General features: G+C 40.0%; 1 protein-coding gene across 1 annotated transcript; it reads right to left on the minus strand.

Annotated features, from left to right (window-relative positions):
- Nucleotides 1-31,775: 31,775 nt before the first annotated feature.
- Nucleotides 31,776-233,305, minus strand: SPEF2 (sperm flagellar 2). The gene is made up of 36 exons (XM_055554823.1): nt 233,100-233,305; nt 221,946-222,048; nt 211,547-211,799; nt 208,905-209,045; nt 207,267-207,331; nt 202,726-202,912; nt 191,805-191,993; nt 187,283-187,470; nt 182,063-182,231; nt 166,263-166,482; nt 162,952-163,106; nt 160,879-160,960; nt 158,671-158,732; nt 156,190-156,293; nt 152,914-153,170; nt 147,445-147,553; nt 145,886-146,043; nt 137,609-137,782; nt 132,471-132,545; nt 122,175-122,323; nt 115,935-116,062; nt 115,713-115,851; nt 112,088-112,225; nt 105,577-105,728; nt 102,421-102,601; nt 91,874-92,039; nt 83,543-83,671; nt 80,499-80,637; nt 76,633-76,862; nt 63,663-63,769; nt 62,376-62,558; nt 54,913-55,005; nt 47,471-47,650; nt 39,415-39,654; nt 39,098-39,220; nt 31,776-32,022 (listed from the first exon to the last, which is right to left on the minus strand). The coding sequence occupies exons 1-36, from the start codon at nt 233,155-233,157 to the stop codon at nt 31,933-31,935; spliced, it is 5,316 nt and encodes a 1,771-aa protein (XP_055410798.1). The 5' UTR covers nt 233,158-233,305; the 3' UTR covers nt 31,776-31,932.
- Nucleotides 233,306-288,358: the final 55,053 nt, after the last annotated feature.

The following is a 288,358-nucleotide window of genomic DNA, read 5'->3' on the forward strand; positions in this document are numbered from 1 at the left end:
AGCTTGATTGGAGCTGACATTTTCTCCTTCTCGTCTCTCATCATTTCTTCTCGTCGCGTCCTTTCTCTTCCTTCTTATGTTGTCTTCCTCTAGCTTCTTGAGTTCCCTATGATGTGGTGAATCATAGCAAAGGTGTTTTATTTTTTTCTCAAATACAAGCAGAATAGTGACTTTGTAAGACTCCCAGGATCAGTTGATCCTGTCTCTCCTTTCTTTCTTTTTTTGTGATCGTTCAGACCATTTGTAAAACTGACAAAGCACATGGATAAGATTTTCTTATATTTTCACACTGTAGTAAGTTATATGCCCTTTGTGTATAACTGGTTAGAGTCGTAAAGAGCTCAGAGAACTGACCTTCTAGCAAGATTTGAAATTTGTGTTCCAGTTGGAGTGGTGTGCACTCTTGGATTGTTCATTGTTTTTCACTTGGTACAAGTTCCTTTAGGAAATCCCATGTTTTCTCTGTTTCCATGATTAATAAGGATAAAGATGCTCCTGGGAAAATTCAGGCTGAGATCTTAACTTCTTGTTAATCTTCACTATCTCAACTCTTCTTTTATGAACAGAAATTTTATTTCTATCCTTGACAGAAGTTATAGAGTTAGTGGACAGACATCAATGTATTGCCTCTTTCAATACCCTTGGGAAACAACTGTTTCAAGACCAAAAGTATTTCTCTGAGTCAGTTTTTAAATGAAGCCTATAAAATAGCCCCTTAAACACTTAGTAATTTGTCCCAAATGAGAAAAATGTAAAATTCATTCATCTTGAGATTGAATATTAAAGGACAATAAAGTGAAATAACTGCAACAATAGTAATAATAGATAGTACATTGCTATAGAGATATACTGGCTAAAATCTGTTGTTGAAAAAATACTCAAAAAGTCCCCAAAGACATTCTCTGAGATCTGTATTAACCTCCCCCTCTCACTGTCACTTACCTTCTTTGATTAATGATTAGATTTTATCCGTAAGGTGGAAAGCAACCATGGGGCCTGCCTTCTGCCAGAAAAGAGACATCCAGGCCAGCTCAGAAGAGTGACTGGGGAGCCCCGAGCACTATGGGAAAAGAGAAAGGAAAACACCCAAGTGTATCAAGTAGGCGAAGATGGCTGTGGGGAAGTCTCACTTTGCTCCCCTCCTGAGCAAATCCTCTTTAGCATTTATCAGCATGTGCTGAGTCAGGCCCCAGGCTTCTAAGGGGGAGTCCCAGCACTGTGAAGTTTCATTTCCAGGAGTACAATATTTTCCTTGTTGTGGCTCTTCTTTCATTTCCCTTTCCTCCTTACCCCATGTCTTCAGCCTCATGCCTTGCTGTCGCTTGTGTTCTTTCTGGGCAGAGATGACATGCCAGAGCTGTTGTATCTTTACAAGGTTTTAGTCTTTGTCTTTGGAAGCAACAAAAAGGAAATATTGGAGTGCCAGTTGGTCACCCTTTGTTAAAGATGTTTCTGTCAGAAATAGTGTCTGATAGCAGGAGGTGCCCAAATTTCAATAAAAGTGTGAACAAGAGTGTTGAGCCTTCAGGAAAGTGGGACGCTGTCTGGCTATGGCTATAGGCTCTAGAGCTTCCATGGGCAGCTGCCAAGTTGTAGGTCTATCTACAGCCTCTGGTCTCTCCCAGGCCCTTCTGGAGACGGTCCTTGCATGCTCCTACTCATAACTGTCAGGCACAACACCTCTGCTGTGTTTTGGAGAAAAATCAGGATTGACACATCCTAGGCTGTGACTCGTGACCTTGCACAGATTTCTTTGCCTTGGGGTTAGCTCCTACCACCCCACAAAACACTTTTGGATGGACTGCTGTGCTGATGGCCATACCTGCCTCTAAACTCAGGCAACTGGGAGAATTAGCAAGAGCCCTCAATTCTACATCCCATGCTTCACCTATTCTTTTAGATCCCAGCACCTCCAATAACTGCTAGCAGAATAGGCAAAGTCCACATGAAAAGTGACCCTGACTGATACTATTCATGGAATTGCCACAGAGAGGCAGCACAGTTCCCACATGATGTGACCCTTGGCCAAGTTTTTTAAGGGGTGTTCCTGGTGGCTTAGTGGTAAAGAATCTGCCTACAATACAAGAGGTATAGGAGACCTGGGTTTGATCCTTGGGTTGGGAAGATTCCCTAGAGGAAGACATGGCAACCCACTCCAGTACTCTTGTCTGGAGAACCCCATGGATAAAGGAGCCTGGTGGGCTATAGTACATGGAGTCGCAAAGAATCAGACACAACTGAGTGGCTAACACACTTTTATCTTTAGCTTCAAGAGAAAAGGGAAAATGTAGCCTGCAAAGGGGTAACTATGTCCTCAAGTAAAACTGGAGATTATGTTAGTAAAATGAAGAGGATGAGAATGACTGTTGGGGAAAACAAGTAGCCTGTGCAAGAGCTGTACACTTAGTAGTTTTGCAAAATTGTGCTCGAGGAAGAACACATGTAGTAGTATCTTTCTCCACCTGTGGGATATGGGGTAGGCATCCCATCTTGGGATGAAAGGATTCTAAATGACCTATCAGATGAGTGGGCTTAGATCTGGGCAGGGCAGAGCTTGCACTTGGTCCTTAAGGAAATAAAACTTTTAAGGCTTATATAAGGCCATTTCCTCTAATTTCCAATTTCTGATATCAAGAGACTTCAAAGAGAATCAGAAGTCTAAAGCCAGGGTTCCACATCTGCGTACTCCACGAATCTCCTAAAACTGGAAGTGGTCAAAGGTCTTTTCTTTTGTTAGAATCTCAGTGTGAGTGATTCAGAACTTTAAATTCCCCCACATTGGCCCAGAAGGGAATTCCATACTGAAGCAGTTGAGCTGTCATCATGGGGACCCTGGACTGTGAGAGACTGAGCAGCCATGTCTGAGACTCTTGATTTGGGTTTCTGTGTACTGAGATCCTGCAGGATCTTGGCTGGATCTTTCCCTTCCATTTTGGCAGGTGAGGGGAGTGCAAGGGACAAGAGTGCAACTCACGCATTGAATGTGTGTGCTGGTCCTACCTTCCCTGCTCAGGAGAAGATGGCAGAAGACAGCCCTTTCTTATTCCAGCCCCATGACTGGAGGGAGGTTGGCCCTGCTCCTGGGGAAGCTTCCCATGATTTTCTCCATTGTAAATGCTGCCTATGTCTTTTCCAAAGCAACTGTCTTCCTCTCTACAAGTAGCATAAACTATTCTCCAACTCTGCTCAAGTCCTGTGCTGTCTTAGCTAAACTCTCTTCCCTGCCGGAAGCAGAAGGGAGGGGATTCCTTTCTGTTAAATGTAGAATAATAAAGGATCACGGGCAGGCAGGGAACTAGTTTATATCAATGCACGTCTTGTACTTGCTTTTTCACTCAAAGAGGGCAGATTCCTAGGCCAAGTGGTAGAATCTAGAGGAGATCAGATGGCAAGTGATGGAAACCAGGGCTGCAAAGTGTTCATCTTTATCTAGGGCCTCCTTACCAGGAGCTCCAGACCTCCATCTCTCCACTCTGGTGTCTCTGCAGACCACATAACTCAGAGCTCTGCCATCTGTTGTTCCCATGGGTCCAATGAAGAGTTTACTTCAACACAGCAGGTGGTCTGACTTTTCTCCCAAAAAAGTTTCAGGTAATTGCAAAGTCCCAAGAAGAAGAAAAGTACAACTTTGAATATTGAAAAGAGACTAGAAATAGGGAAAAGAGAATCCCCCTCTGGAAAAGAAAACCCTCTTACAGTATTGGTTGGAATATAAATGGATACAGCCACTATGGAGAATAGTATGGAGGTTCCATAAAAAACTAAAAATAGAGCAAACATATGATCCAGCAATTCTATTTCTGGGCATATAGCAGAGAAAACCATAATTCAAAAAATACATGCACCCCAATGTTCATTGTAGCACTATTTACAATAGATAGGACATGGAAGCAACCTAAACGTCCATCAACAGAGGAATGGATAGAGAAGATGTGGTACATATCTACAATGGAATATTACTCAGCCACAAAAAGGAATGAAATTGTGTCATTTGCAGAGATGTGGATGGACCTAGAGACTCTCATACAGAGTGAGGTAAGTCAGAAAGAGAAAACAAGTATCATAAGTTAACACATTTATGTGGGATCTAGAAAAATGGTGTAGATGAACTTACTTTCAGAGCAAAAATAGAGACAGACATAGAGAACAAATGTATGGATACCAAGGAGGGAATAAAGATGGGATGAATTGGGAGACTGGGATTGACATATATACATTACTATGTATAAAATAGATAACTAATGAGAACCTACTGTACAGTAGGAAACTCTACTCAATGTTCTGTGGTGACCTAAATGGGAAAGAAATCAAAAAAAGAGGGAATATATGTATACATATAGATGATTCTCTTTGCTGTAAGCAGAAACAAACACAGCATTGTAATGTAACTATTCTACAATACAAGAAAAAAAGAAAGTCTCTCTCTTATATCCTCACCATGAACCTATACTTGAAGAACGGACAAAAATAATGTCAGAGTGCCCTGAGACAGAATGGCAACCTTCCTCCTGCACAAAAGACTGTTTTATAGTATTGTTCTCTGTGTAGGATATAAAGGAGTTCTACTGCTTAAAATTTAAAAATCTTTGAATTCTAGTAAATAGTGCATGTGCTTGGAATCCTACTTGGGTTCTGATTCTGTCCCTGGCAGTCCTGTCCACCTGCACTTGCCTAATCTGCAAAATGGGACAATAGTATCTGATTCTGAGGGTTGCTCTGTTGTTGAAGTACATGGTTCCCTGCCTGTTACACAAGTATCCCATGCATGTAAGTTTTTTCCACCATTTGCTTTAGTCAAGAAGGTAACAAACGTGGCAAATGATACTGTAAAATGTTAAACCATGTGTCTTTCCCCCATTGACTTAAAAAAAAGCTTTTTAGTTTATATTTGAGTATAACTGATTAACAATGTTGTGATCGTTTCGGGTGGACAGCAAAGGGACTCAGGCATACATATACACATATACATTCTCCCCCAATCCAGGCTGCCACATGACCTTGAGCAGAGTTCCCTGTGCCATACAGTAGGACCTTTTTGGTTATCCATTTTAAATATATCAAAGTGTACATGTTGGTCCCCAACTCCCTAACTGTCTCATCCCCCCATTCTTCCCCTGACAACCATAAGTTTGTTCTCTAAGTCTGTGAGTCTGTTTCTGTTTTGCAGATAATTTCGTTTGCATCATTTCTTTTTAGATTCTGTATATAAGGGATGTCATACAATATTTCTTCCTCTCTGTCTGACTTTACTCAGTATGACAATCTCTAGGTCCACCCATGTTGCAGCAAATGGCATCATTTCATTCTTTTTAATGTTTGATTAATATTCCATGGTATCTATGTACCACAAGTTCTTTATCCATTCATCTGTTGATGGACATTTAGGTTGCTTTCATGTCTTGGTTATTGTAAATAGTGCTGCAATGAACATTTTCCCCATTAACTTTTAGCCCTTCCTCCCACAGCTCTCCAAGTGAAAATTGTGATACTAGAAAACAGAGACTTTAAATTCCTGGTTTTCCATTTCATAAGCCACATTCCAAAGACAGGAAAGATTTGGAACAACTGTCAGGCAAGACACTTCTCCTCTCCCACTCTCATCCTAAGCCAATCCACTTCTCTCTCTGTCTCTCAACTAAATAAAGGGAATCTAACTGGAAAGGGGGAGGAAAAAAGACTGAAATATAAAGAGTTGTATGCTGATGAACACTTAGGAGAAAAAGCCTAGAATCCCAACACCTCCCTGCACTGGGCTATAAGTACAAGGAGAAGGAGAAGCAGGCTTGGGGGATGTAAGAGCAAAGGGAAACTATGCTGCAATTCTCACTTGCATGCTGGAATTTGGACCACCTCATAGGTTTCCCTAAACCATCAGGGGGTTGGGGAAGAGAGTAGAGATGGGTGCCAAGGGTGCCAATGCAGAAAGGCTTGAGCTTGTCTCAGATTCTCTGTGTGTCCCAAAGTCCCAGGAAGAGCCTGAGATTTCTTTCAGCATTTCTGATATAAAACTGAGATGCTCTGGGGTGAAGGACTACTGTCCACAGATTTCATGAGCATGGAAATGTTGGGGACCAGGTAGGATCTCAGACACCTCTGCAGATGCCACTGGGAGAGATAACCTGCATGATATCTGGGTAAAATAACACATTCTAGAAGATGCCAGAGAGAGGAAAGATGCTTTTGGAGGACCATGGGCTCAAGGGCTACTCCTCTGATGACATGACAATCCAAAACTATCAATGTCAAACCCCAGACAAAACTAAAAGTCAGTCATAGAAGAAGAGCAGGGAAAAGAGAAAATCCAAAATGAAAATCCAAAATGAATCTAGCTGAACAGTAGAATTTCAAAACTGGAAGTGGGACACTGTGTGTTTAGGAGACTATTTACATGGGTCCTTTCTTATTAGAGAGAAGTAAAATAAAGGAAGTCTATTTTAAGTTTAAATGCTTGTCTAAAGAATTGGCTTCAGCAAATCAAGGGGAGATTTTATAGGTGGAGCTCTTTTAACTGCTGTAAGAAGACGATTTTGGATGTTACTTAAAACTGTTTTGGTTCAGTGAGACCTTCTGGCGAGCAAGAGATTCCTGATGAGCTCCACTGAGCATTGTATGCTGTGCTGATTCTACTGCAGCTGGTCATTGTTTCTATCCATGTGAAGCCACAAAGAATGCCTTGATATTCACGAGATGTTTATTTTTGTAACTCAATTTTATTTTTTTTTCTTACTTTTCTTTGTAGTTTTCAGTTTAAAAGTTTTATACTCTTTTGTTGTTGTTGTTGTTGTTGTTCTTATTTTTATTCCAGAGTATTTTAATGTCTTTGATGGTCTTGTACATCAAAGGCACATCTTCTTAATTTCCTTTTCATATTGTTAATTGCTTAATTGTAAAAATACAATTGCTTTCAGAATATTGATTGCATATCCTGCAATCTGTTTGAACTCATTAGCTATTATAGTTAATTTTTTTCTTGTGGATTTCTAAAGATTTGATACCCAAAAAATCATATCATTGATATATAGATGATTTTACTTTTCTCTTTCTAGTCTGAAATGCTTTTATTTCTTTTATTTTACTAATTGCCTAAGTTAAAATTTCCAGTTCAATGCTGAATAGAACTGAAGAGAGTGGACATCCTTGTTTTGTTCCCAACTATAGATAGAAAGCATTCAGTCTTATATGATTAAACATGACCTTAATTATGGCTTTTTCATAAATAACCTTTATTAGGTTGAGTAATTTTCTTCTGATTGATACTTTGTTGAGTATTTTAATCATGAAAGCAAGTTGTTCTTTGTCAAATGCTTTTTTTTTTTTTAAATTATTGAGGTGATTATGTGTATTTTGTCTTTTATTTTACTAATATAATATATTATTTTTATTAAACCAAACTTGCATTCCTTGATCATGGCCTAAATATGGGGCTGGATTCAAGTTTGCTAGTATTTTGCTAAGGAATTTTGCATACATATTCATACAAAATGTTGTCTGTAATTTTCTTGCAATGTATTTGTTTGGTTTTGGTGTAGGGTAATACTGACATCATAGAATAAATTGAAAAATCTTCCATCCTCTTCTGTTTGAGGGGAGTAGTTTGTGAAGAGTTAACATTAAATCTTTAAATGTTTGGTGGAATTTATCAGTGAAGGCTTAAATTTACTATTTAAGACTGGGCTTTTCATTGTGGGAAGTTTTAAAATTACTAATTCAATCTCTTGTTTAGGGTTGTTCAGATTTTCTATTTCTTCTTGAGTCAGTTTTGGTATTTTGCATCTTTCTAGAAATTTGTCCACGATCTACATTATCTAATTTATTGGCATACAGCTGTTTATAGCATTCCCCTTATAATTCTTTTTGTTGTTCTAAGATCAATAGTGATGTCTCCGATTTCATTCCTGATTTTAGTACTCTGAATTTTTCCTGGTCTATTTAAAAGTCTGTGTAAATTTTGTTGATCTTGTCAAATGTTTTTCTAATTTACCATATATATATATATTTTAAGAGAATAGTTGAGAGGAGAAAAGAGGAGAGGATATTCTGTAAAGCTCCATTCTCATATTGACTAGATAAAGTATTACTAACAAGAGAGTCATAGTTTAATATTCTACTCTGATTAGCTAGAATCACAGCACAAATACAGGAAGAGATGAGTCATAGTTAAGATGATGTGATTTGAAGAATTATATATTGTTCATGGGACTCCAGTGAGATTGATTGAAAATCTCTCTTTTCACATTATGTGATAAAGCTCACAGATGTTCATAGAAAATGGGGGTCTCTCTTTCAAACTGCATTTTTTTCATGGTGGCCACAAGCATGCTGGAAAGCATACTGGACTGATAAGCCCCTGACGTGTTCTCTTTGGGCCTGAGAAATTGGACAGGATTAGTGTGTGGTTGAGAGAATGGTGGCTTGCTCTCTAGGGGCTTGGTCACAGGCATGGTGATCCCATGTGGCTGAGAACCAGGTATTAGTATTGGTGGACAGCTGACTTGCTCTGTTTTCCTTTAAAAAATAAATGGCTGCTGTGTGTATAAGAGAAAACATGGGTATGGATGTGGAGAACTTAAGTAGCTAGAGAAGAGAAGAGGATGAGTGATGAAGAACAGACAGAGACACACTGAGCTGATGTGACAACCACCATATGGCAGAGACCTTTGGATTAATTGAGAGTCTTAGGCTATGCTATGGCATTTTGTAGCATATAATAGCTCTGCTCCAAATTCCTAATAAATCTGCAGTAAAATTTATTTTTTCTATTCTTTTTCAAAATATTTTGCCATTTAGATTATTACAGAATATTGAGCAGAGTTCCCTGTGCTATACAGTAGATCCTTGTTGGTTATCTATTTTAAATATAGCAATGTGTACGTGTCAATTTTAAACTCCCAGTCTATCCCTCCCCCCACCTTCCCCCACTGATAACCAGAAGTTCATTCTCGAAGTCTGTGAGTCTTTTTCTCTTTTGTAGATAAATTCATTTGTATCACTTTTTTTTTTTAAAGATTCTGCATATAAATGAAAGCATATGACATCTGTCATATGATCTGTCTTTCTCTGTCTGACTTACTTCACTTTTACTGTGGTGTGTGAGAGTGTGTGTATGTAATACTGCTAGGTTTAGACTGGCTGGCAGGAACAAAGTTATAAGAGTATCTGATGGCTTTCACAGAGCTCTAGGCCTCTGTGGAGATCCTCAGCAGACCTGGGAAGAGTGTAGCACCAGCACCACCTGCTTCCTCTATAATTAGTACAGGTCCCCTGTTAGTTTCTTTGATACAAAAAAAACTGTACCAAAAGACTGTAAAAACTGGAACTCCTTTTACAACGTGAAGAGAAAATTTCACTCTTAAGAGCTTTTGACTGAAAACAAGGAAGTAGATGATCTCTAAAGTCATTGCTGTAGAGTTACAGAAAAAATGTGAACACATTAAAGAAAGAAATCAGAAGATACATCTGAGCTTTTGAATTTTCTAGCACTTTTGTTATTAGCAATAGTAAGGGAGAAACAGAGGGGGGCAGTGAACACTCAAGAGAGACAATCTAAAGTCTTAAAGAGGTGAAATTTATTTCTGTGACTTATTTATCCTGTGCCTCCATTCTTTGGACTCCCTTCTTGTCTAGTTGAAGCTTTGGCACTGCCTAGATCTTTCCATCTGCCTTCCTTTGCATCTTGTTATTCAACATGAAACTCAGGAGGCACAGCAGTATCAATAATCTGATAAACTGATCCAAGAAGGTAAGACTAAGCTGTCTGCTCTTCTTTTGACTGGAGTGTTTAATACGTTCTGTCCTAGGCTGTGTGCAAAGAGAGGGAACCGACTGTAATAACAACCTTGTATAACAGATGTTTCCCATAACTGACTCTTCAGATTAACCAATGGTCTTTGCAAACACATACTGTAAATACATAACATTCCTCTATAAACACATACTTGGGGCACACTGTCCACTCCAGAAACCCTGCTTTGATCAGCAGCGCTGTTTATTTACTGAAGATAAATCGTATTTGTCTGCCACTTTGTTTGTGTCAGATGTACTTGTTGTAATTACACAGATTAGTTAGAATGCTACATAAACTGATGAACTATTAATGTAATATACAAACAGTTATTTCTAGGAAGACACATTTGGATTATTTGAAAAAGAACTTTATTCATCCATTGTATTGAAGTATTTGGGTCAAATTAGGTGTGAGACAACTAATAATGATTGCAAGGAAAATTCATAAACATTTAACCACATTCTTCACTCAGTTTCACAAGTAACATTAGTGTATTAGTCCATTTAAAAGAAATATAAACTCAAAATTATTGGATGAAGCCTTGGGTGTGTATGTGGAAAACAACAATGAACTCCAATAGTGAAACTGCGCAACTCAGATTGGGTCTTGAACCCATTGTCTCTTAATTGAAGTCACACACTGGTCTCAGGACTTAAGGAAGCTCAAGTTCTTTGTGTCTCATCACAGAAAGAATTCAGTGAGCGATAAAGTCATAGGTAAGAAGTAGATTTATTTAGAAAGATACACATTCCACAGACAGAATGTGGTCTATCTCAAAAAGCAAGACAGCCTTGGAAGAAACACACTCTGTAGACAGAGTGTGGGCCAGCTCAGAAGGTGAGAGGCCCCCAAATATGGGTGGTTACTTTTATGGGCTGGATAATTTCATAGGCTAATGAGTGGGAGAATTATCCCAACTATTTTGGAGAAGAGGTAGGGATTTCCAGGAATTGGGCCACCACCCACTTTTTGGTCTTTCATAGTTAGCCTTGGAATTGTCATGGTGATGGGGGTGTGTGTGTCATTTAGCACAGTGTAATATTACAATGAGTGTGTAATGAGTCTCAGTGGTCCACTGGAAGTAGAATCTCCTGCAATCTTGGACCTGGTTGGTTCTAACCAGTTTATGTTGTATCTTCAATAGGTGGGTCAAACTTTTAAAAGCTGTGCTCTGTCCTCTTCCCTTCTGTTTCAGTAAGAGGACACATACAAAAGAAAAAAAAAAGCCCTTAGTCTTATATCAAGATATTGGTAAATGGATACATATTAATTTAAATTAAAAAAGTTTAGATTATGGATTTTAAGTAATTCTACTCTCTATTATTTTTGAAACTGAACAGGACACTAGGGTACCTCTTGGGTACAAATACTTTCCTTGTCTCATTTCTTGTTTGTAGGAAATAGTCTCTTTTAGCCTCTGAGAATTTTGCTGAGTTCCAAAGGGCAGATTCAAACAGCTTCTAATTAGGATAGTGAAGGGGTGCAAAAACAAAGGAGGAACAGTCAAGGAAAAAAAAAAGCAGAGTCCTGATTCCTTCTCAAGGAATATGCATAACACTATATCCTTGAATGTACCCAAAGTATATTTATAGGAACAGTATATCTTTTAATATATCCAAAGTATATCTATAGGAACTAATGCCTGTACCTGGGTGGAGGATAGTAATTACATGCTGAGACCCTAGACTGGCTGGAACCAGAAAATTGATGATTGAGATTTCTGAAGCACCTCCCTGTTGTTTCACCACCAACCAATCAGAAGAAAGTCATGTCCCATGCAGCTCTCACCTCAAATTTTTCCTATACAAATTCTTCCCCTAAAACCATCAGAGTTCAGGTTTTTTGAGCACAAGCCACCCATGCTCCTTGCTTGACTTTGCAATAAACCTTTCTCTGCTCTAACCTCTGACATTTCAGTTTGTTTCGCCTCTCTGTGCGTCAGGTACACAAATTTGCCTTTGATAACAGATGCAACATTTGAGCATTGTCTCCTAGTGAACCTGACCCCACAATGTTGGAGGAGACGGGTAGCCAGGGAAGAAGGAACAAAGTTGCTCCGTGTCAGGGAGGGTATGAATTAAGCAGTCTTCATGATGGTCTGCATTTATTTCAACACTTCATGGTAGACAAATATTTCCTACATTTATCTTTCCTTCTTATATGAGTTTTTATTTGCCTTTCACTTGGCAAAATAAAGATATTTTTGAATTGTCAAACTGTTGGTTTTTATGAACGTAAATAGAGTTTTTTCCCCTATAGTGTTCCCATCAATTTTGGTTCACTGTTGCGCAGAACATTTTCTCCGTTTTGGTCATTGAGGTGATAATTCATCACTGTGTTTCACATTCACAATGAACAGAGAAATGGGATCCAGAAGTTTATTTCACTATACTCATAGTTATTTGGAAATTTTAAATTTCTTCACCTGGAAAGTTTAATAAAAAATTTAATTAGTGAAAAAGAATGTAGGAAGTATGTACTTAATGCTAACCACCAACTCCATTCAACTTGAATAGTTTCATTTCTTCAAAGTTTAGTCATAAGGCATCACTTTCAGTCTTTCTCTGATTAACACTGAAAAAAGAAACTGGTACCGCTACTCCTTTCCCTCAACTTTCTAGGTAGATGTTTTGCAATTACAAGAAGTGTTTGTTTATGAAGTATTTAAGGGGCTGACTGTGATGCAAAGTAAGAATCCTTTATGAATGCTAGCAGACAGGAATCACTAAGACAATAATTGAGGGTGGAGAATCATGAGGGACTTTTATCAAAAGAAAAGTCTGAAAGTTCTGAAAAGTGAGTGGAAAGAACTCCAGGCAGGAGAGAGAAATATAGCTGATAGTAGGAAAACTACCAGTGAAAAAGCAATTTCCTGATTGGTGACATTGCAATGAGGGAAGGGCAACTCTTAGCAGGCTTGCAAATAGCAATGAGAGCCAAATTAGCATGTGCCTATGCACCAGGCTGTGATCCTATATCATCTTCCTTGTCATCAGCATGATCATTGCTAGTATGTGCTAAGCACCTTATTTGATCTCATTTAATCTTTACAGCCTTATTTAGCAGGGGACTGGGACTTTGAGATGTTAAATAACCTTCCGGGACCACACTGCTATTTTTAGGAGAATGCAAATCTGTATGATTTCAAACCCATTCTACTAATATGTCCCAAAGTACACAATTTAGAGATGTGGTATACCTTGGAATGAGCCAAACTCTAAAAGTTGGTTTAGACCTAGAAAGATTGTGAAAACCAACCCAGTAAGAGAAAGCTGAATTCTATCTCAGAGAAATAGACTCCATAAGCTTCTTTGACTCCAATGCCAGACAGTCCTTTTGTACTGGGCAGAAACACTCTTTGATTGTCCCTCTGTTGCATTCCCATTGCCCCCTAAGTGCTCATGGTAATGGGGAGTAACGACCTGTTTATTGGTCAGTGTCCTTTAGTAAGTGGGACGTTTCTGGAAAAAAAAAAAAAAAACTTGATGCCATGTCCATTTCCATAGCACCATCATAGTATCTGGTACACGACTTGTACTCAATAAACATTAACAAGAAAATGCATTGGTGAATATCTGTAGTTTTTGTTGTGGAGCAGGAGTCCCAGAATTGTATCCATGTGGAACTTCATTAGAAATCTTCTAGTTTAATTCCTTATGAAAAGTTCCCTGAGTAATGAAAGCTCTTGAACGTTAAGCTCATTCCTTCATGCAGTAGCTTAGGCTCATTTTCTTTTGTTGAAGTCAGTAAACATCAAGAATTGCTACTCATCGGTTTTCAGAGCAGCCTTCACATATATGAAGAAAGGACGCACAAATCTTAAATCCTTTGTATTTTTATTGCTGTGTCATCTGCATTAGGGGCTTCCCTAGTGGCTTAGTGGTTAAAAAACCTACTGTCCAATGCAGGAGCCCCAGGAGACGCAGATTTGATCCCTGGGTCGGGAAGATCTCCTGGAGGAAGAAATGGCAATCCATCCCAGTATTCTTGTCCGGAGAACCCCATGGACAGAGGAGCCTGGCGGGCTATAGTCCACGGGGTCGCAAACAGTTGGAAATGAGTGAGTGACTGAGCATGCACACACACACATCTCCATTAGCTCTCTGAATGGTCTTTTAATGTCTCTACAAATCCTTCTGCCTGGATTAAGATCACAGAATGGGATTTGGAATGTCAGCAAATGCCCATTAGCCCTGAGTCTCTTGAAAGTCCTTCCATATTTGCTATAATCTGAAAAAATACTCCTATATCTTCCATGAGGGCAAATGCATATGTTGATATTATTTCAATGAAATAAATAGAAAAGAACAATTTTTCATTTTTTTTTCAGGGAAAAACTGTTTTTTTATATGAAGACTTTAATATTAAAATAAATGGATTGACTTTGAGTTTAAAAAGAAATTTGTTAACCAACCCAATTCAGTATACCCTCTCATTATTTCAATCAATAAAAGCAAGTCATAATCTTAAACATGTTTTTGCTCTTCTTTCTTTCTCTTTGGTCCCTTTCCTGCCTTTTTTTTTTTTTTTTTTTTTTTTTTTTGCAGATAACACACAATTAACTTCTCTGATTGGCTACAACTATTCCTGCCTTGTTATCTTGCTATGAGTTACTAAGTAAGTTGCTACATTAAAAAAGCAAAATCTCAACCATTGCTGGCAGCATCTTGATTTACCAACACGGTTGCTGAACAACAACAAAAGGTGTTCAGGTAGGAAGTTTTAGAGACTTTAGGTTTTCCTGTTTACGTAGTTTAGACAACAGTTCTATCCTGACACATCGGCTTTTATTTTTGTGATGTACCAGCAGTTGATTTGAAGTAGTGGCATGCTATGAGCCTGAGTTCAAAGATATGGATTTGATCTTGTTTACCAAGCAATGAAAACAATAAAAATCCTGAGCCAATTTTGAGTTGAAATGAAAATGATTCTCCACACTTCACTTCTGCTTGGTTTTTGAAGCCCAGTTAATCCTAAACCATTTATCTTGTAGACTCGCTACCTTTTCAGCTGTTAACCAGCATCTCTCTTAAGTCAGCAGCTTGGGCCAGAACCACGTTAATACCAAGTTTTGCTTACGGATACAAATTGTTCTTGAACAAACTGCGGGAACAAAGAGTTTGTTTAATCTGACACTCTGCTTGTGGTTTATAGGTGTTAGAAACATTTTCCCCAATAAGGGAACACCCAAAATACATGTAAAAAACACTCTGGCAATTATATAATAAAAATGAATGGATAGATGATTTATCTGGGTAATTCTAGAATTTACAAACACTAGACCCTCCAAAAGCTAAATCTAGTACCATTTTGAGTTGTATTTCCATGTGGCCTAAGTAGAGATTATTTTATGTGCTGCAGTGTTCCGGATCAAAATAGTGATATTCAGGCAATATCTGACATGATACTAAAAAAATAAAAAAAACCAAAAATACTGCCATGTAATTTGATCAAGTCCTGCAAGCAGCTTTTTAATACTTGGATTAAATAAATTTGTTTTGCTATGAGTCATCCTTCCAGCAAGATGAATTAAACTGGCCAGTTAAAAGGAGGTAAGAGCTGTCTATAGGAGCAATTTGGTTCCTAAGGATAATTCTTAATGAATCATTAAGAATACACAAGGAGGAAAAAGAAAACACAGAAAAGATGTTGACATCTGAATAGCTGAGTAGAAGAGGCTTTGATAGTAGCATTTTCTGTCAGTTTGCTTCTGTCTGATTGAAGAGGCAATTCCATAATGATTTTAATCCACGTGCCCTGTAAGTGTTCCAGAGAAGCCTTACATAATTGTAAAGAGGTCAGCCAGTGACGATAAGTGAAACGCACAGGTACGACCCACTGCCATCAAAGTAGCTCAGGCCAGTATCCTGCTGATAAGCAGGAGCTCAGCTCTCACAACAAAAATCTATGTAATGTTTGAAAACAAGGAGGAATAAAATTAGAGTTATATAGCTCTTCTTCCACAGTGATGCAGCATGAGTTGTAATCCAGTCAATGAATTTGGGTTGAATGACCTGGCCAGTAAGGCTTCAAGCCAAGATGGAAAGAGAGAGACAACCATAGTAACAGAAAAATTACCTTTAAAGGAAAATATCTTTAGTGTGGCACCAAATACTTCAGAATGTTGGTCAATTATGTAAGCTAGAAGGATGTTTAATGAGGTGCTATCAATAAATAAAATATTTCCTAGGTTAATATTTTTAAAAGAAAAAACCAAAAATCCTGAGATGGTATAATTAAGAGAACCACTAATTTTACAAATATTTACAATTGCTTTAGAACCAAAAACATTCATATGTGAATTTGGAATTAATTATTGCAATTCACCAAATCTAGATGACATTATTTGGAAGGTTCATGCCAATTTCATAGATGTTAACTTGTGGGAAAAAAGTTAATCTTTTAAAAACTGTCCTTTGATTAGGAAGCACTTTTGTCCCCCCAGTTACTGTAAATGTTTGTCTTTAATATTTGTGAACTATAGAATGGTACTGCTTGGAGAATATCATATTTCTTATTCTTGTCCTTAATTCAGAGAAGATGCCATATTAATTCATACAAATTACTATGTACCATGCCATGAAGTTGTAAGATAAGGGGCACTCAAGTTGTAAAAGCACATGACTCATATGTGTCAAATATTATGTCTTATTAAGAGTTGTCCCTCTCAATCTGTGGATCACCCTATTGTCCCCTGAAATACTGTTGGGCTGCATTTCCAGGAACTAGCAACAGGTCTAGAACTCCGAATTCCCAATTGACTTTAATGTTCTAAAGGTGATGGGGAAGAGTCAGAGTGGGACTTTGTCTCCCTGGTAACTTCTTAATCTATCAAGGCTAATGCTCTGTGAGAAGGAGTGGTCCCAGATACTTACCGCATGGGGGTAGTTAGTATGTGGCTGGAAGGGAAAGTTATAATGAGTCAGAGGCTATGGTTCTTCCAGTTGCCTTGCCGCTGGCCCCCATCATCTCATTCAGACAAGTGTGGGGACTCTTTGTCCACATGATGTTTCCCATGGATGGACGGAAGGCCCCAAAGGTATGTGCCAAGGAAGACTAAATGTTTACCGATGGTAGGTATCTGAAGCCCTCAGAATATCAACTTTCGAAGACTTGCCTTAACAATCTATAAGTAAATAGTATGCTACCCATCGGCACTACTGTGAGAACAGTTAATGCAGGTGACAAGGAAGACAATCTTTGTCCTAATCTTTTACTTCATGAAGGAAACTTCTCAGAAAAATAAGAAAGCAGATAGAAGATGTTTTAGATGTCTGGATGTCTAGATGTCTTAGTACTTTTCAATTTGCTATAAAAATAAACATTTAGGGTGCTAATAACTGAATGTATCAGATTACATATTTGTTTAGGTGTAGTGGTTTTTCATTAAAAAAATGTTTTGCTTATTTTATTTTGGCTGGATTGAACCTTTGCTGCAGCATAGTCTCAGTAGTTGCTGCACATGGGCTTAGTTGCCCCAGGGCATGAGGGATCTTAGTTCGCTGACCAGGGATGGAACCCGGGTCCCTTGCATTAGAAGGTAGATTCTTAACCACTAGACCACCAGAGAAGTCCAGGTTTAATGTTTTTGCCATTGAAATTAAATTAAAATGTGTTCTGCATTTTGGAAGGATGAAGGGACTAGAACTCTATATGTTGCTTCATTTCTGAAACGGTTAAAGCATTGCCCTGGATTCTAAAACCAGGACTGTGGCTTGGAAACAATCTTTGATATTATCTGAAAATCTTCAAAACAAAATGCAAGTGTGGCCGTATTTTTTTTTTTTTTCTAGCTGATCTGCCATATGCTTGTTTTAGGTGTCTGTCTGATTGCACTCAGATGTGGGTAAGTGGTGGGGAGGAAAAAATAATGTTTCTTAACTCTGAGGATAAAAAGACCTGAAATTAGATGCACTTCACATACTTTGGTAATCTGCCCCACATTCTGCGCCATGATGTGGGATATATATTGCTAATTCGGTGATTATTTCTTTCGGGGAAAACAAACTTTGAAAACAGCAAGTTACAGATAAGTGACAACTGCTGAGCTCTATGAAGAGAACCTGATGATACTGCTCGGTGAAGACTTCAAGGGGATTTGATCGGTTATGGAGCCTACCCTTCAGAGCGATTGATTTTGGGAATCCCAAATCACATCATCTCTGGTCATTATTGACATATCAATCATCACTATGATGTTTTCTTTTTTTCTGCTGGAAGCAACCAAACTGGAAAGTACCATGTAAACATCAGCGAGCTAAGAAAAGCTTCTTGAACATTTGTATGAAAGTCATTTTGAAGTAATTAAGACAAGAAGACCAAGTTCTAAGTATATCAGAGACTCCTATTTTATAATTTATTCCTTCTTGGCTAGAGCCTCAGAATGGCATTGTTGGGTTGAAGACTTCTAATACTCCTAATTTTAATAAATGCTGTCAGATCTATTTACAAAAAGTAATTCATGTTTCTTACCAGGATATATTAGAGTCAGTATGTTTTAAATACTTGCTATTCAATGTGTGATCCAAGGACCAGCAGCCTTGGCATTACCTTAAAAGTTGTTAGAAGTGCAGAATCTTAGCCCTACTCAAGTCTGACTCAGTCAGAATCTGCATTGTATTAAGATCCCTGGGTGATTCATATATACTTGACCATTTGAAAATTTCCGTTTTTAATCACTTGCAATCTGTGTTAAATTGACAGGGGTTGTATTGATGAAATATCTTCTCTGGAAGGAGAATTAAGAAATTGGTAATGGTAATTGACTCTTGGGTGGGGCATTGTGGGACTGGCATAGAGAACTGAGATGGAAACTTGTTCATCACCATACAGTCTCATAAGCTTTGAACTTTTCCATGTGCATGTATTATCTAAATGAAGAATATTTAAGAACACCCTCTTACAAATTTAACGGCTACTTTCCACCCACAAATCTCCAGGGAGATGGTTGCCCAGTGGTTCCACGTTTATTCCTCACACACTCCTGCTGACTTTGTCATGTTAGTGGCCTCCAGTTTAACGCATGATGGAAAAGAAAAACTTTCCAAGCCACACAACTTGCTTTTTGAGGATATGAAAATGTAATGATGTCAGTGGGGGTTTATCTGACAAGGGAAACCTCGACAGGGCAGACAGTGAGTCAGTGTCATGGGGGTACCTTTGAACTTTTTCTGTAACATCCCCATAGTCTGAACTGTGATCATCACCCCAGTGTTCATGTTGCAATAGTATACAATTCCCCCACAAGAGAAAATTGCACTTAAAGTGTTGTGACTGATTTAACTTCTTGAAATACAAGAATTCTTGGGTTTCTTGTAAATCAGAGAGCTGGCAAGCTAGTTTGGAACATCTCAGTTTCAGAGTTCACACTGAATCTGCTGGCACCTGGATGCCTGCAGGTTTCAAGGAGAATGGGAGGCAGCTTCATCTTGGGAGGTTAGAAATGGACCATCCTCACTGCCCTCTTGGTGCCTGGAATCTTCTTGTGGCAAGAATCCCCTTTTCCCTCAATGATCCATTGTATATAGTGCAATGTGTTTTTGGGAAATGTTTCATACAGGCTACAGTGAAAATATATGGAAGTGCTAAACAGACTCTGAAGGTTAAAATAAATCAATCTTTTAAATCTAGTTTCTCCAGATTTTCTCACCTTGTGGGTCTAACTGGCTTTATAATAAGAATGGTAATTTAAAGTTCTCTGGCCCTTGAATACACCTACTCTTAGGACCACCAGCCTCCTGAACAATGTTGCCCAGGTATTTTGGAGAACTTTTGGGAGGGTGGTGGTGGTTTTTACATATGCTCACAAGTAAACCAGGTGAGCCGCCAAAAATTTTCCATTTCTTAATTTTCACTGACTTTGGTCCCTTCCTCTGAGCATCACTACTCTTTTCAGGAATTTCTTTCTTTCATTTTTTTTTTTGCAGACAGTAAGTCCAGAAGGCTTCCCTCATGGCTCGGTTGCTAAAGAATCTACCTGCAATGCAGGAGACCCCAATTTGATTGCTGGGTCAGGAAGATCCACTGGAGAAGGGATAGGCTACCCACTCTAGTATTCTGGCCTGGAGAATTCAATGGACTAGAGTCCATGGGGTCACAAAGAGTTGGACACAACTGAGCGACTTTCACTTTCACAGTAAGTCCCCTACATATGCACAAATTCTGTTCTGAGAGTGCATTCGTAAGTTCAATTTGTTTGTACGTTTGACAAAGTTAGCCTGGGTACCCAACTAACACAATTGGCTATATAATTATGTACTTTAATAAGTTTATAATACTTTTCACACAAATAATATAAATGGAAAACAAACAGAAAAAATAAAACATTTTTTAATCTTGGAGTACAGTACCTTTAAAAGTACAGTCATATAGTACAACAGCTGGCATACAAGGGCTGGCACACATGTTTGAATCTTTGAAAGTTTGCATCTTTGAAAGTTTGCAACTTGAAGGTTCGTAGGTAGGGGACTTACTGTATCTCCTTTCTCCTAGTGGGCATCTGTCTCCAGACGTATTTGGGACACTGGAGTCCTGGCAAGTGTGGGGAGTGGGAGGGGTTGAGGCTGCAGTGTTTTCTTCTGGATGGGAGCAAAGAACTTAGTCTTCTTTTGGTGTTATTCTCCCTTAGAGGCCCTGTGTCCCAGGGTTCTTGTGAAATAGCCCTTTTAGCTTGTCCTTACAGTTCCCTCTGTCTTGAGTTCGTGGCCATTTCATTGTTATTGAATCTAGTTTCTCTAGCTCTTTCTATGTTCCAGGTACATTTTTGCCTTAGGAATTTATCTTCTGCCAATGGGTTTCTGCCTCCCAGAAACCCAAGTTTATATTGGGGTTCCTGCTTTATCCTCAGTGGAAACTCTATGTTTCCTCGTGAGAAACAATGGTTTATTACCAGGACCTTTCTGAGATTTGGCATCTAAATAAGAGGTTTCCATGGCCAAACAGATGCCACCTACTTAATTCTCTAGGAGCTTCTGGGATAAGGGGCCATCCAGCTGTTCAGTTCTGGGTTCCATGGGAAGGCCAGTTCTTCCTACTCTTCAGCCACTTCTCTTGCCCTCTCTAGCATGGAAGTGGAGATGTTCCATCCTGTGTGGGAGAGAACTGCCTCACTGCCTCACAGAGAAGCTCAGGGAGAAGAGACTGTGCTCCGTCCTCCTGGCCCATGGTGCTTCAGAGCTGCTGCTGCGTGTTCAGCTCAGCGGTGGGGATGTTTGGTGTTGGTGGGTGGATGCGTGGGTGCTGGGGTGGAGGTGAGGAACCAGAGGATGGGAGGAGAATGGGGGGAGTACCTTTGCCCACAGTGCCCCTAAAATTCATAATGAGCTTTTCAAAGGATAAGTTTTATTTTTATACAGTATTATTTAATTTCCTCAAACAGTGAAGGTGGTGGCAATAAAAGGGGACAGGCTGACATGGTAGGCATGGAGAATACATCTCCTGACCCTGCTCTTCTGTCTTTGGGAATTTCTGTGAAAAGAAGGGGGTGCCTTACAAAGTGAGTCTGCAGCCAGTTTCGGGAGAGACCCACAAGCTGTGGTTTCCGGAACGACAGTGTGATCACAATTGATACCTGCGTTGTAGTAATCACCACTTCAGTGGCCTTGCCTGTTCCTAGACATAGGGGGAGGGGTGGCGACAGGAAGCGGTGTTGGTTCTTCCATCTAGATTTAGTCTTGCAGGTGAAGTTGAGAGTTAGGTAAGAGGTGCATGGCTAAACCACCCCCTAATCAAAGGAACTTGTGGGCAAATGCTGGGGAAGATGGCTGGAGGCTTTGTGTGCTTCTTCTCAGACCTGCCCTAGTTCACCACCTCCAGGTCTCTTCAAGGCTCAGCCTCATTTATCTCATGCATGTTTCTCCTCCACCATTCCATGTCTAGCATGGATAGGAGATGCAGGCAATAAGAAGATGGGCTGCAGAGAGGGTTGTACCTCTGATCTCAGTCTAGCCCTGCACGCCTAGCTCAAGACTTGCAGAAGGACCAGCTGGAGAACCTTGGTTGCTTACTGTCTTCCTCCTTCAGATTATTTTATCTTTTCATCCACATGGTTGGAGTGTCCACACAAGCTGGGTGGGACCATGTCAAGGCGGCTGTGTATGGTTGGGCAGTTTCTGCACTGTGAAAATGCAACCAGCTGAGAGAGAATGGGGCTTGGGCTCTATTAGCCCTGAACTAGGCCTGCCATGAAGCTGTGTCAGGCTGCAGGAAGGGATGTCTCCTGCATGGTGCCTGGTGGAGAGTCAGATAAAGGTGCTGTCACGAGTTAGTGGTGGCCCTGGGTGCAGGGTTTAATGGAAACTGTGAAGCATTGAGTTTGGCAGCAACCTCCATTCTTGCTGCCACAACCAATCCTCTGATGCGCTTGAAGAGACTGCCCCTAGGAATCCTGATGGTGGAAAGCTGAGGCCACGGACCACACACATGGCCCACGAGGGTAATCATTCAGCTTATACAAAATTGGCCCACACAATGTTTTAAACTATTTGAATTAACAGTCAATATTTACAATGCAAGAGATTTTGCATGCGGATTGGAATTCCTGCCTTCCCATGGCACAGCCAGGGGACATGTGGTTGCAGGCAGTTAGGGTGTGACAGTCCTCACCGTGCCCCATGGGCTCTCCAGCACTGAGGATGAGACTTCACTGATGCTTATCATAGTACTTGTGCTCTGTTTTCTTGTAGTAGAATTAAGAGACAAGTGAAATCTACCCTGGGCTGTCTTCGAAAAGTGGGAACATTAAAGGTAGACTAAGAAGCCACTTTCAAAAAATTCTGTTGACGTACTTTTTAGATACCTGCCAAGTCCCTCGGGCATTTGTGATTGCACCCTGCACTGTCATGTGAAATCATCTCATAAACACATAGTAGAAAAAATTGGAGAAGTTCCCCGAAAGCCCATGCTCCTTCATTGGGCTGTTACGTTAAGCGCCTAGGCCGACAGAAGCAGCTTGGCTTATCGTGACTCCTCTTCAGTGGAGTTTAGGTTGGGAGGTGTGTTTGGGGGATTTACCTGTGACTCTGATGGCAGTTGGATGGCATCACCGACCGGATACACATGAGTTTGAGCAAGCTCTGGGAGTTGCTGATGGACAGGGAAGCTTGGCATGCTGCAGTCCATGGAGTTGCAGAGTCAGACACAACTGAGTGACTGAACTGAGCTGACCTGTCCCTCTGCCCTCAGTGTTTGTCAGGATGGAGGGTTTTCACCCTCTTGCTGAGCTGCGGGGCTAGCTGATGAGTGGAACACACAAGTCCAGGTCAAGTGTCAGATAGAAAGATACTGTGGTCAGATATATGGAATCTAAATGGTGGGGCGGGGAAGGACAGAGAAAATTCAAACACAGGCAAGACAAGCCAGGTGGCCACAAAAAAGTCAGGTATCTAGGTCAATGGTGTCAGATTTCATAAGCCAAGTCCCCTGATGGCCAAGTTCTGTTTGTAGGGAGGCGATGCTCAAAGGGCAGAGGGCTGAAGAGACCAGTCCTTAGCTGAGGGGACCACTGGGAATTTGACACCCGTGTTCATACCTTGTGTTGCCTCTACCTGACCCACACATGGCAGAAAAGTAGTGTGGTCCAAGGGTCAAGGGCAAAGACCCTGAAAACTGATTCCTTCCCTGCCAGGTAGGAATCCTAGCCTCTTAGCTATGTGAGTTCTGTGAGCTCCTTATCCTCTTTGGATATAAATAAAGGATAAAAATATCCTTTATTTTTCCTGTTTTATAATGAGGATAGGTACATATCTATTTTATAAGGTTACCTATAGAAGAGAATTGAGTTAATTCTTAGAAAGTGCTTAGAAGAGTGGCTGGCACATGTCAAATACCCAAAAAGTACTTATTACTACCAGCTTGCTGTCTTTCCCACCTACCTTAGGAAAATGCAATATTCAGAAACATGGTTATCAGCTTGGAGGAAGTCACACTCTGAAGGAAATGAGAGCAGTGTATATTTAGAGTCACTCCATTCAGAAAGGAGTTGTGAAGTTCTCCTGGAGAGTGAGAAGCTAGGAGATGGCTTCCTATTCGGGGCACTCTTCCTGCAGACACTTGTGCAAGGAGCCTGGTGGCAAAGCCTCTCCTTGATTTACAGGAGCTTTACCATGAAAGGGGCTCAAACGGTGGTGACATGGGTGGGAGAAGACTCAGCTCTCACCCGCGGGAAGGCATGGCTTGGTTTGCCCTACGCAGAGCACAAGGATGCTGTGGTTTCAGCCTGGTTTGTGGGGGCACAGCCAGGTGAAGCTGCTTCAGACGGAGCTCAGTGTTGCTGTCTCCCTGCGGTTAGCATGAAGTGAGCAAAGACACAACTGCCTGTGCTTGGTGCTCAAGAGCTCGGGGCGCTGCTTTGAGCCCTGTGCGGCCCTTCTGGGGCTTTGAACTGTGGCCACAAGATGCTAGTGGCATCTTTTTCCAGATTTGTTTTGACGCTCACTCAAAAACAAGATTTCACTCTGTCCTTCTGACAAGAATCTGACAGGGAGTGTGCTTGTAGATTTGTTTAGCCCTGGCGCAACAGACTCTCTGGTGATGCCTTGAGCAATGGAGGATGCTCTACGTCTGTGAGGAGAAAACTCTGGAGGCAGAAGGAGCTGTTCCAACAGGCAATGTAAATTTGTTAGTAAGTCCAGTTTGCCAGCAAAGTAGAAGAGGAGACGGAATAAGGTGCAAAAGGTGTTGGAAGCAGATTTAGGAAGTCTTTTGTTTAGAGAAAAAAAGGAGTAGGAATGGGGGAGGGGCCTGAAGGAGCCCAGATGGCGGGGGTTGCTGGGCTGATGTGCTTGGAGTTAGACTAGGCTCCCAGTGCTAAAAGGAGCTGACTATAATAGAAGTCCTGGCTCTCGTTAGTTTCCAGAGTCATTAGGCCTCTAGCAGATGTGCCCTGATGTCAGGCAGCCTCCCTTCTCCAGCGCTGCAGGGGGCCACTTGAAGAGGAAAGTGAGCCTCCTTTCATACACACAAACACACACACACAAATAATACTGACAAGATGAAATTGGTTCTCTCCACAGATCTAGAATATGGAGCATATAAGATTATAGGAGGGCTTCCTAGGTGGTGCAATGGTCCAGAATCCACCTGCCAATGCAGAAGGTCCAAGACATGTGAATTCGATCCCTGGGTCCGGAAGATACACTGGAGGAGGGAAATGGCAACCTAGTCAAGTATTTTTGCCTGGAGAATCCAATGGAGAGAGGAGCCTGGTGGGCTACTGTCCATGGGGTCGCCAAGAGTCAGACATGACTGAGCACGCATCCAAGCAAGATTATGGGAATATCTTTACTGTAAAAAGTTACTCTCCACTTGCTAGAATTTCTGTTAAAGGAGACATTCCTTGTCATTCATTAATCCATTTCATATTTATTGAGTATCTAATATTTATTATCTCATATTAATAAGTATGAGAAATCATGTTGAGGGAAGCTGTGTAAAATTGAGTAGAAAAAGATGATAAGCATAGAGAGATAGAATCAGACTCTAAATAACATCCTAAGAAATGTGGAATTTATTTGATAGTAAGGAGTCAGAGCAGAGAAGGCGATGGCACCCCACTCCAGTACTCTTGCCTGAAAAATCCCATGTATGGAGGAGCCTGGTGGGCTGCAGTCCATGGGGTCTCTAAGAGTGGGACACGACTGAACGACTTCACTTTCACTTTTCACTTTCATGCATTGGAGAAGGAAATGGTAACCCACTCCAGTGTTCTTGCCTGGAGAATCCCAGGGATGGGGGAGCCTGCTGGGCTGCCGTCTATGGGGTCGCACAGAGTTGGACACGACTGAAGCAACTTAGCAAGCAAGCAAGGAGTCAGGGGGAAGGTTTTTCAGCAAAAATGAGACATGCTTAAGTAAAGATTCAGAAAGATTATTTTGGGAATAATGTAGAGGCCGGGTTTGGATTGAATGATGGAGGCTTTGGGAGAAGATATGAAAACAGGGGGTCAAATGAGTGCTATTTCTAGAGTCTAGAAGAATGATTTTGAGGGATTTTGAAATAGGGTGGTGAGTGGGCATTGAAAGGAAAGGAGAGATGTGAGAGGTGTTTGTAAGAAATGATAGGTAGCGGGAGGAGAATGAGAAGGGAAGGATGGAGCCCCAGTTCTGAGAATGGGAGTCATCCTTCTGGGAGATGGCAGCTGGGGTAGTAGAGCTGAGGACCTGATTCAGTAGAAAGAGAATTGCAGTCAGGGTAGGTCAAAGGGGTCAAATTCTAAGTTCCTGTCACAGCCGTCAACTTCCCTGCTTCTTGGTACCCTTCCTCTGTCAACACTTCTCGTAATACGGAGCTTGCAGTTTCTCATGGTCAGCTGAAATCTGCCACTAGTATAGGTCCATCCTTGGGGACCACAGAAAAGCTACCTCATCTGGACAGCTTTTCAAATAGTTTGGAGATGGCTCCTTTGTCCCTTACATTGGAAGCTTTTCTACTTAAGGCTAAAGCTATAGGGCTTTGAATTTCCTCCCTTCTGAGCATATGTATCAGTTCCTCTGCACAAATAAATGGTGCATATATTCAAGTGTGTGGCTACAAACTGCACACAGAATTGCAGGTGAGGTCTAACCAGCTCTGATCAGAGGAAAATCAGCATCTGCCTTCCTACCACTGATGCTCTGTGGACACCAGATTATTCAGGGGACTCATCACACAGCAAATTAGATTCAATTTACTTTGACTAAAAACCTTCTGCTTTTTATTTTTAAACACTGATAAGTCATACTTCCTCTATCTTGGGCTTGTGCAATTGGATATTTGCACTCCAGTTGAGCAAACTAGGTAAGACAATGGCTTTGGGGGTTCTTACTGGGTTCCTAATCTATGTCTATAATTTACAAGCTTGTGACTTTGGGAAAGTTATATGATCTCTCTAGCTGTTATTTCCATTATGTATAAATATCCATCTTAAGAGTACTTACTTCACAGTTATAAGACTAAATGAGATAATGCCTGTAAAGCACTCATCACTGTGCCTGACTCACAGAAAATTTTCAATAATAATATTAGCCATTATTATCTATTGTTACCATTACTGATCTTCTAACTTTGTTATTGGCTCCTCTTTTTCTTATTAAACATGTATGTGTGTGGGTATGCTCAGTCACATCCTGCTCTTTGCAACTCTTTGGACTATAGCCTGCCGGGCTACTCTGTCCGTGGGATTTTTCAGGCAAGGATACTGGAGTGGGTTGCCATGGCCTTCTCCAGGGGAGCTTCCTGACCTAGGGATCAAACTCACATCTCCTGTATTTTAGGCAGATTCTTCACCCACTGAGCCATCAAGGAAGCTTATTAAGCATTATTGAACTCAAATTTCTTCAAACACTGTGTCAACCACAAGTATAATTCATATGAATTCTCTCTCTGTTTGGATTTCTTTGTTGATGGTTTGTATCACAGGAGTGAGTAAGACAGACATGGTCAGTTTCTCCTATATCTAACTAGTCCTAGTCCACTGAGGGAGAGGGAAAATGAATAATTCATGTTATGAATCTTCTGTGTTCACTAAACTCACTCCACCATCACACATTCACTTGTCATTCAGTCCTTATTTGTTTGCCTTGTTCCCAAGGATATCATGAAGATGTCATGGATAACCCTGTAAAATGCCACATTCTTATCCAGAGGAGAGCGACTAGGATAAGACTCAGATTCATCTCATAGGAGCGAGAGTTGGAGGACAGAGTATTATTTAGTGCCAAAAAAGAGTAGATAGTATAAATGTAGATACTGAAGAGGGTGACAGTTTGGTGGGTGAGTTGAATGAGGATGGAGAGAAGGTGGGCCTGGGTGGCATGAGCATCCAAGGAGGCCAGTCTTATGTTGGCAGGAAATGATCCTGGAAGTAGCTATTTCAGGCCATGCCAATACCTCCTTGACCTATAATTTGTAAGAAATGGTAGTCCCCTTTCATGTTTTTCCCATTAATTAATCTAAAATACCAATTTTTGTAAAGAGAAGGGAATGGATCTTTGAAATAAGTGGACATGGACAGCTAGGCAAGAAAGAGGAAGCTATCCAATCAGGGGAAGAAAGAGAAAAGAAGCTATGGTTAAGTAGTGGACTTCCCCAGCTTCTCTGCCATCATTCATGTTAGATGTGTGGAAACCAATGGAAGTGGTGAAGGAGGCATTTTATGCTTGTACCATAGGTTAATAGTCATTCTGTTTCCTTTACCATCTTTTGCCCAGCTGATCCCTTCACTGAGATATCACTAGTGCAATATTTATTTTAGAAGAGAACAGCATCAGCCTCCCTTCCTTTTCATAGGAAATGCTATAACATTATTTTTTTAGACAGTTTTAAAATGGGTGATCCCTGGATTTTGTCATCTAACTTACAGCAAAAGTGCAGTGATGTACATCAGAACCATTGTCTGGTAGAAAGGTTGGCTCAGCTGTTCATCATGTGACAGATGGCTTCTTAAAGGCTGGCTTTTCAAGACTGGTGTTTGGGTTGAATGTCCAGAGTCCTGAAATGGACAGCCTCTTTTGGGAGATTTAAAATCAAATGAACTCTTTAGTTTTGAATTAGATGAGGACTTGCAGGGAAGCACAGGTTCTATCATGGGAGAGGGCAGATGAAACACCAGGGCAGATGAAAAACCATGAGTTTCCAAGGAGGGAGAGTGAAGAGCCTTCCTGCCTCAGGGTCCCGAGACCAGGACACATTATGTCACCTTTTAAGTGGACAATATCCTTGTACTATATGGTAGGATTACATTGGAAACCATCATCTAACACCTTGACAACAGAATACAAGAGCATATGTTAGAGATGAATTTAATAGGGTTATGTGAAAATACCTGTACTTTAGTTTTTGTTTTTTTTTAAATGTGGGCTCTGTTAAGATGGGTGAAAAGGTGATTAAAGCACATGAAACAAGGACTTAGAAGTTTTAGTTACTTGTAAATTTAAGTCATCAGTTTCTTTTGGCCATCACAGACTCCGGGCGTGTGTGTGTGTGTGTATGAATGTGAGTGTGTGTGTGTGTGCACGCACATCCATACACAGTGGGTTTGACACTCTGGGGTGCATTAAGAGGGATGCCATGGTGGTGTATCCAGAAGAGAGCAACCCAGATCAGAGACTTCAGAGACACCTCAGGAAAGCAATAGCTGGGGGACATGGTGATGTGGAAGGCAAAAGCGATACCAGATGGTTTGAAGATGGTTGGGCATTCACTAGAATTATGAGACCTGAAAGGCCCTCGGGGAGATGAACTCCTGGAACATTCTGGCAGAATCCCATGCAGCCTCTGGTTTGAGTGTGGAGTTCCGCCCTTGCCTGCTCTGGAACCTGCACAATGCAAGAGCTCTGTTTACATTCATCTCTAGGTCATCTTCCTCCCCCAGGTCCGCTCAATCCTGATGATGATCGGAGTCTCACATGGCGGCAAATGCAAACCTGGGAGACCTTTGTGGGGGTTGCTCTCCCACTGTTTAGATGAGATAATGGGCCTCAGGAGGGGAATTCTGCCATTTCCTCCTTCACACTGTGCAAGAACATTATTACAGCAAGAAATTATAAGGAAATAAACAAGGAATTGCTACAGAGCCATTGTATCTGCTTTTCATTTCTTTCCATTGCCATATAATATTGCCTTGTCTAGTTCAATCTTTAATAAAAAGTGGATTAGTTGACTGCCTGCATCCTTATCACAATATGTTATTTGTTTGAATCCTATTTGCGGATACTCTTCCATTTCCTTCTCTAGAATAACTAGAACTACATTTGAACCAACTAAATTGAAATTGTGAAATCTTTAGCTGGGTTTCCTCTCCACCTCCCAAGCTTCTGTATCACCACCCCTACCCCCATAATCCTGAAGGCAAGGGTTCTGGGAATGGAACTGACAAGAAGCAGATTTAGACAATGTGTCACTCTCCAGAAATAGAATACCATTCTCACTGGTAATTGAAATTGTCTTTGAATCACTCACTTTTAGTGACCAATCAAGATGTGATCTGCCTACACATTTTGCACAAGTGTATTCTAATGCAACTTAAAGTTGGCTATGCTTTTAGTCAGGTTCGGGAGCATAGCAATAAAGAAAATTCACAACATCCCTGATTTCATGGAACTTAAACCTAGTGGAGTGATAGACAAACAAGAGTAAACATACAATTTATCAGTTGTTGATAAGCGCAATGGAAAAAAAAAATTAAAGTGGGTTTGAGATGTATGGGGATGGTAGGTTATTTCTATTATGTGCTGAGGGAAGGCCTTACTGACAAAGTGTCATTTGAACAAAGGCCTGAAGGAAACTGGGGACAAGCCATGAAGATATTTGGGAGAAAATCACTCCAGGCAGAGAGAAAAGCAAGTGCAAAGGCCCAGAGGTAGGCATGTGTCCTCTGTGTTCCAAAATAAACAACGTATACTTGTTGCTTATGAAGAGTGAGCTGCGGGGAGAATAGTGGGAAATGAGATCAGAGAGGCAGCAAGGGGTAAGATCCAGGTGAGGACCTGGATGAACTTCTGCACGACATGGGACTCTAATAGAAGGTTAGAGCAATGGGGTGACTTGAAGGTTCCCTCTCCTTGGCTTGGATATGTTGAGTCTGTGATGATGATAAGCCATCCAGGTGGTAATCAAGTCCACAGCAAGAAGGAAGTTTGGATTTCGGGGAAAGAAGATGGGAATAGAAATTTCAACTTTGGCCTCATAAAGTCTTGGAAAAGGATGAGTCTTCCAGGAATTGACTGTGGATAGAGAAGGCTGAGTGCTGGGGCCTTCAACTCTTAGGGGCTGAATAGAAGAGGTGTGTGTGAGGTCCAGCAAAGATTCTCAGAAGAAGTAGCCAGTGAGGGGACCCAGAAGGGTTTCAAAGAGGCACAGCCACTGAAAAGAGCATTATTGTTCACTTTGCGGAAATATGGATGGACCTGGAGAAGGCAATGGCACCCCACTCCAGTACTCTTGCCTGGAAAATCCCATGGATGGAAGAGCCTGGTAGGCTCCAGTCCATGGGGTCGCTATGAGTCGGACACGACTGAGCGACTTCCCTTTCACTTTTCACTTTCTTGCATTGGAGAAGGAAATGGCGGCCCACTCCAGTGTTCTTGCCTGGAGAATCCCAGGGATGGGGGAGCCTGGTGGGCTGCTGTCTATGGGGTCGCACAGAGTTGGACATGACTGAAGCGACTTAGCAGCAGCAGCAGAGGTTGTCACACTGAGTGAAGTAAGTCAGACAGAGAAGGAGAAATACTGTATGATGTCCGTTATATGTGGAATCTAAAAGAAATGATACAAATGAACTTATTTACAGAACAGAAACAGGCTCGCAGACTTAGAGAACGGACTTATGGTTGCCAGAGGGGAAGGGATAGTTAGGGAGTTTGGGATGGACATGTACACACTGCTATGCTTAATGGATAACCAACATGGTCCTTCTGTATGGCACAGGGAACACTGCTCGATGTGGCAGCCTGGATAGGAGGGCACTTTGGGGGAGAATAGATACATGTGTGTGTGTGGCTGAGTCCCTTTGCTGTTCACCTGAAACTGTCACAACATTGTTAATGGCTATATATTAATAAAATAAAAAGCTAAAAAATACAACAAAACAAAATCACTTTCTTGAGATAAGTATCACTGAATTAGATTCACTCATTTACATAAGTAAAGAGCTATCATTGTACATCAATCTCTACAAGACACATGTTCTATTAATTAAGGACTATGAATAGATAACAGGATCGTGACTATATCAGCAGCTGAGACAACAGCCTTCTCCTTGACTGGTGAGACACACCTTGGGATTTTACGGAGCAAGAGCTATTAATATAAACTGTATGAAGCCATGCTGCCCTGATTTGAGCTTTGGGAGAATTTTTAATGTATCTGCCTAATGCAGATACTTCTCACAGGGACACATCATAACGTAAGTGCTTGTTTACTTTTGAAAATATTGTTTTGGTGTCTTCTGTTTTCAGAATCACTTCAAAATGCATTCCTTCTTACTTTGGATTTTGGCTCAGAAATCTAAGGTTTATTACAGAATAGTCTTTGAATTAAGGAAGGAGGACACCCTTTACAGTGCCCCTCATAGGCTGGTAGGGGCTATTTCTTCACTTACAATGACAATGTATACAACAAACACCATGTTTATACATGGGTTGTTTGGAAGATTCATTGCCACTCCTGTGCCTTCATTTCTTTTCCTCTGTAAGTCTTGAAGGAGACCTCTCTTCATCACTTCCTTGTACATGCTCACTCCTTTGGAGAATTATCTTAACATCCTAAGAGAAGAGATGCAAAGAGAAGTTATAACTCTTAATAAATGAATTAGAAGTAATGATTATTAATAATATGGGCTTCAATATGTGGCAGGATTAAACAGTGAGTTTTTACCTTTGAGAAAATTGTTCTCTAGTGTGAATCCTGCCTTGCAACTTATTAATTTTGCCAATGGAAAGATATCAAAGATCTTAGAGACTTCATTTCCCCATCTAGTAAGATCTAATAATAGAGATGTCTTATTAGATTAATTAGATAACATTTGTAAAGGCAATTACACAGTTCTTGTTTAGTTGCTAAGTCATGTGTGACTCCTTTGTGACCCCCTGGACTGTAGCCCACCAGGCTCTTCTGTCAATGAAATTCTCCAGGCAAAAATACTGGAGTGGGTTGCCATTTCCTTCTCCAGCAATTACACAGAGTTTGGCACAAAACGGGCAAGGCAAAACATTATTTCCCTATTAATCAATAAAAAACAACATTCATCTTCTATTAAAGGAAAATTCTAATGCTAAATTAATCATGTTTACAGATTTGTAGAATTTTAGAATAGCAGATTATTTTGAGGCAGGGAATTATCCCCTTTCTGTTTTTTTTTTTTTTAATATTAGGGATAGAATGATCTGTTTTTTTGTCCACTTAAAATATCCAACTATGCTACATTTTAAATCACAGATGTTTATAAAATAAATTTAAGATATTATCATAATGTATTAATAGAAGGGGTTCAGTTCAGTTCAGTTGCTTAGTTGTGTCCGACTCTTTGCGACCCCATGAATCGCAGCACGCCAGGCCTCCCTGTCCATCACCAACTCCCGGAGTTCACTCAAACTCATGTCCATCGAGTTGGTGATGCCACCCAGCCATCTCATCTCTGTCGTCCCCTTCTCCTCCTGCCCCCAATCCCTCCCAGCACCAGGATCTTTTCCAATGAGTCAACTCTTCGCATGAGGTGGCCAAAGTACTGGAGTTTGAGCTTTAGCATCAGTCCTTCCAAAGAACACCCAGGACTGATTGGACTGGTTGGATGTCCTTGCAGTCCAAGGGACTCTCAAGAGTCTTCTCCAACACCACAGTTCAAAAGCATCAATTCTTCAGCGCTCAGCTTTCTTCACAGTCCAATTCTCACATCCATACATGACCACTGGAAAAGCCATAGCCTTGACTAGACAGACCGTTGTTGGCAAAGTAATGTCTCTGTTTTTCAATATGCTATCTAGGTTGGTCATAACTTTCCTTCCAAGAAGTAAGTGTCTTTTAATTTCATGGCTGCAATCATCACCTGCTGTGATTTTGGAGCCCCAAAAAATAAAGTCTGACACTGTTTCCCCTGTTTCCCCATCTATTTCCCATGAAGTGATGGGACCAGATGCCATGATCTTAGTTTTCTGAATAGAAGGGGTACTAGCTAGCATAAGGCGAAAATGTAAAATTACATTTATTCAGTTTCCAGGTTTTTTTTTTTTTAGGGAACTATTTAAGAATATAAGTTTCTTTACTTCAGAGCTGAGTTCCAAAAGTTTCTATTTGATTGTAGTCATTTTACTCATGAAAACATGAATTAGTTCAGCATCTGAACAGAGCCCTGCTGAGTGACACCCACATGGCTGTATCAGTCACTGCCAGGAAACATAGTGAATCATTTTCTTGAAGGAGCTTGTTCTTTGAAAATATAGATCTCCCACAGCTGAAGGGCAATCTTCGGCAAGTTAAGTGAAAAAGAACAGCTGCTTGCCATTGACCTTTCTGGTCCTACCCTCCACAGTACTTACTGACAGGTCTTCTTTGCAGAGACTATTATTTGTAACAGCTATTGCTGACTAGTGACTATTTACTTGGGGATTAAGGAATGAGTTGACCTGTGATTATTTGACACTCCATAGCATGGGGGAAAATTATAAGCTCTAGATATTTCAATCAGTCTTGGCTAGATTTATGGCTGAAATCAAGGGCCATAATTTTAAGTAACAGTGGAGAAAAGGCTGAGAGAGTCTAGAAATGTTTGGCATGGGTGCCTTGAAAATGCAAAGCACTGAAGCAGCCATTGTATTTTGTTATAAACATAATAGAGGCGGTTGGAGTGTATCTTAAAGTCAGATACCTTGAAGACTGTGTCCCTTCCGGGTACATTTATATTTATAGGTACTTTGCCCTCATGTACTCAGGTCCTGACTCATTTGTTTCTAAGAAATTCTCCTGTGACATTCTGACTTTAACACCGAAAGATTTATTTTTATCTCCTAGTGAATGGAACCCTTGATATTAAGGCTATCTGCTGGATGTACAGGTTTTGTTAAAAGAGACTCACATTTTATGCAGCATATGTGTGCATCACTAGAAACTACATTTGGTGAGTTGGTGCAGAAAATCCAATGTTCACTTACACGCGTAAATCTACTTATTGGAGGAAATTGACTTTCTTCACTAACCACCCAGTGACCGTGTCCTCAATGATCTTGTTATATTTAAGCAAAGCATTTTCTTAAGAATTTAGGAACCTTCCTTGAAAATAACCTCTCTATATAAAAATCTGTGAAAGAAGAAGTTAAATAAATGAGCTTGAGTTGAATAACTATAAAATCCAAAACAAAACATGGATCTTCTGAGTTGGATTTGACCACATGTGGATTCCTGGGACTTTGGTTTGGACCCCCTGTCATCACGACACTCTCCAGTGAAAGTCTCCTTTCTTTCCAGAGAGCAGACACCGAACTTGGCAGATGAAATGCCGGCTTTTCGTTCATCTGTGTAAATTTTGCACGGTTCAGAAATATTTCTTATGCACTGCAACCACCAAGAGGCCAGCAGTAATAATAATAGTAATAAACATTGCTATGTAGTGTTAGTCACTCAGTTCTGTCTGATTCTTTGCCATCCCATGGGCTATAGTCTGCCAGGCTTCTCTGTCCATGGAATTCTCTAGGCAAGAATACTGGAGTGATCCAGGGGATCTTCCTGACCCAGGAATCAAACCAGGTCTCCTGCATTGCAGGATTCTTTGCCATCTGAGCCACCAGGGAAGCCCCTACTATGTAGTGAGGGCTTTCTGTCTGCCAAGCACGGAGCTAAGCACTTTGTATGGCTTAAGTCATTTAATCTGTACAAGGACCTTGAGAGGCATGTTTGAGAATTAACCCTATTTTACAGATGAGGAAACCAAGGCACCATGGGGTCACTTGCCCAAGGTCACACAGTAGCTATGAACCCAATCAACATGGCTCCTGAGTCTGCTCTCCTAACCACAAAGCCAGGCCACCTCTCCACAGGAGCAAAAAATAACACGTATCAAAATAATTACCCAAACTGGCCTTTTTCATATGTATTTTAAAATGTTTGCTAGTTCTAAACACGAATCTTGTAAACACAGGGCTGTTGGGTGACAACCTTTACTTCCCACTGTTTATAACAGCAAACAACATTTTAACCCGAAAAACCACACTCTAGTTTTTGCTCTACTTATCTTGAAAGATCTTCAAACAACATCACTGTGGTTAAAGTTCATTTTAAAAATGTGATCTATTTACTTGCACATGGATATCTGGAGCAAAAAAATTGATGACAGGATGAGAGTGTTAGTAACTGAGTCTTCAGAGATTTTTTTTTTCTTTTCCTTTCTTCCTTTTCTTTATTTGCTTAGTAAAAATGAGAATAGAGCATCTTACTGGAAAGGGAACCTCTTTCCTTTTCAAGCATCACATTTAGGTTTTTCAGGTCAAAGGCTCAATTCTCGTCAGAACGGTGTCCCGACTAGATTCTAGCAGGTGGTTCAATGTCCTCTCTTCAGATTCCAGGGTGGAGTGATGACAGGGAGGAGAGATGAAGGACCAGGACGGGGGAGGGTTGAACAAGCTGACTCGGCAGAAACACCCTGTCAATGAAGGAATGAACCATCGGACAGCTAGACAGACTGACAAGCTCTCTTTCTACTATTAGGGGGTCAGGTGACATTCATACTCTGAAGCTGGAGGTCAGAACAAGCTCCAGCTGTGGGGTGAGGGTGGGGGGAGGGGGGCAGGTGCTCTCAACCCAAGGGGTCTGTGCACCAAGCAGGATTTGGGGAACGTGAAGAGATCTTTTTGGTCATCAGTGCATCAAGGTGCTCCCAGAATATAGTGGGCAGCAATTCAGAATGTCAGATGTTCTGCCATGCCAGAGTCGGTCCTGTGCTATTCAAAATGCCAGGAGTATTTCAGCTGGGGTGCATGCTGATAAAACTCCTTGCTAAATAAGAGAAATGCACAAAGTAATAAGAACCCTGCTGACTCCAGCTTTCCCTGAGGATCAAAATCCATCTTCAGGGGATTGATCTTCGAAGGCCGTCAGTCATCTATTGATGGAGTTTTTTTCTTCAGGAATGTGCCAGATAGAATCGTCTCTGCAAAAGTCAGTAATAGTTAGACATTCTGGCCAGAGTAAAAATGTTCCCCAAATCATCCTGACTTTGCAGGGAGTTCTTCTCCCATAATAGGAGGAAGTGATGGTGGAATCATTTTAGGGTCCTAGTTGTTGTTGGTAAGATAAGGTAAACCCTACTGCACATTATTCTAAGGAGCTGAAAATTATTTTGCTGGTTTAAAATAGGGGGGTTTTCCCCTGAAATGTGGAACAGAATGTGTAGGATGAAATGCAGTCTAAAGAGATGGGCTTCTGGAACCCACCTCACACAGAATGGTGGTTGCTCAGAGGACAGAAAAGGCAGGGAGATCCCACAATTGGCAGACTGCCCCCCATCCTGCCTGTGACAACCATGCACCCACTCACCCACCTCTCTCCACCTCTTTGTCTAGTTCTGATGTGTGCTGTTCCCACTAAATCCAGGGTGACACTGATTTATACCATTCTCATTCTAAGTGGGGAAGAAAGCTGGTCTTTATGAGTGAAAGTAGGAGTGTAAGATGCTGAAAAGGGACCTGTGACATACGGGTTTCATTGTGAAGAGTAGATGTTTGTGGGATGTATGAGACAATTACTTGGAATATTGCCAACCACATATCCAAGTATTTTGGGCCTGTTTAAATAAAGAGACCCAAATAATTTTACAAAGAGGATGGTTAAATGTAGAGATATAATGATGTGATATGGTTAAGAGGGCTTCCCTGGTGGCTCAGTGGTAAAGAAACCATCTGCCAATGCAGGAGACACGCAGGTTCTATCCCTGGGTTGGGAAGATCCTTTGGGGAATCCACTCCAGTATTCTTGTCTGGGAAATCCCATGGACAGAGGAGCCTGGTGGGCTACAGTCCATGGAGTCACAAAAGAGTAGGGCATGACTGAGCAACTAAGCAACAACAACAACAATGGTTAGAGATAAGGAAACACTTCAGTTCAGTTCAGTTGCTCAGTCATGTCCAACACTTTGCGACTCCATGGACTCCAGTACACCAGGCTTCCCTGTCCATCACCAACTCCCGGAGCTTGCTCAAACTCATGTCCATCAAGTCGGTGATGACATCCAACAATCTCATCCCCTGTCATCCCCTTCTCCTCCTGCCTTCAATCCTTCCCAGCATCAGGATCTTTTCTGATGAGTCAGCTCTTCACATCAGGTGGCCAAAGTATTAGAGAATTCAGCTTTAGCATCAGTCCTTCCAATGAATATTCAGGACTGAATTCCTTTAGGACTGACTGGTTTGATCTCCTTGCAGTCCAAGGGACTCTCAAGAGTCTTCTCCAATACCACAGTTCAAAAGCATCAATTCTTCAGTGCTCAGCTTTAGATCACTTGCATCTTATCAAAGTGAAAGTGCTTTTATCAAAAACTCAGCTAACTCTCTGTAGTCCAATAAACCATGAGCAGAAGCCAAATAGGGAGACTGCATGCTATTAAGGGTGTGAGGCTTGTGAGAAGGTTGTAGCAACCTGCCACATTCTGAAAGGTGGTCACCCCCAGCCTTCTGTAGCCCTTGCTGTTGGGGACCTTGCCAGGTAGATGCACATTCAGCATGTGTGGTTGATGTGCGAGGTGATGGTGTGAGCTCTGAGCCCCAGCTCTTCCTCTCTTCCTTCCTTTATTCTGCTGACTTGGTCCAGCCTCTCTGGGTTTGGTCCTCAATGTTCCTACCCTGAACAGTTTCTCTGATGGAACCCTCATCCCTTCTTTCAGAAACATGGTCACTGGATGAGTTACAGCAACAATGTGTACTGTGATGAGAGTTTGGTGAATAAATCAGCGCTTGGCTGGGGATCAGGGTCTCCTTTGTTCTCTTGGGCAGGGGGATTCTATTCCCCATGCTCTTTAATCATAGGCCAGGGTCATTCGATGGCTGGAATAATGAAGAACATGAATATAGCCACCCATCCAGCTTTTACTGCCATTTACCTCCAGCCTTCTGTGGTAGACTCAAGGCCTCAGAGTCCTGGTGGGGCAGGTCTATGGTATTATCCCTAGTATTGGCGGGGCTATTGGTGGTACTAATCATATTATGCATATACTGATAGTGCTAACTATCATGGTACCCGTGCACTGATAGTCACTTCTACTCTGCCTGAACTCACTGCCTTGCGGTATTGAGGGCTAGCCTTTTTGGCCTGATGCTGTTACCAGCTTAGCTTCCCGAGACCCTGGTCTAGCCTAGTCCAGCTTCTTCCCTCCTTCTCTTCCTGCACGCTTGTTTTATCCCACCAAGCCCTGAACCTGAATTCAACCACGTTAAGACAATCAAGAAAAACAGTACTGATGAACCTATTTACAGGGAAGAAATGGAGACGCAGACATAGAGAATGGACTTGCGGACACAGTGGGGGAAGGAGAGGGTAGGATAAATTGAGAAAGTGGCATTGACATATGCATGTGTAGATATGCGTATCATGCGTAGAATAGATAGCCAGTGGGAAGCTATTATATAACAGACAGCCCAGCCTGGTGCTGTCTGATGACTTAGAGGGGTGGGATGCGAGGGGGGAGGGAGGCTTACAAGGGAAGGGATATACATATATATATATATGCATATATATTTATATATTATATATATATAACAATGCAACATTTATAAAGCAATTAACCTCCAATAAAAATAAAATAAAATTATAATGACAATTTAAAAAAAGACTGTATTAGGATCTTTGGGTAATACTCACAGGGATCTTATAATCTGGATAACTTGAAATCAGGTCTTGAATAAAAGGATGCTTCAGAAGAACAGCAACTTCAATTGGCTCTAAGTTCTTGGAACCTAGGTCCTGAAACACTTTTATGAAGTTCTTAAAAAGAAAAAAAAATAAGTTAATTAAATCTATGATCCTGATGATGCTAAAAATGATTTTATTTACTAAAGGAATCATCATAATTTCTACATGTTGAGACATTTCAGGGGAAATTCTATGACCATACACTCAAAATTGATGGAAATTTTCTTGGGTATAGGTTGTCTCTTTAATGAAAGAATCCAACCAACCTCTAAATAAATGTTCTCTATCTTTTGGTGGCTGGCAAATCTGTTAGCGTCCAGTACTTCATTTCCTCCTCGGAACACTTGGAGTAATGTTTGCATGGAAATCATTTCCGTATTCGCATTTTCAGGGATTTCTTCTTCCTTTTCCTCCCCATCCTCTTGTAATTCCCTTTCCTCACTCATAAAGTTGTCCTCGAGTTCAGGATATTCCTCAATGGGACTCATATCAGTGAAGGAAGAGGTCTGTGCAATTAAATAAAGAGAAGATGAAGTCTCTCCAGTAATAGAGATATTTAGAAAACACCAATTTCGTCCCGAACTTTTCATGCCTTGAGATGGTAATGCCTACTGGCATGCTGAAGTCCGTGGGGTTGCAGAGAGCTGAACACGACTTAGCAACTGAGCAACAACCGCAGACTAGCTAAACAAAGTCTAAAGATAGAATTTGCTAGACAATAAGACAAGTCTTTCTTCCTTCTCCAACTCAGAAACAACAGCAAGCAGCAGCAAAAGTGGTTACCAACTGGGAAGGGTGGGGGAGGGATAAATTAGGAGTTTGTAATTAACATATACACATGAATATATCTATAAAATGGATAATCAATGTCCTACTGTATACTCAATACTTTGTAATAACCTATGAGGGAAATGAATCTGAAAAATATATATGTATGTATAACTGAATCACTTTGCTGTATGCCTGAAATTAACACAGCATTGTAGATAAATTATACTTCAATAAAAAATAATAAAGTAAAAAGAATAAAAAGAAAAGAAGTAGAATATACCGGCTGCACTGGAAATCATGTCAAAGTTCTAGACCAATTCTGCTGGTACTTGACAGAGCCCTTAGTGTGGGGTGAGTTTTATTTACTTTCATACATGCTTTTGCTTATCACTCTTTCAGATATACAGTGTGCACTTGTACTAAGTCCCCTCAGTCATGTTCCATTCTTGGCGACCCTATGGACTGCAGCCCACCAGGCTCCCCTGTCCATGGGCTTCTCCAGGCAAGAGTACTGGGGTGAGCTGCCATTTCCTTCTCTAGGCGATCTCCATCCAGGGATAGAACCTGCATCTCTCCTGCACGCAGGTTCTTTACCACTAGTGCCACCTGGGAAGCCCCAGACACATTGTATTACTCAATAAAAGAACACTGAAATGAACTGTGTGACTTCTGTCAAACTTTTACACATGAATCTAGATTTTGGACGGGATTTGCTTTGGAAACTGTCTGCAGTCTAGAGGTTGTGGTGGGTTAATTTCTCAAGTTTGATAGATTCTGAGAAACTTTGGGGCCTTTGTTTGGATACTGGATGTTAAATTCAATGAGGCATTCAGAAAGTAAAATAGAAAACAGATTGAATACAGACAGATTGGGATTCATATTGCTGCTCTTTGAAACTTGGCCAAGAGCCATGAATTTAGATGCTGGCATTCTGAGCATGGGAAAGAGTAAATTGTTTCTGATATCAGAGAAGGCAATGGCACCCCACTCCAGTACTCTTGCTTGGAAAATCCCATGGACGGAGGAGCCTGTTAGGCTGCAGTCCATGGGGTCGCTAAGAGTTGGACACGACTGAGCGACTTCCCTTTCACTTTTCCCTTTCATGCATTGGAGAAGGAAATGGCAGCCCACTCCAGTGTTCTTGCCCGGAGAATCCCAGGGATGGGGGAGCCTGGTGGGCTGCCATCTACAGGGTCGCACAGAGTCGGACACGACTGAAGTGACTTAGCATAGCATAGCATAGTTTCTTATGTATCAAAAGCCTGAAAAATATTGCCTACCTTTTGACCCAGTAATTACTGATCTAGGAACTGATTCTAAAGAAATATTCATGTGCACCAAGACTTTTGTATACGGATGTTCATTCTGTGTTACTTAACAGCAAAAATAGAAAACCTATGGTTCCAACAACAGGGAATGATGATAGTATCGGTCTGTGACGGAATGCTGTGCTGCTGTGAGCATTTGAGCTTAGAATGATAGTGAAAATGACAGTGAGAAAACACTCATGGGATAAGTGCAAAAGGGAACAAAATACAAATAATAAATACACCAGGGTCCTCATTTCCTTATATATCTAATACTTATTAATGAAAAAGAAGAGAAACCGATAAAGAACTGACAGCAGTTACTACCTCTGATTGGTCAAACAGGTGACTACTTTTTACTTTATTTTGTACTTTTCAAGTTCTCTACAGTAGATTTGTATTTATAATATTTATTGTAATAAATGTGTGTGTGTGTTTCTGATGATGAGGTAATAGATATTCAATGATTTGCCATGAAAAAATGAGTGTTTTCAGAATGTTGACTGGCCCGATGTCATAGAACACCTGAGGGCTGGTTCTCCTTTATTCTGAGGAAGGAAAAATGCTAATTTAGGCTTAAAATTAGAAGAGGGTGCCATTGCCTGTACATACTCAATTCAGTAGAAGCATTAAGTGCATAGATCATACAAGTTCTTTCCAAACAGCCACTGAAGTCCCATGTGTAAAAAGACTATACCAGGGCACAGAATTAAGCCACTGGTCATCGTAAGCCCCTCTGAAGGATGTGTAGGGGCGGAGGGTGGTGCAATGGAGATAGGTTGCATTTGGCCTAGTTCTGTGTGGTCACCTTGCTTTAGTTGAGTTTCTGTATCCTTTGCTAAATTGGAAATTTAATCTAATCTTGAAGTTCTTGGAACTGAGCATATCTTTCTATCTACTCTTCCTTGTTTATCTGTCTACCTATCCAATTAGCTTCTTCTCCATTTTAAGCAACTGCAATATTGATTTACTTGGCAGAAATATGAAACTGACTTTTTTGTCTCTACCTAGGAAGCTTGGGTGGAGAAGGCAATGGCACCCCACTCCAGCACTCTTGCCTGGAAAATCCCATGGACAGAGGAGCCTGGTGGGCTGCAGTCCATGGGGTCGCTAGGAGTCGGACACAACTGAGCGACTTCACTTTCACTTTTCACTTTCATGCATTGGAGTAGGAAATGGCAACCCACTCCAGTATTCTTGCCTGGAGAATCCCAGGGACGGGGGAGCCTGCTGGGCTGCCGTCTATGGGGTCACACAGAGTTGGACACAACTGAAGCGACTTAGCAGCGGCAGCAGCAGCAGGAAGCTTGGGAATCATCACACTGGCTTCCCATCAATAATCCCCTGGAGAGACAGAACATTGAGTGTGGTGAAAAGAACAGTGTTGAGACATAGAATGTCTTGCTGATAGTATGAAGAATGAGTGAATTTCTATTCAGACAGAAACTGTAGGTGAGCACATGATGAACTGGGATGGATGAGCAGGCGATACTAAAATTAAAGAGCAAGAACCTGGTCTCTCTTCATCATTTCTGGAACTAGAGAGGGCCCAAAGTCTCAAAGCCTTGATATTGTCATCATGGGATGAATGGATTTTTTAAAATTTTAGCCAAAAAATAACAAATTAAACATTTGAATGAAGAATGTCATTCAAATGGCATTATGTCATTAGGTTTTATTAGGTCAGAGGATATTTTATAAGCATTTGTTAGTTTTGCTCTTTAAGGGGTTGGACAGAATAGATTTAGTGGTTCAGTGGGAAGGGAGGGAGTGAAGGGAGGCCAAGATCAGAACCCAAGGAGCCAGCTCAGTCTCCTGGCGGGACTTGCAGGGTGTGCACAGGAGGGGGCGCTCTCCAACAGACCGCGATTGTGGATATGGATGTGTGAACAAAACCAGACATGCCGGTTTGGAGAAAAGCCAGGGCTTCTGAATGAGCAATTATTAGAGGCATCAAAACTCTGTGTGAGTCACATTATTGTCTAAGCAGCAGGGAGACTGTGGGGCTGGCAAGCACTTTGTCACACTCTCAGAGGCAGCCCTTAAGGACTCCCAGTAACATGTCCTCGGAATGGTGCCTGAGTGTGCATTTCTACCATTCAATCTGTTTATTTCCCCACATCTCAGAGGCAGAACAGAAGGTCAGTCCTCCGGACTAATGTCAACAAAGCATCAAAGAACAGAATGGGAGGAACATTTAAGTTATTTGAACCCCAAGGCCTCAACCCACCTGTCAAGATGCTTTAACAAGACTCTCAAAACGTGGGCAGTTCAAGCTCATAATTTACTAAATTACAATATCATAACCCCGAATCCCACGGGCCAGGATGAACAAATATCAACTTCTTTGATGTTTCACATTGACTAGTGTCTGCTCATTGAGTGCTTGGCTCTCGAGCTTCTTTTAAACTACCCAAAGAAGCTGTGGATTTAAACAGGAGGTCTGTGCCACATTGAACAAACCAGCGTGTAAGGAAGAATACAGTGAGGAAGAATGAAACATCGGGGAGATTTCCAGTTGTTTATTTGGAAAGCAAAAATTGAGATCTGATTAAATGTCTTGGGAGTAAACACAGACCTGTTAACCTGTTAGAGGCATTGTTTCTGAGCAGGCTCATTTTAACTTCCTGGGATCAGGTTGCCCAGGAAACCAGAACACAGTTGGAAAGGGCACAGAGAGGCAGCAGGATAATTGGAGGCAGGATGGTGAGAGCTAGGAGGAGGCAAGAATGGGGGAGGCGGTGGGTCCTGTATGTCAGAAGCTCCTATGCCTCACTCCCAGCCAGGAGCAGGCTTGTGTATGTGGCGTGTGACAGACCTGCCCCCACCCTGGTTTCTTCGCTGCTGTGCAGTGGTTGTGGGAGAATTCTTGCACAGTGTCCTTGGACTTTAAAAGAGTTCTTAAGAGAAGTAACCCAGGGAGCTGCTTCCTGGGAGAGCACTAGCTCCGGGGTCAAGGTCAGAAGGGATGCAGACTCTTACGGTGCTGGTGCTAGCTGGCCTGGGTGCTACCCATTCAGACAGCTGTCTGTTGCTATGGCAACTGTTCTAGCACAGGCTGCCTTTTCCTGACTTTTCTGGTAACTCAGTGCAGCCTCCGGGAGAAGGAAATGGCAACCCACTCCAGTATTCTTGCCTGGAGAATCCCAGAGACAGAGGAGCCTGGTGGGCTGCCGTCTATGGGGTCACACCGAGTCGGACACGACTGACGCGACTTAGCAGCAGCAGTGCAGCCTCCGAATCTGCTATTACTTCTGCCTCTTGAATGTCTGCTCTCCTCCTCTCTGCCTCAGAGACGGGAGTCCACCCCTTCCTTCTCTCTTCCTCTCTTTCTTCCCTTTTACCAACACTCATGGAGAACCTGTTATGTGCATTGCTGAGCACTTGCTACTTTAGAGGACGCAGAGGGGTAACAAGTTGTCTCCAGTGCACAGTAGAAATAACAGCAGTAGGAGTCAATAGATAAACCACCCCCTGCTTGCATTACTAGCCCTTCTTCCCTCCTGTGCTCCCTACAGTCTGTTCTATATGGGCATCCATTTTAAATGAAATGACGCTGCTCCAGTGCCTTCTCATCTCATCTCTTGGCACAGCCAAAGCCAAGGTCTCTCCAGGGGCCTCGGAGTCCTCTCCTCATCACTGTCCTTTCCTGCTGCTCTCCTCCAGCTCAGTGCTTTGCAAGTGCTGACTTGCAGTTCTTTGGGATGCACCAGGCACGGCCCCACATGAGGTCTTTTGCATCCACTGCAGTCTTCATTTAAATACTCTTCCTCCAGAGGTCTATCTGCAAGGCTCTCTTGCTCACGTCTCTGGGCCTTTGGCCTATATGTCTTTGCACAGAGACACCTTCTGTGAAGACCCTATTTAACACTGCAACTCCTTCCCAGACTCCTGCATTTTTCCCTATCTTCTTTTTCGTCTGTGGCATTCATCACCATTTGATTTAGCCTTCACTTTACTTGCTTTATCCCCAGGTCAGGGGTAGTTCCAAAGTCACCAAGGTGCTGGATAAGTAATTGAGTAAATGCCTGGGTGCGTGGCATGGTTCTGTCTTGCCAGAGGGGATCTGAATATAAATGGGGCCCAGGTGAGGGAGTGCTCAGTGTGTCGGGGGAGCTTCATGAATGAGCTGGTGTAGGAAATAGGCCTTGGATACTGGAGAGGCCTTGAGCCTTTCGAGATGAGCTGGCAGGTGCTCCAGGTGGAGGGAACAGCAAGAGCAAAGACACAGAGGGGGCAAAAAAGAAGGCACAGACCCCTCTTTGGATCAGTAAGGCCCCATGCTAATCTGTCTTTTATTCTGTGTTCCCTCCATGTTTGGGCCATCATTCCCTCGTCCTCCCATTCTTTCTTGTATGGTGAAAATGAAAGTGTCAGTCACTCAGTTGTGTCCTCTGTCCATGAGATCTTCCAGGCAAGAAGAGTGGGTAGCCATTTCCTTCTCTAGGGGACTTTCCTGACCTAGGAATTGAACCCGGTCTCCTGCATTGCAGGGAAATTCTTTACAGTCTGAGCCACCAGGGAAGCCCTGTATGGGTACGGGCAACTGGATTTGTAACCCTTGCAGATCACAGGACTACACAAAGGGTATAATTTACAAAGCTAATAGTGAGTTAATTGTTCCACTCAATGAAATGTGTTTACTGAGCTCTATAGCAGTAATTCAGGTTCAGGAATGCAGGTTTGGGGATGCAGAACAAGAGAGATGGCCCTTCCCTGACCACTGGGGGCCCAGAGCCCAGAATGGAAGCTGACCATGTAAAGCAGTTATCTGTGAGGGTTACTGTGAGGCAGGAAGCACAGGGAGCTATGGGAACGCAGGCAGGCAGGAGATCTAGGAAGATCTCCTAGACGACAGACATTTCATAGAGAGCTCAAGGTAGGTCATCATCCATGCCAGAGATGGGTGAGGGAGGCCCAATTCATACCGAAATGCAGAAACACCCCTGCGTGTGTGCGTGCTAAGTCATTTCAGTCGTGTCCAACTCTTTGTGACCCCATGGACTGTAGCCTGCCAGGCTCCTCTGTCCATGGGATTTCGCAGACAAAAATACTGGAGTGGCTTGCCATTTCCCTCTCCACGGGATCAACCCAGGGATCACACCAGCAGCATCTCTGTCTCTTCTGTCTCCTACATTGGCAGGCAGGGTCTGTATCACTAGCATCACCTGGGAAGCCCTGGGAAAGTGGCAAAAGCAGTTCCAAGTAAGGGCAGACGCATCTGGCTTGTCATTCATTTGGGAAAATGTAAGCGGCCCTCCTATGGTCTAGGAAGACAGCATTCTCGAGTGGGAATAACAATAACTCGTTGCTGAGCTTTGTGTTGTTGAGTCAGTGTTAATGCTGCATTGACAGAGCACTGGGGTGAAGAGCCCTGAGCTGTCAGCTTCCTAGACAATAGTCCAGCCTCGCCCTGGTCCTGATAGAAGGGGCAGGAGTTCCTCCTGGCCATCTGCCCAGGGCTGACATTTGGAGATGAGAGGGTCTATCTATGTCTTTTGGGATGTGAAAGCTATCATAGGAGCTTCCCATTTTTACTCAGAGAACCCAGCATATTTTTTGTATGAAAGGAAAAGAACTGTGGCTGGGATATCTGAGGAGTCTGGATGCATAGTCTCCCTCTGCCCTCGTGTCCACAAAGAAGAACAGAGGAAAGCGTTCCACCATGAGGGCCACAGCTCCCCTCACAAGGTCTGATGCAGACTAAAAAGTCAGACCCTGTTCTGAGACTTTTCTATCCGCCCTGCCCCCCAACAAAGCCAGGGAATGTTAACCCTTTATAAATCTACGGTGGGATGTGAGGTTTTATTGGACATTAAGGTTTTCTGTCCTTGGAGGCAGGTGACACAAAGATTGCCCATGCATCTTAGGTGGCCAAGTTTGGGCCTGAAACCCTATCAAGTGTTACAAATCTGTGGTATATGTTCGAAGGTTGAACTTGTTTTACATAGAATTTCCACACAGTGTGACAGCCTGGATGAATACCCAGTTCATTCTCATTTATCAGGATTAGCACTTCATGCAAAATAAAGACTGTCCCCGACAGAGCAATTTTGATTCCACCGAGAAACTTTGAGCAAATTTTGGATTTTACTACCAAAGCATTTTTTTTGGAGTGTTCTTAATCCAACTGAGTACGGCCAAGTCTATCCAAGACCTAGTAAAGCATGTGTGAGGAAAAGTTCAGAATCTTCTGGGATCCCCTCCAGACCCCAATGCTAGTCCATTTCTGGAACACAATTACCTTTTCTGCAACAGGATGAGGCATTTCAATTGGCTGGAAGACGTGAGTCCCAATGGCTACGCTGAGGGCCCTGTAGACCCCTTCTGTACTGTCTGGATGGCAAGCAAAATAAAGCAGCATCTGCATGTAGTCAAGCTGGGGTGGATCCTTCTCGCAGTCAGCAAACAACCTAAAGAAAAACTGTCACACAAAAAAGAATTTCAGCCAGAGAGAAAACGCAAACCATCGGGTAGAAAGTGGATGCACAGGCAATGAAGAATCTCTCCAGGGGTTTTGGAATAAGGTCATTTTCTAAGGACTGAATTACTAAAACTAACATGTAATGAGTGGTATTAACTGAAAAGTAAGCTAAATATTAAAAAAAAAAAAGTAGGGCTCTAAAAATTCTGATGTTCTAATGAGGTAGGTGAGCCTAGAGTCTATTAGAATGAAGTAAGTCAGAAAGAGGAAGACAAATATCTGTGTGTATGTGTTTGTGTGTGTATATATATATACACACAGGAGACACAAGAGATGAAGCTTTGATCCCTGGGTCAGGAAGATCCCCTGGAGTAGGAAATGGCAACCCACTCCACTGTTCTTGCCTGGAGAATCCCATGGATAGAGGAGCCCTGTGAGCTACAGCCCATGGGCTTGAAGAGACAGATAAGACGCGTGTGCTAATTAAAGTGGTGCATATTAGGTAGAAAAAGAGAGCAAGGACCTGTCTGTCCATCCTCAACTCCATCCTGACACACTGGCCCTGACTCCCAATCATGAAGCTTCTGGTACATCCCTCTCTGTGGGAAGTGGGGAGAGGGGAGGGCACGATGCCCAGAGCCACTGGGACTCCAGCCATTAGCCTCCTTGTTTCAGCCACTTGACTCTGAACTCCCTGATCTGTTGATGTAATGTGACTCCTCCTAGTGAGGACTCGCACAGAGGAAGAGCATGCTCCTCACTGAATACCAGCTTTTTCAGCAAGTCTCTCCCACAGCCTGAATGACTGCGCTTCCAGTCAGTTCTGGACGCATTGTCTCATGCATTTGACAGCATGAAGAGTTGGTGCTTGGGGATCTAATATCATCCTCTGGGGCCCGGCAAAGCCCAGGCCAAACCCTGGGACCCACAGGCCACACCTGAATACCTGGGGACTTCTGTTCCGGGAGGCGACTGGCTCTTCTCAAACATGTGTGTTTAGTAACCTTTTAAAAATGTAGACTCTAATTAAGTAGATGGTTCTGGATGTTTGCGAGAGACCCCCGTTCGATTCCTGGGTCGGGAAGATACCCTGGAGAAAGGGTAGGCTACCCACTCCAGTATTCTTGGGCTTCCCTTGTGGCACAGCTGGGAAAGAATCTGCCTGCAATGTGGGAGACCTGGGTTTGATTCCTGGGTTGGGAAGATCCCCTGGAGAAGGGAAAGGCTACCCACTCGAGTATTCTGGCCTGGGTCGCAAAGAGCTGGACACAACTGAATGACTTTCACATTTTTTCTTTCTTTTCTGGATGCTTAGTAGATGGCCTATGTTTCTTCATGTTTAGTAAGCTCCTGGGTGATTCTAAAACTGCTGGTTCTGACCTACACTTTGAGAAGCAAGTGTCTAGATCTAGAGATAGCATGTCATTCTTTAAAAAAATTTTTTTTAATTGGGGTATAATTGCTTTACAACTTTGTGTTGTTTCTTCTGTACAACAATGTGAGTCAGTTGTATGCCCTCTCTCTTGAGCCTCCCTCTGACCCCTCCATCCCACTCCTCTAGGTCATCACAGAGCACCAAGCTGAGCTCCCTATACTACACAGCAGCTACCCACTAGCTATCTGTTTTACACATCATGTCATTCTTTATTACTAGCAATCCTTACAACTATTAGCAAATTCAATTAGACATTCATGACAAATTGGAAAAATAAATTCCTGATATTTGACAAATCTAATGCAAATTTAAATAAAAATAACTTTAATAGGAAAACACTAAAGTCTAAAGCATAGCACAAACTAAACTTCATAGCATAAAGTTATGCTATGAAGCAGAAAAGAATTTTTGAGGTCAATGGGCTCTGCAAGCTCAATCATTCAGTCCTACCTTAATCAAAAGTTTACTGAATATTTGCTGTAATCAGGCACAGAGCCAGGCTCAGATGGTCAGGCAGCCTTAGATTTTTCAAGAGTCATGATCCAGCTTTTGGGTTCCTTCAGGACCTTGTATTTATTTCCTCTGCCCACTTGTCATTGGAATTCCTCAGGGATTTCCAGCAGGACATGGGGTAGAAGGGTGTTGGCACCAATAGATAACCATGACATTGTCCTTTCATGCTTATCTTCCATTTCTTTCATATGAATCCTTGACCTTTAGTATTATTTCCACTGAAATGCTCTTGAAAATGCTATGTAGGTGCAACACATTATTTCTATTAACAAAGAGGCTGAATATGATATATTGAAGGAAGATGTGAAAAAATAAAGTGAACTGATATGTGAACTCCTTCTCTAATTACACAGGCTTGATTTTAAATGAGTGGATGAGACATGTAAAAAAGGTAAGGCCTGCTATATTCTTAAGATCATTTAAAATGTTGTTATGGGAAGAATTCTAAGAAGGCTTTGAAATTTCCCGCCCCCTGGAGTACATATACATATGTACATATGAATACATATACATTGAATACATCAGATCAGATCAGATCAGTGGCTCAGTCGTGTCCGACTCTTTGCGACCCCATGAATCACAGCACGCCAGGCCTCCCTGTCCATCACCAACTCCCGGAGTTCACTGAGACTCACGTCCATCGAGTCAGTGATGCCATCCAGCCATCTCATCCTCTGTCATCCCCTTCTCCTCTTGCCCCCAATCCCTCCCAGCATCAGAGTCTTTTCCAATGAGTCAACTCTTTGCATGAGATGGCCAAAGTACTGGAGTTTCAGCTTTAGCATATGTACATACATATGTACATACACATGAATACATAAGTACATTGAATACATATCTTGTATAACCCCTTCCCCTTAAGTGTGAGGGATTTTAAATTTGATGAGAAAGTCATTCCCAGGAGTAAAGGCAAAGAGATTCTGCAGACAATTCAGGTACTTAATCAGTGGGTGTTAATCAAAAGAGACCCCAAACTTGGGCCCTGATTTAATCATTTGAGGTGTTTTAAAAAGGACTCTTTTTAAGGAAGGTCTTAAGGAAGAGATTACAGATTTGAAGCCAGTGAGATGCTCTCCTGCTGGTGAAGAAGCTAATCTCAAACTGTAAAAAGGCCATGTGACAGGGAATAGGCAGCCTCTCGGAGCTGCAGTTCTCAGTCCTACAAGATAATTCTGCAGCAGTCAGTCCTGGAACCAATCAACCCTGTGTTTTGATGGTAGAACTACCTAGGCTTCCTAAAGGATTGGATGTGAGAGTTTGGAAAAAAAAAAAAAAAGGAAAAGAACTGGGGATGACTCTAGGGTTTTGGGCTGACCAATAGAAAGGTCAGAATGTCCACTGACCAAGAGGGCGAGGGCTCTGGGTGAGGGCAGGGCAGCAGGGTGGGGAGATGGGGGGTCAGGGACGCAGACTCGGATGCAGGAAGTTGGAAATGTCTGCTAGAACATCCAAGTGGAGAGGTCCAATAAGCAGCTCTGTTTAGGAGTCTCATGTTTGGGAGAGAGGTTTGGGGTTGAAATAGACTCTTGGGATTTGTCAGCAAATAGACAGTATTTCAAAACACAAGTCTGGCTTCAACAAATGATAATAGTCCAATGTCCACTGCAGGGGGAAATGGAAGACTGCTTCAGTATTTCTGAGCCCCATAAACAGTACGAAAAAGGAAAAGAAATGATACCAGAAAATGAACCCCCCGCCAGGTCGGTAGGTGTCCAACATGCTCCTGGGAAGAGAGGAGAAATAGCTTCAGAAAGAATGAAGAGGCTGGACCAAAGTGGAAATGACGCCCAGTTGTGGATGTGTTAGGTGGTGAAAAAAAAGTGATGCTGTAAAGTACGATATTGCATAGGAAACTGGAATGTTAGGTCAATTGTAAATTCCAAGGAAAACTGGAAGTGGTCAAACAGAGATGGCAAGAGTGAACATCGACATTTTAGGAGTCAGTGAACTAAAATGGATGGGAATGGATGGATTTAATTCAGATGATCATTATATATACTACTGTGGGCAAGAATCCCTTAGAAGAAATGGAGCTGCCCTCATAATCAACAAAAGAGTTCCTAATGTAGTATTTGGGTGCAATCTCAAAAATGACAGAATGATCTCAGTTCATTTCCAAGGCAAACCATTCAACATCACAGTAATCCAAGTCTATGCCCCAACCACTGATGCTGAAGAAGCTGAAGTTAACTGGATTCTATGAAGACCTACAAGATCTTCTAGAACTAACACCAAAAAAAATATGTCTTTTTCATCAGAGGGGATTGGAATACAAAAATAGAAAGTCAAGAGATACTTGGAGCAACAGGTAAGTTTGGCCTTGGAGTACAAAATGAAGTAGGCCAAAGGCTAACAGAGTTTTGCCAAAAGAAGGCACTGGTCATAGCAAACACCCTCTTTCAACAACCCAAGAGACAGCTCTACACATGGACATCATCCGATGGGCAATACCAAAAACAGATTGATTACATTCTTTGTAGCCGAAGATGGACAAGCTGTATACAGTCAGCAAAAACAAGACCTTGAGATCACTGTGGTGAGCCATCAACTTCAGTGAGATCATCAGCTTCTCATGTTGGAATATGTGGAGAAGAGATTATAACCAAAAAATGTGTGAATTTGAGCATGATGAATTAAATTACCTTTTCTCAGGATATTCCTGTAAATTTTTTAAAACACTTGGTATTGTGTGGCCAGCTGGGAGGCCAGGACGTGGCTGAGCCTCATCAGTTACAAGGAAGTGCACTGTCACTGTCAGGAGACAATGATGTGACTGCAACACACACGTGTCTCAGGGATCCTTTTTTGGATGTAAAGAGATTTTCACCCAGTGCCCGGGACTCATCCGAACTCATGGACAGTGACAATGACCTATCTCCAGGAGCCCTGCCAGTCCTGGATCATAGAGAATACAGGTGACAAGCAGGAGAGCTGGGTGTGGCCCTAGACTTAAGCCCTCTTCTTAAGCCCTCTTAAGAGCATGCAGAAGCCCTGGCAGGTGAAAGAACCTCCAGTTCAAGGTCCTACGGTGATTCCTGGCAGAATTAGAACATAGCCCAGGGGTCCTGACCCTTAGAATTCCTCTTTATGGGGTGTTTTCCCCCAATTTGGTCTTTGCTATTCTAATAATGGTCAAAAAGTAAACTTATTATTTTGTTTTATGTTTTCCCTTTGTGCAACTTCTTTAGGATGTTAACCATTAAGGGTTGTTTCACCATGTAGGGTTAGCGTGGTTAGCTTCTGTTTAGTTGACACTTACATAGGGCCTACTGTGTGCTGATCACTGTTCTAAATGGGCCACACATATGAACTCATGCTGTACAACAACCCCAGCAGCAAAGGATGAAAATAAAACCACGGCACAGAGAGGTTAGGTAACTCCATCAAGACCTCACAGCTTGTCAGCCATGGCATCTGTGCTTTTAGTCCCAGTTGAAGGGTGTTGAGATTTATGTAATGTTGAGCATCCAGTCTGTGGGACAGAGAGGCATGGAAAATTCCACTCCCTTTTGTCCTCTGGACACTACACACACACTCTCACACACATCTGTCAGCCATCCTTTGCCCCATTATTGTTCAGCTGCGAAGTCATGTCCGATTCTTTGCCACCCCATGGACTGCAGCATGCCAGGCTTCCTGTCCTTCACCAAGTTTGCTCAGACTCACTCTCCATTGAGTCAGTGATGCTCTTTAACCATCTCATCCTCTTTGCCACTTTTTCCTCCTGCCCACAATCTTTCCCAGCATTAGGGTCTCTTCTAATGAATCTGCCCCATAGGGCACATCTTTCTCAGACTTTGTGGTCCTGCCTCTATCCTCTGCCACACACTTTATTCCAGCAGTTTGGGCAGCAGCAGATGGGAGCCATACTCCTCCTTGGCACCCAGAGGCCTCTCTGGCTTCCCTGCCTTGCAGTCCTTAGGGCTGACCAGCATAGGCTGCCTCCTGCTTTCAGCAGCTCCATGAGCAACTGAAAGGCTCTGCTGTGATGGACATTTCTAACCACTTCTCGCAGAAAAGGAAAGTGCTTTGTACTTGACATCCTATTCAGACTACTGTCGTCTTCCCACAGAATGAAGAACCTGTTTCTATATAGATATGCTTTCCAAAGCTTTACAACTCAGTCCTCGGGTTGTAAAACAATCAACAACAACCAAAACAAAAAGCTGCCCCACAACTGCCAGCCTCATGTTTTGAACTTTTTTGGTAACTGACCCCTTTCTTTCACCTGCTCTCCTGCTAGCATCTAGCAGAGATGCTTGAAATATGTGTCCAATGGAAGAGAATTGCTCACTTTCATGTTACAACAAGTCATGTTCAATTTTGCATTGTAATTTTACACTAATGGCTGGCTGAATTGATTAATCAATACACATAGCTTGCTGTCATTTCTAAATCTACCGTCCAATGTTTCTCATATCTTATCAAACTTCATTGTGTTGGATATAGTGTTTCATATTTCATTGTGTTTCATATTTTTAACATTTATACTGAAGTCAGAATAGTTTTCAGATTTTAAGATCTTATATACTATTGTGGCCTCAGGGATAGAAGTTAATGATAGAAGTTAACGGCCAAAGTGTTCATTTAGGATTTTCCATAACATGATATGAAAAGCCCAAATGAATTTTTTGGCCAACCCAATAATGATGATGATATTTTTGATGATAATAATAATCTGATGGGTATGCAAACTCTTGGAATGTTACATGAGTTAGTCAAAATCAAAGAGAAATGAACAAAGGCACATATGGGTAAAAGGCAGTTCTTATCCAAAGCTTTTACAACTGTAAGGACCTTTAGTGAAGAATATGCTCAGTAACAGCTGATTTGCTAGATGAGAAAAGTGAAGCCCAGAGAGCTTAAGAATGTTGTCCAAGATCACACAGGGAGTTAACAGGAGGACTGTTTAAGATTTCGACCACTGCCTCCTCTCCAGACTCCTCTGTACTGCCGCCTTGTACTCAGTTGCTTGGTCTTGTTTGACTCTTTGGGACCCCATGGACTGTAGCCCACCAGGCTCCTCTGTCCATGGAATTCTCCAGGCAAGAATACTGGAGTGGGTTGGGCATTTCCTTCTACAGGGGATCTTCCTGACCCAGTGATTGCACCTGAGTCTCTTGTGTCTCCTGCATTGGCAGGCAGGTTCTTTACCACTAGTGCCACCTGGGTGAATATTAAACTCTACACTTTGGGAATACATTAAAGGAACGGGGGATGGGGATGGAGTCTAAGACTAATTACACAAGAAATTGATCAATGTTACCGTGATATGGTGCCACATACACTTTTTAAAAAAGACCTCAGTAATTACCTCTATAAGATGCTCCTGCCTATTGAATGGCAGGGGTTCAAGAGGATTTTCTGGAATTTTGATATCTTCGTCTCCTGTAAACCACAGGCCAGCCTACACAAAAAACAAAAATAAGAATCATTAAAGTTATGCTGAGATATAACTGTTGCTTTCAGAGCCACAGAGGTTGAATTGATCTTTGCAAGATGTCTAGAGCAGAGGTCCACAAAGTAAGGTGCAGAAGCCATGGGGGTGCTGAAGCAAACTCTGAAATTCCATTCATGTGTATGAGATCTCATTCTTTTGTAATAATTTTTTAAAAAATTGATAATGTATAGAATGCATTAGTGCAGTAGTACACATGAATGATTTATAAATGAAAACCCACAGGCCAGGGCACCAGCTGCACTCTGACTATGCTGTAACTGTTGGAGTGTGCAATGAAGCTTGGAGGTCCTCACCCTGGATGTGGATTGCACAGCAATATCGTGGCTCAGACAATAAAGAATTCACCTGCAATGCAGGAGACCTGGGTTCGATCCCTGGGTGGGGAAGATTCCCTGGAGGAGGGCATGGCAACCCACTCCAGTATTCTTGCCTGGAGAATCCTATGAACAGAGGAGCCTGGCAAGCTACAGTCCATGGGCTTGCAAAGAGTTGGACATGACTGAGCGACTAAGCACACTCTGCTGGTGTCTGTGTCCTCCACCACACTGCACGTGTCCTGTCCATGTTTGTATATGTCTTGGAGCCTAGTGTCCTGCTGGGGCATGTTGTTGGTGTTGGAAATCTTGGCTAAGTGACTGACTGACTCAAGAGCTCAAGGACCGATTTTGAAAAGACAGCACTTGTCCTCAGCCCATGTCTGACACTAATTACCAAATCCCTTGATTGCTATCTGGGGATGCCTTGCCCCTCTCCCCTTTTCCCCCACCCCACTGCTCCCATGCTGGTGTAGAGCCCTGTTGCCTCCATCATGAGCTGCTCCAGCAGACTTCGAGCTGTCTTCATTTCCAGTCTCTCTCTTGTTTGTTTCAACTTAGACCATTCGACCATATCAATTTTCCCTGAACTTGATTCTTGTCATGTCAGCCTCTACTCAGAACCATTTCCTTTTCTTGCTGTTTTGCTCACATCATTCCTCCTCCAGGTGATTACCTGTCCACCAATGTCAACCTGCTTATCTCTCCAGACCCAGCTTAAATTACACCTCCTCAGAGAGGTCCTCTCGTCTTTATTCTCTCCTCTAAACTCCAGTTTGACTTGTTTATATCACACATTTGGGCATTCAGTACGTTTTGGGTTGCCTCATTCATATTTGCTATTGAACATCAGGTATTACTTCCTTGGGTTCAAAGAATGTGTCTTGCCAAGCTTCCATATGGCAAATACTTTTGTTCCTAGGTCTTGTTCCCTTGCTGTCTTCCACACTGACAACCTACCCTTGGCACTGCCTACTGCCAAGAACCATTGGCAGGTCTAATCTGACTCTGGCCTATGCTTTGTGCCTTCTTTCCTTCCGAGAATTACCTGTGCTGGGAGAGAAGACTGGAGTGGCGCTGGGTAGCTTATAAGAGGATGCAGCCTCCAGAGATGGAGACTGGATTTTCATTTAGAACAGAGGAGTGCTGGGTGGGAGATTCTGGCCATGCATAAGCGTGTGAGGGAGAAGATCCAGGAGAAACTAGGGTCCAGCATGGGCTCAAGTTTTGAATGTAAGTGCTTTGCTTTGCCCAGTGGCTAAACTGTTGACAGTAACTATCACTCCATGGGGGCTTCCCTGGTGGCTTAGATGGTAAAGGAACTGCCTGTAATGTGGGAGACCTGAGTTCAATCCTTGGGTCAGGAAGATCCCCTGGAGAAGGGCATGGCAACCCACTTCAGTATTCTTGCTTGGAGAATTCCATGGACAGAGGAGCCTGGCGGGTTACAGTTCATGGGGTCAAAAAAAGTCAGACATGACTGAGTAACTAACACTTTCGCCTTTATTTCACCACTCCATGGAGAATAGAGAGATGAGGAGCACAGTTAACATTCATGCTTTGGGACATGATGGAGTGACAAAGCTCAGAATTACCTCCTGCCTAAAAAAATAAGAAAAATGAAAAAAATATATATATAACAATTATTCCAGACATTGAACAACAGGCAACACAGGATGGTGATTCCTGAAATAAGGAGAACAATGAGGAGCCCAACTATGGTTCAGGCTACAGAGCCAGGGGAGGCATCCAAATCGAACTGGGATGTCCTGCTGGGCTGAGAAGATAGACTTGGATTTGAGGGAAGGGTAGCTTCACGGGTAGCTCAGTTGGTAAAGAATCTGCCTGTAGTGTAGGAGACCTGGGTTCCATTCCTAGGTTGGGAAGATTCCCTGGAGAAGGAAATGGCAACCCATTCCAGCATTCTTGCCTGGAGAATTCCATGGACACAGTAGCCTGGCAGGCTACGGTCCATGGGGTTGCAGAGTCGGAGACGACTGAGCCACTAACAACACTAACCACTATGATGACTATTAATAGAATTTTCAGGGAAAAACACTAGAGGTGCACAGAAAGAGAAGGTGAGCCCTAGAGATGTGCAGAAAGATCTCCTCAAGTCTTGGCTGAGAGCTGACTTGTGCAGATGTGTATGGAAAATACCAGAAGTGGGAGAAAGAATCACAGGAAGGGGGTAAGTTTAACAATTCCTAAAACTTACATAGGGCTGGGACTATATTACCACCAGGGAAAATGTGACCACCAGGCAGGGAAGGACCTTCTGATGCATAAGGTGTTCAGTAGTGTCCCCAGGAGGATATTGCCTGAGTTGTGGGCCCAGAATGTTGTTATTTAGTGGTTCAGTCGTGTCTGACTCTTTTGTGACCCCATGGACTATATAGCCTGCCAGGCTGCTCTGTTGATGGGATTCTCCAGGCAAGAATACTGGAGTGAGTAGCCATATCATCCTCCAGGGGATCTTCCCAACCCAGGGATCAAACCTGTGTCTCCTACATTGGCAGGCAGATTCTTTACTGCTGAGCCACCTGGGAAACCAGGGCTCAATTAGCCCTATGATAAAAGGCTGTTTTGGACCCACCCTTACCAATCTTAATGTAACCTTGAAAGGATAAAACTGATTGCACATAACATTATTGCATGCCCAATAATAGTTAAAGGCATATAAAATTGGGCGCTCAGCCATATAAAATTTGTAACATGTGGCATTCCATACAAAGGCATTCAAAAAAGCCAGAAAATATAACCCATAGTCAGAAGAAACATCAACTAATAGGAATGAACACAGCAATACATAGATGATAGAATGAACAGACAAGGATGTTCATTTAGGTCTTCTAAATAAATATGCAGAGTACATCATAAGAAACGCTGGGCTGGAAGAAGCACAAGCTGGAATCAAGATCGCCGGGAGAAATATCAATAACCTCAGATATGCAGATGACACCACCCTTATGGCAGAAAGTGAAGAGGAACTCAAAAGCCTCTTGATGAAGGTGAAAGAGGAGAGTGAAAAAGTTGGCTTAAAGCTCAACATTCAGAAAACGAAGATCATGGCATCTGTTCCCATCACTTCATGGGAAATAGATGGGGAAACAGTGTCAGACTTTATTTTTTTGGTCTTCAAAATCACTGCAGATGGTGACTGCAGCCATGAAATTAAAAGACGCTTACTCCTTGGAAGAAAAGTTATGACCAACCTAGATAGCATATTGAAAAGCAGAGACATTACTTTGCCAACAAAGGTCCGTCTAGTCAAGGCTATGGTTTTTCCTGTGGTCATGTATGGATGTGAGAGTTGGACTGTGAAGAAGGCTGAGCGCCGAAGAATTGATGCCTTTGAACTGTGGTGTTGGAGAAGACTCTTGAGAGTCCCTTGGACTGCGAGGAGATCCAACCAGTCCATTCTGAAGGAGATCAGCCCTGGGATTTCTTTGGAAGAAATGATGCTAAAGCTGAAACTCCAGTACTTTGGCCACTTCATGCGAAGAGTTGACTCATTGGAAAAGACTCTGATGCTGGGAGGGATTAGGGGCAGGAGGAGAAGGGGACGACAGAGGATGAGATGGCTGGATGGCATCACTGACTCGATGGACGTGAGTCTGGGTGAACTCCGGGAGTTGGTGATGGACAGGGAGGCCTGGCGTGCTGCGATTCATGGGGTCGCAAAGAGTCGGACACGACTGAGCGACTGAACTGAACTGAACTGAACTGAAATAAATTTTATTTGTTCAAGGAGATAGAGGGAAAAATTGCATATGATGAAGAGAGAAATGAATGATATAAAAAAGATCCAACTTAAACTTCAAGAAATAAAAGTATATTTCCAATAAAAACACACTGGATTGCATTAATCACAGATTTGGTGCTACAAAGGAAATGATCAGTGAATGGAAAAAATGGAGGAGTAGAAATGAATACAAAATAGAATTAGAGAGAAAATAATGAAAAAAAAAAAGAATCCAGGATCAGCAACTTTGGGACACACATGTGATTGGATTTTGAAAATGGTAGTGGGGGGAGTATGAAAAAAAACTTCTGAAAATTTCCAAATTTGACAAAAACTGCAAACCCACAGATTCAAGAAGTTCAGTGAACCCCAAGCAAAATAAATGTGAAGAAAACCACACTGAGGGACACAATAATCAAATTGCTGAAAACCAGCAAGAAAGAGGAAATGTTAAAAGGATTCCTTTTCATCCCCAATTTCTCTACCGTCAATTCCGTATCCAGTTGTTTCAACACAATGTGTTTCAACACATTTCCCCTGCTTCTTAAAATCAAGAATTCATTCAGTCACATAAAAAAAATATAATAGATGTATTTTAAAAATTAGGAAGCTGTTTCAAAGTGTTTCACACAACAAGAGTGCCAGAGAAGAAAGAACCTAATTAGAGAACAACTTGTGCTTTTTAAAAAGTTGCCCAAGAAAATTTTGCCGTGTGAAATGGTACACGTGAACTGTAGGGTTGGGTTTAAATTGATCAAGCAGGGTTTAGTCAACCACATCCTGCCCCGCTGGATAATCAGGGGATTTCTCCTTGAAATGTGGAAATGTCCCTTTGTACTCTCTTGCTAAAATATGGCCAAGGAATTTGAGGTTTACTTTTCTTAGAATAAGTGCTGTGCTGTTTGGATCCTAGAACATCTGACTCATTAAGCCTGTGATAACATGCATTCTCACTGAAAGAAGGTGAGTCGAGAGAGTTCGCCATCAAAGAATTCAGCGTGAGTGTGACTAGACACCCACACACGAGAGGCCAGCGTGTCACAGCTGCCTGAGGGCCGGGAGCAGAGGCAAGGCAGTTTCACGCTCGTGTGGCTCAGCCCAGGTACACAGTCAGAGCAGCTTCACAAACCCTGTGTCTCATTCCATTTTAGAAGCTGGGGAAGTCAACACATTCTTAAGTGGTGGTTGTGGTGAACGTGCAATTAGTCAAGAAAAGAAAAAAATAATAAAATAAAAAGCAGAGTAGAGAGTCTCTCTCTCTCTCATTTCCCCCCCGCCCCCAGAGAACTTCATTTCAGCAATGCAATTGTACTATTTGGCTATTCTAAGGTGACATTTTCCACAAATCATAACATATTGCTGAAGCAGCTGTTTTGACATTCCCATAAAAGAACTCTGTATTGCGGTGTGATCTGGCAAGTGCTGGGAATATGTAAGTCACGTGGGGAAGTCAAGTAGGCCTCTCCAATGGCTTCTTTGTCATGGGCTTTCTGAGGAGTGGGCACTGGGTGGGCCAGAGGCGAGGGAAGAGCTCAGAAATCAACTGCTCCCAGAACCCAGGTGGTGTTCTGATATGTGTATTTGAGTTTCTGTTTCATGCAGCAGTCAACTTTCTCTAAGAAATTCACACCTTTGGTGAAGGAGCTTTCTGGTTTTACTCAGCACTTGTTGGTACAAATTACCAACACCTATGTTCAACTCATGTTTGTGCAAAAAGATGTTTAAATGGATATCCTGTGTTCACTGGCACATACTGCCAAGAGTGAAGGTTGGTACTTTCGTGACTGCACGCTTGTTAAAATCCTAAGCCAACAAGTTTTGCTCTGCTGTTTGTGTTTTTACACAAAATCATCTTTAGAAGTTGTAAGTCCAGGTCCAGGACAGTGAAAGAATTCACAGATTGCTGTACTTGGGAAGTAAGGCAGCCCGGTCAGTTATGTGTCTTTCTTCATCAGCCTTGAAGAACCTCTTCAATGTGCCAGTGCTGTCTCCTCTGGCTCAGCTGTCTGAGTGTGGGAATGTCAGGGTTGTCTATGAGCACGTTATCCATTAATTGAGGAAGAAAAGAGAAGCAGGAAGAGATGTGATCTTTCAGTGGTGAAATATACAGGAGATACAGGCACTGAGAGATTATCACCCTGATTCAAAATCAGCACCTTATGAACCTTTCGTGTCTACCAGCTTTGCGAAGTGGTGGGCACTAAGATAAATTTCTTTGCTGTTGTTCAGTTGCTCAGCCGTATCTGATTCTTTTGCAATCCCATAAACTGTAACCCGCTAGGCTCCTCTGTCCATGGGATTTCCAGGCAAGAATACTGGAGTGGGTTGCCATTTCCTTCTCCAGGGGATCTTCCTGATTCAGCGATTGAACCCAGTGTCTCCTGCATTGGTAGGCAGATTCTTCGCCACTTTAGGGAAACCTTGAATTCCATTAGCAGACACAAACTAAGTCATTTACACCCTTCTTGGTTATGGTATTTCATTCTAACTCACTCTCTTCTTACTCAAACTTCTCAAAAGACGAATCAACTGTCTTATCTTCACTTCCTAAAGAACAATTTATTCCATCAATCCTCTGCAATCTAGATTCTGTACTCTCTTCAAATTGTTCTGGTGAGGGTCACAGTTATATCCTATCTGCAAATCCATTGGCCAGGTACCATGTTACTGGATTATCCATCACTTTACTCACTTCTCTCGGGTGATCTTATCCATTCATAACTTCAACATTTGCCTGACTTCTGCATCTGCCATATCAGGTGGGACATTTCTGCCTGCATTTCCCACAGACATTTCAAAGTCAACTTGTCAAAAACCATCTCATCATTCAGCATGCTCATGATCAAAGGGAAAAAAAAACCAAAACCCTGCCCTTTCCCTGTCTGTGTTAGCTGTAACTGTTGTTGCGACTCACAGAGTATTGGGTCTTGGGCATTGGGCTGATTAAAATCTCTGCAGGCGAGTCTAATGAAAAGCCAAGGTTAAGAACTTGGGAGGAGGACAATGATGTTTGCTGTGATTTCTTTAAGAGCCCTTAGCTCTGCAAGCAGTTTGGACTTTTTCAGACCCTCCCTTTTCCAGGGGGGTGAAGTCAGGGTAGGTGGGAGCAGGACTTCTGCCTAGGACCTGGGCAGTACCTATGCTGCCTCTGGGAGCCTAAACATGGGCCATGAGACCTGGCATGGTGAGATCAGGGAGTAATACACTTCTTAGGTCAAAAGTACTCTGATAGTACTCCGCCAGGGGCCAGGAGTGACCTGCTTATACTGTTCGTAAGTGACGGTGCCCAGCTGCTCCGTATCCAGGGCCTTGAACCTCTGCAGGGTCTCCAGAAGCTCCTCCTCCAGGGGGATGGGCCAAGGCAGCGCTACTACTAACAAGAATTTCCGCCAGTCCACCGACTCCGAGTTTGTTACCAACAAAGATGCTAACTCCTGCAACTAGAAGAAAACAGGAAATGCCATTGGGATATTTGTATGATTCTCTTGTGACATTCTACCTGCTTGCATTTCATAGTGAGAGGTTCTGGCAAAGGAGGTAAAATTTTTAGCTTGGTTAATACAGTCAGAGCTGACTTGCTCCCTCAGGTTCTACCAAGCAATCCATGCCAGACAGAACCTAGAGAGTGTTTCCATTTTTGATTCCTTGACATTTGTGGGTTTTGCTTACTGTTATACAAAGAACTGGATTTCCCAGGTGGCACTAGTGGTAAAGAAACCGCCTGCCAATGCAGGATATGCAAGAGATGTGGGTCTGATCCCTGGGTTGGGAAGATCACCTGGAGGAGGGCATGGCAACCCACTCCAGCATTCTTGCCTGGAGAATCCCATGGACAGAGGAGCCTCGCAGGCTGCAGTTCAGGGGTCACAAAGAGTCAGGCACGATTGAAGTGACTTAGCACACACAAACACACACAAGGAATTAACGTTTGTGACCATAGTACATTTTGTACCTTCCCAACAGAGGTGGAATAAAGATGATATAAACGTGGGAGGGCTCAACAGCTTGTAGAGAAATATTCTTAAACCATCTTGTTTTCTTAAGGAGCAGAATATGATGAAACCAAGCCTGAATCATCTACTGTTACTTGTTAGGATCACTCCATCTGGTAGTAATAGATACAAACTCATTGGCTGACCCTCACAGTCTCTGTAAGGTTTCACTGACTGTCAGCATCATCACTTGTTTTCAAATACTGTGCCTGAACATACTACATGTCTTAACTTGAAGTTCTTTCATTTGTTTATTCGAGTTTATTGGCTGCCTACAATGTGGGAGACCCGGGTTTGATTCCTGGATTGGGAAGATCCCCTGGAGAAGGCAATGGCAACCCACTCCAGTACTCTTGCCTGGAAAATCCCATGGATGGAGAAGCCTGGTAGGCTACAGTCCATGGGGTCACAAAGAGTCAGACACGACTGAGTGACTTCACGTTCTGCTAAATGTTAGATACTGTGAATGGACTGGTTATTTTAAAACTATTGACTTATCAATTAAAGAAGAGAATTCTCAAGGCTTGAAACCCAAACAAAATTGAAGCTTACTTCAGGTTGAGTGAGGTTCATCCAACTACTAGGAAAGTTGTTTGTTCCAAGGTTCAAGGTTACCAAATCCAGCAGAAGGTCAGCAAATGCTTTATTTCCTATTATACCTGCAATACAAGGAGAAATATTTTTTGGTGTTATTATATGATCTGTTTCTTTTGCTAAAAATTGAATAAATAATGGATATTTGTATAATCATTTTATTCAAAACTTCAACCTTTAGAGAAACATTAGACATTTTGAAAATACAAAAATATTAATCAATTTCCCGATTCTCTTTCATGGTTGTTTCTCGTCTAAGTCAACATGTCTTTTTTGGCTTAGTGATAACTCATTCCAGACTGGGTAAAATACTGAGACTTTATATTTTGGTTTGGAGTCTTCTCTGACCTTTTATTCAGAATAGGTTGAATTAAAAAATACTTTATTATTCCTATTATTATTTATATTATTAAAATGAATACTATTATTATTTACAGTAATATTCCTGTTATTCCTGTTAGTTCCTAGTGTAGGGCACTAGAGTACAACACTTTGGCAAATATGGGATAAAGGTGTTTCAAACACATGCATATCACCACTGTGATCAAAATAACACATTTATCCTCATTTTGCTTTTTTTAGATCAGAATATATTTGTTTGGGTTAAATTTAGGGATATTTGAATTACTAAATTACTGGGTTGGAAGTGCTAATTTAGTTATCTAATTGGCTCAAACGTTCTGATATATTTTATAAAAGGTCACTAATATTTCGAAGGCTTTTGCTCTTAAACATGAATCTACTTTACTATGAGATATTTGTTTAGTCTGTTGCTTATTTCAAATTTCATGCACATGCATTAAAAAAGAAGTAGGAAAGCAAAAATAAGTGTATCTGCTTAAAATATGTCTAATTCCCATAGCAGAGGTACCTTCTAGAGCCAGGAGACACTCCTACATGTATTCGGGTAACTGTCAGGTCCAGAGTATACAGCTATTCTTCTTTGTTTAGGAATAAAAAGAGTGAAATAGGTGTAGAGTCTCACATTTTTCTTCCTATATCTAAGTTTTTAGCATTTCTCAAGTCCAACATGAATTTTATTAATAATTTCCTCTAACCTTTGGGAAAATGTAGTAATCATTTTAAAATTTCAGTGGTTCATATAAAATACACAAGGTTCAGATCTGGAAGGTAATTTTCTGTGTAGCAAGAGCAGAATATTTCTTTCTTTGATGTGACTGGACATTCAGCAGGTTGCTCAGAAACAAATTCTCTAACCTTTTTGACCAAACCTGAATATCCAATTTTATATAAATAACTTCCCCAGGTAGTGGAATTTTTGGTAAAATGAGCTTTGTATGATACTACATTGGTTTTCAGATAAGTTAGAAATAAATCATTCATCTTCCTTAAAATGAAACCAGAAATAAACTCAATTGAAACCATGAAGAGGCTCAAAGTATTTAAAATTTCTGGTAGATTTGTAAAATAGTTCCACTGTCTCTAATACCTATGGCACAAGCAAAGTGTTCCAAGAAAATACTTTCAGTTCACATAGGGATTATTTATCTGGGGACTTTAGTGTGAAATGCAAAAACTATTTTTATCTTTGGCCTTGTTTCTTAAATGATCAAGGCATATAATAATATGACTTTCACATATAATGCAGTAATGGAAATGGATAAGCTTACAAATTTTGTTTACAGATTAAAAAAAAAGTTCTTTCCAATTGGCCCTAAATTACTTATCTAATGCAGCCATCCATTATAATTATCCAGAAAAAACAGTTAATTGTAAGCCAGGCCTAAAGGCACTCTTGATCATAATTATTGTCCGGTTACCCTTAGCAATAACTCTCAGAAAGATGACATCAAGATAGTACCATTGCTTAGAAGTATACACTTCACCCAAAGAGTGTGAAAGAATGTGTGAATATAGGACTAGAATTGGAAGGTTATAGGAAAAGCAATCTTTGCATTTTTGCTTTGTATGTCTGGATGATGCCAAATGCCTTTTGTGTTTGATGTGAAGACTGGTGACTTTTAAATTTCAGGTTTTTGAAAACAGTTCTTTTTGCTACGATCAATGATGAGGTCGATATTTATCACATTACTAGTCACTTTCCCCAAGGCTTTCTGAGTTTGATGAGCAATCTGAGTTAGGTCTTGTGTCCTCAGTTGAGGATGGTGTTCTTGTATTCCATAAATGAATGGCTTTCCTAGGGTCAAAGTTGTTAATGTCTGGAGAATTCAACTGAATTATCAGGAGATCCGTCATGCTGTCATCCTTGACCTTGGCATGCATTTGGGACCTGATGCGCTTCATCTGACTAAAGCCGCGTCCTGCCTCAGCTGAACTTGCAGGCAGGCTCAGCACGAGGTCAATGAGTGTCAGGATGTTTGGATACTTGTGTAAATAAACAGAATTCACAAAATCCCAGGTCAGTTTGCGAATGTTCTGAAATCTAGGAGGAAAAAAAATGAAAAATGTGAAAGATGGAGACTCCTAAGTTTTACCCCAATATTTATAAATCAACTTATGCTTACCTAGAGTAGATCTCCAATTTCAACATGCTCCATTCTGTGTCTACTTGGTCAATTTTCACCTTGGCTGCCTCTAATACTGGTTCATAATGTGCAATCAGGATGGCCACCTCTTTTTCTCCAAATTCTGCAATCGATGTGCCAAAGAAAAAGTCACATATCTGACAGACATGTGTACAGACGATCAAAGAACAACAGAATCGGAGCCAGTACTCATGGGTTACCTTGATTTATTTTTGCCGGCCACAGTTTAAAGCTTCCAATCGTGGTTGCCTTCACCACATCTTGGTTGGCATCTCTGAAACAGCCTCGCAGCTTCTTGATAAGATGTGTTAAAACCATGTTTCTCACGTCAGAAATGTTTCCCTTTCCTCCTAGGCAGTTACCATGAAAGTGTGTGACTGAATCCATCCCACGTTCTTTCGGCCCTGGTCTGGGAGGGGGAAAAAAAAATTCCCCAAGAGATGATTACATGCAAAAGCTTCTGGCAAATGGTTTCCCAAGTCCAGCTGTCTGGTTTTGACAGACTCTCAGATCATCCTGGACTCCTCACCTTGTCTGATAGATTTGGAGCATTTCCAGTGTTGACTCTAAGGTGGCAAATATATCAGCAATTGAGGAATTTCTGTTCTGATTGACGTGGGACAGTATGCTAAGGACATTGATGACATCCACCAAGAAGTGGACAAATTTGACAACGTCTGCCTGGAGGAGAGACTCCAGGAGTTCTTTGGCTTTCTGATGACTGCTGTCGCTTCTGCTTTCTTCTGCCTGTAACACAGGTTGGGAATAACATAGTGGTTTATCTTTCTCAAAATTATCTCAAATTGCTCAATAAAAGTATTTTTTTTTAAATTCTGAAAATCTGAAATAGTACCATATTTCAAAATTACTTACTGAATGCAGCTGCTGGACAATTGCTGGATATCCCTTGAGAAAGTTCTGGAGGGCAGCCTGCAATCCCTGAAGCCACCTCTGGCCGCTGACTTGAGAGGGCATTGCAGGTCGAAGGTGGAGGCCCTTGAAAGCAGTTAGCAGAGCACTCCTGTGAGCAGGAGAATCATGATAGAAGTGGTACATGCTATGAAGAAGGTCTTTCACATGGTTGTAGAGGGGAATGTTCCGGAACAGTGCCTGGTAAGCTAGTTCGAGGTGATGGGCAAAGCAGTAAACAGGCAGCACACCTGGCTGGATCTCCCTTAAAAGCAGGGCCACCTCGCTGCTGTTTTCTCCCTCTGAACCTGGAGCTCCATCACTTCCGAAACCCACCAGTTTCTTTGCCCAGTCGTGGTTCGACAGTCGAAGTTGAAGATTTCTCTCTAGGGTTTTCTCCATGGCATGTTTTATCGCACGGGGCTCCTTCTTCTCTACGGTCTGTACCCCGACGATTTGGCAGTGCACTCTCCCTGCGCGTGCAAACTGCACATATACGAGTTCAGCTTCCTCAACTGAACTGGCTGCAATCCCATCACTGAGGACGGAGAAGAACTGACTTTTTTCTAACTTCTCTCTTAGAGTTCTCCGTTCCACTTCAGCAATAAAGTAGGTAAAAGTTCTGGCCGATTTACTGGTTCTGAACACCTGGCCAATATCAACTCCCTTCATATCGTCCAGCGAACACATCCAGAGGAAGTCTTTGAGGGGACGTCCGGTTTTGGCGATGGCGTGGCAGGACCGGAACAGGTTCTCCATCCTGCCGAGGGTCACCTTGCTCATGGTCCTCACCATCAGCTCCTTGGTCGTTCTGCTCCCTGGAGAACCACTCGTGGCTTCCATGAGAGACGCCTTGGCGTGAGGCTCGCTCAGATGATGCGCGTTGAGAAATTCAGTCCTGAAGTTATCCGTGCCATAAAAAAAACTCACCTGATTTCCCTTTGATGTCACTCCATGTTTACGACACAGGCCACAGAACATAAGATTTAGTATCTCATCGTATACAAGCCAAGGGTATTTTTTAAGCCAAATTTTCAAAAATTGATTGTTCCTCTTTGGGAGATAATGGTCAAGCTTCCGAGGCCTTTTCTGCTTCTTGGTGAATCCACTCACATCGTCTGGAGGATCCCTGCCTTTAAAATAACTCCATGTTGTTATTTTAAGTAATTTCTGATGCCTACGGGCAATTTTAATTCCTGTCCCCCTCTCTGAACTTATTATTTCTAGAACAATCCTAGGGAGGGCTTACCACTTACCAGGCATTTTGGGTAGTGCTCCAAGTGCTTTGTATCATTTACTTGTCATCACCCAGTATCCCTATTTTATATAGTTAAGAAAGTGGGTCAGTTATTAGTACTGATAGCCGGTTTGTGGATTAAAAAACCTAAGGCACAGAGAGGGTAATTAATTTGTCCTGTGTCACAGTGGCCATCCATGGTGGAGTTGGGGTTAGCTAGCAGGTGGTCTTACCTAGCCCCCCACTGTTACACACTTCATATTACAGGTTTTTTCTGTGGGTGAAGGGTGCTATGGTCTCCTTCTCCCTAGAACCTGTTTCTCCAGGCAGGAGAGGGGCATGGTCTTTTGCTGTTATTGCCTTCTCTGGGTGAAAACACAAGAATCACAGGACACGTAGGGCCTTACCTCTGCAGGGTTTGCTTTGGACACCTCTCCCCTCCCGCCTCAGCCCTACTTTCTCTGGCATTGGTTGGCTGCTACAAATAGGGGGTCCTAGTGGGAAGCTGTTGTATAGCACAGGGAGCTCAGTTCAGTGCTCTGTGATGACCTAGAGGTGGGTTGAGTGAAGGGAGGGTGGGTGTGGAAGGGAGGCTCAAGAGGGAGAGGATATGTGTATACTTATAGCTGATTCACCTTATTGTACAGCAGAAACCAACACAACACTGTAAAGCTATTATCCTCCAATTAAAAATAAATATTAAAAATTTACTGATACTAAAAGAAGTTATACAGTTTAGATTTTACATTTAGATCTATAAAAAAAGGGGGGAGGGCATCCTTCCTAGATTATTTTGCAAAGGAGTTATGCCTCATCTTTTTCCTTTCCCTAAGGTCTAATTTCTGACACTCATTTATCTGCCAGAGAGAGGAATATGTATTTATCTGGACAGAAGGAAAAAATAATTAAAATCACACAAAACTCCTAAAATACATTTCTTCCTAAAGGCAGAGAGCCTAGACCAACATCTCTCTCTCCTCCTACAACTTCTGTGAAACTCCTGGTCATGAGATTACACTGTCCTATTTCACAGCACAATGAAACTTGGAACATGTGCTTGTGTGACTTGATACTAAAATGACTCATGTTGACACACACACTCAGTGTTTGCTTCAGGTTAAGGCTTTAGGGTCCCAGGCTTTCCCTCCTTAACAGACAGAACCACCCTTCTTCTGTGCTTTGTCACGTGCCAGATGACTGCTAAGCACTAGGGAGATGTTCAAGAAAATAAATCTCCTTTCCTAATTGATCTTTTGGATCTCATGTCTCTTAACATTTTTAAATTGAAAACCTTTGCACTCGTGTCAGTCTGCTTCTGCCTCCTACTTTATTGGCCTGTAATTATATTGCAAAACCAATCCTTTTGCAATTGTTGTTGTTAAAACAAATCCTTATTTATGTATTTATTTTTAGATCCTAAATTTTCCTGTTTTCATTTAAACCTAGTCTCCTTATAGCTGGGACCCACTGCCTCCATTATCTTTTGTGCAGGTTGGGTAACTTTCAAGCTTCCCACACTAGACCCTCAGCGCCATGCTGGCTGCCTGCTCTACACACGAGAGAGTTGGTGAATACATGAACAGCTGCATGAAAAAAGCAGACTCTGGCTGTTGAATGAAAAGACTAACTTTCGCTACTAATTTAGCTAGTTTTCATATCTTTAGCTTTCTGGCCAGATTTTCCAGAAATGCTATCTTGAATTCTGAGCACACACTTTATCACTGGCCACATGTAATTCTCTGGCTTCATGAGACTACATTCCCCCTGAAGAGACACCTGGAACTGTGCCCACAGACTATTCTACCAGGTCCAAAGGCTTCTAGATTTACTACTGCATTTCTGTGATGTGACTCGAGCGAGTGGAAGGAGTTTCCAGGCTGAGTGCCACACTCCTTCTTGCCCTAATCTCTAGGACTTGCCACCTGCTTAGATATTCCTGCTAATAACAGCAATCCTTTCTTTTACCTTTTCTAAGAAGCATGAAAGTGTTAATCGCTCAGTTGTCTCTGATTCTTTGCAACCCCATGGACTGTAGCCCACTAGGCTCCTCTGTCCGTGGAATTCTTCAGGAAAGAATACTGGAGTGGGTAGCCATTTCCTTCTCCACTTTTCTAAGAAATTTTTCTGTATTTCTTGATTTGAGTAAATGTCAGACTAATTTACTTTTCAGATCAAAATAGGGAGCTTATTTCCCTGCAAAGTATGGTGTCATAGTTCTAGAATTTTCTCAGACACTAAGCCTGGGAAAACCCACACAACTGTCTAGTTACTCCTTTCAGGGAATCACCAGGTGCCCTTACTCTTGCCTCTAGGTTAGCTGAGGCTTTCTAGGGAGACAGTAGTGTCTGCTGCTCTCAGATGCAGTCATCCTCCCTCCAATCCAATCTCCATATCCTTTGTCTCTAAATGTTTTTGATAATTCTCTCCATTGTGGCCTTTGGGGGCAGCCTGAGGCTTCACATGGGCTTCCCAGGTGGTGCACTGGTAAAAATTCGCCTGCCAGTGCAGGAACTGAGGGTTGGGAAGATCCCATGGAGGATAAAATGGCAACCCACTCCAGTATTCTTGCCTGGGAAATCCCTGGCGGGCTATGGCCCATGTGGTTGCAAAGAGCCGGACACGCCTGAGTGACTGATCACACAATCTTAAGATTTCACAGCTTGACCACAAGCTCTTTGTGGCCCTCATTTCCTGGCTGGTCTGTTGCCCATTCCCTAAATAGGTCATGGAACTTCAAAATCTCAGTGTTGATTCCATTTTCTCCTGTGCCTAGAAAACTCTGCACCTGCTTCTCTTCCTGGAAGCTTCTGCCAGAAGTTTCCCATGGACTACATCCTTTGCTGACCCACACAGGAGAAACAACTACTTCCCTCCTTGGATTCTTGTAAAAACCACGGAGCTGGGTGATAGAGCTCGGCTACTACAGCCTAGACTTCCTGAATTTGTGTCCCGTCTCTGAGACCAGTCATTGACTCCCAGGGTCTCCAAGAGGGCGTTGAGAGGGACACTTGTCATTTTTTAAAACAAAATTGCAGGCCTTGAAAAACTAAGCACTGCCTCTCTTGAAGAAGGAGTTGAGGGTACAGAATTTGCTGAATAGTGTTTCTCTGGATAGCCTCTGAGCAGAAATCAAAATAACTATGAACCAAATCTCTATAAGATATTACATCGAGTACTGATGAGCTTACAAAGAAAAGGAGTCCTTATGGCTTAAGTGGGGACACTGGAACATTGCTAAAGTGTTCTAGCTTCAACAGATTCCAAATTGCTTGCATTGGAGAAAGACTCTCTTTCTGATATGCTTGGCACTTGATGTTTGGACAGGATGTAACTACCCAGAGCTCACTCGGTACATAGCTGAATGTTTTTGGTTTGGAGGCTTACAGTCCCCAGGGAGCTGCATACCTCAGGGTTCAGTTCCACCTGGTGTTGTGAATTTTCATTTCTTTCTTTTTTTTTTTTTTCTGGAATTGTTCTAAGATAACACTGTGTTCCTATGTGTTCTGTCACTTAGTCGTGTCTGATTCTGTGACCCAATGGACTGTAGCCTGCCAGGCTCCTCTGTCCATGAGATTCTCCAGGCAAGAAATCTGGAGTGGGTTGCCATACCCTTCTCCAGGGGATCTGGGGAATTGAACCTGTGTCTCCTGTGTCTCTTGCATTGCATATGTATTCTTTACCCGGTGAACCACCGGGAAATCTCTGCAGGTACCTCTTAGGGCATGTGCACCTTCAGGATATCGAGCTCACATTCTGCGTAATAATAAGCAGAATTTGTATCCATATTGCATAATGTTATATATTACATAAGAATATAACATTACTGTAATTATATTATTAAGTGATAATGGCTTATATCACACCTGAATTGCACATTCAGTGTGCCAGACACTTTTAAAGCACTTTACAAACATTAATTACTTTAATGGTCATAACAGTGAAATACCCCATTTTTCAGATGAGGAAAGTGTAACAAAAAGAGGTTAAATAATTTGCTCAAGATCATATTACAGTCATTTGACAAGAGGGGGAGTTGGAAAGAGCTGTCTGACTCTTCTTACCCATGGATGGGTCTTCTTCCTCATCCAGCCATGGGTAAGAAGTGAATTAACGTGAAGATGCTCGAGTAGGGGCTGACACACAGGGCTTGACACCAATCCAATATTGATTACTGTCATAATTCAGAAAATACCCACAAAATCCATTCTGTGCTGGGAGTATGCTCATGGGAATGATCCCTGGGACAGGCAGTAGAAAGAAGGTCCTGAAGATTCAGGCTGTCTTACTGACTTAAGCTGCTCCTAAAATTTTAAGTATAGATCTTTGTTGGATCTTTGTTGGGTGGCAATAAAAATGTTAGCATGATAAGTCCTTTAATTACATTTTGCATAATTTTGTATGATTATCACATATAAGATCTTTTTTTTTCTGGCATATTTGTGACAATCAACAAATGGCATTTTATGTCTAATTACTGCCTTTATCAAAGGAGATTTAGAAATATGACGTGCAGAATTTGATGAGGAAAGCAGGGCTGAATAAAAGCATAACAGTATATTACACACTTTCAATTTTCTGTTATTTTTAGTAAGCACTATCTTAATGACTTAATTTTCATGTGGATAACCAGTACTCAGCAAAAACTCTTTAAGCTTTAGTTCTTTCTATTAATATTTTGATACTAGTTGTTCACAAGTATTTATTCAGTCACTTGTTTTAATGAAAGATTATCCATTTCACTCAATAATTTTATTTATGTAGCATAATTAAAAGTAACAAAGTGTAACTTAATGACATTGATAGCCCTTGTAAATTTGCTAAAATACTCTTACGACGGGCCTAGTAACATAATGATTGTTACGTGCAAATATGTATGTTTTTTTCCTAGAAAAGATTCATCTATTCATCATATTTTAATATATTTCAGTGAGCTTGATGCTTGCATCTTAGATACCATAGGTTGCATTGGACTATGTGAAATAGTATAAGAAAATGCTCACATTTCTTGGCTTAGATATAACAGCAATTTTCAAGTTGAAGCAGGAAGTTTTGTAGGAGCCCACATTTGGAAAGTTACTACTTTCAGCCAATTGCTCTATATTTTCAAAATGGTTATCACTTCAATTAAGATGGTCTTTTGAAATTGTAGATTTTTAGCGTGTCATGAGAGGTATCCTAAAAGATTTTCTAATTCTTGAAAGGAATACAACAAAAACTTCATGTAAAAGACAGATCGATGTATATCTATTAATAATCATTAATAACAATTAGTGAAGAAGAAAGATTTAAGTCAGAGGATGTTTTGGGTGTCAAAGGAACTGGGAGAAAGGGCGAGTGGTAATTAACTTCTAAGATGTCATCAGAGAACCTCTAATTCTGGGACTCTGGGATACAGGAAATAGAATGATTATTATTTTGTCTTACCTTTTATACATGAGCAAAATGACAACAATGAATATTATTTCTGTTGATAGACCACCCGACTCTGTGCTAAGTGTTTCACATGAACTTAAAAAGCGCCATATGCAACATATATTTTTTCAAATAGTATGACTGAGCTAATAACAAAAAAGGGTTTAAACTTTTAGCTTATAGACTGTAACTCATTTTGAACCATCGAGATCTCCAAATCCCATGGTATTATATAGCTTTGTCAATTCTGTGTCAATTATAACTGTTGTTCTTAAATCTGTATAATTCTCCAGCACAGGTGGTGGAGGTGGTTCCACAGAAAGAGTTGGTCTCTGTATCTGTTTTCCTGCAGTTCACACGACTGGGGAAGGAGAAGCAGAGAAGTCCCTGACCTTTCCATGAGCATCTGTACTCAAGCCTCATAGCTCCATGGTTTCTGGTGACTGTTCCCCCAACTTTAAATATCCTCTGTATCCTTGCCATCTAGTCACTCTTTACTTCTTTCAGTTCCTCCCTCCAAGCTGTTTTTCTGCCGTTTCCCTGACCAACCTCTTTGCACACTGATTCTCCCTTGTTTGCATTCTTGAGCACTTTTTTTTTGTTTTGTTTTGATCAAGTTCAGATTTTGTTTTGGAAAGAACCTAAATAGAAGTTTATATTTTCTTCTTCTTTGGATGCCTTTTCAAATTATGCTCTAAGTCCCTAGGGCAAGTGGTTTTCCTTTTACATCTACTTTAATATATATATACATATATATGAAGGAAATGGCAACCCACTCCAGTACTCTTGCCTGGAAAATCCCATGGACAGAGAAGCCTGGTAGACTACAGTCCATGGGCTCGCAAAGAGACGGACACGACTAAGCGACTTCACTTTCATATATTATATATAACTATCTCCTTCTTCTTCTACCTCCCTTTCTTTCTTCTCCCTTCCTTCCTCTTCCTACCATACTTTGAGAACTGTTGTATCCTACCATACTCTGAAATTAGACAGTGTATCAGTTGATACCTTTTGGTCTAGTTTCTAGTGTTAATCTAAGACATACACATGTCAAGTTATAACTGATATTTGTAATTTATTTATTTTTTTACTTTTTGGCCACTCCTTGCAGCAGGAGTGGACCAGGGATTGAACCAGCAGCCCCTGTAGTTAAAGTGCAGAGTCTTAGCCACTGGACCACTAGGGAAGTCCCTGTAATTTATTTTTAAACTTTTAGTTGAAATGCAAACTCTTGATTTTGAGGTTGGATCCAAGAATGTTTTATGGCTATCGTGATGAATGTAAAGTCTCTTCTGAAAGGGACTATGAGTGGTTGATAATTTTCCACCTACTCAAATGTCCCCCAAAACTTTAAATTTTGACCTGCTTCCAGTCACCCTCATTTAGGATTAAAGCAAATTGTATTTCATATTTGAATTTTTATAGCTCTGTCTTATTTTATATATAAATAATAGCCTGGATAAAATAAAAAGCAAAAGCAACTTTGAAGAAGGAAATATGTAATAAAAAGACATTGTAAGCCCACACAATGGCAAAGAGGCTGGAATCTGCCTGACTGAAGGACTGAAGGAATTTCATGTGCTGGCTCTATAAAACTGAGTTTTTTTTTTTTTTTTTTTCTGTAGCTGTTGATGGCCATATTTTGGGGCCTTCTGCTCCCTACTCAAATGCTGCCAACCTGAGTTGCTGTGCCTTTATATCCTGGAGGTGTAGACCCACTCAAGCTGATTAGATGAGGTGACACTTCCCAGGGTAGGAGACACCCAGGGATACAGTGGGTACATCTATTTCACCCACTGGGCTTAGCAAGGAAGTCTTTAGGCTTAAAGTAAAGCAATACTCTCTTGACTAATGAGATTTAATGTGGTTTTCTGGAAATACTGAACTTAAAAAAAAATAAGTGAAGTACAACCATTATGAAAGTGAAACTGCGTTAGTAATGGACAAAGGTCAGCTGACTATTCTTAGGGAAAAGCAAATGATTTTCCAGTAAGTAGGAGATATTGGAAGACAAGCCTCTTTATGTGAGGCAACTTGGTTCAGTGAGAAGAGACAAGACCTTTGAACCCGAAGTGTCCTGAGGGATATGTGACCATAGGCAAGTTCTCAACTGCTCTGCCACTCAGTATCCTGACCCATAAAACGGAGATGATGATCCTCCATGTTCTGTCTGAATTACGTGTGCTGTCAGTTGACGGCACTCACTGCTGAATATCTTTAAGTAGAAACATCCAAAACTTAAAAAGAAAAAAAGCCTGTGTAGGTGCTAGAGTCATAATAATAAAATGTGAAGGAAATCAAGAATTTGTGTGCAGAAAATAATGTGTCCACTTACATGTGAACAGATTAATTAATCAATTGATTAAGCAAGTATGTGTTCACAAAGGTTCTGCTCTTGGTCTACAAAACATTGCAGGAAAAGGCATACATAAATGGGAAGTTCTCTACTCCCTGGTCTCCCTCCTTAGACTAGTTGGGGAACATAGAAACATAGCTCATAATCCCAGTAAATTCCCAATGAAACTTAAACTTGAAGGATGCATGAAGGCTGCTTCTCAACTACCAGATGAAGTAATGCTCAAGTTTGCCAAATGGCTAGCCAGGGGCAGGGAGAGCAGGAGAGGAGAATTATCAGGGATGAGAGTCGCCATACCGCAAAAGTGTTAGACACTGTTTTGCTCTGTTTAATTCAGATCTATGTTGTATGAAGCAAATACTAGATAAACTAGAATGAAGCAAGGGCTCGTTTCAGCACCACATGACCCCAGAAGGCTGTTTTACTTGTGGACAGGTGATTGCCTTCCTGGTTAACCTCAAACTTTTTTTTTTGTCCTCTTTTCACAATAATCACTTTTCCTACCTTTGGGCACTATATCTAAGAACTGATCCCGGAGGTTGTCAAGCTGCTCGATGGTCACGGTGCCGTTTTCCTCCTTTTCCACAGGTGGAGGGCGTACCGGAGGAGGTGGATCTGGAAAGACTTTGATATCACCATTAATGAAGAAGTCTTCTTGGTCTAAATAAAGTTCATTCTGAATTTTGGTTGATGTTTCAATGTGATAGCGAGCTACCCCAGTTAGTTTTTCCACACTGAAAATGAAAACATGAATAGGTTTATCCTCATTGAAAATACTATCAGATTAATAGTGTTTTCTTCTTAGACATACACAAAGAGTTAACACATTAGAAAATATAGCTAAGTTAGAAAATTCAGTCTGCATGTTTAAAAATTATAATTTATCCTCAAGTCCATTTATACAAAGGCAGGGTAAAAATAAATAAATATAGATTAGAAGTAAAATATATGCTCATTACAGGGCTAATAGTCTCACATTTTATACAAAACTGAACAAAAAGAGATTCCACTAAAATGATTTTATTAGTATTAGGCAAGATTATGTCAAGAGATATATTTCATTCTAAATATGCATCAGAATAAGGTTATATGACAGAAAATCCTGTAAAATATGACTATTAGTATAACACATTTATTTGGAATGAGGACAAGTTGTATGTAAAGTGAATTAAAGTTGATAATGGATTTCAAGAAAAGTGGCTTTTCTCCAACTTTATATCAAGGAGTTTGATGTTACCTAAGACCCATTTGACAGAATGGACTCTGACAAGATAGCCCATTGAAATTGCTTTCCTATGTTTATGGAGAATAACGTTGTTGGTATTGTTTAGTTGTGTCTGACTCTTTTGTGACACAATGAACTGTAGCCCACCAGGTTCCTCTGTCCATGGGATTCTCCAGGCAAGAATACTGACATGGGTTGCCACTACCTTCTCCAGGGAATCTTTCTGACCTAGGCACTGAACCCACATCTCCTGCATTGCAGGTGGATTCTTTACCACTGAGTCACCTGGGAAACCTGGTGAATAGTAATTCCCAGCTAAATCACATGGTATAAGCAGCCACAGTTTGGAACGACTGTGGTGCGGTGGAAAGAACCCTGGAAGCTGAGCTCTCATCGTACACCGTCTCCAGCCCTGGGTCCTTGAGTTAGTGACTTAAGCTCTCCAATTTCCTCATATTTGCAAGGCAGCCCAAAACACATAACTCCATACCTTATGGTTATTAATGTGAAATCACATAGAGCATGGATTTAGGCTTTCCTAGGGATTATAGTTCGGAGAAGGCAATGGCACCCCGCTCCATTACTCTTGCCTGGAAAATCCCACGGATGGAGGAGGCTGGTAGGCTGCAGTCCATGGGGTCACTGAGTCGGACACGACTGAGCGACTTCACTTTCACTTTTCACTTTCATGCATTGGAGAAGGAAATGGCAACCCACTGCAGTGTTCTTGCCTGGAGAACCCCAGGGATGCCGGAGCCTGGTGGGCTGCTGTCTATGGGGTCGCACAGAGTCGGACACGACTGAAGCGACTTAGCAGCAGCAGGGATTATAGATCGGAGAAGGCAATGAATGGCACCCCACTCCAGTACTCTTGCCTGGAAAATCCCATGGATGGAGGAGCCTGGTAGGCTGCAGTCCATGGGGTCGCTAAGAGTCCGACAGGACTGAGCGACTTCACTTTCACTTTTCACTTTTAATGCATTGGAGAAGGAAAAGGCAACCCACTCCAGTGTTCTTGCCTGGAGAATCCCAGGGACGGGGGAGCCTGGTGGGCTGCCGTCGCACAGAGTCAGACACGACTGAAGCGACAGCAGCAGCAGCAGAAGCAGCAGGGATTATAGTTACGGGTCTAACTAAAGGATTCACGGGGTCGCAGAGTCGAACATGACTGAGCGACTGAACTGAACTGAAAGGCTACTTTAAAGGCCAGAGAAGTTTTATACAATAACTAAAATATCACTGTAATACAGAAAGAATCTTATATCTTGCAATAAAGATTGAACATGGCAGAAAAGTGCATATTTAATTTGCTTTTATATAACTGCTGCTGCTGCGTCACTTCAGTCGCGTCTGACTCTGTGTGACCCCATAGATGGCAGCCCACCAGGCTCCCCTGTCCCTGGGATTCTCCAGGCAAGAACACTGGAGTGGGTTGCCATTTCCTTCTCCATTTATATAACTCAGGAACACCAAAATACACCCCCCCCTCCACCACCACACAAAATCGTATCAGTCATTTTCTTTCAAAAGACAATCTTGAATTTAATTCCAGTACACTGTATTTGTGAGGTATTTGTGAATGCCCATATAGTAGGTATCATCTAGGTACTTTCTGCTTGATGGTGTTTGTGGGTGGGACAGAGAAGGGTCATTGGGTTAGGAGGGACGCCAAGTGCATGCAGAGACCCAGCCAGAACCAGGGTATCAAAATAAGTGCGCCATCTAGTGGAAAGTTATGAAGAGTACCCTCAAAAGGAGGGTAGGGTAAGGAGAAATGCCAGGAGAATGAAAAGTGGGATTTGAAGTTGAAAGAGATCTGATAGGTCTCCCTATTCATTTTATTTCTTGCCACTGGAGGATTTTTGCAAGAACCAAAACCAAGAGCATAGCTGAACAGTACTAGGTTTTCATTTCTTGTGGCCATATTCAGGTATCAGAGAGAGACATACACACAGAATCCATCTGAGAAATAGGCATCTGTCAGATAAAAATAAGCATTTACACTTGGTAAATGCGCCACAAGGATGGGCGCTGTGAACCCTAAGAATGAAGAAGGTACGCTTTCATTTGTAAGTGGCAGGCAGAGATCAGGACTGTACATCACTGTTCTATGAGTTAAGCATGATGGCAATGAGGTGACCAGGCTGAGGGGTATGTCTGTGCGTGTGTGTGTGTGTGTGTGAGAGAGAGAGCTACTTAGATACAAACAATGAAGCTGAGGATTTTACAACAGAACTTTCACAATGAGGCAAGCACTGGAGAAAACAAACCATAACAACCATCTTCTAGCTGGCCCATGTGGCTTCTAAGAACACTTGCCGTTTGTATTCTATGTATGCCGTGACTTCCAACTTATCAGTAAATGTTTATTGCAAATTGTGGTATGGCCCAGAATCTAGCAGAAACCTCTAGAAGAGCCTGGTTGGAGTGTTTTCTTTTACAGATGAGGCTTGTGGGGTAGGAGGTGATTAGGCGTGCTGTAATTTGTGGACAAGGAGAGAGTTCCCATCTCTTGGTCTCCTGACTGTTGAGGGCGTTTCTCTCTGCTGAGCTGCTTTCTTACACCTTTCAGGGGAGAATTAAGAGGATGAGATGTTCTCTAAGAACCTGTACCTCCCCATAAAGAACAATGATCAGTCACAGGTATGTTTCTGCTCTAGACTACAGTTCTGTTCCTCACTAGAAATGAGGATCTAGAAAGCCTTTAGAATCTAACAGAAAAGTAAACTGGCTTTCACAAGGGAATCAGCCTAACAGGGAAAGCATTCCTGTAAATGCCTTCTCCATCTCCTGCTCACTGGCCCTGACTAATAAGAAGCCTGGCATTAGAAAGATATGAAACATTATATCATGTCTAAAGAATAATTTTAAATTGCTTATATGCTTACCTTATACACTAAGGTCCTCATGGAGCAGTGGGAAAACCAAACTATCATAAATAATGTGCAGTAGTGCCCTTTAATACATGACTTAACTGTGGTTAAGAAGCAACACAAGTGTATAGGTGATTTCCTAAAAGGTCAAAATTATATTTATAAATGCAATTCACATTTGTAAACATCTTAACATTTTTTGGTCAATTTTGGTCTTCAGGCATTAGCAAAATAAGTACTCAAAATACTTAAAATGTCATGCAGTTCTTTACCTGGCCATTTCATTCAAGTACCTCTCACCGAGCCACTTTTCCATGAGTCTATATACATCAACCGCCTTTATTACTAACTCTTCCAGGAAAGCCAATGCCTTTACCTTTATCAGTTCAAGTCGGAACTGTGTAGCTATCTCTATTTAAAAAAGAGAAATAAAGATGTTTTTAATGTATTATATGGCATGAACTTTCTGATAAACCAAATTCAATTTTGAACCAATTATGCTTTAGTTTGTGGAACTTTTGGCACATCTTTGATATACCAAGATGGATAATTAATAACCTTGGAAACAAAACAGCATGTGGTAGAGTCATTTGACAGTTTACTTAAACCAAAATTGTAACTCAATTTTACATATAATTGCACTTTATCATATACCATTTGATAAATTGGAATGGGAAAACAGAAATAGATAATTTCTGAATTTCAAAAAGGGGGAGGCTAACTAAGTCTCTTGATCTCTCTTCTTAGAACCTTGGGAAGGCGACACCATGCTCTTCAGCAGAAGTGAGAGGAGGGTGAAGCCCATGGTCCCAGGGCCCGTCGATATTCTCAGCACACAGTGAGGTCTGTGATTTCCCTCTAAAATATCTGTCCAGTCTTCCTTCTTTGCTTTTTCTATTGCCACGTTTTGACACTGATTTATGTCTTGCCTCCACTACAGCAACCACCTCCAGCCTGCTTTCTCTAAGTTCCCTTCCCCACCTTAAATCCAAATCCACCAATCCCAGAGTGACCCGTCTCACCTGCACACATGCTTCTGGGCACTTTCTGCCCAGAATTCTTTACTAGCTCCCAGTTGCCATAAGGGAAACGGAACTTTCTGGGTAGTGCCTATGTGACCCTCCACCTCCCAGATCCCTCGTTTCCAGAATGTGCCTCAGACTCCACAGCTACTCCCCATTGGTGGGTCACATAGTTCCCCTCCCCAATCTGTGCCCCCATTGTCCCCTGCACACATTTCTCACATTCTTCTTGTTCAGCTCAAGCATGAATTCAACCGCTTGGAAGTCTTTCTTGACTTCCTGCTTGTGCCCTTTGTCCTGTCCACCAAGCTCCAATATCACAACATATAATAAGTGATCATTTGCAGTTCTGTTCCTATTTTTTTTTCTTTTGATGCTTTGTGTTTGTGTATATATGTGTATATTTTTTTCACCTACTGTAGGACTGGCATATAGTAGAAACTCAGAAAACCTTTATTGTGTAAATATGTGAATTCAGCCACACTAGGAACCACGTACGCAATGAACTGAAGGATGACATATACTTAGCCACTGAAAGCAGATGTGGGAACAGGCAATGTGACAAGCATGTGTCTTGACTTCCTGTGTTCAACATCCTTCAGATTTTACTCTTGGAAATAAGAAAGCAGGTGGTAGGAGGATGAAGAGAGGAGAGAAAAGGAGAGAAGCAAGGGATGGAAAGTATCTTTAGTAGCTAATCGTCATTGAGTAGTTAATCAGATCAGATCAGATCAGTCACTCAGTCGTGTCTGACTCTTTGCGACCCCGTAAATCGCAGCACGCCGGGCCTCCCTGTCCATCACCAACTCCCGGAGTTCACTGAGACTCACGTCCATCGAGTCAGCGATGCCATCCAGCCATCTCATCCTCTGTCGTCCCCTTCTCCTCCTGCCCCCAATCCCTCCCAGCATCAGAGTCTTTTCCAATGAGTCAACTCTTTGCATGAGGTGGCCAAAGTACTGGAGTTTCAGCTTTAGCATCATTCTTTTAATGGGTCCCAGCATATCCAACGCTGCATTTTTACAGTTTTGACATCTAGTATATTGACCATGGCTTCTTTCCAATGAGGATACTTTGGTTCAATTTCTTGATCTTTTCAAATTCTGTTTTAAATTGTATTATAAGACACCTGGAAGAGCCAGGAGGAGTTTATGTTGTATAAAATTGTCACTCTCCATGGAGAAGGAGGCCCTTGAATGTTATTGATACATCACTAACTCTTCCATGGGGTCTACTCCCAAGAGCTCCCTTTCAGGACTGGTTAACCTTTAGTCAGGGTTTACTTGCCTAATGAGATGCCTAAATTATTCTTATTATATTATAGAAGCATAACCTTAAGCCTTCTTTCAGCCTGTAAGATCACACCAACTTTAAAATATTGCTTCTGTTTTTTGACTTTGAGATTTTTTTTTTAAATTTTATTTTATTTTTTGAACTTTACATAATTGTATTAGTTTTGCCAAATATCAAAATGAATCTGCCACAGGTATACATTTTAATTACTGCTAATTGCAGCCATGAAATTAAAAGACGCTTACTCCTTGGAAGGAAAGTTATGACCAACCTAGATAGTATATTGAAAAGCAGAGATATTACTTTGCCAACAAAGGTCCATCTACTCAAGGCTATGGTTTTTCCAGTGGTCATGTATATGTAAGTGTGGGACTGTGAAGAAAGCTGAGCACCGAAGAATTGATGCTTTTGAACTTTGGTGTTGGAGAAGACTCTTGAGAGTCCCTTGGACTGCAAGGACATCCAACAAGTCCATCCTAAAGGAGATCAGTCCTGGGTGTTCATTGGAAGGACTGATGCTGAAGCTGAAACTCCAATACTTTTGCCACCTCATGCGAAGAGCTGACTCATTGGAAAAGACCCTGATGCTGGGAGGGATTGGGGGCAGGAGGAGAAGGGGATGACAGAGGATGAGATGGCTGGATGGCATCACCGACTCGATGGACATGAGTTTGAGTGAACTCCGGGAGTTGGTGATGGACAGGGAGGCCTGGCGTGCTGCGATTCATGGGTTCGCAAAGAGTCAGACACGACTGAGCGACTGAACTGAACTGAACTGATGCTCTCCTAACCTCTTCCCAAATTCCCTTTTTGAGATCCCAGCAGACAATCATACAACAGTCAGGTCTAGTTTTCATATGGTTGCATGAAAACAGCCAAATGAGTGTTATGCCTTTCAGTCAATTTGCTTGTGCCTCATAGACACAAAGTCAGCCAAGGGCTGCTTGCCTACTGGTCTATTTTCTACTCAAAATATCATCTTAGTTCTTTCTAATTGCTACCTTCAAATTGCAGGGCAGCAAGATGCTCTTCCTTTATTCTGAGCTTCAGTTCGTTTTTCACTTCCACTTCCTCAGTCTCTTCTGCTGGCACTACTACAGGAGCAGCTTCTGCCATAGGTGGGGATTTACCTGAAAGGGTAATGAATCATGCTGAGTTATCTGCTAATGGGCAAGTATACACACAGGGTCTTGGATAAAATGCAAACAAAGTGGAGTGTGTAGAGCTATACATGTCTAGTGATTTGGGAAGGAGAGACCCCAGGCCAGACTGTGTGAGTGATGAAACATTAATAATCCTTCCCTGAGAATTCTCCATGTGGTATCTGGCTGGACACATATAAAAATGCCCCATTCATGTAGCATCATGGAAAGATGAGATATATGGCTAGTGCAGACATGATCACAGACTCCAAAGAGGGTTCAATTTAGAGTTTGGGGACAGAAATTAGCAAACCCCAAGATTGTGCTAGCCACCTGGAGAAACAACAGTCTTCAAAGGATACTTGCACTGACCAGTGTTCCCCAGGTCCTCATCGAGAAAGACCAGAGAACAGCCTCATGCAGATACAGTGGAAATGTAGCCTATGGTCAAGAATCCGTAATTCACTTCATTTAAAAAAAATTAATTAATTTACTTTAATTGGAGACTAATCACTTTACAATATTGTAGTGGTTTTTGCCATACATTCACATGAATCATCCATAGGTGTACATGTGTTCCCCATCCTGAACCCCCCCCCCCCCCCACCTCCCTCCCCATCCCCTCCCTCAGGGTGATCCCACTGCACCAGCCCTGAGCACCCTGTCTCATGCATCAAACCTGGACTGGCGATCAATTTCACATATGATAATATACATGTTTCAGTGCTATTCTTTCAAATCATCCCACCCTCGCCTTCTCCCACAGAGTCCAAAAGACTGTACTTTACATCTGTGTCTCTTTTGCTGTCTCACATATAGGGTCATTGTTACCATCTTTCTAAACTCCATATATATATGTGTTAATATACTGTATTGGTGTTTTTCTTTCTGGCTTACTTCACTCTGTATAGTAGGCTCCAGTTTCATTCACCTCTTTAGAACTGATTCAAATACATTCTTTTTAATGGCTGAGTAATATTCCATTCTGTGTATGTACCACAGCTTTCTTATCCATTCACCTGCTGATAGACATCTAGGTTGCTTCCATGTCCTGGCTATTGTAAATATTAGTGCTGAAATGAACATTGGAGTACACGTGTCTCTTTCAATTCTGGTTTCCTGGCTGTGTGTGCTCAGCAGTGGGATTGCTGGGCCATATGGCAGTTCTATTTCCAGTTTTTTAAGGAATCTCTACACTGTTCTCCATAGTGGCTGTACTAGTTTGCATTCCCACCAACAGTGTAAGAGTGTTCCCTTTTATCGCACACTCTCCAGCATTTATTGTTTGTAGACTTTTTAATAGCAGCCATTCTGACCGGCGTGAGATGGTACCTCATTGTGGTTTTGATTTGTATTTCTCTGATAATGAGGGATGCTGAGCATCTTTTCATGTGTTTGTTAGCCATCTGTATGTCTTCTTTGGAGAAATGTCTATTTAGTTCTTTGGCCCATTTTTTGATTGGGTCATTTATTTTTCTGGAATTGAGCTGCAGGAGCTGCTTGTATATTTTTGAGATTAATTCTTTGTCAGTTGCTTTGTTTGCTATTATTTTCTCCCATTCTGAAGGGTGTCTTTTCACCTTGCTTATAATTTCCTTTGTTGTGCAAAAGCTTTTAAGTTTAATTAGGTCCCATTTGTTTATTTTTGCTTTTATTTCCATTACTCTGGGAGGTGGGTCATAGAGGATCCTTCTGTGATTTATGTCAGAGGGTGTTCTGCCTATGTTTTCCTCTAGGAGTTTTATAGTTTTATAACTATAGTTTTATAGTTTCTGGTCTTACATTTAGATCTTTAATCCATTTTGAGTTTATTTTTGTGTATGGTGTTAGAAAGTGTTCTAGTTTCATTCTTTTACAAGTGGTTGACCAGTTTTCCCAGCACCACTTGTTAAAGAGATAGTCTTTTCTCCATTGTATATTCTTGCCTTCTTTGTCAAAGATAAGGTGTCCATAGGTGTGTGGATTTATTTCTGGGCTTTCTGTTTTGTTCCATTGATCTATATTTCTGTCTTTGTGCCAGTACCATACTGTCTTGATGACTGTAGCTTTGTAGTAGAGCCTGAAGTCAGGCAGGTTGATTCCTCCAGTTCCATTCTTCTTTCTCAAGATTGCTTTGGCTATTTGAGGTTTTTTGTATTTCCATACAAACTGTGAAATTATTTGTTCTAGTTCTCTGAAAAATACCATTGGTAGCTTGATAGGGATTGCATTGAATCTATAGATTGCTTTGGGTAGTATACTCATTTTCACTATATTCATTCTTCTGATCCATGAACATGGTATATTTCTCCATCTATTTGTATCATCTTTGATTTCTTTCATCAGTGTTTTATAGTTTTGTATATATAGGTCTTTTGTTTCTTTAGGTATAGTTATTCCTAAGTATTTTATTCTTTTTGTTGCAATGGTGAATGGAACTGTTTCCTTAATTTCTCTTTCTGTTTTCTCATTGTTAGTGTATAGGAATGAAAGTGATTTCTGTGTGTTAAATTTATATCCTGAAACTTTACTACATTCATTGATTAGCTCTAGAAATTTTTTGGTGGAGTCTTTAGGGTTTTCTATGCAGAGAATCATGTCATCTGCAAACAGTGAGAGGTTTACTTCTTATTTTCCAATCTAGATTCCTTTTATTTCTTTTTCTGCTCTGATTGCTGTGGCTAAAACTTCCAAAACTGTGTTGAATAGTAGTGGTGAGAGTGGGCACCCTTGTCTTGTTCCTGATTTTCGGGGAAATGCTTTCAATTTTTCACCATTCAGGGTAATGCTTGCTATGGGTTTATCATATATGGCTTTTATTATGTTGAGGTACATTCCTTCTATTTCTGCTTTCTGGAGGGTTTTTATCATAAATGCATGTTGAATTTTGTCAAAGGCTTTCTCTGCATCTATTGAGATGATCATATAATTTTTATCTTTCAATTTGTTAATGTGGTGTATCACATTGATTGATTTGTGGATATTAAAGAATCCTTGCAACCCTGGGATAAAGCCCACTTGGTCATGATGTATGATCTTTTTAATACATTGTTGGATTCTGTTTGCTAGAATTTTGTTAAGGATTTTTGCATCTATGTTCATCAGTGATATTGGCCTGTAGTTTGCTTTTTTGTGTGGCGTCTTTGTCTGGTTTTGGTATTAGGGTGATGGTGGCCTCATAGAATGAGTTTGGAAGTTTACCTTCCTCTGCAATTCTCTGGAAGAGTTTGAGTAGGATAGATATTAGCCCTTCTCTAAATTTTTGGTAGAATTCAGCTGTGAAGCCGTCTGGACTTGGGTTTTTGTTTTCTGGAAGATTTCTGATTACAGTTTTGATTTCCATGTTGTGATATGAAAATCTGTTAGGATTTTCTGTTTCTTCCTGGTTCAGTTTTGGAAAGTTATACTTTTCTAAGAATTCGTCCATTTCCTCGAGGTTGTCCATTTTACTGGCATATAGTTGCTGATAGTAGTCTCTTATGATCCTTTGTATTTCTGTGTTGTCTGTTGTGATTTCTCCATTTTCATTTTTAATTTTGTTGATTTGATTCTTCTCCCTTTTTTCTTGATGAGTCTGGCTAATGGTTTGTTTATTTTATTTATCTTCTCAAAGAACTAGCTTTTAGCTTTGCTGATTTTTGGTATGGTCTCCTTTGTTTCTTTTTCATTTATTTCTGCTCTAATTTTTATGAGTTTTTTCCTTCTACTAACCCTGGGGTTCTTCATTTCTTCTTTTTCTAGTTGCGTTAGGTGTAGGGTTAGGTTATTTATTTGATTTTTCTCTTGTTTCTTGAGGTAAGCTTGTATTGCTATGAACGTTCCTCTTAGCACAGCTTTTACTGAATCCCATAGGTGTTGGGTTGTTGTGTTTTCACTTTCCTTAGTTTCTATGCATATTTTGATTTCTTTTTTTGATTTCTTCTGTGATTTGTTGGTTATTCAGAAGCATATTGTTTAGCCTCCATATGTTTGTATTTTTAATCGTTTTTTTTCCTGTAGTTGACATCTAATCTTACCACAGTGTAATCGGAAAACATGCCTGGAATGATTTCAATTTTTTTTGAATTTACCAAGGCCTGATTTATGGCCCAGGATGTGATCTATGCTGGAGAATGTTCCGTGTGCACTTTAGAAAAAGGTTAAATTCATTGTTTTGAGGTGAAATGTCCTATAGATATCAATTAGGTCTAACTGGTCCATTGTATCATTTAAAGTTTGTGTTTCCGTGCTAATTTTCTGTTTAGTTGATCTATTCATAGGTGTGAGTGGGGTATTAAAGTCTCCCACTATTATTGGGTTACTGTTAATTTCCACTTTCATATTTGTTAGCATTTACCTTACATATTGTCGTGCTTATATATATATATTTATATATATATATAGTATATATATATTTGTAATTGTTATATCTTCTTCTTGGATTGATCCTTTGATCATTATGTAGTGTCCTTCTTTGTCTCTTTTCACAGCCTTTATTTCAAAGTCTATTTTATCTGATATAAGTATTGCTACTTCTGCTTTCTTTTGGTCTCCATTTGTGTGAAATATCTTTTTCCAGTCCTTCACTTTCAGTCTGTATGTGTCCCTTGTTTTGAGGTAAGTCTCTTGTAGACAGCATATATAGGGGTCTTATTTTTGTATCCATTCAGCCAGTCTTTGTCTTTTGGTTGGGGCATTCAACCCATTTACATTTAAGGTAATTATTGATAAGTATGATCCTGTTGCCATTTACTTTATTGTTTTGGGTTTGAGTTTATACACCTTTTCTGTCTTTCCTGTCTAGAGAAGATCTTTTAGCATTTGTTGAAGAGCTGGTTTGGTGGTGCTGAATTCCCAGCTTTTGCTTGTCTGTAAAGCTTTTGATTTCTCCATCATATTTGAATGAGATCCTTTCTGGGTACAGTAATATGGATTGTAGATTTTTCTTTTCATCACTTTAAGTATGTCCTGCCATTCCCTTCTGGCCTGAAGAGTTTCTATTGAAAGATCAGCTGTTATCCATATGGGAATCCCCTTGTGTGTTATTTGTTGTTTTTTCCTTGCTGCTTTTAATATTTGTTCTTTGTGTTTGATCTTAGTTAATTTGATTAATATGTGTCTTGGGGTGTTTCACCTTGGGTTTATCCTGTTTGGGACTCTCTGGGTTTCTTGGACTTGCGTGGCTATTTCCTTTCCCATTTTAGAGAAGTTTTCACCTATTATCTCCTCAAGTATTTTCTCATGGCCTTTCTTTTGTTTTCTTCTTCTGGGACCCCTATGATTTGAATGTTGGGGTGTTTGACATTATCCCAGAGGTCTCTGAGGTTGTCCTCATTTCTTTTAATTCTTTTTTCTTTTTTCCTCTCTGTTTCATTTATTTCCCCCATTATACCTTCCACCTCACTAATCCTATCTTCTGCCTCAGTTATACTACTGTTGGTTCCCTCCAGAGTGTTTTTGATCTCAGTTATTGCATTATTCATTATTGATTGACTCTTTTATTTCTTTTAGGTCCTTGTTAAAACTTTCTTGCATCTTCTCAATCCTTGTCTCCAGACTATCTGTAACTTCATTTTGTTTTCAAGATTTTGGATCATTTTTACTATCATTATTCTGAATTCTTTTCTAGGTAGACTCCCTGTCTCCTCCTCTTTTGTTTGGTTTGGTGGGCATTTATCATGTTCCTTTACCTGCTGAATATTTCTCTGCCTTTTCATCTTGTTTAGATTGCTGTGTTTGGGGTGGCCTTTCTGTATGCTGGAAGTTTGTGGTTCCTCTTTATTATGGAGGTTCCTCCCTGTGGGTGGGGTTGGACGAGTGGCTTGTCAAGGTTTCCCGGTTAGGGAAGCTTGCATCGTTGTTGTGGTGGGTGGAGCTGGATCTCTTTTTTCTGGAGTGCAATGAAGTGTCCAGTAGTGAGTTTTGAGGTGTCTATGGGTTTGGTGTGACTTTTGGCCACCTGTATTTTAATGCTTAGGGTAGTGTTCCTGTGATGTTGGAGAATTAGCTTGGTATGTCTTGCTCTGAAACTTGTTGGCTCTTGAGTGGAGCTTGGTTTCAGTGTAGGTATGGAGGCTTTTGGATGAGCTCTTGTCAGTTAATGTTCCCTGGAGTCAGGAGTATTCTGGTGTTCTCAAGTTTTGAATTTAAGCCTCCTGCCTCTGGTTTTCAGTCTTATTCTTACAGTAGCCTTGAGACTTCTCCATCCATACTGCACCGATGATAAACCATCTCCTTTTGAAGACAATGGGCTGCCTTTATGGGTGCCTGGTGTCCTCTGCCAGCGTTCAGAAGTTGTTTTGTGGAATTTTCTCAGCGTTCCAATGATCTTTCGATGATTTTGTGGGCAAGAAAGTGGTCTCCTTGTCCTATTCCTCCACCATCTTAGGACCACCCCTCCTACTTCATTGTTTTTAAACTAGTACTTAAGTATGAGTACTTCAGAGATAGTCTATGAGAATTAGAAAATAAGGATTTGTCAGTGTTTGCCTGAGAATGTACCCATAAGAAATGGCAGTGTGATTCTAGCTGCAAGCCCAGCTTATACAATTCTACTTAGTTCAATAAATCTTTCTTGAAGTTCTGATCTCAAGGGGTTCAAATTTTGGGAAGAAGACAAATATTAACAAAGAAATTGTAATTAGATGTGTTGCATCTTATTTGCAGTAGTGGATATGAGTATAAATTACAGATGAAAGAGCCCTTAATCTCTCTGGGTTTCTGTATTAGCATTTGTAAAATTAGGATATTTGACCCAACTAACTATTCCATTAAAGTAAATTGAATCATTTCCTTCAAATGCTGATTATTTCCTTTATGTTCACCATTTGAGACAAATGAGGGTCACAAGTTCTTAATTGTAGTGCTACTCTTTCCTCTGTTCCAGGGGCCATCACCTCACGCCTCCCCCATCCCCAGGGCTTTGTTGTAACTCCCATCATAGATACCTGGATGGACTCCACCCAGGAAGCACTTCCTACTTCCTCAGATGGAGTGAGGTGACTGTGCTCTCCAGGGACCTGTTCAGTTCAGTCGCTCAGTCATGTCCAAATCTTTGCAACCCCATGGCGACCCCAGGGACCTGTACCTCTGCGTAAAGAATAATGGTTGGTCACATGTCTGTCTCTGCCTTAGACTACAATTCTGTCAGGGCAGGGACCACGTTTCTGATTTTTTAATGTAAGTTCACTATTGGGTCCCTCGGACTCATCTTCATTGTGTTCTTCATGGTGGGGACCTAACAAACACATGAGGAGCAACTGATCAGTGGAGGGACTTCTGCTCATATGCTTCCCTCTCTTCCTCTCTTGCCTCAAGTCACTTCAGAAATGTACAAGCAGGAACATTCAGAGGGCAGGGTATATCTGTGGTGGAGCTCATCCCCAAGGTTATTGGAGGTGTCTCCCAACTTATGTTTGTTTTCCTCTTTTTACTCTATCTTCAAGATTTTAGGCAGGAGGAGGCCTCCAGGAGGTTAAGTTAAACCTGAGATCTGAATTAAACCTAAGGGCATGGCAACCCACTCCAGTATTCTTTCTTGGAGAATCCCATGACAGAGGAGCCTGGCAGGCTACAGTCCATATGGTTGCAAAGAGTCGGGCATGACTGATGAACACTTCCTCACTTTCACTTCAAGCCTGAAATTTACACACACACTAGCTTTTGGGCTTCCCTGGTGGCTCAGCGGTAAAGAATCGCCTGCAATACAGGAGATGCAAGAGATGCTGTTTCCATCCCTGGGTCGGGAAGATCCCCTGGAGAAGGAAATGGCAATCCACTCCAATATTCTTGGCTGGAAAATTCCATGGACAGAGGAGCCTGGCAGCTTACAATGGTCCATGGGGTCACAAAAAAGTTGGACACGACTGAGCGACTAAACTACCACCTGTTGCTTGTAACCCTCTCTTGATTAAGGCAGCTACTATCAGTCCCCTTGCACATACTTTTCAGATTGCACAGTGTCATCTTGGGGTTCTTTTCACACGTTTTAAACTGTCTTTGAGATTTATTTCACCCTGAATACACTTGGTTATGTGGATAAACAACTTAAAAGGGGCTGGCATGGAGAATGTTTGCCAACTAACATTCAAGCTTACAGATGCCTGAGTCTCTAAATAAAACCTAATAAACAGCATTCTAGTAGCTCAGAGGCTCATGTGCCTGGTTAAGTGCTTATTTTCCACCAAGGAGAGGTTAAGCATCCACGGTTCTGGGTGCTAAAGCTGTGAATACCTTTTCCTTTTTTGTCCTCTTTTTTTTTCTTGGGTGGTGGTGGTGGCGGCGGAGGCTCCTTTTTCACTTTTTTATTTGCAGCCGCCTGAGGAGGTTTTTCTTTTGTTTCTGCTGGCTGGTTTTCTTTTTCTTCTTCCATGAGCCTCTGATGAATTTCAGCAGCCACCTGGTTGTATAAGAGTAATACTTCAGTACATGCAACATTTATGAAAGATGATAACTATTTGGATTGAGTCATCACCCAATGTCATTGAAACCTCCTTTTACTGAAACAACCATGCCATGTATTAAGTCTTTACAGAACACACTTTGATGTTTCACTTAAATGGGAACCTGTCTCTGTCCCGAGATGTGGCTTCCTGAGGCCATCTGTGTGGCAGCCACTTACTTTCTCAAGCCCTGCCTGCCATGCGTCTTTCTGTTTCCTCATTGCTGCCTCCAAATCTGGAAAGCTTCAGAGTCATGCAAGCATTTCTTTCTCAATCTCAGACCTATGGATTGAATGCTCACTATTTTTCCAAGTTATTTAACTTATATGCAGAATTCAGTTCAGTTCAGTTCAATCACTCAGTCATGTCCGACTCTTTTGGACCCCATGAATCACAGCACGCCAGGCATCCCTGTCCATCACCAACTCCCGGAGTTCACCCAGACTCACGTCCATCGAGTCAGTGATGCCATCCAGCCATCTCATTCTCTGTCGTCCCTGTCTCCTCCTGCTCCCAATCCCTCCCAGCATCAGTCTTTTCCAATGAGTCAACTCTTCGCATGAGGTGGCCAAAGTACTGGAGTTTCAGCTTTAGCATCATTCCTTCCAAAGAAATCCCAGGGCTGATCTCCTTCAGAATGGACTGGTTGGATCTCCTTGCAGTCCAAGGGACTCTCAAGAGTCTTCTCCAACACCACAGTTCAAAAGCATCAATTCTTCAGTGCTCAGCCTTCTTCACAGTCCAACTCTCACATCCATACATGACCACAGGAAAAACCATAGCCTTGACTAGACGAACCTTTGTTGGCAAAGTAATGTCTCTGCTTTTGAATATGCTATCTAGGTTGGTCATAACTTTCCTTCCAAGAAGTAAGCGTCTTTTAATTTCATGGCTGCAGTCACCATCTGCAGTGATTTTGGAGCCCCCCCCAAAAATTAAGTCTGACACTGTTTCCACTGTTTCCCCATCTATTTCCCATGAAGTGATGGGACCAGATGCCATGATCTTCGTTTTCTGAATGTTGAGCTTTAAGCCAACTTTTTCACTCTCCACTTTCACTTTCATCAAGAGGCTTTTTAGTTCCTCTTCCCTTTCTGCCATAAGGGTGGTATCATCTGCATATCTGAGGTTATTGATATTTCTCCCAGCAATCTTGATTCCAGCTTGTGTTTCTTCCAGTCCAGCGTTTCTCATGATGTATTCTGCATATAAGTTAAATAAGCAGGGTGACAATATATAGCCTTGATGTACTCCTTTTCCTATTTGGAACCAGTCTGTTGTTCCATGTCCAGTTCTAACTGTTGCTTTCTGACTTGCATACAGATTTCTCAAGAGGCAGATCAGGTGGTCTGGTATTCCCATCTCTTTCAGAATAGAGTACATTACATGGAATGCCAGGCTGGATGAAGTACAAGCTGGAATCAAGATTGACGGGAGAAATATCAATAACCTCAGATATGTAGATGACACCACCTTTATAGCAGAAAGCAGAGACGAACTAAAGAGCCTCTTGATGAAAGTGAAAGAGGAGAGTGAAAAAGTTGGCTTAAAACTCAACATTCAAAAAACAATGATCATGGCATCCGGTCCCGTCACTTCAAGGCAAATAGTGGGGAAACAATGGAAACAGTAACAGACTTTATTTTTTGGGCTCCAAAATCACTGCAGATGGTGACTATAACCATGAAATTAAAAGACACTTGCTCTTTGGAAGAAAAGCTATGGCCAACCTATACAGCATATTAAAAAGCAGAGACATTACTTTGTTAATAGAGGTCCGTCTAGTCAAAGCTATGATTTTTCCAGTAGTCATGTATGGATGTGAGAGTTGGACTATAAAGAAAGCTGAGTGCTGAAAAATCGATGCTTTTGAACTGTGGTATTGGAGAAGACTCTTGAGAGTCCCTTGGACTGCAAGGAGATCAAACCAGTCCATTCTAAAGGAAATCAGTCCTGAATATTCATTGGAAGGACTGATGCTGAAGCTGAAACTCCAGTCCTCTGGCCACCTGATGCAAAACAGACTCACTGGAAAAGACCCTGATGCTGGGAAAGATTGAAGGTGGGAGGAGAAGGGGATGACAGAGGATGACATGGTTGGATGGCATCACCGACTTGATGGATGTGAGTTTGAGCAAGCTCTGAGAGTTGGTGATGGACAGGGAAGCCTGGCATCCTGCAGTCCATGGGATTGCAAAGAGTTGGACATGACTGAGTGACTGAACTGAATTGGACTGATTCTTCCAAGTTCCTGTTATCTCTTGGCTTTCAATCTGGGGCATTCCCCTAAATCAGTGTTTCTCAATCTTTTTTTGTTTGTTTGTTTTTCATTATTGATTGTTTTTATGTCCATTTCTCCTAATTACATTCCCCTCCATGAAACCTGAATACTGCAGAAGTGTACCTGCCTATGTATGTTATGTATGTCTGTGCCTTGTACATAAAGTTAGTGAGAATCTGTCTTGTTCTTCAGTCAAGTTTTGGGAGTCCATGCCCTGTATTAACTGGGCTCACCGACACTTGAATCCTGGGCTCCCATTCTATTCTAACACTAGACATCACCCCAGGAATGTACAGTGTTCATGGAGGATGACCTGTCCCCCGGCTAACCATATTGCTGGTTCTTAACTTTCTCTCCCTGGGAGACTTTGAGCTTCTCTCCATATCTGTACCCTCCTCCTTTCACTCTCACAGATTTCCTGGTATAAGAGATTAACTGTGTGGTCACAACACAACAGCTGATGAATGGGGTGGGGTGAGCTGCTGCTGAGACCCCTCCCTCTCCCTGCTCTGTGGGCCTCAGGAAAATCTTGTCTTGGGGCTTGTGCAGCTGCGGCTGTGCCTGCAGTTAGAAAGACCGAAACTTTTAAACCATGTTATCTTCCGGATATATGCCCAGGAGTAGGATTGAATTTGAAAAAGTATGTGTTAGTAGCTCAGTTATGTCTGACTCTTTGTGACCCCATGAACTATAGGCCACCAGGCTCCTCTGTTCATGGAATTCTTCAGGCAAGAATACTGGAGTGAGTTGCCATTTCCTTCTTCAGGGGATCTTTCCGATCCAGAAATCGAACCCAGGCCTCCTGCACTGCAGGCAGAGTCTTTACCGACTGAGCTAGGAGGGAAGCCTTACCATCCAAGCCACCAGGGAAACCACTGGAAAAGAATAGAAATGTATATATATATATATATATAACTTTGCTGCACACCTGAAACTAACACAGTGTTGTTAATCAACTATGATCCAAGGTAAAATAAAAATTAAAAATTAAATAAATTATAAAAGAAAGACTAGACCTGCTAAAATTTGTCCAATGGCTACTGGAGAGGTGAAGGGCATTTATGGGTATCAAACTGAGAAATGAAAGCTGAGACAAGGTTTTCAAGGTTTTCTTTCTCCCTTTCACACACATATGGTGTGTGCCCCACACACCATGGGGGCGGTAGCAACAAACGGTTGAAAACTTAAAATCTCAGTAAGGCAACTGGTGAGGAAATGGACATCCACGGAGTTTGTTTCTAATGTTCTTACTGTGTCCAAGTCTGATGATATTTCTGGGGAGAATTGGGTTAGGGTCCTGGAGGAGAAAGGGGAAGTTGGATAGAGGTGAACAGAAAGATGAAAAAGACACAATCTAACGTTTAAGCGCAGGCGGCTGCGACCGGCACACTAAGCGCAGGCGGCTGCAACCAGTGCACTAAGCGCGGCCGAGAGGAGCTACCCCATGTCCGAGGTCAGGGGCAGAAGCCGGGAGGACCCCACGCCCGAAGGGCGGCGGCCAAGAGGAGTTACCCCACGTCTGAGGTCATGGGCAGTGGCCGAGAGTGCCAGGCTGCGACGGTGCAGGAACGGTCCAGAGGAGCTACCCCTGAGGCCAGGGATGGGGCCAGGAGGAGCTACCCCACAGCCCAGGCCAGGGGCGGCGGCCAGGAGGACCAACCCCACGTCCAAGGAGCCATGGCTGTGCGGGCACAGGAGGGCCTAGAGGAACTATCCCACGTTGAAGGTCGGGAAGGGCGGCGGTGAGGAGATACCCCTTGTTCAAGGTAAGGAGCAGTGGTTGCGCTTTGCTGGAGCAGCCAAGAAGAGATACCCCACGCCCAAGGTAAGAGAAACCCAAGTAAGACGGTAGGAGTTGCAAGAGGGCATCAGAGGGCAGACACATTGAAACCATATTCACAGAAAACTAGTCAATCTCATCACTCTAGGACCACAGCCTTGTCTAACTCAATGAAACTAAGCCATGCCCGTGGGGCAGCCAAAGATGGGCGGGTCATGGTGGAGAGATCTGACAGAATGTGGTCCACTGGAGAAGGGAATGGCAAACCACTTCAGTATTCTTGCCTTGTGAACCCCATGAACAGTATGAAAAGGCAAAATGATAGGATACTGAAAAAGGAACTCCCCAGGTCAGTAGGTGCCCAATATGCTACTGGAGATCAGTGGAGAAATAACTCAAGAAAGAATGAAAAGACAGAGCCAAAGCAAAAAGAATACCCAGCTGTGGATGTGACTGGTGATAGAAGCAAGGTCCGATGCTGAAAAGAGCAATATTGCATAGGAACCTGGAATGTCAGGTCCATGAATTAAGGCAAATTAAAAGTGGTCAAACAAGACATGGCAAGAGTGAATGTCGACATTCTAGGAATCAGCGAACTAAAATGGACTGGAAAGGGTGAATTTAACTCAGATGACCATTATATCTACTACTGCGGGCAGGAATCCCTCAGAAGAAATGGAGTAGCCATCATGGTCAACAAAAGAGTCTGAAATGCAGTACTTGGATGCAATCTCAAAAATGACAGAATGATCTCTGTTCATTTCCAAGGCAAACCATTCAATATCACAGTAATCCAACTCTATGCCCCAACCAGTAATGCTGAAGAAGCTGAAGTTGAACGGTTCTATGAAGACCTACAAGACCTTTTAGAATTAACACCCAAAAAAAGATGTCCTTTTCATTATAGGGGACTGGAATGCAAAAATAGGAAGTCAACAAACACCTGGAGTAACAGGCAAATTTGGCCTTGGAATACAGAATGAAGCAGGGCAAAGATTAATAGAGTTTTGCCAAGAAAATGCACTGGTCATAACAAACACCCTCTTCCAACAACACAAGAGAAGACTCTACACATGGACATCACCAGATGGTCAACACCGAAATCAGATTGATTATATTCTTTGCAGCCAAAGATGGAGAAGTTCTATACAGTCAGCAAAAACAAGACCAGGAGCTGACTGTGGCTCAGATCATGAACTCCTTATTGCTAATTCAGACTTAGATTGGAGAAACTAGGGAAAACCACTAGACCATTCAGGTATGACCTAAATCAAATCCCTTATGATTATACAGTGGAAGTGAGAAATAGATTTAAGGGTCTAGATCTGATAGATAGAGTGCCTGATGAACTATGGAATGAGGTTCATGACGTTGTATAGGAGACAGGGATCAAGACCATCCCTATGGAAAAGAAATGCAAAAAAGCAAAATGGCTGTCTGGGGAGGCCTTACAAATAGCTGTGAAAAGAAGAGAAGTGAAAAGCAAGGGAGAAAAGAAAAGATATAAGCATCTGAATGCAGAGTTCCAAAGAATAGCAAGAAGAGATAAGAAAGCCTTCTTCAGCGATCAGTGCAAACAAATAGAGGAAAACAAAATGGGAAACACTAGAGATCTCTTCAAGAAAATTAGAGATACCAAGGGAACATTTCATGCAAAGATGGGCTCGATAAAGGACAGAAATGGTATGGACCTAACAGAAGCAGAAGATATTAACAAGAGGTGGCAAGAATACACAGAAGAACTGTACAAAAAAGATCTTCACGACCCAGATAATCACGATGGTGTGATCACTGACCTAGAGCCAGACATCCTGGAATGTGAAGTCCAGTGGGCCTTAGAAAGCATCACTACGAACAAAGCTAGTGGAGATGATGGAATTCCAGTTGAGCTATTTCAAATCCTGAAAGATGATGCTGTAAAAGTTCTGCACTCAATATGCCAGCAAATTTGGGAAACTCAGCAATGGCCACAGGACTGGAAAAGGTCAGTTTTCATTCCAATCCCAAAAAGAGGCAATGCCAAAGAATGCTCAAACTACTGCACAATTGCACTCATCTCACACGCTAGTAAAGTAATGCTCAAAATTCTCCAAGCCAGGCTTCAGCAATATGTGAACCATAACTTCCTGATGTTCAAGCTGGTTTTAGAAAAGGCAGAGGAACCAGAGATCAAATTGCCAACATCCGCTGGATCATGGAAAAAGCAAGAGAGTTCCAGAAAAACATCTATTTCTGCTTTATTGACTATGCCAAAGCCTTTGACTGTGTGGATCACAATAAACTGTGGAAAATTCTGAAAGAGATGGGAATACCAGACCACCTGATCTGCCTCTTGAGAAATTTGTATGCAGGTCAGGAAGCAACAGTTAGAACTGGACATGGAACAACAGACTGGTTCCAAATAGGAAAAGGAGTACGCCAAGGCTGTATACTGTCACCCTGTTTATTTAACTTATATGCAGAGTACATCATGAGCAACCCTGGACTGGAAGAAACACAAGCTGCAATCAAGATTGTCAGGAGAAATATCAATAACCTCAGATATGCAGATGACACCACCCTTATGGCAGAAAGTGAAGAGGAACTAAAAAGCCTCTTGATGAAAGTGAAAGTGGAGAGTGAAAAAGTTGCCTTAAGGCTCAACATTCAGAAAACGAAGATCATGGCATCTGGTCCCATCACTTCATGGGAAACAGATGGGGAAACAGTGGAAACAGTGTCAGACTTTATTTTTTGGGTCTCCAAAATCACTGCAGATGGTGACTGCAGCCATGAAATTAAAAGACGCTTACTTCTTGGAAGGAAAGTTATGACCAACCTAGATAGCATATTCAAAAGCAGAGACATTACTTTGCCAACAAAGGTTCGTCTAGTCAAGGCTATGGTTTTTCCTGTGGTCATGTATGGATGTGAGAGTTGGACTGTGAAGAAGGCTGAGTGCCGAAGAATTGATGCTTTTGAACTGTGGTGTTGGAAAAGACTCTTGAGAGTCCCTTGGACTGCGAGGAGATCCAACCAGTCCATTCTGAAGGAGATCAGCCCTGGGTTTCTTTGGAAAGAATGATGCTAAAGTTGAAACTCCAATACTTTGTCCACCTCATGTGAAGAGTTGACTCATTTGAAAAGACTCTGATGCTGGGAGGGTTGGGGGCAGGAGGAGAAGGGGACGACAGAGGATGAGATGGCTGGATGGCATCACTGACTTGATGGACGTGCGTCTGGGTGAACTCCGGGAGCTGGTGATGGACAGGGAGGCCTGGCGTGTTGCGATTCATGGGGTCGCAAAGAGTCAGACACGACTGAGCGACTGAACTGAACTGAATGTTTACCTTCAGAGAAGTTTGCTGTCTTGTGGGCAACACAGACCAGCCAACTCCTGTGCTCTCCAGATCCCTGCTGCGAGTCCCACCATGCTTCACAACTGTGGATCAGCATGTAACTGTCCTCAACTGTTCTGTATGTTAGTCATTTAGCTGTGTCTGACTCTTTGCAACCCCATAACTGTAGCCTGCCAGGCTTATCTGTCCATGGGATTTTCCAGGCAAGAATACTGGAGTGGGTTGCCATATACTTCTCCAGGGAATCGTCCCGACCCAGGGATCGAAACTGGGTCTCCCACATTGCAGGCAGACTCTTTACCATCTAAGCCTCCAGGGAAGCCTTCAACTGTTCAATGACTGTTAATTCTCATCTCCACTCTTGAAATGGGCGAGAGTTCCCAAGAGCTAAGCCAGCCCTGCCTCTTAGTTTTATCCATAGCTTTTAGCATCTGTGTTAATACTCATAGAAGATGCTCAGGAAAGGCTTATTGATTGACAGGATTTCTTTTAAAACAACCATATGCTACAGAATATATCCACAGCTTCTGGCGCAGTGGTCAAGAATCCATATGCTAATGCAGGAGCTGTAAGAGATGCAGGTTCTATCCCTGGATCAGGAAGATCCCCTGGAATAGGAAAAGGCAACTCGCTCCAGCATTCTTGCCTGGAAAATTCCATAGACAGAGAAGCCTGGTGGGCTACAGTCCATGGGGTCATGAAGAGTTGGACACGACTGAGTGACTGAGCACACACACACACCCACAGCTCTTTCGGTATTAGCGGAACCTCGAAGGGATGCAGAAAGGTTTCAAAGAGCAAGGCAGTTTTTTTTGGTGTGTGTGCATGTGTTTTTTTAATCAGATGCTCTTTTGATAAAAATGAATTTCATGATATATACTGTACTTTCAAATTCTTGGTAAAACTGTTAACATTCTCCCCTAAATTGCAAGCAATTCATTTTTGAATCCGTTCTCGCAAGGCACAATAAGTTAGTAATTTCCTTTAAAATTGGATTTTTCTCCTCTGTAAACAGCCTTGTGATAATGGTGATAGTGATTATCATTATCTGCATTTTTCTAGTCCACTTCCCTCAAATACCTCTGGGTCTCTTTCAAAAATTAACATAATTCACAGTATACCTAGTAATCTAGCTTGTAAGCTCTAGAAATAATGCTTTGACATAGTGGGCGTTAAACATGACTAGTTTCTTTGAAATCATCGCATACCTGCTAATTAGAAGAAAGTTCTGCTAAAAATTAACATAACATACTAAGTGGATAGCTCTCGGTAAAGCTGCTGTGTACAGAAAAAGCCCAGGCTAAAGTGCTATTATTTCAATTGCCCCGATCTCAGCTGGTCCTGTTCTCCCTGCATCACTTTATTGAATCAAGCCTTTCTTATTTGAAACTCAAAGTTCTCTTGTGTGTGTTAGTTGCTCAGTTGTGTCTGACTTGTTGCGACCCCATGGACTGTAGGGGTCCAGACTCCTCCATCCATGGAATTCTCCAGGCAAGAATACTGGAGTGCATAGCCATTCCCTTCTCCAGGGGATCTTCCCAACCCAGGGATCGAACCTAGGTCTTCTGCATTGTAGGTGGATTCTTTACTGTCTGAGCCAGCAGGGAAAGTTCTCGTATGGTCATTTAATGTCAAAATCATTTGGAAGTCTACTAGAAATATAAAGGGCTTCCCTAATAACTCAGTTGGTAAAGAATCCACCTGCAATGCAAGAGACCCCAGGTCGATTCCTGGGTCAGGAAGGTCCACTGGAGAAGGGATAGGCTACCCACTCCAGTATTCTTTGGCTTCCCTTGTAGCTCAGCTGGTAAAGCATCTGCCTGCAATGCGGGAGACCTGGGTTAAGTCATAAAATCAGGATTCAAATGTGATTATTGGGAATATTAATTACTGAACAATCGTTCCTCCTATGCTTTCTGTATGGTTTTCAAAAATCTGCAAGCAAAGTGGTACAGTTTTAAGCAAATATCTTAACATAATGATCTATTATATTTAGTTTCCAAAAAACTTTCATATTCATTATTTCATTGGATCTTTTCAATCATTCAAGAAAGGCTAGGTAGAATGTCTCGCATGTTACAGATAAGGAACTGAAGACTCAGAGAGGTTAAGTGATTTTCCTGAGATCACACAGCTTAACCAAGAGGTATGGCCAGGGCTCTTGGTGCTGTATGATACTCTCTAAGAATCTATCTAATATTTTAAAACTTATTTTCCTAGGTAATTTTAGTGGGATGCATAAGACTTATAAATTATATTTATTTTCAATTAAACGAAGAATAATAATTAATCAACCTCTCTTTTTAGAACTTCTAGATCTGGTTTCCTACTCTCTGGTGCTTGGTGGCTGTGGTCTTTGCGGCTGCAGCTCACCGCCACTGCCATCAGTACCACAGCAGCCAAAGCATCTCAAGAATGCACTGAGGACTCAATATTGTGTTAGATGTGGGCATTATGCTAGGTGTAGCAGATACAGAAAGTTTTAGAATTGTTAAGTATTCAGGGAAACACCAATGAGATAAAAATTACAAACAATAACCTAGACAATAAGAGTCAAGAGTAGGAGAGACAATAACCTCTACCAGGACTGGAAGAGCATATAATCACAGAAGGTTTGGGCTTCGGGAAACAGACAACTGATTGGTTGGTAATGAAGGTAATACTAAGACTTAAAGAAAGTGTAGGCTGAATTCCTGACTTAAAAAATCTGGCCCTACTGGGTCCCATTCTTAAACGGCAAATTTGGCCTCTCTGTTTCTCTTATTTCTTTTAGGGAAAAAACAAAAACAAAAAAAAAACAAAAAAAAAAAACAACTTCTGGGAGATATAAGTGTATATTGTGAACATTGTGTAAACTTTATATTCATAGCATATTACCAACTTTGGAATTCAATGAATGGGTGTTACTAAAAGAAAATGTAATAACCAGCATTGTTTACCATGTGAGATATTGCCAAGGAAGACTGCTGCCACGTATCCATCACCATCTTCTCATCAGCCTCAAAGTTTAACTCTACACTTTCCAGCGTGTAATCGATCTTGCCCTTCAGGATGCTTTTTGTTTTTGGTTTGGATAAAGCTGACTCTGGAGAAATGGATATTCGAGGAACCAGGGGAATTCTTGGGAAAATCAACAAAAAAGAAATATAAAGACTTTAACAGAATTCTATTTTTGGGGCCAAGATACTCTGTAAATTTTGTTCTCTTGTTCTAAGAAGAACCCTTTAGATGGAGAAAAGACTATGAAAGGCTGTATTAAAATTTTTATGATCCAGAGACTCTTATTAACAAGAGGAAACTAGAGACAAGCAATGCTAAAACATAATCTTTAGGACTAATTCTTGGTAATTATGAGGAAGGCAATTTTATGAAGAAATTCAATTTTGGAATTTATCTGGGATATAAACTTCTGACAAGGAATAAATCAGTCATGAAAAAGCGAATCAAATAGATTTGAGCATCACTTCTTTAATATGACTAGCACTTGGCTTCCGGAAATGAACAGTTAAAAGCGGAATATATTATAATAGATGTGAGGTCTGCAAGGGGTGCCTTACTGAGGTTTGAGAGCTCCAGCATCCCTCCCCCAACCTTGAGAATGGATGATGAACTGTTTTGCAAAGTGCTGTGAGAACACAGAGTTAAGCTTTCCCCCTGCTCTCAACCATATTGCTGCTGCCCCTGTGTAGAGATTTTAGAGCTGCCCCTGGGAATGTCCAATCCCTGAAGGATCCCAGGATCTCAGAGGCCAACTGCAGGCAGTGATCCACAGATCAGAATGCTTACTGTGACTGGGATCCTGCTCAGTGATAGAACATAGGAAGGGCTTTCAGCGTGGGCAGAAAGGAGCTCTCAGGATGCCTTGGCTAAAACTTGAGAAGAGCAAGCATTTAGCTTGGCAGACTCAAGTTGCTAGGGAATGGAGCAGTGATGCAGAAAGCTGGCTGTGAATTTTTGCAAATCACTGGCTTGGTCATGTTTTGAAGCATCAGATGAGGTTTTCTGAAGCTGGCTCTTTGGTTTTTTTTTTTTTTTTTTTTTCAATTTTATTTTATTTTTAAACTTTACATAATTGTATTAGCTTTGCCAAATATCATACCTGTGGCGGATTCATTTTGAAGCTGGCTCTTTGATTATCACAATGTTTGAAATTTTGACAGTACACAGTACCTATGGAGGCCATGTGTTTATGACTCAGTACCCACCTACCCACAAGGCCAGCTGACACTTTGATAATCAAGTAATGCTCAGTCTCAGTCACTGAGACATATTAGATTCATGTGCCTAATCAGTTAAGGTAAAGGTTGTGTGATTATCTCTAGACATTTAAGATGGGGCAACAGGCATTTCTGAACACCTTGCTTTGGAGGGCTGTAGTGGCAGCATATCATTTAAAAAAGGAATCTGGGTTTAGAATTCATCTACTGAGAAAAATTCTGGTCTAGCCAGTTCTCTCACTATCAGTAGATATTTCAGTAGATATTAACTGGGGCATGTCACTTGACTTTCTGAGGCTCCATTCCTCTTGGAAGAATACAAATATAATAATAATATTATTACTATTATTTTTATACATTATTTGTTATTAGTTAATACCATTATTATTACTATTAGGTTGTTGGAGGAATAAAATAGACAAACTATGTGAAAATGCTTGATGCTGTGCTCATTTCCCTACACATATTAAAGAGACTGGTTGACTGGTTGGTTGGCCAGTTGACACATCCATTGGCTGAGAGTTCCAGGAGATACTTACAGCAGTGACTTGAGGTTGAGATTGGTGTAGAGTAGTTTTGCAGAAAAAAAGAACTGGCTGTTCTTTTGCCCATCTCATTCTACTAACCAACATTAACAGCTTCCCCATTATGCCTGACTTGCTATTTTGTGCTAAGAACAAAATGCACTGCTACTGGGGACACTGAAACTTGGCCTCTCTTGATGACTTTTGATGGTTCATATCACTTTGGAAATTTTCTTATTGTTTTTAATTGCAATGTTCTCTTTCAGCACTGGCTGAGTTAAAACATTGATCTTGTGTTTGAGTCAAAAAGAGGGTACAGATTTTCCTTTTTGTGTTTTCTTGCTTATGCATGGTCCTGACAGGGACATGATAGGACTAGATGGAAGAAGCCTACAGAGAAATGGGCCTCAGATCACTGTGGAATCCTGTTGTGCTCAGGCCATTTCAAATTCTTGATGGCATAAGGGAGGGTAAAACAAGAGGTACTCACAATTAAAACAGTGCATGTGAGGAAGAATAGTTCGTTGTCATATTATGCAATAAAGATAAGAGTTACCACTTATCGAGAGTCACTGGGACTAGGTTCAAGTTTTCTGACTCTCAGACATGGTGCTATGTGTTCTGAGGGTTTCATTTTCTGCAGTCTTCATAACCACCCTACTCTTACAGATAATGAAACCAAGGCTTAAGAGAGTTGGGGGTGACTTTTCCAAATAAATTGTTTTAATTTACTTACATATAACTAGTAATTGGCTAAAAATGTAATCTTCATTCTACCCTTACCACCAAGTTTATTTTTATGCTGGTGGGAATCTGATGTTAGATCACTAAGAAGTTTCAGTCTCACAAAGACATAACCACATAAGTTTGAGTCTTTACTGTTTCTCAGTTTCCTATACTGTAAAAGAAGACACATAATGCCTTGCAGTTTCATTTACATGATATCACACACAGACACACCCATGCACACAGAACAGCATGGGACCTTTCATAAAAGTGGTAGAGGGTCATGATCCCTTACCAGAAAGCCTTATGGTCAAAAGTGTTTCAGAATTCAGAATTTGTATATACTATATATTCCCTACCATCCCCAGGAGTCTGGTGGAAGCACTCCATTACAAAACACACTATATCTCTGCAGCAAAAATGAGTAATCAATGAGTAGATAAGTAGAATAAATAATGCATATCAATAGTCCTTGTCAAAGTTAGAAAAGAAATTCAGTTTTCAGACTTTTTTTTTTTGGATTTTGGATTAGCAGATACAGGAGTGTGGTTTTATAATGGTATTCAATTTAAAATCACAAAGCTTTATGTTCAGACTAATTACAGTGCAACATGATAGTCTACCTTACCTAAGCTGGCTTTCCAAAATATCTTTACTATCCAGTTGGACTAGTGGGACTCGAGTGAATCTCTTAGTGTCATCCATTGGAATTTTACAGTCCATGGCCCTGTAATAATCTTGCAGGAGTCTCTTTGTATCTTGGAAACGGTTCAGTTCTGCCTTTAACAGCAAATATGAATGTTAATACCCAAGACAGAACAAGATAATCTGCACATATTTTCCATATAAGCTCTGTAAACACTATTTAAAAACAGTAGGTTGAAATCAGCTTTCTAGAAACTAAGAGAAGTGATTTTAAGTGTTTATCTAAGATTTCACAAAAATTAAAGAAAGTTGGTGAGTTTGCATTTTCTGTACTTATTGAATATGAGTCCACTTAACAAGATAACATTTCCATGCCTCTTAATAATGTTAACAAAAGATAGTATGATGTCTGAAATAGCACATATTAGTCATTATTTTGACATTAGGAATTCTTTGTGCCCTATATTCAACCAACCAATACATTAACAAACATTTGAGTGTGTTTCATCATACATAACACATTAGTTGACTTGGTAAATACTAAAAGTATACATAAAATACATAATATAAATACATATACTGCTATAAAAGAACTGAAACACAAAATAAGACTAGGTATTGGTCCTGTAGAACCATGAAATGTAGCTGCGGAGAACTAACAAATGGTGAGGTGAAGTGATAACGAATAGTTTTTTTCTCACAATTTCCATTCCTGCTCAACATGAACAGAAGGGAGGTCACTCCTCCAAGCTAAAAACGAAATGCCTCTGCTAACTTTGCCAGTAGGCATCTTGAAGGACAGGAAATGGAGAAGTGCAGAGGAGCATCAGTTATTCCTGAGTGACTCCCTCCCAGCAGGTTGCCTCCGTTTGTGGTAATTGTGACATGGATGTGCAGTGAGATTCTGCACACTGTCAATTACACAAACAGATCATGAGTTTTCCAACCTGCTCTCCTACCAGATGTCAGATCAGTTGGCATATCGGTGCTTCTCTCTGGTGGTGTAACCATGACCTTCACCCTTTGCTTTTATTAGTAGGGCTACTTAAACCAGTTCAGTTCAGCTCAGTTGCTCAGTGAGGTCCGACTATTTGTAACCCTGTGGACTGTAGCACTCCAGGCTTCCCTGACCATCACCAAGTCCCAGAGCTTGCTTAAACTCATATCCATCAAATCAGTGAGGCCATCCAACCATCTCATTCTCTGTCATCCCCTTCTCTTCCTGCTTTCACTTTTTCCCAGCATCAGGGTCTTTTCCAATAAGTCAGTTCTTTGCATCACGTGGCCAAGTATTGGAGCTTCAGCTTCAGCATCAGTCCTTACAATGAATATTCAGGACTGATTTCCATTAGGATTGACTGGCTTGATCTCCTTGCAGTCCAAGGGACTCTCAAGATGGAAGCTCTTATGCAGATGTATCCCACAACAGCTAGTTAATTATAGAAAGCATCTTTTCTAAAAAGAACAAAACTCACCTGGTGTTCAAAGCCCTTTGCTGAACCTAACTCAGGATATTTATAGGGGCTTCCCTGGTGGCTCAGATGGTAAAGAGTCTGCCTGCTATGTGGGAGACTCTGGATCGATCCCTGGGTGGGGAAGATCCCGTGGAGAAGGGAATGGCTACCCACTCCAGTTTTTTTGCCTGGAGAGTCCCATGGACAGAGGAGCATGGCAGAATATTTATAAAGGGGTCCCTATATTCAGCAACCAAGTAATGTTGTCATATATGTAATAAAACATCAAGGAACAGTCTTGTACTGCCATACTGAGTTTGGAAAAAATAAATGTCTGCTTTGCATTGTAGTCAACAACAAAAGACAAGGATAGTTTCAATAGATTTGTTTTTGATACAGGAAAGGAGGGGCCAAACTGATCCTAAAAAGTTGCTCTCTGCAGTATTAAACTTTTCTAGCTAAATAACTGAAATAGGAAAAAACTCCTTTGGTTAATTCTATACTGTAAATAAAATTACCATTTATATATTATCTTAAGATATCATAAGATATGAAGAAAAGCTATGACCAACCCAGACAGCATATTAAAAAGCAGAGACATTACTTTGCTGACAAAGGTCCAACTAGTCAAAGCTATGGTTTTTCCAGAGGTCATGTATGGATGTGAGAGTTGGACTATAAAGAAAGCTGAGTGCCAAAGAATTGATGCTTATAACGTGTGGTTTTGGAGAAGACTCTTGAGAGTCCCTTGGACTGCAAGGACATCCAACCAGTCCATCCTAAAGGAAATCAGTCCTGAATATTCATTGGAAGGACTGATGCTGAAACTGAAACTCCAGTACTTCAGCCACTTGTTTTGAAGAACTGACTCATTGGAAAAGACCCTGATGCTGGGAAAGATTGGAGGCAGGAGGAGAAGGGGATGACAGAGAATGAGATGGTTGGATGGCATCACTGACTCGATGGACGTGAGTTTGAGCAAGCTCCGGGATTTGTTGATGGACAGGGAAACCTGGTATGCTGCAGTCCACAGAGTCACAAAGAGTTGGACATGACTGAGCAACTGAACTGAACTGAACTGATACTCAAGAGAATCTTCATGATACCACATTTACAGTGTGTGGCATGCAAATGTATTAATAAACCCAATTTGTACAAATTGGATATTGACAAATAAATTTGGGGAACTGAAGTATTGTGAGGCTATACAAATTGTTAGTTATTAAACTATAAGCATTATGGTTTAATAATGCTTACCAAATTAGCATTATTTGTTAAATATATTTAGAAATCAGGAAATTATTTCCTCCGTAACTTAGAGAACTGACCTCTTTAGTTATGATTAAGATTAGTAGGTCCTATTTTATATAATTGGTATTTCAGACAGTGCTGGTATCCATGCCTCAGACTAACCCTGTTATATTATTTTATATAAAATATTAATTTATTTTTGGGGGACATAATTTGACTAATTATACAGCTAACTATGAATAAGATGCCATTGTACATCCACAATACCCATATAAGCAGAATTAAGATTATTTTCACACTTGTTGATAGCTAGTAAATCATTCTTTCTCATTGTTTCTGTCTTCATAGAGTCTCAGTTTTGAAAGCGATCTTAGAAATCATCTTGCATAGCATTTTCTAAAATTTGTTTTGTACAAACCTTGTCTTCAATTCACTTCAGTTGCTCAGTCATGTCCGACTCTTTGCAACCCTGTGTACTGCAGCACGCCAGGCTTCCCTGTCCATCACCAACTCCTGGAGCTTGCTCAAACTCATGTCCATCAAGTTGGTGATGCCATTTAACGATCTCATCCTCTGTCATCCCCTTCTCCTCCTGCCTCCAGTCTTTCCCAGCATCAGGGTCTTTTCCAATGAGTCAGTTCTTCAAAACAAGTGGCTGAAGTACTGGAGTTTCAGTTTCAGCACCAGTCCTTCCAGTGAATATTCAGGACTGATTTCCTTTAGGATGGACTGGTTGGATGTCCTTGCAGTCCAAGGGACTCTCAAGAGTCTTCTCCAACACCACAGTTCAAAAGCATCAATTATTCGGGGCTCAGCTTTCTTTATAGTCCAACTCTCACACCCATACACGACTACTGGAAAAACCATAGCTTTGACTAGACAGACCTTTGTCAGCAAAGTAATGTCTCTGCTTTTTAATAGGCTGTCTAGTTTGGTCATAGCTTTTCTTCAAAGCAGCAAGCGTCTTTTAGTTTCATGGCCGTAGTTACCATGTGTAGTGATTTTGGAGCCCCCTGGCCCCCAAATAAAGTTTCTCATTGTTTCCATTGTTTCCCCATCTATTTGACATGTCAATCTTGTCTTATAGACTGTTAATGAGCACCACTTTGGGGATAAAACAAAGAAAAACTTTGCAACATCAGTTTCAGAAATCCTGGGTTGGCACACTCAAAGAGTTTCTATATTGCAGGGCATCTTGATAATAATAATATGTCAATATTTTTGTTAATGTCCCAGCAAGAAGGAATGGTAGAGTACATAGCCCTTCCCAAAGTCTTTTGACTCAAGTCCTTGTTTTGTGAAACATCTTGTAGGAGTAGTGTTCTACAGAATCCACCTTGGGAAACACTTACCTAGCCATAAACCCTTGAAAATTTTCACAAAGATTTTCCTCCCCTTCACAAATATGCACAAGATTCTGCTCATGGGCTCCTGGACCAGCAGCTCAAGGGCCTGCAAAGTCTGTTATTTGATGGACAGTTCCAATCATTAGGCTCTTTTTTCACTTACTGAACTGAAATCTACTACTTTTCTGTAGTTTACAGCTTTGTTTTTTCCCTTTTTTATAGGATTCTGTCAATCCATGCAGAAAAAGGCCTTTTCTGTTCTATTGGCTAACCTTTAACTATGGAAACACTGATGAGAAATCAGTGGTCAGAGGTACTGGCCCAGGAGTTAGACTCCCTGAGTCCAAATCCCAGTTCTGTCTTGACTGGCATGTGGCATTGGTCAAATTACTTCATCTATGTTTGCCTCGGTTTCCTCCTCTGTGAAATGAGCATTAAGATAGAATGTACAGCCTAGGGTTCCTGTGAGGGTTTAATGTATTGCACAGGAAGAATCCTTAGAACCGTGTCTGGCACATACAGATTAAGAATTTAATACATATTAGCCTTTATTTGCTCTCCTTTCCTTTACCCTCTTTTCCCTCACCCCTAGTTGGTTTTAGATGTAGATTCTGTATCTCAGGGAGAGTCTGAAAGGCAGGTATTGTGGGGTGTAAGACTTATGCCATTCTCACAAGAGGTGCATAATCGCTTGGACTTCTGGGAATGATTTACAAAAATTCTCTAATCCCTTTCCCTTCACTATTGGATTTCTGTTATTTCTACCCTAAGCTTTTGACACACCTTTACCACCATTCAATGTCCGTTTACTCAAAGTGGTACCCCAGGGGCGTCACCCCAGTGGGTTTAGGCTGCTGGGTGTCTCGCCTTCATATGCAGCACAACCCATGTCTTGCGGCTCTCTCCTGCATCCAAGAGCCGGCAATCAGGGAGGCAGCTCTTGTCTCTTAGGCTTCTGCTTCCAGTGGTCCACGATTGTCTCTTGGAGTGCTGGAAGTCCTCGCCTTCAAAGTCACTTGTTGAACAAGGATTTACTGAACACCTCCTGTGCACAGCTCTGGCGAGCCTCAGCTAAGTATCCTCATTTCCGGCAATAACTTCTGTAAACTAATCAGTTCAAGACCTGTAAGGTACCCTTTTCCACTGTATCCTCACTGCTATTTCTTAGGAAAGAATACTCCTGTAGACACAGCTTGATTACCAAGATACCCTTCATATTCCCATCAGTGTGAAGAGATTATAGACAGGTTTCTCCCTAACTCCAGGCTCCTGATCTTCCTTGTCTGAGTGTATTTACTTTAGGAAATTTGTCTTTGTAAGCTCATTCTCTGTCACTTTGAGATGTAAATCTCTTCAGATCTTTCCTCAGGTTCTAGGAGCCAGAACTGTCTCTGTCAAGGACCTGGGAACCACCTCTTTGAGATGGCATCATATGAAGTGAAAGAAGCAGCCCTAGGTCCCTGTCCTCTGGGAGGAGAGGAGCCTGACTTAGGAAGATGTCCTGCTGCAAGCTGTAAAACTACTTGCATCAAGAAGAGAGGAGAAAGTTTACTTTCCCTTTAGGTGAGGCCAGTCGAGAAACACAGGTTGCCCATGACACACCACCCCGCTCCAGCTCTTGGAAACACTTCAGCCCTTCTTCTTGGGAAAGCTGGGTCTCCAGTCTTGGTAATGGCACCCCACTCCAGTACTCTTGCCTGGAAAATCCCATGGATGGAGGAGCCTGGAAGGCTGCAGTCCATGGGGTTGTTGAGGGTCGGACACGACTGAGCGACTTCACTTTCACTTTTCACTTTCATGCTCTGGAGAAGGAAATGCAACCCACTCCAGTGTTCTTGCCTGGAGAATCCCAGGGATGGGGAGCCTGGTGGGCTGCTGTCTATGGGGTCACACAGAGTCGGACACGACTGAAGTGACTTAGCAGCTCTCCCCTATTGTTGATGAATTTCTTGGGATGAAATCAATGTCTGCCTCATTAGCTGGTCCAGCACGATTCATTATTTAAATGGGCTGCAAAAGCAAGTTCATCAGGTTGTTCTGATGAATGGTCTGTGTTGCCAATCTGAACACAAATGTTTTTCAGGAATCAAGTGCCAGCTGAGACTGATCCTGCCCATGTTCTGTGGCAAGGCTTTGGGTGTCTGCTGTGGGGGGCTGGCGAGGTAGTGACCCAGGACAGACACCATCTCTGCTGTCCCCTCCACAGCTCCAGGCCACCTGGAAACAACTGGTGAGGTGTCGCTTGAGATGTTCCCAGTTCTGGTGTTTGCTTGAAATGGTTTATTTCAGCTGAATTCCTTGGCAAGTTGGGGCTCAAGCCTGGGTCGAGTGCTCTGAGTGAAATGAGCTCCAAACGGCCCCTTACATTCCCAGAGGGGTGGTTAATAGGAGGGCTGTGGCCATAGAGGGCAGAGTCTGTGTCATTCTTACCAGCCACTCTTACCTGCATCAGTGAGAAGAAATGGTTCATGGCAATTCCCATCGAGTCCTGCAACCAGCTCTCGTTAATGATGTCCAGACGCTCCTGCTCTGCTTCTTCCCTGCGGGCATCGCAAATGTCCCACAGGCGGTCCCGTAAATCCTGAACACAGAGAAGCAATGCTGTGAGGCTTCAGAATCGCAGCTTGGATGACCTCCGTGTAATGAAACTAAAATCCTTTGCCTGTCTTAAAAATGTGCCTGAAGAAGATTTAGATCTAATGCATTCATGTATTTTATCCTTTTGCTCAACAAATCTTTATTTTGCTTCTACTCTGTCAGGTCCTCGCTTTCTAAGACCCCCTTCAGCATACCCTGTGCCCATGTTCAAACCTGCTGCAGTTCACTTTCTTCATGGGGGGCTATGGTTTCTGTATTCTAATCCTTCCTCACAAGACTTGTTTGGTTGAAACAAGACCTCTCAGGGAATTTTGGAGGAAATGGTGTATTGTTGATGGAAGAAATCTGCAGCTCTGTGCAATCCAAGGGCATACATAGGCTTGTTAATGAATCATGGGTAGAACATGTCATTCATCAAGAAATGGTGTTTGAACTTAATGGGGCTGTCTGAAGATAAGCTTTGTACTACAGAGTTAGCAGTAAAATAAAATCTTTTAAAGATCCCATCTCTGCCATTTACTAGATCCGGAGCAATAGTGATGATAACACCTTTCTGTGTGTGTCACTGCATCAGAATAGAAGTCAGTGAACTTATATTGACTCATTGAATGCCTCCCAACAAACTTAGGTACTCTTATTATCTTCCTTTTGCAGGTGAGGATCTGAGTCAGCCACCGAGAGGTTTTTTTTCCTAAAGTCACCCTATGAGCAAGTGGTGGGGTCAGGATGTGAACCTGTGGGCTTGAGCAAGATGTACCACTAGATTAGGGCTCAGTTACTTGACCTGTGAAATGGGGATATTGTTTACCCTTTGGATGTGCTATAGTCAGCCTAAGCCTATAAAGCACTTTGATCCCTGGGTTGCAGAGATCCCTGGAGGAGGGTATGGCAACTAACTCCAGTATTCTTGCCTGGAGAATTCCATGGACAGAGGAGTCTGGAGGGCTACAGCCCATGGAGTCGCAAAGAGTTGGATACAACTGGAGTGACTTAGCTTGCATAAACCACTTAGCACAGTATTCAGCACACAATAATTTCTCAATTATAAACACTATCATAGAAATTCATAAAAATACAATATCTGTTTAATAAAAATCCCATTAATAAAATATATATAGCCCAATAAAACCTGACAGTTTTCATAACATTAATAATTTATTGAATATTAACTGTGCATTGGGCATTGTGTTTAGTGCCTGACATTGATTACCTCATTCATCCCCACAATAACCAAGAGAGAAGTTCCTGATGAGAAATTGTATGCCCAGAGTGATTAAATCACTTGCCGATGGTTTCAATGTGGTGAAGTCAGGAATTCAAGAGCAAGAAGTTTTATTCCAGTATCTACAGAGAGTTTTATTTCTGTGATGCTGTGTTTATGGAACACTTAGCGTTTTGGTTTGTTATCTTGGGGGGGCTTCATGTGAAATGAAAAGATCAATGCCATTTTTATAGCTGTGTGCTCATGGCAGAAGAATACACTATTATTTAGAGCTGATCTGGGTGTCTCTGGGGTCTTTCCACAAATGTTATATTGGACAGTCAGTGAGGACTGGCTTGTACTCCCCACACATTTATACATTTTTAAAAAGACAGCAGAGGAAGCAGGGGACTTGTTTCTAGCTCTCATTCTGTTTCTGACTCACTTGGAGGCCTTAGCAAGTACTGTTATGTCTGTAGTTTGGTTTTCTAATGGTAAGGTGAGGATAACATGATAGCAGAGCCTCATCATTAATTTCTCAGGATTGAAATGAAATAAGCCAAGAACAAGGACTGTTATCCCAAATAAAGAGGATTATGGATTTGTCATTTAAAATTTTTGTTTGTTTTAAGTATCTAATTTGTGTACAATAAACAAACGGTACTTCAGGAATTAGGGGAAAAATGCTCATAAGATATTTTAAGTCCCAACACCTTCTCATTCTATTAGCAATCATCTGATTAATCTGGGGCAAGAGTTGATAGGAGGGCCAGCTTTGTGAATAAGTAGGAAACAGGAAAAGGCAGATATGTTTTAGGATTAAGAACAGGTAAGATGCTTCAGTACTGGGGCATTTATTAATTCATTACCTGCTTGATAGAACCTACCAGCACCCTGCTCATCCAAGTTACCGTTATACCTTCACTTAACTTCAATGGCTCCCCAGTTGGTTTCCCAGTGGCTCTTAAACACACCAAGCATCCTCCTCCTCTAGTGCCTTTGCTTTTCTCTCTGCCTAATACACTCTTCCTCCCCAGATCTGTCTGGCTCATTCACTCTCTCCTTTCCTGAGTTTGCTCAAATATCACCTTCTCAGAGTGGGCCTTTACACAACCACTGGATACCAAATAGTACATCAGTGTTTTTTCCTCCATGCTCTTTGTCCTTCACCTAGCTCTTACCAGTGATATACTCACTGTACATGTATGTGTTTATTGCTTATTCTTTGCATTCTGGCCCCCAGAATGTAAACATCCTGACGTCACAGGCTTTTTTTCCACTGTTCAATCCCTAGCCCCTGGAACAGTGCTGAGGCCCTGGTAGATGTTCAATAAATATTAACAGAGCAGATGCATGGGTCATGGGGTAGAGCTTGGCAATTTGTTGTTGTTGTTGTACAAATAAACATTGAGACTATAATCAGATTTGACCACTAGTAGCCTATAGTTAGGGCTTCCCTGGTGGCCCAGATGGTAAAGAATCTTCCTGCAATGCAGGAGACTCAGTTTGATTCCTGGGTTGGGAAGATCCTCTGGAGAAGGGAATGGCAACCCACTCCAGTATTCTTGCCTGGGAAAGTCCATAGACAGAGGAGCCTGGTGGGCTTCAGTTGTGGCAAGGGAAAGAATTCCCCTGACAGGAAAAGGCAAGAGACAGGAAATGTAAGAAATCAAAATCAGGCTTCTTACACATCAGAGGATCTTTTCTAAAGCATCAGGGTAATATATATACATATATACTTAAATGTATACTCCATTTATGAATTTATGAAAATTTGCCTGTTGACCAAGTACCAGGCACTGCGCTTGCTGGAGATACAAAAATGTATAAGATTTGGTAGCTTCTCTCAAGGGATCTATTCAGTAGAGGCAACACTTCAGGCTCTCTGGAATGTTTCTTCATTCCCCTTCTCATTGACATCAGCCAACGATTTAACTGCTTCCAAGACAGGCACATACTTAATACCAGACTTGGACATGCTTACATGACCTGACAAAGTGCTTAAGAGTGTACAAAATAAATAGAGGCTGGAATGATCTTAGATCCCTGGCCTTGACTCCTCCTTCCAGAAGCATGGACCATTGGATTCTCACTCTGAACTCAAAGTGCTGAAGAGCCATTGCTCTTGAAAGTCGGCAGGTTGGTGTTCAAACCATTTCCCTCCTCATCCTCACACCTCATGAAAGTAATGAGGGGATAAACAAGGCTTTTGCAGTGGGAGGTTTGAGAGTGTGGATACCTGGGCCCCATGAGTCACAGATTCCCTTACATTCACTCTTTGGTGCAGCTCAGCCTTTGTCTCCTCATCATCCCACAGGTCGTCAGGAAGGGAGTTGAAATCCGCCTGCCACTGAGACACGAAGTCTTGCTTGTGGTCTGGACGCCTCAGAAACTGCTGGAAGCCTGTTCTGTAAGGCATTGGGGGAAGGAGACAGAGCTTACATGTCCTCGCTGTAAACTACATGACTGGAACGGTGGGAACTTTACTTACCTAATATCATATAAGTAAGCAAGTACGGCATGCTGGCCTTCTCTCAATTGCCTGAGTACTGTTTTGATGGAATTTATATAGGAATTTTCTATCAGTTTCCAGTATGGTACTAAAAATGATGGTATTTCCTGTTAAGTGACAAAGCATAAAAATCATAATTTCAAAGGGCAAAATGCTTCTGTGCAATTGAGTCAAAGAGCACTACTAAGTGGGAGATCAAGATGCAACTGCACTGGGACTTCCCTGGTGGTCCAGAGGCTATGACTCCACACTCCCAATGCAGGGGGCCTGGGTTCAATCTCTGGTCAGGGAACTAGATTTCACATGTGGTAACTAAAAGATTCAGCATGCAGCAACTGAGAGCCAGCACAGCCAAATAAATATTTTTTAAAAGATGCAACTGTGGCTACTTAAATGATCCCTGTGCAACTTCTAGCTCCTCCCCCAGTTAATTCCTATTTCAAACCATTCTTCGTGTCTCAGCTCAGACATGTTTGTTTCCAAAAATCCTTCCCCAAACCCACAAGTGTATAGGGTCATCCTTCATCCCCTGAAGTTCAGATGTCCCGCTTGAGCACCCTGTACTTCTCCCTTTAGAGCACTGATGGCATTAGTTGTAACTGCTTATGTTATTTGTCTCTATTCACCTCTAAAATGGCAATCTCATAAAACCAGGAAGAATGGTTATCTTATTCACCGCTGAACAGTTTTTCCTATAATTAGCACAGCATCTGGGGCATGTTAGGTGCTCAAGAAATATTTATCGAATGAATGGATTGAATGATCACAGACATCTTATCTTGCCTAAGTGGGAGAACATCTATGGGCTCATGTCACTGTGATTGATGAATTATTCCTCTGAATTCCCCCTTGAGGTTTCACATTTGCTTTAAAGTGCACCATGAAACTCATAAAGTTTCTTTTATGTTATCTTTAATGAGGCAAATCAACCATCAAAACCAAGAGATAATGAAACAAGAAATAAAATTGAAGATATTTATTATATTTAATACAAACTTTCTATAGTAGTTATTCCCTTATTGGCTGTGCATTTGTTAGTCAGGGTACACACACATGGGCCTTGGAGGTCATTTGGGCTAATTTCCTCTCCAACTGAGAAATAACAAGAGATCCAGGGATAGATTATCCAATCTTCCTGTGGACCTGATTGATTTCAAAGCAACCCCCCTCCAGGGTCACACTTGTGTTGGTGGAAAGTTCTTCCTGTATTATTCACCTTCCTGTAGTTTCTACTTATAAGCCCTAGCTGTGCCTTTCAGAGGACAGGCTGCATTCATACTGTCTTCCCTGTGACAGCCTGTTAAATATTTGAAGATGTGAGAGGGGAGATGTAGGCTGTCATTCAGGATGAAACTTGCTTATTTTTGTATTCCTGGCATCTGATAGAGCATTTGCAAATAACAGGTACTTAACAAACATTGATAATTGAGTAGACTCAATTAAACCCAATTTATCATCAGTTAAATTTTTAGGAGCCTGGATGGCTCAATCTAGTTCTATTTAATTTTATTTTATTAATATTTTATTGGGGCTTTCCTGGTGGCTCAGGTGGCAAAGAATCTGCATGTAATGCAGGAGACTGGGGTTCAACTTCTTGGTCAGGAAGATCCCCTGGAGAAGGGAATGGCTACCCACTCCAGGATTCTTGCCTGGAGAATCCCATGGGCAGAGAAGCCTGGAGGGGTACAGTCCATGGAGTCGCAGAGTCAGACATGATTGAGCGACTAACACTTTCAATATTTTATTGGAGTATAGCTGACTTACAATGTTGTGTTAGTTTCACATGTACAGCAAAGTGATTCAGTTATACATATATGTATCTTCATTCTTTTTTAGATTCTTTTTTCAAATAGGTTATCACAAAATATTAAGTAGAGTTCCCTGTGCTACAGAGTAGGCCCTTTATGGTTATCTATCTTATATAATAATAGTGTGTGTGCGTTCAACTCAAACTTCTGATTAATCTCTCCCTCCATGTATGATTCTGTGTTCAATCATACCTTAGTATTTCATTTATCTAAATTAAACATTTACAGTTCTTTCAATGCTTCTCTCATATCATTTTAACACCTTTCTCCTACATAGATTCCCTTCTGGTTTCCAGTTTTTTAAAAATAATCTCTCTTAAAAGATATGGTATCCAGAGTGGTGCTTAAGACCATTTTACATAAGTCCACTACTAAACCTCAGAATTCCCAGGTGACTCAGGGGTAAAGAATCCACCTACCGATACAGGAGATGTAGGTTCTATCTCTGGGTCGGGAAGATCCCCTGGAGGAAGAAATGGCATCCCACTCCAGTATTCTTGCCTGGAAAATCCCATGGACAGAGGAGCCCGGCAGGCTATAGTCCATAGGATCACAAAAGAGTCGGACATGACTGAGCACGCACCCACGCATGCACACACCAAAACTCCTTCCTAGTGACTTCAAGACATTAACACTCAGTACATGGAGAGTTACCACCCAGGAATGGACCTCATTGAACTAATATCCTGCTCACTGCTCTCATTTATCTACAAAAACTTCATAAGAAATTGTCAAATACTATTTTGAATTCAAAATATACTATGTTTATGGTCCTTCCCTGACCCACCAACCCTACCTTGCTATCAGAGAAAAGAAAAGGGCCAGTTCAGCAGGACTCAGGCTTAGTGAACCTATCTGAGATTTGTGTGGTTATTTTGTATGTTATAGATGCTCAGAAGGCATGTGTTTAATAATTTTCTTTTACATTTTGTCAGGGATTAATCTTTGGATCACTGGTCTTGGGCTTTCCTTGTGGCTCAGACGATAAAGAATCTGCCTGCAATGTGGGAAGACATGCTATTAAATCTCATCTGCCTTTAATTAAATATTTAGGCCTTTGCCCACATCTGATCTTCCAGATTATACTGTATCTTCTGTGGATTTCTGTGTGTTATTGATAATGTCTATCTGTAGTTTCTTTAATTCTCTGGGATGTGATTTTTCTGGGTCTAGGGACTTGAGGTTATGTGCCATGACTAGATGCTAAGACCTATCCTTTCCAATTAAATAGTCTTCTCTTCATTGACTGAAGCATAATAGGAAATTGGGTAGCCAAGGCAAGTATCCTCCAAGCTTGAGAAGCTAGAAAGCAAAGACCCCTCACTCCACTGCCTCCTTGGTTTTCTCCACACCTTCCTTGTGTCTGGCAAAGGGGGAAGGACCCAGGTTCCCCTCGAACTTGGTTGCTGCCTCCACCTGCAAGAGCCAGATGTGGAAGCAATCACTCTCTATCTCTGTGTCTTTCCACATGCCTATTGAAGTACATCTGGGGTCCCTGGAAGGCCTGGAACTAGGTTTACCTGATAAAGTATAGGATGAACATATATATATATATATATAATTGATTATGCACATATATATCTATTTTATTGATTATTTGAAACTCAAATTTTTTAACTGGGCATCTGTCTTTCCTCTTTGTTTGCAGGTAAGCTCTGCAGCTCACATGTGAGAAGCTTAGAGTGGAAAAGGAGCAGAGGAGAGCATGTGGCCTGCTTTGTTTCCAGGTTCTAGGCTACTTATGGTCACAGCAAAAGGAGTACTCTCCATGGTGTCACTTAGGTAACTAGAGGTTTGGGCTGTATATCCTTCTGTTGTCCCTACAGACTGACTCCCCATCCTTCACGCTTCACCCTGCTTGGTGCCCTGGGAGGCCAACTCACGTAAATTACTTCAGGAACCTCCCTTACCTTCCTCCCTTGCCTTCCTCCTCCCAGGCAGGGACTAGGAAAACAGAAAGGACATGAGGTCTGGTTAAGTGTTTCCCTGCTCCTCTCTGCTAGTCGCTGCAGGGGGATGCATCCTCTGGGAAGGCCACAGCCCTGGCAGATGGTTCTCTCTGTGCACAGGTCTTCTTGAGGTCTTCACCTGTGCTCCCTGTCCTCACCTTCTCAGGCCCAGGAGCGATAATAGCTCCCGTTGGGGGTAACAATCTAACTCTTGTAGATTTCCTTATGTATTGACTACACACACACAGACACACACACACACACACACACACAGACACACACACACACACGAGCTTCCCTGGTAGCTCAGTTGATAAAGAATCCATCTGCAATGCAGGAAACCCCAGTTAGATTCCTGAGTCAGGAAGATACCCTGAAGAAGGGACAGGGTACTCCAGAATTCTTGGGCTTCTCTGGTGGCTCAGCTGGTAAAGAATTTGCCTGCAATATGGGAGACCTGGGTTCTATCCTTGGGTTGGGAAGATCCCCTGGAGAAGGGAATGGCTACCCACTCCAGTATTCTGGCCTGCAGAATTCCATGGACTGTATAGTCCATGGGGTTGCAAAGAGTCAGACATGACTTTCACTTTCATTTTTTCTTTCATACACACACACACACACATCCATATATATATATACACACACACAAACATATATATGGGCTTTCTGGTGGCTCAGTGGATAAAAAATCCACCTGTGATGCAGGTGATGAGGGTTCGATCCTTGGGTCAGGAAGATCCCCTGGAGTAGGGCATGGCAAGGCACTCCAGTATTCTTGTTTGGAAAATTCCATGGACAGAGGAGCCTGGTGGGCAGCAACCCATAAGGTCATGAAAGAGTCGGATATGATTGCAGTGACATAGCACTTATGATTGAAGTGCGTAGCACGACATAGCACTTATATATATATGTAAGTGCTATGTTGCTTCAATCATATCCGACTCTTTATATATATATATATATATAAATCAGCCTTTGTTCAGCTGTCTTTAAATTATCATCTGCTTTCTGCCAGGATCCTGACTAGAAGATCTCATACAAGGGAAGCTTGCATCTTATCTCAATGTAAATGTTTATTTTGTACTCCTTTTTGTTCCCTCTTGTCCTCTATGAATTTATTTCTCTCAAGGGCATCAGGGTTTGGAGTTAAGGATTAGATTTCACTATTTTTGTCCCTCACTGTCCAAATCCTGCCCAATAATATCATTGTAATTTTATCTCTGTCCCATCAACCACTTCTGTATACCACTGCTATGACAGTTTTTGAATATATTTACTTTTCAAAGTAGCTACTATTTGGCTGAGTGATATTAATTATACACATCTATATTACTATCATATAAAGTTTTCATCTTCTAATATTTCCTGTTCTAATCTCCCTGTCAATGCTAATTAATTAGCTCTTCAGAGCTCTATAAAGAATCTCTAACACAGTTGTCACTGTATTTGACTCTGTATTGAATGCAGTGAATTATTTTACATCCTTCTACCCTCCTCCAAAAGGTTTATCATTTAATTGGGGAGATAAAGAAGATGTTTCCCTAGGAATGCTCAATAATAACTGCAACTCATGGCTGGGTCTCAAGTATCTGGTACAGATCGTCAGGGCTGAGAGCTCATAAGAGTCGAAAACCATGGAGGACTGATAAGAAGACAGGGACTAAGTCATTCAAAAAGTCTTAAAAGAAAGGCCATTCTGTGTAATTTTCCAAAGATGACTTATCTATTAAAGCAGCCCATCTACTCAGTGTTCTGTATGGGAAGGAAATCCCCAAAAGAGGGGATATATGTAAACACATAGCTGATTCACTTTGCTATACAGCAGAAAATAATATAGCATTGCATAACAACTATACTCCAGTAAAAATTAGTAATAATCATTTAAAAAGCAGCCCAGTTTGCCAAGGTGACAACTGGGCTTTGCAGCTGTCAGAGAATGAAGAACCAAATGAAGCTTCAGGGCTCAGCTGGACATCCCCTTGCCGGATTTATTAAGGAGGTCAGGCCAGGTAGCTTCCTACTCATTCATGAGTTGAGTTAGCTTCAAAATTTTCCTTCTATTTCTGAAAATTCAGGGGTTAAACTTCATATGAAAGCCTTATGATGTGGGTATGAGAGCTGGGTTGGAGGGCTGTAATTTTCTGGGTCTGTGTTCTGGGGAAGCTGTCTTTCCAGAAAATTGCATCTCTGCTCCTTCTTGGGGAGAAAATTGATCCTCACAGAGACCATTTACTCTCCTGATTGCGTCACTCACCAGCCGCTCAAAGCATGACTCAGAAACTTGAGGGTGCAGAGAAAAACATGAAATGTGGTTCAATGAGTATTCTCAAATGATCATCTCTGCTTTTTTGATAAATACATATATTATCAGCCAAGAAAGGCCTTTTGGATGGTGCAATGTGAATCTTACCATAAGGAGGAGAAAGAAGAGAGTCTACTAGTTTGAGTCTAAACTGCCATACCTCAGGAATTGGTTCATTTACATACACCCACTCTTCTGATCCAGGCTTCAATGGGGCTGGCACTACCGGGACCGGTGAAACATCTGTAGACTCGGCAGGTGATTTCTTGAGTGGAATCTTTCCTCCTAGCGATTTTCCTCTAGGAGAACCTTCAACATGCATATTAAATCATGAAATTTCAAGGATATGGATGGGGACAGATTCTGGTGGAGGATTAAATTTATGATTGCCATGAGCTTCATGCAATTCATTAACTGCTCTTTAAGCAACTTTGGGCAGCCTTATCAAATCAAAAATAAAAAAATCTCATTCTCTACAGCCCCTAAATGTACCAATGATACCAACAGCAGGTTTTTTTTTTTTTTTTTTTTCCTTTTTTAAAGTAATACTATACTTCTCTTGTCCAATTAGCTGTGGAAAGCAACTTGATACTTCATTTTCATCTCTGTCCTTGCTTCCACAATGAACACATGGTTTTTACAAAGTTTAGACTCCAGAGAAAAGTGGAATTTACTATTGCAAAAAACTGGCAAATTGAACTATCACCCTGAAAAAGAAAGAGGGTAGTCACAACAGGAGCAGTGCTCTTGTTTACTGAAACCCAGGAGAAATTGCTGGGAGAAAGGATGCTATTATGAGTCGGCTGGAGTCAGTGAGGGGTGAAGGGGGGGGAGAAGAGGTATTGTAGCTCTTGAATAGTTCCATATTCCCTGGATCAGACAGAGGGTTTCTAATCAGGGAAACTATATTTCTTACTACAGTCAGGTTGTATGGATGAAGGCAACCTCTGTGCCAAAAGCCTGGCTGAATTAAGGCATAAGGTGGTGGGGAGAAGGGAGGGAAGGAGAGAGGAGAGGAAGAGTGAGAAGGGAAAGAGAGGGGAAGGTAGAGAAGGAGGAAGAAAAGGAGGTTGGAGGAGCAGAAAGAGAGGCCTCATTTCAGCTCAGAATCCAGAAAGGCCATGCGCTATCTGAGAACATCAAGGGGGAATTCAGGCCAGTGAAGTGGTACCCATGTGGTCTGAAAGATCTTGTGACTGATGAAACTACCTTAATTCAGAAAGCACCTATATTTCCTTAAAGGATCAAAGTTATAATTTAGGAATTCATTCAGTTTAAATTTCACTTACTTTCAGATACGTTGTTAAGATTTTAGACGCAGTTTATAAATGCCTATAGAATTTGCAGCACTTTCTTTCCCCAAAATATATTTCTTTAGTGAATATTATTTAATGATATGCTGTTTAGGAAAGTAAATACATCTTCCATTTTTATAATAATTAAAAATATATGGATTATAAGTAGAGGAGAAATTGTGAATTATGTACTATGGACAGTTCAGTGCTAAAAACAGTACTGCTATCTACAAGTTTAAAGTTGTATCTAGATTTTATTTTAAATTAGAAAAATTTAAGAACATCTTTATTCAGGTAATAACCAAAAATGTTCATAATTTGAGAAATGTTTCTATATGGTAATTTTTTAATTCTCTGACCTGAGTTTCTGGTAAAACATGTGACAACACTACTACTTTAAGATGAATTTTTCTAAGGAGAATTTCTAAGGATAACTTTGTAATTATGAGATTGGAATGAGTTTCTTTTTCTTCTTTTCTTACATATCATGATCATTCAGTGAAAACTAAGACAGCCAGGAAGTATTTTTGAACCACTGTGCTTTGATCTTGTTTAAATTTTATCTAATTGTTTTACACAATCAAAATGCTAAGAGGGAAAGATGTGAATGAATTAAAATGTATCTATTGGCATAGAGAGTGAAAATAGATATCACATTTGAACAAAATCTGTCAACATCTTGAGTTACCAAAGGCAGTCCTTTTAAAGTATTACTCATGTGACCATGTGAAGGTTTCCATTTCTAAGATGTTTGCTTTCATTGGAGGTTGAATTATTGAGTCCTCAGGGCAGCCATTCTTCTTGCATGAGAAGTTTGAAGGGTAATTTGTTCTTAGCATATGGTAAAGGCAGATTTTAGCAGTTTTTAGTCCAGTTATTAGAATCTAACTGTATCATGCAGAAGCCCATGGAGTGAGACCAAGTAGATAAAATGAGGTATAAAAGAAAAACAAAATTTTACAATGTGAACATGGGATTTGTTTAATGATTTTATCTGTGAATAAATAGTCAAAGTTGCAACAGCAGAGCAACAGATTTGAGCAATGATAATAACATACTAGGAGCTCAGGAAAGGCAAGAAAAAAACTTCATCAATTGAAGAAAGGAATTTAAGAAAACTGGAACACTTTTACATTAAGTTGGCACTATTCAGTGAATTAAGATTGTAGGAAGGAGGATAAGATGTAAAAAGTCTGATTTTTTTTTTAAAAGAAAGGCATTTTTATTACCTTTCAGTCTTAAAACATGCCCTAGTAGAATCAGATTTAATTAAGAACCTCACTGGGTAGAAACTAGAAGATTGGTTAATAGTGACAGCTTCCTTATTGTTTTGCTTCAGCAAGAAAACATTTTGTTGTTAACAGATGGTGCTAATAGTTGACTGGGCTGCAAACATTGGCAAATGAAGTAGAGACTCAGGATGCCTTGGATAAATGAAAATTTTAGCTCTGAAGCAACTTGGCCAGGAAGAGAAGGGTGTCAGTGTTAGGTAAGGAGCCAGATATGGAACATGAACCAGCTTATTCTCTAAATCACTACTGAGAAGCTATTTTGGAAGAGTTTTCTCTCCTTGCTGTCCTAGAATTCATGTTGTTTCTCTATGTGGAGCTCAGTTCAGTTCAGTTTAGTCGCTCAGTCGTGTCTGACTCTGAGACCCCATGGACTGTAGCACACCAGGCTTCCCTGTCCATCATCAACTCCTGGAGCTTACTCAAACACATGTCCATTGCATTGGTGATGCAATCCAACCATCTCATCCTCTGTCATCCCCTTCTCCTCCTGCCTCCAATCTTTCCCAGCATCAGGGTCTTTTCCAATGAGTCGGTTCTTCGCATCAGGTGGCCAAAGTATTGGAGTTTCAGCTTCGGCATCAATCCTTCCAATGAATATTCGGGACTGATTTGCTTTAGGATGGACTGGTAGGATGTCCCTGCAGTCCAAGGGACTCTCAAGAGTCTTCTCCAACACCACAGTTCAAAAGCATCAATTCTTTGGCAGTTAGTTTTCTTTGTAGTCCAATTCTCACATCCACACATGACTACTAGAAAAACCATAGCCTTGACTAGATGGACCTTTGTCGGCAAAGTAATGTCTCTGCTTTTTAATAGGCTGTCTAGGTTCGTTATAGCTTTTCTTCCAAGCAGCAAGAGTCTTTTGATTTCATGGCCGTAGTTACCACGTACAGTGACTTTGGAGCCCCCCCCAAAATAAAGTCTCTCACTGTTTCCACTGTTTCCCCATCTATTTGCCATGAAGTGATGGGACCAGATGCCATAATCTTAGTTTTCTGCATGTTGAGGTTTAAGCCAACTTTTTCACTCTCCACTTTGACTTTCATCAAGAGGTTCTTTAGTTCTTCTTCGCTTTCTGCCATAAGAAGGGTGTCATCCACATATCTGAGGTTATTGATAATTCTCCTGGCAATCTTGATTCCACTTTGTGCTTCATCCAGCCCAGCGTTTCTCATGATGTACTCTGCATATAAGTTAAATAAGCAGGGTGACAATATACAGCCTTGACGTACTCCTTTCCCGATTTGGAACTGGTCTGTTGTTCCATGTCCAGTTCTAACTGTTGCTTCTTGACCTGCATACAGATTTATCAGGAGGCAGGTCAGGTGGTCTGGTATTCCCATCTCTTTCAGAATTTTCCACACAGTCAAATGCTTTGGCATAGTCAATAAAGCAGAAATAGATGTTTTTCTGTAACTCTCTTGCTTTTTCAGTGATCCAGCAGATGTTGGCAATTTGATCTCTGGTTCCTCTGCTTGAACATCCAGCTTGAACATCTGGAAGTTCAGGGTTCACATACTGTTGAAGCCTGGCTTGGAGAATTTTCAGCATTACTTTGCTAGTGTGTGGGATGAGTACAACTGTGTGGTAGTTCAAAAATTCTTTGGTATTGTCTTTTTTGGGATTGTAATGAAAACTGACCACTGGTCCTGTGGCCACTGCTGAGTTTTCCAGATTTTCTGGATACTGTGTGGAGCTGGAGATGTGAAATGTAGACTACTATAAAGTAATAAGGACTGGTTATTTGGGATCACATATAGGACCTGATTTTAGTATAATTATAATCAGTGATAAACACTGAGAACTCCTTAAGTCAACTTTGCAAAGGATTCGCCTTTCTGCCCACAGTCTTTGATAATCTGATCTGGAATCAATAATTATATCCCACATTTATTTAGTCCCATGTACTCTGAGCTGGATCCTGTTTTTTTTTTTTTTTTTTTTTTTTTTTTTGTATATTTACTTATTCCCTGCAATAACCACAGGGAAGTACTTTTATGACCTCATTTTACACACGAGGGAACTGAGACAAGCCAAGGTCAAGTTGTCTGTCCTTAGTCACTTGGATGCCACTTAGATGGTAAACAGGCAGAGCTAGAATCTCAGTCCAGGCAGGCCGACTCCAGGGTCCATGCATTTGACTATCATATTTGATTGCCTTTAGTGTTTATTGATGTAATGCATGTTCAGAAGTGTTCATTAGTTTGATATTTAGAAATCTGCAAGTTTTAGAGTTGTCCTTTTAATACTATTTACTTGGCTTATAAATTGATTTTAAGACTGTTCTATTTGCATTATAATTGTTACAATTTAATTTTTCTGCTTGTAGTGAAAATCTATTAAAAGTTTCAGCCTGAGAAATCAATTCATTGAAAGGCTAGATAATAGAGTATAGATAATATTATTTAATTCATTTAAATTAGATGATGGTGTTAAGGAAAAATCCAAGGAAGTTCTGACACTGTGGAGAGTTAATATGGAGTGTAGATTGCATTCACCAAAGTGTGAAGAGACTCTGACTTTCCCTTCTCTCAGATTAATGATTCCTAACAAAATATTACCTTATTTATTTTGACTCTCAATTTCCTCATCTTTGAAGGAAATGATCATTGCTACTTCACAGGTGGTTATGAGGATTTAGTGAGATTATACATAAAAATGATCTTGCATAGTGCCTGGCATATGGTAGGCATTCTACAATAGGTAGTTTGTTATTATTATTATTATGAATTATATTGTAAAAGGAGAATGTTGAATTTTGCCATCTGAACCATGATTGTAAATTGATCATCAACTTTCTAATGTGTGGCATCAACTTTCAGATAAAACCTAACATGTTTTGCATTTATTCTAAAATCTATTAAGGTTTTGTATGTAGTAACACATGCTGTTCCCTGTTTAAGGTCCCAGTTCATTAAAAAGAGTATTTTAGAAATTAATCCTAGAAAAGCTTAGGGCTTTTTACTTCTGTGTCAAAGTATTGTTAAACACATGTTGTTTTTTAAATTGTAATCCACCTTAAACATTTTGGGAACCAGGACATATTATATATAGTTCATTAGAAATAACAGAAGGTTTCTTATATTCCAATGGCTAAAATTGAGCAATCAGTCTTTGGCATCAACATGGTAGTTCTTCAACTTTAGTGAGCACCAGAATTCCCTAGAGGGCTTTTTAAAACACAAATTGCTTGGCCCCTCCAGGAGTTTCAGATTCAGTAGGTCTGGGGTGGGACCAAGTATCTGTTTTTCTAAAAAGTTCCCAGGTGATGCAGATGCTACTGATCTAGGACTGAACTTAAAGAACCACTGTGTTAATAGATGATCTAGGGATTTCAATTCCATTTCACTTTCATCTTTTTTTCTAACCCTTAAAATGAAATGTCATCAATGTTTATAACATTGACAAAATATTTATGGCTAAGTGGTTTGGCAGCACCTAAACTATGAGTTAAATCAGAAGGCTAGCACTGGAACAGTCCCAGTACTAATACATGTATTAGTACTAATACAGGTCGAGAGAACTAAAGAGGACAAGATTTCCAAGCATTTATTTATAGAACTCTAGTCCCAACGGGGGCTTCCCCGGTGGCTCAGATGGTAAAGAATCTGCCTGCAATACTGGAGACCCAGGATCAATCCCTGGGTCGGGAAGATCCCCTGGAGAAGGAAATGGCAACCCATTCCAGTATTCTTGCCTGGAGAATCCTTTGGACAAAGGAGCTTGGTGGGCTACAGTCTATGGGGTCTCAAAGAGGCAGACATGACTGAGCAACACTTTCACTTTTTAGTCCCACTGGATACTCCTCCGAGAGAGTTCTGCAGTCACAGTGTTTTGGGATATTACACAGTGTGCCTCCCACTGCCTTAGAGATAGATGATCACAGGACATACATATCTATATCAACATCTATCTCCATGGAGAGTAAATACATTTTAATTTGGGGTAACACAGCATTTTTCTGAAATTGGTTGATTAAGGAAAACTCTTCAATTAGCCCTTATGTAATGCCTCCTAGTAAAGTCACAGAGTAGAAAAGTCCTTATTTTATGAAGGAATAAAATAGGGCCATGGCAGATGGTTGAAGATAGTAAATTCTTTAAGAATACCATAAATACAATTGCAAATGGCATTTCAGTGTCAAGAGTAGCAGGGAGAAGGGTAGGGATTGATCTGATACGCAGGGAAAAATAAAGATGAGTCAAAGATGCCAACAACAGGAAACAAGGATAAATTTGAAGGAAGGAAAAAGGAGGTGGCTCCTCAAGCCATGCTTTCAATACAATTAATTGGTATCAAATAGCTTGTGAAGTTAACAGTTAACCAATTAATAGCATTCAGCTCCCAAAGGTATTAGTTCCAAATATAAAGAATTAAAATTACTAAGACTTCCTCTTAATGAAGTAAATCCTGTTATACATGCCAAAACAACAGTACTTCTATGTAGAAGAAAGACTTCTAAATCTTGATCAAGAGTTCATCTATTTCAAATATTATTCAATACAGTAGAAACTATGTTTATGGAAATAGAAACAGACTAGTAAAATAAAAGAAAAAAGAGTTCTTGAATTTACTCAAACTGAGCTAACTGCATGATTTAAATGGATGTATATTTTGCTGGGTGAAGTTGTATTTGCTTATGGTTTGTTTGAGTATACTTTTACCTAAAGATGCTCTCAAAGCATGTACATTATTAGGTCTAACTTGATGATTTGGACAGGACTGGAAAAGGTAAGTTTTCATTTTAATTCCAAAGAAGAGCAATGTCAAAGAATGTTCAAGCTACCATACAGTTGTGCTCATCTCACACACTAGCAAAGTAATGCTCAAGATCCTTCAAGCTAGGCTTCAGCAGTATGTGAACAGAGAACTTCCAGATGTACAAGCTGAGTTTAGAAAAGGCAGAGGAACCAGAGATCAATTGCCAACTTTTTTTAGATCATAGAGAAAACAAAGAAATTCCAGAAAAACATCTACTGCTTCATTGACTACACTAAAGCCTTTGACTGTGTGGCTCACAACAAACTGGAAAATTCTTAAAGGGATGTGAAAACCAGAGCGCCTTACCTGTTTCCAGAGAAACCTGTATACAGGTCAAGAAGCACAACAGTTAGAACCAGACATGTAACAAAGGATTGATTCAAAATTTGGAAAGAAGTATGTCAAGGTTGTATAATGTCACCCTGCTTATTTAATTTATATGCAGAGTACATCATGCGAAATTCTGGGCTGGATGAATTACAAGCTAGAATCAAGATTGCCAGGAGAATTATCAACAACCTCAGATATGCAGATGATACCACTCTAACGGCAGAAAGCGAAGAGGAGCTAAAGAATATTTTGATGAGGGAGAAAGAGGAGAATGAAAAAGCTAGCTTAAAACTCAACATTCAAAAACTAGGATACTGGCATCTGGTCCTATCACTTTATAGCAAATAGAAGGAAAAAAGGGGGCTCCAATTTTCTTGGGCTCCAAGATGCCTGTCGATTGGTGACCGCAGCCATGAAATTAAAAGATTCTTGCTCCTTGGAAGGAAAGTTATGACAAACCTAGACAGCATATTAAAGAGCAAAGACATCACTTCACCAACAGCTGACAAAAGTCTGTATAGTCAAAGCCATGGCTTTTCCAGTAGTCATGTATGGATGTGAGTTGGACCATCAGGAAGGCTGACGACCTAAAAATGTATGCTTTCAAATTGTGGTGCTGGATAAGACTCTTGAGAGTCCCTTGGATTGCAAGGAGATCAAACCAGTCAATCCTAAAGTAAATTGACCCTGAATATTCATTGGAAGGACTGATGCTGAAGCTGAGGCTCCAATACTTTGGCCACTTGATGTGAAGAGCCCACTCATTGGAAAAGACCCTGATGCTGGCAAAGAATGAGGGCAGGAAGAGAAGGGGATGACAGAGGATAAGATGGTTAGATAGCATCACTGACTCAATGGACATGAGTTTGAGCAAACCCTGGGAGGTAGTGAAGGACAGGGAAGCCTGGTGTGCTGCAGTCCTTGGGATCACAAAAAGTTGGACATGACTGAGCGACTGAAAAACCACAACAATGCATAAGTATATTTGATTTCTATTTTTGATGATTCTGTGCAGATCCTTCATTTGCTTTTGCTGATCACAGTGAGAAAGTAAGGGATTCATAATGTAAATGTGGAAACTATTCTCCTATTTGTAAACAGGCGAGAGAAAGCATATAAATTATAGCCAAAACTCTAGCTAAAATTTTAATCTCACCAATGTTAACTCACAATGACTAGTTACATAAACCTATCAGGTTATATAATCAGAAAAGGGTGAAATGCTTTGAGAATCATGGATATGCATTTTTGAATGCCAAAATAGAGATCCTTTTAAGCCATCATTTTGTGAACATTGCACATTTTTGGGCCGCGATTGCACTGGCACTCTGTAATGAAAAAGTAAGCAGTGGTACATCATGACAACCCCCTGAGCATGTACTCCGCAGAAGTCAACTGTGTGTGTGCATAACTGCATTTCAATCTTTGATTTGTTGCTGTAGCAGCTCCAGGGCTTTTCTGGTGGCTCAGTGGTAAAGAATTCACCTGCCAATGCAGGAGATGTGGGTTCAATCCCTAGGCTGAGAAGATTCCCTGAAGAAGAAAATGGTAACTCCCTCCAGTGGTTTTGCCTGAGAAATTCCATGGACAAAGAAGCCTGTTGGGTTATAGACCATGGAGTTGCAAAGAGTCAGACACAACTTAAAGACTGAGCAGGCACGCATGTAGCAGCTTCAACACTATTGTTGTTTAGTCACTAAGTCACGATTGACTCTTTTGCAACCCCACGGACTGTAGTCCACCAGTCTTCTCTTAGGATTTCCCAGGCAAGAATACTGGAGTGGGTTGCCATTTTCTTTTCCACAGGATCTTCCCAACTCACGGATCGAACCTGTGTCTTCTGCGTTGGCAGGAGGATTCTTTATCACTGAGCCACCTGGGAAGCCCAGTGGCTTCAACATACAGTGCAACTAAATATGCTTTTAAGAGCCTGGCATTTCTTCGGCCAACTATCAATTATTTACAAAATTTTATCCCCCTTATTTCACAGAAACAGTTAAGATAGAAAATAAATGAAACTAGATCAGGAAAAATACAACCTAAATTAGGTCAAAGCAGGGAGAGGAATTAGAAAGCAGACTCCAGGATATAGGTCCTTGTTTAGAAACTAAAATCTTAGATGCTAATTTGGTTCTGAATTTCTAGACAGCCAATATAGAAAAGGTAGTGCTATCATTTAGAGGTACTAATTATTTAGCCATGTAGAGGAAGAAAAAATTTTCAGTCCCTTTCTTCTGAATGAAATTTCCCACCTAGGATTTTACACAGAGGCCACTGAATGATGTAATGGGCATACTATCCCTTCAGAAAATGAAATACCAGGTTATTATTAGTATAATGAAAGTTTCATCTCCACTGCTGTTGTGTTGAGGACTTTATATCAAAGAACTTATCAGTGAAAGCAATTTCATGGAAGCTTTCCAAGAAAATATGGTTCAGCATGTAGTTTTCTGATGGCATAATTTAGCCCAAGGGTAACACTTATAATATCTATGATGATTGAATATTCTGTATCTTAGATATCAGAGAAGGCAATGGCATCCTACTCCAGTACTCCTGCATATTCTCTAAATTATTCCTCACAAGCATCACTTTCCTCAGTAGGACCTTTGCTAAGAGCCAGGCTACAGAAAGACTGAGGTTTTCTTTGGCAAGAGTTTATGATTTACAAATGCCTGAAAGAAGGGCTCAATGTACATTACTACATAAATATCACTATTTTCACTGAGAGTTATAAAATGCAGAATTATATTTAATCATATTTATCTTAATCTGTACCTTTTCTTTTGAGTGAAGTTTCACTTTTCTTCCCTTTTCCTTCCTGAAGAGGTTCTCGATTACCATGCGGGGGTTCTAAACAAAATTTAACACATAAATATCATTTATGATTTTTTCTGATAGCTGGTTTATGATTTGTAAGCAATCAAATGTGATTTCTCAAAACAGCTATATTTGTGAACTGCCTAAAATGGCTCAGACCTTTACTGTGAGTTAAAATTAATCTGAAGTTAGACTATGGATTGAAAATTCTTGAATGACAACCCTGATAGGACTATTCTATTTTGTGACATTGAGAAGTTGAGTCCTAAGTTTAACATCAGCATTTGGTAGTGAATTTGATTGTTGTTGTTCAGTTGCTAAGTCATGTCTGACTCTTTTTGAACTCATGGACTGCAGCATGGCAGGCTTCCCCGTCCCTCACCATTTCCCAGAGTTTGTCCAAATTCATGTCCATTCTGTTGGTGATGTCATCCAACCATCTCATCCTCTGTCACCCTCTTCTCCTTCTGCCTTCAATCTTTCCCAGCATCAGGGTCTTTTCCAATGAATCAGCTCTTCCCATCAGGTGGCCAAAGTATTGGAGCTTCAACTTCAGCATCAATCCTTCCAATGAGTATTCAGGGTTGATTTCCTTTAAGATTGACTGGTTTGATCTCCTTGCTGTTCAAGGGACTCTCAACAGTCTTGTCCAGCACCACAGTTCGAAAGCATCAATTCTTCGGTGCTCTGTCTTCTTTTTGGTCCACCTCTCACAACAGTATGTGACCACTGGAAAGACTATAAGACTTAACCATACAGACCTTTGTCAGCAAAGCGATGTCTTTGCTTTTTAACACACTGTCTAGGTTTGTCAGTGAGTTTGATTATAAACTCTTTAATGCAACATACATGCAGAGTTTTAAAAGTTAGTCACAAGTACATTTGAAGCAGATGGCTCTATTAGTATTTGGAGATAGTTCACTGAAATGATTGTTATACAATAAGATGACTGGATCTATAATAAGAATGATGCCAAAACACTTTGAAGGAGAGTTAAATAAACCATTGTTTTGATATGGCACATTCTTGACCTCATACTTGGTTGCCTTGTGACTTTCACCTTCCATTGTGCCTTGACTGTAACTTGTAATACAAAGGATTGTTTGGGAATATATACATTGGATTGCCTGGAATAAATTAAAAGACATGCTGGGAAAGGGGGAAATGGGAAACTGATGACCTGGAGGTCAGTAAGATTTCCCAAATAATAATTTGGTCTTTGAAAAAATCACTACATCCCACATAATTCACCAAACAGGTTCAGTCGTCTTTCTCCGTTTGCCCTAGGTTACAGTTTGTCCTCCTCGTCATAAGGATGCACATATGGGGCAATTTAAATGTCTGTGATAGAGTTTGTCTGACCTATTCTTCGTATTTAGAAGTGACAGTTATAAGAATGTGTAAATGCATAACATATCACTTATGTTTAAATATCTCAGCTCCAAAAACAAAAATTCCATAGAAATAAGACAACCTCTTTTGTTAATCTCTATAAAATGACTTTTAAACATCCAAATAGTTAAATAGTTAAACACCAAACTCATTCATAAATAAATAAATACAAAGGTTTGAATTAGTTTTTTTTTTTTTTTTTTTTTTTTTTAGAGGTAAGGTTAATAAAAAAAGTCTAGATAACCTCTTAGTACCTTTAATAACAATACTCTGGGTAACCAACATTTTAGCTCCAAACTTTAGCAGAAGGCAAGAGAAAAGGGGGTGAAAATAGGGACACCTGAGATGATGAACTTACAAAATACTGTGAACAAGTCTAATTTCTGCTGGGAGTAGCATGAATTCTGCCTCTTTGAAAAACTTATTTCCAAAATGTATTCTGAAATCTCCAAATATACTCTTAGCAGCATGGATAGCACTACCATGCTTTGTCACACTTAGAACTTTAGTTTTAAATTACATTCTGACATTTGATAGTGGACTTGATAATAAACCCTTTAATGGAACAAAAATGTGAAGTGTTAAAAATTTAATCTCAAGTGTACTTGAAGAAGATAAAAAATTCAGAACTGTAAAAAATTAATAAATAGAAATCACAATTAAACAGAGTTGAGAAACCAAAAGGGGGAAATCTTTGGCCCTAAGAGGATAGTATTACCCAACAGGAGGAAGAAAGATTCTTCTTCTTTCCTGACACGGATTCAGCCAATGAAAAGCCATGGACTCATGGGGTACTATGGACCTTCCAACTTCCTTTTCCCTCTATAGAAGCATTCTCCTTCCCTAGTCATACGAGGACTTATATAGGGCTTGCCATAGTTGCAGACCCTGCATTATCATTCCCTGCTAATTCTGAATAAACCCACCTTCACTGGAGAAATATCTGACACTCTATTTATTTCAGGTCAACAAACCCATATACGGTGTAGAACTGTCAGTTCAGTTCAGTTCAGTCGCTCAGACATGTCCAACTCTTTGGGACCCCATGGACTGCAGTACGCCAGGCTTCCCTGTCCATCACCAACTCCTGGAACTTACTCAAACTCATGTCCATTGAGTTGGTGATGCCATCCAACCATCTCATCCTCTATCATCCCCTTCTCCTCCTGCCTTCAGTCTTTTCCAGCATGAAGGTTTTTTCCAATGAGTCAGCGCCAAAGTATTGGAGTTTCAGCTTCAGCATCAGTCCTTCCAATGAATATTAAGGACTGATTTTCTTTAGGATGGACTGGTTCTATCTCTTTGCAGTCCAAGGGACTCTCAAGAGTCTTCTCCAACCACAGTTCAAAAGCAACAATTTTTTGGCACTCAGCTTTCTTTATAGTTTAACTCTCACATCCATACATGTCTACTGGAAAAACCATAGCTTTGACTAGACAGACCTTTGTTGGCAAAGTAATGTCTCTGTTTTTTAAAATGCTGTCTAGGTTGGTCATAGCTTTTCTTCCAAGGAGCAAGTGTCTTTTAATTTCTTGGTTGTAGTCACCATCTGCAGTGATTTTGGAGCCCCCCCAAAATAGTCTCTCACTATTGTAGAAATGTATTTGAGCAAAATGACCTTTAGTACTTAGTGTACAATGCTTCCTTCTTTACACCATTTCTACCTTGGTTTTTTTTTTTTTTTTTTTAGTAAATCATTTCTCTTTTCTTCTCAACTTTTAAAGAAAATTGTAATTGGATGTTTGCTTTGGGCTTGTTCAGAAGTCTCTGGCTTTCAGTTCTGAAAATGTTCTTTTGAAAAGCACTAAATTTTTTAATATAAATATAAATAAACCTGCTGGGAACTTCCCTCCATAAAACTGCTTATCCCAGCTTCCCCGAGCTGTAAGGGCAGTGTGACCTGTGCTGTGGCCCCATCAGCATCTATTAGCACTGAGATCTCCTCACAGGGATGCCTTGTGGTTGGAAGACAGTAATTAGGCCTCTGGGGGTGAACGCTTCTGTGCATTTTATTTTATTTATTTTTTAAAATTTATTTCTTTTAATTGCAGGCTAATTAATTTACAATATTGTAGTGGTTTTTGCCATACATTGACATGAATCAGCCAAGCATTTTAAAAGCTCAGGCAGTAGCCCTGCCCTTGCGGGAAGAATAAGACAGATACATACAACCACTCTTTGAAGCAACAACAGCTTTATTATTCCTCCAAATGTACAGTATTCAACTATACAATTTTAAATTCACAAGCAAACTTAAGAAACTTAGAAGACTGCTACAGATGGGTTTCAGGGAATGGCTCCAGTACATAGAGACTCCTGGTCATGAGGCTGAGGTGAAGAAAGGGAGGGAAGGCCATGGTCTTGGGTTTGAGGCCTGAGTGGACAATGCCAGGCCCCACTGAGCCTCTGTGGAAATTGTTTTCCCCAGTTAAATAGCATTTTTAAGGTTTCCATTAGTCCTCCAGACCTCTGCTTTGTTTTTTGAAAGGAAATACTATGTATGTTTAATTAAAGGCTTTGTGCTTCATTGTTCATATGATAAAAACATTTTTGTGTATCTTGTCTTTAATTAAGTCCCATTTTGTGGAATATAATGGTCTTTAGTAGACCATAATAAATGTTATTAAAGTTTTCAAATTTATTTGTTTAATATAAGTAAACTTAATTTTGAAAAATCAGACCCATCTCTGATCTCTATGAAGAAGAAAGATTATAGTCTTTAGAAATGCAATCATGACACAATAACAAGCAAACCTAGGTGGACTTGGTAACTGCACAGTTGACCACTTACAAAGCCAAAACCAGAAACTAAAGTCACGTTTGTTTCATATACACAGCACTAATTTGATCCTGTCATGCTCCCAGTATCATACATTTCAACAGTTGAGCATTTCACTTTTGTCATTATATACTCTACCATTTCATGGTCCATAGTGGTTAAGGATACAGAAAGAACTTAAGCTAAAAAATATTCTCTATATAAACTGTCCATGTATGCTATATGTTGTAAAGATGCAAGTTTACTGAGATGTCGGGAGCTTGTTTCTAGCCTTTTATAATTGCATAGCACAAAAGAATAACAGTTACATATGTATTCTAGCCTCTAATGGATGCTGTTGATTTGTTCCCTTATTCTTGTGGGCAACTGGTTATGTTCTCATTTTGGTAAGGAGGTCTCAGTGTTCATGAACTCAGCTCTACCACTCCAACAAACAGAAGTCTGTCCCCTTGATCTGCTCTATGCTCCTTATGGTTATTCTCTCTGTGCCTCCCCTTCTCTTGTCTGTGGTCTTATTCTAATCAGTAGATCTGGGCATGAGGATGCCCACATGGAGGGATCCCACGTGGTCAGGTACCTGCACTTTGGGACAGCCGTGCTCTCAGCTGCTGCTGCCTTTCCACTTCATCTGAGAAGACAGCTTCCTTTCACATGACTGATGCTGTTCAAAGCCTGACTCTGCTGCTGCTGCTAAGTTGCTTCAAGTCATGTCCGACTCTGTGCGACCCCATAGGCTGCAGCTCACCAGGCTCCCCTGTCCCTGGGATTCTCCAGGCAAGAACACTGGAGTGGATTGCCATTTCCTTCTCCAGTGCATGAAAGTGAACGCTACTGATAGATAAATGGACTGGTACTATCATTTACAACTGCTTTCTAAGTGAAAATGAGAAACTTGTTGACAGGGTTAGCAATCACTGTCAGTCACCTGATGCTTGCTTTCCTTTTGCAGCAGGAGTTTTGGACCGCTCCTGTGGAAGGTGGACTTCCTTCTCTTTCTCTGGTTCCGGAGGAGGAGGGGGAGGAGGAGGAGGGGATGTCTTCTCAGTCAGGGAAACTTCTTCTTTTCTCTCAGCTTCCTTTTCTTCTAATTTCTTTTTCACTTCAAACAGGATGATAAGAATGGATCTTTATTAGCAACTCCAGACACCTACTATTTCACATAAACTAAGATAAACCTAACTTAATATAAAATTGCTCTCACTGAATTAAGGCTAAATTCATGTTTTAAATTATCTAGGCCTTAAAGCTGACATTTGATGTCATCTCTGTCTGGTTAGAAATACCACTTCCCCTGTCTCTGATGGAGATGGTGATGACATGTGTGTGTGTGTGTGTATCTATAGCAGGTAGAAGACTTGCTGACAGTGTGCCGACTTTAAAACTAACAATCTAGAATTAGCTAATATACTGGGATAGGAAAGTAAAGAATTACGTCAAATTTTCTAGTGGATAAACGAGGTGAAAAAAGCCTAAAGAGAAGGTGAAGGGCAATATGACAGAAGAGGTGGGGATCGGGAGGACATAGAAGGGAACAGAAATGCATGCGGCACCAACTTCTAGGGGTAAATACATATAAAGCATTTAGAATGGTGCTCAGTACTCAAATAAGACTTAACAAAATTCATCCATTCATGCACTAGCTAGTTATTCAATCTCAGTGGTGCCCTGAAGGAAAGGAAGCCTTATAACAATAAGATAAAACTATGCCAATCCTGTGGGGTTCCCAGGTGGCACTGGTGGTAAAGAACCCATCTGCCAATGTTGGAGACATAAAAGACACAGGTTCAATCCCTGCGTAGGGAAGCTCCCCTGGAGGAGGGCATGGCAACCCACTCAGTATTCTTGCCAGGAGAATCCCATGGACAGAGGAGCCTGGTAAGCTATGGTCCATAGGTTCGCAAAGAGTTGAACACGACTGAAGGGACTGAGCATGTGTGTGAGCCAATTCCATCAATAGGTAAAACTATACCAATACTGTAAATAATAGTAATACAAACAATGCTAGGCACAGTTGTGGCTGCCAGAGATACAAAAGTAAAACAAAAGAGAAAAATCACTGCCTTGTGAAGCTTGCAAACCATAAACATGAACAAAGTTAAGTCACATAAGAAGCTGGAAGGTGGTAAGTGCTCTAGAGAAAGTACGTAGAGCAGAGGGAAGGGCGTCGAGTGCTGTGGGGCAGCTTTTACAGTTTGTTTAAATGGCGTGCTTTGCAGGGTAGGCCCACTGAGGAGGTGGCTATTGAGCAAAGACTTGAAGACATTGAGGGAGTGTGCATTCCAGGCAGAGGAGACAGCTCTGGGGTCCTGAGGGGGTGTTTCTGGATTGTCTAGGCTCCTGTAATTGTTAGGGCCCTTTGCCCTTCTGGATTCAGGCTCACCTTACCCAGTGTGCCCTTCCCACCCTCCCTGACTTCCCAGTGCTCCACCCTGGAAATGGCCACAACTTTACCCCTGTACCAATGGCAGTGAATACCTGCACCCTTGTATGGCTATTTCTCCCATTGCCCTCAGATCATTCTTTTCAACTTGGCAAGATAAGGAGGATTTGTTTTATTGGATTTTTTTTCAAACTGGAAATTAATCTTTTCTGATTATGAAAGTAATATATAATTATTGCCTTTAAAATTTCAACAAGCCATAACATCAACTCTTTTTCTTTCAAAAGAATGTTCCTGTATATTTTTGGTCCCTCTTGTGTATTCCACAATTTATTATAAGTATAGAGCCACAAACTTTGCCAATGGCTTGGGAAACTCTGTAACTGTGTACTTATGACTAGACAAGTTCATAATGTGACCATACTGTTTTTTAATTTTATATTAGAGTTTATATATAATTTTATAAAATAATTTTATATAAGAGTTTTGAACTCAGGAAATAAAGGATTTTATTTTGCTGTTGAAAAAAAAAAAAAAATTTCAACAATGTAGACAAATAAGCTGAAAGAGAAGTTTCTTGTTAATTCTCTTCATCCTCCTTCTTCCCTCCTCATCAAAGACTGTATTATTGTTAAAGAGAAAACCATAAGCCCAAAATGGCATCACTTGTGCTAAATAAATAAAGTCCATGATACCAAACCTATACTACCTGCCTCAGTTGCAGTTTCTACCTTCCTCAGAAGTATAATTTTAATCAATCAGTTTGGAATTTTCTGGTTGGCACCAATGAGATGATCTGTCATGTGGGCCCTCTCTATATCACCTCCCCTCTTTATCAAAGAAGAAGAGTCAATCTGCATGGCAAAGACCCCTGCGGTTCCCTTCCCCCAAAAGATATCCTGGCCCCAAATAACCATATTTTCCCCCTTTTGCTAAAGACTTCCCTGTTCCACCCTTGTGTCTATGAAAACTTCTACTTTTTACTTCCCTTCAGAATGTTAGATGGGACATTGTTTGGTCAGGAATAGTTGAATAAAGCAAGTTAGAGCTTCAGATTTACTGGGTTGAATTTTATTTTTTTATTAGCATATACTGTCACTATTTTCTGTGCTGCTGCTGCTGCTGCTAAGTTGCTTTAGTCCTGTCTTAATCTGTGCGACCCCATAGACGGCAGCCTATTAGGCTCCTCTGTCCCTGGGATGTTCCAGGCAAGAATACTGGAGTGGGTTGCCATTTCCTTCTCCAATGCATGAAAGTGAAAAGTGAAAGTGAAGTCTCTCAGTCGTGCCCGACTCTTAGCAACCCCATGGACTGCAGCCTACCAGGCTTTTCCATCCATGGGATTTTCCAGGCAAGAGTACTGGAGTGGGTTGCCATTGCCTTTTATTAATTGTTGCTGTTGTTTTAATTGCTTAGTCATATCTGACTCTTTTGTGACCCCATGGACTGCAGCCCATCAGGCTCCTCTGTCCATGGTATTTGCCAAGCAGGAATACTGGAGGGGGTTGCCTCCAGGGAATCTTCCCAACCCAGGGAGAGAACCCATGTCTCCTGTATAGACAGATTCTTTACCACTGAGCCACCTGGCAAGTTCAAATTTAATAATAGATATACTTTTAAAAACAAAAAAGGGACAATTTAAATATAACCTGATTTTTCCCACTTAACAGTATATTATGCTTATTTTAAAACAGCAGACTATTCATAGAAGTGCCATATCCTTTTATTTTTTGTTTTTAACTTAATTAGGATGTTTAGTACAGAGCACTGGACTAGGTAAATATTTGTTATTTTAATGACAAAATATTTGTTAAAAATAATTAATGGATTGGAATGTAAATCTTAAATAAGTGGCAGTGGATTCTGTTCATGTAATAAGTGACTGGAATATAAAATCTTTAGGAGAATGTTGAAGAGTCTGATAGCTGGCAAAAACACTGATTCAAATTTGTAGATGTTTGAAGCTACAGTTCAGTTCAGTTCAGTCGCTCAGTCATGTCTGACTCTTTGCAACCCCATGGACTGCAGCACGCCAGGCCTCCCTGTCCATCACCAACTCCTGGAGCCTACTCAAACTCATGTCCATTGAGTAGGTGATGCCATCCAACAATCTAATCCTCTGTTGTCCCCTTCTCCTCTCGCCTTCAATCTTTCCCAGAATCAGGGTCTTTTCCAATGAGTCAGTTCTTCGCATAAGGTAGCCAAAGGAATGGAGTTTCAGGTTCAGCATCTGCCCTTCCAGTGAATATTCAGGACTGATTTCCTTTAAGACAGACTGGTTCTATCTCCTTGCAGTCCAAGGGACTCTCAAGAGTCTTCTCCAACACCACAGTTCAAAACCATTAATTCTTCGGTGCTCAACTTTCTTTATAGTCTAACTGTCACATCCATACATGATGACTGGAAAAACCATATCCTTGACTAGATGGACCTTTGTTGGCAAAGTAATGTCTCTGCTTCTTAATATGCTGTCGAGGTTGGTCATAAGTTTTCCTCCAAGGAGTAAACATCTTTTAATTTCATGGCTGCAGTCACTATCTGTAGTGATTTTGGAGCCCCCCAAAAATAGTCTGTTCCCCACCCCAAAATAAAAACTGTTTCCACTAGTTCCCCATCTATTTGCCATGAAGTGATGGGACCAGATGCCATGATCTTAGTTTTCTGAATGTTGAGCTTTAAGCCAACTTTTTCACTCTCCTTTTTCACTTTCATCAAAAGGCCCTTTAGTTTTTCTTTGCTTTCTGCCATAAGGTTGGTGTCATCTGCATATCTGAGGTTATTGATATTTCTTCTGGCAATCTTGATTCCACTTTGTGTCTTAACAGCCCAGTGTTTTGCATGATGTACTCTGAATATAAGTTAAATAAGCAGGGTGACAATATACAGCCTTGATGTACTTCTTTCCCCATTTGCAACCAGTCTGTTGTTCCATGTCCATTTCTAACTATTGCTTCCTAACCTGCATACAGATTTCTCAAGAGGCAGATCAGGTGGTCTGGTATTCCCATCTCTTTCAGAATTTTCCACAGTTTGTTGTGATCCACACACTCAAAGGCTTTGGCATAGGCAATAAAGCAGAAATAGATTTTTTTCTGGAACTCTCTTGCTTTTTCAATAATCCAACAGATGTTGGCAATTTGATCTCTGGTTCCTCTGACTTTTCTAAAACCAGCTTGAACATCTGGAAGTTCATGGCTTATGTACTGTTGAAGCCTGGCTTGGAGAATTTTGAGCATTACTTTACTAGCATGTGAGATGAGTGCAATTGTGTGGTAGTTTGAGCATTCTTTGGCATTGCCTTTCTTGGGGACTGGAATGAAAACTGACCTTTTCCAGTCCTGTGGCCACTGCTGAGTTTTCCAAATTTGCTGGCATACTGAGTGCAGCACTTTCACAGCATCATCTTTTAAGATTTGAAAGAGCTCAACTGGAATTGCATCACCTCCACTAGCTTTGTTCATAGTAATGCTTTCTAAGGCCCACTTGACTTCACATTCCAGGATGTCTGGCTCTAGGTGAGTGATCACACCATCATGATTATCTTGGTTGTGAAGATCTTTTTTGTATAGTCCTTCTGTGTATTCTTGTCACCTCTTCTTAATATCTTCTGTTTCTGTTAGGTCCATACCATTTCTGTCCTTTATTGAGCCCATCTTTGCATGAAATGTCCCTTGGTATCTCTTATTTTCTTGAAGAGATCTCTAGTCTTTCCCATTCTATTATTTTCATATATTTCTTTGCACTGATCACTGAAGAAGGCTTTCTTATCTCTCCTTGCTATTCTTTGGAACTCTGCATTCAAATGGGTATATCTTTCCTTTTCTCCTTTGCTTTTCGCTTCTATTCTTTTCACAGCTATTTGTAAGGCCTCCTCAGACAGCCATTTTGCTTCTTTGCATTTCTTTTTCTTGGGTTATGGTCTTGATCCCTGTCTCCTGTACAATGTCACGAACTTCTGTCCATAGTTCATCAGGCACTCTATCTTTCAGATCTAGTCCCTTAAATCTATTTTTCACTTCCATTGTATAATTGTAAGGGATTTGATTTAGGTCATATCTGAATGGTCTATTCGTTTTCCCTACTTTCTTCAATTTAAGTCTGAATTTTGCACTAAGGAGTTCATGATCTGAGCCACAGTCAGCTCCCGGTCTTGTTTTTGCTGACTGTATAGAGCTTCTCCATCTTTGGCTGCAAAGAATATAATCAATCTGATTTCAGCATTGACCATCTGGTGATGTTCACATGTAGAGTTTTCTCTTGTGTTGTTGGAAGAGGGTGTTTGCTATGACCAGTGTGTTCTTTCTCTTGGCAAAACTCTGTTAGCCTTTTCCCTGCTTCATTCTGTACTCCAAGGCTAAAATTGCCTGTTGTTCCAAATGTTTCTTGAGTTCCTACTTTAGCATTCAAGTTCCCTATAATGAAAAGGACATCTTTTTGGGGTGTTAGTTCTAGAAGGTCTTGTAGGTCTTCATAGAACCGTTCAACTTCAGCTTCTTCAGCATTACTGGTCAGGGCATAGACTTGGATTACCGTGATATTAAATGGTTTGCCTTGGAAATGAATAGAGATCATTCTGTCATTTTTGAGATGCCATCCAAGTACTGCATTTCTGAATCTTTTATTGACTATGATGGCTACTCCATTTCTTCTAAGGGATTCTTGCCACAGTAGTAGATATAATGGTCATCTGATTAAATTCACCCAATCCAGTCCATTTTAGTTCGTTGATTCCTAAGATGTCGACATTCACTTTTGCCATCTCCTGTTTGACCACTTCCAAGTTCCCCTGATTCATGGACATAACATTCCCAGTTCCCATGCAATATTGCTCTTTACAGCATCAGACCTTGCTTCCATCACCAGTCACATCCACAACTGGGTGTTATTTTTGCTTTGGCTCTGTCTTTTCATTCTTTCTGGAGTTATTTCTCCACTGATCTCCAGTAGCATATTGGGCATGTACTGACCTGGGGAATTCATCTTTCAGTGTCCTACCTTTTGCCTTTTCATATTGTTCATGGGGTTCTCAAGGCAAGGATACTGAAGTGGTTTGCCATTCCCTTCTCTGTGGACCACTTTTTGTCAGAACTCTCCATCATGACCTGTTCGTCTTGGGTGGCCCTACAAGGCATGGCTCCTAGTTTCATTGAGTTAGACAAGACTGTGGTCCATGTGATTAATTGGTTAGTTTTCTGTTATTTTGGTTTTCAGTCTGTCTGCCCTTTGATGGAGAAGGATATGAGGCTTATGGAAGCTTCCTCATGGGAGAGACTGACTGAGAGGAAACTGCGTCTTGTTCTGATGGGCGAGGCCATGCTCAGTAAATCATTAATCCACTTTTCTGTTGATGGGTGGAGCTGTGTTCCCTCCCTGCTATTTACCTGAGGCCAAACTATGGTGGAGGTAATGAAGATAATGGTGAGCTCCTTCAAAAGATCCCATGCATGTACTTCTACAAAAGTGAAGAGGACCTAAAAAGCCTCTTGATGAAAGTGAAAGTGGAGAGTGAAAAAGTTGGCTTAAAGCTCAACATTCAGAAAATGAAGATCATGGTATCTGGTCCCATCACTTCATGGGAAACAGATGGGGAAACAGTGGAAACAGTGTCAGACTTTATTTTTTTGGGCTCCAAAATCACTGCAGATGGTGATTGCAGCCATGAAATTGAAAGACGTTTACTCCTTGGAAGGAAAGTTATGACAAACCTAGATAGCATATTCAAAAGCAGAGACATTACTTTGCCAACAAAGGTTCGTCTAGTCAAGGCTATGGTTTTTCCTGTGGTCATGTATGGATGTGAGAGTTGGACTGTGAAGAAGGCTGAACGCCAAAGAATGATGCTTTTGAACTGTGGTGTTGGAGAAGACTCTTGAGAGTCCCTTCGACTGCAAGGAGATCCAACCAGTCCATTCTGAAGGAGATCAGCCCTGGGATTTCTTTGGAGGGAATGATGCTGAAGCTGAAACTCCAGTATTTTGGCTACCTCATGCAAAGAGTTGACTCATTGGAAAAGACTCTGATGCTGGGAGGGATTGGGGGCAGGAGGAGAAGGGGACGACAGAGGATGAGATGGCTGGATGGCATCACTGACTCAATGGACATGAGTCTGAGTGAACTCCAGGAGTTGGTGATGGGCAGGGATGCCTGGCGTGCTGCGATTCATGGGGTCGCAAAGAGTCGGACACGACTGAGCGACTGAACTGAACTGAACTGATGTACTGCTACACTCACTGCCCCCAACCCAGCATCAGGCCACCACGCCTCTGCTGGAGACTCCTGGACACTCCCAGGCAAGTCTGGATCAGACTTGTTGAAGCTACAACCTAGACTCAGTTTGTTTTTGCTTTTCAATCTCAACTCTAGAGGTTACCTTCCTCCTCTCAGCCTAACTTCTGACTGTCAAAATAACATGTTAAGCCTTTTATACAATATATTTGTTTTGTGTGAAAGTTTCACATGGATGTTTTGGGGGAGTGGACATTTAGATGTGGAAGCTTGTCTTTGTAAGTGTGAACTCCTGGGTTCCCAAGGTGATTGCGGCTTACACTTATGCACTATTTTGGTGTCAGTTCACCGATAAATCATAGTAGTTAGGTCACAAATTTGGGGATGGGAGAAAGTATTCTACCAAGACAGTTTTAGAACCTTTGTGATATTGATAATTTTGACTATTTTTTATTATACCAAGAAATTACAGTTGTCAGTGAAGTCAGGTATGATTGATAAACAAAAGGGTAACATTTCATTTCTTCCTAAGCTCATCAAAACCACACATTACATTTTTGTTACATAAACTCAAAATTATAAAAGAATTGTAATTACCTTTATTTTCTTTTTTCATTATTTCAGTCATAAACATTTCCTTTACTTTTTGGCACAATGACTGTTTATCTACTTCAGCATTGATTTTTATCAAAATGTTTTCTGGCTCTGTAAACCAGTGCTCCAATGAAGGCCAGTTGTCCAGGAAGCCTACAATTCTGCAAAACCCAAATATTATATGAATATAATATCATGAATTATATGAATATCACATACTGAATATGTGAATATCACATACTGAATATATCATATATATCACACATCACATATGAATATCACATACTGATTGAAATGTTGGAGTAACATTAAGCATGATTTATCTGATGTACATGATGAAAAAACCAGCTGCCAACATATCTGAAAAAAGCAACTCTAAGAAGTCTACAGGCCAGTCCAGGTTTGATGCATGATACTGGATGCTTGGGGCTAGTGCACTGGGATGACACAGAGGGATGGTATGGGGAGGGAGAAGGGAGGAGGGTTCAGGATGGGGAACACATGTATACCTGTGGCGGATTCATTTTGATATTTGGCAAAACTAATACAATTTTATAAAGTTTAAAAATAAAAAAAAATTAAAAAAAAACAATAAAGATGCAACAATGTCACTGGAAAAAAAAAAAAAGAAGTCTACAGGCAATGAAATACATCCACTTTAAAGAAGACATCATTTAATGCCAACTAGCCATATGTTTTGAGGTATAGGAAAGAGTAAGAGAAGATTTGGAAATTCTACCATTTCAGGAAACCTTTGATGTGGGTTTAGTTTTCTAAATGAAGTTCTAAGGAAACATCATGTGTACTTATAGTAGACTGAGTACCCTTCTGCTGGCAGCTATAGCCTGAGCCACATAGGTTATCTACTTTTTCATAGATAGAGAAGTTCAAGAGACCCTTGAGTAAGTGTTGATGGTGGTGGTGGTTTAGTCAGTCACTAAGTCATGTCTGACTCTTGTGAGTCTACCAGACTCCTCTGTCCATGGGAATTTGCTTTACTCAAACATAGTCTTGGAATGAGTTTTGTCCTCTGAGAGTAGATAGGCTTCATGAATCAAATTCCTCTTTGTTGCCTCAACTCATGTTTTCAGAATTCTCACGTTTTCAAAACATTGTTTAATTTTGTCTAATTTTTCTTTTCCAATGAGCAAACTGCATACAACCAAAAGAATGCTTATTAAGCATCATTTAATTTTAGTTTTAGAACTACACTCTATAATCTGATGCCTAGATCTTTCAAATTCCAAGATCTTCATTGGCATTTGTTGAAAGAGAGCTGAATTAGGATTCCCTCTAATGAACTTGTAAGTTCATGTAGCCATAAAGGGAAATGTTGCTTGATTTAATTCTTTTTTTCTGTGACTATGATGACTTATACTCTGAATATAAAAGCTAGCACACAAATATTTCACTCAATATCAAAGCTATTTAGTTTTGTTTTACCTATAAAACAGTGAACGCTAGGAAATACATTTTTCCCCTAGATCTGCTGATTCTAAAGTGACTAGTTTCTAGTTTGTTCACAGGGCAAGAAACAAGAAGACAATGAGTTTTAAACTAACCTGTGCTGTATTTGATCTCTTAAATTCTGGTCCTCATCCGTATCTTTGTTTTTAGCAGCTACAGGCTGATTGATATCTTCAAGAGGAGTTTCACTTGAAAATGCTTCAGCTATGATATTGAAATTACTTAATTAGACAATCTGCTACACCAATCAAAGTGGCAGTAACACTGCCAAAATATACTGATACAAAAAAGCCAAATGAATATGGTCCTCCTCTTTGGCTGAATATTAATTAAAATGTTTAACAAAATACTGAAAAAGTAAAGTATAGTTTTGAGGTCAGAATTCAAATTTCCCTTAGAAATTAGGAGAATGTGGTAAAATACAACATTTAAGAGGAGCTCTAGTTTCAAGGTAGAACATCTTGGATTGATCCTGAAGAGAAGGTACTGAAAAATGATGGTTTGTCATAAATAACAAACAAGGAAATCAACACCATGATGTAAAAATTAAGAATGAAATAACGGAGTAGCCATAAAGTCAAATACGCATGTTATTTGTCAATATTATATTAGAACACAATAATTTATCTTTCTAGACTTTATGATTTTTCCCTGTAGAAGAGACAGAAAGGAACATACCACAGGAGACTGAAGCCAAAACCAATTTCAACTCCTCTGATTGAGTCCTAGCAAGGATTAAGGAACAATGTCCAGAATACTTATGAATTCAGAATAAATGGAAAATCATAAAGAGGGAAAGAAAGCCTTGAACTAGGTTAAGAGGAACTAGATTACTCAGTTAATGCAAAAGAACACTGAGGAGCAAATTAATAGCACTCAAAAAGATGAAGGCCCCTCATAGGACAGCAATCAATTGTCCTCCATCTATATTCATGATAGAAAAAGAGGAAATTGGTTCACAAAACAGAATATGCTTTTAGGTTATTCAGAAAACCCAAAGATGCTGACGACAATGAGTGATGGAAGAAGACTATGGGAACTATCATGAACCCATGATAACCATCCCATGGTTACTAGCTCATTTTTGTCAAGGACTTCAGAACATGTATCAGCATTCTTCTCTTCCCAAACTGCACCCAGGTTTTGGACACTTCCTCTTCTCTCCACTTCACTAACATGGCCATATCTTGGATTTTTTGATCACTGCGAAGGGCTCCACCTCTGGAATGGCCCCATCTCTACAATATTAATGATCTATGCCCTTATCATTTGTCCTGCCAGCACTCCTCTATAGTTGATGAGTCTCTATGACCCATCCCCCTAAATTTGTACATCGTTTTCCCCAAATTGACAAGCACTATCCTGACTTGATTTTATTATTTTAGCAAACCTGAGTTGCACAGTTGAACATTTTAACTTCTCTCCCTCATCTGATAACTTCAGTTTATATCTTTCTGCTGCACCAGACTTAGATGATATCCATCTCTCTTTTTGACTTGTAACCTCACTGACTCTCTGGCTCAAAAATCAGCTGAGCTCTTTCATATAAGTGTACCCTTTCCTAAAACAGGGTGGGTGGGAGGGAGAGAGAGACAGAGAAAGATACAGAGAGGGAGAGAGAAAAGGAATACTAAAAAATAATGATAAAAATATCCTGTTTCCATTGTTCTTTCCTTTTGTTCAGAGACAAGTTTCTTGAGAGGTATCTTTACTTACACTCTCCACCTCCTCACCCCCATTCACATTCCGTTCCATAGCAATCCATCCTTCCCTGTCCCCCACTCCATTGAAACAGCCCTCCTTCTGGTTATCAAAGACATCAACCCAATGGAAATGTTTCAGTCTTTGTCTTACTTGATTTATAGGTAAAATTTAGCACACAGTTGTTAAATGTTTTTACACATACAGTCAGCCCTCCATATGGGTGGACTCAACCAACCACAGATTGAAAATATTTGGAAAAATAATTCCAGAAAGGGCCCAAAAGCAAAACTTGATTCTTCCAGGTGTGGCAACTATATAGCAGTCACATTGTATTAGGTATTATAAGTAATCTGCTGCTGCTGCTGCTAAGTTGCTTCAGTCGTGTCTGACTCTGTGCGACCCCATAGACGGCAGCCCACGAAGCTCCCCTGTCCCTGGGATTCTCCAGGCAAGAACACTTGAGTGGGTTGCCATTTCCTTCTCCAATGCATGAAAGTGAAAAGTGAAAGGGAAGTTGCTCAGTCGTGTCCGACTCTAGCGACCCCATGGAGCCTACCAGGCTCCTCCATCCATGGGATTTTCCAGGCAAGAGTACTGGAGTGGGGTGCCATTGCCTAGTATACAGGAGGATGTGCATAGGTTATATGCAAATCTCATATAATTTTATATAAGGGACTTGTGCATCCTTGGACTTTGGTCGCTCAGTTGTGTCTGTTTGTGACCCCATGGACTGCAGCCTGCTAGATTCCTCTGTCCATGAGAATTCTCCAGGTAGGAATACTGGAGTGGGTTGCCGTGCCCTCCTCTTGGTATCCAAATGGGTTCTGGAATTAATCCCCTGTGAATACTAAGGGAAGACTGTAGTACATTATTTTATATTCACAACAAACCTTGTAAAGTAGGATTGTGATTCTAAAATTGGCCCCCAAATGGTATGGTTTATAAATGAAAGAAAAAGCATTTTATTCCAGTTATCTCACTCCAAGTTCTGAATTTCTTTTTAAATTTTCAAACTGCTCATTGAACTATACCTTCCAAAAGAATGCATACGTGAATATACAGCTCAGTGGCTTCCCAAACTGAAAATAGCATAAATAGCACGAAGATCAAGAATCTTGAAAGCAAGTTGGATTGCTTTGAGCTGTGGGCTCTGTTCTGCCAATAAGCAGCCATGGATTGGCAGTATCTTCACCAATCCTCAGATACCCTTGAACAAGAATAGGAAGTTAGCTGATCAATCATTGCTACTGTCAGTATAGTCCCTACTTCCTTGTATGGAGAGAAGTAAATTCTCCCTTTTGGAATTTGATGGACAGCATTCAGTGTAAAGCACTGTGCTCAAGAGCTGAAGTAGTATCTAATGGTTTTGTCCTTTTATTTAAATAAACAGTGAAAGGAAGATCTCAAAATTATACAAACTCAAAATAAGGAAGAGTCAAGCGCTCATGCTTTAAATGTCCACCTATAAATATAGGAGGAAATGATTCCCTAAGTCTCTCTTAGCCACAAATGTCATTATATTAGTTGTAACAGCAAACATATTGTACATATACAGTGTGCAATAACATCATCTAATTCTTTAATTAATGAGGGAATCAGCAAGATATTACAACTAGTTCAAATGAAAATCTGCATAAGAGACATATTCACAGATAGGAATGATAAAATAGATGGTAATAGATGAAAAAACTGGTTACTATGTATAGAACAATGTCATACTTGAAATTATCTTTTTCAGCATATAGAAATTAACTATCTTAATTGAATAAAATTCATTTGTATGTCTATGGACAAGAATCATTTGAATAACCATCAATTTCTACAATTTATGGTTATAGAAGAGATGAGTTAAGCCAGTGAAAGGTACAGAATCCTATGAAACCAAATACTCCAAGGGGTCCCATAGACAATACTCAGTCTTCTATTGAAAGAATATCCAATAATCTTTTGTTCATTTCAAAGTCTTCCACTATTATTCCCGATGTGTTTCCTGATGTCCTGCCACTATTGTTCCTGATGCATGTACCAGATTCGCTCAGTCATGTCCAACTCTTTGCAACACCATGGACTATAGCTTATCAGGCTCCTCCATCCATGGGATTTTCCAGGCAAGAGTGCTAGAGTGGATTGCCATTTCCTTCTCCAACCAGATTCTATACTAAGTGTTTAACATTTATCTCACTTAATATATGTGAGACAATAAGAAATATATATTTGGTTTTTGTCTCCTGACACAGAGCTTTGAAAACCCTTGTAATTTCCTATAGAGGTAAGAGGAGGGTTTTTATATTATTATTATTATTCATAATAAGCCTCTTTCAACCTTATGCCAAAGAGGTGACTCTTGGGAGGGTGGAGCCCTTCTGCCTGAGCAACCAACTGACCTTTCAGTCCTACCTCTGGGTCTCTAGGGATGGGAAGAGGCTAGAGGCTGATCACCAATGCTCAGTTATATAGTCATTCATACCTACATAATGGAACTCCCATAAAAACTCTAAAGAAGGGGTTCAGAGAGCTTGTGGGTTGGTGAATGCATCCATGTGCCAGGAGTGTGTCACACACCAGACTCCACGGGGGAAGGGCCGGAGCTTGGAATTCTTCCAGACTCTGCCCTGTGTACCCCTTCAACTGGCTGTTCATTTGTATCTTCTATGTCAGTCTTTACAATGGAACAGTAGTAGCAAGTACAGTGCTTCCCTGAGTTCTGTGAGTCATTACAGATAATTATAGACAATCTATCAGACCTGAGGAGGGGTCATGGAAACCCCTAATTTATAGTCAAGTCAGACAGAAGCGTGGGTAACCTGGGGATCCGCTGCATTGAGGCAGACATCTGAAGTGGGAAGAAGTCTTGTGGGACTGAGCCAACTGTGAAAATCTGTGATAACTCTGGGAAGTTACTGTCAGGATTGAATTAAATTCTAGGACACCCACTTGGTGTTTATTAAGAACTGAAGAACTGGGTGGTAGGGAAAACCCATACACCTTTGGTGTCAGAAGTGTTGTGAGTAATGAAACGGTTTCCCTTTAATTATCCAGTAATAATGCAATGAGCCATTCTATTATATATATTGTATTATATATATATATATATTAGATCTAATATATATTATATATAATATATATTTATATTATATATATTATATATAATATATAATCTAATATATATTATATATAAATATATAATATATATATATTAGATCTAATATATATATATATATATATATATATATTAGAAGAAAGAAAGAATTAGCTTTCCAAAGGTCAAATACCTAAATAACTTGCAAAGCTAAGAATGTGTGCTTTTAGTCATAACTACTTAATTTATGGAATAAAGTGATATTTTCATCTCAACAATGAAAAGTAGTTAAACCATGAATCTTGGCAAGACTATTTGACCTCATGATGTAAGGACTTCAGTCAACTGATAACTGCTCCTCAGTTAATACACAATCCAAGGGAAGGATATTAGCAATCTTTGCTTGTAGCCCCAATGTGGTTCATGAACTTCACTAGAGTAACACTTCAAGATATACTAAGTAGCCATGAGAAGCTCCTTCATTCATGCAAGTCTCAAAGAGGGCACCTCGGGGCCAGGGGAGCTGCCCAGTTGATGGAAGGATTGAATGAGATGCTTTCGGTCACCATGGAATTCTCTACTAGCTTCAGGTTTGGGCTAGAGTGCTCAATACCAGACAGAGCAGGAGGCAACTAAGCTGTGCTAGGTAATTCTTTGGAAGTCTGAAATGGATTCTTTACTATCCACTTACAATTGTAAATGGGAATATTCACCATTTCAAAGAAAAATAAAGAACTCTGAGTTACATAAAAGGACATTTTTAGAAAGGTATCCAGCTTACCCATGATGTCATTCATGCGATTCAGTGAGGAATTATCTGAAATGTCTAATAACATGACAAAATCAAATGCAGAAGGGGGAAGAGGCACTTCTTTGGAAGCTGTAGGGTCAACAGCTAATGTGGATGTATGTGATTTCTTTCCCTCCAGTTCTATGAGGTTTCTGTTGTAGCCTGTGAGTGCTTCCTCCAGAAGCTTTGCTTGGTTTAATGTCATTGGAAAGCCATCCAGGATCCAGCCTTTATATACAGGTATCTGACTAAATTAAAGAAAGGACAAATAATTAATTGTTTGATAGATACAAATCCCTTTAGAAATAACAACACAATGAATCTTGCCTTTATCTTTCTTTCAACTTCACAGTAACCTCTTTCTGCATATATTTTACTTCTTTACAGCCAAAATTGGGCTTCCTGGTAGTGCTGATGGTAAAGAATTTGCCTGCCAATGCAGGAGCCACAGGAGACTTGGGTTCCATCCCTGAGTTGGGAAGGTCACCTGGAGGATGGCATGGCAACCTACTCTAGTATTCTTGCCTGGAGAATCCCATGGACAGAGGAGGCTGGTGGGCTACAGTCCATAGGGTTGCAAAGAGTTGGACATGACTGGAGTGACTTAGCATGCACACACAGCCAAAATTAGGCTTCCTATTGTACCACAAACACTGCCTTGCTCAAAATCCTTCTGTGGGTCCCTGCTGCCCTCCAAATCCATTCCAGAAGCCTCAATGTGGTATTTAAAATGAACTAGCCACAACTTGCTCCCCTATAACTTCTCTCTCACAGTTTTGAACCATTCACTTTGAACACACCAATCTCCTCGCTGTTACGTAAATATAAATAGTACTTTCTAGCTGCGTTCATAGGTTGTTCCTCTTTAGAACATCAATTTCCTCATTTATACAGCAGGATAACATAACATACCTCACAGGATGCTGGTGAGGACGAACTGAAATAACACATTTTAAGAACTCAGCACAGAATTTAGCATATGGTGGAAACTCACATCGCCAACCTGGAAGGTTCTTCCTACCCCACCCAATCCAGCATGGAGTCATAAGAGCCTGATCTGAACTCCTTTGGATTCTCATTCACTTCCTCACACAGTTGGTTAACTCTTACATTTCTTGACTTAGAAAAATTCAAGTGAGTCTTCTTTATCTCAATTAAATTCTAAGTTGCTGAAATGTAAGGATCATTTCTTCAGTTTTTGCATTCAGTGTCATATCCTTTAAAGACAATAGGTGCTCCAAAAACTATTATTTTAGTTCTTTAAATTGGAACACAACTTCAACTTTGCTTTTGCAAAATCCTTAAATTATGTACAATTAAGACTGACTTTTGAGTGAAAAATTATAATTTCATTTCTTTCTCCATTAAAACTCATTTAAACACTTAGAATTCCCTTTCTAAAGGTTTGGAAGTGTGTTTTGGTGCCTGTGTATGATCCTTCTGACAGTGTGGCAAGGAAGGAATGGGAAAACTCAAGTTCAGAGAGGTTTAATTAATTACTTGTTCAAAGTCACAAAACTGCAAGTGACCCCAAATCTAGTGATATTTCCATAGTATTAAGCTGCCTTCAGGTCACTGCTTCTATTACTCCTATTAGGCTATGAAGGGCAAGGAAAGCCTGCATTTTGCTTTTATGGCTTTTTCAGAGCATGGCAAGCATTCTGCAGAGAATGGGATTGTTAATTCATTGGCCTCAGTCTGAGAAGAAACTTCTTGAGCACTTTACCAGATCTGAGGAAACTTCTCCCACCTCCTGTCTCAGGAGCTACTTCAAGGGGAGGAAGAGGCCAAGGCCATGCTTGTCAGACTGTAGTATGAGCACACCAGATGACAGGGAATGAGGGACTTCCGCTTTGGCTATGCCGCTAACCTGTCATGTGGCTGGACTGCCCAACTGAACTGCCACGTGCCTTCCTTTCCTCATCGAAGAAGGATGCACTTGGACTAAATGGAAGGCTCTCAGGCTGATGGCAATTCTCTGAACATGTCTCAGGTGCAGAGAGGATGGTGGTGGTGGGAAGGTAGCAGAGTTCTGAGGGTGGGGTGTGGACACTCCAACTCCTTGGAAACCAAAGCTAAGATCCATTTTAGAGCTGATGCTCTTCATTTGCAATTTTCTTTGAATGATGAATGCCATGGCTAAAACATGTTTTATTCCAGTTTTTGAAAAATGCTACAACTGTTAGAATGAGATCCCTTTCAGCTTTGGGAATAGCATCCCTGTGGCCAAGTTTCTTCAAAAAAGCAATCAGTCCAAGATATATCACCACTGAGAGGCAACTTAAACCTTGAATGAAGCCTCTTAAGGAAACTCGAAAGGGAGAGTCCATTGCAGACGCCCAGGAAAAATTCTCCAAAGCCTCCTGTCCTCATTCTCTTGGTCATAATGTTTCCCAAGCAGCACAGCCCCCAACCCCTCACCCACTCGATGCTCTGCAAAGGTCTTTCACACGAGCCTTTTTTCCTTTTTGCATCCTGCTCTGCCTCATTTCTTTATTGCATGGATTAATTAACTGAGCTGCTATGGCTTTTTAAAATTTCTCTCTTTTCTCAATTGTAAAGGACGGCTGACGAGAATCTTTTTTTTCTTAGAAAGGAGGAATCACAAAATAATAGCCTATTTAAATTTTTTTATTTACCCTATCACATATCACCTCTGTGCTATGCATATGCTATTCCTTGCCTGTGCAACCTCTACTTTCTCCTTGCCTTCCTACCCTGTGCTGCCTGGCCTTTGGACCCCTGGGGTCACTCTCTCCTCCAGAAACACAAAATGAGGAAGCATTTTGGCCCAACGCCATATAGTGAGGGTTTCTCCTCTCCCAAACCTGTCCCGTGGCTTTTCCAATTGTCTAATTTCTCCTTGAATTCCCCATACATAATAGAACTTGGGACTTCCCTGGTGGTCCAGTGGTTGAGAATCTGCCTCCCAATGCAGGACACATGGGTTCCATCCCTGGTCAGGGAACTAAGATCTCACATACCCTGGGGAAACTAAGACTAAGAATCACAAGGAAGACCCAGCACAGCCAAAAAAAAAAGAGAATAGAACCTAACTTGAATTCCCATCTGGGTGAATGAAGTCAAGTTTGAAAAAGGGAGGAAAGTGAAATACAGGCATGAAAATCACAAAATACATCTTTTTCTTTCTGTATGTATTCATTAGAGATTAAAAATTAAAATGACTTCTACATTATTCTTTATAAAGCTCTACCTGCTAATATATTAAAAGACATAAGAAAGAAATTGTCGTACATAGATACATACTTAATGGCATTTACCATGATGCTGACTAGCAATATATCAGATATGCTCTTTCCTTTCTTCAGCAGCCTTTCTGATTTTGCACCAAGCTGAGCACGCACAGTGAGCTGTGAAAATAAACAAGGAATGGTAGAGAAGAGCTCATTTAAAAGGCAGATTCTAAATATCTGGAGGGGAAAAAAAATTAAATGGTCATATCCTCTGGTGAAGACATTGATCCTTTAGTACAATTCTGGAATCCAGCAAGCAGTTAAGGAAAATGTATATACAGATGTGGGAGCTCCTCTTCTAGCTCCTTCCTTTTCAAGATCTTCCTCTTTAATTCTTAGTTGCTCTGGTGTCCCCAGATTTCATCCTCCAATATGTTAAATCAAAGAGATTGGGGCTTTCGGCTTGAGTTCTAGTCACTCATGCCATAAAGAGGGAGCATGCCTTCTCGGGTGACCTGTGTAAGCCTGACTTTTGCCCCCTGAAGTTCTCTTCTATCAATGGTCAAATCTGATATATTTCTTGCTTTTCCCTTGTAGTTTATTATAAGATGTTAAATATAGTTCTCTATTCTACACAGTAAATCTTGTTGTTTACTTTATATACAGTAGCATACATCTGTTAATCCTATACTCCCACACTATCCCTCTCTTATCTTCCTCTCTGGTAACCATAAGTTTGTTTTCTAAGTCTGCAAGTTGTTTCTGTTTTATAAATAAATTCATTTGATAGAATATAATATTTGTCTTTCTCTGACTTACCTCACCTGTTATGATAATCTCTAGGTCTTTCCATGTTGTTGCAAATGGCATTATTCCATTCTTTTCTATGGCTGAATAATACCGTTTGCTTTTCTGATGCCTGATTTTGGCCCTCAGATAATTAGCTTTCCTATTTTTTCCAGCATTTATATTGTTAGATGAACAGAACATCCCAAGCATCTATCCTGAACTCGGCCACTAGAGTGAGCATTTTATGAGTCAAATGATACTATGTGCTAGTGTGCTCAACTCTTTGCGACCGCATGGACTGTAGCCCACCAGGCTCCTCTGTCCATGGGATTTCCCAGGCAAGAATACTGGAATGGGTTGCCGTTTCCTATTCCAGGAAAACTTCCCAACCTAGGGACTGAAATCGTGTCTCTTGTGTCTCCTGCATTGCAGGCAGATTCTTTACCTGCTGAGCCATCGGGGAAGTCTCTATTTAAACCCTGCAAAAGCTCCCCTGGACTCTCAATGTCCTCATCATGGCCTCCATGACCCTGGCTGACCTGATTCCTCTCCCTTCCTGCTCATCTCTCTAACCTCCTCCCTTCTCTTCCCCTACCTTGCTGCACAAGCACCTTTCTGCCTCAAGGCCATTACTCAGCTCTTCTGGCGACCTGAAATGGTTCCCCAGAGCCAGTGGCTGATTCTGTCAATCGTCTTTCAATCTGTTTAAACCTCACTCTTTCAAAGCCATCTCCCTGACTCTACTTTTTCTTTTCAGATGACATCATCAGCATCTGCTGGTTCATATAAACTCATTTACATATGAGTTTATGGTCCCTCTCTTTTAGACTGTAAACTCCTTAAAGTTTGGGAGCCCTGTCACTTTTGCTCACTGATATACACTCCCCCTCAGATTACAAGACATGGAACAAAGTATGCCCTTAGCACTGAATTGAATGTGGAACGCAGGAGATTTGTAATTCAATAAATGTAAATATAAAAATATATTTAGTATTTATGCTAATTTATATTTCAAAAATACAGAGAAAAAATTATGAGTCCTTTTTGATCATTTTTTCTAAACTCATTTTTCTCCCTATATGTCATCATGTTTATAGCTTGGTGTATATTCTTCCAAAACTTTTTCTATTTTAAAGCAGTTTTGAAATCTAAAATATTACAAAATTGATTTCCTTGGGGGGGAAACAATAAATTAAAAAATATACTTTTATTTATTTACCTTAATTATATTTTATAAAATCCCACTTGATTAATCTGACCATTCTATTTGACCATTATATTTCCATATATAGTAAAGCAATCCTATATATGGAAATATTCGTTTTCATTAAAAGCAATAGTTGGCAAATTGTTGTAAACATTTTTTCAGGGGTTAATGAAAAATTTTTCAGAGTCACCAATAAGTCTAAGGATAAATCCTGGAAAAAAATGTAAAGGTAAAGAGATTGTGAAAGAAATAAAAATAATAGATTAAGTGGTAAAGAAAAACACATCAATATAAATTTGGTATAAGTCTAAAATTTTTAAAAGCATGTGTTTACTTTCTTACCGGGAGCAACTGAAAGCAATTTCCACTGCTTTAGATGCAAACTATATTAAAGATATAAAAAATATCAAATAAACTCAGGTTTAGTATTTCATCATCAGGTTTAAGCCAAAGAGGAGCATATTGCTATTTCATATGAAGATGAAAATGCTACAAAAAGGCTATGAATCATAACACATTTCAATATGCTAGTAGCCAAAATTAGATTATAGTACTTACTTCAGAGAGACTATCACTCGCTACGACTTCTTCAGCTTTTGCTGCTTTTCTAGCATTGGTATCTAGCAATGGAAAAAGTGATGAGAATATACTCCGGTACTGATAATTAACAGCCATGTTAGTATTTGACCATCTGTGGTTTTGGACCTACGGGTTATTGGATTTAGCTGTGTCTGAGATACGCAGAGGAAGGAAGTAAAAGCAGCAGCTCAGCATGGCATTTACCTTCATTTCACAACATTAAATCCTGACCACTGTGTGGCTCCATGTTTTCTACTTGTTTTCTTCCAGTGTGGCTCACTCATATCAATATCATTAGAAATACTTTAGTACAGTTTCTCTTCTTGGAAAACAAGCCAAAAATATAATTAGTTAACTATATCTTTACTTTCCTGTTTTCTTCCCTGGAGAATCCCACAGATAGAGGAGCCTGGCAGGCCACGGTCCATGAGGTCGCAAAGAGCTGGACACGACTAAGTGATTTTCACGTTCACATTACTTTCCTGGGTTGTCAAATTATAGGTAATAAACATGTCTGAAGGTGGAAAATTCTAGAAGTCAGAGAGTTTTTAGTTCAATTCTATGTAAAAAATTAGTTTTCAGAGTCGTTTTATAATTTACTGGACTTTCATAATCAGATCAGATCAGATCAGATCAGTCGCTCAGTCATGTCCAACTCTTTGTGACCCCATGAATCGCAGCACGCCAGGCCTCCCTGTCCATCACCAACTCCCGGAGTTCACTCAGACTCACGTCCATCGAGTCAGTGATGCCATCCAGCCATCTCCTCCTCTGTCGTCCCCTTCTCCTCCTGCCCCCAATCCCTCCCAGCATCAGAGTCTTTTCCAATGAGTCAACTCTTCGCATGAGGTGGCCAAAGTACTGGAATTTCAGCTTTAGCGTAATTCCTTCCAAAGAACACCCAGGGCTGATCTCCTTCCGAATGGACTGGTCGGATCTCCTTGCAGTCCAAGGGACTCTCAAGAGTCTTCTCCAACACCACAGTTCAAAAGCATCATTCTTCGGTGCTCAGCCTTCTTCACAGTCCAACTCTCACATCCATACATGACCACAGGAAAAACCATAGCCCTGACTAGACGAACCTTTGTTAGCAAAGTAATGTCTCTGCTTTTGAATATGTTATCTAGGTTTGTCATAACTTTCCTTCCAAGGAGTAAGCATCTTTTAATTTCATGGACTTTCATAATAGAATGTCATAAAATACTTAACAATAGTTTAAAAATCAATTAGAATTATCCTGTAAGAAACAAATAACTGAAACAAAGGACAGCTTATATTTTTTTAAAAGACAGGAAATTTGGCCTCTCTGGCAGAATTGCCTGCTCATAATAAACATGTATGTTGTCCAAGGTTGATGGCTATTATGGTGATGGTACTGTGCTTAGTTGCTCAGTCATGCCTGACTCTTTGTGACCCCATGGACTGTAGACAACTAGGCTCCTCTGTCCATGGGATTCTCCAGCAAGAATACTGGAGTGGGTTGCCATTTCCTTCTCCAATGGTGATGGTACAGAGGGAACCAAATTTTATGCAGTTATTAAATATGGCAAAGCCTTAACTAGCACAAATAGAAAACATATTCAAGATTTAAAATTGTTTTCCTTCAGTGGTTTTACCAAGGATCTGTAGGACTGAAGTCCAGATCCCAAGGAAGATAATGTTTTGTTGGGTTTGAGAAGCTTGGTTCTATTTGCTTTGCACAAGTCTGAGAACAAATGTTAACTTTTATAATATCTGAGGAACCACTGTTGAGGTGGGTGGATGAGACAGAGCCACAGCCTCCCTCACCACAGTGAACAAAAGCGGCTGCGTGCAGACAGCACAGTGGTACACGCCCACCTGCGGAGGTGAGAAGAAACAGTAACTGCTGTCTCCCTGCAGACCCAGGAAGAGTGACGATGATTTGGCCTGGCTGTTTTCAAAACCACAACAAAACTGAGCAACTACTTGAAGGGATGTGAGAAGATTCCTTTGAAATTGACGTCTCTTATCGCCAGCGGCAGACAGTGGCTAGGGACAGCTGTGTTGATCTTGTCCTCTCTGTCTTGTGACCACTTAGACAACTGTGTAACCCTCCCCATCTCTCCTCTCTTGTCCTGAAAGTAGGTTTGTGCTCACATCCATGTGCTCCTACTATTAGTCTCACTTATGTAAATGATGGATGATTTGTTTTGATATCTTACTTACCAAGTCTGGTTTTATCTTCTCTTTCTGGTAGTGCTTCAGCTAAAGATCCATCTTGCACGTCCTTTGGGGAGGAAGTACATGCCTGCACACATGGAGAGATTTTAACATTGTCAGATTTTAATAACATTCTTGATTTTACTTCTCTAAGTAAGGTTTACAACCATAGACTCATTAATCTAAAACATTAATGATATTAGGAAGAACTGAATGAGTTCTGGAAATGAATACAATTTGATGATAATTGTACTTAGAGAAACACATAGTAACCTGTGGTATAATCTGTCTATCAGCTGGTCTTCAGTTTCTATGTAAAATACATAACTGCCATTTGGAAAGGATAATGGGAGCTGAGAAAGAGGTAGAGTTTGTGGAAAACCACCTTAGAAAGATCAGACCTAGAGGGGTCAGTTATAGCCATAATGAAAATAAAGAAAAAATATGTACATTATCTATTACCTCATCAATTAGGATACAGAGTACCACACCACAGAAAAAGAGGCAGCCCACAATGAAGAAAAACCCTCCCAGTTATTTTCAGAATCATGATTAAATGGTATTTTCCTTGCAGCTCATGCAAATGACCTGGATTAGAGTCTCTGTTAATTTATTCAATTTCAGAGACAGCATAAGGTAGGGAAAAGAATAGTGGATTTAGAATCTGGGATTCCTCAAAGCCTAACCATCAACAAGCCTCTGATGCCAAATGAATCAATTCATGCTTAGAACTGCTACTATTTCCCTTTAAAAGAGCAGATTAGACTATATCTGATGCTGGAGAAGACTCTTGAGACTCCCTTGGACAGCAAGGAGTTCAAATCAGTTAATCCTAAAGGAAACCAAGTCTGAATATTCACTGAAAGGACTGATGCTGAAGCTGGAGCTCCAATAGTTTGGCCACCTGATGGCAAAGAGCCAACTCATTGGAAAAGACCCTGATGCTGGGAAAGATTGAAGGCAGGAGGAGAAGGGGACAACAGAGGATGAGATGGTTGGATGGCATCATCAACTCAATGGATTTGAGTTTGAGCAAACTCTGGGAGATGGTGAAGGACAGGGAAGCCTGGCATGCTGCAGTCCATGGGGTCACAAAGAGTCAGACACGACTTAGCAAATGAACAATAACAAGACCACATCATAATTCTCAACTTGGGGCCATACTCTCCAAGTTCCTGCCCTAGAATCTTTACGTAATAAGCAAGATGCAACACTGATGGAAACAGTAATGCAAGTAAACCATAAGAGATCTTCCCCTACCAGCCACCCCCCAAAACTGAGATGTATTAGTCTAATCAGAGGTCTGCAAACTAAGATCCCTGGACCAAAATAGGCTGGTTGTTTATACATGGTCCATAAGCATCACTCCAGGGAATAGCACTGCAAGGTGTCCCCCTCGCCATCTGTCTGCTCCTCTCCAACACCTTCCTTGGCTGCTGCCCAGGACCGGCACTGGGCTGCATCTACCAGATGGGGACTTGCTGCTGGACACTGCCAAACTTTCAGTAGTGGAATTCTACTCTGAGAGCTGATCACTTCATGAACTTTCCCAAAACACCGACGTCTCACCCCTCCCCCAAGCCCTTACAGTTGAGCCTTCCACCCCCTTACCTTACAAATGGCCATGAATTTGAGCAAACTCCAGGAAATAGTAAAGGACAGAGGAACCTGGCATGTTGTAGTCCACGGTGTTGCAAAGAGTTGGACACGACTTAGCGACTGAATGAACCCCCTTACCAACCAGTGGCTCTTTCTTCAGGAGAATGCCTGAGCTGATGGTAACCGAGCTCAAGTCTAGCCCACCATACTGGATGGCCTACCTAGGTAATGATATGTGTGTGTTTGTGTGTATGTATTAGGGCAGTAGGGATAGGGGTTGAAATTTTCTCTCTTGTTATGTAAGTATCCATGTAATATATCCTTGATGTTGCCTCTGGGCCCATAAAACTTAAAATATTTACCATCTGGACCTTTACAGAAAACTCTGCCAATCTCTGGTCTAGAGGATCTCTTAGATGCCATCCAGCTGGAAATCTCTAATGTGTGAGGCACAGAGAAGAAAACTAAAGCCACACTTGCCTGGTTTTCCTCACCACTCTCTTGCCTAACTGGTAAAGCCTTTTCTTCAGGTGCTTTCTGAAGTCCGTGGGCCCCGCTGACACTTTCATTTTCATGAAATGCTTGGATAGCTTCTTGAACAAGAGTGTCAATAGAAAGTACCTGAATAGGAAAGCCTAAAATACAAAAGATTATTTTATGAATAGCTTTTCATTTAGGAAATTGAATAATTGTTCTTCAGTGCTGGCTTCAAACTTAGAACATTCTCTTTAGGGTCTCCTAGAAATGTTTTTTGGATCAAGATTTTTTTTTTAATACTGTGGTAAAATTCACCTGGGGCTTCTCTGGTGGCTCAGTGGTAAAGAGTCTGCCTGCCGATGCAGCAGACTCAGGAGGTGTGGGTTCAATTTTTGAGTTGGGAAGATCCCCTGGAGAAGGAAATGGCAACCCCCTCCAGTAATCTTGCCTGGAAAATCCTATGGACAGAGAAAACTGGCAGGCTACAGTCCATGGGATCGCAAAAGAGTTGGACACAACTTGGCAACTAAACAACAACAAAAATTTACACAACATAAAATAATCCCATTTTAACCCTTCTAAAAGATACAATTCAATATTACAGTCATTTACAATGTTGTTCAATCATTATATCTTTTTTCCAGAAATTTTGATCATCCCAAAGGAAACCCTGCATCAATTAAGCAGGCACTTCCTATCTCCCTACCCTTGACCCCAAGAACAAATGGCTTTCTGTCTGGAGATTTGCCTTTTCTAGACATTTTATATCCAAGGAATCAAACAATATGTGGTCTTTTGTATCTGACTTCTTTTACTTAGTATGATGTTTTCAAAGTCCATCCATGTTGTAGCACATAAGAGTACTTCACTCCTTTTAGGACTGAGTAGTATTCCATAGTATGGATATAACACATTTTGTTAATGATTCATTGGTGATGAACATTTGGGTTGTTTCCACATTTTCTCTATCATTAATAATGCTGCTATGAATATTCCTGTACATGGGATTTTTTTTGGGGGGGGGGATAACCTGTTTTCAGCTCTTTAGAGTATATACCAGTGGTGGAATTGCTGTGGTCATATAGTAATTATTTAACTTATTGAGGAATCACCAACTATTTTCCATAGTGGTTACAACATTTTAACATTCTCAAAAGCAATGTATGAGAGTTCCAACTTCTCTATATCTTCACCAACACATATTTTCCATTTCCTAAAAAATTATACTCATTGGGTGTGGACTGGTATCTCATTGAACTTTTGTCAGGCTTTAAACAGGTCTATTTAACATCTCAATATGACCTATCCGTCTTAATACAGACTGATCTTAGTAAAAATTTTGAATTTTCTAGTAAAAACAGTAATCATTGTTCAGCTGCTCAGTCATGTCTGACTCTTTGTGACCCCATGGACTGCAGCACACCAGGCTTCCCTCTCCTTCACTGTCGACTGGAGCTTGCTCAAACTCACGTCCATCGAGTCAGTGATGCCATCCAACCATCTCATTCTCTGTCATCCCCTTCTCCTCCTGCCTCCAATCTTTCCCAGCATCAGGGTCTTTTCCAATGAGTCAGCTCTTTGCATCAGGTGGCCAAACTATTGGAGCTTCAGCTTCAGCATCAGTCCTTCCAATGAATATCCAGGATTGATTTCTATTAGGACTGACTGGTTTTATCTCCCTGCAGTCCAAGGGACTCTCAAGAGTCTTTTCCAACACCACAGTTCAAAAGCATCAATTCTTCCGCACTCAGTTTTCTTTACAGTCCACCTTTCATATCCATACATGACTACTGGAAAAACCATAGCATTGACTATACAGACCTCTATTGGCAAAGTGATATCTCTGCTTCTTTAATATACTGTCTATGTTTGTCATAGCTTTTCTTTCAATGAGCAAGTGTCTTTAAATTTTAAGGCTGCAGTCACCATCTGCAGTGATTTTGGAGCCCAAGAAAATAAAGTCTGTCACTGTTTCCATTGTTTCCCCATCTATTTGCCATGAAGTGATGGGACCAGATGCCATAATCTTAGTTTTTTGAATGTTGAGCTTTAAGCTATGTTTTTCACACTCCTCTTTCACTTTCATCAAGAGGTTCTTTAGCTCCTCTTTGCTTTCTACCATAAGAGTGGTGTCATCTGCATATCTGAGGTTATTGATATTTCTCCCAGCAATCGTGATTCCAGCTTGTGCTTCATCCAGCCCAGCATTTCTCATGATGTACTCTGCATATAAGTTAAATAAGGAGGGTGACAATATACAGCCTTGACATACCCCTTTCCCAATTTGGAACCAGTTCATTGTTCCATGTCTGGTTCTAACTGTTGCTTCTTGACCTGCATACAGATTTCTCAGGAGGCAGGTAAGGTTGTCTGGTATTCCCATCTCTTGAAGATTTTTCCACAGTTTGTTGTGATCCACACAGTCAAAGGCTTTAGTACAGTCAATGAAGCAGAAGTAAATGTTTTTCTGGAATTCTCTTTCTTTTTCTATGATCCAATGGATATTGCCAATTTGATCTCTGGTTCATCTGCCTTTTCTAAATCCAGCTTGAACATCTGGAAGTTCTTGGCTCACATACTGTTGAAGCCTAGCTTGGAAAATTTTGAGCATTACTTTGCTAGCATGTGAAATAAGTGCAATTGTGAGGTAGTTTGAGCATTCTTTGGCACTGCCTTTCTTTGGGATTGGAATGAAAACTGATCTTTTCCAGTCCTGTGCCCACTGATGAGTTTTCCGAATTTGTTGGCATATTCTATTTAATTAGCTTTTCTTGGATAATACTCACTTATTAACAATAGTAATAGGTAAGTATTATCAAAGAAAAAATATTAAATAGATGGAAATCTGTGATTTCACTTCTAATTGAAAGAACTTCTAGAGAAAAAGCCAAAAGTTCATGAAAGGGAAATAACTCAATTGATGTGAAGGATGAAAACATTTATAATTTTAAGTCTATATCTTTTCTATTTGTAACAAGTTGTTATTTTCATATTTCATCTATTGGAAAATTAAGTAAACTCTATGATGAAAGGTTTAAGATATTATTTCCCTTTATACTATACATCATCCTTATATAGCAAGCTCATAGATCCAGGTTTCCTTGGGACAGTTCTGATTCATGACTCTATACTCTTAAAAGTATCTGCTTCGGACAATAAGTTATATGATCACTTTATTACAATATTCTTAATGCTAGAACTTCCCAATGTATTAGCAGATTTTCATGTATGTTTTCTACAGACAGAGCCATTTGCAGCTATATTCACTGTAAATAGAAATCAATAAAGGGGAAAAAAAAGAAAATAAATTTTACTTTTCTCTAGAGCCTTTAGAGCAGTAGTTTTTCCACTAAAGGTTTTCCCCAACAAGCATCCTTTTATAGCAAATGAAGGTAACTCAGGTACTGTAGATTCAACTTGAGGAGGTAGAGAACTTTCAATTAGTCTGTGAATCACATGGCCCAATATGCAATTGTTGGCGGGTGGTAAGTTTTCAACCATTTCTTCTGGTAAGGCCCATTCTCCAACCATATTCTGTAAAAATAATAATAAAACAAAACAGAAATATTCTTAAAAGTGGAATTTGAGCATGTAGGAAACTGAAAGTAAATACAAATGATAAGAAACAAAAGTGAATCAGTACTTTAAATAGTTAATTACATAAATGAATAATAACATAATACTTTCATATTAGTGAAAAATAAGCTTCCCATATAGAAATAAAAAATAAATTCTAAAATACTTAACACTTTATGAAAGTAGACATATTGACTTGAGACAAATTGTAATGCAAGTTGAGTATTAAGACACTTAAATTGATGTTATCAGTAGATAGATAAAAGACAGTAAGTGTTGCTTGGCTACTGTATGCAAATACTAAACTTATTTTTAAATATTTTAAAGATACATAAAAGAGAATTTTCATGACCAATATGTTGTCCTCTGAGTTTCCTATATTTGTCTTCCAGTTTCTTTAAGTTTCTGGCTTAAATGATCAAACAATTAGAGGAAAAGTAAAACAGACAAAACAGCAACTATACAGTTCACATTCTCTGACCTCTGTGCACTAAAACCAGAAATAAATTTTATTTTTAATAATTAAACATTGCCTTTCTGAATGATTCTTAATGAAAAATTAAAACTGTAAACATTTGTAAATAACAGATTGAGAAAAATATTAAAATGACAGATTTATTTTAAAATATGAGATGAGTGCACCAGCCCCAAACTTCCTATATCCTGCATTGAACCTGGACTGGTGATTTGTTTCTTATATGATAGTATACATGTTTCAGGATGGGGAACACATGTACACTCGTGGCGGATGCATGTTGATGTATGGCAAAACCAATACAATATTGTAAAGTAAAAAAAAATAATAATCATAAAAAAATAAATGCAAAAAAAAAACACAACAAAAAAAAATATGAGATGAAATCAGCTGTAGTTAGAGGAAAACTCATAGTCCCTTAGCTTAAAATGCTTTGATCTAAAATAAAAGGAAGGAAAATAAATGAACTAAGGTTGAAAATAGGAAAAAAAAATTTTTAAATAGCCAGAAAAGTACATGGAGGAAGAAAATCATGATAATGGAGATTGATAAATTAGACAGCAATACTATTCATATATTTTTATTGATATAATTCTAGAACTTATTCATATTAATCATAATGAAATTGCTACCAGTTATGCACAAAGGTGAAGTATAGCAAGTATCAATTTTGTAACATAGGAAAGGCAGTAACAACAGATTTTAAGGAGACTTAAAAATCCTTAAGAAAATATTACATACAACTCTACTATGATAGATTTGAATTTATTAATGTGTGGTAAAATGATATTTTAAGAAAGTACAGATGATTAAAATTAATTTAAAAGGAATATTTGTAAATATGAAAGGCATGAAAGAAAGAAAAACATTATTGAAGAACTGTATCTAGGAAACTTGATGACACTGCTAACAGAAAAAAAAAAGAAAATTTTTCATTTCTTAAACAGAAATTTAAATGTTATTTAAAGTCTTCTGAAATATGGAAGAAGATAGCTTTCCAGTTTGCTTGGTGAGACTAATGTAACTCTGATACTAAAAAGGTATCAAAGATCATTGACAAAAACAGCATCCAAAAAAGAAAATAACAAACCAATCTCATTTGGAAATATACTGCAAGAATCATGAATAAAATACTGACAAAAACCAGCCTATATTAAGACAAAACAATTATATTAATTGACATTTACTACACATTCAGTATATCCCATATACTGCTGTTTTCATGAATTATTTCTAATGATTCTCACACAACTCTTACATAAGTATAATTATCTTGCCAATTTTGCAGAAGAAAACCCTGAGAATTATAGAAACTAAGTTATATTTGTCTATGTGTGTGTGTGTGCTCATATACTCAGTCATGTCTGACTCTGTGACCCCATGGACTGTAGCCCACCAGGATCCTTGTCCATGGGATTTTTCTAGGCAAGAGTACTGCAGTAGGTTGCCATTCCCTTCTTCAGGGGATTTTCCTGACTCAGGGATCAAACCTGAGTCTCATGTCTCCTGAATTAGCAGGTAGGTTCTTTACCTATAGTGCCACCTGGGAAGTTCATAGTCACAATAAATAGTAATGGCAGAGCTTAGTAAGGACTCAGGCAGACAGACTGCAGAACATGTGCTCAAAACCTTTATACTATATGACTGAATACGAGTTACTTCAGGAATATAAGGAAGGTTAAAAATGAGAAAACCTATCATATATCACATTAATAGGTTAAAATACAAGCATATGATCATTTTGACCAAGAAGCATCTGATAAATTCAAAATTCATTTCTGATGAGAAAAAAAATTAAACAAATTTCTTAGTATGCTACAAACTGAAGATGAGTGGCCTAACATTTTTTACATATCTTACCAATATGTAACGATGAGCCAAAGTGAACAACACATTTTTCTATTAAAGGTAGGAATAAGGAAAAGATGTTCATCATTTACATTAATAGTCACATTATTCTGGAAGTTCTAGCCAATGCAAATAAGATAAAGAAAGAAGTATAAAATTAACATATCTACAAAACAGATTCACAGACACAGAGAACAGACTTGTGGTTGCCAAGGGGGAGGCAAGGGAGGGAGGGAAGGACTGGCAGTTTAGGGTTAGCAGATTTAGCAGATGCAAACTAGTATATACAGGATGGATAACTAATAAGGTCCTATTGTATAGCACAGGAAACTCTAATCAATAGCCTGTGATAAAGCATAATGGAAAAAAATATGAAAAGGAATGCACATATATTTATAACTGAAGCATTTTGCTGGACAGTAGAAGTTAACACATCATTGTAAATATCAACAAAATTTTAAAAAAGAAAAGAAAAAGTAGTAGCGCTCCTAGAATTAGCAGTTGAGTTCCTGGTGCAGAGGTAGCTGGTGCAACCTGAATTTCCAGTGCTCTGTGCTGGTGACAGTCTTCTCATCAGATCTTGCTGTGATGGTTTTGGTAATTTTCCTTGGAAGTTTAACCTTGAGCATGGTTCTTGAATTTAACCTACTGAGTCACTGAACTACCTAACATATTTTGGATATTTTTTCTGCTTACTTAGCATAAGTCAACTTTTTAAATTGCAGTTAGAAACTTTGACAAAAATAATTGGAATTGATGAGAAATATATAACCTAAGCAGTTGTGCATTTCTACTGATGAGTGTAAGAAAAATGACTTGAATAAACAGAAATTCAAAAAAGTCCAAAATTATAAGCCACTTAATTCTTCTCCAAAGTAATCTGATTTAATGTAATGAAACAAAAGTGTTAGTGCTATTTATTTTTCCTTCAGGATATCACAAATGGTTCTAAAGTTGAAGCATAAAAAGAACTGTACAGATAAAAATATGTACTTAAAAAGGAAAGAAATGCGGGTTTGTTGCCTAATCAGAGATATTAAAGCACTTATTAATAACTTATGAGGACTTTCTAGGTGGCGTAGTGGTAAAAAATCCACTTGCTAATGCAAGAGATGAAAGAGATGTGGTTCAATCCCTGGTTCGGGAAGATCCCCTGGAGTAGGCATGGCAACCCACTCCAATATTCTTGCCTGGGAAATTCCATGGACAGAGGAGCCTCGTGGGCTACAGTCCATGTGGTTATAAACAGTCAAACATGACTGAATGACTGAGCACTCAGTGCTTTGTACTCTTGTCAATTCCTTCATCTTTGTAAGATAACAATATCTATTTCACAGGGTTGTTATAAAGGCTGAGTGAAAGGCCTGTGTGACCACTGACTTTGAATGCTTGACTATTAATAGAAGTTCTCTTGCTGCTGCTGGAAGCACACATGGTAATACCCTTAAGGGAGACAGCAGCCACATTTTTGCCCAACAAGAAGTGCACTGTAATCAGAAAGGCATGCGTCCTCACCAAGGGTTCAGAATAAAGCCCTCTTCCCTCACTGCTTAGTTGTAGAATGTGGTCAGACACAATGGGATAGAATGTTGACCATGAAGAGAACTGAAGGCTTAGGTCAGGCAGAGGACTGAAGCCTGACCAGTGGAGATGGACAGATTGAGGATTTGGTAGAACATATTTTACAGCATCACCTTAAAAATACAGTTGTGAAATTCCTAATAAGACTAAAGATAAAGGGTAAGTAAAGGGAGATCTGTCAGTTTGGAATAAGAACATAAAGAGGGAAAAGAAAAACTGAAAAAAGAGGGAAATTAGGCCAGAATAAAGATGACTAGTTCAAGGACAATGGCAATGAGCTAAAGAGACTTTGTTTTTGAAGGTTCTTTTTTTTTTTTATTCCCAATTCCCAGAACCATGCTGGAACCTAATAGGCATTCAATACTTATTGAATGAATGAGTGAATCAATCAATTGTAGGCTCAATATATGTGAATGAAATAAATGAGTGAATACATGGATATGGCCTCTTATTAATTTTGATTAAATACAAGGATGACTTAGTTCTCCAAATAAGATAGACACAAGCCAACCTAAAATCTAGGATAAGATCAGCAAGAGTCACCCTCACAGATGGAAGTTAACAAGAATCCACAATGTATGAAACTAGCTAACCCTGGAAGCATGTCTGGAAGTAACGGCTTGTAGTATCATTTTCAAAGAGCTTCTCCATTAAACCAAGGCATCCTTTTTCATGGCAGCAGGAAGCATCTCAGTTAAAATGTACTAAATTATAAAGGATTTATAAAATGGGACTTTGTAAGAAGTTCTGCCAGAGATTTTTACAGGGTGCTGAGGCGGGGTAAGGAGCAGCCTGACTGAATTAATAGGTAAGGTCTGCTCTATGGCAAGCTATTACGATCGGGTTAGTTTCATTTTCCTAACTGGATATTTGTCTTGGGTCTCACAGATTACGTTGACTCAGGGTATTCCACGTGACTGGCAGATAATAAAAGTAAGCTGCAGAAATTCTAGCTCTGTTTATGGCAATTAACTTCCAAGCCTTTCATCTGAGTCCTGGCCTGTTCCAGTTCTGCCTAGCTTCCAGTCTGCTGGCTTCATCTCCATTCTCTAGTCTGGTTCTTACCCAATCTCAGCTTTGATCACTGGCCTGCTCAAAGGACTTGGCTTGATCCCACCTTTGTCTCTTCCTGTTTCTGACTACTTCAAGTAAATTATCTTGACCACCTTTGTTCCAGCTCAGAACTCAATGAGCCCTGGAGCTAGTTCTCATGGCTGATCTTCTATTCAGGTCTGTCCTTTCTCCTACCAGAGGGAATCAGATATCACAGAAGCACATCTATTATTATGGCAACATGGAAAGTCTAGTAGCTGCATTTCAGTTACTGTGCTTGGAGGATCTGGCACTCAGGAAGACACCAAATTCCACAGGGAAGTACTAAGGTACAGCCTGGTAGCTTTTTGGAGCCTCTGACCTTTGCCTTGCTTTCCCAGACTTTCTCCTCCAACCACCCCCAAACCCTGAGGGAATCTGGAGGAACTGCTTATGTTTGTAATTCAGACTTTAAAGTTCCTTATAACCACCCCCGGTTCTCAGAAGAAGAAAGGGTGGTTGGGTATTCTGCCAGATGGGAAATTCAGCTCATGTAAACTGGCAACCCTACAGGGCTTGACTACTGTGTGGGACCTATTTGAGAGGCAGGTTCCTATCAAAGATGGGAAAGATTGATGGAAAAATGGATGCTGTGCTCTTTTGCCCTCTAACAAGGAGGAAGGAAAGAGGTCCAGTTAGGTGATGGGCAGCTCAATCCTGACCTCTCTTCCAAGAGCTGTCATGTAACGGGCTCTGTGTCAAGATCCAGTTCCAAGAAGAACTCAGAACAACCTGAAAAGATGAGCTGGCTGAGTGAGACTGGCAGCCTTTCTAAGGTCACCTGACCCCCAGTCAGGTCAGAGTGTGGTCAGATGTCTGGCTACGCCTTCCTGCCAGACAGACTGGCCCTTGACTTCCAGATGAGGCAGGGGCATGGTGCTGGGCAGCTCTCACTGACTGATGTTGGCATGGGTGCACCTCCGGGGAGAAGGTATGCCAGCACATCCCTCTAAGCTCGATTGCTCAGTCTGGACCACATCTTATCTGTGGCCAGGAAGTGCAAGTGTCGCCCATGGTAACAAAGGAAAAGCAGATGTTATCACAGCTTCACCTGCTCTGCTCAGCTGAAGACTGTTCTGGCTAGAAGCAGCACTGTGAATAGCCAGTGCCTTTCTATCAATTGATCCCATGGTTAATTCTGGCTCATTAGGAAATATGAAGAACTGGTTCTGATCCTATAATGGCTTTCACTCAGAAGCCTGCTCACTTCTGTCCCAGAGGCAGTCTTCCCCAGTCTTCTCCAATATTATACTATGGAAACAGACATGTTTACTTCTAGCCTGTCACAAAAGAAGACCCAGGATAACAACATCCATGTACCATCCTTGTGGTTATTTTTGGAGGAAAATTCAGACAAGATCGAGCACGTTTAGGGTAATACGGCTGTAGATGGGAGGGAAGGAGGAAAATTCAAATTGGCTATGGTGACAAAGACCACTGTCAAAGCCTACAAGCCCACATGACACCTCCCTATGCAATCCAATAACTCTAGCTTCTGACAAGTTTAGAAATTCAGCAAGCTCAGCAGTTGTGAGCCACAGCAGGCTTCTTTTTCCAAAATTCTGAGCTACCAATTACTTGTAAGTCATGCAGCTGGAATCACTGGGCTGATACTTTGTCTTTAGGTTTGATTACCAGGGGTAATTGAGATGAAGCCACTCTAAGAGATCTCCTGTTCCAGACACATTTCGGTTTTACTGAAACCCAAGGACAAATCAGAGGCGAACAGCAGGCAGGAGATTCTGCTTAGCAGTCTGACTTCACATACGCAAAGTGACCCACTGAGATCATGCGAAAGAACACCTTATTTGCCCCGAAATGACAGGCTCCCACTACTGGTTCATTCTGTGTCCTGGCAAGCCAGATGGCCCTCCAAGGCATTGAATGTGACACCCTGGGAGTTGCAGCAGCTGTGTAGCTAGCCTAGCACTTTTCAAAGCTCAGTTGTCTGAGTCTAAAACAAAACAAGAATAAAGTTACTTCATTTCTCCTGATGTCCAAGTACCCTTGGGACAGCATCACAATGGACTTTATATCAGATGTCTCCTTGTGCTACAAACAATTCTGCTGGTGGTGACTATCCTCATGAAAACAGTAATCTTCATTCCTTAGATGCTCAAACTATGCTCTGTTCATCATCAGGGAGGTGGCAGTCTCCCTCCAGATCACTTTTTTACTAAAATCTATGGTCTTGCAGACCATAGAACTTTTCCAGAGGCCTCTACATTGGAATTCACCCATCTGTTGCCATCGACCAGCCAGGGACAGGCTTGGTTAGAATTTCTCAAATGTCACAAAGCATGGAGACACTATGACTTGCTCTAATCTTGTCACTGCAAAAATCACATGGTTTTTCCAAACAGCATACCTTCTCTCATAATAATGACCACTGTCACTCTATTTTCTTGTTTCACTACTAAACATTGATATCTTAAACAGGTGTGAAAGTGAAAGTGCTAGTCTCTTAGGTGTGTCTGACTGTTTGTGACTCCATGCACTGTAGCCTGCCAGGCTCTTCTGTCCATGGGATTTCCCAGGCATGAATACTAGAGTGGGTTGCCATTCCCTTCTCCAGGGAATCTTCCTGACCCAGATCAAACTCAGGCCTTCTGAACTGTAAGCAGATTCTTTACCATCTGAGCCACCAAAGAGGTATACAACGCTCCAAAATAGCTTAGGAATGGCACTGACGGATGTATGAAAGGCTACTGTAGGCTCAGTGTACTCAAGGATATGGCTGACAGACCCTGGCACTGGATAGGAGTGGTGGAGTAGGGCGTCATTTGGATGGAAGTTTCTTTAGTCCTCAGCCCAACACATCTGCCCAACACCAAAAGTCAAAGACTTTCTTGGATCCATTAAAGTTTTTTGAGGTTACTAACCCCACTGTGTTCTGGCTATATTTATCTACCAGATCCCTAGAGCTATCTCTAAAATACTTGATGGGAAGTCTGAGCAGTTGATTGAAGAGAAGTTGGACTTGTGGTACAGAAGCTGGATCCTATAGTTGTCAAAGTAGGCAAAGGATGAACAAGAAAATCAGGAAGCCTAGGGAAATTTTCACCACCTTGTCTTGGCTGGTTCTAGATGAGAAGGAGCCAGGGGCAGAATTAGATTCTCCCTATTCTATGTGATCCAGAGCAAATAACAATGAATGGTGAACTTTGTATCAGTCACTAGGGCTCTTCTTTCTGGCTATGTCCTTCTTACTCCTGTTTCCATCCTACTTCTATATAGGTACCAATTCTTTAATTTTGCAAATCATTTCTCTATTCTGGTCTAATGCCTTGATCTTGTTACCTGAATTCAACTGCTCCTACCATGGTTTTCCAATGAACTTAGTTTGTCTTCAACTCTAGTAATTTGAAGCTAAATACTCTACCAGTGGTAGCTCAGACGGTAAAGCATCTGCCTACAATGCGGGAGACCCAGGATCAATCCCTGGGTTGGGAAGATCCCCTGGAGAAGGAAATGACAACCCACTCCAGTATTCTTGCCTGGAAAATTCCATGGACTGAGGAGCCTGGTAGGCTACAGTCCATGGGGTCGCAAAGAGTTGGACACGACTGAGTGACTTCACTTTCTTTTCACTCTACCAGTGACCCAGGCTCCCCTTCCATTACATAATACACATACCCCACAGGCACAGTGCCAGACTTCTGGCCAAGCCTATTCCAGTCATCTGAAGTTCTTGGCCCACAATAGTGGGGGTTAGCCTTCTTGGGGCTAAGCCATCTATAGGTATACTTTTGAAAACTAATACAATGATTTTTTGCTTTGTGAGTTAGTATCACTACACTTGATGGCCATTAATGAGTATTCTAGGGCATAATGGTGATTCTACCAGGACACAGCTACATGATGGAGCCTAGTCTAGAAAGCCTCACCATTTGAGGAGAAATTTAAGGAGTTGGGCTTTCTTGATAGCTCATTTGGTAAAGAATGTGCCTGCAATGCAGGAGACCCAGGTTTGATTCCTGGGTCAGGAAGATCCACTGGAGAAAGGAAAGGCTACCCACTCCAGTATTCTAGCCTGGAGAATTCCACAGTCTGTACAGTACATGGGGTTGCAAGGAGTTGGACACAACTGAGCAACTTACACTTCACTTAGGTAGTTGGAGGCAAAAATTTAAGCAAAGACAAAAGAACATTACAGCTATGAAATGCATATGGCAAACATGAGAACATTCTGTTCAGTACCAAGCTTCCTTCTTGGCTCCTATTTTAGAGGTGATTCTGGTTATCTACTTTGGGAAATGTTTGTATTTTAGCAGGTTCCTCTGATGCATCCATTCTTGTCTTCAGTGCACATGATAATATGGGGCATCAGGTACAATGGCTGGCAGAATTGTTAGAGCACAATGCCCCGGCAGAAAATCTCCCCTCCCATCATATAAGCAACTATTTACTCTACCTTCTTAACAGTCACATATATTCTTGCATGTTTGAAACTAAAAGATAAAACCATCATAATTTCATATTCAGAAGGTAAGTCATTAAGACTTCTTTCCCAGAAGGGCACAAAAGAGGCCATGAAACAATTTCATTTGAAACCAGGGATTCTTTACTTAACTAGTAAGTTTGCGCTTTGAGACATTTTATAAGTGTCTTGAATAAACACATATGTAATGGACTGAATTCTGTCTCTCCAAAATTCATACGTTGTGTCTTTCCACTGTAATAGTATTTGGAGGTGGGGCCTTTGGGTGGCAGTTAGATTTAGATGAGGTTAAAGAGGAGAGTGCAAAAGTTGGCTTAAAACTCAACATTCAGAAAACTAAGATCATGGCATCTGGTCCCATCACTTCATGGGAAACAGATGGGGAAACACTGGAAACAGTGTCAGACTTTATTTTGGGGGGCTCCAAAATCACTGCAAATGGTGATTGCAGCCATGAAATCAAAAGACGCTTACTCCTTGGAAAGTTATGACCAACCTAGATAGCATATTGAAAAGCAGAGACATTACTCTGCCAACAAAGGTCCATCTAGTCAAGGCTATGGTTTTTCCAGTGGTCACGTATGGATGTGAGAGTTGGACTGTGAAGAAAGCTGAGCTCTGAAGATTTGATGCTTTTGAAGTGTGGTGTTGGAGAAGGCTCTTGAGAGTGCCTTGGACTGAAAGGAGATCCAACCAGTCCATTCTATAGGAGATCAGTTCTGGGTGATCATTGGAGGGACTGATGCTGAAGCTGAAACTCCAATACTTTGGCCACCTCATGCGAAGAGTTGAGTCATTGGAAAAGACTCTGATGCTGGGAGGGATTGGGGGCAGGAGGAGAAGGGGACAACAGAGGATGAGATGGCTGGATAGCATCACTGACTCTATGGACATGAGTTTGGGTGAACTCCGGGAGTTGGTGATGGACAGGGAGGCCTGGTGTGCTGCAATTCATGGGGTCACAAAGAGTCGGACATGACTGAGAGACTGAACTGAACTGATAAGGGTGGAGGCTCCGTGATGGGATTAGGGTCCTTTGAAGAAGAAGAAGAAGAAGAGAGGTCAAAGTTCTCTTTATGTCTCCTCTATGTGAGGACATGACAAGAAGGTGACCGTCAGAAATTCAGAAAGAGCGTTCTCATCAGGAAATCAAATCAGCTGGGATTTTGGTCTTGGATTTCCCAGAACTATGAGAAATAAATCCCTATTGTTGAAACCACCAAGTCTACAGTATTTTCTTTTGGTAGCCTGAGCTAATACAATGGATATCTTTAAACATAAACACTCAAACAACACAGCAACCACAATTTAAAAAAAAAGACCTCTTCACATGACCTTAAGACTCATCTACTAAAATCTATCACTTTACTTCAGTCAGTTATCTAGCAACACCTCCTGAGTAACACAGGCTTCAAACTGATATTCAGCCCACAGGAATAAATTCACTCAGTTGGGTTCTACTCTTTGTGACCCCAAGGACCATACAGTTCATGGAATTCTCCAGGCGAGAATACTGGAGTGGGTAGCCTTTCCCTTCTCTAGGGGATCTTCCCAACCAAAGGATTGAATCCTGGTTTCCCACATTGCAAGTGGATTCTTTACCAGCTGAGCCACAAGGGAAGCCCAAGAGTACTGGAGTGGGTAGCCTATCCCTTTTCCAGCGGATCTTCCCAACCCAGGAATTGAACTGGGCTCTCCTGTATTGCAGGAGGATTCTTTACCAACTGAGCTATCAGGGAAGCCTGATTAAATACTAAACCATAAAAATTTGGGTTGTTCACTGGGAAGTCAGAGAGCCACACAAGAGCTAGGCTGGAGAGTCCACTGTCAAATGTCAAATCTAAAGAGCCACTGGATAAACAACAAAGGCTGAAGTTGGAGAGTAAGAAGTTAGTATTTGGATAGTGCCTTTGGGTCAGATAAGTCAGATGAGACTTATATAGGAAGATAGACTTCCGCATGGCTCATTTAGTCCCACAACCCTATTTCCAAGTGGGAAAAAAAAATCCAGTGATAATAAGTTCTATTGTATAAATAAATTTGGGGATACATCTGCAGTAGTGACAAGAATATGAATGTTAAACCCTAACATATACAGCTACATCTTAAAGTCTAGTTAATGTAAATCATGAGTCAAAGTGTTGCTAATAAAAACGTTCATTACAATACACATTGTAGGGTTAACCCAACAACTACAGCAAACTCAAGAGATCATTAAATAGTAATTTTCATTGAAAACAAAAATAACAGCAATGAAAAACTATGACCAGCATCAGACAACATGGATGATATGCTGGACACAAAATATCCTCCCTCCAAATTGCAGGAATTCCAATTACACCTTGCTTGTGGGCATGCACAGTAGAGCCCTCAAATTGCCAAGTGCTTTGTGGTAGGGACTTCTTAGAAATATCTGCATCAGCAGGAAACCATGGCCATGAGCTAAATTTAGTCTGAATACCCAGTTATAGTAACTCAAACTCATTCAGTAGCTAATTGCTAATAAGCAGCTTATGTTAAAATGAAATACTATGGACCTGTGAGTCCTTTGCCAGTAAGAAGCATGGAAGGGATTTGCATTTGGGGGAGTTTGGGGTTTACCGACAGGAGTCCACTGAATAACTGAGAACCAGTGGCTGCTGTGTGGGGGCCGTGCTGTCAATTGAACTGGAGCAGCTGCGCTCTTGGCTTAGCCTGTTGTTCATGGTCCATAGGATTTTGGACTCCTCCCCACTCTCCATTAAACAACTCTTTCTTATCCTGTAGTGGTTGCTTGGGAATCCCAGTAGGGTATGGCTCCATGAGGAGGCTTCTGCCTCCCTCTTAGGAGAGATAAATTATATTTTTGGCCACACCATTCCTGGTCCAGAGTTCTCTCACATGTAGCCATTCTAAGAAGAGAATATGATGATTGGGAAATAATGTGAGGAAAAAGGAGTCAAATTTTTGGTGGCTATATATGACATGGACATGAGCAAAAAATTGTTTTTATGTTAGTTTCTAGGTGCAATATTTACATTTTTTTTAAAACATGATAGCTTTCTCTAACCAAGTTCTAAAAGTATGATCTCAAAACCAGGAAGCATCAGTTCTATACAGATGGTAGATACTGGTGTTCAGTTGCTAGTTGTGTCTGATTCTTTGAAACCTCATGGACTATAGCATGCCAGACTTCCCTGTCCTTCACAATCTCCCAGAGTTTGCTCAAACTCATGTCCATTGAGTTGGTGATGCCATCCAACCATCTCATCCTCTGTCACCCTCTTCCCCTCCTGCACTCCATCTTTCTCAGACTCAGGGTCTTTTCCAATAAGTTGGCTCTTCGAATTAGGTGGCCAAGGTATTGGATGGATGGATGGTGGATTATAGGCACTAATAAAATATGCTAAGAATGTAAACTTTTTGAAGATCAATTTTTAAGCTATGTATTTGGCTGAAGGATTAAAAATTCTGAGCAAAGTTAGCACTTCGCTAAAACTGTTCCATGTTTATTAAGCCACATGTGTTGATCCCCTGTCTCTTGTGAAAGACTATTTAAGCCAGAGGATAAGATGGTTGGATGGCATCACTGACTTTATGGACATGAGTTTGAGCAAGCTCTGGGAGTTGGTGATGGACAGGGAAGCCTGGAGTGCTGCAGTCCATGGGGTCACAAAGAGTCAGACATGACTGAGCAGCTAAACTGAACTGAACTGATTTAAGCCAGATAATGTATTTTCAAAGTTGAGACATTTATTTTTTACTTAAATGCAAAACATTTAACAAGTATCTGAAGAAATGAAAGTTCTAATAATAGGGAATAATAAAGGACTGTTTACAATACATCTGTTAACACCCATATATGGTATAGTTTCTATCACAAAGTCAAAAGGAACACAGTATATAGACACGTATCAGATATCCTAAGATAATATTCACTTCCAGGACAACAGCAAAATCCAGAAACAAAATACATTGCATTATCAGACATTCACATACTCCTAAAAAATGTTTATAATTTGCTGCAAAAGAAATGTACCAGCTGCTTCAGGATGTGGCTAAGACAAGCATGTTCCTGTGGTAACAATTTCCCAAACAAGAAAAAAAGTTAAAAAGACAAGTTTTTGCTAAGCTGCAGACTACCAGGTCTCCTGATTTATGAAAGCAACAAGATAGATCTGGTTAAGAAATAATTCAGAAACAAGTATTTCATGAGTCAGCAAAATCTGTCAAATAAAATGACTTTGAATCTACAATGGAAAGAAATACCTTCACATAGGTTGAGAATGTCAAAGAATTTTATTAGGGAGCATTGTACTTTAGGTTGACATACTAGATCTAGAATATTCTGCTGCTGCTAAGTCGCTTCAGTCATGTCCAACTCTGTGCGACCCCATAGACGGCAGCCCACAAGGCTCCCCCGTCCCTGGGATTCTCAAGGCAAGAACACTGGAGTGGGTTGCCATTTCCTTCTCCAATGCATGAAAGCGAAAAGTGAAAGTGAAGTCGCTCAGTCGTATCTGACCCTCAGCGACCCCATGGACTGAAGCCTTCCAGGCTCCTCTGTCCATGGGATTTTCCAGGCAAGAGTACTGGAGTTGGGTGCCAAAATTCTATGACCATGCAAATAAATATGAACATATATCCTATAAGGTTCTGTCAATCCTCAATAAGCAATTATTTTAGTGAGATGTATATATAGACTTATCCAATTAAAATATGATATACATTTAGTTTCTCATAATAACAACAAAATCTCTCTTTTTATAAAACGCTTATCTTCTTTTAATATTTTCATATTAGTGTTATTTTACACTTTGCCCTGTTTATTGTCACTCATGCATTTTATTTGTGCCTTCTTTCAATAAACATTGAGTATTTGCTAAATATCAGGAAATGATTGGGTCAAATTATCTTTTTTTTTCATATTGTACTTACTACCCTTCTAAAACTCATTCAATCATATTTCTAAGAATAAAAAGCCTCATTTGACATTCCGTTGTTGATGATCTACCCAGAACTTCTGTCCCATAGCTATTTGTTTCACATCTTTCCCGCTAAAGGTGAGATGAAGTGGGATAGGGAGGGCAGGGTGGTCAGGAAAGAAATTAGTACATATTATGTGCATTCACGGAGAAGGCAATGGTACCCTACTCCAGTACTCTTGCCTGGCAAATCCCATGGACGGAGGAGCCTGGTGGGCTGCAGTCCATGGGGTCACTAAGAGTCGGACACGACTGAGCGACTTTACTTTCACTTTTCACTTTCATGCATTGGAGAAGGAAATGGCAACCCACTCCAGTGTTCTTGCCTGGAGAATTCCAGGGACGGGGGAGCCTGGTGGGCTACCATCTATGGGGTCACACAGAGTCGGACACGACTGAAGCGACTTAGCTGCAGCAGCAGCATGTGCATTCAACATGTATTGTACTTGGCTAAGTGTTTAACACATATTATCTTAAATAAGTTTCACAACAACACAATAAGGTAGTCTTATTGGTATCCCTATTTCATATATCAGATATGAAATCAAGACTCTTAGCACTTAAGGTCTCATAGTTAGCAGTTGGCAGTGCCAATAATGAGATCTCTGGTTTATCCCAATGGTCTTTCAGCAGCTCTTTTAAGAAGCACAGCTGGCACCCATATTAAAATTAAAAAAAAACAAAACACTGAATCAAATTATTGAATAAAAATGCATCTTATGTCACTCAAAAACTCAGATCTTCTCCCCTCTTATTTTCCTCTAAAAGCAATATGCTATGTAGATAAATTACTAGGAAAACACATTTAACCAGGGGTTTTGAAGCAAAGGTAGATAGCTCACTCAAAGAAAACTGCTAATGAATAAATTAAAAACTTCAAACTTCTGAAATCCACCCATTGCATTATGCTTAATTTTATTTCAGACCACTCTCCAATATTACTGGAAGTAATAGATAATGGATTATGAATAGGCTAGGCATTTAAGTTATTACTATAAATACAAATTAAACTAAGGGAACACAAAACACCCCATTTTATTTAATAGAGATGAAAAGAAATAATATCACAAAATTAATGCTAAAGCAATGGCATTTATTATGTTGCATGCTCTTTAATTATTCCACATTGATAGGTACCTTATATTCTTCATAATCATTGTTATCTAGCAAGTTCCTTTTCTCCAGTTCTATAAGGTGTTCTGCAGAGAGCTTAGTTGGTAAATGTCTAAGAGAGGCTTGCTCATATATGGGTTTTCCATGAAAAAACAGTTCCTTCCAATCATGCATCAACTTATATGGGATCAGGCTACAGCAACAAAGGCAAAAAAAAAAAAAAAAGGTTGAGATAAATCAATGGTTAGTTAAATACACATCTTAAATCTTAGCCTTTCTATTACCATGTTCATTCCCCAGGCTCTGCTATTTGAGGCCAGAGGTTCCACTTACTATGACATTCCTAACAGCCAGTAAAATGGCTGAAACTTAGTAGTATGAATGAATGTATGTCACCTAAAGCCAAACTTGCTCTGACTGTGCACTAAAAGCACACTATATCTAAAAATAATGACCACTAATCATAAAACTTAGGTTCTTTGATTTCCAGCTGTGATACTAACTGGCTGTGCAAGCTCTGAATATCATTTAACTGTTCCAATATCAGTGTCCTCTTTTGCAAAATAGACTAAATACTTTCCAAGGCCCCTTTAATATGATAACTAGTTTGCATATTTGCAAGTAATTTGTAACAGAAAAATCTAATGTATGGTGGCTTTTATTGTCACTGAACATCTGGTAATCTGGTAAAGTATTTTTCAGTACTTTTTCTATTTAAGTCAGATGAATGACTTGGAGGTAGTCAGGACAGGTAATCAAAAAGTAGTTCCAAGAGGAACAAAATGTGCAAAGGAAGGAAAGAGCCTAACATAACTCAGATGCATTTCTCTAAAAATAGTGGGACTAGAGCTTGAAATTACAACCTAAAAAGCTGTATTCCATTGTGAGACATGCTACAATATGCATAAACCTTGAAGACATCATACAAAATGAAATAAGCCAGATACAAAAGGACAAATATGATTTTACTTATATGCGGTACCTAAAATAGACAGATTCATAGAAATGGAGAACAGAACAGAGGTTACAAGGGGCTGGAGGGAAGGGGAATGGGGAGTTATTATGTAATGGATACATCACTTCAGTTTGGGATGATGAAAAAGTTCTGGAGATGGATGATGGGAATGGTTGCACAACAGTGTGACTGTACCCAATGCTAGTGAACTTTGAAAGGGTTGAAAGTCACTTAAAAAAGGTTAAAATGGTAAATTTTATGTTATGTATTTTTCTCCACAACAGTAGTTTTTCATTAAATGCAAACCTCAAATATATTTTGTTTTCCATTAATAAAATATTTATATTTATTAGAGATTACAGAGATATGAAGTTTATAAACTAATATACTCAGGGACAGAAAAATTCTAACATAAGAATTATTAAAATGGCATGGGCTCCTGTGTTGAAGGAAATGATTAACAACTTATATATTGTCAAAAACTTAATGTGGCAATTACTGAATCAATATTCTCTTATCTGAATATTGATAATTTTGTTAAGTCTTAACAAAAGTCAGTTCATGTAAGAAGGCTGATACCAAGAATATCCCTGTGCTCTTGGAAAAAAAAAATGTTGATAACATCTTGTTTAGGAAAGTACAGAGAGAATAACGTTATCTTGACAGTTAGTAGTAGAGACTAAAAAGATCTTAACATATATGTGTAAACACTGTATTGACTTGCAAGTAAAAGACACTTAAAATTTCAAAGCAAATGACCCCTTCAAACTTTGATATTAATGCTCCTGGAACTTTAAAATTTTGTGTATTTTTCATTAAAATAAAAATGACTTCATATAATCAATGTTCTCTCAATATTAATTTTCACAAAGCAGGATTTAGAGAGTAACAGAAGTCAGACTAGTATATGACTCTACAAAATATTATGATAGTCAAAAACAATGCACACAGGAAGTCCTCACCTTACTAGTTAAGTTTGTGCTCTGTAAGGGGATTTTTAGGTCACCTATTTGACACAGAAATAATCCTTCTATGGGTGAAAAGAAAACTCAACGTTGCCCCTAGGACAGGTGATTACCGTCTAGCTCCTTTCATGCTGGCCCCTAGCCAGCATGGCTGAGACTATCTCCACAGCTTCACCCAACAGAGGCGTTCATGGAGCAGGCCTGTGAGAAACCCGCTTCTCACAGTCTCCTTTCCAGGCTCTACCAGGGGTGTTAGGGGACCTCTGGCATTCTCTGACTGGCAGCTGTGATTCTCTCCTGATGTGATCACAAGGTATTCTCTCTCTGTGCATCTTTTCTATTTCTTATAAGGACACCAGGCATCTTTAATCAGGGCCCCACCTTCCATGGGTATGACCTGATCTTAAATAATCAGTGAAGACTATCTCCAAACAATGTTACACTCTGGGGTATGGGGCGGGTAGAACTTTTAATAAAGCTTTCTGGGGCAGGGGAACAATTCAACCCATATATAAGCACTTCTATATTGCTTTTTAGACACAAAATTTCAAAGTAAAGGCCCCTTAAAAACTTATGCTATTAATAACTCTGGAAATTTCATTTTATATATTTCATTTTTACATTCAGTTTGAACTCTCCCTGGTTTTTGGTATGATGCATGGCTTTTCTTTTTATTGAAGTCTGCACATTTTTGGATCATACTGTGACACTCTGGATCGTGGATAAGCCTTCTGATCTAGCTGTTTTTTTCTGACTTTGCTTGAGCAAGGGAAGGAGAAGGGGCCATCATATTACTGACCGGTGTGGACAGAAGTCCCCATGTGGACTTCCTCATCACCTGAAGGAAGGGCATCTTTGTTGCTGATGAAGGAGGCGGCAGTTCTGTCCCCTCACAAGGTCTCTACCACAGTGGGGGTGGCCTTGTGACCACCGGGCGATGGTGAACGTCCTGAACCTCCCTTGGCTCCTCTAACACAACCTTCATGGGGAGGGAGCAGTGGTCAGTCGTGCCTGGTGGGGGTGGAAGTCCATGCTTTCTACCTGGCCTCTGGGATGGTACCCTGGTGGGGGTGATGGGTTCCCTTGTTACAGTCTTGTGAGGGTGGAAGACAGGCTCCCTCCTTGCCTTTGCTGGCCGAGGTGGAAGTGGGGCTACATTTTTCTTGCATGTGATAGTTGGAAAAGACTGGTTATCGTCTGAAAGATTTTCATCTTGCTAGGCTGCTTCTTAACTGACTAGAGACAGCAGGTTCTTGTTGGGCTTATTTTTTGTCTACACCATTAGTATCTCTGTTTCCAGAATATTCAGTTCCAATCTGGGATGTGTGAGGCAAAAAGAGAAAGAACTGAAGAAGCTCATCACAGAATTCTGAGGTCATCAGCCAGTCCCACTTCTTCCTTCCATCTTCAGAGCCTTCTTATGCTTGTTTCATTCACAATGTCCAGGGTTTTTCACTGTACTTAGTGGGAGAAATAGGGAAAGGGGCATCCACTCCATTTTCCCACAGTAGAACAAGATTTCTGTTTATGTTTTAATTTTGAATTATGAGCTTTTACTTAGGGAAATCAAGCTGTACTTCCCCCACTCTGAATTATCTTTTTTATCTTTTTATATTTAAATCTACTATATTCTATTTTTTATTCTATTACTATTTTTTATCTTATTACTCTATTTTTTATCATTATAATGCATTGTATCACCTTTCAGTTTTTAGTCTTATTTTTCTTTTCTCAATCTTGTACCATTATAGTTTTATCTTCAAATGTCTTCATCATCATGTTATTTCATTTAGTAGTTTTTATACAGCATTATGTCAGAAACATACTTTTGAACTGTGGTGTTAGAGAAGACTATTGAGAGTCCCTTGGACTGCAGGGAGATCAAATCAGTCAATCCTAAAGGAAATCGGTCCTGAATATTCATTGGAAGGACCAATGCTGATGCTCGAATACTGTGGCCACCTGATGCGAAGAACCAACTCATTGGAAAAGACCCTGATGCTGGGAAAGATTGAAGGCAGGAGGAGAAGGGGACGACAGAGGATGAGACGGTTGGATGGCATCACCGACTCAATGGACATGAGTTTGAGCATGAGTTCCCAGAGTTGGTGATGGATCCGGAAGCCTGGCGTGCTGCAGTCCATGGTGTCGCAAAGAGTCAGATAAGGAGCGACTGAACTGAACTGATGTCAGAAACATGGCTGTCAGGGTGAGAGCAGTGGAGAAAGTTCCTGTCAAGTCCAGAGGTGATGGGATTATCTCCCCATCTTCTATTGACCCTGAATATCATGGGGCCTTTATTCTTTTCACTGTGGGTTTTCAAGAAGATCTCAGTCTGGATAACATCAAAAGTGTACAGACTTAAGTGGAATGACTTATCCTTTTGCTCTTGCTGAGATCTGCAGTTATATCACTCCCCTTCAGCTTCCAGCAAAGGACATCACAAGAAATTGGTCTCTGAAGCCAGATGCCATATTTGCTTAAAAGCTGTTGCTGAGATAATTCTCCACAGATCCACTACACTACTCATTGTATCTTAGCTGGGGCCACAAGAGAAAACCATTATTCTAAACTGAGAACTAAGAAGAGTGATGTATTCTGTAAAGAGCTAGAAATGGAAATTAGACATCATATGACAAACCGTATTGCTCTTTTTGCTTTTTCCACCTAGAAGCACAGATAAAATTTGCAGCTCAGTTGCAGGAATTGGCATATCTACTGACACCTCTATAACTATGTTTCAATGTATTCCTTGTTTTTAACTTTCTACTTTATCTGGCAGTGCTGAATGGCTTGCACGATCTCAGTTTGCCAAGCAGGGATTTAATCCAGGCCACGCCAGTGAAAGCCCAGAATCCTAACCACTAGACAACCAGGAAGTCCTATCCTTTTGTTCTGATTTTAGCATACAGTGTATTCTTAATATTTTCTGTACTGTTAAATGTTTCTTTACAAACAGGTTGACTCCTTTTAGAAAGAATGTGCAATGAAAAGTGATTTTGACTAGTAAAACAAAAAACTTTAATTCCAGTCTTCTAGGAAGATCCTAATATTTTAAATAAATTATTATAGTCATCTTTATAAATTATAGATAATTTAGACACAAGGTTTAAATGTTAAAAGACATAAATACAAATTAAATCAGGCTAGTAAGTGGGTGAAATAAGTCTGTAATCAAGGTATTCTGGACCCCACTTCTTAGTCTTTCAAGAATAATCACTGTCTCTCTTTACTCATCGGTTTAGTGCCACAATCTTACTCTTTTCTCATTTTCTTTGGTGTCTCTATTGTATTAACTATAAAAAAAAACCAAAAAACACTTACTTATTTGTCAACAATCGATAGTCTGCCACCTTAGTGGACAAATCAAGTATCTGATCCAAAATTTCTGCACATATTGAGTAATGCTTTTTGTAACGAGCTTGAGCTCTTTCTGTGGCGATCTGCTCATGAATTTCCTTATCTCTGAGGGCTTGTTCTTCAAAATCAATCTTGGCTTGTCTGGCTAAAGCCTGAGAAGGAAAAGACATATATTTTAAAGATTTGATTTTGTATTGGGGTATAGCCAATTAACAAACAATGTTGTGACAGTTTCAGATGAACAGCAAAGGGACTCAGTCATACATATACATGTATCCATTTCCCCCCAAACTCCTCTCCCATAAATCACCATAACTGGACAGTGATTCAGTAAAAATAATGTCATCATTTCAATAGCTAAAAAAAAAAAAATCTCTAAATAGAATGAAACCTCCTTTTATATCAGGAAAACAATAAATCATAAGAGAGCACTTTCTCCTTAATACATTAAGTACTAAATATCATGGTAAAGACAATTTATTAGAAATAGTTCACCCTTAGCTTATGTTATCAGCAAAACCTAGTGCAGAGAAAAGTATTCTGCATGGATTAATGATAAATTAGATCTGAAGTATTTAAGAAGTCCTGAGTTCATGGGTTGCAAAGAGAGTTGGGGGTCACAGAGAAACAGGCAAGTTGTGCAGGGCACCAAGCATAGCTGGCCCCTTCGTGCCCATCTCAGAAGACAAATTAATCTAACATATCTACTCTGGCTAATGCTCTATGTCTTTTAGCATGAGACTTCTGGAATACTGACTTATACTTAGAAAATATTTTGGAAATTCCCTGATTATACTGGCTTGAGAATATCACACATTTGCCAACAAATGTTAAATGTGTTTAGACAATGAAGTCTTCTGCTGTTACAGCCTTAATAAATTGATAAATTCATAAAGACATGTATTTATATAGAAAGTAAGAAAATATTTAAATGGTTTGGCATCACTCTCTGCTTGGTTTGTACTCTTATTTTGTTTAGGGAACCCTTTCCTTATACCAAGTAAAAGGCCAAACTTGGCACAACCAAATGTTTTCAAATAGTTATACCAACTCCTTGAGAAATTCAATCATGTGCTGACATGCTCCAGAAACAAGACCTGCCTCCCAATGCAACCTACCTCCCAAGGTAACCCAATGAATGTACAATGGTGGTTAATGTGGGCCTAGAGGAGCTGTGGTTGAATTCAAGCCTCAGTTTGTACGGGGATCAAGTCCTAGCTGCGGGCATGGCATGAGTGCTCAGCTGCTGGATTGTAGCTCCCCAGGCTTCTCTGTCCCTGGGATTTTCCAGGCCAGAATATTGGGGTGGGCTGTCATTTCCTACTCCAAGTGATCTTCTCAACCCAGGAACCAAACCCACGCCTTCAGCGTCTCCTGCATTGGCAGGCAGAGTCTTTACCACTGCACCACCTGGGAAGCCCCACTAGCTACGGGACCTGGGCCAAACTGAAAGCTCCTACATCTCCATCCCTCTACTGTGAGGCCAGGATGGTATAAAGACTTGGCATGAACAGAAATTAACTGTGAGAGCAAATACCTTAGTCACAGCGGCGAAATTCATGACAATGGGCTGCTGCTGTCCACTGAATCAAAGGGGAGCTTCATTTGTTTTGCTATTGCTGCTTTATTTTGTTAGTTTGCTTTATTTTTGCTGGGAAAGGAGTTAGCTTAGGTGACCTCTAAGGTAGATTCTGAACATTTGGCAGTTCAGGAATTACACTAGTACTTGTTATTGTTGCTGTATTGCTTTGTAGGCCCTGTTGTCATGGAGAAAGCACCTGGATTAAGTGTAAGTATGCTTACGGCATGCTTCTCAAAGTGTGAAGGGAAGAGAAATCCGAGAATCTAGGAGAAGTCAGGTGAGACTTTATGGAGAGAGCCAGTGAAATGGGTTGTGAGGTGGGTTTATTGATACTACAAAGAGCCTGGAAGGCATGTGGAATATTTAGGATGCTATGGAACTCAAACCTCAGGAGCCCAGGAATTTCTTCTGCAGGAACAAAGCAGCTTCCTCTCAGTTCTCCTCCCTCCCTTCCTCTCTCCTCACTCTCTCTTTCCTTCCAGGCCCTTCTTCCTTCTTTTTTAGCCTCAGAGTCTGCTATTTCTACCGCATTCTCCTCCCCCATGCTAAACCCACCACAATTTCCGGTCCCATCACTGCAAAGTGGGTTGCAGCCCTAAATAAAGAAAGAAGGAAAAGGAGAAAGGAAATCTGTGGGAGGCAGTAAATCTCAGTGGTGATGAGCCTAGACTCTGAGAGCCACTGTGCTCTGGCTTCTCCACCAAGCTGTGCAACTTTGAGCTTTCTAAGTTTCATTTTCCTGACGTGTGCTATGTAGACACGAGCAGTGTCCACTGCCAATGACGCTGTGAGAATGATAATGCATGAGATGAACACAACTCAGTGCTGGACTCAAAGTGAATACTCACAAGTGGTAAACATTATTGCAATGAATTATTGATAATAATAGCAGGTGGCACTGAAATTTGAAACCAGGAACCGTTTTAATTAAAATAGAATCGATGCCCAGTTGCCTTCAAAAAAGAGATCAGCATATTTAACTTAAAAGCAAAACCAACTCCTGATGGTGAGAAACATGAAGTTCTTTCTCTCTTCCTTTCCTCCCCACTCCCTACTTAGGCACCATGCATTCCTACTGCAGGAGGTTATACATTCAAACTGTGAAAACAAGTTATCTCAGAGAGAAGGGTGCTGGGGAGGCAGATACCTCAGCTTTGGGAAAAAGTAATCATGTAAGAGAAAGGGATGTGAATTTTTTTTTTTTTTCAGGGGATTCAGAGCCTCACAATTCTGACCACCGAGGCTCTGGGAGACTAAGTGTCTCAATCCTCTGAAGTGAGTTCAAGCCAGGTAAGGAGAGAACAGGTCATGCTGCTTACCACAGTGAGAGCAGTCCTGCTCCAAGAGACTAGGGCTTTGCTATTCTGCACAGAATTAACTAGGCTTGTGAAAAAAATATATTTAGTAAATAGGCATTTATTTCTCATGTAAGCAAATGCCACAGAATCCATTCAAGTTTACTCTTGTCAAAGAAGAGAAATGAAACAATCCTCCAGAAAATTCACCTCTTGAAGACACTTGAGATTATGCAGGTCTAATACAGGGGGGTATGGCTCCCTGCCCTCCTCCTAACATTTCGGCTATATCTGTTCTACAAAGGCAAAAGCACCGGTCAGTTTCCTGACTCTGGGGAATAAAATAATAATTGCCTAATTTCAACACAAGCTGCAATTCATTTTCATGAAATATCACAGTGGAAATCATGATCAGCATGGTTTATAAAGCAAATTTATATTTATTTATACATAAAGCATTGCCTTCCTATTTTCTGTAAGGTTTTCTCTTCTGCACAGCCTGGTTTTATGAATAGTTTATGACAGTAAAGACAAGCTATCTAAAATGCTTCCCATATGAGTTTTATACTTCTTCAATCAAATCTGGATTAATGGATTGTATAAATTTGAAACAACCCCAATAGGAAAAAGATAAGAAGTGATCCATATAAATCCCTTGATAATATAAATCTATTTTGGTTATTAAAACTGTAATACATATAAAAATAAGGAAGATGCTAATATATCAAATAACTAAAAGATTAGATACTTTGACTTTCAGAGCTATAGAGGACCTCAACACAATGATATATGTTGGCCAAGAGCATACCTGGCACCCATATCTTGGCTCTGTAACCATTCTCAACTGCATTGAACCAGGGTCCCCAGTAAAAATGGCTTGTTCTAGTTCTGAGGAAAAAAGACTACAATATGGGCTTGGGAAATCTTGTTTTACCAGAAAGCAAGGTATTGCTTATTAAAGACTCATGGTATCTTATAAAAAGGAGACAACTTGAAAATGCTCCCATTTCCTGAGAACAGTATTCACCTAGAATAATGAACACTAACAACATCCCAGTAAACTTTATGCATCTAAAAAAAGAAAGTCCTTTATGCATCTAAAAAACAACAGTAATAACTCAAGGAGATGAAACTTAGATTATCTGTTTTTTTTTTTTTTGGACAGCAACACTTTATACCTGAAGAAAATGGAATAAAGTGTTTAAGATAGTCAAAGGAAGAAAATGTGAACTAAGGATTTTATACAGGGCAAAACTGACTCGTATAAAAGGCACATATTGTTATCAATACACAAGCACTCAGGGAAGAGTGTTCCCATGAGCAGTTCTTGAAGAATCTACTGGAGACCTTCAGACAACCAAAAAGATCAGAGAGACGCGGACACAAGGACTGGTGGTGAGTGTGAAATATTTGAAGAATCAAGACTGAAGGGAGAGAGCATAGTATGTGGATGTTATGTGCAAAAGTAAAAACAGGGAGATAATAGAGACATCATATAAAAAACTGACTCGTGAAATGACTGGCACCTAAATGGAGCCCTGTTTACCTTGACGCGGTAGAAAGGATCAAAAGAAACCTTAGAAGGATTGCTAAGGGAGGTATTGTTTACCGCTTCTCGATCGAGAGCATCCTGGAAGTCTTTAAGCCGTCTTTCCTCATATTGTTTTTCTCTGAAAATTCTGTTTTGCCACAAAACTTCCTTTTCGTGCCGAACATGCATGAGCTGCACAGCGATCCTGCGTTCCTGCTGGGACTGTCGCATCAGCCGGTTGATCAACTGCTCCTCCCGATAAGCCTCCTGGAAACACCATTGCAAGAGCCAGTCATTTGTCCAGGCCATGTCCACTTTTGCTCAGCCCACTGAGCTGAGAAGCTTACACATACATCATGTGTAAAAGGCATAGTATTCACCTGCATCAGTTTTTGCCATTTGATTTCAAGTCCAACATGGCAAAAAATTAAAGCTATAAAAATGAAAATTTCCACAAGGGTTATATAATTTTGGTATCCAGAAGCATATGGTCTTGCAACTCAGTCATCTTAAATGATGATTACTTCCTTTAAAATCTGATCAAAAATAATTTAGGTAATTGTTTTCAAGGTTTTATAAACAAAGGCTAACGCTCAAATTATAAGCATGTTTTCAGAAACTTGGAATTGTGCTATATGCACTCAATATAAATATTAGTGATAAAGACAAATGCAGACATTGTCTGGCTGAGAATGGCAGATCTGATAAGTTCCCGGCAGGGCCATCTCAATTTCTACGTGACAGGATGGGGAGACTGGAGAAGAGGCTAAGAGGAAATGACCTACAGTTTACCTTAGAAAATCCGAGAGTGGTTGTAACCTGAGAGAGAAACTAGATGCACTCATCCCTTGGCTATTTTAAGAGAAAGAAGGGGAACAAGCATTAACAGTGGAAGAAGCATTAAACTGGCAATCGGAGGCCCTGGTCATTGCAGCTCCACCTCTACCATTGATTGGCTGTGTGGCCTTGGGCAAGTAACTTGGATTTTCAGGGAGTATTTCTTGACAGGTGAAATGAGGGGTTTGGGTAGAAGATGGTCTCCAAGGCATCTTTAAGTTCTCTCAGTCTGTCTAAACAGAGACACCATGTGGAAGGAGGAGGTAATTAAACTTCTCCAGGGAGAAGACTTGGAAGAACATCTACATGTTGGAGTTGTCTATTTAACACTAGATGGTAAAGAATCTGCCTATAAAGCAGGAGACCTGGGTTCAATCCCTGGGTTGGGAAGATCCCCTGGAGAAGGGAATGGCAACCTACTCCAGTATTCTTGTCTGGAGAATTCCATGGACAGAGGAGCCTGGTGGGTGCAATCCATGGGACCACAAAGAGTCAGACACAACTGAGCAACTAACTCTTTCACTTTCAATCCAGTTGTTTAGGAATAAAATCTGGCATCACTAATGACACTGTTTCAGATTAAAGGAGAAATACTATGTATATTTTCAGAATCAAGATACAAACAACAACACTCTATGGAAAGTAGCAAAACTTGAACTTGGGAACTATATAAAAATGTAGATTAAATAAAAGTTCAATTGAAAATAAACATACATTTTTTTTCTATTAGTAACATATCAAATAAAAAATAAAATCATGAACAACTTTGAAACCTGTTTCATCTAGTTATAACATTCTAGAAGTTTTAACGTTAATAATTTGTTGCCTGTGCTGCCAGTGGAGGTGAGGCAGAATGTAAAAACGACCATAGGTTCTTCAGCTTTCTTCATCCACAGCCTTGCAGTGCTATCCTGCAGATATTCCCATCAAAAAGCAGAATCTATTTCGCCACTTCTTAAATGGGTAGGGGGTGGCCTCTGACTTGAACTGGCCAATGGGACATTAATGAACACAAAATAAAATGAAACAAAACACTTGGGGCCTGAATTAATTCTCCTGTGACCTATGCCACTGTTACCATATTTTCTGCTCAGTTAAAAAATGAGTAACCATAGATGGAGAGATACCAGCCTTCTCAGTTGGAACTGATGAAACTCTCCCAAGTCAGTCAGCCTCAGCCAGCCTCTGAGACAGGACAAATAAGGCCAGCAAAGGCATACAGCTGATCCCTGCCCAAGTTATCTACCACATTTGGGGGTGGTTTGTGATGGCACAGTCAAAGCCATATTTATTAAAAGTATAGCCTTGATTTATTATTCCAAGTGAATTCTATACTTAATGTGGAGTATTAATGTGGAATATATTTGGCTGTGTTTATATGGCAAGGCAATTTGGTTGTTGAGATGAGAGCTGGTCATTCTGATCCTTATAAAAACTGGGCTGGTTAGATACATCTTGCTTATTGCTTAGATGACAACATATTGTGATTGAAAAGGAAAGCAAAATTACTGTTGAATGGCTGAGTCAATGTTACATATATAAAGCTTCAGTATGAAGAACCGTCAACTGTATTAGGACTTGTACTAAAAAGTTGAGTGGAAAAGATTTTTTTGTTCCATTGTACAAGTAGTTCATGTTTTATATATAGACTTTTCCTCAAAATTTCATTAGAATTTGGGACACATTTTCTCACAGAAAGAAAATATGTTATGCTTAGGTGTTCAGGGAAGCCTATAGATGTCTGTTTAACCCATAATGTACATGAAATAGTCTATATCTGCAATGAATAAAACAGAAAATAATAGAAGTCACATTTCTCTTTTAACTATATATAATTATATTTGGGGAAGATTTATACATATACACAATCCAAAACATGCTCAGTTTGATTGTCACGACCTCTGCCTTTCCCATGAGTTGGAGCTAGGAGCTAACTCTGGTGCATATCATTGCTTTAATTCTCTAAATATGCTCGAGTAGCTCTCTTGGAGGACAGTGGCTTCACCAAACACAGAGAAGAAGCAGCACAGAGATGGAGTTCCTTTAGTGGAAATATTAGTCAGAGAACCAACTTTCTTCAGTGTCCCTTAGGTTGCTAGATCCCTGAATAGATCTCTAGCTAGAGACTGAAAAAATCGAAGCTGTGAACATTTTGGTAGAAAGTGACGGAAGCCAGAAAGCATTTATTTTATATATTACCCAGTTTTCTAAGTAATATCTGTAAGTAACATTTTCTAAGTAAATGTCAGTCCTGAATGACAAGCAAAAAAGTAGAAAGAAAAAACCTAGCAGCCAACATACAGCTGTTTTATAATATAAATGAAAATGTGTTCAAAATCTCACTGCTCGTTAATGAAATGTGAAATAGGTAGTTATTTTAAAAAAGCTACTTTTTAATCATCGAATTTTCATAACCTGTAATTCATCTAATGAAAAGAGTGACTATCAAGCTGGCTGAGTAAAAATATTAATAAATGTGAATTCAAAGTAAGAAATTACCTTTCAGCACAAAGAGATGGCAGAGTTATTCTTTGAATTTTTCACTGAAAAAGGAGTGACTCTATCAGAGTGACTCTGATACTGGATAAACAGTGTTACTTCTTCATATGTATAAGAAGCCTGGATTTCTCTTCAGTTAACAGAACACCACTGAGTAGACCAGATGTAATTAGGTGAATAAAAGAAGTGCCTTCAAATGGCCCTTCATATTTCAGACACACAGATTTGTCCTACTTACATTCACAACCTGAATCACCTTCCTCCCCGTCTGTTCTTACCATCTTCTGTATCATAGCTAACGACTCCTCCATGCACTCGGCTGCCCACGCCAGACACCTGGCTGCTCATCCCACTTTTCACTCCTCCATGTCTAAGCAGTCAGTTTTTCTCATTGATTTTACTTCTCAAATAGCTCCTGAAGCCACTCCTTTCCATCACTACTGCCACTACCCTAAATGTAAACTGGAATAATTCCTTACCTGGATTACAGAAACAGCTATAACTTGGTCATCCCTCCTGTCATCTATTTTTAAAAGTGAAGCCAGACTGACCTTCCTAAATGTCAGTCTGGCCTGTCACTCTTGTTCCTCTTTGCACTCAGGATAAAGTATCCTATTTCCCTCTTTACAGCTTATAAGGCCTCTGATGGCTTGGCTTCTGGGGACTCCTGCCAGATAACATTTAATTTGCTAAAAGCCCTGAGCCATCCATGCAATATTCTCTCTGAAGACACACTTTACCTTCCACTATCTCTACCTCTGCTGGAAACTAACTCCTCACCCTATACCCAGAACCACCCCCATCTTCAATTGTCTAACTTCAACCCTCCCTCATGCTTCGGTGCTCTCCTACTCTAGAAACCGTCTCTGAGGCAGGCCAGAGCTGGACTTCCCTCTCCTCACTTTCATTGTACCTCCACACTCCAATGTAGTTGGTTGTTTACAGATCCCCCCCAAACAGCAAGCTCTGTGAGAGCAGGTTTCCTATTATTCTTGTTCACTGTTGTATCCTAGGCCTAGGACAAGTTCCAGAGCATAGAAGAGATCCAGTAAATATGTGTTCAATGTAAGAGTTGTTCAGTGATTCTCAATCCGTAGCTGAATCAAATCACCTGGAGGGCCTATTAACACAGATGATGGGCCCCAAGCCAGAGAGCTGTGATTTGAGTTTCTGACTCAGAAGGTCTGAGGTGGGACCTAATTATTCACGTTCCTAAAAGTTTCCTGGTGATGCTGATGCTGCTGGTCCAAGGGCCACACTTTGAGGGCCATTGTAGTAGATCAAATCGACAGGTCTAATGAATTTTCCATGTTTTCATTTAAACGCTCCCTTTTTGATAGTATCAATTGATATAGAAAAAAATTTTTGAAAAAATTCAGTATCCTTTCATGATAAAAATTCTCAACAAATTAGGTAAGGAATGTAACTCAACATAATAAAGGTCATATATGATAAGCTCACAGTTAACATCATACCTAAAATATGATGCTAAAAGCTTTTAGGTTTTCACCATTTCTCAAACATAAAAAATAAGACAAGATGTCCACTCTCACCATTTCTACTGGTACTGGAAATCCTAGCCAAGGAAATTGGAAAGAAAAAGAAAAAACAGGCATCTAAATCATAAAGGAAAAAATAAAATGTCTCTGTTTGCAGATGACATGCTTTTTACATATAGAAAACTCTAGACTTTCACACAAAAAAATGTTAGAACCAAAAAACAAATTCAGTAAAACTGCAGGACACACAAAATAAACATATGAAAATAATTCTTGTTCCTACACACTAACAAAGAATTATCTGAAATGAAAATAAGAAACCAATCCCATTTACAATAGCATAAAAGTTAAAAAAAAAAAAAGTAAGAATAGATTCAACCAAGGAGGCAAAAGATCTATACACTGAAAACTACAAAACATTAATAAGAAGAGCTGAAGAAGATATGAATAAATGAAAAAGATGTTCATGGATTTGAAGAACTAATAACGTTGAAATGTCCATAATACCTAAAGTGATCTACAGATGCAATGCAATTCCTAACCAAATTCCAATGGCATTTTTCACAGAAATACAAAAACAATCCTAACATTAATTTGGAGCCAGAAAAGACTCCAAAGAGCCAAACCGGTTTGGAGTAAGAAGAATATCAAGCTTCCTGATTTCAAAATAAATTACAAAGCTTCAGTACTCAAAAGAGAATGGTATTGAATTAAAAACAGAACTATAGGAAAATGGAATAGAATAAAGAGCCCAGAAATAAATCCACATATGTGCAGTCAATTGACTTTCAGTAAGGGTGCCAAGGCTACACAATGGAGGAAGGATGTCTCTATAACACATGGTTCTGGAAAAACTGGATATCCACATGCAATAGAATGGTACTATACCCTCGTCTCATACCATGTATAAAAATCAATTCAAAATGGATTAGAGACTTACACATAAGATCAAAAACTATAAAACTAACAGAAGCAAACGTAGGGAAAAACACATCTTGACATTGGTCTAGGCAATTAATTTTTTAATCTGACCCTAAAAGCACAGGCAACAAAAGTAAAAATAGATAGGGAAGAGTACTATTTGCAAACCATACATGTTGGCTAATATCCAAAATATACAAGGAATTCAAACAACTCGATAGCCAAAAACCAAGCGCCCGGATTTAGAAATGGTCAAAGGACCTGAAAAGACATTTCTCTAAAGAAGACAAACAAATGGCCAACAGGTATATGGAAAGGTGATCAACATTCCTAATCATCAGAAAATGCAAATCAAAACTATCTGTTAGAGTAAGTTCAGTTTAGTGGCCAGGTAGTGTCTAACTCTTTGTGACCCAAAGGACTGCAGCACACCAAGCTTCCCTGTCCATTACCAACACCTAGAGCTTGCTCAAATTCATGTCCATTGAGTCAGTGATGCCGTCCAACCATCTCATCCTCTGTCATCCCCTTCTCCTCCTGCCTTCAATCTTTCCCAGCATCAGGGTCTTTTCCAAGGAGTCAGTTCTTCACATCAGATGGCCAAAGTATTGGAGTTTCAGCTTCAGTATAAGTCCTTCCAATGAATATTCAGCACTGATTTCCTTTAGGATGGACTGGTTGGATCTCCTTGCAGTCCAAGGGACTCTCAAGAGTCTTCTCCAACACCACAGTTCAAAAGCATCAATTCTTCTCTGCTCTGTGTTCTATATAGCCCAACTCTCACATCCATACATGACTACTAGAAAAACCACAGCTTTGACCAGACAAACCTCTGTCAGTAAAGTAATGTTTCTGCTTTTTAATATGCTATCTATATTTATCATAGCTTTTCTTCCAAGGAGCAAGGGTCTTTTAATATCATGGCTGTAGTCACCATCTGCAGTGATCTTGGAGCCCAAGAAAATAAAGGCTGTCACTGTTTCCATTGTTTCCTCATCTATTTGCCATGAAGTGATGGGACCAGATGTCATGATCTTAGTTTTCTGAATGTTGAGTTTTAAGCCAGCATTTTCACTCTCCTCTTTCACTTTCACCAAGAGGCTTTTCAGTTCCTCTTCACTTTCTGCCATAAGTATGGTGTCATCTGCGTATCTGAGGTTACTGATTTTTCTCACGGCAATCTTAATTCCAGCTTATGCCTCATCCAACCCAGCATTTTGCATGGTGTACTCTGCATATAAGTTAAATAAGCAGGGTGACAATATACAGCCTTGAGATACTCCTTTCCCAGTTTGGAACCAGTCTGTTGTTCCATATCTGGTTCTAACTGTTGCTTCTTGACCTGCAAACAGATTTCTCAGGAGGCAGGTAAGGTGGTCTGGTATTCCCATCTCTGGAAGAATCTTCCACAGTTTGTTGTGATCTACACAATCAAAGACTTTGGCATAATCAATAAAACAGAAGTACATGTTTTCTGGAATTCTCTTGCTTCTTCAATGATCCAACAGATGTTGGCAATTTGATCTATGCTTCCTCTGTCTTTTGTAAATCCAGCTTAAACATATGGAAGTTCACGGTTCACATACTTTTGACTCCTGGCTTGGATAATTTTCAGCATTACTTTGCTAGCATGTGAGATGAGTGCAACTATGCAGTAGTTTGAAAATTCTTCGGCATTGCCTTTCTTTGGGATTGGGATGAAAACTGACCTTTTCCAGTCCTGTGGCCACTGCTGAGTTTTCCTAATTTGCTGGCATATTGAGTGCAGCACTTTCACAGCATCAACTTTTAGGATTTGAAATAGCTCAACTGGAATGCCATCATCTCCACCGGTTTTGTTCGTAGTCATGTTTCCTAAGGCCCACTTGACTTCACATTCCAGGATGTCTGGCTCTAGGTGAGTGATCACACCATAGTGGTTATCTGGGTCACGAAGATCTTTTTTGTATAGCTCTTCTGTGTATTGTTGCCACCTCTTCCTAATATCTTCTGCTTTTGTTAGGTCCATACCATTTCTGTCCAATTTTATTGTGTCCATCTTTGCATGAAACGTTTCCTTGGTATCTCTAATTTTCTTGACAGGATCTCTAGTCTTTCTCATTCTATTGTTTTCCTCTATTTCTTTGCATTGATCACTTAGGAAGGCTTTCTTATGTCTCCTTTCTATTCTTTGGAACTCTGCATTCAAATGGATATATCTTTCCTTTCCTCCTTTGCCTTTAGCTTCTCTTCTTTTCTCAGCTATTTGTAATGCCTCCTCAGACAACTGTTTTGCCTTTTTGCATTTCTTTTTCTTGGGGATGGTCTTGATTACTGCCTCCTGTACAATGTGTACAATGTCATGAACCTCTGTCCATAGTTCTTCAGGCACTCTATCAGATCTAATCCCTTGAATCTATTTGTCACTTCCACTGTATAATCATAAGGGATTTGATTTAGGCCATACTTGAATGGTCTAGTGATTTTCCCTACGTTTTTCAATTTAAGTCTGAATTTGGCAATAAGGAGTTCATGATCTGAACCATAGTCAGCTCCTGGCCTTGTTTTTGCTGACTGTATACAGCTTCTCCATTTTTGGCTGCAAAGAATATAATCAATCTGATTTTTGTATTGAACATCTGGTGATGTCCATGTGTAGAGTCTTCCCCTGCGTTGTTGGAAGAGGGTGTTAGCTATGACCAGTGCTTTCCCTTGGCAAAACTCTGTTAGTCTTTTCCCTGCTTCATTATGTACTCCAAGGCCAATTTTGCCTGTTACTCTAGGTATCTCTTGACTTCCTACTTTGGCATTCCATTCCCCCATGATGAAAAGGACATCTTTTTTGAGTGTTAGTTCTAGAAGGTCTTGTAGGTCTTCATAGAACCGTTCAACTTCAGCTTCTTCTGGTTGGGCCATAGACTTGCATTACTGTGATGTTGAATGGTTTGCCTTGAAAACGAACAGAGATCACGCTGTCTGAGTTTGCACCCAAGTACTCTTTTTTTGACTATGAGGGCTACTCCATTTCTTCTAAGGGATTCTTGCCCACAGCAGTAGATATAACGGTCATGTGTATTAAATTCGCCCATTCCAGTCCGTCTGAGTTCACTGATGCTTGAAATGTTGATGGTCACTCTTGTCATCTGTTGCTTGAACACTTCTAATGTATCTTGATTTATGGACCTAACATTCCAGTTTCCTATGCAATATTGTTCTTTATAGCATTGGACTTTACTATTCATCATCAGTCATATCCACAACTGGGCATTGTTGCAAATTTCTGTTAGAATCAGTTCAGTTCAGTCGCTCAGTCATGTCCGATTCTTTGCGATCCCATGAATCACAGCACTCCAGGCCTCCCTGTCCATCACCAACTCCTGGAGTTCACTCAAGCTCATGTCCATCGAGTCGGTGATGCCATCCAGCCATCTCATCCTCTGTCGTCCCCTTCTCCTCCTGCCCCCAATCCCTCCCAGCATTAGAGTCTTTTCCAATGACTCAACTCTTCGCATGAGGTGGCCAAAGTACTGGAGTCTCAGCTTTAGCATCATTCCTTCCAAAGAAATCCCAGGGCTGATCTCCTTCAGAATGGACTGGTTGGATCTCCTTACAGTCCAAGGGACTCTCAAGAGTCTTCTCCAACACCACAGTTCAGAAGCATCAATTCTTTGGCAGCCTTCTTCACAGTCCAACTCTCACATCCATACATGACCACTGGAAAAACCATAGCCTTGACCAGACGGACCCTTGTCAGCAAAGTAATATCTCTGCCTTTCAATATGCTATCTAGGTTGGTCATAACTTTCCTTCCAAGGAGTAAGCGTCTTTTAATTTCATGGCTGCAATCACCATCTGCAGTGATTTGGGAGCCCCCCAAAATAAAGTCTGACACTGTTTCCAATAGCTATTATCAAAAAACTTAAAACAAAAATAAGATAAGTGTTGGCAAGGATGTGATGAAAATGGAACCCTTGTAAACTGTTGCTGGGATGTAAGCTGGTATAACCACTGTGGAAAATAGTATAGTGCTTCCTTTAAAAATTAAAAATGGAATTACCATATGACCCTGAAATCCTACTTCTGGGTATATATCCAATGGAAATGAAAGGAGATGAAATCAGTATCTCAAAGAGATGTTTGCAACCCTATGGGCACTGCAGCACTATTCACAATGGCCATGATACAGAAATTATCTAAGTGTCCATTGGTGGATGAATGGACACTTAAGTGAGTATAGATATGCATGTCACATTTTCTTTATATAGATAAATATTATATATATATATACACACACACATAAATATATATATATATGTATATATTTATATCTAGAATGAGCTTTCTAGGTGGCGCTAGTGGTAAAGAACCTGCCTGCCAATGCAGGAGGTATAAGAGATGTGGATTCAATCCCTAGGTTGGTAAGATCCCCTGGAGGAGGACATGACAAGCCACTGTGGGCTATGGTCCATAGGGTCACAAAGAGTCAGACACAAATGAAGCGACTTAGTACACACGCATGCATATATAGAATATGATCAATCTTAAAAAAGAAGAAAATCTTATCATTTGTGATAATATGTTTAAACCTGGAGAACATTACGCCAAGAAAAATAAGCCAGACATAGTGAGACAAATATTACATGATCTTACTAAATGTGGAATCTAAAAAAGTTGAACTTAAACAAAAGCAGATCTTAAGTATTTTCACCAAACACACACACAAAAATGGTAACTTTTTTTTTGTTGTTACGGTGATGGGTGTGCTAATTAGTTTGATTATGGTAATCATTTCACAATGCATACATATATCAAAACATCAATTATATACTTTAAATATATACAATTTTTATTTGTCAATTATACCTCAGTAAACCTGGGACAAAAAGTTCTCTTTTTCCTCTAAAAGTAACAACAGATATACATGGTTGCCATAACTTTTAGATTCCTATTTTGTCAGTATTTTTTATTGTGGTAAAATATATGCAATATAAAATTTACCATTTCAACCATTTTCAAGTGTACAATTCAGTGTACAATTAAGTAAATTCAAAATGCTGTATAAGCATCACCAGATTTTAGATTCTTTGCTAAGTGTTCTATGTAGTTTTTTTTTCCTGAGTGTATTTGCTGCCATGGTGTGAAGATGAAACGCTGATTCAGAGTAGCACATAGCACATACAGAAGATATACATAAGAGTGTATAAAAGACTGTATTTTGTAAAAATTTCCAGGACTTTTATTTAATCAATAACTACACATCTTACCTCTTGGGCTTCATGAGCTATTAACTGATCCATTAAGAGTCTCCGCCGTCTTTTCTCCCTTTGCTCTCGTGCAAAAGCATTTTCTTCAAGGCGTTTTTGGATTTTTTTAATGTAGTCATCATCTGAATAAGTGTTTAATAAATCAGTGGTCGTCTGGCCTGCTGTATCTAGAGAAGTCTTGGATGCACTAAGAATAATAGTTTTTAGTTAGATTTGAAAGTACAACTCAATCACACACCACTACTTGTGACTATAGAGGAAGACCTCAGGGGATGGCTCCCTTGGGTGCTCTGTTCATTTATTAATACAAGCATTAAAGCAAATATTAGAACTTCAGTGTTCAATTTAAAATATAACTTATAATGTTATTCAAAAGACAGGGAAACATTATTATGGTATTCAGGGATTAAACAGTCATCAATTCTCATACAGACAGAAGTGTTTTTATGAAAGCATAGTTAACTCATGTTTAACAAAGTAATAATCACACATGTTCTTTCCTAATCTGAGTACATACAGTTTTATTAAATCAAAGATCAAACCCATTTACATAGTTGAATCAAAATTCTTAAATTATAATTAGTTCTACTTAATAATCACATATTTATGGCACAGATCATATTTTATTATAGTTCATTATTTCTATATTTGCTGCTTCCAGCTGAACTCTGGGCACAGAAGAAAAGTATACTATTTTTACTTTTCTATGTACCCATGCCTCACAGTACTGACATGTAGATGATGTTTGCCAAATTTCAAATCATATGCTAAGAAGCACTATACAAGTATAATACAATTTCAAAAAAATTACACACTGAAATTCTGGTTATTTTATCAGCAGGTGCTCAACCTTTGATTGTATTCTGTCAACTGAGAGTCGTTCAGCAGAAATTGTGTAGCTAGCAAAGCCTCAGGAAGATCAAAGACAAATTTTAACTTTATTTACTAAGATTTAGTATAATTCTTATGAATATTAATTTATGAAATTAATATGAATTTATGAAAGTGTAGCATAACTTTTTTAGATCCTTCATCAAAATTCTTATTATATTTTTACTTAAATGTGATGTTTAAGAGTCTGCCTTACACTGAGCATGGGTTAATAGGTCTCCCTCAACATTGTGTTTGGCTGCTACCAATATACTTAAGATATTGATTCTCCTTTGTTCACCAATCAGTCTATCCAACCATACATATACCCATCTTCTGTCTTATGCCAATCAAGGCCTGAAGAAAGTTACATGATATTTTCTTGAATAAGTATTCATTTTCTGTGATGTGGGTTTCTTGAGGGCAATAATTATGTTTACTTTATATCTGTTTGCCAAGCCTCCATAGAGTTAGTAATTGTATGAGTGTGAATTATTAGTGATAGGAACATTGGTTAAATTCATGTGTGTGTTAAAAAGCAGTTGTTAGAAGGAAACTAACGTAAATCTATGACTCAAAATGTCAAGTTACAGCAGCCAACAGCCTCAGAAAAGAAACAAAGAGCAAAAAAGCAGGTGGCATTTACTATTTGTTTTAAAAAATAAAGAGTATATGTGGGGGAAAAGCAGCAATGGTTGTTCCTGCATTGCTCTCACTGAGCATTCATTTCATCCTTTCACAAAAGAAATGACAGACTTTGAAGTGACATCCATGAGAAAGTGTTTTGGGAGCAGGCTTTGAAAGGGGCAGCTGCAGAAATTGCTCCTTAGGTCACCCTAAAAGATGATTTTAGTGCTTTTTGCCATCAAGTAGTGTGAAATTTCTGGAAGAGTCCAGAACATGCTTGATTCTAAGCTAAGGATTCAGAATGAACTAAAGAAGTAGTGGTCAATAACAGGGATTAAGAAAGGCCATATTGTACTATAGCTTTTTTGTTTCTTTAAAAGTTTGCTCTAGGCCAGTACCTCCCAGCATTTTTTTTAATCTAGGGGTCCATCAGAGGAAATGCCCTTTGTGAAGTGCACTGGAAGGGATTTGGAGTCACCGCTGGGGCTGCTCACAGTCAGAGGTGACCGATCCAGGGACTCCAGGGACCCCAGGCCCTATCCTTTTGCTCTGAGAAGTAAGCATGTCCATATCTCACGGGCCCTGGTGGTAAATCTCTGGCAAGACCAAGTGGGGGTTTCTGCAGAGAAAGGACTTGAGATAGACACTGCTATTTCCCTCCCTTTTCCTTCAAAGCAGAGCCCCAGTTTTATTCAGGGAAACAACATACTCAGATGAAGACTATAATTCCCAGTCTCCCATTCTGCTAGATTATGGCTATGTAACTGAATTCTGGCCAATAAGGTGTATGCAGAAATGTTACGTGGGCATTCTGGGAAGGCTGGTATAAAGAACTATTTTAGATTGGAGATACCCACTTTATGCCTGGGGCTTCCTAGGTGGTGCTAGTGGTAAAGAACCCACCTGCCAATGCAAGAAACATAATGAGATGTGGGTTCAATCCCTGAGTCAGAAAGATCCCCTGGAGGAGGACATGGCCACCCAATCCAGTATTCTTGCCTGGAGAATCCCATGGACAGAGGAGCCTGGCAGGGTGCAGTCCATGGGGTTGCAAAGAGTCAGACATAACTGAAGCAAATTAGCACGCACTTTCTGCCTGTCTTCCTTCCTGATATTGGAACATGGGCCAAATGGCCAGGGGCCTAGAAGCTATCTTACACTGTGAATGTGAGTCTAAAGACAAAAGCCACATTTCAGGACAGTGGAACGAAAGGGAAGATTCAGTCCTTGATAACCTTGGGGCAACAACACATACCCTTGGCTGCTTACATTCTGATTTCTGTTACAAGAGAGAGAAAAATGTTGCTGCTGCTGCTGCTTCAGTCGTGTCCAACTCTGTGCGACCCCATAGACAGCAGCTCACCAGGCTCCCCCATCCCTGGGATTCTCCAGGCAAGAACACTGGAGTGGGTTGCCATTTCCTTCTCCAATGCATGAAAGTGAAAAGTGAAAGTGAAGTCGCTCAGTCGTGTCCGACTCTTAGCGACCCCATGGACTGCAGCCCACCAGGCTCTTCCGTCCATGGGATTTTCCAGGCAAGAGTACTGGAGTAGGGTGCCATTGCCTTCTCTGGAGAGAAGAATACACCCATCTAATTCAACCCCTCTGGTTTCCAGGTTTCAAAGCTACCTTAGAGGTCTAAATTCAGAACAGGCTGGGAAAGCAGTGAAGATCAGAGTGAATGTTTGTGCGGGTGTGATCTTTCAAATATTTAACCACTGACATGGTGATGACACTAATTAATCCAAATAGATGCTGATGCAGGGAGTGGAAGATGTTGGCATATTGGTGTTAATCCTGGTTTGTTAACTGTGTGGAAATCAAGGGGTCCCAAGAAAGGAGTGGAAGGTAGAGCTACAGAGAATGCCATTCACTAAAAGTATTTCAATATTTTAAGATGGTCATTTTGGTAGATACCATCCGTTTGTCACTCCAGAGCATGAGACTGGTGAGATGAGTACCTGTGGCAGATTCATTTTGATATTTGGCAAAACTAATACAATTTTGTAAAGTTTAAAAAAAAAATAGTTGAAAGAAATGGAGTGATTTCATGGGCCAAGGTCAGGGAAGGTGTGGAGGGGTTCAGATGGCAGCTGCAGGGGAGAGTAGGCTTGGGCTGTGGTTATTTTAGGAGTCAGGGAAGCACAGATAAACATGAGCAGGGCTTAGAGTAGGGCATCAGGAGTTTCTGCAGAAGGAAGGAGGAAAGGCAATTAACACATACATTCCGCATTCTACTTCATTTTCATTCACACCTGACTTCCTCACCATTTCTTCTTTCAGCTTAGTCTTATTCCATTTCATTTGACTCTATTCCCTTTCTTGAGAAATATTAATATGGAACTGAAGTACATAATTTGTGTCTATTTTTCTTCCTTAACGGAGATTTATTTCCTATTCTATAAAATGTAAATGAGTAGACTTTGGATAGTTTCCATGAAAAAATGCAGAAGAATTCAAGCTGCTTCTGTATGTGCAGTCCCTCGTTAGTTGTTTTCTGTGAGTCAGTGACCCCTGATAGGAAACAAAAGTGGAGAAGATCTTTATCTTTAGGCAAAAGAAGCCCATTAACCAGGAGCTTTCTGTAAAGAACCCACTGAAACTCTTAGTGATATTTTGTCGACACTCATTCAGCAGTTCTTTATTGCTGGTCCCTGTGCTAAATGCTGAGGATGCAAGGTGACAGCAACTAGAGTCTAAAAAAGGCAGTGAGGTGAAAAATGTAAATGAATAGTAACTTGGAAAAATGTTAGTGAATGTTTAAATAGTATGTGTGATAAGTATAGCATAGAAAAAAAATTAACCTCACAAATCATAATAGCCACTTGCCTTCTTGATATTTACAAAATGTTAATGAACAACAATCTGAATTTTATCTCATTTATCTTCCTTAATATACTCTCTCAATGAAGACTTTACAAAGTGAAAACATCCTTGGAATAGCTATTTCAGGTAAACTGCTTCTAAATATTCAAAAGTTAAAGTAAAATGAACTTTTTAAAATAAAAATCAAATTTTTGATTATTAAAATAATTTTATCTCACCTTTCTTTTGCCTGGAGATCCTTTTTTATTAATGCTTCAAACTTCTTAATTTCATTGGCCACATCCTTTAAAGAAAATTCATCAATTTTTTACCTCTAAATATATTGAAACTTTTTCATTTATCACTTTCATTCAAATTTATTAAAAGTGATATGTACTAATAATTCAAGCTAGTTAGGATTTCTAAATATTCTAGAATATTCTTCTATTCCAATTTGTTACTTTTAGTGTAGGCTAAAGTTACCTAAAAGGTGAAAATTGCCTAATCTGAATTATTCAGTTCACAATTCTAGCTCTGACAGTACATCAAAAGGCATTTAATAAGAAAAAAGATTATCAAAAAGTTAGGATGTGCACTTTTAATTACAATTATTTTAAATGAGAATAACTCCGGGAGTTGGTGATGGACAGGAAGGCCTGGCATGCTGCAGTTCAAAGGGTCGCAAAGAGTTGGACACGACTGAGCAACTGAACTGAACTGAAGCATTTTTAGGATATAAATATTTCTTCAAAAATTATCTTGGGTGTTTTAAACATTTCTTTTGTACTCCTATATGCACTATTAATTTGCTGTTGGAAAGTTAATTTTAGCTGATCTGCCTACTGCAAATCCTTTTTCATAAACTTTAATCAACTCAAGGAAACAAAAGAATTAAATAGTTTTACTAAAATGGGGTCAGAAAAAAGCCTCTGTGGGTAACATTTTTAGACTCTAACTATAGGATTTTAATATTAAAAATTAAGTGTGAGTTAAAATAAAATGCAGTGGATTTAGACATCAGAGTGATCTGCCAATCTTTGCTTTATCAGCATTGTGAACTTGGGTAAAACATGCCAATTTTCTGAGCCTCAGTTTCCTTATCCAAAAAATGGGGAAAGCAATATCCTACTTAGAGAGTTGTTTACAAATTCAAGGCGATGAGAAGTGCCCAACCCACAGCCTGACATATAGCAGATGATGAATAAATGGTAGCTATTATCTTAAGTTAAAGGGGAGAATATCACTAACAATCATTATAGCAGCATGAAGTATAGATTACAGGAATTAGTATCAAAATGTACAGATAGTGCTGCTCCCCCATGAAATATAATGAGATCATATCCTATATGGATGACTGGTAAGTCTAAGTAATAAGATATATTTATCAATAGTATATCTTAAATCTAAATATAATGAGAGCAAGCAAATTGCTTAACATTTCTAGGATTCATAGAAAGACAGTGAAACATGGGGAGGAAGTATCCAGGAAAAGCAAATAGTAGTAATGGTACATACATGGTATTTTGGGTACCTAGACTGGCCCCTGTTGTATACATGGGTGTCATGACCCATCACAACAGCACCCACTCTGGCAGTTTGCTAGTGATCACAGAATCCACCACACAAGAGTCCACACAGGTATTCTCATTTAACAGCAGTTTGTCATCCATATCCTAAATCTATATTCTCTGTTTCTAAACAAATAATGGACTAAGATGGATTGGACATGCATGCAGTGCAGGTGTTTTAAATGAGAAGGGACAATGCCAGACGTAATTTGAAAAGGAAGTAGGAAGTTTAGGGAAGTTTCTCTCTTAGGGAAAGATCATCCTTTCATTAAGATAAACACAACACAATGTTAAAGGATTATCACTTACCTCTGCCTCTTTTTTCTTTTTCATTAATTTTTGGGCATCAAGGGTTTTCAGAGTACGATTTGATGTGGGTTTAGGAATCTGTATGATAGCTGCTTGGATTTTGGCCATGATTTCATTTTGTCGTCTTCTGCTCAAGCGTTGCTAAATGTTCCATATACGTAAGTTTAGTTATTCAGTTTATCAGAATAATATGCAAGGTAATACACTCACAGGTACACAAATATATAAATTTTCCATTCAAATTTTCTAAACTCAGCATTAACTGACGGACTAGGTAACATTAGGAAGGAAGTATCAAAATAACTAATTTTGAAAAGTATGATATTGAAACACAATTTGGGAGTCCCTAAATTATGCAGATGGAATGTGTCTATTTTCATTATGGGTGGTGATACTAAAAGGCTAATAAAGGCATCCCCAATACGAAAAATGAATGTAATTCTTTCCCAGTTCCACCTTCATGACCTGCCTAATCATGGAAAGAAAAAATTCAATCTGGGACACGTGTCTAGGATGGCTCTCAACATCACTAATTATTAGAGAAATGCAAATCAAAACTACAATGAAATATCACCTCACAACAGTCAGAAGGGCCATAACCAAAAAGTCTCAAAACAATAAATGCTGGAGAGGGTGTGGAGAAAAGGAAACCTTCTTACAATGTTGGTGGGAATGTAAATTGGCACAGCCACTATGGAGAACAATATGGAGGTTCCTCAAAATACTAAAATAGGACTACCATATGATGCAGCAATCCTACTGCTGGGCATGAGCCAGAGAAAACCACGCACTCCAATATTCCCTGCGGCACCATTTACAATAGCCAGTACATGGAAGCAACAAAAATGTCCATCAACAAAGGAATGGATAAAGAAGATGTGTTACGTATCAATATATACAATGAAATATTACTCAGTCATAAAAAAAGAACAAAATTGTGTCATCTGCAGAGACTTAAATGGACCTGGAGACTGTCATACATAGTGAAGTCAGAAAGAAAAAAAATGTTATGCATTAATGCATATATGTGGAATCTCGAAAAATGGTAAAGATGATCTTATTTGCAAAGCAGAAATAGACACACGGATGTTGAGAACAAACATATGAATGAATTGAGAGACTGCAATTGACATATATACACCACTATGAACCTACTGTATAGCACACAGAATTCTACTTGGTGCTTTGTGGTGACCTAAATGGGAAGGAAATCCACTCTGCTGTACAGCAGAAACTGACACAGCAGTGTAAAGCAACTATACTTCAATTAAAAATAATAATCAAAGGACATTTAATGAGTATTTTCAATGTTCAAAGCATTGTACTAGGCACATTTTTTTAATTGGAGGAACTAAAAATCTTATGAGGTCATATGACAGGTAAATAATGAAAGTCAATAATATCAGCAAGAGGTGGTTAACACCAAAGAGTGAGAATTATCTGTGCCCTAGGAGTTCCCCAGAAAGAGTCTATGTGTACTGGGAAGGTTGCAGAGTAGATGGAGGGAAGTTTAGGGGAAGACAGGAGAGGAGAACAGTGAGCTTGGGTACGAGAGAGGGAAGAGCAGAAATAAATAAGTCCTATTCAATGACACGGAGAAGGCAATGGCACCCCACTCCAGTACTCTTGCCTGGAAAACCCCATGGACAGAGGAGCCTGGTAGGCTGTAGTCCATGGGGTGGCTAAGAGTCGGGCACGACTGAGTGACTTCCCTTTCACTTTTCACTTTCATGCATTGGAGAAGGAAATGGCAACCCACTCCAGTATTCTTGCCTGGAGAATCCCAGGGACAGAGGAGCCTAGTGGGCTGCTGTCTATGGGGTTGCACAGAATCGGACACAACTGAAGCGACTTAGCAGCAGCAGCAGCATTCAATGACAGGCTGCCAGCGTAGTAACAGAAGAAAGACAACGCTGAGGGTTATGAAAAGATACAGAAAGACATATTGAGACTGTTTAGTGAAAAAATTTGAATGCTAGTCAAATCAAGGGGCAAGATATTTGTAGAATAGTTTCCCAGGTGGCTCAGATGGTAAAGAATCTGCCTGCAATGCAGGAGATCCAGGTTCAATTCCTGGGTTGAGAAGCTCCTCTGGAGAAGGAAATGGCAACGCACTCCAGTATTCTTGCCTGGAGAAATCTACGGATAGAAGAGCTTGGCAGGCTACAGTCCATGGGGTTGCAGAGTTGGACACAACTGAGCAACTAACAAAACACAACCTATTTGTAGAATAGCAGGTTTCTGAGAAGAAGCAGCCAACAAAAGTGGAATTGAGGGTAGATTCTCCTAGCAGATGATTAAACTCTAGGAGACAAGCCTGAAGATTATAGATTCATTCATAGGTTGCAGCAGGAGATCTGAGTGGATACGTCAGGGGTATAGAAAAAAAAGAGCAGGCCTAAGATGCACAAGGAACTAGGAACAAACAGAATTTGATAAGTTACTGGTGATTAGTGGATAGGATGGAGGGAGGCATCAACAATCAATAAATGGAAAGAAAAGATAAAACCTGAATAGGGACAATAACATAATCAGGGACATACATGCTTTAAGGGGCTTCTTTGAAAATGCAACATCTTTGCCGTGTCTCTTCAGAAAGCTTTATATTCTGATATGTTTATAATTTTTCTTTATGTACTTACATCTCGAAAAGCCTCGCTTTTCATGTTTTGAACTTTTGTGCTCATCAGGGGCTGTACAGTTGGCATTTCCACTCCAGTCTGAACACCTTTCTTTTTCCTCTGGAGAGCAATGTACAACTGATATAAGAGTTTCGTGGCAGCCCCAGGCTTCTCTGTGATGATATTGTGGGCCACATTCTGATCAAATTGCACACCCAAAAGGTGAAGTGTGGGCTCCAAGCGAGAAAAATTGTTAAGTTTGGCACTGGAAATCCTAGGCATTAAAATATTTCACATAATAAGGCATTGAGTTAAAAGCAAACAACAAATATCAGAGGATTTTCATAACCAAATACCATGTTCTTTTAAATGTATCAGTCCTTGCAAAAACCACTTAATCCTCTAGACAGATTGAGATTTTGTCTATTGCCCTAGCTCCATGCATTTATTTCTCTTTATTGGCTAAACTAAAACTCATTACTTTCATATACTCTTCTACTTAAATAGATACTAGAATTTCTACAGGAAGTCAGTACAAAAACATATCTAAATGCCTTCTTCGAAATGGAAAAACTTAACTGTAGTTTTAGAAAATATTTTACTCAGAAGACAAAACTTCACTTTAAATATCCATTTCTTTAATTGGTATCACCTGAAAATAACCTTATTTTCAGTGATGACTGAAAGTGATGACTCTCACCATTATCCTCTCAGGCATTATCAGAAATAGTTACACAATATTAGCCATACAACTAGATGAGTTATGAGGTCATCACTGTATAGTTTATATCACTTCTTCAAAAATCACTAAAGACTTTCTAAAATATATGTATTGTTGAATCATCTATTATCAAATGAGGCTCACATTTTAGAAGAACTCATTAATTCATTATTAATTTACTCTCCCAACTATACCAATAACTTATTTAATTTAATAAATGTTTATAAAATTATTAAGGTCTTACAAAGATGAATAAGACTCCTTGTCCTTTAGCAGTTCATAGCAGGAAAGCAAGTGTAATAAGTAGTGATAAATTAATGCAACTGTTGTAATAAAGGTCTCAAATGACCAAGGGCCATCAATAAGCCTATGGATACAGCAGCAGAATAAAAGCAAAAAGATGTTAGATGCATTTTCAACTTTTGTGCCTCTCGTATGTTCAAACTGGATGCAAATGTCAATTTTATCCGCTGGCACATTTTCTCTTTACTTTAATTTTCAAACATCAGTGACATTCTTTGATAGAAAAAAATATACTGAATATACTTGAATATAAGTCAAAGTCCCTTCTTCTCCCTGAAAAAAGAGGATACCTTAGAACAGAGGGAGTTGGCAGAATTTCTAATATTATAGGGTTACTCACTCAATAACTTCATTTTAGACTATAAAACTATTTGGGGAAGATACAATGGCCTCTGCTGAATTTTCAGAAGCTGAAAGAGATTACTTAGCACTTAAACTTTTAAAATTTTATGTTTAATTGGAGGATAATAACTTTACAATATTGTGATGGTATCTGCCACACATCAACAAGAATCAGCCGTAGGTATACATGTGTCCTTTCCCCACCTCCCTCTGCATCCCAGCCCTCTAGGTTGTCACAAATCATCGGCTTTGGGTTCCCTGTGTTGTACAGCAGATTCTTACTGGCTATCTACTTTACATATGGTAATGTATATACTTCAATGCTACTTTTTCAGATTATCCCACCTTCTCTCTCCCCCACTATGTCCAAAAGTCTGTTCTCTATATCTGCATCTCCATTGCTGCTCTGTAGATAGGTTCATCAGTATCTTTCTAGATTCTGTGCGTGCACACGTGTGTGTGTGTGTATGTGTGTGTCTGTTAGTTGCTGGGACTGTAGGCCACCAGGCTTCTCTATCCATGGAACTCTCCAGGCAAGAATACTGGAGTAGGTTTCCATTCCCTTCTCCAGGTCTAGATTTCATATATATGCATTAATATATGACATTTGCCTTTTTCTTTCTGCTTCACTTTGTATCCCTGGTGAAGGAACTAGCAACCCACTCCAGTATTCTTGCTTACAGAATACCATGGAGAGAGGAGCCTGGAGGGGTACAGTCAAGGGATCCCAAGAGTCAGACACAACTTAGCAACTAAACCACCATTTTGTATAACAGGCTCTAGGTTCATCCACCTCATTAGAATCGACTCAAATGCATTCCTTTCTATAGCTGAGTAATATTCCATTATATATATGTATCACAACTTATTTATCCATTCAACTGTCAACAGACATCTAGGTTGCTTGCATGTCCTAGCTATTGTAAATAGCACTTAACACAAACTTTATATACTGTCATACTGTTTCTAGTATATTATTTCTCAAGAGATCTCAAGCAGTGATTCTAAACTTTTTTAATCATATATACTATCCTTTGGAAATATGATGAGAGCTATGAAACCTTTTCCCCAGAAAAGAAAACACACATCCATGCATATACACAAAATGTGTATGCAATTTTGGGGTATTTGTAAATCTTCTAAAAATCTAGCCTAAAAGTGCCTACTAACTGTAAAGGAGGTAGGGTTGGGAAAAAAGGAATGATTTATAAATATAAATAAAAAAGCCAGTGCCATAAGAAGGCCAAGGCAACAAACGTATTGACAGAAGACACTGAATTCCTTTTCCAGTCATGTGGTATAACTCAGTGTCCTATTTCCTCTATTTGGTCAAGTATATTTAGCATGGCATGCCACATTGGCCAAACTTTAAATAAAGTATTTTAATCAATAAAAGATAAACAGATCTTAGAAGGAATGAGAAGAGATAAGGAATGCTACAAGGCAATCTTATCAACAACAAAAGTAAAACATTTTTTAGGTCTTCTCATGTCATGTCCGGTGTCGCAATTTGTTTTCCCACAAATGACCTACAGTTTGAGATAACAAGCATTGACCTAAAATGATTAGGGTACTATATAGACCATGCTTTGAAGAATGTGATTGTGAAAGAGGATGGTCAGGTCAATGACTTGCGTTCACATTCCTTGGATGGGCACCTGACACCCACTTTTGATCTTTCACCCCAGTTCATCTTTTCATGTCCTGCTTATCTTCAGAGTTTGTATGTTTTCTCCACTACATTTATGTGCAAAGATATGGCCAGAGGGACACCTTTTTGAGGTTTTGCCTTTGACATACCCTTAGCCTTCAGAGATCAGAGGCACCATAATTTGGGAAGGAAAATCCAAAAGCAAACACCATTCATTTCCAAATTTTATCAAAATTTAGCCCTGTGCCCAATGAAAGTAAAGCACACTACCCTTCCTCTTACTTGTTTCACACAACCTCCAGAATGCAGTGTAGCCTGCTAATTCTAGGGTTCAGTGACACAGTAGGCTTCAAAATGGCTTTTATGGTCTGGCCGAAGTGTCCAGGTGTAATAGTACTTCTTTCTGGAAGCTTTTAATAATATATATTCTAAATATCCAACCAAAATTTTGGGACTATAACTGGTATGTAAATGGATGGAAGTCCACTCTTGTTATAATGTATGCTCAATCAGTATACCATGATAATCAACAGTTGTTTTTAAACCTAGAGAAACCACTGGGACATTTTTGCTCTGGAGACAGAGTATATGATGTAAATGATGACCCTTGAGGGGATAAGGAATGTGTTCTGGGAAAAGCCTTCTCCCTCTCTACCTGCAGTCCTTATCTGCCAAGGGATTACTTGTCTCTTCTCCTTGACACCTTGTATGGGAATACAACTCAAAAGGTCATTAGAACAGGGATATCCATGCTCCTTTACTTTTTATTTTTTTAACTAATCTGCTCATTTCTCACCCTCTGAGTTGGACTACAGATATCCTAAAACAGAATTCTTTCAGAGTTAGATGAGTTATTCTTAGGATGAAGTAATTTCCAAAGCAAGTTAACTTCAAGTTATGTGCAATGCAGATTTAGTTTAGTTTACATTTTAAACTAAAGAAAATAAAAATATTACACAAAAATCCCCAGATCATGAGCTCTGGCACTAGACAGCTGTTTAAAAATTAGGCTTTACAAAGAAGGGTCCTTTTCCCCACTGAATACTCTAATACAAAGCTCAGATGCATGGATTTACTGATTTTTGTCTTCTTTAGAATATCATGTGCCCTAGAAAAACAGTGGGTTGTCCTAGGAACTAAAGGTTGATAGTATTTGGTTGTTAAGACAAATAGATCCATCTCCCCATATTAAGAAATATGATGATGCTCAGTGGAACAGAAAGTTCACGAGACAGCAAAAGAGACACTGATGTATAGAACAGTCTTATGGACTCTGTGGGAGAGGGAGAGGGTGGGAAGATTTGGGAGAATGGCATTGAAACATGTAAAATATCATGTATGAAACGAGTTGCCAGTCCAGGTTCGATGAACGATACTGGATGCTTGGGGCTAGTGCACTGGGACGACACAGAGGGATGGTATGGGGAGGGAGGAGGGAGGAGGGTTCAGGATGGGGAACACATGTATACCTGTGGTGGAGTCATTATGATATTTGGCATAACTAATACAATTTTGTAAAGTTTAAAAATAAAATAAAAGTTAAAAAAAAGTTAAAAAAAAAAAAAAGAAAGAAAGTTCATCCTTTGCAGTAAGTGAAGGGCAGGGTTGCAACACAGGATGATACTCAGGGCATATACCTATGCAGAGGCAGGAAAAGGTGTGAAATCTACCCTGGGCTCAGCTTGCCAAGCCCAGGACCTTGGCATGAGGCAGCTTCATCCAAAATGGGGCTTTTTGTTCTTTGCACACAGGCTATCCTATTCACTAAGACCTTTTTGCACAAGGGCTTTCCTATTCACTAAGACCTGTGTCTTTATGATTACCTCCATCCATATGGGTCCCTATTTCTATTTCATGCAAAGGCCTTCCATGGTCTTGATAACAAGAGCTAACTCAGTACACATGAAATACTGCATGCATGATCTGATTAGTATGGTTCTTTTAAGTTTTCCATACTTAATTCAGAACCAGATATACTTTCAGAAGTCAGTCATTTTTATTCAATTAGAGAAACATGATGGTGTGCCTGCAGTGGGTCAGGGACAATGCCTGGAGCACAAAGAATAAACATACTCTGCAACTTTGAGCATCTTTGCAAAGTAGTTAAGACACAAACATTCATATATTCACTCATCATATATGGTTTGGGCTCCTTCAGGTGGTAGTAACTCTGATAAGAATTGACATATAAATAAAAAATATAACTTAAAGTAATAAAAAAAGGGATGTCTGAAGTGTTGTTGAAACAAACAGAAAAAAAAACAATGAGGAAAAAGAAATTAAATCTGCTGGGAAAAAAACAAAGAGTTTAGAAAAGGGTGGATTTTTAGCAGAATCTTAAGGATGAATAAGAGTTTCTCAGGGTGAAAGTGAGCAAAAAATGATATCTAAAGGTTCAAGGCATAACAAAAGCACATGACATATTTGTGGACCAAAGTTGCTTACGTTAGAGCTACAGACTGGTGGAAAATATGACTGGAAAGAGTGGATGAGGGTCACAAGGGAAGCATTTTGTAAGAGAAGCCTTGAGAAAGAGAAACTGGAATACCTAAAGCTTTTTAAGCTGATGGGGGAAACCACACCTAAAGATGTGGGTGTAGAGTTCTATCTGCCTATGGAGAAGTTCAAACAAGGGGCTTAATGCAGGACTTATCAGAATATGCAGCCATTCATTAATTCAAAAAACATCTACTGAAAGCTAAACATGTGCTAGGCCCTTTTAGCCCTAGCAATGCAAAGAAAAATAATTCATACTACAACTACAAAATCCTCTGAAGGTACAATGTGCAACTGAAAGAGATACAAACGAAGAAACTGACAACAAAGTGACCAATATTATAACAAGTAACTGTACAAGATAAGTTTATAACTTTCATGAAGGGATAATAAGCAATGACACCAAAAATGGATTGGAAACCTGGTTACACAGATCATCACAAATCAATCTGTACATATGAGAACTCATGAGAAAGCAAAAAAGAGAAAAGAAAGGAATGTACACTGACTTACCTACCCTGGAAGTCTTATACCTTAGAGGCTGATCCTGGCTTCTATTGGAAGGGAGGAGATTTAGGTAGAAGCAGAGTGGGCACAGGGCTAGAAGATCAAGCAGAGGAGGCAGCTTGGTCTAAGCAGTGAAGGACAGTGTATACCTTGCTCTTGAGGAAGAGATGTGAGACGTATAGAGTAGGATATGCACTAGAATGTTACCTAGTACCCTAGAAGCTTAAGAAATTGTCAGGGATTAGCAAAAGAGGCTAACTTGGTCTAAAAATATATTTATAATCCATGGCTTCTCTTGAATTACACTATTATTACCTGCACAACTAGCATAATCTGGATTGTGAAAGAATGACTCACCTCTAGAATGGAGGTACTAGACTTCTTTTCCTTAAACTCTTGCAGTGTAGGTAATGCTCAATGGTGGTCTACCATCCCAAGGAACCAAAAACTAAGAAATACTTGAGTGGGAAATATCAGGTTAAAACACTATGGATATGGAGCAGGATGTCACGAATGGCAGAGTAAGGACCTCCAAAAATCTATTCCTCAAAAAGACAATAATAAAACTGACAAAATTAATTTTTCATAACAATAATAAAACTGACAAAATTAACTTCTTCGTAACTCTAGAAATTAGCCAAAGGCATGTAACAATATAAAGAAAATTTATTCAAAAAAAAAACCTTAATCTCAGTAAGAACAGAGAACTTTTAGTCATTTTAACTTGCCCTATTCCCATTTCCTTCTTCCCAGCTCTTGAAAATCAGTAGCCTTGCAGTAAAAACCAGCAGCCTAACAGCCATCTGAGAAGACAGACAGGTTTGAAACTCCTCAAGAAGTTCTATCCTCAGAACACTGTCATTATTTAACATAATTTAGAGCTCAATCACTGCCTTAGGTAGCTGTGATCTTTAACAGTTGCCACCAATTGCTTTTTACTAATACCCTGAGAATAGGGTTTTCCAAATGGCAACCCACTCCAGTATTCTTGCCTGGAGAATCCCATGGACAGAGGAGCCTGGCAGGCTACCGTCCATGGGCTCACAAGTCGGACACAACTTAGTGACTGAACCACCACCACCACCTAAGGCAGTAATACCACTGGTGCAAACAAGAGCTGCCCAAAAACTTAAAAGGAAGATATAAGAATGAAATATCCACTGGGAGGAGAAGGCAATGGCACCCCACTCCAGTACTTTTGCCTGGAAAATCCCATGGACAGAGGAGCCTGGTGGGTTGCAGTCCATGGGGTCGCTAGAGTCAGACACGACTGCGCGACTTCACTTTCATGCATTGGAGAAGGAAATGGCAACCCACTCCAGTGTTCTTGCCTGGAGAATCCCAGGGACAGGGAAGCCTGGTGGGCTGCCGTCTCTGGGGTCACACAGAGTCGGACACGACTGAAGCGACTTAGCAGCAGCAGCAGCATCCACTGGGAACTTTGAAAAGCTCTGATACATTCCTGGGGATCGAAAGGACCATATGTGCCGAGGTCCAGCCCCAGCTGATCCAGGGTATTCGAAGCGGGGATGGCGTTGGCGAGGATCAGGATACAATAGCTTCAATTAGATATTAATTAGAGATATAAAGAGTACTAGAATAAGGATAGCTCAGTAGGAAAATTCAGTGGAGAAAAGAGGCTGAGTAGCTTGGTTTACGCAGGAGACCAATAAAACTTCAAGACAAGAAGTTTGCACCACTTACGTAGGCCGCAGGCGTCCTTCCATTCTCCCGAAGGAGAGGAGACACTGAGGCCTCCCCGGTCGGATCTTAGAAGCCCAAGCATAATTAGTAAGCATGGCGGGTTCTGCGCTCCAGATGGAGACTCAGCCAGAGTTTGAGAGAGAGAGTGACATGGGGAGACCAGTCTTTCGAGGAACTGATCCCAATTCTTTATTTTCCATGGTCTACTTTTATACACTGAGATGTTATGCAAAAGTCATGCAGGGTCAGCAGTCCTGACTTTTATCAAAGTCAGGTGCTTCATACAAATGTATACAGAGGTCTTAGGGGTGTTACATGATCTTTGGCCAGGGGGCTTGCTGACAATTTATGACCCTCTCCTTGTGACAGCAGTCAGTCAACCAGGACACTTATTTCTCCAGGGGTGATTATTCTTAAAACAGACGCCACCTTCCAAAGGTACCAGATAAATTACATTCCTATAGGGTGAGGGTGTAGTGAGTTTTAATTAAGGCAAGAATTTGCTTAGCCTAAGGTCTAACGTGATTAATATCAAAGGTTAATACTTATTTCTTCTATATATTCATTAATGTGTATAAGGGCAGGGGATGTGGAGACTTAGCAACAAACATTGGCTCAACAAATGAAAAACCCTTCACCAATACAATTTCTAATCAGCCCACTATACTTATACTAATGGTTTTCTAACTTTTCTAAGGAACCTGTTTTTAGAAGGTTTAAAGCATCTCGTGCCTCTCACGGTTGGGAGGCTGTGAGCAATCACATGTGGCCGGACAAGCCTGTCAGGCAGGCTAGAGAACCTTCAGAGGAGTTTGTAGGTTAAAACACTCTTGTCACGCCCAGGAGTTTTTATTAACTGGAGCTCTAAGTTAACTCCTTCTCCGAAAGAGGTGGTGGGGGACAGCCCCCCATAAAGTCACAGGTGTAGGTGAGAGCACAAAGTAGTAAAGTAGGCAGGCTCTGGTTATGGGGGTAGATGCTCGAGGATTTCCAGGGGGATTCCTGAGGCTCGATCCCGCCTTTGTGTATGTCGAGCCTCCTTCTTCATGACCTTTGCCACGGGCGGAGTGCCTCCCGCCAGCTCCCCGCACATATGCATGTGTAGGAATGTTTGGATACCCAGGAAAGATAGGAGGAGGCCCAAATCTCTCACTTTTGGCTGACCTTAAGCTCCTGTACAAGCAGGAAGTAAAGGTTAAGGCAGAGTTGTAAACTGTGAAAGCACTGAAGATATACCTCAACAAACTCAGCATTTCAGCCAAGGAAGATTTATCAATTCAAGATATTTTAAAATATCTCCATTTATTTGCTGAGCTCTGTTCACTAAGCTAACCAAGCAGAGTCTTCAGGTGCTATACACAACAGGGAATACAGATTTTCCAAAACTAGTCCAAGGGAGTCATTAAACAAACAAAAAGTAGCAGCAGAGCAACAACAAACAGCAACAACAACAAACCCTGGGATAATGGAATAATCTGCGTTACCTCACTGTATTATTTTAGATGTCTGCTTTCAACAATTATGAGACATATAGAGAAATAGGAAACACTGTTCATACCTAGGGGGAAAAGTTCAGTAGAAACTCTCTGAGGAAGCCCAGATGTTTAATTTATTAGATAAAGACCTTAAGTTGGCTATTATAAGTGTTAAAAACTAAAATAATTCATTTTTAAAAAAATTATAAAAGAAAGTATGAGAACAACATCTCAACAAAAATAGAGTATCAATAAGGAAATAGAAATTATAAAAATGAGAACCAAGTGGAATTCTAAAATTAAAAAGTATAATAACTGAGATGTAAAAAGTCACTATAATAGCTCAACAGGACATTTGAGTTGGCAGAAGAAAGAAGCAGTAAACTCAAAGATAGATCAATTGAAACTATTCACAGGGGTAACAAAAAGGAAAAAGAATAAAAAATGAACAGAATCCCAAAACACATAAACTCATTCTAATCATGACAGAAAATTTCAGACTAATTCCAACTGAGGAGCAATATCAAAATACTTGACCAGTTTTTAATTTTTCAAAACTGTAAAGATGATCAAAAACAAGGAAAGTCTGAGAAAATGATATCCTGATAAGATATTGGAACAAAAAAGACATTAGATAAGAATTATAACAAATCTTTGATAAAAAATGTACCATACCAATATAAGTTGACAACAGTAGGGAAAACTGGATGTGAACAACATGGGAAATCTCTGTACTATCTTTGCAACTTTTCTGTAAACCTAAAATTGTTCTAAAATAAAAAGTTTAGTTTTAAAAATCAACAAAGCTCCCGAGACCTATGGGATACCATCAAGTACACCAACATACACATAATAGGAGCCCCAAAAAGAGAAGAGAGATGAAAAGAAATGGGGAGAAAGAACTTTTGGAGAAATGAGGAACAAAAGTTTCACAAATCTGATTAAACGCAGGACTGCAGGATTATGGAAGACATTAAAATGGGGCCCATCTAGAGATGAGGTCTTGCAACAGCCTGTAACTTTTTCTCCTTTGTACTCCTGGGAAAATGACGTATGTATACGTGAGGAAGAGGCAATTTTCATACCGATGGTGTGCTTGCCTGGTTTAGGTTTGGAAGGAATCTTGTGATAAATGGTTCCTTAATGTAAACTTTGGAGGCTAAATCCATCCAAGTGCCAAAGGAATTGACCTTTTATAAAATAAAAAATAATCTCACTAACCTGCTTTCTGAAAAGTCTGCAAAATCATCCTGAAGTGCAAACTTGTGCAAAACTTCTCCAATTAGATAGCCACTGGAAAATGCCTTTGCAAATGACTTGGGACCTGATTTTTAAAACACAGAGATAAAAAAGTGAATATAATGCTTTACACAGAGCTTATATATTTTCAGTATGTACATACAGAGTAAAATCCCATAATTTAATTTGAACTCAGAATGCCATCAAAATAGTTCTGAAAATATCTTTCAATAATAAGAGGAAAATACTGAATTTTAACAGTAGGTATCTTATAAAGATCCCTGAATAAATGTGGGTCAGTAATTGATAACATATGATATTTTGAAAGAAAAGACAACTTCTGATCAAACCAAACCAAACACAACCAACAAAATATATAACCTTAGATCTAAAAACAAATCTTCAGTGTATTTTATAAAATTATACTCTAATACTTCCATTATCAATACAACCTGTGGATGATTTCATATTCTTGACCAAGTGAGGTACAGTCCAACTTCTTTAAACCTCAAAACTTAATTTTAACCTTTATGCAATGGAAATTTTACAAAAATCACCTGCACCTTCTTAAATAAAGCCTACTGAACATAATTGATTTTCCTTGGGCTTCCCTGGTGCCTCAGTGGTAAAGAATCCACCAGCCAATGCAGGAGACATGGATTCAATCCCTGATCCAGGAAGCCCACATATCTCGGAGCAACTAAGCCCATGCACCACAACTACTGAGCTCGTGCTCCACAGCCTGGGAGCTACAACTACTGAACCCATGGGCCTCAACTACTGAAGCCTGTGTGTCCTAGAGCCTGTACTCTGCAATAAGAGAAGCCACTTCATTGGGATGCCTGCCCACCACAACTAGGGTAGCCCCCGCTCACCACAATTAGAGAAAAGCCTGTGAAGCAACGAAGATCCAGTACAGCCCAAATGGGGTCGCACAGAGTCAGACACAACTGATGAGACTTAGCAGCAGCAGCAGCAGCATATTATAAACAAGATTTACGTTGGTGGTTCTGTGGTTTACTCCAGTATAGCTGGTGTCCTGTACAATGATGGAGGTGGCCCAGAGGAAGACAGGTTTTAGAGCTAGAGATATCTATGCTGAAATCTTGTCTCTGCCTTTAACTAGCTGTGCAACCTCTGACAAGCTGCTTAACCTTCCTGAATTTCTGTCCCATCCTATCTATATCTATCTTGGTGAGCTGTTTTAAAGGTTAGAGGCAATATATGAGAATTTCTTGGTATCATGCCTGCCACAAAGTATGCACATAATGATGAGGGAAGGAAAAAAAATTAAGTGTAAAACAGAATTTGCTTTCTTTAAAAATGTCCTTGGTTTGGGGTCACTTATATTTTTCTTATGAAGGATATAGGGGTGCTTGGTATTCAAGAATGATATTCAAAGTTGATACATAATACATTATCATAGGACAAAGCCATCATCTCTCAAAGGATTTCAAAATCCTCCAAAAATCTTCAGTGTGTTTCTATCAGAGTCCTTTAGGCAACTGCAATATTAAATATCTATTAAATGTATACATTATCACAGTATCACAAACTCATTCATATGGAATTATCCTCTTTTATCTATTTGACTATTAACAAGGTGGCTAACTGCAAAAGAAGTTAGAATGATTTCACGATTCGTAGAGCTGGTGCTTAGTGTGTGATTGCACGGAGGTGAGGGGAGACCTTTCTCAGAAGACTTTACATCATCATAAGGCTCCTGCATATCTGACACCAGCCCACAATTTTGCCCAAAGCTTCCCTAGTATCTGCTCTCAAAGTATTTTATGCTTTAATAATACCCTAGCTCTTAGGTAAAATCAATATAAAGTAGCTTCAAAAGATGTCAACAATTCTCATTGATTCTGTTTACTCAGGGTGAGCTCCTGAACTATCTAGCATTAGAATCTATTGACTCTGCTTTCCAGCATCATGGGGCTTCCCTAGTGGCTCAGTTGGTAAAGAGTCTGCCTACAATGCAGGAGACTTAGGCTCGATCCCTGGGTCAGGAAGATCCCCTGGAGAAGGGAATGGCAACCCACTCCAGTACTCTTGCCTGGAGAATTCCATGGACAGAGGATCTGGCTGGCTACAGTTCATGGGATTGCAGAGTCAGACATGACTGTACAACTAACATTCCTTTTGTTTTCCAGCATCATACACCAGTAGTCTTTGCAGCAACTGAAATCCAAAGAGCTCCTTCTGCCCCTAAAGGCAGAGGTGTGCCTGTCCTCCCGCTGAGTCACTGTTGCTTTCCCCTTCCCTCAGGACCCACCACTGCTGACCTCCAAAGCTGTTTCCTGCTTTTCGGTTGCCACCACTGCCCTTGCTGTGCCATCTGGACTGCTCTGGCTGTGCCTTGCACCTCTTCTGTCTGTTGTTTTCTCTGTTTGGCTTCTTTCCCTTTTTTATCCCTCTAGCCTGTCCCTATTCTTAGTTTTCTGAAGTGCCATTGTCAAACTATGGAATCCTATTAAAAATCTAAAGACTACTACTTTGCATTCAGGAGCTGCTGCTATATCTGGTGATCTTGTTCTCCCACTCTCTCTGGATTTTGCATTTTTGCCTGTTGATCCTGTTGACAGAAGACCTGAAATCTAACCTGTGAATAACTGGGGAATAACTGTATCCTAATTCATCACACTCAACTTATCAGGCAAATGGTCTGTAGCAAACTCATAGCTACAAAAAGGTCAGGAGAAAAATAAAATCATAATCTACTTCCTTTGAAATGGCAGGACTTCTTAATAAGACTATTCTGATATGGATAAAATAGAGGCATTTTGGCTATAAAGGTCAAAGAAGAATAGCAAACACATTATTTCACTGTCAACTAGGTTACTATAAATAAGTTTGAAAACGTGTTTGCAGCTCTGTGTGCATTAGACACTTTCAGTTTTTCTTTTTCTTTTTTTCCTGTGCTACAGGAACACAGAAGAAAACAATCAGAGAAAAGCTATAGGAAGCAGCAAAAACAACAGAGGGAAAACATGTAGAAAAAAATGGAGAGAAAAAAGAATACGTGCAAGAAACTAGATGAAGAAAAAGCAGATAATCTAGGAATATATAGATTAAAAAGTATGAGAAGGAAGATAAGAAGCCAGAGAGAGAAAGAGAAATGGAGAGAGGTGAGGGGAGAAAAACAGTAAGGAAAAAAGAAAACACAAAGGAAAGATTTTTTTTTTCTTTTTGGTTTATCAAATTTTCCTTTCCAGTAAATGTTCCGGAATACCACAACTAATGAGGGACACCTCTATAAGTTAATTTGCACTCATCACTGGAATTACCTAGGGGAAATAAAAGGTGGATTGACTCCAGGATAAGGAACAATGAAGAATGTGGGAAAGAAATGAACCACAGGAGCTCAGTAACAATCTTTTCTCTGGGCTCTGAAATGATCTACATCTGGAAAAATGTTGTTCAGTAACAACTCAGCCACACCTCCAGCCTTCCAAGTCACAGGTCTGATCCCATTCACTAAAGCTTTCAGTTGCAGAAATCTTTGATGTGAGCTTTTGTGAATTTTCTGGGACGGAGGGCAAAGGATCTATGCGCTTTTCACCTGAGCCAGCTGGAGAAAAGACAAAAGATAAGCCTTCTACAAACCAGATTGTAATGCGGTCAGCACAGACTCTGGAGAGAGAAATATTCTCTGGTTTGGCTCTTGGACCATTTATAAGACCCTGGACTTTGAATAGTTACACAGCCTCAGTTTCTTCTCTTTAAAAGAGGGAGAGTGATGGGTTCTACCTCCTGACAGTTGGTTTAATTAAATGAGATAATTGATTAAATGAGATAATGTAAAGTGCTTAGCATAATTCCCAGCCTATAGTAAGTGCTCAGTGATCACTTTTATTATTATTGAAAGTGTTAGCTGCTCAGTCACGTCCAATTCTTTGCGACCCAATGGACTGTAGCCCACTAGGCTCTTCTGTTCATGGAATTCTCCAGGCAAGAATACTGGAGTGGGTAGCCATTCCCTTCTCCAGGGGATCTTCCCAACTCAGGGATCAAACCTGGGTTTGTAGTGGAGGCAGATTCTTTACCATCTGAGCCACCAGGTGCTGCTTCCTAATTTAAGACAACATGTTATATCAATTACACAATTCATAAGCTCAGTAATAGATCCTCAATGACAATAGTATGGGGCTTCCCACGTGGTGTTAGTGGTAAAGAACCTGCCTGCCAATAAAGGAGATGCCAGAGCCAAGGCTTTAAAGCCTGGGTCAGAAAGATCCCCTGGAGGAGGGCATGGCAACCCACTCCTGTATTCTTGCCTGGAGAATCGCACGGACAGAGGAGACTGGTGGCCTACAGTCCACCAGTAACAAAGAGTTGGACATGACTGAAGTAACTTAGCACACATGCATGCACTCACACATGCAATGACTATAGTACAAAGATCCTTATTTAAAGATAACTTAAAACTTGGCAAATATTTGACCCTGTCCTTAAAGTCAGATACAGACCTACTCTTGGGTCCATATAAGCAATAACACTCTCCCCGGTCTGGGGAAACACATATAATCAAATGTATTTGATTTTTACAGCAAACCATTAGAGGGAAAGAAATAATTACTGAACATAGCCTCACAGCATTTGTGGTCAAGTTTTGCTACCAAATAACTAAAGAGATTTGGGGATGTGGGCATCATAGATGAGGGCCTATAGACCTACATATTCTATGCAAGTGTCCTTTGTTCCTCCTTTACTAGAAGAGCAAAGACCTAGCTCAGGTTATCAGCAACATTTAAAAAACCAAACAAATTTACTTTCATTTGAGAGACAGAAAAGCTGCTGCTGGTGGCTGGGCACTGGCCTGACCCCATTAGGCCCTGGTATTCCTAGAAGCTGGCCCAGCACTCATGGCTAGACTTTGGCCTTCTCCTGCTGGCCATAATCAATTTCACAGCACACCAAGACCAGACAAGGTTACTCAGTGACCCTAATGGACTAAGACAAAAACAAAATCCCTCTATAAACATGTCTGAACTCGGAATGAAATAGTATTGCCCAAAACACAAAAAATGACCAAATGTCACCCCCCTATTCTGACTAATGTGAGTGGTTGCTACTGTTTTTCCCTCCTTGCTTTGTTATCCCCACTTCCATTAACAGAATAGGTTATTCTGGTGTCCTTTTCTGCAAGATGAATTGGTGCTGTGGCTTATAAAATCATCAGAATGCAATGTCTGTTAGCATGTGACAATTCCTAAGAAATTGCTTAAAGTAATAAAGCAGAGCCTCTGAAATCACAAAAGTGAGGATCAAAGTACCTAGGATGACCTTCCCGAGATGAACAAATTCATCGAGTTCAGCTAAAAACAGTACTTTACCCTATTTTTGCCTCACTCATGCATCCTCATATAATAAAATATTTACTAGGTGCCTATTATGTGGCAGGCATCATAATAGGTATTCTTCTAAAGTGAGAGACACAAAAGTTGTTGAAATAATATTATCTACTTCCAGATGTTCAAGCTGGTTTTAGAAAAGGCAGAGGAACCAGAGATCAAATTGCCAACATCCATTGGATCATGAAAAAGCAAGAGAGTTCCAGAAAAAAATCTATTTCTGCTTTATTGACTATGCCAAAGCCTTTGACTGTGTGGATCACAATAAACTGTGGAAAATTCTGAAAGAGATGGGAATACCAAACCACCTGACCTGCCTTTTGAGAAACCTGTATGCAGGTTAGGAAGCAACAGTTAGAACTAGACATGGATCAACAGACTGGGTCCAAATAGGAAAAGGAGTACGTCAAGGCTGTGTATTGTCACCCTGCTTATTTAACTTATATGCAGAGTACATCATGAGAAATGCTGGGCTGGAAGAAGCACAGCTGGAATCAAGATTGCCAGGATAAATATCAATAACTTCAGATATGCAGATGACACCATCCTTATGGCAGAAAGTGAAGAGGAACTCAAAAGCCTCTTGATGAAAGTGAAAGTGGAGAGTGAAAATGTTGGCTTAAAGCTCAACATTCAGAAAACGAAGATCATGGCATCTGGTCCCATCACTTCATGGGAAATGGATGGGGAAACAGTGGAACAAACTTTATTTTTTGGGGCTCCAAAATCACTGTAGATGGTGACTGCAGCCACGAAATTAAAAATAGCATATTGAAAAGCAGAGACATTACTTTGCCATCAAAGTTCCGTCTAGTCAAGGCTGTGGTTTTTCCAGTGGCCATGCATGTATGGATGTGAGAGTTGGACTGTGAAGAAAGCTGAGCACCGAAGAATTGATGCTTTTGAACTGTGATGTTGGAAAAGACTCTTGAGAGTCCCTTGGACTGCAAGGAGATCCAACCAGTCCATTTTGAAGGAGATCAGCCCTGGGATTTCTCTGGAAGGAATGATGCTAAAGCTGAAACTCCAGTACTTTGGCCGCCTCATGCGAAGAGTTGACTCATTGGAAAAGACTCTGATGCTGGGAGGGATTGGGGGCAAGAGGAGAAGGGGACGACAGAGGATGAGATGGCTGGATGGCATCACTGACTCGATGGACGTGAGTCTGAGTGAACTCCGGGAGTTGGTGATGGACAGGGAGGCCTGGCGTGCTGCGATTCATGGGGTCGCGAGGAGTTGGACACAACTGAGTGACTGAGCTGAACTGAACTGAGACCTAGATAGATGATAGGCACTGTGGTAGATATTTTCCACTTGTAATATCATTTGATACCTCCCAAATATACAGTAATTATTATTATTACCTCTCAGGGTATAAAATTGTGACTAAAGATTACTGTTTCTAGTTCGGATACTAGAAAATCAGGACTTTAGAGATACTAAATTTTTCAACTCAGTTTTCTATTTATTGATTCTTTGTTACTTGTGATAACGATGTCTGAGACTATTGAAACAGAAATACCCATAATAAGGTATCTACAATTTTCAATATGACCCCACCCAGAATCCAAAAAAATATGGACTGCTTGTATATCAATTTTTACAATGAATCGGATGTATACAGTACATGGAATTTGAATGCTCTACATTTGTGGAGAATGTTTAATTATGACATTCTGATGCCAAATTCCTCTCACAGTGAATTGATAAACATTTTGTAAAACAGAGGCAATGGTTAGGCTTGAAAATAACAGAGTCTGTAAAGACTTTTACAGCAAATCTCTTAGTAACATTATTCTATATTGCTTATTTTTATTACAAAAATAATTGCTTGAATTATTTTCTATTGAACAACTTTTGGTATTTTAAGACATTTCATTAACATACATCTAAGCATTATTTTCCAGGACAAATGGTCTAGTTAAACTTAACTCACTGGAGATCCTTAGCTTTAGTAATATAGATCTGAATCTTCATATGTTGAGACTAATCAAACCTCTGGTGACTCCCAGAAACCTCATTAAGTGGAGGGAGACTGTTCTTAACTGAGGATCGTTGGAATTTATTTTCTTTACTGCTGATATTCAGGGTCGTCCAGGCAACACAAAATTCAATATGAGATGCTTTATCCAAATTGATTTCTACTTATCAAAATAATCCAGAAATCAATCAGCTTTACCTGCCTCTCTAATGACTAAACCATTATTGAGTCTCAGCGAGGCAGCAATGCCTTCACTTGGCATTCTCATTCTGTTTGCTTTGTCTCAGGAAGCAACATGTGGACTAAACTACTTCTAAACAAATACTAATAACTCCACCATTGCCATTTAACCATTTAACCATCTGGTTGAATTTCTGTACTTCTTGTGACTTCAACTGAACAATAATCCTCCTTAAAAGGAGCTCAAATGAATATCTTTGGGAGGGTTAATTTTTAAATAGTAAATTCCCTAAGCATAAAATCAAATGTATAATACATCCTAAGAGCACTAGTCAAAGATCTAGCTCTAAATTCTAGTTCTAGGACTTACTAGATGGGTGACTTAGAACAAATTACCAAGCTTTCTCAGCCTCTTTTACACATCTGTTCAATGGAGACAACGTCTCTTAGGACTTTTTAAAATCTCAAATATGAAAACCTATGTAAAAGGCTTAGCACAGGGTCTGGCGTAAGAATCTAAGTGCTCAACAAAGATTAACTTTTATTATTATTATTCCATGTATAAATTTCATTTGAGAAAATAACTCTTAGGTACTCCCCTGTCCCAGCAATACTTCAAGATGCTTACTATATTTCAACTAAAGTGTTAAGCCTATTTTTCTCCTACATTGTCATGTGACATTTGATCTTTTTTTGATTTTGCATTTGTAAGGCTATACTGAATTTTACTTTCAAATTATGAAGGCAATACAAGCAAAACATCAAATAACACAGATGTATAAAGAAAAGCTAGCAATCATCTCCTTTCCCAGGGTAAGCAATACCAATTGCTTACCCAATACCAGGGTAAGCAATACTGGCTTATATGCTTCCACATCTCTCTCTATGCTTACACAAAGATTAAGAGTCATGTATATGTCAACAGTCCAGTATATGCCTCTCCACACTTTTCTCTCACACATCCTCATGCAAAATGGTATTATATTGGTTCCAGTAAGTTTTAATTTTGTTTTTCACTTGACAAAATTACATAAGCACATTTTAGGTTAAAAGTTAGAGTAACTAACTCATTTGTTCTAACAACTGCATGATAAACCATAGCATAAATACAGCATCATTTACCCAAGTGTTCTATTATTGAAGCAAATTCATATTGTCTCCATTTCTTTTCTTTTTGCCCCTACAATCCATGTGGCAATAAACATCCTTGTTCAAATGTCCTTACACATTGGTGACTTTATTTTTGTATGATATTTTCTTTTTTTTTTTTTGTATGATATTTTCTAAAAAGTAATATTTAGCATTTACTGTGTGTCAGGGACTGTTTTAAATGCTTTGCATTTATTATCTCATTTAATCTTAACACTACTTGATGAAGTATTATTATTTTGAGTATTATAAAATTTAGGTAAATAAATTGCTCACAAGCACTGGCTAGTCAGTGAGAATAAGTGATTTTAACCTAAACAGCCTGGCCTCCAAATCCTTGCTCTTAACAGGACGCTTATCCAGAACTTGCCCAATTATTTTCCCCAGAAGTTGCATCCACTTACGGTCCTTCCAAGAGAGTTCCTATAAACTGTTTTAAGTTTTCCATTGTATACCACAGAATGGCTTATCTAATGACAGAAATCAACTGGCAGCGTGCTTCTTAGGCGCACAGATCCTATCTTGTCTGTTTCCAAACACAGTTGAGTGCTGTTCCCTATAGTCTGAAAAGCCTTTTACAACATGGATTTAGGTAATCTCAGGAATTGTCTCTCTCTCCTTTGACTCCTCTTAGCAGTTGGGATCAAGAAATGAATATGTATTGCTAGTGAATGGGATGCAGAATATATTAGCTGTCTCTGCTAACAACTTCCAGCTTTACACTTGGGGAAAGCAGACATCGGAAAATTTCCATTTATAGTTTATACTATTTAAATTCTTTAAAAATCTTCAGTCTTGGGACTTCCCTGGTGGTCCAGTGGTAAAAACTCAGCACCTCTACTGCAGAGGGTAAGGGTTCAATCCCTGGTCAAAAAACTCAGTTTCTGCATGCCTCTAGGTGGGGCCAAAAAATAAATAAAATCTCCAGTCTTTTAATCTTCAGGGAATGAAGTAATTCTTCCTCCTCCTTTCAAAACCAAAACTCCTCAAAATGATTATAATTAAGAATGGCATATTACTATTTTAGATTTCTTGTGAATTTTATTTACTTTTCTCAAAAGTGTTTGAATATGCAACAGAGTCTTGTGGACTTGAGCAAAGAATATGGCTTTTATTAATCAAGTAAATGAACCAAAGTAAACTCAGCAATCTGTAACTGCTTTTTTTAATAAGAGTATACCTTAAGCCCATGATACTACATTTTGGCTCCTATGGTGAGAAAGAAAAAAGAAAAGAAAAATGCTAACACCATCCTGAGATAAGCATCATATTTTAGATAAGGAACAGTCAGAGACACATGGGATGATCATGGACTCCTGGGAAAAAAACTTTGTGTGGGTGGCAGTTTGGCAAAGAAAAAGTCTGGGTTTATGCCTCAAGAAAGGCAACTGGAGTGAATGATGGTCGCTTAGCTCGTGTCTGACTCTGCGACCCCCTGGACTGTAGCCCACCAGGCTCCTCTGTCCATGGAATTCTCCAGGCAAGAATACTGGAGTGGGTTGCCATTCCTGTCTTCAAAGGCTACTGCAAATGCTCCAAATTTAAAGATCCTAATGCTGGTAACAAACACTTAGCAGCTGCAGAAACACTACTGGTTGAGCAAATACTGTGGATGACTTAAGACTGAGTTGGCATTATTGCCCCTCTGGAAGCAAGTTGACATTGTGCAAGAATGCTTCTGGGAAAAACAGATTGAAATGATTTGGCCTGCAAACCTCTTGCTTTGAGCAAAACCATACCAGTTGGAAAATTAACTCTTGATTAAGAAACAACAAAAAGAAGCTGAATGGGGTATAGTGCTATTCTGGAATTACTTGGTTGTTACAAAAGTTGTCAGCATGTAAAACTGCGTTTGTGGTTGTGGGATTTAGGAAATTTGGATGACAACGTTATGGCTGGGATAAATTCAGGTTAGTGAACAAGTTAGCTTTGGGAAGAGTGAAAAGTGGTCAGAAGTAGCGAATGTGCACATACTGAGTTAAAACTGCTGAAATTTGTAAATGTTAATATATTCTGCATTAACTCATTTCACACACAGCCCTTTATACTGGAGGGAACACACTGCGAGAAGGTATTCTAACTTGTCCAGGGACACACAACTAATAGGGCGGTAGCTGGCTTTCAGGATTCACATTTCGCTGGTTTGCCAGCACACCACGCTTCTGAGAGTGTGAAAGGAGCAATGTCAGGGCTAGACTAAAGAGTCCAGAAAGCTCTTCTCTCTACTGGAGCAAGGGCGCCCTCCCTATAGCCTCAGAACCGCGGTAGGTCAGAACCCGCGGGGCTGGGACCACCGTGATGATGGGTAACTCAGAGCCGAGCTGCGGAGTGGAGAAGCTAGGCTCCGCGGTGGCTGAGATGAGCCAGAGGCGGCAGCTAGCCTACCCCGCCAGACTCCATCAGCTCCCGCGCCCCAGGCTCCGCGCCCCGTTCGCCCCCGGTCCGCTCGCCCCAGGCTGTGTCACTCACTCACGGTCTGGGACACCTTCAGTTCCTGGTTGAGCCACTGGCACAGGATCTCCGACATGGTTAGGCCTGTGCCTCCCACCGCACGCAGGTGCCAGGAACGCGCGGGAAACCTAGCCCGCCTGCCTGTCCGCGTCCTCCGGTTGCCAAGGGCGACCCGTTGCTAAGGAAGCGTATTCAGGCCGGAGCTAGGGGAAAGGCTGGGAGAAGAGGGGTGCCAGAGCTCAGCCCAGGAGGACAGAAAATCGTGGCTTGCCCCCTGCTGGTAGGTAAGACCGAGATGTGCGCAGGGGCGGTGGGCTTCAGCGGGCTTGGGGAAAGCGGTGGAGCGCTATTAACACAACAGCCAGGAGATGTTAGCAGGGTTGGTGTGTGGAGGAGGAGAGGCAAGGGGGCCTCTCTAAAGAAAGAATCTTGATTGAAGGGGAATTTTTTTCTTCCTGTTTGCCTCCTAAAGAAACTTATGGAAGCCCCTGCTCCAGTGACCTCAGTTTTGTCTTTAACTTACAAACTGCCAATTTTAATTGCTGTATTATATGCAGCCATGAAATTAAAAGACGCTTACTCCTGGGAAGGAAAGTTATGACCAACCTAGACAGCATATTAAAAAGCAGAGATATTACTTTGCCAACAAAAGTCCTCCTAGTCAAGGCTATGGTTTTTCCAGTGGTCATGTATGGATGTGAGAGTTGGACTATGAAGAAAGCTGAGCGCCAAAGAATTGATGCTTTTAAACTGTGGTGTTGGAGAAGACTCTTGAGAGTCCCTTGGACTGCAGGAGATCCAACCAGTCCATTCTAAAGGAGATCAGTCCTGGGTGTTCATTGGAAAGACTGATGCTGAAGCTGAAATTCCAATACTTTGGCCACCTCATACGAAGAGTTGACTCATTGGAAAAGACTGGAGGCAGGAGGAGAAGGGGACAACAGAGGATGAGAGGCAGGATGGCATCACTGACTCGATGGACATGAGTTTGAGTGAACTCCGGGAGTTGGTGATGGACAGGGAGGCCTGGCATTCTGCGATTCATGGGGTCCCAAAGAGGTGGACAGGACTGAGCAACTGAACTGAACTGAACTGAACTGATGGGCTACCCAGACAGGGACTGAATAGGGCTTATACAACTTTTAGTCCCAGACCTGGTAGAGGTCCTGACCTGTAGCAAGCTTTCTATACTTTTTATTGGTGGTGGTGACAGAACTAACGTTTAGGGTAATTCATATCTTTATATTGTTTTGAGAGGTGAGTGCTTAATGAACTTCTTTTCTGGTCAGTTTTTTTTTTTTCCTTTCAGGTGTTATTTTAAATTGTATTTTGGGAAAGACTCTCACCTTGACCAAATCTGAGTCAGAGTCCTCTGAGCCCTCTTCTCCCTGAGGTCCTACCTTGAACTCTGTCCTTGGCTCCTTTGTCAAGTTTTGGCAAAAATTCTGCTGGATGAGTTTAGTGAAAATCCTCCACCCTCCATATCTGATCTAGTTCCCTGTCCCTCACCCTTGATACCTGATCATTCTGGCCTGTTTTCAGCAAATATCCTGTCTAGTCAGTTTCGTCTTTAACTCTGATGTTTCTTTGTAGTAGTTTTCCATCCAAAGACCTCAAATGCACTCCTTGGCTGTAAATCCCCACTTTTCCTTATTATATTCAGAATTGAGACCTATCTCTATCCACTATTGCAAAACCCCATTGCAGTAGTCCCCTCAATAAAGTCTTTCTTATGGTCTTTAGCAACAGTAAGAAACATTCTCCATTAATAATTTCTAAAAGTTTAGATGGAATAATGGAAAAATTACTTACATATATAATGTGCTTAGTCACTCAGTTGAGTCTGACTCTTTTTGACCCCCATGAACTGTAGCCCACGAAGCTCCTCTGTCCATGGGGATTCTCCAGGCAAGAATACTGGAGTGGGTTGCCGTGCCCTTCTCCAGGGGATCTTGCCAACCCAGGGATTGAACCCAGGTCTCCTGCATTGGAGGCGGATTCATTACTTTCTGAGTCACCAGGGATGCCAATATATATAATAGTATACATATATATATATATGTGTGTGTGTGTGTGTGTGTGTGTGCGTGCGCGCACATATATGTGTGTGTGTCTCACAAAGATAAGTAATTTCCCCCCAAAAGCTTGAATTCATCAAATTATTTTAAACTGTAAGAATGATGACAGTAATGTCCTAATAGGTGAAATTCTCTTAAAATTAATCTGAAATTGATCTGTGTGTCCTGATTGGATAAAAGTTAGTACCATTTCTCTGCTGGCTTTACTTAACATTGAAATCTCTCACCCGATGAGAGTTATGCCTGACTCTTTTTGACCCCCATGAACTGTAGCCCACGAAACTCCTCTGTCCATAATTACAATGGAAATAACTACAATGGGAATTCTGAGGGAGATTTATTGCCAACAGAATTGGAGCCTGATACACTTGATATGCATCATATTAGAGTTATGCAAATTCAAAAGGTTATATTCTAAATAGCCTGTTTAGCTTGGGGGATGTATCTAATAAACCTTTAAAGATTAGAAATATGTCATCCCTGAAAATGCTTCTAAAAGATGAATACCTGCCTAGAAATGACCTCCAAGACACTCCTGTGGCTAGTCATCCCAGTTGTACATTTAAACTGAAGACTAGTGTTACTCATTAAGAAGTTCCAAGCTTTAATTTCAGTCTGTAGAGCCTGGGGGATAGAAACTATTGTTTTCTAGATTGCTGAGAAAATTGCTTGTGGGGAAGGATGTAAATGAAAGCACATTAAATTCCACAGCTGCACCAGAATAAAATGTCTAACCTCATAAGGTGTCCATCAGTTCAGTTCAGTTCAGTTCAGTCGCTCAGTCGTGTCTGACTCTTTGTGACCCCATGAATTGCAGCATGCCAGGCCTCTCTGTCCATCACCAGCTCCCAGAGTTCACTCAAACTCATGTCCATCGAGTCGGTGATGCCATCCAGCCATCTCATCCTCTGTCGTCCCCTTCTCCTCCTGCCCCCAGTCCCTCCCAAAGCATCAGGGTCTTTTCCAATGAATCAACTCTTCACATGAGGTGGCCAAAGTATTGGAGTTTCAGCTTCAGCATCAGTCCTTCCAATGAACACCCAGGACTGATCTCCTTTAGGATGGACTGGTTGGATCTCCTGCAGTCTTAGGGACTCTCAAGAGTCTTCTCCAACACCACAGTTCAAAAGCATCAATTCTTCGGCGCTCAGCTTTCTTCACAGTCGAACTCTCACATCCATACATGACCACTGGAAAAACCATAGCCTTGACTAGACGGACCTTTGTTGGCAAAGTGATATCTCTGCTTTTTAATATGCTATCTAAGTTGGGCATAACTTTCCTTCCAAGGAGTAAGCATCTTTTAATTTCGTGGCTGCAATTACCATCTGCAGTGATTTGGGAGCCCCAAAAAATAAAGTCTGACACTGTTTCCACTGTTTCCCCAACTATTTCCCATGAAGTGATGGGACCAGATGCTATGATCCTCGTTTTCTGAATGTTGAGCTTTAAGCCAACTTTTTCACTCTCCTCTTTCACTTTCATCAAGAGGCTTTTGAGTTCCTCTTCACTTTCTGCCATCAGGGTGGTGTCATCTCCATCTCTGAGGTTATTGATATTTCTCCTGGCAATCTTGATTCCAGCTTGTGCTTCTTCCAGCCCAGCGTTTCTCATGATGTACTCTGCATAGAAGTTAAATAAGCTGGGTGATAATATACAGCCTTGACGTACTCCTTTTCCTATTTGGAACCAGTCTGTTGTTCCATGTCCAGTTCTAATTGTTGCTTCCTGACCTGCATACAGGTTTCTCAGATATATGCTATTATTCCCACATCAGAGCAAAATATTTCTGTACCACCTAGAGGAGCTGTTTGTTTGTTGCTTATTGTTTTGTTTCAGTTATTTGTAGTGTTTGTCTTTGGAACTCAGCTCCAAACAACATAATTTGCCAATGCAATATTTTGGAAAAGAAGTTTATATACAGAAATTAGATAAATGAGGAAGAGATACAAAATTAAGGCAAAGTTTTTTCTTTTCACCAAAAAAAGCATGTTTCGATTCCTAAAGTATCCAACTTGAAAATGATCTGACATTAAAATATTAATGAAAAAATTTGATCTATTATTGAAACACATGCATTTTACTGTGTGTTTTTTCTCAAAATTGCTAGCTTAGTTAGTATTCCAATTTTACCATTCAATCAATTGAATTTCCATTGAAATCCTAGTTCTGGATAAGGTTTGTAGCACTGCTTATGTTGTTATTTTTCATTAATATGATTTATGACTTGGTTTCTGCATGTATAATCAGTTGGGAGAGGAGATGATTTTTAAAAATGGACAGTTTCCCATCTGTTCTTGAGATGGCACCCTGATTGCTTTTTAATTGAAAATTTTAGGGTATCTGGAGCTTGCATTTAATTGCAACTATTACAGCCAGTTTAAAACTTAATTTAAAATTTATTTTTTAAAGCATTCTTTATAAATCCTTATTTCTCCTTTGTAAATAGTGAAGTATGGATTATAAAGAGTTATTTTGACACCCCAAGTTGGGTTGAAAAGTGCTGCTGTGTACTGAAATGAAATACACCTTATTTTTTTTTAAAAAAAAATAAGTGTAGCATTTTTTCAGAATAGGATTTTACACTATCAATAAAGCCCAAGCTTTGAAATCAGACACACCTGGCCCCAGTGAAGAGCTGACTCATTGAAAAAGATCCTGATGCTGGGAAAGATTGAAGGCAGGAGGAGAAGGGGACGACAGAGGACGAGATGGTTGGATGGCATCACTGACTCGATGGACACGAGTTTGAGCAAGCTCCAAGAGGTGGTGAAGGACAGGGAAGCCTGGTGTCGTGCTGCGGTCCATGGGTTGCAAAGAGTCGGACATGACTGAGCGACTGAACAACAACACCTGGCCCCAGATAACTGCTCATGATCTGATGGGCTCTTTGACTGTGGAAAAACTACTAACCCCTGAGGCTCAGTTCCTTATCTGTAGAACAAGGACATCAATATTTGTTTGACAGACTTGTGAGAATTAAATGAGAAATTGCACATATTAATGTCTGGCTTATGGTAGATGCTAAGCATTTCTTTCCTTTTCTCCTAAAGCTATATAAATTTTTCCATTACATGGCTAGTTGGCTTAGTTTTGAATAGTTTGGACTTGTTTATAGCATTTCAAGAAGTTTTTGAGACATTTGTTTCCTAAATCTGCTTTGATTTTATTAATGACTAATTCAATGTTTATATATACATAAGTACATACATACTGAAGGATTTTTAGAAAATCTTATGTGGTCTTCTATGTGTGTGTTGCATGCATTTCTTCATTTCTCTCTCATCACCTTAAGATCATTCTCTCATTCCTTCTGCTCAGCCTGTTTTGCAATGCCTTTGCTCATTTTATATTAATTAATTCAACAAATATTTCCCCAGTGTCCACAATAAGCAGCCAAGCTAGATTTCCCTGTCCCTTCCCCTTTAGTCACTCTCTGCAACCAGTCAAGCTCATATGCCTTCTCTATTTTTCAACTCAGACACTTCCATTAATTTAACTAGAGCAGCATTTACAGACTGTGCATTTTGACTTCTTAAAAGAATATGTAATTTCTATGGTGGATCATGCTAGAATTCTTTATAAATGAAACAGTGAAGAATAAAACAGAATAGAAAATATCAGAGGGCATTTCATGAAGGAGGGTTAATATGAAATGAGGGTGGAAACAAGGGTGGAAACATTTTTGGAGTCACTGTCCTGGAGGATAAAGACCCCACTGGAGGCTATTTACAGTGCAGCCTGAATGCAAACTTAACTGTGAGCCACAAATTCCCTTTGCACAGCTTGCACACATTTCTTCACTAGATCCCATTTTTCTCATCTCTGCATCTTCTTTTGGCAAAAAAAGAGAGCAACTTTCTATCTCAGCCAATCATTAATTGAGGACCCAACTCATCAGTTACCACCTTCACAAAACCTATTCTCTCCATCTCCCTAATTCCTTCTGTCTTCTGAAAGCTCAAAATAAGTGCTTTCCTTTCAACTTCCATCCAAGACACCTACCTCTTACCAACTACCCACAGCTTGGCCAACGACTCAGTTTGGCAATCTTCTACAAGTCTTTCTCAACACATTTTCAAACAAGTATTGATTTAGGTTCATATTACTTGTGTCAAATAGCAGTCATGCTGTTAAAGTCTAATTCTGTTTCAAAATTCTTTAAGTCTTTTCTATTGAAGCAGATATAACCTTTTATTTAATGTGTCATATTTTCCAAGCCCACATGATTTGTCTTATATATCGATTGGCTTTCTTAAGCAAACATTTAAAATTCAATCTTAAAGAGCAATCAGATTTGAAACAAAATCAAATTACAAAGAAAACAACATGAGACAAAAAACTAGGTACCTTACGAGAAAAAGTGAGTCATATGTTCTAAGACAGAGATAAACCTAAGTTCATTTATCAGAATTCTTGCTTTAATTTCTTACATATTGAAGTTTTCAGAGAAGCCAAACCACCCTTTAGTATCTTAAATTTAGGGCTGTGAATTTCCGTTTTACTTTTTCCTTACTCAGAAAAAAGTTAAATATTACTAGAAAACATTTTTAGTTTTGCTGAATGTGATCAAATAAATATACATTTCTCCATATATTTATCCAATAAATATACATTATACATGCTGCTGCTGCTAAGTTGCTTTAGTTGTGTCCGACTCTGTGTGACCCCATAGATGGCAGCCCATCAGGCTCCCCCGTCCCTGGGATTCTCCAGGCAAGAACACTGGAGTGGGTTGCCATTTCCTTCTCCAATGCATGAAAGTGAAAAGTGAAACAGAAGTCGTTCAGTCGTGTCCAACTGTAGTGACCCCATGGACTGCAGCCTACTAGGCTCCTCCATCCATGGGATTTTCTAGGCAAAAGTACTGGAGTGGGGTGCCATTGCCTTCTCTGAAAGAAGACATACAGATGGGCAAAAAGCACATGAAAACATGCTCAACATAACTAAATATTAGAGAAATGTAAATCAAAACTACAATGAGGTATTACCCCACACCAGTCAGAATGGCCATCATCAAAACATCTACAAATAATAATTCTGAAGACGGTGTGGAGAAAAGGCAACCCTCTTACACTGTTAGTAGGAATGTAAATTGGCCCAATGATTATGGAGAACAGTATGGAGGTTCCTTGAAAAACTAGATATAGATCTAGCATATAAGCCAGCTATCCCATTCCAGGCATATATACAGAGAAAGCCATAATTTGAAAATATAGGCATCTTGTTGTTCATTGGAGTATTATTTACAGTAGCCAAAACATGGAAGCAACCTAAATATACATCAACAGAGGAGTGCATATTGATGTGATATATACAATGGAATACTACTCAGCCATAAAAAGAATGAAGTAATGCCATTTGCAGCAACATGAATGGACTTAGGGATTGTCACATTGAGTGAAGTAAGTTGGACAAAGCCAAATGTCATATGATATCGCTTATATGTAGGATCTAAAAAAAATGGTACAAATGAACTAATTTACAAAACAGAGGCCAGAGTCAAAGACGTAGAAAACAAACTTATAGCTGACAGTGGGGAAAAGAAGGGAAGAATAATTTGAAGATTGGGATTGACATATATACACTGCTGCTGCTGCTGCTAAGTTGCTTCATTCGTGTCTGACTCTGTGCAACCCCATAGATGGCAGCCCACCAGGCTCCCCCGTCCCTGGGATTCTCCAGGCAAGAACACTGGAGTGGGTTTCCATTTCCTTCTCCAATGCATGAAAGTGAAGTGTCAAAGTGAAGTTGCTCAGTCATATCTGACTCTTAACAACCCCATGGACTGCAGCCTACCAGGCTCCTCCGCCCGTGGGATTTTCCAGGCAAGAGTACTGGGGTGGGTTGTTATTGCCTTCTCCGATATATATATATATACACTACTATATATAAAATAGATGACTAATAAGGACCTACTGTGGGTTTCCCTGGTGGCTCAGAGGTAAAGAATCTGCTTGCCAATGCAGGAGACACAGATTTCATCCCTGGGTTAGGAACATCCCTGGAGGAGGAAATGGCAACCCACTCCAGTATTCTTACCTGGGAGATGTCATGGACAGAGGAGCCTAGTGGGCTGCAGTCCATGGACCCGTGAAGAGTCAGACACGACTTAGTGACTAGAACAACAACAACACAAAGGACCTATTATTGTATAGCACAGGGGACTCGACTCTATATTCTGTAATGAGCTATATGGGACATGAATCAAGAAAATGTAGCTATATGGATAACTGATTCACTTTGCTGTACACCTGAAAGTAACACAACATTGTAAATCAACTATACTCCAATAAAATTATATATACACAAATATATTTAATCTTATTTGTCATACCCCTAATAATAAAAGCAAAAACTGGTAGAACTAAAGGAAAATCAAAATTATATAAAATTAAAATAAAAAGTATATACAATTATAATTGAGACTTTAAAACTTTACCCTTAACAATTGATGAAGTAGAAAAAATTTTCTTTAAGGATATAGAAACCTTGAAAAACACCATATCAATCAAACTAATATAACTGATATTTATAAAACAATTTGAAAGGAAGCATTCATTGAAGGCTGATTACATAGTAATACAACTAGAAATAGGGGTGGTATAGATTAGGTTGACTCTAATGACTTCAAAAATCACATGGAGAAAATTACTTTTAGTTTTTCTTCCCACTGTGAATCTATATTGTCATCATGATGCATTAGGTTCTCCACAGTTGAGCTCTCATTGTTTTTTCAAACTTCATCTAATCACATTTTTTATTGGTACCTTTTCAAATAAGTTATCAAGAATTTCATAATAATTTTCCTAGATTACTAGAGAAAAGTTTATTGAATTATGTAATATTTTTATATCAAAGGAAATAGCAATGTTAATTCTATAGGAAATATGGGATTTTCTATAGAATATAGAAGGAAAGAAATATGATAGCAGAATTTCAGTCATATGAGCACTTCACAAAATAAAATATAACTATATTATAGTTACTTCCCTCTTGATTATTTGTTTATTTTTATCTTGTTTTTATCTTTGTTTGCTTTTGGTTTTGTGGAGGGAACTTATCTGAATTGACAGAGAAATAACATAAAACTAAATTTCTTTGTAATGGCTTATAAAACCACAATGACAATTCCCTTTCATTTAGCAAGAATGAAGGAAGGATGTGTGATCTATGCTCCAAGTGTGATTGCAATTTCCAGACTCTTGCATGAGAAACGCTGGGCTGAAAGAAGCACAAGCTGGAATCAAGATTGCCGGGAGAAATATCAATAACCTCAGATATGCAGATGACACCACCCTTATGGCAGAAAGTGAAGAGGAACTCAAAAGCCTCTTGATGAAAGTGAAAGAGGAGAGTGAAAAAGTTGGCTTAAAGCTCAACATTCAGAAAACGAAGATCATAGCATCTGGTCCCATCACTTCATGGGAAATAGATGGGGAAACAGTGGAAACAGTGTCAGACTTTATTTTTTGGGGCTCCCAAATCACTGCAGATGGTGATTGCAGCCATGAAATTAAAAGACGCTTACTCCTTGGAAGGAAAGTTATGCCCAACCTAGATAGCATATTAAAAAGCAGAGATATCACTTTGCCAACAAAGGTCCGTCTAGTCAAGGCTATGGTTTTTCCAGTGGTCATGTATGGATGTGAGAGTTCGACTGTGAAGAAAGCTGAGCACCGAAGAATTGATGCTTCTGAACTGTGGTGTTGGAGAAGACTCTTGAGAGTCCCTTGGACTGCAAGGAGATCCAACCAGTACATTCTAAAGGAGATCGGTCCTGGGTGTTCTTTGGAAGGAATGATGCTAAAGCTGAAACTCCAGTACTTTGGCCACCTCATGTGAAGAGTTGACTCATTGGAAAAGACTCTGATGCTGGGAGGGATTGGGGGCAGGAGGAGAAGGGGTTGACAGAGGATGAGATGGCTGGATGGCATCACCGACTCGATGGACATGAGCTTGAGTGAACTCCGGGAGTTGGTGATGGACAGGGAGGCCTGACTGCTGCAATTGATGGGGTTGCAAAGAGTCGGACATGACTGAGCAACTGAACTGAACTGAATATTTTAAAAGCATATTTGGAAAACAATGTAATGTTGCCAATTTTCTTTTTTGTTTTTTTCAAGTAAGAACCTAAATACAAATACCGCATCTTTTCTGGCCATTATTTCACATAAGAAAGAATATTTTACAAAAAAGAAATAGAAATCAGAAAATTTGAGAATGAAGAACCATACTTTAAATTGAATAGACTTTAAGAAAATCCCACAGTATGTCATCAGAGACTTGTGAATGTCTTTATAATTTGGACCTACTGTTGCCAAAACTCTGTTCCAGAACCTGACACTTAGGTACCTCTTGAACATGGATCCCTAATCTCCATGGTGTTTGCAACCTTTCCACGTTGGAATGTTCAAGACCTGTGAGATGGGGTGTGTGTGTGTACACGTTAATGGAAAATTATCTGTGGATACTTTTTTCAGCCTTAGCCATTTTCTTTTTGTTTTTCTTTTTGGAGTATTAAGTATCTTTCTATGTCTTCCAAAAGAATAAATACAGGGTTAAATGTTAGGTGGGAGATATTTTTAAGGCTACCTGAAGACTACAAGGTTTCATAGAATTTGAAGGTCTTCTATAGAGTTTATTGACACCACAGCCACAAACTCTGCTGGAGAATTCCGCATTGTAGGAGACAATTGCCTATAGCAAGTCAAATCCCCAAGGAGAAAACAATGGCTTTCAGATTATGCACCCCTTGGGAGACAACTGAATTCTTATGGTACTAAACTGGAGGCTAAATCATGCTATTTTGAATTGCATCAGGAAGTCCAGTCCTAAGTAAGACCTGTACTTGCTCTGGCTACTAGCAATTTCCATGCCATATTCTTACGTATGTGTTCTAAGCATATGATTAAACTGTCAAATCCTCCAGAAGTCTGAGAACTCTGGCAAGAGTCAGACCAAAGGGATCCAGACATTTAAATGAAGCATGAAATTAACTTCAATTTTCTTACTTTAGTTATCATTTAGGGTATTTCACCAAGTTAATACAAGGTCTTCAAAAACTTTATTTATTCCAAACCACTTAATGGTGAGGAAGTCAACAGTGATGAAATTATAATGAAAATGCATCCATATTTGTTAAGCAATTGATTTTTTATGCCTAATTAGTTTCTGAAAAGTGGAACTCAGTGTTCAAGTACTTAATTTGGTATATCTACCAGATGGATCTCTTTTATATTAAATTCCTACTGGTTACCAAATAATAGCTATTAAAGATACTTAGGGTATCTCCAAAGACAAAGCAGGATTTTAACAGCATCAGGAAATTAATGATTGTAATGTATGCTAGAATTGTGATGAAGTGGTGACCAATAATTATATTAAGTTCCACTGCTTTGAAAATAGCATTATTTCATTAGTCAAGGTTGAATTTTTATTCTGACACAAGGTTCATGAGGACAAGTCAAGTGCATATGAATTTAAGTAATTTGGCAGTCAAAATGGAGATATTCTGTATCAGAAAGTCACATCCAAAGAATGGATTCTATCTTTGATTCTTCATGCTAGCTCCTAGCAATTTCCATATTATATTCTTGGATATGTGTTTACATACATATATATATTTATATATGTGTGTGTATAAAACCTTGCATAAAAAGTGGAAAAATAAGAAAACACTGTGCTTATTTCTAGTACAGATTGAAAATGCATGAGTATCTGGAAGCAAAGAATAGACTGAGGTTATGTAAAAAGATTGTGAAAATATAAGTTCAATGTTCCATCATATAACTCTAAAAACTGCTTTTATTTGAGTATTTGAAATTTTTAGAAATCAGGAGCCCTCTATTAACCCAAAGGCCATTGGAAACTTGAGGGATCACATCTTATATCTTATTCCACTTACACTGTAGGTTTATGTGAATGTCTTGAAAGAGATTAGCAGAAAACAAGATTCAGGAAGTTGTTGATGAGCTGAATATAATGAAAGGGGTAGTAAACCTGGAAATGGAAGGGGGGACTAATGAAAGAAAGAAGGAAAAATACAGACAAACTTTTATCCCTTGCAAGATTTACATAAGATTAAGTCTGGGGTCAAGAGATGCTATATAAGGGAAAAATCAAACAAGTTCTGAATAAAATATAATATTGTGCTTAGTTGCTCAGTTGTGTCCAACTCCCTGTGGCCCCATGGACTGTAGCCCACCAGGCTCCTCTGTCTATGGAATTTTCCAGCCAAGAATACTGGAGCTGGTTGCCATTTCCTCCTCCAGGGGATCGTCCCAACCCAAGAGATGCAAGAACCTGCATCTCTTGCATCTCCGGCATTGGCAGGCAGATTCTTTACCACTAGCACAATCTAGGAAGCCCAAAATATAATATTAGGACTCCCAGAATTGGTATCCACTTTGAACAATCATGAACGACTGCATGATGTGTGGGGAAGGTAAGGAGCCAAAAGAACCTTCTGTTAGGGAATAGGCAGAAAAACTCAAAGATGAATGATGTAATATATGTCTTTCTCATTATAGACAAGTGTGCAACATGTGGCAAGAGAGGGAAAAGTCAAGAACTGAATGGAGAAAAAGCTGTTTTTTTTTAATTAACCCAATTAAAATTTGATGTTGACTTGGTATTTTTCTCAGATGACTCATGTTATGGAAATGGCTAATGAGGGAGAAGGCCAAAGATGGAAAATCTGATATGGAGATTTTCTTTTGCTAAAAATATCAATCATGTTATTATTATCAACAAAAAATGCTAAGTAATTGAATTTTTTATGTAATATGAATCCTTGCAACTCTTCACTGTTTCTTTGTGAATGTACCAACTGACCATGAATTCCTCTCCAAACTTACAAACTTATTGGCAACACAGAACCCAGAGATAAGTTTAACCAAATATAGCATTCCAAAGCTTCTGCAAAATGGAAGAACAGAATCTGAATCCTTGACGTAAATTCAGTTGCCTCAGAGTACTCCCTCACGACTAAAAGATTTCACCTACCACCTCAGAGAAATGCTGAGAAAACTAACTTGATTTTTGCATATTTTTCATCTTTCAGAGATTTGGTGATATGGGCAAAGTCATACAAAAACAAACAAATGGACAACCAAAAAACTCCCAAGCTTTAGGACAATTGTATGTATCAGACTTTCATTTATACAACCTGTGTGGTGCTAGAACCGAAATAAAAAAATAACATAAAAACAAATGAAAGGCACTAAAACATGATATAATCCAACTATAGGACATTTTGAAATAGGCAAAACTGTGGAGACAGTATAAAGATCAGTGGTTGCCAGGGTTTGAGGGGAGGGAAAGATGAATAAGTGGAGTACAGAGGATTTTGGAGGCAGTGAAAATACTGATACTATGATGGTGGATACACAACATTATGCATTTATCAAAACTCCTTCTCAGGTGGCACTAGGGTAAAGAACGCACCTGCGCATGCAGGAGACTACAGAGATTCAGTTTTGATCCCTGGTTAGGGAAGATCCCCTGGAGGAGGAAATGGCACTCCAGTGCAGTATTCTTGCATGGAAAATTCCATGGGCAGAGGAGCTTGGTGGGTTACAGTCCATGGGGCCTCAAAGAGTCAGACATGAGCGCGAGACTGAGCAGATGTGAGAACAGAGACAATACAATGCAAAAAATGAACCCTAATGTAAACTAGGAACTTTGGGTGATTAAAAACAAACAAAACCACAAACAAAATAAACTCTTTTCCCACAAAATATGTACTTAGAAAGTAACCAGTCCATGTCCACATGCTTTGTTGCTCAGTTGTGTCCGACTCTTTGTGACCCCATGTACTGTAGCCTGCCAGGCTCCTCTGTCCATGGGGATTTTCCAGGCAAAAATACTGGAGTGGGTTGCCATGCCCTCCTCCAGGGGATCTTCCCAATCAAGGGATCAAATCCAGGTCTTCTGCATTGCAGATGGAGTCTTTACCATCTGAGCCAATCAATGCATCGGAAACAAAATCACAACACAAATTACAAAATATTTGAAACTGAGCAGCACTTAAAGAACTACATATAAAAAACCATAGGATGTAACTAAAATAATATTTACCAGAAAATTTGTTGCCTAAAATAAATATCTTAGAAAATATAAAGTTTGGAAATCAATGAGTCTAGGCCTTTCTCAAGAAATTGGAGATTAGAAGTTATTTTTTAAAGTTATTTTTATTATTTATTTTAAATAATTTTATTATTATTTATTTTAAAGTTATTTTAAGTTATTTTTTAAAAAAAGAGCAAACTAATGTGATAGGATAAAAATTATTTTTAAAAATAGATTTGATCAAATTAGAAGTGTGCATATCTATAAAAAGGTCTCTGTGACTGTGAATTATTATAGTTATTTAAGTGTAAGGAGGTAATGGAAACATATTTTATCTACTTAAGGTCTAGAGATCTGTTTTCTAGTTCTTTTCATAGAAAAGACTAGATATTGTTTCACTTATGGTTCACTTTTCTCTTCTGGACCTTAATTATTTAATTAAATGAAGAAGAATTTTGAGAAAAAGTCACGCCTAGCTCTTCTGGGATTCTGCTTTTCCAGGGCCTTTGTGGAGACAACACTCTGCCTAATATAATATTCAGTATATATAGTGTTGGTATCATGTGAACCACCAGTGTCTGCTCGGGAGCCTGGAAATGGAAACAGTGAGTTATGTTACACAGTACACAACATTATTATTATGGCCAGTAGCGGCGGTGGTGGTGGTAATGGTAGCAGTGTAAAATTTATAGTAAAGATGACTCACTTGCTACTATTATTTCCTTTGTGTGCTCACAATTAGTTCATAACTAAATTCTCAGCACTAACATCCAAACTCTCCCCTCTTTACAACATTTTCAGTAAAATGTATAAGTCTCATCCAAGGCACGTTATATTAATAGAAGTTCCAAGTTGCTCCTAAGTGCTCCGAGGACAAAGCGACTGTCAATTGTCTTGTTAAATCAGTGTCATGTTCACTTACTTAAGGAGATTCTGATCTGAAAAAATAATAAGGCAGGCTGTTTCATTTCTCTTACAAGAAGAATAAAAATTTTTTTCAAAGTTAGAGAAAATTTCACAGTGCTTTTTTGCTCACAATGTAGAGAATCTTCCTTCACGATTTCTTGCTCCTTCCCTTTTGCCATGCTGTAAAAAGGATGAATTGGCAGTTGGGAACAGGACACCAGGGAACCTACTTTTTCTCCCCTCTGTTCTCTTGTAAACCAATGGCTGTTCTCTGTAAACCAGTGGTTCTCAACGTGTGGTCAGAGACCCTTCCAGGGCATCAGAATGATTTTCCTAGTAATTCTAAGTAAGGTGTTACTTTCCTCTTTCTTGTTCTTTCTCCCATGAGTGTACAGTGCAGTTTTCTTTAGCTATATGACATGCAATGTGGCATCCCAGGTGGTGCAGTGGTAAAGAATCTGCCTGCCAATTCAGGAGAGGTGGGCTCAATCCCTGGGTCTGGAAGATCCCTTGGATTAGGAAATGACAAACAGCTCCAATATTCTTGCCTGGGAAATTCCATAGTCAGAGGAGCTTGGCAAGCTACAATCCGTGGGGCCGAAAAGAGTCAGACACGTCTGAGCAACTGAGCACATGACAAGTGATGTCACAACAGTTTGAATATGGAAGTAGACGGGAGAATATTGCTTTCTTCTATCAAACTAGAGGTTAAAAACATGTACATAAATACAAAATAATGCCATTCTTCCTATAAAATATTTCTGGCTTTGATCACATATTTTTCATAAACATTATTTTTGTTAATATGTCAAGGGTTTTGTTATATATTAATGTATTATACATAATTTTAATGTATTTATTTATATTCTTATATAAATAATTATGCTTCAATTAAACTAATATAATTTATGTATATATTTATTATATATAATGCATGTAATATATTTTGATGCATGTTAATAACTAATATATATTATGTGAATACTTTAAATTTGCATTTTCATTTCAAAGGTAGTAAATATTGATAGATACTAATCCACATGAGCAAAACTTCTTTATAAAGTTTAAGAGTTCCTGAGATCAAAAATTTGACAACTACTGCAGTAAGTATTCCCTTTGGTAGCAAAGAGGAAAAATAGAAAGCAAATGAATCTAAAATCCAGAGAAAAGGACAAGAGGCACTTAGATGCTCAACTAACCCCAAAGAAGAAGATAAAGCACTTGGAAAGTCTCCCCCAACCTCCATAATGGTTTAGACTCAATGTAAGTAACAAATAAACTGTTTAATTCAAAATCATGTATGAAGGACTTTCCTGGTGGTCCAGTGGTTAAGACACCACACTTTCACTGCATGGGGCATGGGTTTGGGGAACTAGGATCCACATGCCAGGTGGATGAAACAACACTAAATATTTATTAGAACGACTGAAACTCCAATACTTTGGCCACCTGAGGCAGAGTCGACTCATTTGAAAGGACCCTGATGCTGGGAAAGATAGAGGGCAGGAAAAGAAGGGGACAACAGAGGATGAGATGGTTGGATGGCATCACCGACTCAGTGGATATGAGTTTGAGCAAACTCTGGGAGATGGTAAAGGACATGGAAACCTGTTGTGCTGCAGTCCATGGGGTCGCAAAGAGTCAGACTGAGTGACTGAACAACAACAATAACATTAGCCTGGGGTGAATAAAATGAAGGGAGAGTTAAGTAAGGATAAATGGTAAAGTGATCAAGCTAGACTCTAGATTTTCAATGCCGTATACTGTATTCTTACTGCTTATCTTAAAAGATGATATTTGCTTACTGCCCCATGCATCTGTATATCTTAAATGTCTGGGTTGTCATATATGTGGTATCTGTGTATATGGTTTAAATATTACTGTTCAAAACATGTTGCCCTGTCCTTCAGTCCTGGATGGAATGGTAGTATAGGTTCAGAGCAGACATCTGGAGTCAGGCTTGGGAGGTTGAATCCCTAGTCTTTCAAGTTACTTAATTTCTTTGTCTATAATATGGGGTTAATAACAATAGCAGCTCTGCCATGGGGTTGCCATCATAATGATAATATTTGTGACTACTTGATAAATGTTTAGCACAGTGCCTGGACCACAGTGGGTTCCCTATACTTGTTGGGTTAGCAAATAAGTGAAACCAGAGCTGGCCAGGTTAAACGCCAGGAAAAAGCAAGGGCCTAGGCTGTGAAGCAAACATAACATGACGCGGGGGGTGGGGTCGGGGTGGCCGGGAAGGGGAGGATGGGCGGCGGTGCAGATCAGAATGAGTTGCTAAGTAGGGAAAACAGACAGCAGCCTCTGGGGTTAGAATGACTGGGTGTGGACAGACCCAACAGCAAGTCATCAAAGCCCAAGGAACAAAAGAGGCTTTACATGACAGAGATATGCTCAGTTGTTTCAGTCGTGTCTGTCTGTTTGTGACTCTACAGACTGTAGCCTGTCAGACTCCTCTGTCCATGGGATTCTCCAGGCAAGAATACTGGCGTGGGTTGCCATCCTCTCCTCCAGGGGATCTCCCTGACCCAGGGATCTAACCCAAGTCTCCTGTGTCTCCAGCCTTGCAGATGGATTTTTTGCCACTGAGCCACTGGGGAAGCCCAAATGAGAGGGAAGGGGCTGGGGGGAAGAAGTGTTGCTCCCAATATACTCTCATGAGAAATGTTTCACAGAGATTGAGCTTGGTGTGAAGGACCGCAGGGGAAGAGAAACAACCCTCTGAACCCAAACATCTACTCTTCCAATTGTAAAAAATTGCCACCACTTCTTGATGGCATTATATTCAAATCATGCACATCACACCATTTTCTGTTACTATATCATTTCCAAATTCTGTCCCAATGTGATGAAAAATGTATTTGAAATATTCTGAAGTCCAATGAAGAGACTTTTTAAAAAGTCATGCCACATTTCTTTTCCAGGGAAATTTTAATTAAATTTGAAAAAAGGAAACTTTTATTTACTCTGGCATTTATATTAATCTGTTCTAATTTCAGTAAGTAATCCAAATGCTTTTGAAAACACCCTTATTGTTTAATACAATAGTTAAATTTTAATTAAATGTGCTATTTATTTAACTACTCTTGTTCAAAAATAGGGTCTTGCCAACATATATTAAATGTATAATTCTCAGTTTGGCGCATATAGTTATTTACATATCATTTCAAACAACGACTTATAACCACTGTGTATTCAGAAGTAAATAATGGACTTCATATTTTAACATCAGACACAATTTAGTTTCCTATAATTAAAAATGTCACAATAGCTAAACTACAGATTTGCAATGGAAATTCTTTTGTTTCTGTGAAACTTTAGATAGTTGGGGTAGGAGGAATTATTCTCCAAGCACAAAGTGCCTATCGCTTTTCCACTCAAATACAAGATCAAGTCACCATGTTGTAGCCACGTGTTCCGGGAAACAAAATTCCCTCAGAAGGACAATGCAGATAGTGGAGTGCAGTTTATTACACCGTCAGGCCCAAGGCAGAGTCTCCTCTTAGCCAAGGACCTGGACCAGTTTTTTTTTTTTTAATTTAAATTTATTTATTTTAATTAGAGGCTTGTGAAAACCTTATACATGCCAAGGGTACGTGCCCACACCCACCTACCCAAATTCTTTGAAACTAGTCTGAACAAAGGAAAAGAAAGATACAATCAAAGTTAACCCATGATTCGTATGCCTTAAACCCATGATTCGTATGCCTTAAGAATAGGTAGTTAACAGTGGACAATTATCAATAGGCCTGTGGTCATACCCCAATAAGCATAATAGAATTTATGATTCTATTCAGTTACACCGATAATTAGTGTATTCTTTTAGGCGATGGGAGAGCCTAGGTACGAGCCCTGGGACTCTTCCATCCGGGGAGTCTGGTTTTCCAGTTGGTATGTCATTTTCATAGATACTGGGCATATCACTCAAAATCCACAGTCTGGCCCAAGATAGAGTCCTGATTTCAAGATGGAGCTTGTTCTGTCTGTTTCCTCCTGCAACCATCTTTAAGCTTATCATGTAACTCCAGAATAGCAGTGGTAAACTTTTAGAGAAAGATTAAGTTTCTAGTATGCACACTTGCAGTAGTAAGGATCCTGTAAATGTACAGGTAATGATTATAATGGGCACTCTTCTTCTAGGAACAACGTGGAGGAGCACAGTCTTTCAGAAGTTTCAAGACAAGTTCTTCTCAGTGGTATTATATGAAGAAATGCTGAGGCTTTGTATGCAATACTAGGAAGTGGCTTGTCTTCCTTCAATTCCTCTTTAAGAACAATGTGAAATAAATATCCTATATTAATGCATATATGTGGAATCTGAAAATACTTAATATAGATGATCTTATTTACAAAGGGAAATAGAGACACAAATGTAGAGAACAAATGTATGGATACCAAAGGGAGAAGGGTGGGGTTGGATGAATTGGGAGATGAGGACTGGCAAATATGCACTATTAATACTATGTATAAAATATAACTAATAAACTACTGTTTGGGTAGGGAACTCTACTCAGTTCTCTGTGGTGACCTAAATGGAAAGGAAATTCAGGAGAAAGGAGGTATATACATAGAGCCAATTCACTTTGCTGTACAATAGAAACTAACACAATATTGTAAAGCAACTAAACTCCAATGAAAATTAAAATACATAAATAAAACAATTGTGTCCCTGTTCAGGAATTCACAAACCCCAAACTCTCTTTGTCCAACAATTCAATATTGTTCAACAATTAAAATTTGAAAGTAGAATATAAAGAACAGTGGGAAAAGTTAAATATGTATATTTGTTTTTGTTGGGAGATTCATTCGAATTGAATGCTTGTACTTTTAAAGTGACATCTCTGCTGAGAATTTGTGAAGTATTTTGTATGTGTAAATTTTTCAGCAACCTCTGGATTGAAACATAAGAAATGCAAGGATTATGTGGGTTATGGGCATGCCCCTGATTCTTTTAAGAGAAAACTTTTCTAGAGAGTTCAATCATGAATTTGTAACATCTGAGGATAGTTAGTTTCTTTTTTAAAAGAATCTTTGAAAAAGATATCTGGGGTGAAGAAGTCTTTTCCATTTCCTTCTATTCATTGGTTGCTCTTTTACTTGTCTCCTCGCCTTGCCTGAGGGGTATTCATTCATTTATTCAACAAACATTTTATAGGGTGCCTAATCTATGGCTCTGTTTTAGGACTGGTTGACAGTATTGAACTTTACCTAGGCCTGGAAAATAGGATTCCCCCTGACAATAGTGAGGATCATTGAGAAGATTTGCATGTATGCAGTGAGACCTAAAGAGTAAAATTCTTGTCTTCAGGCTCAGTAGCAGTGAAACCCAAAAGTGAGTTCCTCTGCTGAGTTTATGATTAACTTCTCTATCCAAAACATTATTGCCTTTCTTGTCTCATTCCTATTCCCCTCAAGATTGACAAATATCAAAGAAAAGAGGGGATAGAAATTGAGAAGGGCCCCATGGAGCCTTCCTAGGACACAATACCTTTGTGTCTTACATTTCATGTTTGTAGAAAAAAGTATTAGTCTCCTAAGCCTTACTTGACTTCCAAAGATCAGACTTAAGCAGTTACTAATTAGGGAAGTGAGGAAATGCAGAAACAATAGACAAGCAGTCAAGCCAGGAAAGAAATGATTGATTAAGCAATAGTTCGGCAGTAGAACTTCCCTAATGGCTCAGACGGTAAAGAATCTGCCTGCAATATCAGAGACCTGAGTTCGATCCCTGGGTTGGGAAGATCCCCTGGAGAAGGGAATGGCAACACACTCCAGTATTCTTATCTGGAGAATCCTATGGACAGAGGAACCTGGCAGGCTACAATCCATGGGGTCACAAAGAGTCAGACACAACTGAGCATTAACACACAGCAATAAAACAGAATCCTAATTCCTCAAGGGGTATATGAAAGATGTCTGATGCAATCTTTGAGTTGCTCTGCAGAAACTAAGATCCTCCCCCACCACCACCCAGGTGGAGGATGGTGACTTCATGTTGACCATAAGTATGTAGACTCCAGATTGGAACCAGAAGTTTGATGATTAAGATTCCTGAAATATCACCCTGTTACCTCTTAACCTCACCACCAGCCAATAGAAGTCCACCAACTGCGACCCTCATCCAAAATGTTGCCTATAAAAACCCTTTCCTAAAAGTCACTAGGGAGTTCAGGTGTTTGAGCTTGACCTTCCCATTCCTCCTTGCTTGATGTCTTGAAATAAACACTGTAACATCCTTCGTCACAACCATGTCAATAGACTGGCTCTTCTGAGTGGGGGGCAAGCAGACCCAAGTTTGGTTCAGTAACAGTAGTTTAAAGCCAAGGCTTTTGACTTGCAAGGGTCTACTATATATATATATATATATACATACATACATACATACATTTATTTTATATGCACACACATGTGCATATGTATATATACACACATATATGCATATGTATACATATGCAATTCAGTTCAGTTTAGTCACACAGGTATGTCCGACTCTTTGCAACCCCATGGACTGCAGCATGCATCTTTCCTGTCTATCACCAACTCCCAGACCTTGCTCAAACTCATGTCTGTTGAGTCAGTGATGCCATCCAACCATCTCATCCTCTGTTGTCCCCTTCTCCTCCTGCCTTCAATCTTTCCCAGCATCAAGGTCTTTTTCAATGCATCAGTTTTTCACATCAGGTGGCCAAAGTATTGGAACTTCAGCTTCAGCATCAGTCCTTCCAATGAATATTCAGGATTGATTTCCTTTAGGATTGACTGGTTTGATCTCCTTGCAGTCCAATGGACTCTCAAGAATCTTGTCCAACACCACAGTTCAAAAGCATCAATTCTTCAGTGTTAAGCTTTCTTTATGGTCCAATACATATGCAATATATGAGTATATATGTGTATATGCATATATATATATATATATATACATGTGCACATATGTGTGTATATGGCTTTCTTGGTGGCTCAGATGGTAAAGAATCAACCTGCTATGCAGGAAATCTGGATTCAATCCCTGGGTTGGGAAGATCCCCTGGAAAAGGTAATGGCTATCCACTCCAATATTCTTGCCTGGAGAATTCCATGGACAAAGGAGCCTGGTGAGCTACAGTCCATGGAGTCACAAAGAGTTGAACACAACTGAGCAAATAACACACACATATGTGTATATATACACTTATGCATATATATGTGTATATATGTATAATGTGTATATGTGTGTGTGTGTGTAGCTTCCCTAGTGGCTCAGACAGTAAACAATCCACCTGCCATGCAGGAGATCCCAGTTTGATTCCTGGGTTGGGAAGATCCCCTGGAGGAGGGCATAGCAACCCACTCCAGTATTATTGCCTGGAGAATCCCCATGGACAAAGGAGCCTGGCGAACTATAGTCCATGGGGTCATGAAGAATCTGACATGATAGAGCAACTAAGCACAGAACACATATATGTGTATGTGTGTGAGTATATATATATGTGTGTGTGTGTGTGTGTGTGTGTGTGTGTTTATATCTCAGATCCTTGCAAGTCAAAAGTCTTGACTTTGAACTACATATAGATATATGTGCAATATTGTACCTTGGTCACAGATAGTAGATTGGAAAGAATATAGGTGAGATGCCAGACAATCTTGCCACTACAGACCAGAAAGAGGCCTTCCTAGCTTGGTGGCTTAAAGGGGATTAATAAGGGAACACAAGCAGGATAGTCCCTGTATCCTGCCCCTCTTTCTCATGCCTGGGGTTGAGTCACTGTGTGTGAGTAAGGTAGATGATAAAATTGTTGCATGGGTTTGGGAATTTGTGATCTGAAAGTATCTCACTTCTTTTGTGAGGCCCACAAAAATTCCAAACTTCTCAGAGTTAGCCTCCTTCTACTCCAATCTGTTCCCTCACACTCAAGCATGCTGCAGCAGCCATAGAAGAAAAATGGAAGCATAAAATGTCCAGGAAGAGAGTGTTGAGACCCTGCCTACAATATACACAGCCCAAAAAAGAGCAGAAAAATGAACAAAATTTCTCCCCAACTTCTGTGAGTTGGAAGGAGGTGGCTGAAAGTGGGCTGCAGTGGGGAGTGGTCTCCTGAAGTTGAGGAAAACACAGTTCTTCACAGACTGGTTCCTGGAGAGCAGAAGGGAAGGAGCTGTTACAGCATATGTACTGAGACTCACTGGAGGAGACCAGCTGAGACAGATGCTGATGAGCATGCACCAGAAACCTCTCTCCCAGTGATAGCAGGAAAGCACATGCACGACAGCAGAGGAGTCTTCCAGGGAGAAGAGGGCCAAAGGGGACTAAAGGAGGCTGACCTGACTTCACTGAGTTTATACCTGAAATAATAGAGGCAAAATCTATTTGAATTAACCAGACTAGGTTTTCTATGATCAGATGAAATACAATCTTGGAGGTCAAGCTGAATATGTGGTCTGAAATATCACACTAGTTCCATTATTTTATAGTATTAATTACTCAGTGTTAATAAGTAGTGAAACCACTCAGCAGTAGAGCACTATTTCTCTGATTCTGTATTGTTTCCTAGAATCTGGCAGAACACCACTGGTACTGATGTTCATCTCTTTAATTTGGGGCATTCAATAAACATCTTCTCTGGCTGTTAGTCTTTTTGTGTCTTTATCATCAACATTCCCTTTGAGTATCCTTTCATGTCAGTCAGAAGTTGACCTGTGTTCACTAGTCATAGAAAATAAAAAGTTCAATCATTGCACCAGTATTTCAATGTACAGCTCCAAGGGGAGACACTTACATCGATTTTATGTAAATGACACTTTCTTGTGTGGTGCAATGTGAATTTCATCATTCATAGGGGGCCACTCTTTAATGACCTGGTTATATTCCCTTCTACCAAGTATGTTTCTATGCATACTTCAAACTTTTTGTAAACACATTTTAAATCCTCGCTTAATAATTGTAGTACATATGCCATAATAGCTCCAGAAACAATGAAGCAGCTTGCCTGAAGCAGAAATAATCCTCAGTTGTGGAGGTGTTGGTGATGAAAGTAAAGTCTGATGCTCTAAACAATATTGTATAGGAACCTAGAATGTTAGGTCCATGAATCAAAGTAAATTGGAAGTGGTCAAACAGGAGACGGCAAGAGTGAACATCAACATTTTAGGAATCAGTGAACTAAAATGGACTGGAATGGGCAAATTTAATTCAGATGGCCACTATATCTACTACTCTGGGCAAAAATCCCTTAGAAGAAATGGAGTAGCCCTCATTGTTAAGAAAAGAGCATGAAATGCAGTACTTGGGTGCAATCTCATAAATGACAGAATGATCTTGATTCATTTCCAAGGCAAAACCATTCAACATCAAATAATCCAAGTTTATGCCCCAACCACAGATGCCAAAAAAGCTGAAGTTGAATGGTTCTGTGAAGGCTTACAAGACTTAAAACCAATACCAAAAAAAAAAAAAAAAAAAAAAAAAAAGATGCCCTTTTCATCACAGGGAATTGGAATGAAAAAGTAGGAAATCAAGAGATACTTGGAGTAACAGGCAAGTTTGGCCTTGGAGTACAAATGAAGCAGGACAAAGGCTAACAGAGCTTTGCCAAAAGAACACACTTATCATAGCAAACACTCTCTTTCAACTACTCAAGAGACAGCTCTATACATGGACATCACCAGATGGTCAATACCGAAATCAGATTGATTCTATTCTTTGCAACCAAAGATGGAGAAGCTCTCTACAGCTGGAAAAAACATCTGGAGCTGACTGTGGCTCAGATCATGAGCTTCTTATTGCAAAATTGGGGCTTAAATTGAAGAAAGTAGGCCATTAAGGTATGACCTAAATCAAATCCCTTATGATTATACAGTGGAAGTGATGAATAGATTCAAGGGATTAGATCTGAAAGAGTGCCTGAAGAACTATGGATGGAAGTTCATAACATTGTACAGGAGTCATTGACCAAAACCGTCCCAAGAAAAAGAAATTCAAAAAGGCAAAGTAGTTGTCTGAGGAGGCTTTACAAATAGCTGAGGAAAGAAGAGAAGTTGAAAGGCAAGGGAGAAAGAGAAAGATACCTCACTGAATGCAGAGTTCCAGAGAATAGCAAATAGAGATAAGGAAGGTCTTCTTTAATGAACAATGCAAAGAAATAGAGGAAACAATAGAATAGGAAAAACTAGAGATCTCTTCAAGAAAATTGGAGATTCCAAGAGAATATTTCATGCAAGGATGGGCATGATAAAGCACAGAAATGTTAAGGACCTAAAAGAAGCAGAAGAGATTAATAAGAGGTGGCAAGAATACACAGAACAACTATACAAAAAGGAACTTAATGACCCAATAATTATGATGGTGTGGTCACTCATCTAGAGCCAGACATCCTGGAATGTGAAGTAAAATGGGCCAGAGAAAATATTACCAATATACAAAACTAGTGGGGATGATGGAATTCCAGCTGTAGTATTTAAAATTCTAAAAGATGATGATAAAGTGCTGCACTCAATATGTCAGCAAATTTGGAAAACTCAGCAGTGGCCAGCCACATGACTAGAAAATGTAAGTTTTCGGGGGGCAGTCCTAAGATGGTGGAGGAATAGGATGGGGATACCACTTTCTCCCCCACAAATTCATCAAAAAAAAAAAATTTGAACGTTGAGTAAATTCCACAAAACAACTTCTGAATGCCAGCAGAGGACATCAGGCACCCAGAAAAGCAGCCCATTGTCTTTGAAAGGAGGTAGGAAAAAATATAAAAGATAAAAAGAGAGACAAAAGAGGTAGGGATGGAGATCCATCCCAAGAAGGGAGTCTTAAAAAAGAGAGAAGCTTCCATACACCAGGAAACACTCTCACTGGTGAGTCTGTGGTGAGCCTTGGAACCACAGAGGGCAACATAACAGGGAGGAAAAATAAATAAATTATTAAAACCCACAGATTACGTGCCCAATGGTAACTCCCAGCAGAGAAGCAGTGCAGATGCCCGCATCCACCACTAGCAAGTGGGGGCTGGGCAGGGAGGTGCAGGCTGCATTGCTTAGAGTAAGGACTGGCCTGAATGCCCCAAGGACAATGAGGGAACTAACTTGAGATAACAAACCAGACTGTGGGATAGCTACCCGGCAAAAAGCGCTAACCTAAGACACCGCCAGGCCCACTCACAGAACAAAGGACTGACTAGAGCTAGCCGGCTGAAGGTCGGCCCATCCCCCACTGGAGGCAGGCAGGTGAGGGCAGCCAGAGCCGGAAGGGGACAATCGTGGCCCCAGGGAGGCATCATCTATCAAACTGCAAGCAGGCTTCATTGCTAACCAAGACTTCTTGGGGTTCTGGATGGTCGACATCCACCTGAGAAGGTGCACCAGTTGTACACCCAGAAAATCAAGCAGCAGGGATGGGGGAGGTGATAAGTTGCAGTGACCACACACACCAAACACCTGGCCACCTGAGCTGCTCAGACCTGGGAAGGGCACAGAACGCAGGCCCAACCGAGTCTGCGCCTCTGAGGACTACCTGAGTATCTAAACCTGAGCGGCTTAGACCTGGGAAGTGCATGAAACCCAGGGCTGGCCTCAGACAGTTCCCGGCAGAGCAACCTAGATCCTGAGCAGTGTAGACAGGGAAGGCACACACGCCGTGAGTGGGCACAAACCCAGTGTGGCCGAGACACTGTGAGCACACGCCAGTGTTATTTGTTCGCAGCGTGCCTCCCTCCCCACAGCACAACTCAACAAGTGAGCCTAAAAAAGTGTCCACCACCGCCGCCTTGCGTCAGGGCGGAAATTAGACACTGAAGAGACCAGCAAATGGAAGAAGCTAAAACAGAGAGAACCGCCTTGGAAGTGACAGATGGAGAATTCTTGAGGCTACTGTAAGAATAAGACTGAAAACCAGAGGCAGGAGGCTTAAGTCTAAATCCTGAGAACACCAGAGAACTCCTGACTCCAGGGAACATAAATCAACAGGAGCTCATCAAACGCCTCCATACCTACACTGAAACCAAGCACCACCCAAGGGCCAAAAAGTTCCAGAGCAAGACATGCCACGCAAATTCTCCAGCAACACAGGAACACAGCCCTGAGCTTCAATATACAGGCTGCCCAAAGTCACTCCAAACCCACTGACATCTCATAACTCATTACTGGACACTTCATTGCACTTCAGAGAGAAGAAATCCAGCTCCACCCACCAGAACACCGACACAAGCTTCCCTAACCAGGAAACCTTGACAAGCCACTCGTCCAACCCCACCCACAGCGAGGAAATTCCAGAATAAAGAGAACTCCACAAATTGCCAGAATATGGAAAGGCCACCCCAAACACAGCAATATAAACAAGATGAAGAGGCAGAGAAATACCCAGCAGGTAAAGGAACAGAATAAATGCCCACAGAAAATACTTGAGGAGATAATAGTTGAAAACTTCCCTAAAATGGGGAAGGAAATAATCACCCAAGTCCAAGAAACCCAGAGAGTCCCAAACAGGATAAACTCAAGGCGAAACATCCCCAGACACATATTAATCAAATTAACAAAGATCAAATACAAAGAACAAATATTAAAAGCAGCAAGGGAAAAACAACAAATAACACACGAGGGGATTCCCATAAGGATAACAGCTGATCTTTCAATAGAAACTCTTCAGGCCAGGAGGGAATGGTAGGACATACTTAAAGTGATGAAAGAAAATAACCTACAGCCCAGATTACTGTACCCAGCAAGGATCTCATTTAAATATGAAGGAGAAATCAAAAGTTTTACAGACAAGCAAAAGCTGAGAGAAGTCAACAGCACCAAACCAGTTCTCCAGCAAATGTTAAAGGATCTTCTCTAGACAGGAAACACAGAAAGGGTGTATAAACTTGAACCCAAAACAATAGAGTAATTGGCAACAGCATCATACTTATCAATAATTACCTTAAATGTAAATGGGTTGAAAGCCCCAACCAAAAGACAAAGACTGGCTGAATGGATACAAAAACAAGACCCTTATATATGTTGGCTACAAGATACCCACCTCAAAACAGAGGAAACATACAGACTGAAAGTGAAGGGCTGGAAAAAGATATTCCATGCAAATAGAGACCAAAAGAAAGCAGGAGTAGCAATACTCATATCAGATAAAATAGACTTTAAAACAAAGGCTGTAAAAAGAGACAAAGACAGTCACTACATAATGATCAAAGGATCAATCCAAGAAGAAGATATAACAATTATAAATACATATGCACCCAACATAGGAGCACTGCAATGTGTAAGGCAAATGCTAACAAGTGCAAAAGGGGAAATTAACAATAACACAATAATAATGGGAGACTTTAGTACCCCACTCACACCTATGGATAGATCAACTAAACAGAAAATTAACAAGGAAACACAAACTTTGAATGATACAATAGACCAGTTAGACCTAATTGTTATCTATAGGACATTACACCCCAAAACAATGAATTTCACCTTTTTCTCAAGTGCACACAGAAACTTCTCCAGGATAGATCACATCCTGGGCCATAAATCGAGCCTTGGCAAATTAAAAAAAAAAAAAATTAAAGTCATTCTAAGCATCTTTACAATGCAGTAAGATTAGATCTCAATTACAGGAGAAAAACTATTAAAAATTCCAACATATGGAGGCTGAACAACATGCTGCTGAATAACCAACACATCACAGAAGAAATCAAAAAAGAAATCAAAATATGCATAAAAATGAATGAAAATGAAAACACAACAACTCAAAACCTATGGGACACTGTAAAAGCAATGCTAAGGGGAAGGTTCATAGCAATACAGGCATACCTCAAGAAACAAGAAAAAAGTCAAATAAATAACCTAACTCTACACCTAAAGCAACTAGAAAAAGGGAGAAACGAAGAACCCCAGTGTTAGTAGAAGGAAAGAAATCTTAAAAATTAGGGCAGAAATAAATGCAAAAGAAACAAAAGAGACCATAGCAAATATCAACAAAGCTAAAAGCTGGTTCTTTGAGAGGATAAATAAAATTGACAAACCATTAGCCAGACTCATCAAGAAACAAAGGGAGAAAAATCAAATCAATAAAATTAGAAATGAAAATGGAGAGATCACAACAGACAACACAGAAATACAAAGGATCATAAGAGACTGCTGCTGCTGCTGCTAAGTCACTTCAGTCGTGTCCAGCTCTGTGGGACCCCAGAGATGTCAGCCCACCAGGCTCCTCTGTCCCTGGGATTCTCCAGGCAAGAACACTGGAGTGGGTTTCCATTTCCTTCTCCAATGCATGAAAGTGAAAATTGAAAGTGAAGTTGCTCAGTCGTGTCCGACTCTTAGCGACCCCATGGACTGCAGCCCACCAGGCTCCTCCGTCCATGGGATTTTCCAGGCAAGAGTACTGGAGTGGGGTGCTATATATGCCAATAAAATGGACAACTTGGAAGAAATGGAGAAATTCTTAGAAAAATACAACTTTCCAAAACCGAACCATGAAGAAATAGAAAATCTTAAAAGACACATCACAAGCACGGAAATTGAAACTGTAATCAGAAATCTTCCAGCAAACAAAAGCCCAGGTCCAGACGGCTTCACAGCTGAATTCTACCAAAAATTTAGAGAAGAGCTAACACCTATCCTACTCAAACTCTTCCAGAAAATTGCAGAGGAAGGTAAATTTCCAAACTCATTCTATAAGGCCACCATCACCCTAATACCAAAACTTGACAAAGATGCCACAAAAAAAGAAAACTACAGGCCAATATCATTGATGAACATAGATGCAAAAATACTTAACAAAATTCTAGTAACAGAATCCAACAACACATTAAAAAGATCATACATCTTGACCAAGTGGGCTTTATCCCAGGGATGCAAGGATTCTTCAATATCCACAAATCAGTCAATGTAATACACCACATTAACAAATTGAAAAATAAAAGCCATATGATTATCTCAATAGATGCAGAGAAAGCCTTTGACAAAATTCAGCATCCATTTATGATAAAAACCCTCCAGAAAATAGGAATAGAAGGAACATACCTCAACATAATAAAAGCTATATATGACAAACTCACAGAAAACATTATCCTCAATGGTGAAAAATTGAAAGCATTTCCCCTAAAGTCAGGAACAAGACAAGGGTGCCAACTCTGACCACTACTATTCAATGTAGTTTTGGAAGTTTTGGCCACAGCAATCAGAGCAGAAAAAGAAATAAAAGGAATCCAAATTGGAAAAGAAGTAAAACTCTCATTGTTTTCAGATGACATGATCCTCTACATAGAAAACCCAAAAGACTCCACCAGAAAATTACTAGAGCTAATCAATGAATATAGTAAAGTTGCAAGATATAAAATCAACACATAGAAATCCCTTGCATTCCTATACACTCATAATGAGAAAATAGAAAGAGAAATTAAGGAAACAATTCCATTCACCATTGCAACAAAAAGAATAAAATACTTAAGAATATATCTACCTGAAGAAACAAAATGCCTATATAGAGAAAACTATAAAACACTGGTGAAAGAAATCAAAGAAGACACTAATGGATGGAGAAATGTACCGTGTTCATGGATCGGAAGAATAAATATAGTTAAAATGAGTATACTACCCAAAGCAATCTATAGATTCAATGCAATCCCTATCAAGCTACCAACGGTATTTTTCACAGAGCTAGAACAAATAATTTCAAAATTTGTATGGAAATACAAAAAACCTCGAATAGCCAAAGCAATCTTGAGAAAGAAGAATGGAACTGGAGTAATCAACCTGCCTGACTTCAGGCTCTACTACAAAGCCACAGTCATCAAGATAGTATGGTATTGGCACAAAGACAGAAATATAGATCAATGGAATCAAATAGAAAGCCCAGAGATAAATCCACACACCTATGGACACCTTATCTTTGATAAAGGAGGCAAGAATATACAATGGAAAAAAGACAATCTCTTTAACAAGTGGTGCTGGGAAAACTGGTCAACCACTTGTAAAAGAATGAAACTAGAGCACTTTCTAACATCATACACAAAAATAAACTCAAAATGGATTAAAGATCTAAACATAAGACCAGAAACTATAAAACTCCTAGAGGAGAACATAGGCAAAACACTCTCTGACATACATCACAGCAGTATCCTCTATGACCCACCTCCCAGAATATTGGAAATAAAAGAAAAAAATAAACAAATGGGACCTAATTAAAATTAAAAGCTTTTGCACAACAAAGGAAACTATAAGCAAGGTGAAAAGACAGCCTTCAGAATGGGAGAAAATAATAGCAAATGAAGCAACAGACAAACAACTAATCTCAAAAATGTACAAGCAACTCCTACAGCTCAATTCCAGTAAAATAAACTACCCAATCAAAAAATGGGCCAAAGAACTAAACAGACATTTCTCCAAAGAAGACATACAGATGGCTAACAAACACATGAAAAGATGCTCAACATCACTCATTATCAGGGAAATGTAAATCAAAACCACAATGAGGTACCATTTCACTCCAGTCAGAATGGCTGAGATCCAAAAGTCTACAAGCAATAAATGCTGGAGAGGGTGTGGAGGAAAGGGAACCCTCTTACACTGTTGGTGGGAATGCAAATTAGTACAGCCACTATGGAGAACAGTGTGGAGATTCCTTTAAAAACTGGAAATAGAACTGCCATAGGACCCAGCAATCCCACTGCTGGGCATACACACCAAGGAAACCAGAATTGAAAGAGACACGTGTACCCCAATGTTCATCACAGCACTGTTTATAATAGCCAGGACATGGAAGCAACCTAGATGTCCATCAGCAGACAAATAGATAAGAAAGCTGTGGTACATATACACAATGGAGTATTACTCAGCCATTAAAAAGAATGCATTTGAATCAGTTCTAGTGAGGTGGATGAAACTGGAGCCTATTATACAGAGTGAAGTAAGCCAGAAAGAAAAACACCAATACAGTATACTAACGCATATATATGGAATTTAGAAAGATGGTAACAATAACCCTGTATGTAAGACAACAAAAGAGACACAGATGTATAGAACAGTCTTTTGGACTCTGGGAGAGGGCGAGGGTGGAATGATTTGGGGGAATGGCATTGAAACATGTATGTTATCATCAGTTCAGTTCAGTCGCTCAGTTGTGTCCGACTCTGCAACGCCAGGAACTGCAGCACACCAGGTCTTCCTGTCTACCACCAACTCCTGGAGTTCACTCAAACTCACATCCATCGAGTCGGTGATGCCATCCAACCATCTCATCCTCTGTCGTCCCCTTCTCCTCCTGCCCCCAATCCCTCCCAGCATCATGGTCTTTTCCAATGAGTCAACTCTTCTCATGAGGTGGCCAAAGTACTGGAGTTTCAGCTTTAGCATCATTCCTTCCAAAGAACACCCAGGACCGATCTCCTTTAGGATGGACTGGTGTCTTCTCCAAAACCACAGTTCAAAAGCATCAATTCTTTGGCACTCAGCTTTCTTCACAGTCCAACTCTCACATCCATACATGACCACTGGAAAAACCATAACCTTGACTAGATGGACCTTTGTTGGCAAAGTAATGTCTCTGCTTTTGAATATGCTATCTAGGTTGGTCATAATTTTCCTTCCAAGGAGTAAGCGTCTTTAATTTCATAGCTGCAATCACTATCTGCTGTGATTTTGGAGCCGCCCAAAATAAAATCTGACACTGTTTGCACTATTTCCCCATCTATTTCCCATGAAGTGATGAGACAAGATGCTATGATCCTAGTTTTCTGAATGTTGAGCTTTAAGCCAACTTTTTCACTCTCCTTTTTCACTTTCATCAAGAGGCTTTTTAGTTCCTTTTCAGTTTCTGCCATCAGGGAGGTGTCATCTGCATATCTGAGGTTATTGATATTTCTCCCAGCAATCTTGATCATATGTGAAACGAATTGCCAGTTCAGAGTTAATGCATGATACAGGATGCTCAGGCCTGGTGCACTGGGATGACCCAGAGGGATTGGATGGAGAGGCAAGTGGGAGGGGGGTTCAGGATGGGGAACACATGTACACCTGTGGCGGATTCATGTCAATGTACAACAAAACCAATACAATATTGTAAAGCAATTAGCCTCCAATTAAAATAAGTAAATTTATATTTAAAATTTTTATTCAAAAATAAATAAGTAAAAAATAAAAAAATCAGTTGAATCTAAAAAAAAAAAAAGTCAGTTTTCATTCCAATCCCAAAGAAGGGCAATGTCAAAGAATATTCAAACTACCATAAAATTGTGCTCACTTCTCATACTATTAATAGTAAAGTTATGCTCAAAATCCTTCAATCAAGGCTTTAACAGTGTATGAACTGAGAAGTTCCAGATGTACAAGCTGGATTTAGCAAAGGCAGAGGAACCAGAGATCAAATTGCCAACATATATTGGATCATGGATAAAGCAAAGGACTTCCAGAAAAACATCTATTCTGTTTCATTGACTATGCCAAAGTTTTTGACTGTGTGGATCACAGCAAACTGTGGAAAATTCTTACAGAGATGGGAATAAAGTGAAAGTGAAGTCTCTCAGTCGTGTCCGACTCTTTGTGACCCTATGGATTGTAGCCTACCAGGCTCCTCCCTCCATGGGATTCTCCAGGCAAGAGTACTGGAGTGGGTTGCCATTTCCTTCTCCAGGGGATCTTCCCAACCCAGGGATCGAACCTGGGTCTCCCTCATTCCAGGCAGACACTTTAACCTCTGAGCCAAGAGCTGGGAATACTAAACCCTAAACCACCTTACTTGTCTACTGAGAAACCTGTATGAGGGTCAAGAAGCAGCAATTAGAACCGGACATGGAACAATAGACTGATTCCATTGGCAAACGAGTATGACAGGGCAGTATATTGTCACCTACTAATTTAACTTCTATGCAGAGTAGATCATGTGAAATGCTGAGCTGTTTGAATCACAATCTGGAATCAAGACTGCCCTGAGAAATATCAACAACCTCGGATATGAAGATGATATCACTCTAATGGCAAAAAGTGAAGAGGAACTAAAGAGCCTTTTGATGAAGGTGAAAGAGGAGAGTGAAAAAGCTGGCTTAAAACTTAACATTCAAAAAGCGAAGATCAGGGCATCTTGTCCCATCACTTCATGGCAAATAAAAAAGGGAAAAATTGGAAGCAGTGACAGATTTTATTTCCTCGGGCTCCAAAATCACTGCAGATGGTGACTGCAGCCATGAAATTAAAAGACACTTGCTCCTTTGAGGGAAAGCTATGAAAAACTTAGACAGTATATTAAAAAGCAGAGACATCACTTTTGCCAACAAAGGTCCACATAACTCAAAACTATGATTTTTCTCCAGTAGTCATGTATGGATGTGAGAGTTGTTCCATAAAGAAGGCTGAGTGCCAAAAAACTGATGCTTTCAAACTGGGGTGCTGGAGAAGACTCGAGAAGATCAAGTCAGTCAATCCTAAAGGAATCAGTCCTGAATACTCATTGGAAGGACTGAGGCTGAACCTGAAGCTCCAGTATTTTGGCAACCTGATGCAAAGATCTGACTCCTGGGAAAAGCCACTGATCCTGGAAAAGATTGAAGGCAAAAGAAGGGGGGTGGTAGAGAGTGAAATGTTTAGAAAACATCACGGACTCAATGGACATGAATTGAACGAATTCCAAGGGATACTGGAGGACAGAGCTTCAGTCCATGGGGTTCGCAAAGAGTCAGACATGACTTAGTGACTGAACAACAACTGCAATGCCATAATTTACATAATTTCTTTATTTTTAATAAAAGTATTATGTTTACAAGATATTGCTATTAAAAACATAAACAGGTAAACATTCTCATGTATGATTATTTCTTCATACTTGAGTTGTTGCTTTAGGATAAATTCTCAGAAATAGGTCAAAGGGTATGGGCATTCTCAAGGCCCTTAACACTCAGTTAAAAATTGTTTTCCAGGAATATTGTTTTGATTTACTCTTCCATTAACTGTGTATGACAATGGCTTTTTCACAGTAACTTTTCCAGCATGAGAAGTCTCATTTATCAAATGGAAAATTGGCAGAGGTTAACATAGTGAGCGAACTGGTGGTTTAGACACTAAGTCATGTCTGACTCTTGTGACCCCATGGACTGTAGCCTGTCAGGTTTCTCTGTCCATTGAATTCTCCCAGGCCAGAATACTGGAGTGAGTTGCCATTTCCTTCTTCAGGGGAACGAACTGGAGGGAGTAAAATTTTGTACATTTCAGGAGAGCAATTTGTCATTGTCTTTCTGAAATGATGCATGCAAGGACACTAGAAAAATTCACATTTTAATTAGTTACACAAATCACAAAAGTTTTTCCTAAGAAAAAATAGATAGCATGTGTAAAATGAGCATTTAAAATGTTAATTGTGGTGTTGCAAAATAGTGGGGTAAAAGCAACGTACATAGGAATTATTGAAGAAAATGTGAAATAACTGCTAAAGATAAAACTACTTATAAAACTACTAAAGATGTAGAAAAACAATGGTGATGAGGTACTAAGCAAAACAATCATGTATCAGTAAAATAAAATTTTTGAATTTTTGAAAACCATATGTTGATTTTATTTTTAAGTATGGAAAGAGATACTAAAATGTTAATAATGTGTTTGAGGTGTTTTTTGTTTGTTTTGTTTCTCTCATTATGCTCTTTTTTATATCTTTCTAGAATGATGCTTTCCCTGATGCTGGGAAGGACTGAGGTAAAAGGAGAAGGGGGAGGCAGGGGATGAGATGGTTAGATAGCATCACTAACTCAATGGACATTAATTTGAACAAATTCCCAGAGATAGAAGAGGACAGATAAGCCTAGTGTATTGCAGTCATTGGGTTCACAAAGAGCTGGACATGACTTAGCAACTGAACAACATTAAAAACATCCTTGTAGAATATATATTTTAAAGAAAGGACATATAAGATAAAATCCTTATTTCTAAGTCTATAAAATTATAATCATTGGTTCAAAAAGTTGGCAAAATTTATTATAATTAATATTAGCATTTAAATGCCCTTATTTTCAATATCAATCAAAGCCATTGTTATCAGCTTTGTTTTTATTCTCAGGAAAATGGATTTTCTTTCTTAATTCTAGTAATATGTTGAATTATTTTGTATCATGCCTTTAACTGCAATTATGAGTGAATGTAATACTTTATATTTCACCTAGTTTCATAAAACCACACAATATTCCCATATGTGAGTATTTCCATATGTTTTACAATTAATAAACATTAATTGACTTTTTAAAATCGAAAATTTTAAGATTTTTAAGTACATTAAACTGTGTTGTTCTTGGCAGTCCATCTAAGTAGGGAACGAGTCTCTGCCAACTATATTTCCCAATATTTCCATCCCAGTCAAATCAAATTCTTGCTAAGTCAATCTACCCCTCTGATGCTCCAAATGTGGTCTGTTAACCAGTGACGTGGTCATCTCCAGGAAGCTTTTGAAAATGCAAAATCTTCAGCCTCATTCAAGACCCATGCAAGTTTTCCAAATAATCTGTATGTATGTTAATATTTGAGAAGAACTGGGCCAGAAATGATGGAGAGTAAATTCTTTCAATCTTTCTCCAGTTTTTTTTTGTTTGTTGGATGCTATTTAAACCTAACATTGGTGGTAAAAACAACTATAATAGTACTTTTCTGCCCAGCTTGAAACAAATTTTTGTTTTTTTGACTGACTGGGGTAAAGTGTGGCTACATAATTTCAAACCAAACAAATCAAGACAAAGCTGAAGTTTTCCCGGAAAATAAAAAGGTGGGAAAAAAAATCACAGACAATTGCTTAAGTATGCCTGTCAAGACTAGATATATTTTTCAAGTGAAAAGATTTCTTCTTTCTTTATCAGACCAAAACATAGATTCCGGTACAAGCAATGACTACATCACAATTTATGGATGACATTGTCTGCTTCTAGGACTTCTTTCTGGGGAAAATGGGTTCTATCAAAGCTATGCTTTTAAAAGACATGAATATTTCAACTAAATATTTCAACTAAAAACAAAACTAAAACAGAAAAATAACATGACACTATTTGACCACTTATACTAAACACATCTGGTGGAAAATAATATCTCTGGTTTAAAAGACCAGATGGAAAAAATTTCTCCTGGAAATCAATGTTAATAAAGCAATCTTTTCAATCTTTCTAAGAATTTCACTACCTTGTATACCTGTAAACAGAGTAGCAGGGAGAAAAATGATCATTTTCTTCCAATGAGCCCAGTGGAAATAATTACTCAATCTATGAGGAGTATATAGCTAAAAAATCTCTGAAACAAATGCTTCTATGATTGTTGTATCTTTTCTGAGAGGGGTTCTTGTGAGCATTCTAGAAGGTGGGTTTTAGATTGCTGATTGATATCAATAACCTCAGATATGCAGCTGACACCACCCTTATGGCAGAAAGAGAAGAGGAACTAAAGAGCCTCTTGAAGAAGGTGAAAGAGGAGAGTGAAAAAGCTGGCTTAAAACCCAACATTCAAAAAAACAAAGATCAGGGCATCTGGTCCCATCACTTCATGGTAAATGGATGAGGAAACAATGGAAACAGTGGTAGACTTTACTTTTGTGGGCTCCAAAATCACTGCGGATGGTGACTGCAGCCATAAAATTAAAAGCACCTTGATCCTTGGAAGAAAAACTGTGATGAATCTAGACAGCATATTAAAAAGCAGAGACATTACTTTGCTGATAAATGTCCATCTAGTAAAGGCTATGATTTTTCCAATCGTCTTGTATGGATGTGAGAGTTGGATCATAAAGAAAGCTGAGCACCGAAGAATTGATGCTTTTGAACTATGGTGTTGAAGAAGACTCTTGAGAGTCCCTTGGGCAGCAAGGAGATCAAACCAGTGAATCCTAAAGGAAATCAGTCCTGAATATTCATTGGAAGGACTGATGCTGAAGCTGAAACTTCAACACTTTGGCCACCTGATGTGAAGTACTGACTCTTTAGAAAAGACCCTGATGTTGGGAAAGATTGAAGGCAGGAGGAGAAGGGAATGACAGAGAATGAGATGGTTGGGTGGCATCAATGGACATGAGTTTGAGGAAGCTCTGAGAGTTAGTGATCAACAGGGAAGCCAGGTGTGCTGCAGTCCAAGGGGTTGCAATGAGTTGGACAGGACTGAGTGACTGAACTGAAGTCCTTGACCAATATTTAGCAGGTTAAGATGTCATAAATTATTTGATATTTCTTTTTTCAAAAGGTAAGATCTAATGTGCCTCTCTTTGCAGCTGGCATGACCTTGCAACCAACAGAACTCAGGGAAGTGTCACTTCAAGATTCACTGAAGTCCAGAACTAGATCAAAAGAAACCATGCAACTTCTGCCTTGTCTCTGGGAACCCAGGCTGTCCAGATGCTTCCCAATGGGTCTCCCCTCTTGAAAGTCAGCTTCTACACAGCAAGAAGCTCAGGTTATCACAGAGGCCTTGTTCCACTGTTCTTAGTGACAGTCCCAGGTGGAAGTCTTGTGGATGAGTCATTTTGACATCGGTTGCCATTAAGCATTCAGAAGGAATACTTTGGCCACCTGATGTGAAGAACTGACTCATTTGAAAAGACCCTGATGCTGGAAAAGATTGAAGGCAGGAGGAGAAGGAGATGAGAAGGACATTGTTGCTGTTTCCAAGACTGGACTGTAGAAGGAAGGTAACAACTTTGGGCACCTGGACCAATGAAAAAGCTAGGTACAGACTCTAAAGAAGATTACCTAAAAGATAAGCAAAGACTGATGAATGAGAGAATAAAAGTGCTGATGCCTACTTTTGCAGAAGACTTTTAAAAATATGATATTGTTCTGTAGTTTGTTCCAGGGAATGTGTTTTCCCAAGAATATTAACATTTATTTTTGTGCAAACAAGCCAACTCTTTTCGACTCCTAAATTACATTGGCTTATAATGCATAGAAAAGGAATTTCTAATTTGAAATTAAAGTTTGTTGCTTAAGTGACAGGTTAGTTTTAGGTTACATCTTGGTCTTCTTGAATTAAACTGTAACTGAATGAAATGTTAAAGACTCCAATCATTTCATACCATTTTTAACCAGGGAAAGCGTCACTCAGTCACATCCAATGGACTATAGATCACCAGGCTCTTCTGTCCATGGAGCTCTCCTGGCAAGAATAATGGAGTGGGTAGCCATTCTGTTTTCCAAGGGGTCTTCCTGATTGAGGGATTGAACCCAGGTCTCTTGCATTGCAGGCAGATTCTTTACCATCTGAGCCACCAGGGAATCCCAAAATAGATGGTGCCAAATAGCTAACAGATAACCAATCAATAGTATTCACCTCCCAATGGTATTAATTTCAAATAGAAAGAATTAAAATTACTAAGGGAAATCAAATCATCAACTTTACTCTGAGCTGAACTCTGCCTGACATCATAGTATAATAATCCTCCATAGAGCTGGAAAATCCAACTTGGGCTTAAGGACCAAGTGACAGTCTTTTCTGTCTAGTTCCCTAGGTCTCCTGTTAATCCTAAAGTAATGCAAGGTCTCCAGGGCCCAAGTGATGTTTAAAAAGAGCAGAGAGAAAGAATGATGACTAGGCCCTTAGGATAACATATCATCCTATCTCCTGTAAGCAAGAAAGTAGAGAGAACCAGAATGAGAGCAAGATTCAGGGCCATACCAACTTACATTATTTGAGCACACATAAGCTGGAAGCTACACCATATAGTCACTCAACAGTGGCCATGCCAACTGGGAAAAGTGGCTCAGTTGTATTAGCAACTCCAGTTATTATCACCTGTACCTTCCCATAGTCTCAGCAGAGTGGCAAGAAGATAATAGGATAAAAGAGGCTTTCTCAATTTTATTCATGTGGAGGAAGTTCTTTTTCTTCCTCTTAAACTTGTGAAGCAAGAAGCAGTATATGTATTGATCCCCCTCCTTCTCATCATCTGATAAAAGAAGTTAATAAAATCTAAATGGAATAATTGTGAAAATTAGGGAGTTGACATCTGGGACTATTTAAACTTCAGACATAGTTTCTTTGATTAAAATATTGATCCAATAATAGAAATCAAATAATATTTTTTGAAAATAAGCATATAAAAATGAGTAATTTTTTTTATCATAGATGGTTAACTATACCAATCATATGAACATTAGATAACTGGCATTCCCAATGGAATATGATGTCCCAGTATTCACAGATTTGTCTTTTTACTTCTCAATATTTTCAACTTTGCAATTAAATATACTTAAAGGTCCATCTAGTCAAGGCTATGGTTTTTCCAGTGGTCATGTATGGATGTGAGAGTTGGACTGTGAAGAAAGCTGAGCGCTGAAGAATTGATGCTTTTGAACTGTGGTGTTGGAGAAGACTCTTGAGAGTCCCTTGGACTGCAAGGAGATCCAACCAGTCCATTCTAAAGCAGATGAATCCTGGGTGTTCTTTGGAAGGACTGATGCTAAAGCTGAAACTCCAATACTTTGGCCAACTCATGTGAAGAGTTGACTCATTGGGAAAGACCCTGATGCTGGAAGGGATTGGGGGCAGAAGGAGAAGGGGACAACAAAGGATGAGATGGTTGGATGACATCACCGACTCAATGGACATGAGTTTGGGTAAACTCCAGGAGTTGGTGATGGACAGGGAGGCCTGGCGTGCTGCAATTCATGGGGTCGCAAAGAGTCAGACGTGACTGAGCGACTGAACTGAACTGAACTGAATGTTCAGTTTTGTCACATTCATTAATCCTTTACTTTTTACTTCATAACATTTATACAAGCATATAAGATCTCAATGGGATGAAGGACAAGGAAAATTTAGTCTCATAAATTTGACTAATGTCTTTGATTTCTTTCAAAATTCTTTTTCCTGTTTTATATATAAAACACAAGGTAAGCTTCTTGGTTACCCCATGTCTGAGTCTCTCCTCATCAAGATGAAAAGAAAAAAGCTTATCACTCCAAAATATTTATTGAAGATGTATTGTAATATTTTAAATAGCCCCTCTGAGGCAGTGTCAGGATGTTGAAAAGATGGATAGTTTGTCTTGGAGCCTAAGCTGTTAGCAAGGTTATGCAAACAAGAGTATACTGCTCTCAAAATTCCACCCTGGGAAATACAAGGCAGAATTTCTTCCTTGTTATATAGTTTAATTAAACTTTCTTATGGCGAAGCATGGCTATGATATTTTACAATCAGCATGCATTTACTTTATTTACCCACTTACTGATTTCCATCTGTTTATTCATCCATTCTACATTTAAGAAGAATACACCATGACCAAGTGGGCTTTATCCCAGGGATGCAAGGATTCTTCAATATCCGCAAATCAATCAATGTAATACACCACATTAACAAATTGAAAAATAAAAACCATATGATTATCTCAATAGATGCAGAGAAAGCCTTTGACAAAATTCAACATCCATTTATGATAAAAACTCTCCAGAAAGCAGGAATAGAAGGAACATACCTCAACATAATAAAAGCTATATATGACAAACCCACAGGAAACATTATCCTCAATGGTGAAAAATTGAAAGCATTTCCTCTAAAGTCAGGAACAAGACAAGGGTGCCCACTTTCACCATTACTATTCAACATAGTTTTGGAAGTTTTGGCCACAGCAATCAGAGCAGAAAAAGAAATAAAAGGAATCCAAATTGGCAAAGAAGAAGTAAAGCTCTCACTGTTTGCAGATGACATGATCCTCTACATAGAAAACCCTAAAGACTCCACCAGAAAATTACTAGAACTAATCAATGACTATAGTAAAGTTGCAGGATATAAAATCAACACACAGAAATCCCTTGCATTCCTATACACTAATAATGAGAAAACAGAAAGAGAAATTAAGGAAACAATTCCATTCACCATTGCAATGGAAAGAATAAAATACTTAGGAATATATCTACCTAAGGAATCTAAAGACCTATATATAGAAAACTATAAAACACTGGTGAAAGAAATCAAAGAGGACACTAACAGATGGAGAAATATACCATGTTCATGGATTGGAAGAATCAATATAGTGAAAATGAGTATACTACCCAAAGCAATCTATAGATTCAATGCAATCCCTATCAAGCTACCAACAGCATTCTTCACAGAGTTAGAACAAATAATTTCACAATTTGTATGGAAAAACAAAAAACCTCGAATAGCCAAAGCGATCTTGAGAAAGAAGAATGGAACTGGAGGAATCCACCTACCTGACTTCAGGCTCTACTACAAAGCCACAGTTATCAAGACAGTATGGTACTGGCACAAAGACAGAAATATAGATCAATGGAACAAAATAGAAAGCCCAGAGATAAATCCACGCACATATGGACACCTTATCTTTGACAAAGGAGGCAAAAATATACAATGGATTAAAGACAATCTCTTTAACAAGTGGTGCTGGGAACTCTGGTCAACCACTTGTAAAAGAATGAAACTCGAACACTTTCTAACACCATACACAAAATAAACTCAAAATGGATTAAAGATCTAAACGTAAGACCAGAAACTATAAAACTCCTAGAGGAGAACATAGGCAAAACACTCTCTGACATACATCACAGCAGGATCCTCTATGACCCACCTCCCAGAATATTGGAAATAAAAGCAAAAATAAACAAATGGGACCTAATTAACCTTAAAAGCTTCTGCACATCAAAGGAAACTATTAGCAAGGTGAAAAGACAGCCTTCAGAATGGGAGAAGATAATAGCAAATGAAGCAACTGATAAACAACTAATCTCGAGAATTTACAAGCAACTCCTACAGCTCAACTCCAGAAAAATAAATGACCCAATCAAAAAATGGGCCAAAGAACTAAATAGACATTTCTCCAAAGAAGACATACAGATGGCTAACAAACACATGAAAAGATGCTCAACATCACTCATTATCAGAGAAATGCAAATCAAAACCACTATGAGGTACCATTTCACACCAGTCAGAATGGCTGCGATCCAAAAGTCGACAAGTAATAAATGCTGGAGAGGGTGTGGAGGAAAGGGAACCCTCTTACACTGTTGGTGGGAATGCAAACTAGTACAGCCACTATGGAGAACAGTGTGGAGATTCCTTAAAAAACTGGAAATAGACCTGCCTTATGACCCAGCAATCCCACTGCTGGGCATACACACTGAGGAAACCAGAAGGGAAAGAGACACGTGTACCCCAATGTTCATCGCAGCACTGTTTATAATAGCCAGGACATGGAAGCAACCTAGATGTCCATCAGCAGATGAATGGATAAGAAAGCTGTGGTACATATACACAATGGAGTATTATTCAGCCATTAAAAAGAATACATTTGAATCAGTTCTAATGAGGTGGATGAAACTGGAGCCTATTATACAGAGTGAAGTAAGCCAGAAAGAAAAACACCAATACAGTATACTAACGCATATATATGGAATTTAGAAAGATGGTAACAATAACCCTGTATGTGAGACAGCAAAAGAGACACTGATGTATAGAACAGTCTTATGGACTCTGTGGGAGAGGGAGAGGGTGGGAAGTTTTGGGAGAATGGCATTGAAACATGTAAAATATCATGTATGAAATGAGTTGCCAGTCCAGGTTCGATGCACGATACTGGATGCTTGGGGCTGGTGCACTGGGACGACCCAGAGGGATGGAATAGGGAGGGAGGAGGGAGGAGGGTTCAGGATGGGGAACACATGTATACCTGTGGCGGATTCATTTTGATATTTGGCAAAACTAATACAGTTATGTAAAGTTTAAAAATAAAATAAAATTAGAAAAAAAAGAGGAATTTAAAGTCGTTTACAGTAAAAAACAAAGAAAAAAAAATAGGAGAATCCATACAGTGGTAAGAAGCTTCATATTTAGTTAAAAGTTGAAAAAATCACATGGACATTGGGTGAAACTGAATTACCGCTGGGTAGAATCAATGAAGCTCTCTGAATATCTACAGTCTGGTCCATATTGTAATAGTAGATGACCTCACTCTTTCATCTCACTGAGAAAATGGAAACAATAGGAAGATAACTTCCAGTTCCTCCCCAGACCATGAATTATATCTGAACTTGTTTTCTGCTTTCCTTTGTGTTTCCATGGGCGACCATTCCCTCTCATCTCAGGGCGATTGCTCTTCTAGAGTCCTGGATGCCATGCATTCCTTTCATCTAGTGAAGGACTTGGTCCTGCAATTATCACCCTCTCCTGCATCTTCTATTATTTGTTCCTTACTATAGGATCACCCTATTACATACAAATACACTGTTGTAACTCCCATTAAAAAAAAACAAAAACTCTTGATCCCACATTTCTCTTCCTTCCACTGCCATATGGCTTTGCTGCCTATACAGCAAAAGTTATTGAGAATTCTGTCTTTACAGGGATTTGAGGCAACTATTAAATAATACCTTGTTTCCTGTTCTAGTTGAGATCCAAATTAAGAGAGAAGCAGGATTTAGAGAAATTGAGACTGATGACAAAATGAATATGGGAGAACACAGCTTAGGTCTTCTAGTTATAGGCTATTTCTCTACCTCATTAGGCTGACACCCAGTCACTGGGTGGGACAAGTGTATGCCTCTCTGGCAAGGGCTGCCTCATTTATCTCAAGAGCGCAGAGAAGAACCAGTGTGTTCTGCAGATCAGAAGCTGCAGAGAGGGGGAAAGGAATATGGTGCCTCATCTGTGTTCTTTTCACAGTTGAGCATCAGATCAGCTCCTCATTTTCTGGGAAGGAGTGATGAGGCAGAGAGACCAGGAATGCGATTATAGAGGAGACCTCTTTCTAGAGTCAAGAAGCAAAGGGAAGGAGGTTCCTTCCTAAATGCACCATGACCTCTTCTTTCAATGTTTCTTGAGTCTAAGACAATTGGCTTTCACTCCACTGGTCACCAACACTCATATTATCCAGTCCCCAGTGAGTGCCAACTTGTCAGTAACAGCCAGGTACAGATGGGGCACAGTTACTGTGACATCATAGATATGTGTTGTGTTGAGGCATGGGAGGACCTGCAGCAGCCTCTGCCTGCTTCCCCTTAGTTCCAATAAAGTGTGGAACAGATTCAGAAAGTTCTCCTGTGGGACCTCTGTTGGGCAGGGAGAAAGAGGGAAGAGAGAATGTAGAAAGTGATTCAGAATTAAATCAGGGTGGTTGGAATGGCACAGGGTGGGGAGGGGAGGCTCAGGGAGGGTCGGGGGAGTTAGAGAAGTATGGAGAGATAGTAAGGCTAGGGAGTAGAGAGGCCAAAGTCTAGTGCAGCTGAATATCTGAAGTTCAAGGGAGGAAGATGGGGAAGCACAGGCAGTAGGGAGTGATGGCTTAGTTTCCCAGAAGCAATTGTCATCACAATTCTATCTTGGGCTGAGAGCAGAATATGAGCCAAAGAGACTTGAGCAGCATCTCTAGCAGGGACAGAGGCCAGAGCCCAAGGACCAGCTAGAGACAGCAGAGAAGAGACACTTTCTTTGGAGCAGACAATTGATGGTTCTCTCTGTACCTAGACTCCATCTCATGAAAAGGCAGAATGGTCTCTTCTTGAGAGAGGCAGCAATAGTCTTCATAATGAGTCTAAACCTTGAATGAACTTCACAAGGACCTTAAATATTCATTTAAAAAAATGACTTTAGCAGAGACTGAATCACCTCAAATTATCAGATTAAAGTTTGTTCAACTATTGTGGAATAATAGGTACCAAACTTCCCAGGTGGCAACGTAGGAGGGGCAAGAGACATGGGTTCCATCCCTGGGTTGGGAATATCCCTTGGAAGAGAAATTGGCAACCTGCTCCAGTATTATTTCCTGGAAAATTCCATAAATAGAGGAGCCTGGTGGGCTGCAGTCCACGGGGTTGTAAAGAGTTGGACAGGACTGAGCATTCACTCACACAAGAGCAAGTCAGCTCATTTATAAGATGTAACACTACTCTTCTGTACATTTTGTAGAAATATATTCTGAGGCCTCTGTAACTGTATCTATCTCCTAAGTGAACAATGAGCTTAAATTACGCTTCTTTTTGTCAAGTTTTGTTTCAGAAAATAATAATGTCACTTGATAACCATGCTGCTTCATTTCAATATTGACAGCTGAGAAGTTGTAGCAGCTCAAACATAAACACAGGTTTAATTAATGATGAAAAGCAAAGGAAATACAACTTTTAGCAGAAAATGACTCATGCCTGAAAGTGTGGGACTGTGAAAGTGTTCCATCAGTGACAGTTTTAGTCTCGTGATATCAGCTCTTTATTTAGGAATCTCACAAGAGAAGAGAAGGATTTTGACATGAATTTAGACACATCTTCGTTATGATTGAGAGGATGAACCTCTTCTTGAACCTGGACAGATATTCTGGATTTATACTGCATGGGAACAACTAATAAGAACTTAGAGTATTCCTGCTGTTTGGGGAGGAGTGTTGATTTCCTCGTGAATAATCCTACTGCATTGCCCAGGAGAGGCTCTGGGAAAAATTGGACTGTATCACCACAGGGGATGGGTTAAAAACAAAGGCATTGCCCTGTGGGACCTTGAACTAGTTAGAAGGCAAAGGAACTCCCAGAAGCATAACTTATAACAAGGTGGTATGATTGTTAATTACTGGCAATTGTAGCACAAAAAAGTGGGGAAAAGATTTACACAATTAAGACACCATTTTTATATCAATGAGTCAGAGCTAGAGTTACAGAATGAACTCAAAATATAGGCGGCAGGGTATTGAACATGCGAAAATAAAGATTTCCATTTACAGTTATCTTAAATGTAGATGCTAACTCACTTGTTTTTGAATATGACTACCCATAAAACAAAATTTTTAAAATGCAAGTAATGATGTAGTAGAATGCAAAAATTCAATTACATAAATTCATGTTGTTCCCTGATATTTACAATACAAATGATAATCTCTAAAAATATTTTGCCTATGTGTCTCCAACTCAGAGTTCTTTGGTATCTGATGAAATACATACCATGTTTTTATGTTAACTGCTATAAGTGAGCAAATACTAGTTAAGTCATACTGTGGGGAAATGTATTTTTCTTTCTCTTTTAAGGAAACAACTGTATTTGCCCCATCTTTGATTACTCATAGTCCCATCTCTGCTCATAGGATTAAACTATCCATTTGATCTTTCAACTTCCTAACTCTTCCTTGAAAACCAGTTTTGTGCTTTGGTTTTTCATGTGCACTCATCAAACTGCTCTATTCTTCAACATGTCTATGACTTGATTCTGCTCATAGCATGTTCAAAGAAGGAACATCTTTACCTGGAAGAGGGGGCATTTGTCTTCAGTAATCATATCATTCACATTTGTCAATAGGGCTTACCTCTCATGTGAGTGAAGTTATTGAGTGGCATCTTGATTCACAGAAAGTGTGCTGTAGAGGGTGATTTGAATTCCTCTCCTGGATTCCTATCACAAATTAGAGGTGGAAGCATCATGCTTGCTGATGTTTGCACAGAAAATTTTAGGGAAAGGGGAATATGGCCAATGATATTACCTGTGTTTTGTTTGTTTGTTTTGTTTTTGGTGAAGCATCACAATTTTTTATTAAAAATGTTTCCAGTATTTGGCATGCTGCATTTATTTTTTTCTGTAGATGATTCTTACAGTATAATTTCTTTGTAATGTTGTATTATTCTCTGCTATACAATGAAGTGAATCAGCTATATGTATACATATATACCCACCCTATTTTTTCTAATGCAGAGTTAGGGGCTGAGATGGGAGAAAGCCAAAGGTCTAAGAAGACGGGGCAAATGAAATTCAGCTTGTCTGCATTTCTGGTTTATAGGACTTCTCAGAATGTACCTTGGAATTGATTTAGACTTTCTGTAACAAATTTTAAATTGGAAACAAGATACACTAGGACTTGGGGAATGAATTTCAGAAAGTATTAGAACATACGTTTTTAGAGCCAGGTTTAAATCCTGACTCTGCCATTAACTGGCTCTGACTTTGGGCAAAGGTATTATTTGATTTTGAGAAATCACTCTAGAGAGAATGAAGAGATTGAGCCAAAGCAAAAACAATGCCCAGCTGTGGATATGACTGGTGATGGAAGCAAAGTCTGGTGCTGTAAAGAATATTATTGCATAGGAACCTGGAATGTTAGGTCCATGACTCAAGGCAAATTGGAAGTGGTCAAACAGGAGATGGCAAGAGATAACATTGACATTTTAGGAATCAGTGAACTAAAATGGACCAGAATGGGTGATTTTAATTCAGATCTACTACTGTGGGAAAGAATCCCTTAGAAGAAATGGAGTAGCCTCAAAGTCAATGAAAGAGTCTGAAATGCAGTTCTTGGGTGCAGTCTCAAAAATGACATAATGATCTCTGTTCGTTTCCATGGAAAACCATTCAATATCACAGTAATCCAAGTCTATGCCCCAAGCACTAATACCAAAGAAGCTCAAGTTGAGTGGTTCTATGAGGACTTACAAGACCTTCTAGAATTAACAACCAAAAAAGATGTCCTTTTTATCATAGGGGACTGGAATGCAAAAGTAGGAAGTCAAGAAACACCTGGAAGTGAAGAAGAACTAAAGAGCTTCTTGATAAAAGTGAAAGAGGAGAATGAAAAAGCTGGCTTAAAACTCCACATTCAAAAAACAAAGATCATGCATCTGGTCCCATTATTTTGTGGCAAATAGATGGGGAAGCAATGGAAACAGAGAGTCTTTATTTTCTTGGGCTCCAAAATCACTGCGGATGGTGACTGCCACCATGAAATTAAAAGACGTTTGCTCCTTGGAAGAAAAGTTATGACGAACCTAGACAGCATATTAAAAAGCAGAGACATGACTTTGCCAACAAAGGTCCATCTAGTTAAAGCTATTTTTTTTTTCCAGTAGTCATGTATGGATGTGAGAGTTGGACTATAAAGAAAGATGAGCACCAAAGCTTTGATGCTTTTGAACTGTGTTGTTGGAGAAGACTCTTGAGAGTCCCTTGGACTGTGAGGAGATCCAACCAGTCCATCCTAAAGGAAATCAGCCCTGACTATTCATTAATTATGGAAAATAATCAATTCTTCATATTGTAAAAGTCAGTTGGATTAGGTTTCTTGTGGGACAAATTCCTCTTAATAGATATACTAGCTCTATGAAATGGGAATTGGAATATCTATATCAAAGGTTTTGAGAAAAGAATATGAGATATAAGTGTAATATTTCACATAGCGGGTGTCATGTGCTTAGTAAATGTCACCATTGTTATAAGTAACATCAGTATTAATATTATCTCAGTATTTTCTAGGCATAGAAAATGTTTTCCTTCCTTTCTTCTAGGTTCTTCGACCAATTACAGGCATACCTTGGTGATATGCAGGTTCTGTTCCAGACTACCCCCACTAAAGTAAATATTGTAATAAAGTGAGTCACACAAATTGTTTGGTTTCCCAATGCATATAAAAGTTATATTTACCCTATACTGTAATCTATTAAATGTTCAATAATATTATGTCTGAAAAAAAATAGTGTATATACCTTAATTAGGGTTTCTCTGGTGGCTCAGAGGTTAAAGCATCTGCCTGCAATGTGGGAGACCTGGGTTCAGTCCCTGGGTTGGGAAGATCCCCTGGAGAAGGAAATGGCAACCCACTCCAGTATTCTTGCCTGGAGAGTCCCATGGGTGGAGGAGCCTGGTGAGCTACAGTCCACGGGGTCGCAGAGAGTCGGACATGACTGAGAGACTTCACTTTCTTTCTTTCTTTCTATACCTTAATTAAGTATACTTTATTGCTAAAAAATGCCAACCATCATCTGAACCTTGGGCAAGTCATAATCTTTCTGTTGGTGGAGGGTCTTGCCTCAATGTTGATAGATACTGACTAATGAGGGAGGTGGCTACTAAAGACTGAAGTGGTTGTGGCAATTTTTTAATATAAAACAACAATGAATTTCCTGCATTGATTGATTCTTCCTTTTAATGAATGATATCTCTGTAGGATGCAATACAGTTTGATAGCATTTTACCCACATTAGAACTTCTGTCAGAATTGGAGTCGGTCATCTCAAACTCTGCTGCTGCTTCATGAACTAAGTTTACGTAATATTCTAAGTCCATTTTTTGCCATTTCAACAATTATCACAGCACCTTCACTAGAAGTAGATTTCATCTAATGAAATCGCTTTCTTTGTTCATCCATAAGATGTAACTCCTCATCCATTGAAAATTTATCATGAGATTATAGCCATTCAGTCACATCTTCAGAACTTCTAATTCTGCTGCTTTTACCATATCTATATTATTTCCTCTACTGAAGTCTTGAACTCCTCAAAGTCATCCATGAGGGTTGGAATCAAATTATTCCAAACTCTTGTTAATGTTGATATTTTTACCTATTCCCATGAATCATGGATGTTCTTAATGGCATCAAGAATGGTGAATCCTTTTCAAAAGGTTTTCAATTGCCTTTGCCCAGATCCATCAGAGAAGTCACAATGGCAGGTCAGTTCAGTTCAGTTCAGTTCAGTCGCTCAGTAGTTTCCGACTCTTTGTGACCCCATGAATCGCAGCACACCAGGCCTCCCTGTCCATCACCAACTTCCGGAGTTTACCCAAACTCATGTCCATTGAGTCGGTGATGCCATCCAGCCATCTCATCCTCTGTTGTCCCCTTCTCCTCCTGTCCCCAATCCCTCCCAGCATCAGGGTCTTTTCCAATGAGTCAACTCTTTGCATGAGGTGGCCAAAGTATTGGAGTTTCAGCTTCAGCATCAGTCCTTCCAATGAACACCCAGGACTGATCTCCTTTAGAATGGACTGGTTGGATCTCCTTGCAGTCCAAGGGACTCTCAAGAGTCTTCTCCAACACCACACTTCAAAAGCATCAATTCTTCGGTGCTCAGCTTTCTTCACAGTACAACTCTCACATCCATACACGACCACTGGAAAAACCATAGCCTTGACTAGATGCACCTTTGTTGGCAAAGTAATGTCTCTGCTTTTGAATTTTCTATCTAGGTTGGTCATAACTTTCCTTCCAAGGAGTAAGCATCTTTTAATTTCATGGCTGCAATCACCATCTGCAGTGATTTTGGAGCCCCCCAAAATAAAGTCTGACACTGTTTCCACTGTCCCATCTATTTCCCATGACGTGATGGCAGATAAGGTCTTATAAAATGTATTTTTTGAAAAATAAAACTTGAAAGTCTAAAAGACTCCTTGATCCATGGGCTTCAGAAAGGGTTTTGTGTCAGCAGGCATGAAAACAACATGAATCTTATTGTACATCTCTATCAGAGCTCTTGAGTGACCAGATGCCCTGTCAATGAGCAGTAATATTTTGAAAGGAAGCCTTTTTTTCTGAGCAGTAGCTTTCAATAATGGGTTTAAAACATTCAGCAAATTATGTTGTAAACAGATGAGCTGTCATCCAGGCTTTGTCATTCCATTTATAGAACACAGATAGCAGATTTAGCATAATTCTTAAAGGCCCTACAACTTTTAGAATGCTAAAAATAAGCAATGGCTTCAGCTTAAAGTCACCAGCTGCATTGGCCCCTAACCAGAGAGTTAGCCTGTCCTTTGAAGCTTGATTTTTTTCTCTTGTTGTTAAAGTTCCAGATGGCATCTTCTTCCAGTATAATGCTGTTTCATCTGCATTGAAAATCTGTTGTTAGAGTATTGTTCTTCATTAGTGATCTTGGCTAGATCTGCTGGATAACTTGCTGTAGTTTCTACTTCAGTACTTGTAGCTTCACCTTGGATTTTTATATTATGGAGATTCTTTCCTTCAATCCCAGGAACCAATCTCTGCTAGCATTAAACTTTTCTTCTGCAGCTGCCTCGTCTTTATCAGTCTTCATAAAATTGAAGAGACCTTGCTCTGGACTAGGCTTTGGTTTAAGAGATATTGTAGCTGATTTGATCTTCTCTTCAGATAATACCAGTGTATCAGCAATAAGACTGTCTCCTTTCTTGTCATTCACATATTCACTGGAGTAGCACTTTTAATTTTCCTTAAGAACGTTTCCTTTCCATCCACAACTTGACTAAGCATATGGTACAAGATGCCTAGCACTCGGCCTGTCTCAGTTTTCAGCATGCCTTCCTCTTTGCACTTTATCATTTCTAGCTTTTGATTTAAAGTGAGAGACATACAACTTGTCCTTTTACTTAAACACCTAGAGGTCATTATAGGGTTATTAACTGGACTGATTTCAATATTGCTCTGTCTCAAGGAATAGGGAGGCCTGAAGAGAGGTAAAGAGATGGGGAACTGGCTGGTCAGTGAAACAGTAAGAATACACATAATGCTTATTATTTGTCATCTTTTATGTGTACATTTCATGACACCCCAAAACAATTACAATAGCAACTTCAAATAGTAAACAAGCCCAGGTTGGTTCCTGGGGTTGATTAATCACAGATCATCTCAAAAATTATAATAATTATGAAAAAATTTGATAGTGTGAGAATTACCAAACTATGACACAACGATAAGAAGTGAGTAAATGCTGTTGGAATAATAGCATCATAGACTTGCTGGATATAGGGTTGCCATAAATATTCAGTCTGTAAAGACAAGCCAATAGTTGCAAAATGCAATAAAGCAAAGAACCATAGAATGAGGTATTCTGCTGCTGCTGCTGCTAAGTCACTTCAGTTTTGTCTGACTCTGTGCGACCCCATAGACGGAAGCCCACCAGGCTCCCACGTCCCTGGGATTCTTGAGGCAAGAACACTGGAGTGGGTTGCCATTTCCGTCTCCAATGCAGGGAAGTGAAAAGTGAAAGTGAAGTCACTCAGTCATGTCTGACTCTTAGCGACCCCATGAACTGCAGCCTATCAGGCTCTTCTATCCATGGGATTTCCCAGGCAAGAGTACTGGAGTGGGTTGCCATTGCCTTCTCCCAGAATGAGGTATGCCTGTGATTAAATTTCCATAAGACAGATTAACAGGAGAAAAACAAATTTAATTCTGTATATATGGTAGCCTTACCAAAAAAATATGAGACTCAAAGAAGTAACCAAAGTAGGCAAGTTTTATACCTTTAAAACAATAAATTTGTGAAAAATTGGCAAGACAAATAAGTTTGGACTTGGGGTAGTAAATTTGTTAAGGAGTAACAGGCTTTGTGTAGCCTTAAATTCCCTATTTTTTATGATAAGGATGACTTTAACCCTTCTGATGCAGGGAGGCTACCTTTCACATGAGAGAGTTACTTCTTGTTTTCAGGGGGATAGAAGAGGGTCAGAATGTTCTTCTTGAACCAGCTATTTCTTAAGTAACTAATTAAAAAGAGACGCAGATATATAGAACCGTCTTTTGGACTCTGTGGGAGAGGGCAAGTGTGGGATGCTTTGGGAGAATGGCATTGAAACATGTATAATATCATATGTGAAATGAATCACCAGTCCAGGTTCGATGCATGATACAGGATGCTTGGGGCTGGTGCACTGGGATGACCCAGAGGGATGGTATGGGGAGGGAGGTGGGAGGGGGAGTTCATGATGGGGAACATGTGTACACCCGTGGAGGATTCATGTTGATGTATGGCAAAACCAATACAATATGGTAAAGTAATTAGCCTCAAATTAAAATAAATTTATATTACAAAAAAAAAATACTCACTATACCAAAATGGCACATTTGGGGGTGGCATAAAGTAAGAAATTTCAAAGCAGAGAGGCTAAATGACTTGCCAAAAGTCACCTAATGAGCAAAAAATAAGGCAGAAAACAGACTCAAATTCCTAGCCTCCTGCAGGACTTTATGTTTTTCCCTCATTGTGAGGCCTCCTATGTTAGCAAAGTATTTTATTAAGTTACTATCACCATCAAAGACCTTACATTTTTTTTTAAAGAGATGACCTTTATTCAATTTAAAGCTTATTTGGCATCATCAATAAATGTTTCATACAAAAGGAATGAGCAGAATCACTTTTGTATTTTAGGGAACAAGCCCAGAGGTAAACATATTTATTGAAAACATAAGAATGAATTTCCCCCAAAACAGAGTGACACATGAACAAGCCATGTAAATAAACTCATTTTTATATATTTATTTTTAAATTGCTTTTTATTGGAGTATAGTTCTTTACAATGTTTTGTTAACTTCTATTGCACAGCAAAATGAATCAACCATTTGTATACATATAGCCTAAGGACCCTAAATCTTACAGAGTTTCTTCTCTAAAATAATGACGCACCAGCCGGTATTTGATTTAGCTGCTCCCTCCTTATAAGGCATTTGTTTTACTTTTCTAATACTCACATTCATCTTCATGTTTGCTCCTAAAAAAGCGGCAACACAAAATAAAACTCCCAAAACTCCATTTTAAGAGCTGGAAAATTGAAAGCAAAAAAGAGTAAGGGCTGTATATTTTGTTTTTCCAGATAATAAATATTTTGTCTTCCTGGATGTCAACTCAATTCTTTTTTCATTTCACTGTTTTCTTACAATGAGAAAAGAGAAAGTATAGAGTGTTACCCCAAGGAGGGAGCATAGAAAATAGGAAGAGGTAATTCAGAGAACATTAGGGAAGAAACCACCCCCATTTTCACCCCATTTGCTCCAATTTCCTAACATCTTCACAAATTGAAACAGCAGATAATTTTATTGTTCCTGGTGATGTCATGGATGTCTGGAAAAACTTATTCCACATGAGTTTTTGTTCATAATAGACTGAGCCACTTTTATTTTTATGTTTTGCCCTGACCTTTTGATTTCCGGACAAGACTGGTTGTTAACTCTCACAGCATTTCCTAGCAGAGTTATGCTCTGCAAAGAAATGAAGCTTTCTTTGTCAACTCTGTGTCATTGTGCAGTGGAAATCATGAAATGTGGTATTATTCTTTAGTAGAGTCATCTCCCAAAGAAGTAATGTTCTCCCATTAAAAATTTAAAAATTTCTTTAAAGACTTAGGGCATTGGAATTGCCTGAGAGTTAGACAAGCTGGAAAAATACTGTTTCTCTAAGATTACCAAGAGCTTTCTCACTTAAATAAAATAATGTATCCTCATCACAGTTTCCTGCAATTTCAGATTCAGGGTGGGGGAACCAACACAGAAAGTGACTCACTAGTGCCCCATGCTGAGTAAATTATGGGAAGAATAAAATCTTCCTATAGAGCTGATCACATCCATTGATATTTGCAGTAGTTTGAATGATTGATTCCTGCAAATAACTCCATCTCAGATATTGGGTAAAGGTAATTTCAGTATTGCTATTTCCCTTACCAGTCTAGACATGGTTATGTGATGATATTGAAGCTGATGAGGCAGGAGGAAAGTCAGGGGGATGTGAGGGAAGGGATTTTCTGGGATGAATGAGATTGTATTTTAGGCCAAGTTCCCTAAGGAAGATCCTGAGATGTGGATTCTTATGAAATGTATGT

The sequence above is a fragment of the Bubalus kerabau genome, chromosome 18, assembly GCF_029407905.1.
Source record: "Bubalus kerabau isolate K-KA32 ecotype Philippines breed swamp buffalo chromosome 18, PCC_UOA_SB_1v2, whole genome shotgun sequence".
Classification (NCBI taxonomy): Eukaryota; Metazoa; Chordata; class Mammalia; order Artiodactyla; family Bovidae; genus Bubalus; species Bubalus kerabau.

Excerpts from the sequence above, each read along its gene's own strand:
- SPEF2 (XM_055554823.1), bottom strand. The coding sequence starts at position 233,157 with ATGTCGGAGATCCTGTGCCAGTGGCTCAACCAGGAACTGAAGGTGTCC. Across the intron at positions 55,006-62,375 it reads CTTACGAACAGTATAAGCAG|GCTGGCCTGTGGTTTACAGG; the intron begins GTCACTCCTGGC and ends TTTTTTGTGTAG. Across the intron at positions 47,651-54,912 it reads GGCAGGAGCATCTTATAGAG|TTTTTCTTTAGGTTGTTTGC; the intron begins GTAATTACTGAG and ends TTTGTGTGACAG.